Raw genomic sequence first — 288358 nt, 5'->3', positions numbered from 1 at the left:
CCTGAACACAAACCTGAACACAAACCTGAACGTTTGTTCCTGCTGCGATCGTTCTGTAAAGTCTCAACAGCAAGAAACTGGTAATTCAACAGTTTTATCATTTCAGACGTTTCATTGTGAAGCAGCTGATTCTGCTGAGCGAGGCGTCGGACCCTGAGCATCCAGCAGGGGGCGAACTGAAGCACGACCTGCAGCACATAGATATATATATAAAGGCTAGATGTCTCGGCCAACGGAATCGAGCGTCCGCACATGGCGGCCATCTTGCCACAGTCAGCTCGCTCATCCATAACATTGTGTTGTAGTGGTAAGTACTTTTTAAATAACTATAACCTGCTAAATTTTCAACCGATTTTTAAACGGCTTGGTTTTTTATAAACGTCGGGTATGTAGTTATGACACTGCATACTTATTCATAATTATGTTATTTTCAAAAAAAAAATTATAATGTTCTAAATAGGTACAATATTACCCTTTACAAATATACATCAAGAATTATTTTATTTTGTTTAAAAAGTAAATGTACCACTACCAACACAATGTTATGGGTGGGCGAGCCGCCTGTGGCAAGATGGCCGCCATGTGCGGACGTTCAACTCTGTTGGCCAGCAACGCGGACGAGACATCTAGCCTTTATATATATATCTATGCTGCAGCCCTTCAGATTCAGACTTTATTAATCCCAGGAGGGCAATTAGTTTATTCAACCCTTTCTAATAAGAATAAATAAATCAACATCAATATTCACAAATCAACAACTTTAAGCGTTTAGTGGTCTGATAGCAGAAGGAATGAAGGAAGTTGTTTTCTAACAGCGCCGGCCCGAGGCCACGACACCGAATCCCCTGAAGAGAACATGATTATTTGCGGCTCATGATTTCTTTTGCTATCTCGTCCTTCCAGAGGGGGCGGAGGTCTTTTTTCACTGGACTCAATGATCTCGGAGCAGACCTTAAAAATATCATTCAAAACGTCCTTCACAGAAAAATGAAAACATGTTAAAAGACTTTTGATAAAAGGTTTTCACAGACACTAAAAAGAGTTTCGCTCCAGCTACAAGAATATTCGTTGGTTCCGCCGCTTGAAGATGCAAACACAGATTACATCGTGAAGCAGGGAAATCAAACACCTAAAGGTCTCTCCGTTTTGCACCTCGTCACCATGAGGCAGCTTCAGGTTTGACACTTCACTTCCTGTAATCTGTACACATCAGGAGATATTGTCCTGTTACTCCTCTTTGTTACACGTCCAGAACAAGAAGAGGCCCAATCCGCTGTGACAAGCTGAGACAGCTGAGACACGCTGGACGCAGTGAGTTCAGACTGGTGTGATTGCTCCTAATGCCTCTGGGGCCACACACTGGATATGTTTGTAATCTCACACACGGCTCGAGTGTCCGTCTCCCGGCCGCCGGCACCATTTGTCTCGTTGGGCCGTGTTGACTGCTCGCGATACGCCAGCAGATGGGCTGTCATGACCCGAGCGTTTTGCCGAGGAGACCTCTCACTCAGAGGGCCGGGGAGGTCTCGGCGACTCGTGCAATTACACTCCCCGCGGTGTCAATCACGGCCCGGGAAAGACAAAGAGCTGTCGGCGAGTTGATGCTGCAGCCGAGGAACAGTGGTGAGGCTTTCGGCTTTAAATGGACTACGCAGCTACGCATCTGCATCAGGTTTGTTTTTTCACGTTTCTGTAATAAAGTCTCCCCCCCCCCCCCCCCCCCCCCCCCACACCCCAAGGATTTCCTCATATGAGCTCAGGCGGGGGAAGAACGCACTCGATGATGAAGTGCACACACGACCAGTAGGTTATTACAAACAGAAATGCCACTACAGCAGAATTAGCAAACTGCAGCACATTGACTTCACTTATACTCTGTGTTGAAGGCAAGGAAATCTGTTCTGTGTGTGTGTGTGTGTGTGGGAGCGTGTGTGAGTGTGTGTGTGTGAGTGTGTGAGTGTGTGTGTGTGTTGCATTATTCATTTCACAGGGGTGCAGCTCTCAGATGTGCCTTTAAAGGTAAATTCACTGTGGACAATGAAGCCTGAATATGTTCCCTTACAAATACAGGAGGGGCGGTAGGGTCCTACTTTTTCCTCCGGTCACAGATATAAAACCATTTTCACCACATTGCTGCAAGACCACGGTTCTCAAGTGTTGGAGAAAAGCATGAGAGAGAAACTTCCAAAGTAAAAAGGCTGTAAAGCCTGAATGAGCTCAGTTTGACCAGCGGCTTGGCCCTGCCCATGAAGATGGATGACACGACTCCACTTTCCTCCCACTGTACGAACATGAGGCCAAACAAACTGGGAACAGGTGCTGCCATCTTGTGCTGAAGACTTCATCTGGACAAGGGGTGGATCCAAGTGCAGCCAGGGGGGGGCAGTGGCCCAAGCTGAGATCTGATTGGTCCCTGAAGTCCTCCTATCCTCTTAGTATATATGTATATAGTCTTTAAAAAGTCACATATAGCAATGATTATGACAACTTATACTTTACTTTTCAGTTTGGTCCAATCTACTAACATTGGAGGAGGCGGGGTTAATGACCTTTACTAAAACCCGCCACCAGGGGGCGATCACGAGGATTTGGCTTCACTTCTTTGCAGCCGTCACGTCGTCCATCTTCCTCCAGAGTCCCTCGTCATCAGGAGGCGTAAAGAAACGATCCCGGCTGCTAACGAGCAGGAGACGGCTTCAAACGCAGGAATTCAAAAGAGCAAAGATGATTGAGAGAGAGACGCTCTCCTGCCATTTTACCAAGGGTGCAAAGAACGGATAAAATCAATGGCGATTTCCATAGAGTCCAGTGAGCGAGTCGGAGTGATAACAGTGCATTACAATGGGCCCTGGGTGTAATGAGAGCAGGGATCGATACCTGGCACATTCATGCTGGTGTTTGCCTGCTGTTGGCCAACAAACCCACTGTAATTAAGAAGTTTACCCTCAATCCAAGTAGCTGTCAGCTCGCCTCCTCTGCACCATGAAGGATCAGCTTAGCCCCTTTCGCTCTATATGAACAACTGGCTGCTGCTGCTGGGGTTATTTATATTCTGGTGCCAGCTCAGTGGCTGCACAGACAAATTACTTTTAGTTTGAAAACACACAAAAGAAATCCACGTGATAATGAGACGGACAAATAAGCCTCCGGGGATTTTACAGTTATTTGAAAAAGAAAGAAATTGCAAACTTTATGAGGGGATCAATTGGTGCAGCAGAAGTTAATACATATTCATGGCAAGGAAGCATCAATTTACTTTCTTTCTTTTTCTCCCCCCTAAGTCTCTCAAATTAAACTTTCATATTCTCATTATGAAAGTGTAATCAGGAGAATTTGGGGGATTTTCTGGGCTGTGCAGATGTAGAGATTAGCAAAAGTTGCAAATGGTTCGGAAACCGGCGGAGCTAATTGGGATTTAGCGATCGCACACAGAACCGCGGGGCAGTCGAGGGCCGAGATCATCAAACCAGCCTGCTGTGACCAGGAGGAGACAAAGAGAAGGAGCTGAGTGAAACGTGGAAAAAAAAATCTATAACGTTTGTTAAATTATACAGAACTAAAGATCTATTCAGGACAGAGACAGAGTGAGAAGGCTGAACATTATCATTTTAAATACTGTTAATGTAAAGACAGTAAAGACTTTACAGATGTGAAACAACAGTCAAATAAACTCACAGAGAAATAAATCCTGTAATTATGCAAAGAGTATTTATTTTACTGCTCTTTCTCAATCAGAATGAATGGGGGACAGAAACTGTTTTAAAATGAATTATATTACTCAAATATATTTCATTAAGTGAACACCAGACTCCCTTACAGGTAAACGTATTGAAAGTGCCACACTGTCCTCTAGTGGTTCTTCCAAGCTAAGACACAATTTTCATCCTGCATCATCTGCAATATTTTCCCTTTCACAATAAGGCTTTTTACAAAACAGTGAAGGCACAAGATAAAACTAGACAGTCTCCTTATGACACCACATTTAAGTGCTCCAGATACAGAATTTGTGAATTAGAATTAGTGATTTAAAGTACATGTACTTCAATAACTAACATAAAAAGGTTATTCTTTCGTTCCACTGTAGGTCTTCACATATATGGATGTTCAGGACCATAAAGCACCAAGTTAACCTTTGAACTTTGAGTGTGCGATAAATTTTAGCATCAACACAACATCAACACATTTTTCATCCTGTAAGGACCGTCCCAACAACAGCAAACCCTTGATTCACTGCCTTGCTCTCTTTTTAAGTCAGTTAAATATGTCCACAAACTTCTGTAAATGCCTCATATGAACTAAAAATAGACGTAATTCACAAGCTAATTCTACATGTTCACTTTCTGATGTGAAATTCCCACATTAAAGACAAAGTCCCCTGCTGAGTGCATCACAGAGGCTTAGAGGTAAAGTAACATAATCCTTTATTAGTCTCACCGCAGGGTGTCTCTGCAGCAAATAGGAATGTTTAAATGAGGGGGAAAAAAGTAATTAAGAAGTAAACAGGCAATATAAACATAATTATACGATGTAAACAGAATCTAAACACTGCAAACAGGATTTCAGGGATTTTTGAAATAGCACACGCAGAAAATGAGAAATGAACGGTTAAATGAAATCATAACTGAGGAGATTCAGTGTTCAGCTGGTTTAAATATCGTTTCCCTTTCTCCCACCATCTCCACTGGGTCAACAGGGCAACACAGGATGGAGACGGACACTGTGGGAAGTAAACAATCAACCATGTCGTGAGTCGGCAAGTCTTAAAATGTCTTATTCTATGATCAGAACAGTTCAAACCCCTAAAAAAACCACTTCTCTATGACAAAAGATGCAAAAAACATTTGAAAAACAAGAGAATAGTTCATATGTTGCTCCAAGAAACCACTTAAATTATGCGGAATCTTTGAATCTACCAATCTGCCAAGTTACCCTTTCAAACTGCCTTCTCCACTATTCCAAATCACTTCCTACATTTCCCACAAGGCCTCCTGCAGAAAAAAAGGAGCTCCCCTGCTGTGCGAGGTGGATCGAGCGTTAGTGTGAAAATTGAGCAAAACAGGAACCGTGTGATAGTTGAAATGACTGCAGAGCATCGAGGAGGAGCGACGACAGCATCTCCTGCACGCCGCCGCACTGCATGCTGGTCCACAGAGGCTTCCGTCAGGAGGAACTCGCACGTCTGCCTCTGCTATGATTTTTCTCCCTGAGCCTTAAAAAAAAGCTGTTGATGTGCGATAAGCAGGATGAGACACGCTGTCGGTGTTTGCAGATAACAGAACCAACAGCCTATAAAGCCGTCGTGGATATATCTCATCGCGACATCTCACCGCGCCGCCAGCGTTTAACCGCACTGAAGTGACAGAAACACACCAAACAACAGCTCGGGTGCAGGAATGCAGGTTACAGGATGGTTACAGGGTCGGTTTCTCCCTTTACACACACAGCTCACTCCCTCTCGTCTGGTTTCAGGTGTTTATAAAACCTCTCAAAGCTGATGACCACGGCCCTGTGAGGCTGATCCTGCTGGGAGGCCTGCAGAACACATGCACACCCGATCAGGGCTTCATTAATCCCAGATGAAACGTCTCCGTGGCCGACTGTCAACGTGACTGGAAATAGAAACTCCACCGAGAGACGAAGGACTCATCAAAGGGAAACTCACAGCAGCCACCGAGGCTTTAAAACGGACACAAACACAAAGAGACAAAACAGTTTGAGATTGCAGACGACCCACGGGACAGATAATGACATGGACACCGAGGAGGCGTCTGGAGTGAGTTTATTTTCTCAGTCAAAGTGGAGATGAAACACAACAGATCTAGAACAAACAGCGACTGAAAGCTCGTTCAGATATAAACACCATCATTACCCTGCTGGACGAGGAAACACAGGAAACACTGCAGACATGTGAGGAAGGCGAGGACTGAAGGATCTATAAGATGATGAAGATTGAAAGACTCTGGTAAAACTTCATCATCATCACCTGCCATGATCCAGATGTGTTCAAATCTTCAACATGCAATCCTGATTACAATTAATATTTCTCATGTCTATAATTCTAATTTTACTTTAGCATCTTTACTTTTTATTCTATACGTTTTCATACTTTTGCCAGTTCCCACCTTTACTGATGTAACATAGGAAAATTCCCCAATTGACCTCTGACCTGTGACCCCTAAGTCTATTTCCATGCAGTCTCAATCAGCAGTAGACCCTGGACAGATCACCAGTCCGTCACAAACCAGTCCCACTCGTGACGACAGTCTAGAGTCAACAGTTAACTTGATCTGTAGATGCCAACGTTCCCAGAGGAAACATTCAAACTCACCATCGCTCTGCTGTGAGGCAACAGAGTTAAATCTGTGCACGACCACAACAGAATGACTCGTTCACGTGTTTCCCCCTGGTGGCTGTTAAAGTGCCACTTACAGCCGTCTCCCACTGGGCCCATCATCACTTTGTTATGGGATTCAAATCTTTCCGCTTACTGTCGTGGTTCAGATTCTCTTGATTTTCACTGCCGCATGAGAACATGGGATTGTCTAACCACGCGTTCTGCAGGGTCTCTCTCCACCACATGGTTTCACCGTGAAGCCCACCGGATTGAACCATCAGGCCCCTGCGTTCCTGTCAGGGTCTATCAAAACTGAGCCGGTGAACCAGCAGCGAGTGTTAATTCATGTCTGATCCCATCAGGGCTCATTTACCAGATCAGCCCCTCAACCATCAATTCACATCAACTCAAGAATATGTGTGGCTCCAGGATCAATATTCGGTAAGCACTGGGAAAGCTGGTCCCATGAGTCAGAGCTGCTGGTGATGAATAAGCTTTCATGCTTCATTACCAGTGGAGGTGCATGTTGACACTGGGCAGATGTGTTGGGAATGAGAGCAGCCACACACACACACACTTTCTCCCATTGGTTCCACTGGAAGGAGACTCCACCATGCTCTCCCTCCAGCTCGTCTCCCCCAGCCTTCCTTTTCATCCTCTTTCTCCACCTCCATCCTCATCCCTCCTCTCTACAGCACATCCACACAGCAGCAGGAGGAGAAGCCTCTGTAATGTGGGTCACAGCCTTGGGAGCGTTGCACAGTGTCATCATCTCGGATGTGAAGATCTCTTGCTCCAAAGATTCAATGTCCTTGTGACCTGGCCACGATTACCACACTGATCTCCCAGCACATCATTTGTCCCCAGAACAGAATTTACAACCTCTCCAAAGCGCAATTACGCATCATTATAACCAACCACGCCGGGAAACAGCCTCCCCATCCCGCAGAGATCACTGCCACGATGCCCCAGGAGCCCTGCACCTCGCCGGGGACGCATTTTTAACTTCACTGTTTTACGCAGTCTTACCTTTCCTGCCTTGGAGCATCTCCGATACGTGTTTGTGGCTCCTGCGGTTTGGTTCATGGTGAAATACCTCTGGAAAATAAATAAAATCAATAAAAGACGTCAAAGTCAAAGTTGGAGTCGGATTGACTCGAGCACACGAGCGCGTAAAAGCTGCGGAGAGTCTGGTTCACCTGGCGCGTCGGGTCGCTTCCCTGTTATCGGCTCGTGAAACGTGTGTCTGCGCTCAGGGACGTGTTGGACGTGTTCCTCAGGTGTGGAGCAGAAGGTCCAACGAGCCCCGCTGGTTGTTGTTCCACAGAGAAAGTGCTGCTGGATCCCTCCGCGTCAAATCCCAGTATAGAAATCCGCTGGGAAGTTTGTTCTAACCATTAAAACTGACTGGTTTCTCCTCCACTCGTCGTGTTTTTCTTTAATCCACTTCTTCTCGTGCACTTCCCGGACGACTGGGAACACGAACCTGCAAACACCGACTGAGCTCCGTGTGTGTTTGGGTGTTTGAGCGCGCAGCCATTGCGCAGGCGCGTCATCTGACAGCCGTGGATGAAGTGGGCGCTTGTCACCGTCTCAGCAGGGGGTCTGCAAGGTTCCCCCCCACCCTCTGCGGAAACACACACCACCACACCAGAGCAGGTGGGTTTATTAAAACACGTGACACTCTGTTTGTGTTGCACGATTCCTCTGCTCCCTAATCAAATAAAAGAGTATGACTTCATTTCTCCTCCTCATCTTCTGGTGTCAACTCGGAGTGACCCCTGTGTAACGCGAGAAGAGATGAGTGACACCGACGATTACCCGTGACAAACTATTTGTGACAATTGCAGTCATTATCTCCGTGTGAGGAGGTGACTTCATTAGGCTCCATCACAGGAATAAGTGTGTGTTGTGAGGGCAGGTTTCCTCTGAGGTGTGACAGCTTGGTGGAGGAAGGGGGGGGGGGGGCAGGAGCTGCTGTCACTCAAAGGACAGGAGTCAACCATTAGCTTGACTCACTGAAATGAAAAGCCAAATACAAAAACAGCACAGAATACTAACAACTGAATAAAAACACCATTAGTAGAGAATCAAATCCTTTAAATTGAGAGATCTGTCCAAAAGTTCATTCCCCTGGAAACTGGAAACCATCAAGACCAGAACAGATGATTCACATTATTTTTTCTATACATATTCAAAGACTCCCGTCAGTAACTCCCCCGGTTCCCTGTATGGAAGCATCCGTTATCATATTTCCCTTTCAATTTGTCACCCGCCCGGGAGTTTCGGCTATAACGAGACAATGGCTGATCAAAAGTCTTATATAGTAGTGTGGCTGTTGTATTATTCACTTCCTGCCTCCCAGAATGTGTGATCACAGATCCTGTAGGCAGCTCTGTGAGCAGCAGCAGCACCGAACATCACTACCACAGACTGGGTAGAGAAATGAAAGCACTGGTTTTGTGAAGCAGCTTGATGTCGTAACTCCACTGAAAACAGTCTCCTGGCCAGGGGGGGGGGGGGGGGGGGGGGGGCGGTGGATGAATTCTTAAAGCCTGATCTGAGCAGTGATACCGGGGGGGCTGCAGCGGCTTCACTGGGGGGTCCGGACAGGACGATGGGGGCCATAGCAAACATCCCCCGTCCCCAAAGAAATACCAAACCTCATCATTCCAGTGCAGACACATGGGAAATAGTCAACACGTACTGGTCTTCAATCAAACCTTTAAATTCAAGAAGCTTTATGCAGAGAGCTGCTGGTATTCGGCCTGATTAAGTGGTTTCTGGCCATGGTATCATTGCAATCGCTGGTAAAATGCTAATTATAGAATTCAAGGGGGTTCTCACAAATTATTCTTCCTGTGAACTAATGGATCATCAGAGAATCCATATTCACAGTCCTGAGATAACAACTGGGCAAAGTTGTCCTCTCTGGGATCTCTCTTGTCCTGTGCTGGGACATTTTGATATAATTTGTCTGTTTTACTATTTCATTAATTGACAAAGGTCATTTCCTTCCAGACAGTCTTTAATATTTTACCTTATGAAGATCTTAAGATCGTAAAACTGTGGACGGAATGAGAACAAGTTGTTTTTTTCATGTAATGACCCTCAATAGAGAGCAGACGTTCTGCCTTAATTCAGTCAAACTGCACCAAATCACACACCCAGAGATATTAATCCCATAAATGTGCCTGATATTTTGAATAATTTCCTGGGGAATTAGTGATAATGTCAGAGAATGTCATAAAAAAATCCTGCAAAGAAAGATTAAAATTAAATAATTGGATTTGTCTCTTTGTCCAGATCCACGTCAAAACTTAATGAGGTCGTTCTTGGATCATGTGACGTCCTTCCACCGAGTTTCATGAATAAATAGTTCTGTACATTTTGTGAAATCCTGCTGACAAACAAACAAACAAATGGACGGGTGATTTTAATTTAATTTTAATGGTGCAAGTACATGGACCATTGGCTCATCACTGGATCTACAAATGTATTAAAACCACATACACACAACTCAACTACAACATAAAATGTGTATAAAGGAGGAGGCTGTAGAAAGACACATCTACCAGTTCCCACCTCAGTGTTATTCATTCATATTATGATATTTTCATTATAAAACACAAACACAATGCACCTCAGTTCTTCCGGTATCAAACCCATGGTGCCTGGGAGAACACCTGCATTAAAATTACATGACATTGGAGAGCAGGGTTGATTCATGTGACACGAGGACGACAGCTTCCACTGTGTTGCTCAAGGACTCTTCAGTAGGACACCGGGCCTCGACTGTTTCAGGGATATCAGCCGTCTGTCCGGTCGTATACCTCCCGTTCACGTCCTCCTCTTGACAGGACCTATCAGCGGACCATCAGTCAGCCTGAGAGACGCTTGTTGGGACGTGGACGGCGCTCTGACCCCCGCGCTGACAGGTAAGGACATCCGAGACTCAGGGTTCACCTCCACACTCTGAGCCGCGCTGTCGCCTCCAGGGTTAACTGTGACCTATAGATCATCTCCCAGGGAGGTCTGAGCTTCACATTAATTCAGGTCACAGCCCGGTGTGCCCACACGGGCTCGGTCAGAGAGACACACACGGAGAACATTAACACAACGGATGAAAAGATTCCAGTCGAAGCCTCATTGAGCTCAACAGCAAAGTAAAAATACCAGATTTGAATTATCAGCCATAATATTTTAACCATCCGAGGTAGATTTTCAAACTACTGGATCATGAAACAAAGTTATATTCTCCTTTCAAGGCTGCTTAACCAATAGTTATGTGCTTAGGTGTATTTGTCATTGCACATTCAGAGTTTCCTTCTTAAAGAAGTTTGAGACAAATTAAATACATGACGACTGACGATGTGCTGCATGGTACGATTCAGCCATTAACATCCAGTTATGCTCATAATTTAAAAAGCTGAACAGACCCATTTGATTCTTCATATTGATATGATGTGAAGAACAAATCTCAGATCTAAGCTCTAAGAGGATTTGTTGTTGGTGCATAAATAGCAGCAGCTTCAGTCATGGATGTTTCCAGTGTCTAAAGTCACATCTGCATTTAGAGCCTCGGAGAAGACGTGACATGTGACCACGTTATGTAAATGTGAGAAAAAAACAGAAGGGGAACTTCCTATAGGTGACGGAGAATGTTAATGCAGGACGTGATCAGACTGCGTCAGCAACAATTACACAGACACGGATATTATGGGATTGATTCTGTGGACTTCACATTTATTATGGATCAGGGGGCGGATCCAGGCACATGGGGAGATAGGAGGTTTGTCCTAAACATGGCTGCAAAATATTATAATAAATAAAAGTTAAGGAGTCTGACTACTCTCTGAGTATCCTATATACAACCTTGAGGAATTTGTTTTAATACAGAGATGGGAAATGTAAACCTGCTGGAGCTAACATCTACAGAGTTTGGTACAAGACAGTCAGGGGGTGAACACATACTTTACATTCAGTCTGGGAATAATAACAGTTTGTCAGGTCATTCAACTCTATAGTTCACCGATTCTGGTTGTTAAAAATAATCTCTCATAGTCTGAAGCTGCATTAAAAGATACAAACATAGAGAATCTTGTTTTAGCCACCGGAGAAACAAGTGTAAGCGTCTCAAACACAACTCGTCTGAGGCTGAATGGAAGACGAGGGAGAAGAGGAATCTCTCAGGGAATAAACACATTTCACATCAGTGGGAAAGTACCTCTGCAGTATCTTCAGTGTAGAGACAGATGCTGCCTGAGCTCAAATGTATTCTGTGGGAACCGAAAAATGACTTTATATCCAAAAACAGAGCTAAAACCTCCGGAGCAGTAAAACATTAACTCTCTGCAAAGTTTTTAAATGTCAGGAGGTGAAATTGGGCGTGAGGCTTCATGGACGTCTCTCACATGGGAATCATCAACCAGGTGGAGATCATCTGGAGCAGCTCACCTTCGTCCTCAGATTCTACATCCTCCCTCCTCCTGTATGTTAATGTTGAGACGCTGCTCTCCGTGAAGCTGTAATCAGATAATGGACTCGTGCATTATAATATTCAGTGAGGGTAATCTCATTTTGGAGGCTGCTCTTTCTTTTTCCTTGCATCCTAATGCCATTAAAGACGCTTTACAAAGTTGCAACAACAGCTTTGCAGTAGAACATCATATCAGCTGAGATCGGGGGGGGGGGGGGGGGGGGGGCACTCACAGGCTCATGATGTTTTTTGTAATTTGTGCAAGGCTGTTTTCTCTTTTGTCCTCTTGAGTTATTATCATTCTAATATTTTCAGGAGGCACAAACAGTCTAACGGGTTAAAACTGAATACTTCATTTTGTTATTCAGCAGCTTCCTTCCTCCATTCGCATGTCTTTTTCTGTTTGAGGCTCCATTTGATGTGATTCTGGAAAATGTCACTTCCTTGAAACAAGAATAAAGACAGAGCGAGAAACAACTTGTCTTTGCTCATTTTTATTCATTTGACATAATATAAAAAGAAGCTGACGGATACCAAAAAAATGAAATGAAATAAATAAAGAGATTCAAGGTTTGCTGATTTGTTTTCCACCTCTTATGTAACAGGAACTCCACAGAGGGTTGCTGCGTGCACACACACACAAACACAAACACACACAAACAAGGACACATGAAATAATTAAATAAATCTAAAATAGAAACTGAAGCTAAGTCTGAACCTCGCCCAGACAGTGACTAAGAAGTTTAAAAACAGCCCTGGTGGCCCAATTAATTTTATTTTTATTATGTATCTGGCTAATAAATGAGCATTCAAAACAGCCGACTGTGACTGTAGGAGGATAATGTGTCGTTACCATACATGTCAGATTTCTCTTTTAGCTTTTAACTCCATCCTGTTCAAGCCAATTAATGAAAAAGGAAGAAAGAAAGAAAATAAAGAGCATTTAAACCCAAATAACTACTGATGATCTCTATAACGCTCCAAGGAATAAATTCATAATAATAAAGAGTAAAACATTGGAGACAATTAAAACCCATCAGACAATATAAGGAGATGAGGAGAAGTGGTGTTTGATTTTGACTTTGAGTCGAGCGCTGTGGAGGAAAAGGTCGTCCCATAGATTTAGGGATTAGAGCCGTAAATCCCAGTTCACATCTGCAGGCTGCCGCTCTGCCTGCCAACTCACCTCTGGCTGCTCCAACACATCGGACAACAATTAACTCGGCTCTGCACGGACGACAGGTCTCACAACACAACTCATGTCTGTATGAGTCTGTTTCATCGGTCCTAAACCAATTTTCCTCTTCTTTGTGTTTTCTTTTTGTGTGTGAATAAAAGTAAAGTTTACTGAATGGGCGGGGGACGACTTCTCCATGAATTATCATAAGTTATGAATCAACTTGTCTTACCTTTGACAAATGACATTTTAAGGAAACCCTCAATGTAGCTGTTTTTAGACACATTCTCACAAACAACAGTTTTATAAATAATAATTAGTTGATTAAATTTAAATTTAAATACATGAATAGATAAAGAAATAATCCTCATATAGGAAATATGACAATTAAGCAAATATGATCAAACCTTTACATTGAAGGACAAAGAAAGACCAACACAGGGAGATTTCAAAAGAAAAGTAACACAACTAACTATCAAATAACACAAATGTCAAACATAAAGGACATTGAAACAAGAATAAGGAAAAAACTAAAATACTTTAAACAATTTTTGGTGCATGTTCATGTCAAGCAAGCAAATGTCATCTATTATTTTAAGTATAGAAGTTTTTTAATAAAACATCTGTCAAACTTCTGTTTTGTGTCTCAGATCAAAGTCTTTGATTGTTTCTCCGACAGCAGAGGAAACTATTCCAGGGCCTCGAAGCAGCAAGTTCCATTTTACCGTCTTAAGACATTTCTCGGTTATTGAAATGACGTCTGTCCACAGACACAATCAGGTCTTAGTGCCACTTCCCCACCACAGGACGGAAACTGAGGCGAGAGGCTGATGAGACGCAGACGCAGCTAATGGACGAAATGTCTTCACAGTCACGAGAGTGAGGCCGTTAATGGACGAAGATGAACTTGTTAACAGGACGCGGCTCCGTCTCATTTCAGACTCTGCTCCTGTCATTATACTGCCAGGTACAGAAACACAGACCCCCCCTGCTAATATGCTGAGTCATAATTTGCTTTTCCACTCGTATCAGCGGCATCAATCTGCTGCGTTCCCACACGAGGACGGTTATTACTTCAGATCACTCGGCCCTTTCAGTTCCTGCGATGGAACATGCTGTGAATTGTCCACACACACCTCGGCACGTTATTGGTGATAACCACCTTCATGCTCCGGCGGCTGACGGAGTGCTGTGACATTAGGATGAATAGACCCAGCAATCTTTATCTGACTCTGGGATTTGCATATTATATTTGGAGCATGCGATGGCCACAGGCTGCTCCGAGACAGAAACCCTATTCTCTTAATCGTGTTGTTATTGCGAGCTAAAGGCTGCTACGTGAATATGATGCAAACAGTCAGACTCAACACAACGATCATGAAAACGTTTTGTCTGTTATACACACCAGCCTGTGTCAGGTCATTTGGAAGATCAACAAATGCTTCCCCAAAACTAAACTAGTTTGTTTACGCTCTCACGTTTGAACCCGAGTTCCTTCAACACAAGCCTGCAAATACAAAAGCTGCCAAACTACCTATTAGATAGAACGATGGTGAAGGTGTTTGTGTTATTCGGTTCTGTTACATCTTTATTGTTTTGGCTTTTCCAGGATGCATGTCCTTTGACACAGAAGTTTTACTGAAATAAAGATTGAGGATGTTTCTCCAGGTGCAAGCCAATACATCCAGATACGTGTGCCGCCATCTTGTGCCATAACTCAAGCTCCTCTCCAAACGGTATAAAAGCTTTGAGCTCTAATGTGCAGACATTACAATACGACTCATTAAGACAAATTCTTGATAAATGAGATGCTGAACCATCAACTCAGAATGTGCTGAGTCAGCAAAATAAGAATAGTTTAGGATTCATGCTCACGTCAGTTCTCTGTGACGACTAACATCCAGCAGCGGTGTGGGATGGTGGACAAGTCCAGAATGACGAAATTGTAATTTACGATGAAATCAAGAAAAAGTCGTGAATAACAGGCCCAGACAAGGACGTCACAGTATTTCTGATTCAGGCTGAAGAGGTGCTGGAGTTTAATGAAATACACAGTGAAGATTCCCACTGGATCCCAGTTACACCCCAGTCAACAGAAAAGGCTGCGTTTTTAAGTCGATAAACTTGTTTTTAAATATAATTATGCAAATTCTATGGTGAAATAAATGTGATAAATATGTTAAGACCCTCATCACTTGCCTGTGGATGCTGATACTGTGTGAGAATGAACGCATAGTATATGTGTTTACAAGCACGTTCGCTGACATGCATATATTTCACTGGAGAGCTAATCCAATTCCGTTTGCTCGATTTGCATAAAAACATTATTCCCTCAGTTGTGTGCAGCAGGAAACACGGAGCGTGTGACACAGCGCTGCATTAGTTAAAGCCTCAGCTCGTCACAGATTAAAGACGTATTCAGGTTATTGTGTAGCATCAGTAGAAGATGTCGTTGTGAGATGTGTGAGTGTAGGAGGCTAAATTGTGTTTGGGCATAAATTAGTTGGAATGAGTGATGTGTTATCTAGCGTCTAATCTATTAATTCCACAAAGGTCTGTTTGTCCGTGTGTTGACGTTTGTATTTGAATTTGTTAGGATTTGGACAAACAACACATTCCATATTAATAAACTCTGAAGAAATATACAAACTGAAATCAACATATCTTATTCTACATCCTCGGATAACAAGGTAAAAGGCAAACTTCTTTTGAATTACAGAGCTTTTATTTTGAAAAGTTAGGTCTGAAGATTGTGTCCATTGCTCAACAGATTGACGGCCGACATGTTTCAAATGAAAAACTAACAGCAGTTCAAGTAAATCATTCATACTTGTATATAAACCAGGCATGTGAACAGTAATAAAGCATATTCAGTTTCATTTTCTAAAAAAACAATGAACATGAACTTGTTTCTGAAAGAAGCATCATTACCACAGGCCGAGCAAACAGCCATGATCAGAACAGGCTCTGGTTATAGGAAACACTTTTTGATGCAGTTATTTCACAAGTATTCTGAGTAATTTGCCCTGAAAGCTCAGAACTCCAACAGCTTCTCTGTGATTTATCCTTTTTGTCAAAAGTGAAAACAGAAACCTTCAGATCTTCTCACAAAGTGCACAATTTTAAATTTAGCAAAAACACTAATTTGTATCCCCTTGTCTCTGTGAGGGGGGAACTGTGCTTGGTGTGTTTCTGAGTTACATCAGCGTGTCGGCACAGAGAGAAACAGAGATATGTCATCATGGTGACTCAATGGCACCGGCAGAGGCAGGAGAACACTGATGTCTTTCTGCAGTTTGCCTGACACTCGTCCTTTTAACTGTCAGGCCGCCTCCTCCTCCTCCTCCTTCTCCTCCTGGAGGAGAAACGAGATCCGCACAGAGCCATGACAGAAATCATTAATAAATCTGCAAAGTCAACGCACTGTTGAGTCAGTTATTGAGCCATATGGCAGCCATACTGCTTTCAACACTGGAAAGATCCTCATGTCAACAAAGTCTTTAACGGCACAGAGGGTGCAGTACATCTCAGGTTGCCTCCGAAATCCAATCAGTCATAATAATGATCATCACCAGCATCATGATTATCAGTATTATCTGCTCAGTGATCACAAAATATAGAGTTTACAAGTTAAACATCAGTGTTTTAAGGTGTTTACTTTACAGTTTCATTGCACTTGTATTTGTTCTCGATGACATTTAGTGGAACCAACAATCCCACGACTGATGTTATTCATGTGCCCACGCTTTGTCTTCATGGAGCTCAGATATGATGACAAACAACACATTTCCCATCATCTGCTGCTGCCGACAGTCGTGTCGGGCAGAGGATGTCCTGGTCTCTGTTGTGCTGGGGGGGGGGGGGGGGGGGGGGGGGGGCGCTTATGTTCTGTGAATGTGTCGTTTGTACTGGAGGTGGGAGATCGTTCAAAGGGAGAGATAGATTATGGCTTACGGGTTTTATTCTCCAACGCCTCTCTAGTGAGAAAACACAGATATCAAACCTTGTCTGATTTCAGCAAAGAAAATAAGATGCAGCCAAATCTCACACCTTCACTGAGTGTTTGGCTGAGTCACTTAGAAACTGAGAATAGAACTTACAACTTCCATCCAACATTTATAAAAGTATATTTATTCTTTCAACACATAGACTGAGAGATAGATAGATAGCCTTCATTATTCACTAGTTCGTGCTCCTTCTACTCTTCTAGCATTTTACATTTCATAGAATAAAAGTTATAAAATATCTCAAGTTGCTTCTACAGTGACAGCTTTGCTCAGGATCCTCTGTGAGTTTAAGGAATACGACCTCAAGCTCCAAAGAATCAACTTTTAACACAAGTGACACTTGAAGTCCTTCATGTTGTAAAAATCATTTTTTACTGCAGTTTTGCATCGGTGACATATTGAGTTTTGATGGGAGACATAAAAAAAAGAGTTTGAGAGAAGATAAAAGTGAGTCTGACTTATTCTATATAAAAAAAAAAGTTGACACAAGACAGAGAATACGATATATCTCCGACCACACGGACTGACTGAGGTTTATTCTACATCAAACTGACGCCCGGCTGGGAAAAGTGAATTGGACTATTGTGATACTTTGGGGATGAGAAGAGCTTCGAAGGATTTGATCGCAGCCGGTACGGAAATCACACCGGCCTTTTTATCAGAGCCTGAAATTGATTCTGTTTTTTTAAAGATAAAGGCAGAAGCTCTTCCTCTGCACCCCCCCTTCATCCCTTCAGCTGTCAGGGCATTTTAATGGCTCAGCACTTCTCATGTTTGATATTGATGGAAAATCACGTCACAGTGTCATCTGTACTGTAACAGTGATGGATTGCACTCGGGAAGCAGATCCCCTAAACGGGGGAGCGGGGGGGAAAGGGGGGGGTTCGGCATTGCCAGCAAAATGTATAGTGTACAGCTAATGTATAGCCACTGGCTGACGCAGGGTCGTTACCACTTTATTGGCAAATCACAATGATGGACCTTCAATATGCACATTTGAGCTCGCATGCTAATTTGAAGAACGACAGCCCCGGAAAAACACTCGTGAATTGAGCAAGAAAAACAGGATATGAGTCGTGGGGAAGCGACAATGAGACCCATTCGTCTCTGTAAGATATTTGTCTCCTGCAGGAGAAACCAGATATTTATCTAGGAGATGTAGAGGATGAGAGAGTTTGTCTTCAGCTGTTGTCTCTTTGTGCAGCGAAGTGAAATCATGCCAAGTGATAGCATCAATCCCAGACTGATGGTATCTCTCTGCAGATTGTGATCGAGCGAGCGGGCTGCTGCTTTATTGCTTTTCCATTCGCCCACATGGGAACTTCTCACGACCCACTTGGCAATTCACCTCATTTGGCTCTTTAGTCGCTGCATCATAAGACAACAGGATTTCCGCAGCTCTGGGAAAGAAGACAAAACGGCAACCTGCACGATACACACGTTAACTTAAAAGGTATTTGTGATTACAACGTAGACTACATCCTCTGGGGCGTTTTCATTTTTCATCTGAGCCGCGTATTTCACAACAGGTACATGACACCTGGGAAATGAATCTTCTGAGGTGGAGGGATATGATTGAAAGCCTCAGATCAGCAGCTGTCGGACCTTGAAGACGGGTGAGAAAAGCTACTGATGGACTTTGAGGTCGGTTTGTATTTGTCGGCTGCTGTTTCCATAGAGAGAGAAAACTTGAAGATGATGAAGGCCTTCACCACACTCACCTGTTTGCATTAGCTGAGGTTTACCTGTGACTAAATCTCTCTGTCGCAAACAAACTATTGTCATGTTATTTCATCATGTTCTCATTCCACCTCTGACTGAAACCTATTTGAAGTCTGATGCTGTGAATACGCTATTTAAACAAAATCAAACTAAACCAGACTTAGAACTATTAACTCTTGACGAATCAATGAGGTGACTGGGAACCACCTCAAACTCATGGTCAGCTAATAGAAGTACCATCGTTAACCCCTTAATGCCTGAATTAATTTCCAAATATATTATTTGTGTTTTTGGCTATCATACAGACGCTAAATTAATTGGAGATTGTTAATTTCAATATAGCATATACAATAGTTAACAAATTTAGGTATGAGGCCAATTAGCGACATTAGGCATAGTTGGGCATAACCTTAATTTAACAAATTTTTCAGTCTCTGGTATGTAGATTGATACTGCTTTTGCTTGAAATTGAATAACAACATATGTTTCTGTACAATCATTGGTGTTCCATCATCACAGTATTTCAAATACAGCTTAACACCTCAAAATAACTTTGCCGCACAGTCCTAAGGGGCTAGTATGTATTTTCCAACCCGACCACTAGATGGCGGCAGAGTGCTTCCAATACCTTCCTTGGTATTAGTAGTATTTGCACCATCAGGCACAATCTTCACCTCGGCGGCATTAAGACCGGAATGGGGTTTGAGGCAAAACACAACATATTTTATTTGCAGAAAAAATGATCCATGGATTCCTGCATGTTTCCATACGTGTGCATGAGACCATGTGAGGGGATTCATCCAGAAAATCATAGTCCTACAAAAAGAACATGAGAATACTAAACACTTGCATCGGGATTCATAATTGTTATTATCGTTATTACTTGTAATTATTTAAATGCTCTGATGTTCAGAAAACGCATCACTGTGTTCAGGCTGTACATCGCTGCAGCTCCTCTGCTCAGCCTCTGTCTGAAACACTCAGGTTTAGCTCCAGCTTCTGTGGAGAATTCAAACCAAAGTGTTTATTACACATGTGTTGGATGTTACTAGGTTCGACTTCTATTTGGTGAAATTCTACTGAACTGCAGCAACATCTTCTCGTCCATCTCGATTACCGATCTCCATCACTGCAGCTCAACACAAGGTGCTGCTTCAAAGCTCTGAACAATGAACAATGAATAAAAGTCAACATATAAACAAGCAGGTCGGTTGCTTATCATAATAAAAGCCTGGAAAATGGCCGAAAACATTTTTGAGGCACTCTTGTAATCTGTAAAAATCTGTATAATTTTTAGTTGTGTCAATGGTTGGAATAAATACATTATTTAGTTATATAGTTTATTAATATATTATTTTATAATAATATAGTTTAATAATATATTAATATAAAAAGACTTGAAGGCAGTATGTCGCATGGGTTGAGTGAGTCCTTTGCTGAATAAAGAGATCGAAGACGTTAGAGCCAACTTTAATCAGCGGGCTACTTAACCGACAACTGAAGAGACAATTCTCAGTTTGATCAAAGAGTGCAACAGGACAACATATCAAGACTGATCTACAAGTCAGACACCAAGACCACAACCAAAACTTTATGAGTCAACAGCTGAGAGCATCGTAAGTCTACAAGACAACTGCTCCAACAGAAACACTGAGCCAAAGTCAGTGAAACCAACGGCAGACCTCCTGCAACAATTGAAAGGCTCAGAGTCAAAGAATGTGAAGCTGTCGCTGGAGAACCAAGCTCTTAAGGCGCTGATGGACAGCAAGGAAAGCAAACGGAGCAATAGCCAGACTCGGATGTTGGCTGGGATTTCTTCATTGAAGAGTGAATTGAAGAATGCCAAGGTGGTACAGAAAGGACTAAAGTCCGAGCTGAAGAAAATGGAAAGGAGGTTGATCATGAAGGACAAAGATATACAGTTCCTAAACAATCCCCCTAAAGAGCCACAGGCAGTCATTGAGAGGATAACAGAGGAGTTACATAGGGTTGAGGATGTGACAGTGAAAAGAGTCTGGTAGAAACACCAGAGAAGAAGGGGCTCAACGTGCAGGAGGACTTGCAAAAGAATGTTTGACTCGGACCTTGAAGTCAACACTCTGGAGGATCAGCTCAGGAGTGAGCAGGTGGAGAAAGAGAAGAAGTTGCTCAATGTGCAGGAAGACTCACAACACAAAGTTCAGAAGATGGAGGAGGATCTCAAGTTCCTCATGGTGAAGACTAGTAAGCTTCAGGTAAATGACATCAGCTCAGTTCTATTTGAACAATAACTTGTTGGATTGTGAGTTTGTTTCAGATTTAGACTTTTGGAGTGAAAATAATGAAACACGTGTCATCTCTGTCTTTTCAGGAGCTGGCCCTCATGTCAGGGAGCGACAAAGCCAGAAGAAGTGAGGATGAAGGAAAAGCTCAGAATACGGTCTCCCATCCCCTCAACCCAACTACCCTCCCCCACTTCCCGACCCCCCCCCCCCCCCAGACACAGACACACACAAACACACACAAACTTGTATGTATCCCCACTCAAAATAATAGTAAATAAAACTAAATGCAAAATAGCAGGCTTCCTGTAGCGTTTTTCAAATTTCTCCTAATACTTTTTAGTTTGTCTGGTCATGATACACATGTGTATCGATTTTGGCGAAGATCGGTCAATGTGAACACGTTCCGGGGGTCTCGGGTGTGGGGGGGGCACCGTTGAGCCATTTTGCAACGCCTATTAAAAATTCCTCCAGAATACGTAAGTTTTCGCCACTTCTAACTTTCTGCTAATTTTGGTAAGAATTTGAGCATGTGAGGTGTTCATGTTTTGGTCACTCAGCCTATTCGGTCTTTCAATCAATACAGCTACAACAATATATGTAAAAATACTTAACAGATGTTAACTTTATCCCAATAACAAGCAATATAAACAGCATGACTAAAAGTGCTTTTCGTTTTTTTTGTGCTAAAATGCAATTAAACAAAGTAACATCAATACAATCAAGATATGATTGGAAAGAGCGAATATGAAACAAGGTTTTTCAGTATTGACGTTTATTTATTGAACTTAATTAGAAATTGAACACACTCATGTCAGTCTACACACGAATCCCAAAGAACAGATCCAGTATCTAGAAATGATTTTTGAAGAGAGAAAAAATCTTTAGAAGACAATGAAGGGGACGAGTTTAGAGAATATGAAGATCATGTTTCTGTCAATTCAGAGTCTGACAGTGAGTTTGAAGAAGAGGATGAGATTGACCATCAGCCAGCTACGTAAAAAGTTAATCTGCGTCCAGGCCAGGCCATCAGCAGCCAACATATGTATGACAAAAAATGATATTGACACGGATAGCAGTGACTCATGTGCAGGACATCAAGCCTTCTTACGAACTTTTCACTACGAATATCATTCTGGATTGCACTAATTTGGAGGGACAGCGTGTTTTCGTAGAAAGCTAGAATGAGATGGACCGAAGCCATTTATTTGCAAACTTTGGGTTATTATCCTTGCTGGAGTTTCAAATCCAAAGGGGAATCAACAGAATCCTTGTGAGATGCAGAAACTGGCAGAGAACTTTTACGTAAAATGTGCAGGAATGTGGGAGCAGAGGGGATTGAAATGTAACATTACAGTTTAACACTTTACGTAGTCCTGGGTCCTGTGGACCCGAACATCACATGTGTAATATAAATGTGTAGGAGGGGGGGGGGGTGTACAGTGTACAGTCACTGAAAATATGTTCTTTTAAATGTTTATCACAGAAAATAATCCAAGGCCAATGAGTCTCAGGTTGAAAAAAATATTTATCGCATAATTTTTCTTTTAGCAAACATTGAAAACGGGTCCCACAGACCCGAACACCATACAAGGGTTAAAGCCCTCAACATTGAATAATAATAATGATCCTTACAATTTCAGTAGGGCCTCACCCTGTCAGTGCTCGGGCCCTAATTAAACAAGCAATTACAAATAAGGATATAAAATGGCCTCCGTACAAAACTGATTAAGAATTAAGTAAAATCCTTCAACAATAAACTATATTGGAGACAGACAAACTCCACATTTTGCCATTTCCCCATGTTTTAAAGAGAAATTAACATAACTAGACTCATTACTGGATCCATTTCCACTTTTTTAACACTGACATTCAGTTTTTTTGTCTCATAAGAGAAACCCGGCTGCTTCCTGTAACAATATACCAACAGTGACTTCTTCCAGCCCCTCAGAGCGGCTGCACGCAGCTAATGTTCTCATATGGACTCAATCACCATGAAAACATCCTCTGTCACAGTCGCCCTGAAAGGATTAGCGTGGGCAGGAACGTGGAAAAGAAACTCTATTTTACATAATGTTTTTCTTTGTGTGAGACGTTTCCGAACTGACGTGTGGGCGCCTAAATGAAATATTTACACAAATACCTCGTTCGGCTCCGCGTGGACCCGTGATCCACGGTGATATCGTCTCTCTGTGGGAGGCGGTGGAATACAAACAGCGGTGGAAATGTGCCGTAATGTTGTGTACAGCGTATTGAGTCGCTGGAGGTTTGATAACCATTGTCACAGCTGCCACGAGATAATAAAACGGTGTCCTACTTTAACTTTATTTCCCCCAAAAAACTACTTATGAAAAGCACAGCGGTTTGATAATACCATGGCCCATCCTCAGCCAGTCTTATCCCCCCCCCCTCGTGCCATCCAGTGTTTCCCCCCGCCAAAATAATTTTTTTTCTTTTGTGTCCTTGTAATATATTCATAGCCCAGGAAAACAGGCATCAAGATCAAGATCAAGCAGCCCAGAGAATATCAAATGGAATGAATTCATGGGGCTGTGTGGGTTCTCTCTGTGGCAGACAAAAAGGGAGAGAGGGGAATAATACAAAATAAAAGTAGGATATTCACACTTCTGTTCTGAAGTCGAACCAGCGAACGTGCCCACGCTGCGTTGAGCCCCCGGGTCAGAAAGATCCTTCTAAATAAGTGTAAATTACTTGATGTCACTTTGAAAGGGAGGATTTAGAAACGTCTGGCATCATGTGCAGGTTCCTGTCTGTCAAAATCTGAATTATCTTTATTGGCTCAATAAGCATGTACATACAATAAAGTTATAAAGACTTATTTGTATCTGCAACCCCGGCTTCTACAAATTAAGTTTAAACTCGTTGCCGAATGTGTTTTGAAGGAAACATGATTTTTTTAGGTAGAATTAAAGGAAATAATATTCTGATCATATTCATAATTTAAGGTTTAAATGCTCTAATGTTCATAAAACTTTTCTCATGCCGTCCGTTACTGCAGCTCCTCCCTTCAGCCTCTGTCTGAAACACTTGGTATCTGTTCCAGTTTCTTTAAAAGGCAGAGTTGTTAAAGTTGTTTCTTGTTATCTCACTTTTCATCTTCTTCGTTAAAATCCTCTTCACGTGCCGATAGCCATCAATAACACGACCAATCATAAATCCTACGATGACAAAAAAGGTCAGAGAAAACAATTCGATACCGAACTTTTCTCCCGTTATGCCACTAAACCTTAAGACTCATCCGGGGCCTATACAAGTGAATTTGTGGGAAACAAAGCCGCTCCTAATTAGTCCATCTGGGAGACAATTGATCCGTGCATCAGATGCTTATGTGCAATCTCAATCAATAACATGGATCACAGAGGAAGCAATGCCAATACTAATCAAGATGCCAATTAGGCTTTTGTCTCTGTGCCGCCACGCTCGGCTCGTCCTGCATGTGAAGTGAAACGGGAAACCTGCATTAATTCCTTTATTTATATATCTATTTACCCGTCATTAGCGATTCCTAGTTGTGTAGAGATAGAGCTGCCCCCCCCCCCCCCCCCCCCGCCTCACTCAAAATGGATTGTGCCTGTTCAACGTGTCGGGCTGATTTTCTTTTGATTCGGCTTAAATTGGCCCAAAGAAGCGCCGGCGCTCACATGTCTTGATTGGCGATGGCAGGAGCAGTTCTAAACATAGAAATCCCAACTATAGCAGGGTGAAGCCGTGTTCCCACAGAAGAGCAGCTTTCAGTGGTGAAGAAGAAGAAGAAGAAGAGAGCATTTACAACACTGTTCTTTGAACATGATGCCAGGGAATTCTTTTCAAGTCTCGTTTTAAGCCGTGGTGCAGAGAATTTCTTGCGGGTTCTTTGATATCACACGTCTTTGACGCTCAGAGGATGGTGAGATCCTGTAACACAGTGAGATGACATTTGCTTACTGAGGACCACCGTAGATTGGAAAGCAGGGACTCGTGCTCTACATGCTTTATTGTCACTCTCTATAGAGGAAGAAATAAAAAAGATGTGAACATCAAAAGGGTTCTTTACCAACACTGATCTTCAGGTCTGACGTGGAAGATGGTTTTCTGAGTCGTGCACGACATGATTTATGGTTTTTGGGAAATGCTGTGACCGAAACGATGCAGGAGAAAGGTTACACGTTTTCCAAGGATTGTTGTTTTCCCCAATTTGACATTTAGATCTCCCGATGATGACTCTTATGTGAGCGATTCGATGTCGCCCTGCGTCTTCGGACCACGCATTCGTGGCATTCAGCGTTTCTTCCCTCTAATCCCTTCTAGTGTCAGAAAAGATTGTCCTCCCACGTGCGTGCATACAGGCATGGACACATTCAAAGACCTGCATACATCCTTTTATATGAAAACCATCTGTAAACTCCTGAATTCAGGCTGCACATTATTGCACGGGGCTGACGGCAGGTTTAAGACGCCCCTCTCTTCATCTCTTATTTCCCTGGAGAGCTCTCACCTCCTCTCATTCTCCCCGAGTGCCTCCCAGGTGCGTGGATGAAAGCTTCTGCCTTTATTCCCTGAGGAGTGTCTCTTATCAAGAATCTATCCGCAGCTGACCTCTTGTACACAGACAGGGGTGGACTGGGACAAAAATTCAGCCCTGGCATTGTCTGTCCAGACCAGCCCACTACATTATCAGCGGACACCACATAGAAGTCCACAAATCTCGCGGCGTCTTCTCTCATGCATACTACTGTTACCACCTAGCTCAAAGATGGCAACAAGAAGGGAGGCCACACACAAACCTCTCAAGCCAAAAGTAAATGTATTTAACTCCAAATCAAGATAGCTCTAACTACGTAGTGGGATGTGTAAAATATGATGTTAATGATGTTAACAGTGTTTGGATGTGTGAAAATAAGGTGTGATGTATGTTGTAAGGTGCAGAAGCAAAGAAAAACAAAGGCTGAGGGCCCCATGCCCCTGGAAGCAGCCTTTAGATCTGCAGCTGAAGCCCAGCCCAAAAGGGCAGGCCCAGGGTGACGCCCCTGCCAGCTCTACCTGTGTCTGGAAAACAACTCCTCAGGCTCTCACATGTCAAGTGGTCAACCTGAGAAGGACATGGATACATTATAATGTCTCTAATCATCACAAATTAAGTATGATTTCATAAAACATAAAAAATGATAAACTCACCAGACTAGAGGAGACTCAACAGACAAACTTTGGTACAGTGAAGGCAGAGAGTGGAGGCAGACAGAGAGCAAGTCCTCGAACATGGACAGAGGGTGAACAACTCCTCAGGCTCTCACATGTCAAGTGGTCAACCTGAGAAGGACATGGATACATTATAATGTCTGAAAAATAAACTTTTTGGATGTGTGTTTCTTTTAAAACCTTTTGAAAATTATTATAATTATGAAGTATGAATTTATACATAAAAAAATACATGATAAACTTACCAAATTCTAACAGTGGTCCCAAATGTTCACATATAAAACAGAGGGAGAACGACTCCTCAAATATATCACAACAACCTGTAATGGAGAATAATTGATCATTTATGATCACACCATTAAGGATCAACACATAAGCACAATAAAACTTGTGTGATAATAACAATAATAATAAATATTTCTCACCTTATCAGTGGAACATTTACACACAAATTATCCCTATTAAATAGTTATCACCTCAGTAAACAATAAATGAATTGAAAGATTACAATAAATTCAATGGCAAATATTTCAAATTAAACTAATTATTCCCTATAGGTTTACTTGTATTCTGTTTTCAATACAGCTTGATTCTGCATCTCTATTTGTATTTACAGCTCAGCTATGGCAACAGTAAACGACGTTAGCAGCTCTTAGCTAGCTTAGCTAAATCATCTGAACAATAATAACCCATAATATCTCAATTCGGCATATTAAAACAAAATCAAAAACGTTTTCTACTTTGTTTTGGACATGTCTAAAAAATGTAGCCTAGCCAGCCCCAGGCCAACGTTACTTACCACGTCTGCCTCCACTCGCTCATCATTGTCGAGTCCTCCTCGCTCGTCTCCCGGCGCACCTGCTGCTGCTGGGCTGGTGAACCCGGCTCCAAACAGGTCCGTCAGTTTGGCACATGTAGCAGCCTCCACCTCCAGAGACTTCAGCTTTTTTTTCCGATGCTTCTCAGCGCCACCCGGGCGTTTTTTACTCTTATTATCCATTTTAAGTTTCTGTCTCAGCAGCAGCCCGTCCCGCGACTCCCCCCGCCGATGCCATGAGGTCCCGCCCCACCCTGGTTTGTGTTGTGATTGACAGCACTGTCAGGGCTCTCTGAGCCTGTCAGCCCATGATGATTGACAATGACAAACAATAGACCAATAATATGTGTCGATGCTGGCAACACACTGCTAGCCCTCTGTAGCCAATTGGCCGGCCCATTTGGAGGGAATTTAGAGAGGAAGAAGAGAAAAAACAAACAAAAAACATAGCGGACCAGACCGGCCCACATTGGGTCAACGGCCCACCGGGACGATGCCCGCTATGCCAGATGGCCAGTCCACCCCTGGTGGTATTATGTTTATTTTTTCAGAGCAGCAGGGTAGTTGTGGTGAATATTTGCCCTTCGGCCTGACGACTGAGGTTCAAGCCGCTGTGAAAGCAAATACCTTAAATCCATCTAGAGTAAAACGTCCTTGAATCAGACAAAATGAAGGGGAGCAGATCATTTAAATCTCACATTATTAGTCCTCTGTGTATGTGTGTGTGTGTGTGTGTGTGTGTGTGTGTGTGGTCCAGGTATTGCTGCTTTTGTGAGGACCTCGATTCAGGGGAAAGTGACATTATGAGGACTTGTCTTCAACATGAGGAAAAAGAGCAAGTCCCTATACAACATGTGTCATTATATTTTAATGTGAAGATGTGTTTTACGGTTGGGCATTACTTTCAGGTTAAGGGCTATATAAGGTTAAGTTAAAGGTTAGCATTCAGCAAGGATTAGTTAGGGTTATAATTAGCTAAATGTATGTTATAGGTTAGGTTGGATTAAGCTTTGGGTTTATGTTAAGGTTAGGTTAGGTTCAAAACTAAACATAAAAACGAATGAACAATTCTTAAATGTGGCAATATGCATGAGATAATCGTAATTTTTAATATTTGTTAACATCATATAATATACATATACATTATGTATGTTATATCACTTAAATACATTTAATAGCATTTTAAATTCCTCCTCTCAGACCTGATTTCATGCAGGAGAAACACAGGTGAACAAGTGTGAGGTGTGAATCAGTTGTGAGGTTGCTTCTTCCTCCTCCTCAGTCCCAGATGCTGTCTGATTTTTTTCCAGATTGAAGACTTCTTCTTTTTGGGCGTCTCCTCAGACAACTCAGTCTCCACAGGTTCTGAAGCAGGGAGGGCATCAGAGTGGGACTCCAGGTAGGCAGGTTTGTCCACAGGCTCTCCTCCTCCTGCTTCCTCCCCCCATTTCTCCTCCTCTTTCTCCTGCTGCTCCTCCCCCCATTTCACCTCCTGCTTCTCCTCATCCCTTTCCTCCTGCCACTCCTGATGCTTGATATCCTCTCTCTCATTCTTCAGTGAGAGTTGAGAAGTCAGTTCCTCCACTTCACTCTGCAGAAGCATTTTCTCCTCAGCAGCACTTTTGCGGAGACATCTCATCTCCTCTGTTATCTGCAGATGGAGGAGGTTCTGCTCAGCCTGGAAGGAGTTCATCTGAGACGTGACTTTCTCAAGCTCAGCCATCAGGTGGCTGGCCTGCTGCCCGGCTCTGAGGTTGTCCGCTTCAGCCCTTTGAATGATCTCATTGTTTGAAGCTTTAAGTTTATCCAGTTCATCTAGGAGAGCCTTGACTGTGCTCCTCTCAAACTGCAGCTCCGAAGCAAACATCTGCTGCTTGATTATAGAAGCCTCCTGCAGCTCTCCCAATTTCTTCTCCTGCTTCTCCTCATCCCTTTCCTCCTGCCACTCCTGATGGTTGATATCCTCTCTCTCATTCTTCAGTGAGAGTTGAGAAGCTCTTAGTTTATCCAGTTCATCTAGGAGAGCCTTGACTGTGCTCCTCTCAAACTGCAGCTCTGAAGCAAACATCTGCTGCTTGATGATATAAGCCTCCTGCAGCTCCCCCCATTTCTCCTCCTGCTTCTCCTCATCCCTTTCCTCCTGCCACTCCTGATGCTTGACATCCTCTCTCTCCTTCATCAGTGAGAGTTGAGAAGTCAGTTCCTCCACTTGTCTCTGCAGAAGCATTTTCTCCTCTGCAGCACTGTTGCGGAGACATCTCATCTCCTCCATTATCTGCAGACGGAGGAAGTTCTGCTCAGCATGGAAGGAGTGCATCTGAGACTCGTCTTGCTCAATCAAAGCCATCAGGTGGCTGGCCTGCTGCCCGGCTCTGAGGTTTTCTGCTTCGTACCTTTGACTGAGCTCATTGTTTGAAGCTTTAAGTTTCTCCAGCTCATCTAGGAGAACCTTGTTTTTGCTCCTCTCAAACTGCAGCTCCGAAGCAAACAGTTGCTGCTTGATCACATAAGCCTCCTGCAGCTCCTTGTAATAACTGTGGAGGTCTGTCTCAATGAGGATCTTTCTAGTGCTGAGGGTTTCACTGTCCTCTTCGCAATCCTCAGGCTGCTGTGTGTCCTCATCAGAGTCATCCTCCACCTCCCCATCCTCAGACTGCTGTGTGTCCTCACCCCAGTCATCCTCCTCCTCCCCATCCTCAGGCTGCCACATTTCTTCATCCGTGTCGCAGTAGCTTTCATCCAGGGGTTGCAATTCGGCAAACTTTTCGTGGGCCTCGTCCCCTGGCAACTCTTGGTTTTGGCGAACACGGGCTCTCTGCTTGCCCAACAGATGTTCAAGATCAATGACATCTCGTTGAAATGCCTGGCAATCAGCTTTGAGTTGTCCAGCAGTACTTCCGATGTTATCCATGTTGATCAGTTTTAATCAGAAGTAATCTTATTGTTCAGCTGTTTGTTGCTGGTTGACCTCTTTTCCTCCTGACAATCGTAAGACACAGGGTAATAGGTAGGAAATGGTGTGAGTAAGGTGCTGCAGTCATATCTAATGTAGAATGTTCTATAATGTTCAAGATAAGAGCCATTCCCAGGATGTTTTTTCCTTTGATGTGTGTGTGTGTCCATGTATAACTGATGTAAAGAGGACCTAAATATGTCTTCTTGAACCCTTTGATACAGAAGCTATGCAATCCCCTTCTTAGGCACAACATGGGTTAAAAATGACCCGTATTGACCTACAGTGTGATGTCATACAGGGCGAGAGTGTTTCTTTGCTATATTTTTGGAAATCAATTTATTTCATCATTTATTATTCAAAGTATTCATGAAATATCTAGTTTTTGATTACCACGAATCATTATTTTAATTTTACCTTTCTCCATTTATGAACTCAAATATTTTTCAAGTTTCAAGTTTACACACAGGGGTCAAAAATGACCCGATGGAGTCTTAATTGTAAATATCTTTGCAATAAATGTATCTCATCATTCAGAATTCCAGGAACTCCTCAATTAACTTGTTTTTGATCATCATAAATTCTTATTTTCCTTTGTCCTTTTTTACTTTTTTTTTTGTCATTAAAGTTTTTTATTTATTCATGCATATAAAAACATACAATCAAACTCAAAAAACAACATTTATAACAGCATCAACAGACAGTATACCCATCATACAACCATATATACAAAGGCCTCCTGCAAATCGAAATTTTCTTTTTTTTCTTGAAACAACCAGAATGTACATCCAGCACCATGTCTACAAATTTTTCCACACGCCCTATCTACAAAGAAATACGGTCCCAGGCCCTCCTAAAATCTTCCTCTTCATTGTTCATTCTAGCCAACATGCGTTCATAAGATGCAACCTCTGACATCATTTCCATCTATTTTTTAACATCTGGGGCAACTGTACTTTTCCATACTCTGAGAATCGTTCGAGCAGCCGTGACCATCCCGACTTTTAAAACTACCCGATCATATTTAGATATATTTGGAATTTCTGTTTGATCCCCTAACAAACACAGTCTTGGTGATACAGGTACCATGCCATTTACTCACATGTTCCAGTACTTTCTCCCAAAATGGGTACACTAGTTTACATCCCCAGATCACATGTAAAAACGTTACTTACCATGTCTGCCTCCACTCGCTCATCATTGTCGAGTCCTCCTCGCTCGTCTCCCGGCGCACCTGCTGCTGCTGGGCTGGTGAACCCGGCACCAAACAGGTCCGTCAGTTTGCCACATGTAGCAGCCTCCACCTCCAGAGACTTCAGCTTTTTTTTCCGATGCTTCTCAGCGCCACCCGGGCGTTTTTTACTCTTATTATCCATTTTAAGTTTCTGTCTCAGCAGCAGCCCGTCCCGCGACTCCCCCCGCCAATGCCATGAGGTCCCGCCCCACCCTGGTTTGTGTTGTGATTGACAGCACTGTCAGGGCTCTCTGAGCCTGTCAGCCCATGATGATTGACAATGACAAACAATAGACCAATAATATGTGTCGATGCTGGCAACACACTGCTAGCCCTCTGTAGCCAATTGGCCGGCCCAATTGGAGGGAATTTAGAGAGGAAGAAGAGAAAAAAAAACAACAACAAAAAAACAGAGCGGACCAGACCGGCCCACATTGGGTCAACGGCCCACCGGGACGATGCCCGGTATGCCAGATGGCCAGTCCACCCCTGTACACAGAGGTGGAGATTTGAGAACGTAAACATAATGATGCCCCTTGTCCTCAGGTGTGTCATCGACCAGGGGATCTCTACACCTGCTGCTGGCTGCAGGGCTCCAGACAGAGATGTTCTCACTGACTGTGGATCCACCACCATCTCTTCTATGGCTTCATCCATTAGAGATATAGTTAAACCCCTCGGGTGTTGCAGGAGGAAAAGAACCTGGGGGCTCGAGGATCTTAGCACCAAGAATCCACTTTAGACTAAAAGCAACCCGACGTGGAAAGTGTATCAGATTTATGATTCAGATTCCTGCTGAGGAGTCGAAGTCCTGTGAGATTTAATGGTCTCGCCTTCAGCCTCGTTAACAGATTGTTGCACGTTAACATAGTGTAGAGACGCTTCTGTCCTGAAACTGACTAAATCATAACAATATCCAACATGATGACGCCACAAAAACATTTTCCCTAACCCTAAAACATTTCGACGGCCCCCTTGTGGCTCGCTGCAGTAAAGACAGCTTCTGTAATTTTAAGTCGTCCTTTTCAAACTGAAACGTTCAAGGTTTCATGTTACGATGTGTTTTTGTTTACATTTGTTGCAGGATTACGCAAAAAGATCTACTTGAGGTACCTCAGCAAAACTTAGTTGAAGGATGCGATACTTTAACATTGCGAGATAAGAAGTATTTTAACACTTTAATTGATTTCTCACAGAATAATTCAAGGATCTTGGTGAAAAGAACCAGACATGATGTTGAAAGCTGTGTCCGGGATATTTCCACAGTTCTATAGTCAGAGCAGTAAAAATGTAATTTCACTTTGAAGGACCCATCATTACAGATTCTGAGTTTAAATCCATCTCCTCCATCATTGTTAACTGAGCCGCAGGAGAATCGTTATTCCAGCAGTAACTGAGGGCAGATCTCAGTGAACAGTCAGGTGTAACTTTGTCTAAATTGTAAATGTTTTTATTTGGGATATTTGAACTGCAGGCAAAACAAGTTTTAGTGTTTATTAATTGTTAATCAGTTAAATTTATAATTGATCTACTTTAATCCAGTGTTACTTATTATTTCATCAGCGAGGAATTCTGAGGATTATTACAGTATTAAAATGCTGGACATGTAACAACGCTATGGAAATGAAATGAAATGAATATTTTTTTCGATCACAGACCATATGAGGAGAAAGACATGCCTCGATAATCACAAGATAACAAGTCGTCCTAGAAGGAGCGAGGCTGAATGTGAGAGAATATCTTTATTAACTATTAAAGATTCCTCTCATGTTAGCGATTCATACACTCCACAATTACGCTGGAGAGAATCTCAGAAGACTGGAAACCAGAACCCATATTTTTCCATAATCTTAGGAATTGTTGCAGAGGTTTTTTAGATATTGGAGACATTCTGGCGAAAATCAAGGGAAGCTATTTAAAGGGGTTTCTTGGAGGGTAATGCAGGGACAGGAAGCTGATCAAGTGACAGTCTGTAGAAGTAAATTGACCAGGAAATGGAAAGACAGGAAATGTTTGTGATTTACAAAATAAAATAGGAAGTGGAATATACAGCACAACAGAAAAAATATAACCCATATCAATATCCGCAAAATTAATTATTGAAAATATCTTTTACGTTGAATTTTAAGAGCAGTCCGAGTGTCGCTTATTGAAAATTTAGCTGCCTGAGAAAATCTTAAGAGCGAATGGAGACGACTCACATGGGGGAAACACGGAGCTCTGGAGAATTCATTGGAATGTGCTTCTGTATATTTAGCCACTTGCAAGATGAGACTCGTCTCCATCAACAGCCTCAAATAGGTGAACAACTCTTACTCTGCGATTTGAATCACACCGAGACGACTGAACCTCCGCCAGTGGGATTGATGTTCCTCACTTACTGGTGTTCAGGGTGAATAATGGCCCTCTGCCTCCCCGGTGCTGTTTCTCCCCGCATCCGGTAATGGCTCCTCCGAGAGTCATAACGGTGTCTTAGATGGGCCGTGGACTGCTAATGCTCTCATCTGCTGGTTACTCAAGAAAACTGGGATGACAGTGTCGGCCCGGTTGTACGGATATCTCCCATCTGAGGAGGATCTCTGCAGAAGTAATACTTGTGATGGGAGAAATCTTAAAAAGAGACGATGATGCTTCCTCAATGTTTTCCTCAGTGTGTTAAAGAGATTTGTGTGAATGTTAAAGTCAGAAAAATCAACTTTATTTCTATTTTGGTTTAAATGAGTTGCCAATAGAATTTTTTTTTCATATTCCTGTTTACATCTTAGACTATAGCTTGATTATCACTCACATCAATACCTCCTACGTTAGTGCACCAATTTAAGTGTCCTAATCAGGATAATGTCATAATATTGGTGTCCATACAAATGTAGTCAGCAGGGCGGCTGTAGCACATAGGTTAAAGCGTGCCGTCCACTAACTAGAATGCCGGCTGTTCGATACCCTTCTACCCTATTCTACATGCCGAAGTTTCCTTGGGCAAGATACTGAACCCCAAACTGCCCCTGATGACTGTGCAAGTTCCTGACCCCCCCCCAAAAAACCTATGACTGAAACTTACAAGTTCCACCAATACTTCCAAAGTATCATGACGTGTACTCGCTGTCAGCTGCTCTAAATTTACCTTGTGTACTTTACGTTTTCTCACCCTGGACAAGCAATTCAGTTCTGCCTTCTTTTCTTCAAGGGTCCAGACTCTGCTCAGCGAAGCCGCCGCTGCCTCCAGGAATAACGTGTGTTGGAAGGTAGACGTGTTTGAAGTGTAAATATCCTGCAGGTCAAAGACGGCAAGTGTGAGGCATATTTTTAACCATGCAAAACAAAAAACTCTTGATATATTTCACAGACTTTCCTCGTCCCGGGCTGCAAACTTTGTTCGGGATCTGCAAGCGACGGGCATGAGTCGTTCATCCTGTTTTCACGGTGTCGGTTTGAAGCTATATTCAGTGAACGCAGCCCCGAGTCTGCACAGGGAACTAGTCAGAGAGAAAGTCTGGAAGTTGCAGAAGTCATCCTTCAAATGAAATATCACACATTAGCAAATCAAAGGGGAACATTTACAGATTTAGCTCTTCACTTCAAGGTGTCCCCCTGTACTGAAGCTTCAGTGCCGTCCCCTCAGTTCAGAGTCGCTCTTGATAGAAAAGCTGCCAAATGAGAGAATGGACATTTAAAAAAACAGCTTGAACGTGGTTTTCTATCATTAGCATCTCGACGGCGGGTTGTCAGGATCTGAATTAGCCGTATGGCAAACGGAATAGTCAAAGGATAACGTCTCCCCGAGCTGTTTCATTTAGAGGAGCCCATCTACAGTCGTGGTCTATGATCTGTTCGGACTCTGAAGTGAGCCGGGGAACATGTTGGGAAGTCAATACCCGGAGACAGGACTCATTTGGTATTCATTAGACGGTTTCCCGTTGAGCCCAAACCACGCTCATTAGGCAGAGTAAATGTTTGAGGCTGAATATTTAAAGGAAACATCCAGTTTATTTCAATTTGGGTCATAATTTCCTCCTTTTTTATATCCAGACTTCTGGTTCTCATGGTTAATTTGCAGAGAAGCCTTCACCTACATCTACACCCTCTGCCTCTAATAGAAATATGTCTTTTCAGCATAATCACACACTGACATTGTGTCTGTCTTCTGATACAAAAGCAGAATGAATTTGTCTGAGGGGCTGTTTTTGTAAACACAGATATAAAAGCCCTCTGACTTGTTTATTTGCGATGCTCAAACATTGTGTTGTGTATCCCGCAGCCTGTCCTCTGCAGCTTGTTCCTTCATTTCAGAGGAACGCAGGGAAAACGACCTCCTTTGATTACGCTTGAGAGCATTTGGAACATGTGCGCTCGTTGGAACTCCCACGTCCAAACTCTTTCATTTCTGAATTCAAATGTAACCTTGAAAAAAAAGACGTTTCATGTCTAGTGGCAAAAAACAAAGGTGTGAAGTCGTTATAGAGCCATGGGGTGTGAGGGGGTGGGGGGGGGGTGGATGGAAAGATGGTTCAACGGAACAGAGGACCGCTATGTTTGCTATTGGTGTTTGTTTTCTTCTCACCTTGACTGTGAAGGTCCCGCAAATTAAATGTCTTGTGTAGAAGAAGAAGGCTTTTTCTGATCCTTCCAAAACTGAAAATAACAAAACACACAAACACATCTCAGTTAAGTGCAGAGAAATATAGTTTGGCTTAAAGTTACTAGTTTGCAAAAGGCTATTTAAGTTCATGGTCAAAAAACATTGACTGTCTGCAGGAAATAGGTGAAGCATAGAAATCTAAATGTAAAGAGTTCTTTTCTTAATCGAGCTCCGATCCTTTACAAAAGTGATCCTGCTGAAAACACAGAGAAAGAAACGGCAATGAAAACATAACCTCTTTGAGGGAGGTAATAAGAAGAATATATATGTATATGTGTGGATCCCATAAGTGCAACTGACTCTCTGAATAAGGTACCTGATGAAGCTGTGAAAAGCCTGAATGACTTCAAGCGTGATAGGAAAAACACTGTTGGAGTATTCTCACAGGATGGTTTATACGTCGTCTGCCCGCATACAAAAGCATGGCTGCTGTTCTGAGCACACAGCATTTTGTTGGAGACTTTTATGACCACGTCCCCGTGTCCCAACCCCTTTAGCTAAACTCCATAATGGAGCCAACGTCCCAGAGAAAAGAAACAGTGACCTACATCGAGGAGAGGGTGAGTGGACCGTCAGCTGCCCGGAGGTGTGCCGGTCTCCACAGTTAACCACCTCTTTGCTTATTCACCAGTGAGGAGCACTCAAGACGTGAGAGCCTTCAAATCTCCAAGAAAACAGATTACATCAAATAATTATGGATCTGGTCTCTGCTCATGTTTCAGACAAAGCTGGGAAATGATGTGAGGGATGTGTTTGCTGCATCTTTTATTGTTTTTCTTTTGTAGCTGGACAGTCGTCAGATCTCAGGGTTGAACATGGAGACACATCTATGCCGAAGTAGTGAAGTTATAATCGTGTCTGAAAATGAGACACACTTTAATTCCAGATGTAAATGTTATTTTTTTTTAAATTTTTAATTAAATCCAAGCCAGTCAGTTTAAATGTTGCTCTTCTGGCTGCTTTGGTGCAACTGGGATTGTTTTGGTTCAACATTCAGGGTCAAGAGAGGGGGGGGGGGGATTACAACCCATTAAAACTGATTGGCTTTGGTTTAATTTTACAGCAATTACCTTTAAGTGGACTAATTTCACTGGATCCCAATCACAATTAAATGGACTGGGGACAAAGTGTTGGTGGAGGGGTGTGAAAAAAAAATAACAAGAGTATATTCACAACAGTCCACAGGCCATTTGTTTTTCGGGGAGAAGTAAAGCTGCTGTTACCTTATTATATTTTATTATTGTCATGCAGAACCAGTGGACAGTCGGCCTTGGTGCTCTTAGTGTTTTAACCACACGGTGCACAATAGACAGTGATAGCTTACGGGAAGGCTTTTCTCCAGCAGAAGCCTCATTAACATTTATTTATCTGCACGTTTTCACAAACAATGTTTCTGCTTTCCCCCCCCGAAGCATTTCTACATAAAGTTCTATCTCGCTCTTTCACAGGAGACTACAGCTGCAGTATTTTCTCTTACTGGTAATTTTCTAAACACAGATGAGAACGGCGAGCTTTGCAGGATCTCAACTTTGACTTTTCTTACCAAATGCCAGCAGGGTTGAGTGGAACTGAACTTAAGAAAGACACAGGAACCTGATTCACTCTGTTCCCTCTGGACTAGAATGTCTAATTAATATGTTCTAGTGTTCTTATAAAATCACAGAACTCTTTGTTTCTGGAGAGTCGTTATTTGCTGGTGTCCCACAAACAAGTAAACCTTCCTCACAACAAACACTTTGACTGAATAATACTCACACATAGTTTTAAATGTTCCACTTCCAGGGCTCTTTAGTATTTTAAAAACTTGCTCAAAGGCACGACCTGCAGGAATCAGACTGATCATTAAGGTGCATGTCCTGCTGCTGCACTGGGACTCATTAATGGAATGTAGCTGTACAAATAAAGTTAAGTAAATTAATTGCTCTCATGGAAGGATGACTGTGTGACCCATCCAGGCACAGACGCAGGGGCCTGTGGTTATCGGAGGGCCCATGGGCCGGAGCCACTTGTGAGCTTGACGGCACTGGTTCCTGTTGGAAAGTTAATTAAAGCACTAAAGAGAGACGCACAACGACCACAAAGAGACACACAAGGATAAACAAAGAAGAAAAGTCACCACGAAGAGATGAGAAAAGACCACAAAGGGTAGTAAAAACTTAAGATGGCCATAAAGCAGAGGTGGCAGTAAACAGGTTCTGTACTCGAGTAGAGGAGAATTCGGTGGAGATAATGATATTCTCGTAAAAGCATGAGCAGCCTGTTGTGGAGTAAATGAGCAGATACTCAACTCGTACTTTATATAAGAGCTTCTTCAGCTCAGCCAAGAAAACCTACATTTACATATAAGAGGAAATGTTGGAAAATGCAGCTTCTGGTTTATTCTCTTCCAAAAACACACAGATGGCTGACGTCCCTATCGACTGAATTTAAGATAATATCATATTCTGGATAGATTGAGTCATTTCACAGATCAGAATTCAATTTATAACATTTACATATCTCAGATTGTTATCACCAAACTTTCCCTCTGAGACAAACAAGAGGAAATCTGACAACGTGCGACGCTCATCATCGCTGAGGCTCGTTGTGATTCATCAAAAACATATTTATCTCCGCCCGCGTGTTCGTGTCGGACTCTGTGTTTCTCTCAGATTAATATTTCATCCATCGCTCGGGGCTGAGTCGACTCGTTCTCCCGTAATGTTGCACAATAGATTGTGAAACCTCTCGCAGACGTGTGACAGCTGGTGGCATCATCCTGTTTAGCAGCTCCGGAGAAGCAGATGCCTTTTTCAATCTAATTTAAGAGACCTTCTCCACCAGAGGTTTATTCTAACCAGACAAATTGAATATTTCCTCAGCGGCGCCATGAAACTCTCCGGGGTAAGTGACGGTAACGGCTGCAGACATTGGTGTTGTAACCCGTACAATGGAGTTATTCACCAAATAAATGGCTAGCAGAGATAGTGAGTTTTCTTCTTCCCTGGAATTCTCAAGGAATGTGATCGAGTCATTATAAAGCAAAATGGAATATTTTACCCAAATATCTGTGAGCATCTACCCTTTATTTATTTTTCTAAAGAAACAGAATATGACACATCCATGATTCTGAATTGTGGCTCCGAAACACAGGCTACAACCTTTCATTTTCTCAATGTAGATCCTGAAATAATGGATGATAATAAACACATCTTGTGTGTCTGTTCCTGACGGACATCCTTGCACATCGCTTTACTGAAAAAACAGATGCCCGCCTAGAATGTGACGCCAATTCTGCAATACTCTGCTTGTGACTGCGATGATGTACATTTCCATGTTTGTGTGTATTCAACATGATAAGCAACAATTCATAAACAGCAGCTGACAAACCCTTTCTCCTAAAAATTAAGTTTCAACACAACTGAGCTGCAACATGCTGCGACTAAACGTGACTGAATTGGGTTATTTAAAGATATTTGCGGACATTCTTCCCCCCCGTATTGATAGGGGAGATTAAGAGCGAAGGGGGGGGGGGGGGGGGGTTGAACTTGTGGACGCTGTGTATTAATAAAGACGAAACTTTCTGCCTGAAACCACAGAAATCTGCAGATGAGCTGTATCTGTAACTAACGTGCTGTTAATGCAGCCGCTGAACCCTCGGCTCTTACAGGCTGCGGCAGAATAATCTATTTGAAACAAAAGAGGAAACCCATAGAAGCCAAAGATAATTGTGGTCTCGGCAATTAAATGACTGCAAGTTGACGTATTGGAAATGTGTTCGGCTTTTATAGCAGCAGGCCCCGCTCGCTGGTTTCCTAATCCATAGCACAGGAAACGCAGAAGCTGCTTCCTGCCTCGCTGTGGCGAACGGAGAATTGGACGCTGCGATGGAAACCTGAGCTCGGAGAGCCGCAATTACATTACTCACATTATAGTAAACGGATCATGTGTGAAAAAATGTAGGAGGCGAGTTCAGCGGGGGGGCGGCCCCAAGTTTCACAGCTCAATTTGATGCGTTTCATTCTCTCTCTTCTCAGAAGCTCTGGATCCATTTCAGCTCCATGTGCTGGAGCTAAGAGGGCAGACAACACCAGAGATGCACTTTACTGGCACGTTGTCGTTCATAAAGCAATTATAGAAAAACTCCAGTGGTATTTACAATGCGTTTTTCAATTCCAAAAGATCCTCTGCTCTTCACACGAGTCTAAGCTGAAGACTTTGTGCTTCTGGAAGCTGCTGGAAAAAAAGAAAACCAGCTGGAGGACGAGAATCCCTCACGTGATTTTAAGTCCATATTGCAAAGCTGTGTTTATAACCACAGCAGTCAGGCAACACTCTGAAATATGGAGGTTGACTTGTCCGCTGTCTTATCAGGAGTCTGATGAAAGTGTAAATGCATCTATAGGTAATTGCCCAATTGTCTTGTTTGCCGAGTCACGTCTTCTTTGGAGGTGAATGTGTGTAACCATGCCTCTAAGAGTCGGACTTCGGGGGGGGGGGGCTTCACTCTGAACATGTCGACCACATCTCCCAGGAATAAATACACAAAAATAAAGCCAAAATATATCATCTTGATGTCGTGGTTCAAGTCAGTCTCAGCTGTCAATTATATCTTTTCACTCTTCACTTTTTAATTGCATCTCAACTTCTCAGAAACACAAACACTTGAATATACAACGGCCAATTAAAACTCCAACAGGGGAGACAATTATTTTACCTTTGACTTTTTAGTTTGGTCCATGTCTCAGCTGCTAACATCCAGCCAGCCACCAGGGGGTGATCCAGATGTTTTGGCTTCACTGTCCTGGAGCTGTCATGACCTTTATCTTTATATACAGTCTGTGGTTACTACTGTGAGCAGGTTAGCGTGTTGCCAAACTATAAATACTGATTCTGCTTTCAAATCCTCCACCACTAGAGGTTAATGTGGCAAAAATAACATAAAACATATCAATCTCTAAATATTTAAGACTCAAACAACTGCACAGCTCTAACAGCAACTGTGAAATCCTCTATTTTAAACAGCTAATGTTCATGGTTTCCGCAGATTTGAAGCAACTGTGATCTCAGTTTGTTTGTTTCATCTGTTAATCAGCCTGCTGCTGAGTTTCACCACTGCCACACACACACAGGTGAAAGTGTGTTTCTATAGAGGCCGGGGAAATAGTTCATGAGCTGCTTGTTTCCTAAATGCTTTCTCTCCGCTCCCTTCCTACACACGGCAGCTGTATGAACGACAAACGAACACGTCCTCCACCCAAGACTTGCTTAAAAAACATTATTCAACGTTTTCTCATTAAAATACATAATCTGTCATAATTGTGGGGGTTTTGTTTCCCACCTCTGATTCCACGGCGGTGTTCTTTTTCCTGACTACAATGACAGCGTGTGTCTCCGGCCCATCTGCTTCCTCAAATCACCGCCATCAGAACCGATCACAGTTGTCGCAGGTGCAGTAATTTGAGCAGACTTCACATTTCGCTTCATTAATTCTAAAAAATCCCACCGGCGGCGGCACGGGGAGGTTCAGGAACACGCTCATTATCTGTGGCACTAACAGTGTGAAACAAAAACACTGTCAGCTTTTTGTCCTCCGGCGGTTTTAGCTTCCAGCTCCTCGTCCACCTCAAACTTTCCTCATGAATTACGCATTAAACGCTGTAACCGCCATTCAAAGGGCCTCGTCGTTCATAAGGAAGCTGTTATGTTAATGTGCCGCTGACATCTTCCACCCCGTCATCGCTCTGCGCAGATGAAGCAGCTTTGATTGGTCAAATATTGATTTAAACTGTTGTTTACCAGCAGCCTCTGCTGAGCCACTTTGGAGCCCGGAGGTCTCTTTTTGTTTCCCACAGATAATGAGGCCTGTGATTAGCATCTTAATCGGCATTAATAAGAAATGAGTGATGGCACGAGGCACATTAGCAATCGGGACACAGAGAACTGAGCATCGAGGAATTAGGCCCACTTGGGAAAAGAGAAAGACAATCTCGTGAAAATTCAGTTATCCCACTTTGGAGATTGACAATGCACGAGAAATGAAATTACAGAGACAGGTTGGAACCAGAGGAAATAATGGAATCAGACAGCAGTGACACTCACAGTTACATAATTGTGCACTTCTTTTTATCCAATATTAATATACAAAATGGAAACACACAACACTGAGTTCTGTAGCCGCTAAAAAGCTAATTTGGATTTGGAAATGTGTCAACTCCTTTTCCATTATTAACCTGTTGCAGTTAACTGTTTGAATCAAAAATCATTCATGTAGTTTCATTAAACAGTATCAAAGTGATGAAATCTCTAAACTGATGGAACGTGCTTGTTTTGTTCTAGAATCCTCATATTTAACTGCTATAAAAGACGTTTAATTGAAACTTCTGTGGTCTTTAGACGTCATTAACTGTTGAATTGATGAATATGAAATCCAACTGTTGGACGTCCGGACACATATTCGCTGCATTTTCCAAAGTTCACGTCTTAAAACAGCTTCTATGTTTTTTTTTCATACGTTTTAATCTTTGGGTGAAAATCAAACCCCTGCAAACGTCATTGACTGAAGTATTTTCTACGGTCATCTGCCCTGCAACTCAAAAATCTATCGAACAACAAGGCTTTTTGGTCTTGGACACAAAACTTGAATTTTAAGTAAACATAAAGAACAAGTAAAAGAAATACCTTTGAGTTATAAAGCTGTTAAATCCGGATTCTTCCAAATAGAAGAGATGCTGAACCTACAGTGTAAGTCTTTACAGTATTGTTTCCATTGATGACATTAATGCACAAGGACATCTCAAGGTCAGTCACCTCGGGGGTGACAGAGGTATAGATTTCATGAAGCAGGAAACTGTAAGAATTCAAAGATAAACCACAGATTTCCTGCAAAGATATTTAAATCAATGCTGTTGTATATTGTTCAAAACAACACATTCCTGAGGGGGGGGGTCTGTATCTGTGTTGTGGTTCCCACTGATCAGGAAGAGGATGCTGAAATATGTATGACTTGGCCTTTGCTCTGAGACCTATGGAAAGGTCATGAATAATGAATGGGCTGCAGCTCCTATAGATTTATTTCATGTGGATCTTTTTTTTTTAAAAGAAGCATTAATTAATTTGATATCTTAGACGCAGCGTTGAGCCCGTCTCCAATAAAGCTTGTCAGAATATAAATTCCTCTTTAGTGAATTACCATTATGGCCTTGGGTAGATAAAGTCCATTAAAAGTAGCCGTGATGTTAAATGAGCGTAGTCTGGAAAACCTTGATACTCATAACCATTAAAAGTTATTTAGTTCTGGGCTGTTTTAGAAATATATCTCATATCTGGGTGGAAACGGATAATGGGCAACTGAGCGTCATCATCAATCTTCTAGAATTCAACATTCAATCACTGACAGCGTTTGTCCCAATACTAGATTAGAAACCGCTTTTTTTCCCCTCATTCATTTGCATGTCATTAAGGAGCCGTGGTTAAACTGCCAGTCACAGAGATAGCTCAAAGTGGACCTTCCCCCTAGAGGAGAGAAATGACCAGTGTTTCATCTCCGTTAGAATTTCTTTATTCATAGGAAAGACACTCCGGGGTTCCTCTTGAGATTAATGGCGCCAGCGGACGAGTCGTCTCAGGGAAACGTGTCCTCAGTCACCGGGCTTCGGGGGTTTGCTGAGTCGACGAATTAAGCCGAGTCGACCGTGAAGGAGGAACGTGCAAAATGTGGGGGTGGGTTTCTTAAAAAAACACAAGACACCTTCACGACTTGAAGCTTCAACAGAGGCAGAGGAGGATTTGCCAAGGATTTATTTATTATTATTTATTTACTCAAAAGTCACACGCCCGTCTACCAACCACGTATGGGACGATGGCAGGACCTGCATATGTCAGACAAAATTCCCTAAATTACAATGTGAAGTCAAAACTAAACTTAGACAACAAAAGAACGACAACAAGCTTGAAAAAGTTCATAGTCGTCACCGAGCATCCTGCTTATTATGGGCCACACAGAGAGAAATGAGAAGAATCATCCAAAGAGAGAGAGCGATAAAAACAGTCAGAGAGGAAAATGCTGGAAAGAGATTTAAAAAAAAAACATGTCTGCTCAATATTGAGAAACTTATAGAAGCAGCTATTTCAAAGGCTGGAATAAAAAAAAAAGGACTCCTATGAAGCCAGGTGATAAAAGCTGGAATACAGATGAGAGAAGGTGGGGGGGGTGGGGGGGTGGATACTGATCCTAACTCACCTCTCTCTCTCTTCTCCTTGATCATCGTCACCGGATATAATACTTTTGGAAGGGGGGGGGAGAGGGGGGACACCGAGGCCACACTTTGAATTCCACAGCTTCCATACAGCTTAAGATAAACAGACTGGGTTTTTCTTAAGAATAATGATGTGACCGTCTTCATTTGATGATCAAAGGAAAAGGTGAGAGGATCGGTTCGGGAGCAGAGAGCAGCCGAACCCAGATATCTCTTTGTGCAGCCACAGTCGGATGATAACTTCATCCTTTCTTTGTTTCTGTGGAACCCGCTGCCTCAGCGGCTACTAGTCGTGCCCCGAGAGGCCTGAGAGCACCGAGATATGGTTTACATAAACACATCTTCTTATTCAGTGGGTCAAAGCTCTTCACCGGGCAATTTAGTCTGAAGAGAAGCAAACGAAACTGAGAACGAGGAGCCGTAAATTCTCTCGTCTCGAAGACGCCTCCTCTTCAAATTGCAGGTCAAATGCTCCTCGAGGAGCAGAATCCATTAATAGTGATGTATTATTCCAAAGGTTCTTGAAAACGCAGCAGTTTGAGGAGAAGAGTCTCGATAACTTCGACCTCCAGGACAAACTGAACGAAAGCACAGAGGAAACAAATAACTCGGCTGTTTGTGATGGCAAGAGAAATGAAATTACAGCCAAAGGCAAGGTCTGTGTGATTAGTTCCCTTTGGTTTTATTAAACTGTCATTGACCTGAAATGTGACGGGATTATTATTCAGTAATTACGCAATAACAACCTTAGAAGTTTGAAAAGGAGGTTGTGGCTCCTTCTCCTATAGTGAGTCATTGATACTAAACCAGTTGGGAGCCAGGAGAACTCTTCCTGTGAGGTCTTCCTAGGGTTTACTAGTAGCCCAGATCGAGAGCAGACGGCCCAGTTGCCTACAGCCACAGTTACTGGGAGTAAAATGTAAAACACCGATGAAGAAATGTATTAACTGGGTGAAAAAGACTAATGTAATCAACTAGAGACTCGATGGAGGCTGTCGTGTACAAGATGATCTGAAAAAGCTGCAGATATTCAGTCCTCTGAACCACAGACACACACACACATCTTTATTCCCACACAGTTTTGTGGTAATGCTGCAAACAACCAAACCCGGATCAACCTATTAAAACACTCATATGTTTAAAGTTGATATTGTCGATTATAAAATCGGATATTTTCCCCTAAAGAAACTGCACAAAACTGATTGAAAGCGACTTTGATCCTCGTCTGTTGGACATGACAAGAGCTGAGCTAACAACAACCTGCTGTGGTCTATATTCTAATCATACCCTATGTTAGATGTTACATTAAGACGTGATGTTTAAAACATGAACCTCCTTTACTGACACTTCTTACTGTAGCTACATTTTAATCTAAGAATAGATCATGGAATCATAGCATGGAAATTGCATGGCTATCATTTATATATATATATATATGTGTGCGTGTGTGTCCTCCACTGCGAGGACGCCCTGGGCCGAGGACTCAGAGAACAAAGTCAGACGGAGCCTTTGAACATGCATTTGAAATATTTCAGATAGCACTGATCAGATTAGGAATGAGATCTGGGTCTAATAGATCCAAGGTTGTAACCTCACACCGAATCAAAGCCACATGAGACAGACTTTGAACTTCACACACACGGAGAGAGAGACGTCCCCGTGACCTTCTGGATCACACCTGAAATGCCTCATTGTTATTGAGCGTGTGACAGAGACAACCCGGGCAACATGCTTGTCCAATCAATGGAGTCCAATCAATGAAGTCCAATCAATGGAGGGCCCTCGCCGCCCCCCCCCCCCCCCCCCCCATCGCTAGCGATTAAAATGGTGAAACACACGGCCATGTTTTCTTTTATTAATCTTGCTTACAAACAAACAAACAAACAAACTGACAAGGTTGAAATCTTGAGAACATCACAAGTGACTGTGGGAAATTCACTGTCATGTGTTTTAGTTAACGCTCGATCATATTTTATTTCTTAGAGATTAAACTCTGCTCTGCAACACGACAAACATGAAGTGTATTTGTTCTTTGTCATTAATCATCTTCTGGACTTGCTTCTTGAGCGGATATCACTTTGCATCTAGTTGTTGTTGTTGTTGTTGTTGTTGTGTTTGAGGAACTATCCAGACACAGATAATGAGTTGCTGCTTATGATCTGGTTGACGGCTGAATAACAAACAAGATGTGACATGCTCAAGCAGATAATTACTGCTTTTTAATGACGGATCCTTGACCTAATTTCCGGTCCCGGCAACAAACACACACACAGCATCACTGTGTTTATATATATATCAGATCAGGAGCTGTGATATGGTTCATGTTGTGAAGCTGACGAGCTTCTTATCACGAAAGCACACGTGTCCCAATCGTAACATCTCTTTATCTGCACTGGTTCTAGCCGCGGGAAATCAGAACTGGACCAATTGCATAACAAGAATGACAGCCCCCCCCCCCCCTTGAAGAAAAAGCTTGCAAGACAAATTGTGAGGGAGAACTAAAAGGAAGGGCGAGCATCGAACTAGGCAATGTGCTGATCTAGGTTTTCCTGGTGAAGACAAGCTGAAACACGAAGAGACATTAATGGACAGTCTGGTCAAAGCGGTCCTCCACTCTCTCGGCCTCCGTGGCTCTCGCTTACCCTTTTTTTTTTCTAGGTCTTGATCAGGAAAAGACATTTCCACTCCTTACGCTGAAGCAAAACCTGAGTCTTAGCTTTAATGAGGCCCCCAAGGGCTTTAAGTCTGAATCCTGAGGGCGCTGCTCTACCTCTGAAGGGCTAGACCCTCTGCTAATGGAGCACAAAGGACACACACACACACACACACACACACACACACACACACACACAGACTTGTGTGGTCTCATCAGGTTCAAGTGGAGAGCAACACATAAGAAATCTACGGGAAATAGGGAATTTTGTGACAAATATGAACTCAATATTAAATTATTTACGTATTCCTTTGTGAATTTGACAGAGAGTCTCATGTTCAAAGCGTAGAAATATGAAAAAGTGCGTTTGTGCATAGGCAACAACATCATAGTGTGACATCATAGCTGCTCACAAGTGTTTTCTGGACTCATGTTTAACACTGAACAAGAAAGTCCCCCTCGCTTTGAAAGAATCTGGGGATCTGAGATTCTGAGATTTCCTTTTCACTGCCTGAGGGCGTTAATACTGTGAATCAATTATCACGTGCAAATAAAAAGACAGAATTGTGGCATGGCAGCATCCTGCCCTAAAAGTTGGTCCAGGACAGAAGAAGAAGAAGAAGAAGAAGAAGAAGAAGAAGAAGAAGAAGCAGAAGAAGAAGAAGAAGAAGAAAAAGAAAGAAGAAGAAGAAGAAGAAGAAGAAGAAGAAGAAGAAGAGCGTGAGCGCCCAACACCCCACGTGTCCGCAACACGACGGCCTCAGTTCAACACTCAGGAAACTGCGCTAATGTGCCACAAGATTTAATGAGATGAAACGTTTTAATCAGCTTGAGGCTGTGGAGAAATTGCTCTTAATCAATAAAGTTCCAGCTCATTATATATGCATTACTGTATTCCACATAGATTAAAAGCTTCTCGTCAGGTGTGGATTTCATCGGGCAACTAGGGCCCTTTCACCGTGTTGTGAAAGTGTTACAATTATGAATCTGACTGCTCACCTATCGATTCTCCTCTTAATTAAAAACCCTATAAGTCCCATATAGACGCAGCTCCCCATTATATTTGGCACAGATATGGCTGATGAACAGAATCAATCGATGTGTCTCCGGGTGACAGCGCTCAGTGTTCTCAGGGGCAGATACTTCACGATGTGGCGGCGGGCGAACGAAAGCCTTGCATCATCCCGAGACACGGTGTCTGACACATTACGTCTTCTTTTGGAAAAATAATGAGACGCTAGATAAAAACATTGCAACTCAAAAAGTGTGAGAAACATCCCAGAGTCAGGGCAGACATTCTTCTTTTTACCAGTGTCCGACCACGACAACTTTAAATTAGCAGAGAACGTCTGAATTAACTCCCTCTTCTCCAAACTGTCTTCACTCCTGACTTCTGCAGCTAACTGACATGGAGAGCATATCAAATTCAAGGTCTATTTATATCCCAAAAGCAAAAGAGCAGGGGGGGGGGGGGGGGGACAGAGAGAATCCGGAAAGCCTCGCCTGAAGGTAAAGCTTTCAAGAGACAGATAATGCGAGTGTCTCCTCTGGGGGATAATAGTCTTTTTTTATTTATTTATTAGGGCCCGAGCACTGACATGAAAGGTCAGGTGAGACCCTATTGAAATTGTAATGAATATTATTATTATTATTCAGGCAAAGTAATTGGCTTTTTCAGGGCTTTAACATGATCAAATTCTTACCAAAATTGGCAGAAAGTTAGAAAGTGGTGAAAATGTTCGTATTCTGGAGGAATTTTCAAAAAGCGTCGCAAAATGGCTCAATAAATATGAGACAAGGTTTTTCATCAGTATTGACGTTTATTTATTGAACTTAATTAGAAATTGAACACACTCATGTCAGTCTACACACGAGCCCCAATGAACAGATCCAGTATCTAGAAATGATTTTTGAAGAGATAAAATGTTTGGAAGACAATGAAGGGGAAGAGTTTAGAGAATATGAAGATCATGTTTCTGTCAATTCAGAATCTGACAGTGAGTTTGGGTTAGAAGAGGATGAGATTGACCATCAGCCAGCTACGTAAAAAGTTAATCTGTAGCCAGTCCCAAATCCAGGCCAGGCCATCAGCAGCCAACATATGAAGGTCAAAAAATGATGACAATTTAATGGTCTTTTTGCACTTTAGCCACCCCGTGTGGCTACCAATGTAATAATGTGCAATCAGGGCCGACACGGATAGCAGTGACTCATGTGCAGGACATCAAGCCTTCTTACGAACTTTTCATTACGAAAATCATTCTTTTTTTCATCGAAAATCATTGCACTAATTTGGAGGGACAGCGTGTTTTCGTAGAAAGCTAGAATGAGATGGACCAAACCCTTTTATTTGCATACTTTGGGGTTATTATCCTTGCTGGAGTTTTCAAATCCAAAGGGGAATCATCAGAATCCTTGTGGGATGCAGAACCTGGCAGAGAACTTTTACGTAAATGTGCAGGAATGTGGGAGCAGAGGTGAAATATACAATTTAACACTTTAAGTAGTCCTGGACCCGAACACCAAATATGTAATATAAATGTGTAGGGGGGGGTGTACAGTGTACAGTCACTGAAAATATGTTCTTTTATATGTTCATCACAGAAAATGAGCCAACAACATACAAGGGTTAAATTAATAGACTTATCTTTTTATCACAGGGAAGTTTCTACAGCTAGTGCAGCCTTTAATTGTCCCATCCAAATCAATGTAAATGGATATTTGCCTGAACTTTTTAAACAGTGGCAAACAAGTGTAAATACAGTAATGTACATAATATGCTTTTTGTTTTTTATTGATTGAAAAAATATAGAATAATTTGGAAGAGCACATAGAGAAAATACATAGAAGCACAGTCAGAGCGTCTAGTGACAATTAAGATTTGCAGTTATTACATGTCATTATATTACATGTTATAATATTAAATGTATTACATTATAATATTATATGTCATTGAGCTGACGTTGTAATCCAATGCGACTTACAATAAGTGCATCAACCATGAGGGTACAAACCCAGAGCAGCAAGCATCATGTCAAGATCCTCCAAGAGGCGATGAAAGCGGCGGGAGATTCTTGAAGATGTAACTCGTCACATCCCCCCAAAGGCTTCTTCCGACTATTGTTCAAATTCTTTTTCTTTTCACCCACTTCAATGGTTTGAGGAAATATATAAATATTTTCCACCCTTTTTTGTTCTTTTTTGTCTCTGGTTTTTCATCAACTTCGACCTCTGGTTCCTCAACTTCGACCTCTGATTCAGGATCTTGGGTCTCTGGCACCTCATTGTCTGAGACCTCAGCTTTAAGGTCCCATGATTTAGAGTCATCAACCCTGGAATCAGTGCCCTCTGATTCATCAACTTGGACCTCTGGTTCATCATCTATGACATCAGTTTCAAGGTCTGATATATCAAACTCAGTGTCCAACCCATCTTGGGTCACCTCATTGTCTGAGACATCAGGTTTAAGGTCCATTGATTTAGAGTCATCATCCCACGAATCAGTGCTCTCTGAGTCCTTTATCTCATGATTGGAGACCTTTGGCTTATGGTCCGAGAATTCCATATTAGAAATAAAGGTCTGGTGCTCCATCTCCATGAGTTTGATTTTATCCGCAGAAGCCGCAGACTTCCTCAGCTCCATTTGAAGCTGCCCTTTGAGGTTCTGGATTTGTTTGTGGAGGAGCTTTTCCTGGTCAAAGTCAACTCGGTGGCTCTCGGCAGGCGGAGAAGGAAAGAAGCCTGATTGCCTCAGCTGGTTGTTGCAATTCTCTAATTCTGTGATCTTTGTGTTGAGAAACAGAATAGTTTGGTTCTTTTCCTTAATAATGGACTTCTGTTCAGATACTACACTCTTTAAAAGCTCTGACTACTTTTTAAAGAGTGATCCCTCTAAGATCTCTTGAATGCAGGGCACATTTTGGGAGCTGGTGATAAGCGTATGAAGTAGTGTTTTCAGCATCTCCTTCTGTGCTTTTTCTACTTTGTATTTTCCCTCCATACAGTGAAGGTGCTGCTGAAGGTGCTTAATAAGAGCGCTTACCTCTGCACAAAGGGGACTCCCCCCCTCAATGGTCGACACCTCACGTCTGCCTGGATAATGTTGTTCATTTTGGAGCAGATGGTCCTGGGTGATTCTTGGTAACCTGTTCCCCGTTGCCATCTTGCTTGAGAATATAAGCTCTTCTTCTTGTTTGTTCGGCGGTTGGCAAGTAAGGAAAGTGCAGTAGCGCCACATCGGGTACACATGAAAAGGTCTTTATGATCAAAGGAGAGTGGGCTACAAAGAAATTATTCCAAAGATCACAGGAGTTAACACTTCTTTGAACTTTTCAATAATTTCCTGTCCTTTGTATTTCAATGAATTTTTAAAAAACAAATACAACATTTCAACATTTTGTTGAATAAACTTAGTCATTAAAGACCTAGCTGCTAGTTAGTGAAGCGGAGGAAGAAGAGGCAGATCCAGTGGATGGCACTAGTTCACCTTGAAGGTGGTTGAGACTTTTATTCTGGGTCCCTTTGTGAGCCTGCAGAGAGGTGGCATCATGCAGTGGATATTCATATGGTCTCTTTTTCAATTTTAATCGATGATTTACTGGTCAGTAAATAAGAATAAATATGCAGTTTATCAAGGGGCTAAAAGTGTCGTATTCAGAGCTTCTCTATCGAAGCAAATTCTCGTCTGTCCCTCGGGTTCACAGACTCTCTTCACCGCCTCGTGTGAGAGAAGACAAACTATGCAGAAGCGAGGACAGAACCGCTGTGGGGACGGCTCAGGTTCAGATCTACCAGAGCAGTCAGACTCAATCTAATTTAACAACTTCAATAACGGTTCATATAAAAGAGTCAGAGATGCTGCACAGTGCTGCCGAACCGGACTGGGGACGCTGAGGACACCAGGGGACGGTTCATCTGGACATACACTGTTGATTTGGTTTGGAGCAGGTTGACCGGGTGCTCACGTCTACAGACTTATGTCACGCTACACAATTCTTGCACTCTCCAAGAATTTTTTTATACTGGTTGAATCAGAGTTCAGAACTTGGACTCAAAGTCGGCTCAGGAGTCAACACTGCTCTTTCAAAAGAGCGGTTCAAGTTGTGTTGATTTTGTTGGTCAAACACACACTTCTCTGATGCATAAAGTCTGTAAATGAGCAAAAGGTGAAGTTTGTGCTTCGTTCAGTTTCTCCCTTTATCTTCACAAATGACCGAATAAGAGAAGTTGGTCATTAGGGTTGAAGAAGGAATCACCCTCAAAACTCTGCTTCCGGGATGAAATTCACCTTTTACTTCAGTCAGAGGACGAAAGGTTTGCACAACAGTTAATCCTCTGACAAGATGATTTATCTAACTTCTCGAATGGGTACATTTCAGGCACAGGACATATTTGACCTTGTTTTTCGAACTTCCAATGTGCTGTTTTCTGAAAACACAAGGTCACAGGTCAACTCAGGAAATGGTCCGGTACGTCTGGGCTTCTTGTGGCCCTTACAAAAGGGATGATCCCACTTTTAAAATAGCAATCGTGGCCCACGTGACAAACATGAAGTGCTCGTGGCAAGGTGAAATCAGGATGTGAACCTAAAGTGGTAAAATGGTGAATACGGCCAAAATAGCATTTAACAAATTCAGGCCACCTGTGGTTGACATGCCGTATTGCTGTGGCTCACTCGTGGCCTCGATCTGGCAAACAGGAGCAGACCTACTCGGTGCTGTTGTTTGATTTGTGAAGTGGTCGTGAACATATGACGGATTCTAAAAGAGAATGAGGACATGTTGTGATTTTATGCATAACATGTTTCTCTTCATAGATTCTTCAGTTTAAACCCCCGGATGTTAAAATGAACCAACTTTAACCACTTTCTGTTTAGTTCCTGGACCAAACAGCTTAATTTGGTCATTGGGAACCCCCACTGGTTCTGTTTACCCAGCAGCATCCTCACTATTAAAAGCACCCCCCCGCCCCCCACTGTGTTAAAATGGCAGTGGACACTTCCATCCCACAGATCTGTCTCAGGCTGATCTGTTCACAAACATGCAGCCAGATATAATTTGCACAAGCGATTGATGTTGTTTTAATATCTGCATTTCAGATGTCTCCTTATCATACTGCCAAAACTGTATGGAACCCGCCCCCCCGCCCGCCCGCCCCCTCCGGACAGCTGACAGCCAGCACTATGAGAAATGTAATTCCCCATTCAAGAAGAGCGTCCAACTCTAGTTATGAGCCTGTTCATCAGAGAAACAGAGAAAACTTTTCATAATATTTCTGTTAAAAATATCAGTTTTGACTCCTTTGAAATGTGAAAGTCACGAGATTTCGTTATTTAAACTTGCACTCTATCAGTCTAAGTTATAATCAGAGGAATGATAAGAGTAAAACATAGATCGGGAAAAGCTACATGCTATATAAAGTCTGCACAAGCTTTTATAATATCAATTTTTTGAGACATGAATAAAATGAAAGCAAGATGTGAGTATTTCCCACCTCTGCTGTGACCTGTCACTATAGAATTCAGGTGAAAAACATCCTGAATAATCGGCACATCCTGTAATGCTTTGAAGAACCTTTTGATCTCTCAGCCTGGCACATCTCGACATTCCTCAAGGACTTTCATTTTCAAAAGATGTTCCCCAGCCGTGAATTTATTGTGGACGCTGCCTCTTCAGGTCACTTCATAAGGATAAGGAGTCACAGTTTAATCTTATTTCGGTGAACCGTTCCTCTTTTTTTTGGCTTCGTTTGACTTGATATTGGTGATCTGCATCCAATCAGCCGATTCCTGAGGAGGTTTTGGTGCCAAATCAACTGGTCTGAGGAGAAATTCACCACAACTTCACTCAAGCTTCCACATGCTTCCCTGTGGGTACGCCGTTCTTCTCTATGATGTGCCATGTAGTTTTTGTGCCAAACACAACTTTTGGAATTCAGACCATAAACACATCTTTTCCTCTGTGGTTTTGCCAGATTTTCCTGCAGCTCCCTCAACGTTGCTGTAAATCTCTGGGCAGCCTCCCAGGTTGTTTTGGAGGGACGTCCTGTTCCTGGTGATGCCAACGCTGAGCCATTTTCTATCACTGTGTTCCATGCTCAAACTCTCAAACTCTCAAACTCTCCATCTCCTGTCAACAATCAGATCCTGCTCAGGAAAGACACACAAAAGCAGATCAGAAACAGATAAGTGCTGAGTGTTGACGATGACTGAAGGTGTGAGAGGGATTTCTGAGAGGCATGAGGTGTCGGGAGTTGTGCAGAGAGGAGGTGGAGCGAGAAACTCCAGAAACTACATGAGAAACAAATAAAAAAACAAAAATAACTTTACAGTAATGTTTCATGAAATCAATATACAAATCAAACAATACAATGAAACAAACACATCAAAAATAAACCTGCTAACTAAAATAAATGCTAAACTTTAAGCCAGATCTTAAGTCTGTATTTAAAGGTTGGATAGATTACATAAATACCCTTTTAAGTCAATAGGTAAACTATAGTTAAACTAATTCAGTCTTAACCTAGGTTTATTTTTAGGTTAACTTGACCGTCAACTATTCACCAGACCCAGATTTCGCAATTTTTACACTTAAAACTTGAATTCTTTCGTTGATTGTGTTATTTTACTTAATCAACTCATTAATTAACTGTGACAAGGCAGGTGCTGTAGCAGACAAACAGAAAAACACTCCTGCTTTGGTCACATCAGGTTTAATCTTCACATATTCCATGTTTCAAAGGAACCAGAGAAACGTCTGCTCCACTTGACTGAGAACATTATCAGTTTCGTTCCTGCTGCACAGAACTCGGTGATGAAAACCCGCCCCTCCCTCTGCTGATGCAACTTGGACAAATAGGTATTGAATAAGACGTCCCCTGGGCCCCGGCAACACTTTTCTTGTCTTGTATGTGTAACCGTGTCTCCCTCCCTCTCCCGTCTGTGTCTTTGTACTTCGTCTTTGTCCTTGATGTGAATGTGAATGTCCATGAGAGGGTGAAAGGACCCTCGGCTGTGTAAGCACATTCTGAGTCATACTACAGCAAAGATACAAGAAGTGCATTGAGTCGACTGAGACTCATATTCAGCTGTTTCCCTTTCTTGACTTCTTAGCTGCATTTCACTTAATAACCTTCGTAAATACATTCAGGACATTCAAGCTGTTTATATCACTTTAAGTTTAATTTATAATTAAACCCCCCATTGTCACGTGCTTGCTTGCACTACCACAGACTACAGTATGCTAGCGCTACAGTCCATAAAGTTATTACCGTCCATGCAGATAGTCCGATCTCATAGTTTCAGTTGCACTTGTGGTGTGCAATGCAGTTCACTCTTTAGTCTGTGTACCAGTCATTTGGAATCTGTTGAGTAACTTTCATAATTGTGCACGTGCACGCCTTAAAGTCTGAGCAGTAAACAAGCTGTTTATTGTCTATTTTGAGAATCCACGTGACAAATGTTTAACTGCAAATCCATGCTGGCAGTCTGTTTGCTTCTCTATGAATCTCAAAGGCCGGCGATGGCTGGAGGACAATAAACACAACTTTGAATTTGCCATTTTTCAAACAATAAAGACGATGCTGAATCGCTGACTCCTCTTGATCAACTTGTGATGGAGAGATTTGCCTCAGTGACCTGATGGTCGCCCGGGGACTCTTTAGTTTGTGCTGATGGTGGGAGGTGGACGTCATTAGACATTGTGTTTGGTTTGAAATGAATCAGCTCTTGTATTAAAAGATGAAACTGTGTGTGATTGATAATACGAGTACACGTGTTCATCAAGGCACAAAACATTCAGGAAGTTCTTTATGAAATAGATTTGATTCCTGCATCGGCAGAAAAAAATTGAGATTCATTTTCTGCATGGATGCAAAAGGTCCCAGCAAAGTGAATGTAAATTAAACAAGTAGATAAAGATCTGTTTCAACAGCCTGATAGACGGAGGTGCAGTCTTACATGGTATCGTGTCCGTCCAACACAAACAGACACATCTATATTTAAAAGGTATTTCATGTAGTTTTGAAAGGACTGGTTTCATTTGCCGTTAACATTGTAAAAAACTCCTTATTAGAGGAGAGATTCCTTGAGTAGAAACTTCAGATTGAAATGAACCATGTTTAAAAGGAGAAACTGAGCCTGTTTCATGAGTAATGGGTTTTTCCAGTCACCATCAGGACGCAGCCACTCGTCCTTAAACCCAAACTCTCAGTTATCTCGATAAAATAATTCCTCCAAAACAAATAAAAAACTTGCCAGTAACTCAACAGATTACTCTGCCAGTAAATGCATTTTTTCCATTTGTCCAATCTGTCTAGCTCCACTGAAACCATAACAGAGTTACTGACTTCAAGCTGCTGCCTGTTCCCTCCACCAGATGGGCCATTGTGACAGAAAGGGCTTGGACAGCGTTCTGTGGCTGCACGGACACACACGAAAACACACAATCGTACACAGGAGTGAAAAGAACTGATCATTCCTCAGATTCCTTGTGTTTCGCTGCCCTCTGTTAACAAATGTTAATACACACTGCTCCTCAGACACAACACTTGTATTATACTGTTGCCAAATCTACGATGATTATCCCCTTATTGCCTGAATTAATTTCCAATTATATAACAAAAATATTATTTGTGTTTTTGGCTGTCATACAGATGCTAAATTAAGTGGAGATTGTTAATTTCAATATAGCATATACAGTAGATATAAAATCAAGGTATGAGGCAAATTAGCAATAAGGGGCATAACCTTAATTTAACACATTTTTGCTTGAAATTGAATATAAACATTTAGTTTCTGTACAATCATTGCTGATCCATCATCACAGTATTTCAAATACATCTTAATACCTCAAAATAACTTTGCTGCACAGTCCCAAGGGGCTAGTATGTGTATTCCACTCCAACCACTAGATGGCGGCAGAGTGCTTCCAATACCTTCCTTGGTATGTGTAGTATTTGCCCCATCAGGCACAATCGTCACCTCGGCGGCATTAAGACCGGAACTGGGTTTGAGGCAAATTTGCGACATTCATCTACAAGGGGATAAGCAAAGTTCGGGAGACCGAAATATCTCAGGTTAAGTTACTCTAAGATATCACGAGTAATATGGTAAATCTCATACATTTATAAGGTACGTGCGGACACTCAGAACAACATCTAAGTAGATATTTGCTGTAAGGGAACTGCACTAATGGAGCTTGGTGGGATATTTACCTCAGTTGTGTCGACCCTGGGTGGTTTTTATTAGGAGCGAGTCTTCAGGGAACAGAGAAATCAGACTGAATGAGCCAATGTTCACCTAATGAACAACTGCCGAGGTGCAAGTGATCAATACTCTTCAGCTGTAACTAAAGGCTGCTCTGTGCTGGTAAAGGCTGCTGCACACTGGAGGATGTCCGACACAAATTTCTGCTCGTTTCATCTGTGTTATGTGAGTTAACTGTGATTTAAGATGCACTGAACTTTAAATGTGTAAAACGCAAATGTCCGAGTGAGACGCTCCACGAACTTTACATGCACCACCTCTAAATTACATAAATAAATGTGGGAACATATCAGCGTCTTCACATCTGTACTTTCACACAGTTGCTTGAACTAAATGGAAAAACTCCCGGTGTGACCTGCATGTAAATGCCGCTCGGGTGTTTGAGCGGGGGAAAAGCAAACCCCCCGGGGGAAAGACACAGACCTTTCATTTGGCCTGGATTAAATATTGATGGCCTGTGATAATAGAGAAAAGAGCATGAGTTTCGATGTCACAGCACAGTGAAGGGGGTCGATCTTTTGTTAGTGAACTTTAGGGAGAGGAATTTATTTATTTATGTTTTTCCCATGCCCCCGAGACCAGTCGTAAAATGTCCTTTTAGAAATGAAATGTTAATCGATTTCAATGCCTCCGTGTGTTATATTCTCTCTTTAACCCTTCGCTGACATTAAGCATCACCGAGGTTGTAAAGCGCTGTGCTGCAGCTGCACTAAAAGTTAACCTTCAAATCTAATTAAAACTCCAGACGAGGAAAAAGAACCCGCCTCCCTCTTGACTGATGCGTGATCAGTTGGTCGAATCTGCCAGCAAATTAGTGGAGTGAACCAGACTGAGACACATTTATTTTGCTTGTCAAGACGCTCGGATATTGAATGTGACAGGTTCACAGCAGAGGCTGACGGAGTTTTGCATATATGAATAATCTGCACGTGAATTAGTTTTTTAAGGATTTTGCAGGTCAGTTGTTTTGGCTCGTTGCATGTTCCAACTTTCAGTTTCACAGATAACATGGTTTAGGAGGAACAGGATTGTGAGATGTGCTTTTTCTTCTTGTGTCACTGCTATTGACATTTTCACTTAATAACCATGCATCAAACTTTCATCTGGGGAAGTCATGAAGTGTGGATGTTTGTGAACCTGCTCAGTTTTCTGGAATTACAGGATTACACTGACATCTGGTGGAAGTTTGGTGGCTCTGCTGAGTTTACCAGCAGCATTAGATCCCATTTATCGTCCTATGCCATCCTTCATCGCCCATAAAGAAGTTTAACATGTTCGTAAAGAAAAGATGTAACCCAACAACTAAGAATACATTATTTGGAATGGAAGATTTTCTAGATCCTTTAAAAATGAGTTTTGTTATGTCTATAACTATGTCTATAACTAACATCTGTGCACAGGATGCTGGCAAATGTAGAGTACGTGACAAATAACAAAAGTTCTCTATAGAAAGTTAAAAAATTTGAATGTAATAAATCAGTGGCAGTAACTGTGAGTGACCCGGCTCTGCTGAAGGTTACACAACCCTGTGGTGAGCGGGGAAGGTAATTGGAGGGTTTTCCCCGTTGAGCAGGTTTGATGAAAAGATGTAAAGATGTCAAGCAGACGTGAAAGTCTCCGACTCAAAAGAGACAAAGTGGACAGGTAATAAATTGAAGGTTTATTATCTTCTCGTTCGTGACATGCACATGTTCACCCACAAGGACATTTAGTCAAATCTGCTCCCGATAAAAAAAGGGCAGGATGTAAATCCTCACTGTCTGCTGATGCTCCAGCAAACTGCACAACCAATACACTCCTTTAAAAAAATATCTGATACAATCTCATATAATAGTGCATCTCTCGAGTCTAAATCAACATACTAATAAAAATATAGATTAGATAAAAAAGCATGTGGATATTTTCATTTAATTAACTTTACATCTGCGGTATTTCTCAAAGTGCCTTAAGACCTCCCTCATCAGAGAGAGGGTCAAATTAAAAAATATAGTGGCAACAGTTCATGGAACAATGGAGATATCTTCATTTCTCCCCATTCATGTTCCAAAAGGTATAACAATCTACTGAAAGAGAGCAAACTACCCTCACAACAATCAAAACAATCTGAATATAATGTAATAGAATCAACGTTTGCAGTAATAATCCTACAGACACAGACATGATTCAGATTTTCAGTCACAAATCCTCCTTCTGTACATTGACCGCTGTTAACAAGCCTCTTTCATCTTTTCTGTTTCCCACCGTCAATATACAAATGATGTCAAGTAACAATTTTCCACTCCAGGAACTTTAGTCTCACTTCTTCTCTGAAGCCTTCGATCCTTCATTACAACTTTAATCCTTCATCTCATGTAACACTGATAACTTCTTTAAGCCCCCCCCCCACCTGGACCCAGCCATCAGGGTTCGCCTCGTGAAAACGTGTTTCGTCTGTGGAGCTCGTTGAAGACCACGTCGCTGTTGGTGCTGTCCGATATTCCGCTGTCTACAAACACAGACCCTAAGGAGGGAGAGGGGGGGGAAACACAATCACAGATGAATCATATTTGTGAATATATGTAAGAGTGTACAGGAGTTACAGATTCAAACCTACCACTGCTATTGGTGACATCACTGACGACAGAGGACCTTTGCGAGGAGGAGGAGGGAGCTGAGGTGAAGGCGGTAGCCATCGACAGATTCCTGTTGTTCTGAGTGGCCGTACGACTCCAATCTGCAGAAAGGTTAATCATTTACTTGATGGTGCACAACTGGAGTCATGTCCCTAACATCTGCTGGTGGCCACTAACACCTGCTATCACCTGATTGTAGTTGGTAAGATAAACTGTGCTGTAGACCTTCTAACGTACGAGGGATATTCACCATTTTGTTCTATTTTCTAAAATGAAACAAGCTTAAGTCAGTTTCTTCATTGAAAAGCATATTTTTCATTTTGCAGATACATCAAAATGAGGCTCAAATATCCCGGGTGAAGGAGCCACCATCTTTCACCTTTGAAGTCATTTGAAGCCATGTTATCAAGAATCCATCCAAATAGTTTGATAGGTTATCAAAACAGGAAAAAGGATCATGATTAATAGGTTCTAAAGTTATAGGGAGAATACACCCTGGTCTAATGTGTTAGAGGAATAAAAAAATATTTGGTTTCCCACCAGAGTTCTCGGCCAATCGCAGCCTCCCGCAGCAGAGATAAGTCCGCCACTGCCTCCTGACGTTCTCCTTGATAGCACAGTGGAAAACAAAGACAAAGAAACCTGCAGAGAACAAGTAAAAAACACATTCTCAAGGTTTTGGTAACATGCATATACTTTTCATTTTGAAAAGGAGTTCATTTTGAGATGTCACCTTGCAGAGAGTTGAATATGGTGAAGAGGTAAACGAAGGGCAGGTAGAGCGGCCCCCAGGCGAACAGAGCGAAGCCCCAGGTGAGGCCGAGCAGGATGATGAGGCCGCTGACGCTGCGCACGTCCGTCATCACTCCTCTGTTCGGAGCCTGGTTCTGAGGGTTCTGCCTCTTGATCCGAGAGAGTTGGATCATGACCACGATGAAGACGAGCAGGCACACGGCAAAGATCGCCAGGAAGTACGCCACCACGCCCACGTAGAAGGCGATGTCGTTACGCAGCCAACAGCTGAGGGCGGACACAAGAAGAAATGGTAAGGAGCATTACATTTACATTTACATTACATGGCTGACGCGTCCAAAGCGACTTACAATTAGTACACTCAACATTTATGAGGGGCCATTTTGGGGTTCAGTATCTTGCAGATGGGGAAGAGTGGGGATTGAATCGGCAACCTTCGTGTTGGAGAACGACCACTCTACCCCCTAGGCCCCACCACCCCACACACACAGAAATGGAAAATCTTTGAACCTTTTTAAAGTTCAAACGCAAGCGGAAAGTTTTTTGTGTGTTTATAATGGAAAGGGAATCCTTTGAGTGTCTGGTAAAGTTCATAGGGGATTTTGAGGAGGTTTCAGAATCAGATATATATTTAATTTGTTAATGATAAATGTGTTTTTATGTGTTAAGGAAGAAACATTTAGATTTATTTATCATTGGTTTAAAAACTTTACAGCTACTTGATTGCATTTAAGCAAGAAATCCATCTGAACTTGTTAATCTCTCAGGTCCTTTAGAGATTCACTTTTGATATTTGTCCTGATAAGTTCATGACAATGAATTCGGTTCATGAAATCACTTATATTTCATGAAAGAAAGTTAAAGACAAATACACATTTAATGTCTCAACACCGCAGACTGAGCACAGTTAAGAAAAGAGTTTGTGTCTCTCTCACCCTCCAGTGTTCAAATACAACAATGACAGGAATAATACAAAAATTCAAAAAAATGATCTTTTTTTTCTCTTGGACCTTTGAACATCACACGCCAATGCAATACAGCATTAACCTGCATTTACATAAAGGTAATAAAGATTTAAATGTAACTTACAAGTCGTCTGTTGTTCCATCTGTGTATTTTCCGTATGTCACTAAACCGTAGTTGTCTTTGTCTACTGCTATTATGATGATCACCGGGATGAGGGGAACACCTGCAATACAATCAAATATTTACAGAAGAATTATGCTTAAAAAACACATTTTAAACATGACTTAACATTTTGGCGGTGAGGTTTAAAGTGCAGGACGTACCCCAGCCTATCAGGGAGAACTTGAGCATGTATTTGCTCAGGTAAGGCGTGAACACTTTGACGATGCTCAGGTACATGTGCAGCGCCTCCAGCCCGGCCCAGGTGAACGTGGTCAGCAGAAAGTAGTGCAGGAAGAAGGCGGTGCTGATACACAGCCCGACCGCCGGGTAGAGCGCCAGCCAGCCGTCCAGTAAGAACACCAGGTTGAGGAAGAGCAGGGAAAAGGAGAGCTGCACCAGGATCTTGGCCGGAATGTCTCGCATCAGTTTCCTGCAAAGACGGAGTTTATAAGGAAAACACACAAGGAACGGACACCATGAAGTGTCTCTGATTGAAATGGTCTTGGCTTTTGTAAAGAGACAGATTCTTACTCAAATAAAAGGTACGTCAGTAAAGTGACGGCAAGAAAGATAGCAGAGACTCCACAGCCGATGTAGGTGATGAAAGTTAGGATTTGTGCGTGCTCACGATCGATTATTCCTTCTCTGGGCAAATCCTGCATGGAGGACGGGGCAGAGACACAAATATACAAACAGTGAACACAAAAACTAACTGTATAACTGCATAAAAGCTGCAATTCTGATTTATAAATTATTATCGTCAGAATATCTCAAGCATTAAACGCTAACCAGGAGTATTGCAAATGACGTGAGATGATTGCAGCTGCAAATCGTTTTTTCCGACGTGGCGTTGACAACAAAGCAGCCGTCAGAGCTCCAGCCTCCATCACCACCTGAAAACCCAAAACACACATAAACAGGAATATTCACACGTGAGGTAGTACAACCAACTGCACGAGGCATAAATGTCCAGTACCCACCATTCTGAGTGAAGTCCCAAAATACACAGGAAGCCGAAAAGTTTCCCTGTGAACCAAAGAAGAAAGTTTGAATCGTCTCCTACAGCTGCTCATTCACAATTAACCTTTTATTTGGAAAGGTTTATTCAAAATTTTCTTCGTCAAATCTTTTTCTGTTCCTGTTGTGGAATAAATGGTTTCGTGAAAATTAAACCACTCACAGGTACGGGGTTGGTGTTTTGGATGGTGAACCGAATGTCCTCACTCAAGTTGCTTATTGACAAATTGGCAACACTGGAGCCCAGAACTGTACTGACGACAGTTGTGTTTTCTAATGATGGGTCCTGCAGAAGAACGAGAGGCATGGAATCAGTTCAGTAGAATATTCAGTTTTCTTTATATTTGAGTATAGTAATTGCTCTGATATCAAATGTAAGTTTTATTGCATCCTAGAAATAAATTGAGAAACAAAAAAAAATGCAGTTTTAAGTCTTTTACACCAATAAATAATCGACTGATGACCGATCTGGATGTGACGGAGGTGAGGTACCTGGAAAAAGGCGTTTTTGGTGTAGAAAGTGAACTGGACCCTGCTGGCCTGTTGTTGCTGCTCAGGACTGAGACCTGCAGTCAGGGTGGAGGGCAGGAAAACTGATCCCAGAGCAGGAGCCGACCTCTTGGACCTGGTCCTGCTGAGAGCACGAAGCTTAAAAAAAACAACAAAGGGTTAACAAGGGATAACTCCAATAGTAAGAGGTAATAAATAATGTACTAGGCTCACAATGGCGACATCTGCAGGAATCAAAGGGGATTGCAAGGAAACATCAGTTAAAAAGTCATGAATAATTAAACATGCATATAAATATTTGATAATATGAACTAGCAATAAATATACAACATGTAAATAGGATTTGATATAGCTAGATGTATTACATTAACTGACAGTTTATATGATTATACACCCAAGTTAATTGTTGTTGCAGTTGTGTATCCTAGTTCTCATTTTAAACTTTGATGAAACCAAGTGAGAGATTCCGAATTAGACTCACAGAATCAAGCTGATATAGTCTATAGGTACATTTCTACTTATGATCATATGATTTGAACTGTTTTGTGGAGTTCTCTTTCTTGTCCTGTGTTTGCTCTGAAAGAAAATCCTTAACGTTTGCTACCTGAACATTATCCGTGTTGAAGATGTCGACAGATGTTGTCGGGAAGTTGGTCCCATCCACCGTCCTGACGGCCAGAACCAGTGACTGTGCCGAGAGGATCTCTCGGTCGCCGCTGACGGCCAGCTTCAGACCCACGGTGTCCACGACTCGAATCAGCCTGTCGACACCAGACATTTAATAGAGATCTCGTGTTCATGTAACAGTGAATGTCGGTGAGGGTTTATCGTGGTTTTTACCTATTAGCCAACGCAGAGAGGGCCTCAGCGTCGGCCTCCATCAAGTTACTGATGATGTTGATGACTTTTTGTCCCACAGACCTAGAGACAGTCGGGCCGTCCAGCAGCCTCTCCAGCTGCTCCACTATCTGCTCCAACTGTAACATCAAACCGGATGAACTCAAACTCCACAAAGTCACCACACAAAAGACGAGACAGCGACATTTACATTATTCAGCAATTACTGTTATTACATTTACAAATGTATCATTCCTGTTGATGTCTTTGTACTGAGCATTTCCTATTCTATAATTGTCTATTTTACAATACAAAAGTCTGTATGTTTATAATATAATATATTATTAAATCCTAATTATTGCTCAGTCTTCTATTTCACAACTATTCTCTTTTTGCTACTATGGAGCTTTTCTGCAAATGTTTTTCACACAATTATACTTGTGAAGATAAATATCAATCATCAATCAATCAAATTGTATTTGTATAGCCCATATTCACAAATCACAATTCGTCTCATAGGGCTTTAACATGGTGTGACATTATCTGTCCCTAACCCTCAGCAAGAGTAAGGAAAAACTACGAAAACACTTTACAGGGTAAAAATACGTAGAAACCTCAGAGAGACACATGAGAGGATCCCTCTCCCTGGACGGACAGACGTGCAATAGATGCCACGTGTAGGAAAACATCATCAACATTACAATTTTTGTGCAGCATTGATGAGGGTAAACATTTTGAAGGATAACTTTACATTTTTCTCACTTTATGACTGGACACTGGGATTAACTCCACGTTTAACTCAGTTATATAAATTGACCAATTATCTTATATATTCTTCCTGATGTTAAGAAACAAATACATTCTAAATGATATAAATGAATTACACAACTAACATGGCAGAAAAACTAACAGAATATATACACACAAAATATCTTGAGTATGTGAGATGTAATGATAAATAATAATAACAATAAATTTACAAATTTTAGCCACTGTGCTATTAGGCTTAGAAGTTTACTTTACTTTGTCATGCAATTTGTGTAGGGGCTCAACACACAAACACAACTGACTGGAGGATTTAGTTATCCAGCTCGTGAACTCCATGACCCGGGCTTTTTCATCGTATCCCAAATACACAACGCTAAACTTTACCAGCTCTGCTCACTTTTTAAGTCCGTAATGTGTACGTTAGCATATCAGTAGTTTCACCTGAGAGGATTCGAGCTGTGACGCTTCCTGAGTCTGGTCCAACATCCTGTTCGCCAGCTCCTCTTTGGCCTCTTGGCTCATCGTTGTCCCTGAAGCAGCTGTGGAAGTCGGAGCCGAACCTTATATAAGAAAAAACTCGTTAAAATAATGAACTTCCTCCAAAACAACAAACATATTAAAATTAAGGTCTTCACGCGTCCCTCAAACTATACAAAAACAATGTCGGCAAAGTGATAGCTACAACGTACCAGTCGGTGCTTCAGTTGTGCCGATGACGACGGTAGATGGGAGAGTTGTTGTGGTTGTTGAGGGAACCAAAGCAGTTGTGGTGTTGGGCGATGCCGGAAGTGGGCCAGGTGTAGCAGTTGTAGCGTTGGTAGTTGTAGCAGTAGTAGTAGCTGTAGAATTAGTATTCGTTGTTGTAGTTGGACTTTTTGTGGTTTGGTTGAGAGCGATTGTTAAACTGCTGGTAGTTGAGCTCTGGTTGTAGCTTGTTGCCGTAGTAGTGTTGTTGGTGACAGTGGGATCAATGCTGTTGGCAGTTGTCGTGGAGTTTGTGTAATTATTTGCAGATGATGTGATGCTGTGGGTCGAACTCGATGTGGTGTGATTTGTGGTTTGGTTGTCCAGCGGAGATGCAGTGGTTGTAATGCTGTTGTTCACAACAGAAGTTGTGTTGTCCACAGTCAAGTTTGTTGTCGTTGTTGAATTGTTTAGACTTGTGTTAACTTGAGAAGTCGTGTGAGTCACAGTTGTGTTCTGTTGTGTTTCCGTGATGGGTGCAACTGTTACATTCAAAGAAACAGTAGTAGTTGTAATATTCTCTATTGCTGTGTAGTTCTGCGAAACAGTAGTTACATTATACTCTGCTGTGTAGTTATTCGAGGCTGTTGTATCATTGCTGGAGGCTGTTGTATCATTGTGGGTGGCTGCAGTTACATTGTACTCTGTTGTGTAATTCGAAGAGGCTGTGGTGTAATTTGTTGTGTAATTCTTAGATGCTGTTTTGTTATTGTTGGCTGCAGTAGATACATTGTATTCTGTTGTGTAATTGTTGGCTGCTGTTGTTACATTGTACTCTGTTGTGTGTGTTGTTGTATTGCTTGTTGTGATTGTGCCATTATTTAAACTCCTGTTCCCAGCTGTAGTTACATTGTATCCTATTGTGTAATTGTTGGCTGCTGTAGTTACATTATACTCTGGTGTATTACTTGTTGTGTAATTGTTGGTGACTGTAGTTACACTGTAATTGGTTGTGTAATTGTTAGAGGCTGTTGTGTAATTTTTTGAGGCTATAGTAACATTGAAGTCTGTTGTTTTATTTGTTGTGTAATTGTTGGTGGGTGTAGTTATATTGTATTCTGTAGTGTGATTGTTAGAAGCTGTTGGGTTATTTGTTGTGTGGATGGTAGAGGCAGTTGTGTAATTGTGGGTGGCTGCAGTTCCATTGTACTCTGTTGTGTAATTGTTGGCTGCTGTTGTATTGCTTGTTGTGATTGTGCCATTGTTTACATTCCTGTTCTCAGCTGAAGTTACATTGTATCCTGTTGTGTAATTGTTGGCTGCTGTAGTTAGACTAAACTCTGTTGTGTTATTGTGAAAGGCTGTTGTGTAGTTGTTAGAGGCTGTTGTGAGATTGTTGGTGGGTGTAGTTAGATTGTACTCTGTAGTCTGATTTATAGAAGCTGTTGGGTTATTTGTTGTGTAGATGTTAGAGGCTGTTGTGTGATTGTTGTTTGTTGTAGTTAGATTGTACTCTGTAGTCTGATTTACAGAAGCTGTTGTGTTATTTGTTGCGTAAATGTTAGAGGCTGTTGTGTTATTTTTTGGTGAAGTTACATTGTAGTTTGTTGTGTTATTTGGGGTAGATGTAACTGGTCTTAATGCTGTTGTGTTGTTAACTGTTGTGTTACTTGGAGAAGGTATAGTTGTATCAGTTGCAGTTACAGTGAAGTTTGTTGTGTTATTTGGAAGAGATGTAACTGACCTGGTTGTTGTTATGTTGTTAACTGTTGTGTTACTTGGAGAAGGTGTAGTTGCAACTGTGGTCGTTAAAGTGTAGTTTGTTGTGTTATTTGGAATAGATGTAACTGGTCTGGTTGTAGTAATGTTGTTAACTGTTGTGTTACTTGGAGAAGGTGTAACAGCATCGGTTGTAGTTCCAGTGTAGTTTGTTTTGTTATTTGGAATAGATGTAACTGGTCCGGTTGTTGTTATGTTGCTAACTGTTGTGTTACTTGGAGAAGGTATAGTTGTATCTGTTGCAGGTACGGTGTAGTTTGTGGTGTTATTTGGAAAATATGTAGCTGATCTTGTTGTTGTTATGTTGTTAACTGTTGTGTTACTTGGTGAAGGTGTAACTACATCTGGTGTAGTTACAGTGTAGTTAGTTGTGTTATTTGGACTAGATGTAACTGGGCCAGTTGTTGTTATGCTGTTAACTGTTGTCATACCTGGAGAAGGTGTAACTGCATCCGTTGTAGTTAATGTGTAGTTGGTTGTGTTATTTGGAATAGATGTAACTGGTCTGGTTGTTGGTATGTTGCTAACTGTTGTGTTACTTGGAGAAGGTGTAGTTGTATCTGTCGCAGTTACAGGGTAGTTTGTTGTGTTACTTGGAGAAGGTGTAACTGCATCTGTTGTAGTTACAGTGTAGTTGGTTGTGTTATTTTGAATAGATGTAACTGGTCTGGTTGTTGGTATGTTGCTAACTGTTGTGTTACTTGGAGAAGGTGTAGTTGTATCTGTTGCAGTTACAGTGTAATTTGTTGTGTTACTTAGAGAAGGTGTAACTGGTCCGGTTGTTGTTATGTTGCTAACTGTTGTGTTACTTGGAGAAGGTGTAACTACATCTATTGTAGTTACAGTGTAGTTAGTTGTGTTATTTGGACTAGATGTAACTGGGCCGGTTGTTGTTATGCTGTTAACTGTTGTCATATTTGGAGAAGGTGTAACTGCATCCGTTGTAATTAATGTGTAGTTGGTTGTGTTATTTGGAATAGATGAAACTGGTCTGGTTGTTGTTATGTTGCTAACTGCTGTGTTACTTGGAGAATGTGAAGTTGTATCTGTCGCAGTTACAGGGTAGTTTGTTGTGTTACTTGGAGAAGGTGTAACTGCATCTGTTGTAGTTACAGTGTAGTTGGTTGTGTTATTTGGAATAGATGTAACTGGTTTGGTTGTTGTTATGTTGTTAACTTTTGTCATACTTGGAGAAGGTGTAACTGAATCCGTTGTAGTTAATGTGTAGTTGGTTGTGTTATTTGGAATAGATGTAACTGGTCCAGTTGTTGTTATGTTGTTAACTGTTGTGTTACTTGGAGAAAGTGTAGTTGTATCTGTTGCAGTTACAGTGTAATTTGTTGTGTTACTTGGAATAGATGTAACTGGTCTGGTTGTTGTAATGTTGTTAACTGTTGTGTTACTTGGAGAAGGTGTAACTGGTCCAGTTGTTGTTATGTTGCTAACTGTTGTGTTACTTGGAGAAGGCATAGTTTTATCTGTTGAAGTTACAGTGTAGTTTGTTGTGTTGTTTGGAGAAATCGTAAGTGGTCTGACTGTTGTTATGTTGTTAACTGTTGTGTTACTTGTAGAAGGTGTAGTTCTATCTGTCGTAGTTACAGGGTAGTTTGTTGTGTTACTTGGAGAAGGTGTAACTGCATCTGTTGTAGTTACAGTGTAGTTGGTTGTGTTATTTGGAATAGATGTAACTGGTCTGGTTGTTGTTATGTTGCTAACTGTTGTGTTACTTGGAGAAGGTGTAACTGCATCTGTTGTAGTTACAGTGTAGTTGGTTGTGTTATTTGGAATAGATGTAACTGGTCTGGTTGTTGTTATGTTGCTAACTGTTGTGTTACTTGGAGAAGGTGTAACTGCATCTGTTGTAGTTACAGTGTAGTTGGTTGTGTTATTTGGAATAGATGTAACTGGTCCAGTTGTTGTTATGTTGTTAACTGTTGTGTTACTTGGAGAAGGTATAGTTGTATCTGTTGAAGTTACAGTGTAGTTTGTTGTGTTGTTTGGAGAAATCGTAAGTGGTCTCACTGTTGTTATGTTGTTAACTGTTGTGTTACTTGGAGAAGGTGTAGTTCTATCTGTCGTAGTTACAGGGTAGTTTGTTGTGTTACTTGGAGAAGGTGTAACTGGTCCAGTTGTTGTTATGTTGCTAACGGTTGTGTTACTTTGGGAAGGTATAGTTGTATCTGTTGAAGTTACAGTGTAGTTGGTTGTGTTATTTGGAATAGATGTAACTGGTCCAGTTGTTGTTATGTTGTTAACTGTTGTGTTACTTGGAGAAGGTATAGTTGTATCTGTTGAAGTTACAGTGTAGTTTGTTGTGTTGTTTGGAGAAATCGTAAGTGGTCTGACTGTTGTTATGTTGTTAACTGTTGTGTTACTTGGAGAAGGTGTAGTTCTATCTGTCGTAGTTACAGGGTAGTTTGTTGTGTTACTTGGAGAAGGTGTAACTGCATCTGTTGTAGTTACAGTGTAGTTGGTTGTGTTACTTGGAGACGGTGTAACTGGTCCGGTTGTTGTTATGTTGCTAACTGTTGTGTTACTTGGAGAAGGTGTAACTACATCTGTTGTAGTTACAATGTAGTTAGTTGTGTTATTTGAACTTGATGTAACTGGGCCGGTTGTTGTTATGCTGTTAACTGTTGTCATATTTGGAGAAGGTGTAACTGCATCCGTTGTAGTTAATGTGTAGTTGGTTGTGTTATTGGGACTTGATGTAACTGGGCCGGTTGTTGTTATGCTGTTAACTGTTGTCATACTTGGAGAAGGTGTAACTGCATCCGTTGTAGTTAATGTGTAGTTGGTTGTGTTATTTGGAATAGATGTAACTGGTCTGGTTGTTGTTATGTTGCTAACTGTTGTGTTACTTGGAGAAGGTGTAGTTGTATCTGTCGCAGTTACAGGGTAGTTTGTTGTGTTACTTGGAGAAGGTGTAACTGCATCTGTTGTAGTTACAGTGTAGTTGGTTGTGTTATTTGGAATAGATGTAACTGGTCCGGTTGTTGTTATGTTGTTAACTGTTGTGTAACTTGGAGAAGGTGTAGTTGTATCTGTTGCAGTTACAGTGTAGTTTGTTGTGTTGTTTGGAGAAATCGTAAGTGGTCTGACTGTTGTTATGTTGTTAACTGTTGTGTTACTTGGAGAAGGTGTAGTTCTATCTGTCGCAGTTACAGGGTAGTTTGTTGTGTAACTTGGAGAAGGTGTAACTGCATCTGTTGTAGTTACAGTGTAGTTGGTTGTGTTATTTGGAATAGATGTAACTGGTCTGGTTGTTGTTATGTTGCTAACTGTTGTGTTACTTGGAGAAGGTGTAACTGCATCTGTTGTAGTTACAGTGTAGTTGGTTGTGTTATTTGGAATAGATGTAACTGGTCTGGTTGTTGTTATGTTGTTAACTGTTGTGTTGCTTGGAGAAGGTGTGGTTGTATCTGTTGCAGTTACAGTGTAATTTGTTGTGTTACTTGGAAAAGGTGTAACTGGTCCGGTTGTTGTTATGTTGCTAACTGTTGTGTTACTTGGAGAACGTGTCACTACATCTGTTGTAGTTACAATGTAGTTAGTTGTGTTATTTGGACTAGATGTAACTGGGCTGGTTGTTGTTATGCTGTTAACTGTTGTCATACTTGGAGAAGGTGTAACTGCATCCGTTGTAGTTACAGTGTAGTTGGTTGTGTTATTTGGAATAGATGTAACTGGTCTGGTTGTTGTTATGTTGTTAACTATTGTGTTACTTGGAGAAAGTGTAGTTGTATCTGTTGCAGTTACAGTGTAATTTGTTGTGTTACTTGGAGAAGGTGTAACTGCATCTGTTGTAGTTACAGTGTAGTTTGGTGTGTTATTTAGATTATATGTAAATTGTCCAGTTGTTGTTATGTTGTTAACTGTTGTGTTACTTGGAGAAGGTGTAACTACATCTGTTGAAGTTACAGTGTAGATAGTTGTGTTGTTTGGAAGAGATGTAACTGGTCCGGTTGTTGTTATGCTGTTAACTGTTGTCATACTTGGAGAAGGTGTAGTTGTATCTGTTGCAGTTACAGTGTAATTTGTTGTGTTACTTGGAGAAGGTATAGTTGTATCTGTTGCAGGTACAGTGTAGTTTGTGGTGTTATTTGGAAAATATGTAACTGATCTTGTTGTTGTTATGTTCTTAACTGTTGTGTTACTTGGAGAAGGTGAAACTGCATCTGTTGTAGTTACAGTGTAGTTTGGTGTGTTATTTGGAGAAGGTGTAGGTGGTCCGGTTGTTGTTATGTTGTTAACTGTTCTGTTACTTGGAGAAGGTGTAACTGCATCTGTTGTAGTTCCAGTGTAGTTTGTTGTGTTAGTTGGAGGAGATGTAACTGGTCTGGTTGTTGTTATGTTGTTAACTGTTGTGTTACTTGGAGAAGGTGTAACTGCATCTGTTGCAGGTGCAGTGTAATTTGTTGTGTTATTTTGACTAGATGTAACTGGTCCGGTTGTTGTTATGTTGTTAACTGTTGTGTTACTTGGAGAAGGTGTAGTTGTATCTGTCGCAGTTACAGTGTAGTTGGTTGTGTTATTTGGAATAGATGTAACTGGTCCAGTTGTTCTTATGTTGTTAACTGTTGTGTTACTTGGAGAAGGTATAGTTGTATCTGTTGCAGTTACAGTGTAATTTGTTGTGTTACTTGGAGAAGGTATAGTTGTATCTGTTGCAGGTAAAGTGTAGTTAGTTGTGTTATTTGGAATAGATGTAAGTGGTCTGACTGTTGTTATGTTGCTAACTGTTGTGTTACTTGGAGAAGGTGTAACTGCATCTGTTGTAGTTACAGTGTAGTTGGTTGTGTTATTTGGAATAGATGTAACTGGTGTGGTTGTTGTTATGTTGTTAACTGTTGTGTTACTTGGAGAAGGTGTGGTTGTATCTGTTGCAGTTACAGTGTAATTTGTTGTGTTACTTGGAAAAGGTGTAACTGGTCCGGTTGTTGTTATGTTGCTAACTGTTGTGTTACTTGGAGAACGTGTCACTACATCTGTTGTAGTTACAATGTAGTTAGTTGTGTTATTTGGACTAGATGTAACTGGGCTGGTTGTTGTTATGCTGTTAACTGTTGTCATACTTGGAGAAGGTGTAACTGCATCCGTTGTAGTTACAGTGTAGTTGGTTGTGTTATTTGGAATAGATGTAACTGGTCTGGTTGTTGTTATGTTGTTAACTGTTGTGTTACTTGGAGAAAGTGTAGTTGTATCTGTTGCAGTTACAGTGTAATCTGTTGTGTTACTTGGAGAAGGTGTAACTGGTCCAGTTGTTGTTATGTTGATGACTGTTGTGTTACTTGGAGAAGGTGTAACTGCATCTGTTGTAGTTACAGTGTAGTTTGGTGTGTTATTTAGATTATATGTAAATTGTCCAGTTGTTGTTATGTTGTTAACTGTTGTGTTACTTGGAGAAGGTGTAACTACATCTGTTGAAGTTACAGTGTAGATAGTTGTGTTGTTTGGAAGAGATGTAACTGGTCCGGTTGTTGTTATGCTGTTAACTGTTGTCATACTTGGAGAAGGTGTAGTTGTATCTGTTGCAGTTACAGTGTAATTTGTTGTGTTACTTGGAGAAGGTATAGTTGTATCTGTTGCAGGTACAGTGTAGTTTGTGGTGTTATTTGGAAAATATGTAACTGATCTTGTTGTTGTTATGTTCTTAACTGTTGTGTTACTTGGAGAAGGTGAAACTGCATCTCTTGTAGTTACAGTGTAGTTTGGTGTGTTATTTGGAGAAGGTGTAGGTGGTCCGGTTGTTGTTATGTTGTTAACTGTTCTGTTACTTGGAGAAGGTGTAACTGCATCTGTTGTAGTTCCAGTGTAGTTTGTTGTGTTAGTTGGAGGAGATGTAACTGGTCTGGTTGTTGTTATGTTGTTAACTGTTGTGTTACTTGGAGAAGGTGTAACTGCATCTGTTGCAGGTGCAGTGTAATTTGTTGTGTTATTTTGACTAGATGTAACTGGTCCGGTTGTTGTTATGTTGTTAACTGTTCTGTTACTTGGAGAAGGTGTAACTGCATCTGTTGTAGTTCCAGTGTAGTTTGTTGTGTTAGTTGGAGGAGATGTAACTGGTCTGGTTGTTGTTATGTTGTTAACTGTTGTGTTACTTGGAGAAGGTGTAACTGCATCTGTTGCAGGTGCAGTGTAATTTGTTGTGTTATTTTGACTAGATGTAACTGGTCCGGTTGTTGTTATGTTGTTAACTGTTCTGTTACTTGGAGAAGGTGTAACTGCATCTGTTGTAGTTCCAGTGTAGTTTGTTGTGTTAGTTGGAGGAGATGTAACTGGTCTGGTTGTTGTTATGTTGTTAACTGTTGTGTTACTTGGAGAAGGTGTAACTGCATCTGTTGCAGGTGCAGTGTAATTTGTTGTGTTATTTTGACTAGATGTAACTGGTCCGGTTGTTGTTATGTTGTTAACTGTTGTGTTACTTGGAGAAGGTGTAGTTGTATCTGTCGCAGTTACAGGGTAGTTTGTTGTGTTACTTGGAGAAGGTGTAACTGCATCTGTTGTAGTTACAGTGTAGTTGGTTGTGTTATTTGGAATAGATGTAACTGGTCCAGTTGTTCTTATGTTGTTAACTGTTGTGTTACTTGTAGAAGGTGTAACTGCATCTGTTGCAGGTACAGTGTAAATTGTCGTGTTATTTGGAAGAGATGTAACTGATCTGGTTGTTGTTATGTTGCTAACTGTTGTGTAACTTGGAGAGGGTGTAACTGTATCTGTTGTAGTTAAAGTATCGTTTGTTGAGTTATTTGGAGGAAATGTAACTGGTCCGGTTGTTGTTATGTTGTTAACTGTTGTGTTACTTGGAGAGTGTATTGTTGTATCTGCTGCAGTTACAGTGTAGTTTGTTGCGTTATTTGGAGGAGATGTAACTGGTCTGGTTATTGTTATGTTGGTAAATGTTGTGTTACTTGGAGAAGGTATAGTTGTATCAGTAGCAGTTACAGTGTAGTTTGTTGTGTTGGTTGGAGAAATCGTAAGTGGTCTGGCTGTTGTTATGTTGTTAATTGTTGTGTTACTTGGAGAAGGTATAGTTGAATCTGTTGTAGTTACAGTGTAGTTTGTTGTGTTATTTGGAAGAGATGTAACTGGTCTGGTTGTTATGTTATAAACTGTTGCGTTACTTGGAGAAGGTGTAGTTGTATCTGGTGCAGTTACAGTGTAGTTTGTTATGTTGGTTGGAGAAATCGTAAGTGGTCTAGCTGTTGTTATGTTGTTAACTGTTGTGTTACTTGGAGAAGGTGTAACTGCATCTGTTGTAGTTACAGTGTAGTTGGTTGTGTTATTTGGAATAGATGTAACTGGTCTGTTTGTTGTTATGTTGTTAACTGTTGTGTTAATTGGAGAAGGTGTAGTTGTATCTGTTGCAGGTACAGTGTAGTGTGTTGTGTTATTTGGAAGAGATGTAACTGATGTAGTTGTTGTTATGTTGCTAATTGTTGTGTTACTTGGAGATGATGTAACTGCATCTGTTGTAGCGTCAGTGTAGTTTGTTGTGTTATTTGGAATAGATGTAACTGGTCCGGTTGTTGTTATGTTGTTAACTGTTGTGTTACTTGGAGTAGGCGTAACTGCATCTGTTGTAGTTTCAGTGTAGTTTGTTGTGTTATTTGGAAGAGATGTAACTGGTCTGGTTGTTGTTATGTTGTTAACTGTTGTGTTACTTGGAGTAGGTGTAACTGCATCTGTTGTAGTTTCAGTGTAGTTTGTTGTGTTATTTGGAAGAGATGTAACTGGTCTGGTTGTTATGTTGCTCAATGTTGTGTTACTAGGAGAAGGTGTAACTGCATCTGTTGTAGTTACAGTGTAGTTTGTTGTGTTATTTGGAAGATATGTTACTGGTCTTGTTGTTATGTTGTTAACTGTTGTGTTACTTGGAGAAGGTGTAACTGCATCTGTTGTAGTTACAGCATAGTTTGTTGTGTTATTTGGAATATATGTAACTGGTCTGGTTGTTGTTATGTTGCTAAATGTTGTGTTACTTGGAGAAGGTATAGTTGTATCAGTTGCAGTTACAGTGTAGTTTATTGTGTTGTTTGGAGAAATCGTAAGTGGTATGGTTGTTGTTATGTTGTTAACTGTTGTGTTACTTGGAGATGGTGTAACTGCATCTGTTGTAGTTACAGTGTAGTTGGTTGTGTTATTTGGAATATATGTAACTGCTGTGGTTGTTGTTATGTTGCTAGAAGTTGTGTTACTTGTAGAAGATATAGATGTATCAGTTGCAGTTACAGTGTAGTTTGGAGAAATTGTAAGTGGTCTGGCTGTTGTTATGTTGTTAACTGTTGTGATACTTGGAGAGGGTATAGTTGTATCTGTTGCAGTGACAGTGTAGTTTGTTGTGTTATTTGGAAGAGATGTAACTGGTCTGGTTGTAGTTATGCTATTAACTGTTGTGTTAGTTGGAGAAGGTGTAACTGCATCTGTTGTAGTTACAGTGTAGTGTGTTGTGTTATTTAGAAAAGACGTAAGTGGTTCGGTTGTTGTAACTGCATCAATAGGACTTACAGTGTAGTTTGTTGTGGTATTTGTTGAAGACCTAACATGTCTTACTGAAGTTATGTTGTTCACTGATGCGTTACTGGAAGACTGTGTAAAAGTAGCTGCTGTTGTTACATTGTACACTGTGTGATTGTTTACATGTGCAGTTGCTGTTGTTATGTTGTATATTGTTGTGTCCCTGGATGTTGTAACAGTAGTTTCCTTGTAGAGTGTTGTGTTATTTGGGATAGATGCAAGTGCTGCGAGTGCAGTTATGTTATTCACTGTTGTGTAACTGGGAGAAAGTGTAAGTCCATCTGCTGTGGTTACATTGTGCAGTGGTGTGTGAGTGGGAGACAGTTTAGTTGTGTTAAATGTTGTTGACTGAGCCAGAGTAGTTGAGTCGTTTGCAGACGTTGCGATGTTGGTTTGTGTTGAGTCGACAGTAGATACTGATTCTGTTGTATTTTGTTGTGTTGGGGTTGTGGTTGTGTTTTGAATCACTGTACTTCCATTATACTGATCCCTTGTACTCTGAAATGTTGTTTGAAGTGCAAGTTGCGCAGTTGAGGATTGTTCGCCGTTACTTGTTGTGGGTGACGTTGTCGTGACAGGCTGAGCTATTCCCTGTGTTGCATTTTTCTGTTGCGCTGCTGTGGTGTTGTTGGTTGTCGTGTTAGTGTGTCGGTTGGCTTCAGAAGTGCCGGTTGTAGTCGAGAAGATGCCGTGCGTGGTGGTGGAAGGTTCTGGAGGACAACTGTCAGTCAGGAGAACAGCGAGTGTCTGATTCGCTTCACTGTGAGAGAACAGGCAAAAAGTAGATATAAAATATATAAATATGCAATATTCAGAACTTAACATGAAGTAAAATGCTTTTATTAGACCATCATGTTTATTCGTTAGTTGGTTAATTTGCTCGATTTCAAAGTTTTAGCAAAAATTTGGGGATTTTCAGAACCTCCTTCACGTAAATGTTTTTAAAGGAACAGTTCAACTTTTTGGGATGCTAACTGCTACTACTCTTAGCATAGCATCGTAGGTTAGCATAAATTCTGGAAAGGTATCCAAAGGTAACAATGTTAGCTTACCAGTTGGGAACTGAACCAATGAAAACCATTTTTCTCATTTGTTTTAATGGTACAAAAAGCTACATGCTGTATAATTTTACCATTTAACCAGAGTGGAGGTCGGTTGGCAGACGGTGGAGTTCGGCTGCTCACTGGCGACCCAGGTCAGGTTGGACGCCAACAGGGTCGGGACAGTGGAACCAGCAGAACCACACAACACTGAGGACAGAGATTATCCTTTACAATGGAGAATTCATAACGGGATCAATGTGCAAAAAACAAAAATCATGCAGACTGACCCATGCGTGTGAGCGGCTTGTCATTTGTGATGCTAGTGTTGTTGTCGATGAGTCGTTGCACAGCTCTGCTCAGGGAGCAGCCATCGACAGATCCAGACATCTCCAGTATCAGCATGCAGCTGGTTAACCTAGTGAGCAGAGGTTAGAAATCCACCTTTATTAATTATTGTCAAACACATTATGATCAGTATTGCAACACCCACAGTATGTTCATTTATGGTCCATCTGTTTCCTCATATTTCTTCACCAGTGTCTGGTGCCCATCATCATCAATGATATATATGAGAGTCCAAGAATATGAATGAAGATTTAAAGTGCACTTCATAAGATGTCTACCTCTGCGTGGTCCCCTGACATTCCAGTTGAGTGCGCTAGAATAAAGAAAAAGGTTTTGGGTGAACATGATAGACAACTTTCACATATTGAAATATGTATAAATCTCATCTGCAGTAGTTTTACCTTGTAATGATTGGAAATCTCTGGATACTCCTCACCAGGTGGTAACAACTGTCAGATGAAATGTAGACAGTTAGTAGATATGTAGCATGTTTACAAAAGGCAGTTCAATCTTATTGTGACGTACATACCAAACTTCTTAGAAGAGTTTGAATATCAACAGAGGGTGTGTTGATATTAATTCTTGTGGCGAAAAACTGGCCTGAAAAAGAAAATGTACACGTAAGAGGTGAGTTGGGCGTTCTATTCTTAAAATCACATGATGGGTGTATATGTATTTTATATGTTAACCCCTTGTAGACGAATGTCGCAAATTTGCCTCAAACCCCATTTTGGTCTTAATGCCGCCGAGGTGACGATTGTTCCTGATGGTGAAAATACTACACATACCAAAGAAGGTATTGGAAGTACTCTGCCGCCATCTAGTGGTCGGAGTGTAAAATACATACTAGCCCCTTGGGACTGTGCGGCAAAGTTATTTTGAGGTATTAAGCTGTATTTGAAATACTGTTATGATGGAACATCAATGATTGTACAGAAAACATATGTTGTTATTCAATTTCAAGCAAAAGCAGCATCAATATAATAATCCTCTAATAATATAATAAACCTAATGTCCCTAATTTGTCTCATACCTAAATGTATATCTATTTTATATGCTATATTGAATTTAACAATCTCCACTTAATTTAGCATCTATATGTCAGGCCAATAAAACCACTAATCTTTTTTTTATATAATTGGAAATCAATTCAGGCATTAAGGGGTTAACAGAGCAAGCATATGCAGACAGAGAAGATCCTGGTGGTTTTCTTACTTGAAGAGTTGCAGAATGCGGAGCAGTCACAGAAGTGAGACGTTTGCCCTGAGACAGAGGAACATGGTTTCAGCAGCAGCAGCAGAAGAAGCAGTGAATTCAGGTGAATAGTTTGCGATGGTGGTGATACTCACTGCTGCAGGAGTGTGTTGTAGGTTGTAGGGCTGCGTCGCTGTAACTGAGCTGCAGGGGAGAGCTAACAGATGTAGAAGATGATAAGTGTGTCGTGCAAACACACACACACACACACACACACACACATAAATACAGGCTGACAGTGAGTACAGGGAAACAAATGTGATGTTCACCATTTAACGGTGGAGGTTGTGTTGGACTGGCAGACGTCATCCAGGGAGGACGTGAAGGTGCACCTCACAAAGTTGTCACCAGGGGACGTCAGGTTCTCGCACAGATTTCGACCTGACGGTGACAAAATCATAAGGAGCATCAAGAGTGTGTGTTTGTGTGTTCTTTTTACTTTTGTCTTCATAGGGACTTTTTTGAGATTTTGAGAGAGGATGTTTATGTAAAATCTTGTTGTTTGTGAGGTCATTTAAACTTCTGCACACACACACACATCACATCTGACCCCAAACCTTACCCAGGGCCTCAAGTATACAAGTATAGCATACACACAAATGTTTGTACTAACCTTAAAATGTTCCTCACAAAGATAAAAGTACAGGAACACACACACACACACACAAACACACACTGCCTTGACTTGAATGTGTGTTTCTCTGCAGTATTCAAGTGTCTGCATTCCTCTTGGTGTTCTGCATACACAGTATGTTCAAGTGCATTTGCATGTGAGGTGTGTTCTCACTTTGTAAGTATAGGTGTGTTTGTGTTCACACTATCATGACCGTGTGTGAAACTTTCCATATTTTGATGGTTTATTCATTTTAAAGTCAGGCTTAATGTCTTTATTTTTTCTTACCTGTTGTTCACAAACTGAAATTGTAATGATTGGGATGTCAAACTTTAATGTGTTAGTTTTGTGTTGTTGACGGATTGGGAATAAGCAGCGACTGAGTGACGAGTGCTCACCGACTCTCTCCACCTGTCCCATGATTGTCGCCCGTGCCTTCTCGCTTCCAGCTTGCTGCAGTGCAGACGCTCCGGCCAGCTGCAGATCACAAGCTGAGACGGTGTGGCCGAGCTTCAGCAGCACGCCGCAGGTCCTATTTCTGGAAACACAAGTTTCACCCCTAAAGTCAGGAGGAGAAATCTCAAATACACATATACAGCAAAAATACCCGGTGACATGATTTACCTCATCTCACTTTGTTCACCACAGGAAACCTCGACTACCTGAGAAGAGAGAGAGAGAGAGAGAGAGAGAGAGAGAGAGAGAGAGAGAGAGAGAGAGAGAGGAGCTGCATTTGTCTACTGGGAGAAGTTTTATTCTGAAAAGTGCAATGATGTTTCCTGTTTCGGTGACACACTGACCTGAACATTTGTTCCACCCTCACAGAAAATCTGTGGTGCATTTACTCTGCAGCCAAACGCTGTGGTCAGCTGAGAGTGAGGTGGAGAGACAGAGGCAGACAGATGCTGAGATGAATGCAGATAACACACACACACAGACACACACATATATGCATACAATAATCAGGAGTTACAGCCCTAAATAACTGGAATCATCTCGACTTTAGCTTCAAACAGTACTCTTGACAAAAAGGGTCATGATGCCGGTTCATCTCACTCAGTTTGAGTCTAAACATTCCTGGTTTTGTAATTTCCCTGTGTTACACAACAATAAATGTTCCCCTGGCCAATTCAAAATTAATTTCAGGTGATTCACATGCTTGGAATGTTCTGTTATTCTGACACGATTACGCTGCTGCTCCTACAATCTAATCCTGGGCCTGAAATACTTGTTTGTGACAATGAGGCTTTTAAAGTTATTAATAAGAGACGACAGGGTGGAGACATAAAGACGACTGAAAGAACAACACAGAGGATGAAGTGAAGAATTCTCTCTCACCAGGTCTGTCACATCACTGCTGTTTCTGGCCTCAACACTTAAGAACATCCAAAAATAAGCGTCTGTGGAAAGATCAGAAATTGTTTTCACCCAAATATAGGATAGTATAAATAAAACATCCTGATGGGACACAGAGTGAATATTTCTCACCTGTATCGGAACAGAGTCCATTGATGTTACAGTTTAATGGTGGTGAACCTAAAAGAATAGAGAAAACAATTAGACAACAATATAAACTGTATATACAAACTGTAATATAATATATATTTTTTCTTTAAAGTAGCCAAAATGGAAATTATCCTAAACTTTTTGTTATTTAAGTTATTGTCATTGATATGTTTTACAGAGATACAAGAATTGACGGACAAAACTATAAAAAGTCACCACAAACTGACTTTATCTTTATCTCTGCTACTGTTTATCCTTAACTCAGATTATTACGCCATCATAAAACCATCAGGGGCAAATTCTCATACTATATTACACTTGGTTGTATAACTGGTAACTTTGTATCATCCTTGACATTAGGAAGTCATCATAGTTCACATAAATGATGGCAAAAAACTGACCCACATTAAATATATTCTTATATTTATATTACTTTTTATCATTTACTTTGCTGACGTTATAATTTTATATTGTATAAATAGAACAAACTGCCACAATGGACGAAAATAGTTGAAGTGAAACTATTCTTAGAGTTATAAAACGTTTTGTTATGATGAACTGAATTTCAAAAGTATTTAGTTCGACGAAAAAGGCTTTGTTCCCTCCAACAAGACGATGTGTAACTTCTGCCTTGATCTAAATTAGGTTTAAAGTCTTAACAATTCATCGTCTCACGCACAAACACAAGAGGTCTGACAGCGACTGCATCGCTCACCTGTGGTCGTGGGCGTCTGGCTGCTCAGGGGAGAGGCAGCCGTTGATATGACAGGACCTGAGGTAGTTTCTGTTGACGGCAGGGAAAAGGAATCAGGAAGATACAGGTCGAGTAAGAATGAGGTTTGAATATATTCATCTGAAATGTAACTGTAAAAAATGATGCTTACCAGGTGGAGGGGAAAACATGCGAACAAATGAAGTTGTAATTCCTTAAAACAACAAATGTCATTAAAGATTTGCTGCTTCAACAATCTTCATCTATCTGTATATCAATCTTGAGATTAAAACAACAAAATCAATTTAACAGCCCCCTCCCTGTATAACAAACATACAGACACACAAGGATATACACACAACATGCATGCGAGTGTGTACATCACCTGAAAACGAGTCACTATTAATACTTCTGCGAGCACGAGCACGACCTCTCACCCGTCTGTGGTCTACAGGAAACATGGAAACATGCAATATTCAACAACTAACATGCTCTACACACACATGCACAACTTCTGTACAGACAAGTGTTGGAGATGGAGACACAAGCACAGAGGAGCCGAGAGTAATGTTCAAACCTCAGATGTATGTTCATCTATAGCAGTATTTCACTTTCCTATGATGTCTGAGCATGTTTTACTTTGCAGGTTTGGTTCTATCATTAATAGTTTTAATGTTTTACCCAGAATTGTAATGTTTTATTTCACACCTCTTCTTGAAAGGCTGGCGTCACACGAGGTATTTTAAAACATCGCATTCATATCATAGGTTTCATGAGGACTTGACAACTGGAATGTTTATTCTCTCTCATGTTTTGTTTGTTCTTTTATAATAATGTGATAATATTTTATATGGACCTATGCCAGTTTTTCTTGAGATACATCTCATTAAAGAAAATGTGAAAGAACTGGTTTGCAAAACAATCTATAGCTGCTTTGAGACGAGCCCTGAACTCCATAGAACCTCCGGACTGTCCCTGAAGGGAGAGCTTCCGACTTTCTGCTGGTTAAAAATGGACAAGACGAATGTCTCAGGATGAGGAAGTGATGGGATACATTTAAAAGACGCAGAAGAAGACGTCAGGAGAGGTTTTAGTGATAAGATCAAACTCCAGGTTCAAATTAGGCGATGTCCACAGCTGAATTAATAGGTTACTTCCTGGCTCTGCTGGCTGCTCCACCCCTCACCTGAACGCCAACTCAGGAGAAAGTGCGGAGTCTTATTCTGTGGACACCCTCCAGAGTTCATGTTAGAATAAGACGCATGCTTGAAAACTTCTAAACATCATCATGCGAACATCCAGTGCTTTGTCTTCAGTAAAACACAGCAGGGAAAAAGGATTTCACATTCATGAATTCGATGATAAAGAGACAGAAAAGACAGCTTTGCATTCTGTTGTAAATGCAAATTCTCTCCATGCACAGAATAAAATTGTCTTCGAGATCCAGACGGCTTCATGCGTGTGTCTCTCACCACATGGAAGGTTAGGGTCCGTCTGTCTGGCATTGGGACCGATGACGTCCCAGTAACGAGTGTCCCAGCCGATCACGGTGCCGTCCTCGCAGGGGTGATGGTCGGCCAAGTCGGCCCAGATCCGGAACATGTACAGCTCCACCCGTCCGAGCCGGGCCGCCGAGAGTCCTTCTCTGAGACTGCAGCCCAGCCTCAAGGAGCCGGAGGCGGGGATGGCCTGAGCGACCACGGTCCTCTCGGCCACCGTTTGCCAATCGACCTGGAACATTCACACAGATCAGGTGTCATGAAGAAAGTCGTGAAGGGAAAGTTCCAAGGTCTAGTCTGGAAACCTGGCTCCTCTTATTTCACAGATGTACCAGAGAAGGACATTGCTAAATAGCCGTTAGCTGAGTTAAAATATATACTATATACTATCAATTTGTTAAAAAATTACTCACTGTGTACACACACTTGTACACAGCAGATATTACCTCCAGGCTGAAGGAGTGGCGTCCTATGTCCCTCTTGAGACAAACCCTGTGCCAGCGCATCAGGGACAACTGGACAGGAAATCGGTGTCGGACCCTGAGCAGCCACACGTAGAGCGCCCCGTCGTCCCCCTCCAGACCCAGGTCGGGCCGGGGGGCGTACACCGAGCTGTAGGAGAAGGCCACCCAGGATCCAGGCACCAGCACACGGATGTCCACGCACACGGTCGTCTGAAAGAGCAGAGGCATGGCGGCCCTGTCCTGCAGGGTCCAGTGGTCCTCACAGCCATTTAATACTGCCTTGGTGTCTCCCAGGAAATGGCCATGTGCTGCAAAGGGAGAAAGACATGCAGCTGTGAAGGGATCATTTTAATGCGTAGCTGCTCTCGTTGGAGAAATAGTCTCATAAATGAATCTACCTTTGGGTGGAGCAGCTGCCAGCAGCAGAAACCAGGTGACCAGAAGGAAATGGTGTTTCCATCTCCATCGTTCTTTAAAGCCATACATCCTCCTGAAAACACAAATACATTTTTACATAAATTCACATTAGATGAGACAAGGTTCTTCCTCCTTCCACCACTCAGCCAATTATTCAAATATGTCAGTGTACTTTTGGTTGGCCACAGAATGGACTCTGTGTGTGTGTGTGTGTGTGTGTGTGTGTGTGTGTGTGTGTGCCAGCTTCCTGTGTTCCTGTCCCCGTCGTTGCGTGTAGCTGATACACACAGTGTTGTTCCTGCTCTGGGATTTCACAGGAATTCTCCTTCAGATCTGGTGAACTAAAACGATCGAGTTTTATCTGTGGCTTTGTCTGCAGCGGGGGGGGGGGGGGGGGGGGGAGCTGCAGGGCAGGGCTGGACTCAGCAGATTGGGTTACAGCTGGCTCAATTCACACCTTTACAAGTTACAGGTTATTGTTGCGTGTGTCTATGTGGTTGATACACTTCAGTTTACGCCTATAAAAGACTTGGATATGATACAGGAGAAGACAATACGGGGGAGGCCTCATCACGAAGATGCTGGAAAAGGGAAATTCAACGAGGAAAAGACAGAAACAACATCGACTCGTTGACCGTTTTCCTCTGTGTGTTGATTTCATTCTCTCCATTTATAGGAAATCAGGACAAGGCCCCTCAGAGGTGCTTTATTTTTATAATCTCCATAAAAAGATCTGAGCTAATTGTGTCGTGTCCTCGCTGCATTAGTTTCTTCTCCAGGTGTAACTGTGGTTGGCTGAGCAAATATTTCTTCAAGTGATTAAACTGTTTGTTACAAACATACTGTTCCTTCAGCCTTGTTCTCTCAACGTAATCTCGTGTTAATTAAAGTAAATGGGTCATTAAAACCATTAAGGGAATGTTTGCGTATACATTTACACACGTCATGATTTAATTTGAATGCAGGGAGTGTCTGCAGTTCCACGGGATTTCAAAGAAATGCAGAAACACAGGGTTTTTCTGGCTGGAGGATCCAGCAGCACACACCTGTTTGGAAGGTTATCCACATGTGATCCTGTTGACCCATAAAAATGACTCCACTACTGTGTCACTCATTTAGTCTCATTTGACAGTTTGGAAGATTTCATACAGACATTAGGCTGGTTTTTATCTTTGCTTGATTTGAAACAGACACAGATATCGAGTAACATCAGCAAACATCCTAATTACTTTGCTGTTGAGACAGAGCTGTATGTTTGCATGTGATCATTGTGTGCTGTGTGTGTCACCTCAGAGAAAGAAACCCTCCCTGCCTGTCGAGGCCTCACGGCGACACAGCGACCACTCAGTCATTGTCAAACTTTGACTTCTGTTCCCACAGTCTGACTTTCTTTGAAGTCCAAGAAAAGCGTGAAAGAAAAAACTGCACGGACACATTTCGCAAATTTGTCTTTGTCTTTCCTGATCCTCCGCAGAGCCGCTTACCACTTTACTGTGGTTACAAAAACAAATACACAACCTTTAATGTGTTAAATGTGTGTTCAAAAGATGAGAGCTTAAGATGCAGCCGTGTCCCTCCTAAACCTGTGTGTTAGTTATGTTGTGTGTTTCTTATCCTGTGTTGACGCTCCGGAGCCTCTTCAGAGTTATGAGACGTGCTCAAACGTAACCAGAGCTTTTTACTGACAGTTTATGGTGCGGAGTGAAGTTAGAAAACATTGTGTTCATCCTACCTGGTTTATCTGCGGGTGAAGATTTCTGCTTTATTATTATTTACATGTGTAATTTATTTACACATTTCAAGAATCTTCTGAACAGCTGTTAAAACGACACAATCTTCAAACCCAAATTTGAATTGAATTCGATATAAAACACTGAAGCAACAAAACAATCGTTGTGTCTTCGCTTTGAAGAGAAATTGCCGAAACAGGAAGTGATAAAGTGGATGTTGTTGCCATGATGGAGATCAGCACTCATCGCAGTGTCTCAGTCCGATGTGGTGAAATAAAAATAGTTATCGAAATCATCTGGTGGAGATTTATGATGCTGTTGTTTATCCGGGGACGCAGAAGAAGACATGTTGAACTCTGTCCACAGACTGAAGACACGCAGGCCCACTAACTGCCACAGAGCGTCGGCCACTCACTTGTGTATTAAATTTGTATTATCTAGTTTCTAAATCGCACCAAACTCTGAACTGAGCTTCCCAGAACCACCGGGAATACACAGCCCCAGTATGAAGTTGATAAAATGACCAGTTTGTGAGATACGCGTTCCACATACAGACGTTTGTGGATTAAGTTCGATTATCAAGTTGTGAAAGAAGTCTTTAAATTTCTTACCTGATGCTTTTTAGAGGCATCCTCAGTGTTTATACTTATGTGTGTCTGATATATATGTGAGTCCTATGGAGGAGGACTTGTCATCACATGTTGCTCCGGTCCCTCCATTCCTCCCGTCACCTCCTTCATCCGCCTTTCATGAGTCCAAAAGTGTCAAGATATCTCTCTCTGTCTTCCTGTCCTTCTTGTCTTTCCTGGTGATGCTTCCTCTTCCCTTCTTCCCTCGTCTCTTTCCTCACTTGCTCCTCGCCGTCCCTCCTGTGTCCACCTGTCTCTCACATAAAAGCATCGTCTGCGGCGTGTCAAGTCGCGAGCTCAGAATTTCTGAAATGTGATTTCTGCCCCGAGGGCAGACGGCAGACGTAATACAACACACCTCCACAGAGGAGAGGGAGGAGGGACAGGACAGACGGATAATGACAATGAAGCAATTTGGACAAATGTTGAGTGGGTTTCTGTTTCTGGTTTTACAGGATGCAGGGTCAGACAGGTCACGGACAGGGTACTAGGCTTGATCTGATGTGAGATGAGCAGCAGATTGTATAAAACAAAAAGCAAAAAATTAAATAGCACAGTAGAGTCTGAAATGTTGAATTCAATGTCGACAAACTGGCTGAACGTCTTCTGCTTCTTCTTTTGTGTCTTACTCACACACACGCACACACACACTGACACACACTCTCCCTAACATGTGGCCGGGCTGTGAATTTGAGGAATGGAACATGACGTTGGACGACAAACTAGAAGTGAGCAGCCTCAGAGTGACTCTTCAAATCCGAGTGTTTTTAACTTCCCTGCAGTCTCATGTCTGTATGAGCGGGACAGAGTTTTACTCATGTTGTGGGGACCAACATGAGTTCACCCAGTCTGATAAAGGGGATTTGTTTTAACTAAGAGGACACAACTGTGTGTGAGTGTTTGTGGGGAGAAGGCGACTGGATATTTGAGGTGTTGACCATGTTGTTGCCACAAGGGGGCGATGAAGACTACAGCGGTTCCTGTTTTTTCCACTGGGGCTCAAGTATCAGCCTTTGTTCATTTTTACTGAGGGATGACAAAACAGTATCATGTCGGCGGAGCTCGTCGCACGTTACCGCTCTGCCCCTGTGACGCAGCACTCCTGGTCGGGTTGTCGTCAGTGTGCATGTGAGCGTGTTGGGGACAGACGGCAAATTATTCAAACTCACTGCGGTTTGGGTGGAGTGATAGAATCCAGAACAGGGGACGCTTTGTCAGATTACATTATAAATTTGCATATGTGCTTCCTGGGTCAGAATTGGAATGGTTATGTTTTTCATATGACCCAAAGGAGACGCAAAAATGGCCAAGACAACGACAAGCAGACACAACACGAAGACAGAGAGTTGACAAACAGCCACAAGGACACTTAATACGACAACAAAGACACACAGGATGTAATTTGTAGTCACTTTGCGTCCCTCTCCGTCCGGGTGTCTTGTTTCCGATGCGGTGACCTTTCACGTGTCAGTTCCGTGCTGCACCCAGAGGCCTGTTGTCTCACGATCCATCTCCACGACTGTACTTGTGAAACCAAACAGTGGACGCGACAGGGAACAGGAGTGACAGCGCGTGGGAGGTGTCGATGGTTTTCTCAACCCTGTTCCTCGCCTGAGGGGGCTGGATCTTCAGTTTGAACCGATGGGTCATTAATCAAAGATTGCTAAACACTTCTCGATTACTTCACGGAAAGGAATTCTTTGTCATAGCTCATTGTGCAATGAAGACGTTTTCCCCCTGTCCTGTCTTTTTCTAAGCGCTATAAGAACCAAGAGTGAGGCAGCCCACAGCTGGCGGTCCCTTCACCTTGAAGCTCACACACGTGCTCTTAAAGAAAAACCATCAGGCTGTGACTCCTGCTCAGAGCCTGAACAATGCTTTCATTCAGCCGAGTGTCAGGGAGGAGCGTGGATCAACAACAGACAGCGCTCCCACACACAGACCTTCAGCCACCGAGACGCATTCAGGAACAAACAAGGCAACGAGCTCCTTCGCTTCACGGGGCGACATTCACAGGAGGATGAAAGAGATCAGCACTTCCATCGGCTACTGGTTTCCTCAAACCATTAAAACGAGGTCATGAATTTACAGCGCTGAGGCAAAATGTGTCATCACAATCTCATAGATAACACACACACGGTGAATAACACGTCCATCTGTATCTTCACATGTGGATGTAGAAAAGAATGGAAGATAATAACATTGTATTGATGATTTTGCAGATTTGAAATGAGCTTCTTGTAATTATGCTCTTGTTTTTTTGGTTTGTCAGCGATGTTCTGATTGGATGCTTTCCCAGTTTTGGATGAGAGCTACAGCTCTCGCTCAGATTTAGTTACTGTGAGTCGCTTTGGACTAAAGAACCTGAAGTAATGATGGTTTCAGGGCGATTTCACACCCATCTTGTTTGGTCCGGATCTTCTGACTCGTCTGTTTGGTGTCGCAACCAGAATAAGAGGTGTGAAACTCGCCCCAGGCTTCAGTCCGGACCTACGCACCAAGATTTAATCTGACCTGAAGAGGTGGACTCAGTCCGCATCACACTGACCCCTGGTTCGGTTTGTTTGCAGTGAGAAAACAAACTCTGTTCTGATATTTGGACCAGCTGCAGGAAGTTGAGATATCATTAAATAATAGAAGAAGAGAAGGATGAGGAAGTGTCTCGCAGGATTGTTCTTCAGTCGTCACCTCAGATGACATCGTGTTCATACAACGTTAATGTTGCTGGTAGTAGTAGCATCATGTTACAGTAAGTTTATACATTTTATTTATTAAAGAGTTGCCGATGTCAGACCCACGCCCATCTGCAAACCAAACCAAGTCAAGTATAGGTGACGGCAGGATGTTTGTATGTGACACATATTTCATAAAATCAAATAAAATCTCATTAGAATCATTAAAACCCAATAAATGATTTAGACAAAAACACCTTTTCATCCCAAAATACAACATTGTTCAAAACATCAGAGCTGAAGACCAAGTTTCCTTCATTTGATTTTATTTGTCCAGAATTAAAGTAGAAAGACTGGAGTTATACAGATGATTGCCTCATGTCGTTGTAGCTGAACTTGTGCAACTTGATAATGTGGGACAGAAAGCAGGAGCCAAACAATGTGATCGGATACAAAGCAAAGTCTTGGAGACGAGCGAAAAGTGCAACACTTCCTCTGTCGTAGGGTCACATCCCGGGGGGCCTGACCTCAGCCCGTCCTCGACTCCTGATTGGCCACTCAAGAAAACGAGCCTCGTTAATATGCCACACAGCGCTAGCAACAAGCAGGTAACCATTAATACTCTGCACTTGAAACCTGTCTGTTGTTTTACCGGCCTCCTTCACTTCTCTCTCGACCTTCACACTCTGTTCTCCCTCCCATCGTTCTCCTCCGTTTCTTCCTCTCTTCATTCTTGTCTGCAGTGTGCGGCTACTACAATCAACCGCTCGCCAGTTGCCATCGCAACCGGGGGCCTGAAAACACAACACCACCGTGTGATCAGACTGTGGTGATCTGGTCGACCACTCGCGTGCTGTCGTTCATCTCCACACACTCCACCTCCTGCCTCGGCCCCTCTCCTCCGGGCCCTTGGCCCTGGGTCTTGGAGGGGGGCAGGAAGGTGAGGAGGGTGGGCAGGAACGCCAGCGTGTGCAGCGCCGAGCATCCGGCCGTGAGGGTGAGGCAGCGGAACAGTGTGTGTGTGAGGTTGGACCGCACGGAGCCGACCGGCACCAGGGCGGCGCCGTAGCAGATGAGCGTCTGTAGCGAGGGAACTCCGTGTCTCTCCAGCGCCACTCTCACCCAGCGAGTCCTGCTCTCGCCCCGGCCCGAGGCAAAGCCACAGAGGAGGGGCCCGCTGCAGTCCGCCGAGTGACCCAACGCCGAGATCAGACACAACACGGACATGCAGTCCAGCTCCACACCCCACAAGGTCATGAAGCCCAGCACGCCGAACTGCACGGAGAGCAGGGTGAGGCCCAGCCAGACGGAGACCAGCGGCTCCACCACGGCCAGCGAGGACAGACCCAACAGGAAGAGCACCGCCAGCAGTGAGTGTCTGAGGGGGGAGCTCACCGCGGCAGCGTAGCGGTCCAGGTAGACGAAGGAGGGGTTGAAGATCAGGAAGCGAACGCGCGAGGTCAGTGACAAGCGCCGAAGCGTGTCCAGCAGCACCGACATCTCCTCACGCTTGTTCTCCGTCGTCTTCGCCACCAGGAAGATCCTCGACGCCGCCACGTCCGGCTCCTCGCCCTGACCGCGCTCGGCAAATATGATGTCGTCTGCGAAGTGGGCGAACTGCGGCTCGTGGAGGAAGGCGTGGCGGAGCGTGTGGGTGAAGTTTTCCCGCGGCTGGCTGGTGGACTGGTTGCGGTCCGACAGGTAGTTCAGGTACGCCTCCAGCCAGCTGATTCTCTGGAAGCCTTTGGCGTATTCCAGCAGGTCCCGCTGCACTGACGCATTCCAGTAGGGGGCGCTTTCGTAGATATAAAATCCAATGACGGGGGAGTACGAGCTGAAATACCGCTGCTGGGCACGGGTGTACAATACTGTCGTTGTATCCATGGCCACCAGCGCACTGGGGTCCGAACCCTGCGTCACCTGTTGACGACAGAAAGTGTTAGCGTCAGACTGAGCAGAACATTGTGTGTGTGTTTGTGTGTGTTTGTGTGTGTTTGTGTGCTTCACCTGCAGAAAGCCCATCAATCCAAAGGAGATGTAAACCAGGTACAGCAGAACCACAAAGGGTTTGACGTAAGTGTTTGTGATCCAGTCCCCATAGCAGCGCCTCACGCACCCCAGCAAAAGGTGAGAGTCCTGAGGGTGAGGCTCCGCGCTGAGCGTGGACTGTGTGTGCGAGGGCGGGTGTACGTGCGTGGCGTTCTCCACATGTTCGTGTCCGTGTGAGTTGTGGTTGTTTGCGGTGTGAGGGTGCGTGTGCGCGTGTGTGTGCGTCAGATTGGGATTCGGTGGGGGGGCGTGACTGTGTGCGACCCCGTGTGGTGCGGTGGTGGTTTGAGTCTCGTCCTGGTAGCGGGTGTACATCAGACACCTGTACCAGGCCGGTTTAGAGTCCAGCCGGTCCGGTTTGGGGACTCTCCGGCAGAAGCAGCCGTGTCGGTATCCCGTCTCTAGGTAGCCGGTGAACACCAGACAGGAGCTGTAGAAGGACAACATGTAAACATAGCTGATGGTGACGGCTAAGGCGGCGGTGCGGCAGAACAGTCTGACGGCCTCCATGTTGGTGAGCGGCGAGGCGGCCAGGCCCAGGGTCATCAGGTGGAGCATGGTGGAGCCGGAGAACCGCAGCATCACGTCCTCGAAGACGCTCGCCACGCGCTCCTTCACGTGCTGGTCCTCCCGCGTCCGTCTCCACGAGGACAGCATCTCGAAGGAGCCGAAGAGCCCGTGACCTGACGGCCAACAGAAAGAGACACGGAGGATTCATATCGGAGGGTTGTGCTTTATTACAGATGTACCCAGACGAAATTACTCAAGGGTGACTTTTATGTATTTATAAATTTAAATCTGCACATAATCGATATTTCTACAACCAGAGCTGATAGAATTAGAGTTAAAGAGATTATCCTAATCCATCCCGGGGAAAGAGACGGGTGAACCGAATTTCCGAAGCCGTCCGACGAGCACTTTGGACGTAGAAAATCATCTCCTCACGTTAAATGGAGTCACGCAGAGAAAACTCAATGCAAAGGTCCATGACTTTGCAGTTTCCCTCAGAGCTAACAAGCATTTTTGATTCTTTAAGCTCATTGACTCACAGACTGGAGTAACTCGTACTTAGATGGATACGTAAACCTAGCACCTGCTTCCTGACATGTGACGATATGTCAGTGTTGTGTTTCCAACTTATTGCACCAAAAAAAAAAATGAGAATGCAGCTTTAATTAAAAACTAAAACACTAGTTAAAGGAAGCTCTGCATTTCCTTGAAGAGGAGCTGCTGCTTGATCCTACACACGTCCCTAACTGAGGCTACGCTAACCTCAATGCTCAACATTTCTCTCAAACGCACACACTGGTTTTGTGGGAATAACAAGATATAATAAAGCCTCAAAATCAAAGTTGTTCCTCAGAAACCGCGGCGCTATAAATCCGAGCTAACCCCGATTTCTTCTGCTGCATTTCTTTTGATTGATCCCGTTTGGCCTCGTTCTACGTAGCACAAGGAAGTGGAAGTGGAACTGAGCCTGTTCTTTATATCTCACACCTCAACTGTAAATATGTGAAACGACAGATGCTACACACCATGGAAATGCTGTTTTCTCCTGACTTTGATGATTTTAACCATTGCAGCAGCAGGAGCACAGTAACACAACTTATTCCCAGTTCAACATGAATAAAGCTAAACGTTTTTTTGAAAAACTATGCATTGATGAATATACAGATTTACAGCTGCTGAGCAGGTAACATCTGGAAACGTCACTGCCCATTTGTCGGTGGATGCTGCATCTCATGTAAAGACGTCCACTCTCATGTGAAGGCACATACGTGTTAATATGCATGAAGCAGATGGTTTTTAATGGTTGGCTCGTCGGTGGTTGCCATGGCACCCGTGAGTTACCAGTGACACAAGTACCTCCCCCTCCCTCCCTCCCTCCCTCCCTCCCTCTCTCTCTATTGACCTCGTCCATGGCAAAACACTTAACACCTTAGCAGAGGCTCAACATAACATACACTTCGGGCGTGGGTGCAGCCGAGAAAGTCTGCAGATCTCTTGCGTGTGTGCAAAAGAGTGAGGCAATTCATAAATACAAAAAGGTGCAACTCCGAATTGTCTCAGGCCTGTGATGAAACAACAAATACAACAAATACAACACAACGAGTCGTCTTTGTATGTGGGAGTTTGATACGAGGGAGGAACTGTGGTCTTTGAGATCGATACACGGCTCCAGCCCGGTGAGGATTTTGATTGAAAAAACTTGATTTGGGCTAAAAAAACAGCTGTGAGTAGCATCACCATCACTATCATTTGACATCGGACACAAACCCGAGCAGCTCCAGCTATCACTTTAGGAAGATAGTGTGATGTATGTGTTCAATAATTAAGTTATGACTCCCTCAGAAGGAAAAAGGATTCCCCACCCGGGGCTGCAGTTTACTATTCACCACATTAACAACTGTTTATGTTTGGAACCAGCTTTGCAAATTAATAAGTCTTCAAACACGTCCTCATTTACGACCACCTCTTGTTCTTATCTTTCACAGTTATCCAGCACATTTGTCCTTTTTTCCCTCTACTCACACTTCCTCCCACCTTTTTCTTTCTGCCCACCGGCATTATGAAAAATCCCCGCCCCCCCCCCCCCCCACCCCCCCGCTGTCTGCTCGTCTTTCTCCTAACTTCATTTACTGCTCAGAGAATCTGTATCTCATCCCCCGTTCGGAGTGATATTCCATCAAACCCCCCTCTTCATCTCTTTTTTCCGCATGTTTCCACCGTTCACTCGACGGTTATTTTAAGCCGGTAACAGCAGCTTTTCCTCCTCCACATTACACAGTAATTATGGTATAGACTACATGTGTGCATTAGCAGCTACGCACAGTACATCCCAGTGTGTAGTATTTATGCAGCCAAGATAAACTGGCTGTACTCCTTCACATGCGTTTCCACTTTACTCCTCGTTTGATCAGATTTTAATTACTGCCTCATTACTTCTTCTGCCTGCTGTTTAAAAGCAGTTTATATAAAATAAGCCAATTCAAACATATATATATATATATATATATAAATCTCTATTGTTAACATCCATGTTTACTTAACCTGGTGATTTTCTATCTCAATTCATCATTTATACAACTACCAAGTATAGACTGAAAATTCGGAGCCCTCCCTGAGTAATATCCCTCATTTCCTATTTATGACCCATACAGCAGCCGGCCACCAGGTGATTGAGACACTTTGGCTTCACTTTTGGGAAGATGTCCATCTTTATATGCAGTCTATAGGAAAAACGCATTTAATTTAGTATAAGTGTGGATATGCACAATGGTGCAACTGGGGCTGAAGGTTTTTTAATTTATTTAACACTAAGAGTTATTGGCTTGGACGAATATGCGCTTTACTGAGTCCAATTCTGGTTGTAGAGATTTCGACAGCGTTCATAAACCAATTTGTCATGTTGCTGCAGATAGAAACATCAAATTATAAAACGTTTAAATCATTTTGTTCTGAAACTCAAACCAGGCACAGAGTGGAGAATCTTCTGCTCTGGATTGGCTCCAACTCAACCACTTTGATTTTCAGAACCTTTTCAGTTTGAGCTTTCTCTCCTTGTCAGAAATCCGGCCTCCCCCTCACCGCCTCAACCACTTGTCAGTCACATTGATGATGTGTCGACTTTGAAATGGCATTCAGCCTGAGGCTGGCATCTGCAGGACCCGTCTCAGGTGCTGAGAGAGCAGACCACAGACAGCCTGGGACTTTAAGACGGAACCACAGCCGGTCTGTCGTGTAGCAGCTTCGCCTTTCTGTGATTTTTTCTCTGCTTTTATGACGTCGTTGCTTATTTATTTGATGTTTAACCATCAGAAAATATCCGTTTGAAACTCACCCAGCATGACGAAGGGGATTCCCAGGTACGTGGAGTTGTAGGTGGCCCCGGTCAGGTTCAGTATCCCAGCAGCAGTGAGGCCCGACAGTGTGATCGACAGCAAAGCCAGGAGTCCCAACCAGGGTTTGGACCTGACGCAGTCCCTCATAGAGCAGCAGAGGACGGCCAACACGCCGCACGCCCCCAAGCTGACCAACAGGGGGCGATGTGCCAGCACTGACGAGAACTGGAAGTCTGTCCTCAGAGAAGAGGAAGTGGAGGGGTAGAGCCCCAGCTTCGGGTGCAACGCCGCAAAGTGCTGCAACTCCGCACAGAAGGCCTTCTCCCATTGGCCGGCCACCCGGTCCATGAGGCCGCCGCGGGCTTGGAGGTAGTAGGTGAGCTGCAGCGCCCGGGCAGAGCGCACGCCTTCGCCTTTGCCCCCCGTCCCCAGACCTCGCACCGCCCCGCTGGGACCCCACCCCTGCACCCCGCCCAGCTGGTGTCCGATGTACGCCTGGCGCCCGTCCGCCAGCTGCGTGATCGGGTAGCGCAGGACCGGGGCGGAGATGTTGGAGGCGCGAGCCGACTGGATCTCCTCCATGGCGCGGATGATGTCATCGATGATGCAGACGTTCTTGTCGTCCGGGAGGCAGAGGTAGGAGAAGGAGTAGTTGAAGCTGTTGAGGCCTGAGGCCGGGACCGTCACCTGCATCTGGTAGATCCGCCTGTGGAGCTGAAGAACAAACACACACACACACACAACAAGGAGGTTCATTAAGTGAGCTGAGCTTCTTAGAGCCCAATTCCATCTGGATAAAGTGCAACAGGCTTAAAAGGAAAGATCCATGAAAGGTTCTCTCTGTGCAAAGGGGGACGACTTTGTGTAATTTTGACTTTGCAGGTGTTTGTGTAAAGGACGTCTGTGGAAGTGTGTGTGTGTTTGTCTGTGTGTCTTCACCCGACAGCATAACAATAGTGGTCTCTGAATCCTCCTCCGTCCACCGAGAGGACAGCAGTGGCAGCATCCAGCCCAGTGCTGGTTACTAAGCAACAGGCCTGATGCCAGTGTCTGCCACAGCCAATATGTGTGGCTTGTCGTGTGTGTGTGTGTGTGTGTGTTGTGCGAGTGCGTGCAGGAAAGTCAGTTAAAATTGATTTTTTTTAAAGCTACTTCCTTGAACCACCCTGCCCTGATGTTGTGAGATACAAACGTTGATAAAATAGTTCATTTAATTTGAATGATTACGATCTTTCTTTATTGCCGTTTGTAGTTTCCTGGAATGATGATATTGTTTTTCACATATACAAAGAATGTAACAGGAAATGTTTCTGGTCAGACTTGTTCACAACAACTGGAAAAAGACACAACACTACACACAACATATGCTATTGTCATACTAACATGATTTTAACAACCTTAGAGCTGAATGGACTTTAAGGGTTTTGGAACTTTATAAAAAAATTGAATGCAAACTGATGTTACTACGATCCATCTCAATAGTTACCAGGTCAGTTCACCTATAATCCCAACGTGCACCTCAAGGGGGCGCTACAGGAGGAGTGAGGCGAGGACGACAGTCAGCCATGACTGTGACTACAGTATTTTATGGGAACAGCTGTGGAGATATTTCAGTCCGGTACAAAGAGACCAATAAAAACCACTGCTGCATTTCCGAGGCCCTGATGTTTGTTTGTGCGTCTTCACGTCACATCAGGACAAATTTAACACGGCTTTCTAATACAATGGAGACGAGTGCAGGCAGCAAACATCTGTCTGAAACATCTGCGGTGAAGGCCTGACTTGTTCAAAAAGCATCTTCAGACTCACACGGCTGCACAGACACTAATCAATGATGCACAGAATAAATAACAGAAGAGGAAGACATGTCTGTGCCTTCACCTCAGCCTCCGAGTGCAGTCAATGGTTGTGACTCACGATTCCTACTATTATTTCAAGAGCTGGTTTCACGGCTCCTGCAACCGCAGCTGCAGCAGCCTCCTCTGAGAGCGAGCGCATGCAACAAGTACCCGGGCAGAGAGGGGACGCTGAAAGGCTTTCTGGGTAATAAAAGAACTGGCACCCTGCAGTAAGACGAGGCAGCGGAGACAGAAGATGAAAAGGGATAATAACAGAATCTTCTCTCAGATGATGTGAAACAGTGTAAGGTTATATAACAGTGGATGTTTCTCTTTCATGCACCAACCTGCTTTCTCTCTCTGTGGCTGTAAATGAGGCACAGTCCTCTGTGTTTACTTTAACTGGGTCACAATGAAGCATCTTTCAGGCCGTGCACTGGAGTCTGGACATTTTCCAGGACTTCTCCTGCCAACGTCCAAGTAAAAAAAATGGCTGGACAATGTCCAAGTGAGCCCATGTGAGAATAGTAGGGCTGAGTATGAGGGTCATGTTGAAGGAGGAGGATTTCAAAAGTAAAGTCGCAACTACGAAGAAACTTACGGCATTAAATCCGTAATATTACAAGAATATGAATTACTACGTCATGCTCTTCCCGGGCGCCGCCCCTCACCTGAATGTTCCAGACATTCTCCCGAGTTGATGTCTGAAGACAGCTTAAGAGAGCCATGGAAACACAGACACAAGCTCCACATTAGAGCTTTCAGACCCAGCTCTATTAGTCAGCACGCTCTGATTACAATCTCATAACTTCATCAAATCTTTTGACTAATTGCTCCAGAGGTGTCGAGCTTATCCTCATAAATCAACCACAAGAAGACCGGCCTGGAGACAAGAGGCGTCTGTGTGCTCCTCTTTGTAATTAAAACGCTCCGCTCCATAACTTTTAAGGTTGTCTGGGACGCTTGCAACAGGACGCCGGCGTTACGTTTAATTAGCGTCAATCAGTGAGGACGAGGAGGAAGACACCTCTGTGCACAGTGTTTGTGCTCGGGCCGCCAGACGCTGACCTTCGACCTCAGTGTGTGTTTGTTCTTTATAGAGCTTGACTGGATTTTTGATGTGACGTGTTTTTATGCAGCTTAAAGAGCCAAAGTGGCACATTGTCCTGCTTCTGCAGCGATGCGTGGATGGAAGCAGCCCCTGGGAACTTCTCCAGGGAACTTCACAGTCCTTAAAATCACTGATTAAATGTGTGTGTGTGTGTGTGTGTGTGTGTGTGTGTGTGAGAGAGAGAGAGATAGTGCACGCCTTACAAACATTACTTCTTTCAAATAAAAAACGAAGCAATTTAAAATGTGAAAATTATATTTCGAAGCTGCGCCATTTATCATTTTTACTCGATTTAATTTTAATACGGGTCTTTCTACCCATGATGTTACTGAATTAGGCTATAATTATATTCATGTTTTTAAGGACCGATATCCATTAAATTCCATTGACTTTATAGAAATAGTTTGTAAATGTTTCTTTTTAAGTCCAGATTGAAAACGTAAGTGCCTTCAACTCAACTATTTAACTAAATCTAAGGTCAAACCATCTTTGCATTTATTTAGTTATTTTACATATTTATATTAACAGTTTTTTTTACAGGTTTATCATGTAAATGTCTCTGACCTCTTTTGTTCTGCTGTGTTTAACTTTCTTTAACCTGCTTTTTGATTTTAACCTGATTTCTTTTCTGCCCCCTGGTTCTACTCGTGTCTGGAATGTGCCGGGTCTTGCAGTGCGCGTGCACATACCTTCAGTATGGTGTCCAGGTGACCCGGGTCCAGCACGCTCCCCTTTCGGCTGGTGACGATCACGCGCCCGTACCGACCGGGCGTCTGCAGGTCCGAGTAGAGCGCGTGCTTGGACCGGTTCACCGGGAACAGGCTGTCCACCAGGTTGCCCTCGATCTTGGCCAGGCTGTGCTTGGGTGCGAGCAGGTTCTCCACGTCCTCCTCCACGCGGTACCGGCTGAAGCTGGCGCCGAGCAGGATGGAGAGGAGCACGGGCGCCGAGGCGAAGAACACCGGGTGGCTCGCCACGAACCGGCCCAGCGCGTGGAAGGAGGTCCGCAGGCCCGCGTGCAACACCTGGCGCAGCATCCTAGCGCGCGGCCGCGGCTCGAGCCTCTCCCACCGACCGGAAAGCCCCGGAGCACTGGAGAGCATCAGGGGCCGCCGGACGCATCGATGGGCTCCGTGGCTCTCAGCCCGCGGGAGGAGAGGTGACGCCGGGTGGTGGCAGGATCTGTCCCCGGAGCAGGAGGTCAGCAGCCGGGGAGAAGCCAGCCCTCCTCCGGTCACAGGGGCGCCGCGTTCCCCGGGGTTCTCTCATCCGCTGGATCAACACAGAGGACACAAGTGCGTTAGCGGATCCGGCGTCTCTGCAACATACCGGCATTCAGCAGCCCTCAGCCCGGTGCCTTCCCGCGCCCTTCACCCTGCACGGATCCGTGCGCAACAGAAAAAGCATCGCAGCGCCAAATCGCGCTCGTAATTAGATGATCACACCTCAGCCTCCCCGGTGTGGAGCCGCGCACTCGGACAGGTTGCAGTCACACACCGGCTGGGGGGGTGAGGGGGGGTGGGAGGGGGTGCACATACCTGCAGAGGGGAACCAGGGGGGCCGACCCCGTGATGACGGAGATCCTCTCATTCATCGCGTCCAGCTCCACCCTTCATCATCGTGGTGTCGTGGTGTCGCGGTCCGGTAGCCTGGCTGAAAGTGACGCGGTGTGCACGCGTGCACCGGGTGGGGGGGCGGGGGTTGGGGTGGGGGGGATGCCGGTAGAGCGGATCAGTCCGGTGTTTGGGTTTTCCTCTGCGGCAGAAGGCGTCCCTGTCCTCCGCCCTCTCCTCCTCTCCGCGTCGCCCCGCTGTCGCTGTGGCGGAGCCGCTGGTTGTTCTCCTCCGCCGCCGGGCTGCTGTCTCCCGGCAGCTCTGCTCCGATCGCTGGGAAGGCACGTCACTGATTACCGGCCTCAAACCGGGGACCGTCTCTCTCTCTCCCTCCCTCTCTCTCTCTGTTTCTCTGTCTCTCTGTTTCTCTCTCTCTCTCTCTGTGTCTCTGTTTCTCTCTCTCTCTCTCTCTCTCTCTCTCTCTCTCTCTCTCTCTCTGTTTCTCGCTGTTTCTCTATCTCTCTCTCTCTCTTTTTCTTATTCTCTCTGTTTCTGTCTTTTTCTCTCTCTCTGTCTGTTTCTCTCTCTCTGATTATCTCTCTCTCTCTCTCGCTGATTATCTCTCTCTCTCTCTGTCTCTCTTTCTCTCTCTCTCTCTCTTCCCCTTTGAGACCCCTTTCTCCTGCCCCGCCCCTCTCTCTCTCACTTTCTCTCTTCTGCTGCCACAATGCAGGGAAACAAACACTACTCAGACTGAGTGGTACCAAGTGTGTGTCTGTGTCTGTGCGTGTGTGATGAAATTATACTCTAATATTTCTATCAATCCAGATAAAAATATTTTACAGCATTTTGTATTGTATAGTGGCTCTAAGTCTAACCCAATGGCAAACTCACAACAACAGAAATCACAAAACATAAAAGATACAAATCACGTGAAACACAAATAATTAAACACGACAACAAAAACCGAAAAAATCTCATAACACACGAATGACAAATCACGTGAAACAGCAACAGTAAAAAAATAAACAACATTAACTATTGAACAACACAGCAAAAACACAACAAATCATGTGAAACATAAAGAACAAGCATGACAACCAATCATCAAACAAAAACACAACAACAGAAACACAACAAAACAGAACAAATCAAGTAAATCAACAGTAAAAACAACAAATAACACAATAGATCACAAAACACAGCAGAATTAACTTCTAACAAAAGTAGCTGCTGCTCGTCACTGATTGGACGAACTCAAAGTCTCTTAAAGAAAATGCTGACAGAGCGCGTTTGTCGTTGTGTTTGGTTTGTTGTGTTGTTTTCACCTCGTATCTGCTCAGAACTACTTTAATCTGTAATATGTTTATAAATGATAGAAAGTGACATTTGGTTTTATTGAGTTTTATTCCGGCTGCTGTTCTGAGGATTCATGTAAAATGACAAGAAACGTAATCCTCTGTATATTTTATATTTTATTTAAACCTGTCAGAGTTTTATTTTGTATTTCATCAATTTACTCTGTGACATGTGCAACTTCATAAATTTGCGAAGTCACATATCGTCATACAGCAACGAGTGTGTGTGTGTCTGTGTGTGTGTGTGTGTGTCTGTGTGTGTGTCTGTGTGTGTGTCCTAGTTGAAGATTCATGAAGCATCTCTTAGGTTTGATGTTGAGTAGCCAGTTGCTATGGCAACCAGACAAATTACCTTTTTTTTTAACACAGCGCAGGTTCCCATGGCAACGTTGATGCCACCCATCCCCCCCGAAAACACACACACACACAGACACACACACACACATACTAGCACACCCACATTACACCTCCACACATACACACACACACCTTCTCTCTCTTTGTGTGTCTGTCACACACACCTGCTGGCTCTCAATCTGCTTATAGAGTGGATGTGTCGGATACAAAAGACACACACACACACACACACACACACACACAGACACACACGGAGCAGGGAGTGGAGATAACAGTGTGCTGCAGACGTACCGAGATCACACACTCTTCCCGTCTGCCTCCGTATTTAAACCCATGAAATCAAATGGACAAACTGTGTGTAATGGTCCACGCGGGGCCACTAATGGCTGCGTCCTCACTGGGAACCATTAATCAGAGTGGTTTGTAATAAAAACATCCAGACACACACTGAACAAGCTTTCCTTTTACCTGGTCGCCGGGACAGTGCGTTCAGATTCACAAGAAGAATAAAAGATTATCTGTTTTACAAGCAAAGAAATCTCCTAAAATCCTAAAAATAAAACATTTAGTAATTGTGTATCTAAAGAAAAACAAGGACAACGTTCACATTCACAGAGAAACAACATTCATCTTACCGTTAAATAAATGGGGAAGTTGGAAAATTAATGTATTTTTCATTGATTTCTGCTGCTGCAGTAATTGGTTTATCAGAGGAGAACTCACATCCATCTTCAGTGTGCATTAGCAATTACCTGATATAACTCATTTAGTTAATAAAGATGATTTCATTATCCTGTTAAGCTGCATCCACTGCCTGTGTCCACCTGTTGCTTCAGGTCCAGACCATGTGACCGAGGGTCACCCACAGTTTATGAGGAGGTTTCACTACGCAGCTTCACTGGTTCGGTTCCCTCCCACTGCTGCAGGATCATGGGAAATAATGTGGTTTTGTTGAAATGTTAATAATTATATTTCCTCCGACCTCACGGTGAATCTTTCTCTCTATTATCCGTGGCCACAATCTTTCTCTCACCTCAACTAAGTGCTGCGGGCGTCCAAACATCCCCAAAGTGAAACGATGCTGTCGGCGCTGCCAGTGGATTATCACACGGCACGATCGGAACATTTTAAATTTGATTCAAAAATAGGTCCTGAGCATAGAATGTGTATATAGATGGGCGAGATGACATCTATCCAAAGGTGAAGCTGAAACATGTCGATCGCCATCTGGTGGCTGCTTTTAGTATGGATCATAAACCTCACCTTCTCCATGTTAGCAGATGGGACAGCTACACAATTGTTTGAGTACATTTAAGTACAGAGGTTGGTTCCTGTTTGATTGAGTTAGTTATTTGACGCTATAAATGTGAGGTCATGATTGACAGCTGACCCTGACTCCTGATTGGCTGAGGACGTCCAGACCAAAGCGTCAAATAATGTCAAAAAATGTAAAAATGGCCAAACCTGTATCCAAGATATGTCCTTTTTGTACAACAGGAGAAAGAGGATAAGTGTTTATATATTTATATACACTGCTAATTACTTTGCACATTCCACCAATGGGCTCTTTATTTTGTAACAGGGACAGTTTCTCATAATAACTCATGTTGAGCATCTATTACTTCAACAAGGTGTTAAACATGCTACTGTGGGTTAATCCGCCTGTTGGGAAAACCAACATGAGCAACGGTTCTGAGAAAAAACCTGGATTAAAAAACTGGAATAAAGGCAACAACATCTGTTTATACACGTTCTAATCCACAATTCAATTAGGCGTCAATTAGCCTTTAATCCCCATTAGCCGTCCAGCGCGAGACGAGCGGGGCAGGAATGAATGAGCGAGTGTCTCCCCCCCACCCCCCCACCCCCCCGGGGAGGAAGGAAGAGCAGAATGGAAAATGAAAGACTGCAGAGATATACGGGGGCTCGGGGCAGTTTCTGATAAGAAAAGTACTAATTAGTGTCGCTGAATGATTTATAGAAATCAGAAGTGTGTGTGAGTGTGTAAGTGTGTGTGTGTGTGTGTGTGACAGCCAGAGGAAGGTGGAGAAAATGAATGGGCTCCATTTTTACCGGGCTATTTTCAGCACCTGCAGAAACAGAGGAGGGGAAAATCCTCCAGGGCTGGAGAGCTGTGACCTGCGACTACACACGTACTTCCACACACAGACCCACATTTACACAAGATGAGGGAAATGGTTCTGGCAGCAAAGAGGAGAGCATCAGGTTGTTATTCCTCTTGTGTTTGTCAATCTGCCGGACATCCTCCCTCCATTATTAAAGGGAGCTATATGGACGCAGCGTCGGTTGAGGGCCGGTATACTTTTATACATTTGTGACTCGGCTCCTCCCTCTGCGTCCACGCTCCTCCACCGCACACCTCCCTCTTTCTTACACCCCTCCCATCCCCCAATCCATCTGTTTTGGTGGAGGCCATCTATTAATAAAGAGTCTATCCCTTCATTTTCCATTTCCCCCCGTTCTCCTGTATTATTTATTTACCCATCTATCCGTAGTTACATGGGGCAGATATGGTTGCCAAGATCGGAACGCATCCAATCTGCCTTCTGCGGGGACAAACTTTTACCCGTTATGAGAAATCAAGACTTCATTTCACCCCAACTCCTCAAGTCGGATTCCAAATATGTAAAAATCCTGAGCCGCTGAGATTTATAATTTTAGCGCAGGCTCAGTTTGGCAGCTCTTCATATTCAAATGAGGAGAATCTGCAAAAAGTGTCACAGCGGCTGAGTCGGTTCAAACGGGGAAAATCTTCCTGATCAGAGGGATTTTCACACTCCAGCTCCGAGGAGTCATAACGTGGCAGCTGGAGGAGGAGATGGTGGAAATGTTTTTGTTTTTTTTACAAGTTAATAACGGTGATTAACTACTAACAGCACCTCCAAATGTGGGAGAGGCCTCAGAACAGCCGGATGACAATCAGTCATAAAGATCATAAACCTGAGATGAAGCACAACTACAGTAGTACAGGTTATACAGGAGAATATGCATAACTGCTAAAAAAATTATTAAATGAATGGATTAAAACAAATCTCCCTTTGCTTTGTGCAGCGGCAGCAACACTGACGCAAGGAGTTTGGCTGAAGAATGCAGAGCCTCGGAAAGGTGACGTGAGGTCAGGGGCAGAGAAGAAGAAGAAGAAGAAAGAACAAACTCAAGAAAGATGCTTTTGCAAAATGTTTATGAAAGCGTCGAAGAAAATCTGCTAAAATCCTGTTGGCTCTTCATACACCTGCTGCGTCCATGGGTTGGTCAAATATATAAATATCTTTACTGCGAGTCGACTGAGTACAACAATGGACGACATGACAGCTCCTCAAAAGTGAAGCCAAAACGTGTCCTGTGCCCCCTAGTGGCCGACGCACAAATTAAAGTTTTCCATGTTTATTTACAGACTGTGGATTAAACCTAGTTCTCATTAAATATAATATTTGATATAGAAGGCCCAAGGTCTGTGTGAAAAAATGTTGTTTTAAACAACACCTATATGATTTCAGAATTAAAGAATCATCTTTTAAACACACATAACTCAATGTCCTTACTGCACCATATAAATGTCTGTGTCTCACTGAACATGACACTTTCAGTCTCAGAACAGAAGCTCTCAGCCGGGGGGGCTTTGCAGAAAGGATGGATTTCTCCTCAGTTTCCACTCTGCACACATGCTTCTGCAAAACACTGCAAATCCACAACGTAGGAACACCAGGCTCTCTCCCTGACGGCCTGTCTGTCAAACTCAATCTCGTCATCTCTCAGTTCGACTGTTCCCGGTGACACCATCTGGATCTCTGCCTCCTTCCATGTTTCCAGTTCACCCGTCCATCTTCATTTTGCTCTCTGCTATTTCTGTGCGTCCACGTTCTGCTTCCTCCCGGTGGTTCGGCAGCAGTCGTAATTTCTAAATGTCATTTGGACATTAGCTCATGAGGCCTGCAGGCAGGATGCTGTAAGCAGCAGGGGTGATGGAGGAGGGAGGTCATTGCGAGGGGCACGAGCAGGGAAATAAAGTCAAGTCGTGGCCTCTCGGAGACTCTGAGATTTGATTAGAGTCGCAGCGCAGAAACAGAGATGGATGCAGATGGATGCAGATAGAAGAATCTTCCTGCCTCGTCTTCACATGCAGAGGAAAAGATGCAGAGACGAAGCAGCAGATGAAGAAAACACGGAGACGCCCGACGACTCCAGCGGCGCCGGAGGAAAACCCGATCGGGGGGAAAAGGTCAGAGTGTGACATCTGAGAGGAGCAGCTCTCACCTCCCAGAGCTAAATGTAATCTGTGTGATCGCTGGGCTCATCTGTAACATGTACGCCATCTCTACCTGGGCCTGGAGGCACGTTCAACTGCCCCTCGCTGGACAGAGGCAGAACTGCAGGACTGGGTCAGGCTGCAGTGATCCAATGCATCACACCCCACGTCTGAGCCTCTGACAAACAACAACCACGTCTTGATTCTCCTCTGTTTGCTCACATATTGATGTAGCTGTGTTGTACAGGGACTGATCCCGGTGACAAATCACAGGTTTAATCACTGGAGCTGTCATTTTTACTCCGGCCTCTAAAGCAGATTTATCTGGATTCGATGAGGTAACGGCACCGAGTCAGACTCTAACTCATGTTTAACTGCTGCAGCATCACAGGGCGTCGCGGCGGCTGCAGGGACAGTTTGTCGTGTTGGGCGCCGGCGGCGGCGCCTCAGGCATCGAACCCCAAACAACAGACACATGTATATACTGGGAATTAAACTTGAAGGTACTCAAATCAGTTGGGGCCTAAACTGCTTTCAGGGAGGAGAACATTCAATTTTAAACACTTTTTATATTAAATAATCAACATTTTGGGACTTTTTAAACACATGGAGGAAATCTTATGATTCTGTAACCTCACAAGGATTTATAAAGTATTCTGTCTATAAATAATATGCATAGATGACAATTTAAAACAACTGTAATGTACAAAAAGCTGATTCTATTTTGGACTCCATCTTTTAGGTAATTATGAAGATTCACAAGACAAAATTGATCAAAATTGAATTTAGCAACAAGTCTAAATTTAGATATTTCAAGGTCCTACGATAGATAACGGTTTGTGTGTTCATTATTGTTGGTTTTACTATATATTCTTTACTATAAATAGAAGAAAACTTAAATTTCTCTTATTGATTATGTTACTGCTGCTTGGATCATTTTCTATAGAGTGAAATATCAGGATGTTGATGTTGGAGTTTGTTAAATACAAAAAAATCTGATTACACAGTGTTTCTGCAATGAAACACAAAATTACAACAACAAAACAACATTCAAACAAACATGTGACTGAAGCGTTTACAGGAGCAGTAAGAGGCTGTGGCCACACGAGGTGACATCACTGTTTCAACCTCCCATTGATCATTGATGTAAGAATATCTGCCTGATATTATTTACACATCTAGTAAAATAAAATCTCGGTTCATTATCATCCATCTCACTTATTCCCTATCTTTGTCAATTAATCACCAATCCAACACACACCCACAAACAGACACACACAGACACACACACCACCATAACAGACTAATACTCTGGACTGATTTCTAATTGGTGTGTATTGATGTTACGGTCGCTGGTGTTGCCACAAATACACGTCATTAATGTTTCCTCCCGCCTGATGCTGTGTGACAAAGTCAAACACACACACACACACACACACAAATACACACACACACACACAGCATCTCAACACAGAATAAGTTGCCATGGGAACTGCTGACATAAATGAATGAGATATGATGTGTGTGTGTGTGTGTGTGTGTGTGTGTGTGTGTGTGTGTGTGTGTGTTAGCAGGTCTGGAGGTAAATCAATGAACGGACATTCTCTCTGTTCCAGCCCCTCTCTCTTTACCTCTTTTCTCCTCCCTCCATCAGCCCCTCCATCCACTGCCCGACACCTCGCTCCACTTCTCTCTCACATTTCACACCTCGTCGTTTCCCCAAAGACGAAAACACAAAGTGAAGGGAGAGCGCGAGAGTTTTATTGAGACACTCAGAGAAAGAAACGGACACACAATGAACCAAGATCACAAGAAACACACACGCAAATAGGTTCAAGAACAGAGAGGGTAATAATTCGTCCTTATTACACAAAGAAAACATTTAAAAATAATAAAATGTAAATAAAAAAACTAAGATTCTGTAACATATCCTACAGTGGTTTCAGTTTATTTTCAATGCACACACATGTTATTTTGCAGGCGTTAAATAAATCTCAAAGATTGGTATTAATTGCCAGAGATCTCGTTAATCAATTAATTGTTTAATCGAAAATCCAAAACGACAGCGTTGCTATTCTGTCAATAGCACATAAATAATAATAACTATTCTACGTTTGAATTAATGAAGAGCTGGAGCAAACGGTTTGAGTGACACTTCAGCAGCGGCCAAAATAAACCCGGACAAAAGGTTTTTCATTAAATCACGACAATGAGAAAAAAACTGAATCAATCAAATGTGGAAAAACACGGTGACAATCACTGAAATACACAAAACAACCTGGAAATTTGATTTAGAAAATAAAAAAAAAGTGTTTAAAACGATAGAGCCTATTGTAATTTTCTGACTAACTTGTTGAATCTGGTAAAAATCCCTCCAGGACTCCAGAGAAACATCAAGTGACTCAAGGACGTGTGCGTCTGCAGTTTCAGTTCAGTGCCACAGACGTGAAGACAAACGAGCGGAGTTCATCTCGTTAGTCGAGTTCCCAAGATTCTGAGAGTTCAGCAGCTTCAGGCTGAACTGAGGCCGACAAACAAAGTCCAGCGGAAACCAAGGACTTATCAAAAGAGCCACCCCCCCCCCCCACACACACACACACACAAAGTACATATCACATTAAGCCTCATATTACGTGTCAGAAATGAACAAACTGCTTTTCTCGTACACTGTCATGAATCAGGCTTTCACAATTATTTAAATCTAAATATAAGGTTTAAAAGATATTTCCTATTTTTTAGATTTAGTCTTTGGTTTGACGGATGCTGGGAATCCATTGACTAGGCCGCTTATAAATACGTCTACAGATGTTGACCTGATATATTTTTGCTTCTCACAACTACTGTAACATCTGGAATATATGTTCCTGTAAAAATATATATAGCCATTGAACCTTCACCCTGATGTATAACTTCTTTATTCCCATAGGAGAGGCTCAGCCTTTATCTACTCACACTTACAGTGCATGTCCTGAACATCTGTTGTTATAGAAATCAACAGCTTGCAAAAAAAATATCTTTGCCAAACATAATTGATAAACTATGACTGACAAATGTCATAGCTGCAACATGTGCAGTGAAAGTTCCTGTAAAATGGCTTCAGTTCCTAACATGTCTATGAGTTCAGAGAATAACTCACATCATGCAAACTAAAGGCTACGTTCAGCCTTTTCAACACAGGCCTCCTGCTCACATCCAGGTTCAGGGGTCAGGCTGAGGTCAGAGGTCAGAGGTCACCACACCCGGCAGGACTGTGCTCCTCGGTTCATGACGGACGCCTCCGGGCAGCTGAACACGTTCCGAAACTCCTCGTAGTTGCTCATGGCTCCGACAACTCTGCAGGGCGACAACACCGCTGGAGATGAGGTTGTAAGGGAATGCATGTTCATGTATTGTGTGTGTGTGTGTGTGTGTGTGTGTGTGTGTGTGTGTGTATGGAGTGTGTGCACACCTGTATTTGGGCGGACTGTGGGCTCCGCTCTGGATCTGATCCCTTGCTGCTTCCGGTCTGTACGAGTTACATCTCACCTGCACGATACAAACGGCCCCTTCATTAGCAGATGGTGCAGCAGCCGGATGATAAACACGGGGAAGTAAATAAAAACTGCAACAACCAGACTGTGTGTAAAAATGGACGCACAAGTTCCTGGAAACTGTGCTACCTCGAATGACCAGCAGAGGGAGACTTCTCTGGTTGCTGGATTTTTAACACCAGCAAAAACTTCTTCAATAAAGCACGATGTTCAATTTGAAAAATAAATTGCTCCAACGTAGGAGCAGCTTATTAATTTGTGCGTTGTCCAATGGGAGCAGGTCTCAGGTGCCGGTGGGCGTGAAGTGTCTCAGTTAGGCTCCACCCCCGCTCCGCTAAATATGGCTACTTCTGGTTTCTGTCACCGGACAAAATGCCAAACTCGAATCTTCAGAACGGCAGCTCTCAAACTAACGGGCGACAACACGATGGGTTGACGCTTGACCACAGCACCACAACTTTATTAACAGTTCAAGACCCATAGTTTAGAAAATGTCAGAAACACAAAGTGTGGATTTGTATGAAACTTAAAACCATAATTTACCTTCAACAAAACAAGAGTAAAACCTCAACTTAAACCACAGTGTTCAGAAGTGACAGCAGGACCTGAAGCCTGGCACTGAAGCATGTGTGTGTGTGTGTGTGTGTGTGTGTGTGTGTGTGTGTGTGTGTCCTTACGTGTGCGTAGCTGAGGAAGAACAGCTGGTTGTTGTTCAGCCCGACTCCAGGCAGCAGAGGCTCCTCCACACCACCTCTGCTCTCCTCCACCCACCTCCTGTACGCCTACACACACAGGGAGGAAGAGTTTTCTACCTTCCCTTCACCAAGGACGTTCGGTCCCGTGAAATACAAGTGAAATTCAAAGAGGACTTGTATTCACGCTGGTTTACCGTCGCACCTCAATGCAATACAGAGATCATCAATTTTCCATATAACAGGTCAGAATATCGGCAAAATCAAGGCAAACCGTTTTTCTTTGGCGAGACAGATTATCATAAACCTGGCCGTACCCTGAACGCTTCTCTTATTCCTCCATTGTCGGCTATATTTTCTGCCAAAGTCCTCTTCCCCCGAACCTGCGGAGCAAAAACATCCACAAAGCCGTAAAACACTTATACAACAATATGATAAAAGAAGTTGATTGATTATGAGTTTAATAAATAATGCATGTTCCTGCCGGAGCAGCTGTAAATCCTGTGGTTTCTCACATTCAGGCCGGCCTCCTCCCAGAGGTAGCCGTTATACTGGTCTATCATGCACTGGGTCTTCTCAGTGAAGGCTGTTATGGACGAGTTGCTCCACCACTGGTCCAGGTTCCCATTCCTGTCATATTTACGACCTGTTCAGGGAAGCGTCACACACACACACATAAAAATCACACACTCGAGTGAAGACATGACAAATATCTAGAACCACTTTCTTTTAATCAATCTGACGATTAATTTACTACGTATTGATTCAAGGTGCCCGGACGCTGGATCAGTTTAACCTCAGCTCCTGATCCCTTTATAATCTTTATCACAAAGTGGTATTGACGTAATTCTGAACGCTGTCTGAACAAACAAAGTGTTGTTACCGTTATTGTCGAAGCCGTGAGTCAACTCGTGTCCCACGATCACCCCGATGGCCCCGTAACTTAAAGACCTGGAGAGAGACACCGAGAGGAACAGTCACAGCAATGAAGTATTAATATTTTAACAATCTGAATACCCCTGATGTGATTTATCTTTCAAACTAAACTGCAATATTAGTCTATCATCTATAAATTTGAAATATTTACTCTACACTGATATATAATAATAATCTGAAATTAAATCTTATTTCTAATAAAACACAGTGATTTCATGACCTGTGGAGAATGAGGTGTAAAGCAAAGCCTTGTGTGATTTTTCTATTAGCGAGGTTCGTGCTGGAGAAAAGCCCGTTATTAATTCAGAGCTCCTCGCCGCTCCGGAGGAAAGCGTGAGGCGGCATTTCTTTGGTCCGTTAACAGAGCGCGTCACATTTCTTTAATCTCACCTCGGATACTCTCTCCCCCAGAAGAAAGGTTTCTGCAGCTCTCCAGCAGGAAATCCTGAAAACGAGAGGATCAACAGGGTTTGTGTCTGAAGCTCCGTCCGGATTCAGTCAGCGCAGGAAGGTCAGGCAATTTAAACAAGTAGATTCCAAATTACTTTGCACATTTAAAGAGATAATGATCCCACAAATTCACCCTGGACCTATGTACAGTAAAGATTTATTCTGTCTGGTCATAATTTGATAAATAATTGAATTCAAATGATGTCAGATGTTGTCGTATCTTACGGATTTGATTGGTGGATGAACTGTAGAAGGCGTTCACAGTCGTTGGGTTTGTAAACCACCTGAAACACAAAACACATTCAGATGCAAGTCAACAAGGAGGAAAAGAGAATCACACAACATGTCGGCCACAAAACCAAGTTTCTGACTGAATCTGGAGAAACTTCAGATGGTGAAAACTAAATGTGACCTTTCTATCACTCACTTTATTATGTACATCAGGATTTATTTGATTTATTCGTCTTATTTTGACTTTATTGACACGGTTTGTTTTTTGTCCAGTTATTGTCATTTCCAACTGAAACAGGTGAGTAAACAGATGTGGATGAAAACTCACTCTGTACGTGGGACGCTCTTTCGAAGCCAGGTGACATCGGACTGGGCGATGAACTTCAGCGTCTGCATCACGTTGCCATAATAATCCATCTCATTGAACTTTAGCTAAAACACACAAATACAACTGTCACTCAAAGTCGAGCTTAGTCGTGCAAATGTGTTAAATCTGACGTTTTGATTTGGCAGTTTTCCACCTTGATGTCATTGTTCCTCTAAACTGTCCAGAAGTTTGAAAATGGAACTTGGTGCTCAGTTAAAGTAACTCGTCATAATCAGCTGCATCTTGGATGGATTGAATCACTTGATAGTTTGAATAAAGTAAACTTATTTTGAAGTTTTACAGTGATTTCCCATCATTCTCATCATTTCTGACCCTCCCCTGTGACGTAAAGGACCAAACCAACCTCCTTGAGGTCTTCGCTCAGGTAGGTGTCGTTCAGGATGAACTCGGGGTAGCCGACCTTTGCCAGGACGGCGTGAGCCTGGAGAGACGGCAACAGGAGAGTGAACATTAAGAAAAGCTTCAACGGATAAATCTGATTATGATTATGTACAAGTCAGATATTTATTTAGTGTAACTGACGGAGAGAATAAGATTAAACTCATCACAGGCCACGACGATGGAGGAGAGATTTATCAGATTTATGTGGAATTAAAGTTTTGAGCCAATCCAGACAAAAAACACTCTGAGGGAGAAGTTTTAGTTTGTCCTTGTTGAACTTTGAGTCTGGTAATATGAAACAAATAATGTTGTTGCACCACAGTTGGTGGATGATTAGATAATTTAGCCTCAAACCAATGGGGCACAGTGCAGTTCCTTTCTCTATGGGTACATGTATGTATACAGATATTTCACTTGGTGGAAAAACCAACACAGAGCTGCCCCCTAGTGGTATCACAGAGTTAAAGCTTTACTGGAGGATACAATTTAGAGTTGACACACAAAACAACTGTGACTTGAAGAAAAGTGTGTTTTGGTTAATCCTGTGTGCTGCAAAGCATTGTGGGAATAAACCCATGAGTGACATCAGAGCTGACGGCTTGTCCTGCCTTTTCTACGGCTCTCGTCTTCGTCGACTGATCCATCCACTCGTTCTCTTTCTGCAGGATGTCGATGAACGCCCAGCGAATGCCCCCGATCAGCTCCTCCATCTGAAACAAACACAGATTCAGGAAGGACACAGAAAGGAGATCAGAGGACGTCCAGGAAACACACGTTCTCAGACAGTGAGGACATTTGGGTCGGACTTCACTTTGGGGCAGAACTTCCGGCTCTTTAGGTCGATTACATAGTTGTGATTGTCGGGGGTAAGAGGCTGGGGAATGCATTATGTCAGAAAAGGTCCCCACAAGGATATAAATGTGTGTTTTCCACCGCACAGTAAGAGCATTAACTAAAACATGAAGTGCTCGGTGTCACTGTGACATAAACAAACACACACAGCCGCACTGACGCAGATGCCACAACATCAAATAACCTCATCGCCAGAAGACACACATCTGTTAACACACACACGAGTTAGACTCTTGACCCGAGATGTGAGACGTGAGGTCGCGTCGGGTAACGCACACGCACCATGTGTTTCTTGTCCTCCTGGAAGTGTGTGTCGACAAAAAGGCGTCCGATGGCGTAAACAAGCGAGTTCTCCACGTAGTTCACGCACTTGTCCCAGCGCGGGGTGAGAGAGGTGGTTCCTGTGGTTATCTTCAAAATGGAAAAAAGGTGGGAAACGTCAATATGTGGAATTTATGGTTCACTATTAAATTCATCAGGAGCTTCCTCCCTGGTCTTGAAAACAGAAAACAAAGTTTGATAAGAAATCAAGCAACTATCACATGTGAGAGTTTTTACATTTTGAGGGTTTCTTCATGTAAAAAAGTATATTTAGTTTATTTATTGAATGTTCAACCTCTTTTAAACACTTTGAAATGTGCAACCATGAATACAACCTTTACTTATTTATGAATGATGCACAATGCAGTGAACAAAAGAAAGAATTCTTCCAAATATTAAAGCAAAAGCTCTTTGGCTCACATCTTGTTCTATTTTAAAAGATAGAGGTCATGTTTCTTCCCTTGCAGAAAAATTTGATTTTCAGCTACAAAGCTTTGTTTACAAGGCAAAACAGATACTGAATTATTTATCAATATATTTATTTGTTGGCCTAAATGTTAGAACACTGAAATATGTCAAGTCTAAATAATCTGCGCAGCTTCAGTTACTTTAAAGGGAAGAGAATAGTTTGTTTGAGCCTGGTTCAGATTTATAGTTTGTTAAATTAACTCTGAGATCAGGATTAATTAAAACATAAATCACATATTACGAGAGTTAAAATTAGAGAAGAAACATCCAGTATCTAAAGTCCTGGTCTTTGTGTTTATAGTAAAACTTCATAGTACCACGTTCCAGATATAAAGTACACAGTAGGAACTTCTCAAACAGCCGTAAACTATGGATCTGCAAACCGTCAACTCGTAAAATAAGAAAAACAACCTGATTTAAAGTTTCCAAAGGATTTTTCTGGCTCTCAACCAATGAAGGAGCATCTCAGAGAGCAATGACCAAACCAGGACAGATTCTGGAACAGGCCTTGTGTTCGTACCCGAGCGTAGTCGAGGTATCTGTAGAGGAAACGACGACTCAGAGTCGTGATCCTGGAGAAAACCGTCCTCCACTGCACGTAGTTCGCTACGGTCCTGAAGAGAGAGAGCACAATTCATTAATACATGTAATCTCATTATACGCCATAAATCACTTATAACGAGAGACAGGAGCCCCGAGGCCTCAGTGTGTGTGTGTGTCCCTCTGTCTGCGTATTCACATGTGTGTGTGTGTGTTCATGTGTGTGTACCTGGGGTCTGTGGCGTTAATGAGCTTGAAAAGTTCCTTGAAATACTGAGGAGCTCGGACGATGACGGGCTCGGAGGAGGAGATGGAGCGAGTCGGGTCGCTCCTAGACTCCACCACCGCTTTTACAAAACCCAGCCAGTCGAACTACAGACGAGGAGACGCAGACATTAATCATATCAATCACTTCATAAACAGATTGATGATCCTGTTGAAGCCCAGTTTCTGTCTGACTCTAAAGTACCTGTGGCACGGAGCGCTGCAGGCGAGACAACGAGTATCTGTTGTACATGTTCTCACTGGTGCGGTTCTCGTAGGGAATCAGGATCTGTCAACACAAAGAGCAGGTTTACACACACACACACACTCACACACACACAAAAACACACACACGACCCGATCAGCAGCAAGCTTCATGGGGGATAATACTGAGTTTTAATGAGCTCCAGAGACACAGAGTTGCCGTCAAATCGTTTCCATTCACTCAATGAAGATGATATTTGACTTAATGTGACTTGACGTCTTTACATGAGCCAGTTTGGTCTCGAAGGCGAGCGCCTTCTCCATCTGGGTCCTCGCCAACGACTCTGGAGCGCCCAGCATGACGGCCGTGTCCGTCATCAGGCTGAGCAAGGCAGCACGGTACTGGAGAGAGAGAGGGGGGGGGGGGGGGGGGGGGGGGGGGTGGAGAAAGAGAGAGAGAGAGATAGAGGGGGAGAGGGAGAGAGAGACAAATTGGTTCATTGCTGTGAGCTACTGTGACGACCACGACATCAGCTGACGTCAAAGGCTTAAATCTACTCTTAGATAATACTTCACTCCTTTATCAGTTTGTGTCATTCATTTGGTCAAATTCATGTTTTTCTCATAAATAACGTTTTTAAGAGCAGCAGAAAATATTTATCGATCAATCCAGGTTCAAACACTAAAGAGAAATGAACTGATGAATCTGTGTGATATTTTGATAGAGCACCATAAGGTTTATAAGCTGTGACTAATTGATTTTATTAAGGCAACTTTATGGATATGTGCACTTAATAGGAAAAGGTTTGACATAATTATAAACATTTACAGCCACAGACTTGAGGGATTGTAGAAACCTTTATAAACGATCCATTAATGGAAATCAGCTTTAAAAACTCAAGACCCTTAATAACATCATTAATATATTCATAAATGCAAATCTGAAGACTTATTACAAAGTGTGAAAACTGATGAAAACAAACTTCCTAATAAAGATTGGCAGCTGCTGACTCAGTAGTAGAAACCCTAAGAGAGTCAAAGTTATTCAAACAACATAACAAAGACATTCATAACTTTTATAAATTAGTCAGAAAGTGTTTAAGCCATGAATCTAAAAACATATTTAAATCAACTGCACAAAACAAATGAATCGAAAATAAACTATAAATTACCAAAGCGTCAACAGTGCGATTATTCAATCTCATTAAATAAATTTGGTTTCTTCTTTAATTTTTACTTTGCAATGTTAATTATGTATAATTTTCTTGACATATTTTCAGACAGTAAAAACAACTTATCGCACTAAGACTGATTTAAAGATGGTTAAAAATATGTTTGCTATGTGGAGTATGAACCCTGAGTCCTTGTATCTGCTGTAAGACTGCAAGTGAAACTTTTTGTAAACTCTGGTATTTACAGTATGTGGGTACTGTATGTCCTGGACAGCAGAAATAACTACAGATAGAGACACTGAAGTAGTAACAAGATAAAGTTTTCTTTTTACCTAAGAAATAACTATCTACTCCCTTTTCTCAAATTAAGTTCTGCCTTTGACCGTCTGACGTCAAAACTCATATTTCAAACGGCTGAAATTATCATCCACAATAATTCATCCCTGCAGCCGGAGGAGAATAGCTGCTGGAGGAAGATGGACTTTTTTTAGACGGATGAAGCAGAAACTCACGGCCTGGGCAGAGGACGTGTTGGTGGTGTAGTCTTCCCTCGAGGGCAGAGACAAGGACGCCTGGTCCAGCTGCAGGAAGACGGATTCACAATGTTCTATATCATTTATTTGTCTAAAATCAAGTGTATGGTCAATCTGTAAAATCTATCTGTCACATCTACCCTTGATAAACATGCTAACCGTGTGGATGTCTGACCTTGATGATGTACTTGGAGGAGTTCTTGTCGTCAGGCGAGACGTACAGGCGGAGCAGGACGCTCTTGCTGTGCTGGTTCCTCATCTGAGCCAGAGTCTTCAGGAGGCTCCACCGAGCTGCCGACCACTCGTACTCGCCGCCGAGCCCGTCCCCGACCACGGGCCAACGGAACTCCGGCTGTCTGAGCGTTTTCAGCATCGGTTTGGTGTCCATCTTCTCCAGCATGGCTTCGTGAAGAAGACACAAAGAAGGTCAGATTAGTGGCTGGAGGAGATATCAGAACAAAACCCAGTGGACGTGTGTCGGACTCACTCTCGTTCAAACAGGAGCGGTAGAGGATCTTAGCTTTGGTCACTGCCTCCAGTTCATCGGGGTTGGATGGAGCTTCCAGTAACTCTGACAGAAGAAACAGTGCGGGTCATTATAACAGTTCTTCTCCACGGACATCATAAGGACAAGATGGCCTCCCTCTCTTCTCCCAGTCACCTTTGAGCTGGAGGTCGACGTGCTGCCGCAGCCAGGGGTAGATGCCGTACGAGGAGGAATCTTCAGGGATGGGATTGTCCTTCAGCCAACCTCCACAGGAGAAGCTGTAGAAGTCCTCACAGGGGTCCACTGCCCGATCAATTTTAGATAGAATGGAGCCGGCTGCAGGAGGAAGAGGAGACACACGTGAACGTTAGACACTTCGGTCACGACTGAAACATCTGGTGCTTTACAAACCCCTGGTGGCAGCTCAGGGAACTCCTCACCTGCCTCGATGCATTCTGGCGTCAGACAGAACTCCTCCCCGCTGGACTTTTGGGAAACTGAGGGAGCGGAAAAGAGTCGAATGATGAAGGGTGACAACCTAACGTCTGCTGTGACTCACAGAGCTGTGTTATTCTGGTTGCATGCATGTCTATATACAGTGCGCCCCCCCCCCCCCCCCCCCTGAAACCACATAAATGTACAATTCTGCCGGTGACACAACCAGCTTTCCAAGAACAACTCAACAGTGGAAACTTTATGTGGAAGTGGACCAACCACATGTGACCCCAGGAGAGAGGAAACAGCTTATTAGGCAAAAAAAAAAGCAAATTCAAACATTTGAGAAGCTGAAACCACGTGATATTTTATATATATGATTTAATAATGACACAAAGCCTTAGAGAGACCACATCCTCCAAAGGACGCAGCCCCTGAACCGACACTCAGGTCTTTTGTTATTGCTTTAATTGAGAAACAGAATCTACTTCCTGTAGTTTATCCTTCTGACATTGTAATCACAGGTTTGTCCATTCACTCCTCTTCCTCGAAATTGGGCTCACAGATTTAGAAAAACCCAAATGCACACTCACACAGCTTCGACCCTGCACGACCCACTTGGCCTGGAGCAACCTCAACACACAAACACACACAGCTCTAAACACACCCACACACCCACACACCCACACACACACATTTGGTTGTCTTAGGCTCCAGTGTCACTGCCGTTTGTCACCGAGATACAAAAACATGTCAGGGACACGAACACGCATGTAAACAAATCTAACAGAAGCTTTAAACTCATTAGAAAACAAATATTAATTAAAATAAATCAAAGCAGCCACTTGGCATTCCTGTGTCCGGTCAATCGCACGGCTGGCTTGGAGTGTTTCCATCCGAGTGGGTGTGTGGTGCTACATACATAGACACATGACATAATTACACTTCAATGCCGCCACAAGAATGTTGGCTTCCCTCAATAACAAAAAAAATAAAAAATCCAAGGACCCCTCCCAACCTCGACCATCCTCACAACCACGCACGACTCAAACTACCAACACAGGAAGTTCATCTATATGTTAAACCTGAAGATCGAGAGCCAAGAGACACTTTGTTTGATAAACAACACGTGACAATTATAGATCAGTTTGTTTAAACGTGACAGAGTATTTTAAACTTTGGACCATGTGGAGTTTTACCCTTTGTTAAAGGAAAGTTAACAGGGTTTATATATGAATCACAGAGTTACACTGGTGTCCAGTCTTTTGTGAGATCCTGCTCAAATCTAAGTGACCCTGCTTTTCCTTTTGTGATCAAGTTCATCGAGCTGAAACAATGAGAAACTAGATCGTCCCTATGGCTCCTTTAAATTCAATCAAGCTGCATTTAATTTCACAAACTTATATCTGTCCCATAAACATCCCTATTATTTTACCATCAAGATTCCATGAATTACTCGCAGGGAAACCGGAGAAATCTCACAGTGTTAAAGTTAGTGAGAAAGAATTCCTGCATCCGCCCCCTGATCTGGATCTGCACCAAAATTGAATGGGTTCTTTCCTAATACACAAAAACCACATCCTTCCACCGACTTTCGTGGAAATCCATTAACTCATCAGTCCAGTAATAAACATCTTTGCTGCATGAAAACTCATCACTGTTTTCACTCTTCACAAATTGGTAAATACAGAGAATTTTAAGGCTTTTACGTGAACGCGTGTCCTGATATTTAAGATTTTTGCTTTTGGGATCCAGTCCATTGAGCATTGAGAGAGAATATGGGCAGTTGTCACAAGTCCCTGTGTTCTAACATTAATATGCAGCTAAATTAAACAACCAGGACAAACTGGTTCTTTTAAATCAACATAATATGATTACAGATGTAAATTTGTATAATTTCTTGTTTCCCTTTTAGTTTATATAAAGTTTATTCAAACTATATTCATGTATTTTGAGAGTTACTAGTGTAAATTAACATGCACTGGCCTTTATAAATAAATAAATAAACACACACACACCCTAACCCACCACTTCTCTGCCCACAAACTTCCTGCTAATTAATTTCACATTATGCAGGAGACAATTCCCACAAAGTGTCAACACACACATTCCTCCCTCTCTTCCCAGCGTCCACTCTGACTCCCACAGAGCGTTAAGAGGACTCCGAGGTTGTGCATGTGTGTGTGTGGGGGCGTCTATATATGAAACCTTATATGGACCAAAAATAGTTTGACACTAGTTACCCGCGGAGCCCTCCACAGAGACCTTTGCTCCCAGCCAGTGCACTGGTGTGTGTAATTTACAGTGGTAGTACTATAATCTGAGCGTGCACTGTGAAATACGCTTTCTGTGGAACTCCTCGCAAATTATAATGCAGCATGAGGACAAGTGTGTGTTTATGTACAGTATGTGTGTGGCTGTGTGTGTGTGTGTGTGTTTATGGACTTACCCAGTATGAGTGCGAGCAGCAGAGCGGCACAGAGACACACACACATGGCCAGGGCGATCTTGAAGAGACGAGTGTTGCCCCTCTCGGGTTTTACTCCACCGCCACCTAAACGCTCCAGCTCCATGACTTACTTATATCACACACACACACACACATGCACAAACACACTAACACACTAAAAAAAAATCTCTTGACAGCTGGAAAAACACAACAAAAAGCAAAAGAAGTGGAGAAAACTGAAAAAATAAATGAATTAAAAGGACAAAATTAAATCCAGAAGGTTTTTAGTACATATTCCTGATTTTTTTTAATTAATCTATATTCTACTTTGGACTTTCTCTATCTGTGTCAGCTGCTATCTGAGTAACTGCAGGACTCTAACTTCACCCCAGCTCTTCAAACTGTTCCTCCCTCCCTCACTACTCCTCCTCTCCCCCATTACTCCTCCTCTCCTCTCCTCCCTCCCTCCCTCCCCTCCAGGACACAAGGGACCAGGCGTCCCAGTGGAGAACAGAAATCATTTATCAAATTCATTGGCTAAAACCAGAACATTGTGTGTGTCTGCGTGTGTGGCATTAGGGGCTGCAGACCCTGTAAGAAGTGTAAAGGTACATATGAAGTGTGTGTGTGTGTGTGTGTGTGTGTGTGTGTGTGTGTGTTTAATCTCATGTTCAAAACAGCAGGGTACCCTGCTCGAAACATTTATCAGATCAGACAGTCAGTAGACCAGAATAGAATTAGATTCACACACACACACACACACTCTCTCTCTCTCCCTCACACACACACCCTCTCCCTCCCTCACGCACACACACCCTGTCTCTCTCTCACACACACACACACACACACACCCTTCTCTCTCAGACACACACACACACATACCCTCTCTCTCTCTCTCTCTCTCTCACGCACACACACACAGGAGACACTGATTACAATCGATTAGTCCGATGATGACGCTGCCTGTAAAAACACATCAGTGTTTCGGTTCATCACTAATTTCTAAGAGGAGGTGCGGCTGATAATAAGGCCGCAGCTCCTGATTGGTCCACCTCCTCCTTTGTGGAGAGAGAGTGTGCTCTTTAGGGTTGTGGGTCGGTGGCGGTGACACAGTCTCTATATAGACTCGTCTTCCTGTGCTGCTGCAAACACCCATTCATCAAACCGAACCCTGTGACCACGATGCTATTGTTCAGCATTTTCTGACTCCAGATCTGTTTTAATTCTCATTGTTTGAACTCTTTTGAAAACTTTTCCCTCTACTTCTCATTGTGTCTCCGCTTCTCATTCAGACTCTTAATTCTTCGCCGGGGCAACAGAATGATTTATTTATTCTTTGATAACACATTATTTATTGATGCAGTTAAATGTATTTGGACCCAATGTTTCATTATTTGACGTATGGTCATAGTCCTGTGAAATTTAATTTAAAACTTAAAAAAAAGGAGTAACTTCATTATTAAACTCCACTTACAGGATTCCAGGTCAGATCTGTGACTGGATTCCATATTATATACGCAGGTTGTAAATCAGTGAGTCAACTCCAGGGCATGTGGCTCAGTATGAACCAGACCTGTCCTCCTCCTCCTCCTCCTCCTCCTCCTCTTCATCATCATCATCATCCTCCCATGTCTGTTTATACAAACATCCCTGCAGGCTGTCATCAGCGTGAGATAAGCAGCACAGACACACACACGCAAGAACACATTAGTGATCATTTTCAACGCTGATTTGGGGGGGAAGGGAAATCCACCTTATCTGAACGCAGACACATAAACACGAGAAAGAGGCGAGAACCATGTTCTGAATCCTCCCACACAACTTCTCTAATCGCACAAAGTCTCCAAAACAGAGATAAAGCAACAATTTTGGAACCTGCTGACTGAGGTGTCTGCTCATCCCCGCTAAACACACCTCTGTGGTTAAGCTGGGGGGCGTTCGTGTGTTTATAGGTTTGTGGGAAACACCCTTCGAAATTACTACGTGTCGCCTCCATCGCCGACACACTCAGGAAAAACATAATCACTGCAGGGCTCCCTGGAAAAGACTGAAGCAACACACTGAGGCTGAGGGCTGGAGCCAAGAGTGAGGCTGGTGGGCTTTGGTTGCTCTGTCTGTGAGGAAGACAATGAGGAAGAGTGCTGAGAAGACCAAGGGTTTGAAATTAGTGAGGAGGTGCGGGTCTCACTATTAACAATTATACCTGGTTGAAACTGGAGTCTAAAGATTACTCCATGAAATGTAGAGTCATTCACAATCTTAGTGACTTTTAATTAACGGGAAAAGTTGCAGCTCAACTTTCTTTCCAGGATTAAATGTTAACTGATTACAATCCGTCCTGTTACACTTAAATATTATAAAACTACACAACACTTTGATTTCAGATTCATCATTTGATTTTATTCCGGCTGTCGCCCGCCACATGTCCGGTTGCACTTCATCCTCGAATGATCCCGAACAGATCGATGGATGGAACCGTGACCTCTCGCTCCCCCGACAGGAGCAGTGATATTACAACAGCAGAGAACGTCACAACAATAAATAATCTTTATGTGATGCATCATGGTCATTTAGTCTTTCACACAAAGAATCAACACAAGAAAAGAAAACAAAGTAAGGAACTGGGAAGGATCTTTCAAGACTTATTCAAAACAGCTATTAAAAAAAGAGAGCCCTTAAATAAAACAAATTTTTATTCCACAGCTTTAACAATGAACTTTTACAAACAGGTCACAAACAGTTCGAGAGTCAAACTTAAACTTCGGGAGGAAAGAGTTCAGTCGCTTTCGGACGCAATGTCGAGGAAGAGAAAGAAACTGAACTGAGCTCACGTTTCAGATCGTCTAGTCGCCTTTCATGAAATCATTAACCAATGTTCACACTTACGTGGAGGCCGTGATATGTGGTAGTAAATTAAAAGTATTGCCATGCATTAGCCAATAGAATAAAGGCTTTTAAAACTAAGGTTGAACTTAGTTTAGGCCAAAACAAACACAGTTGTTCAGCAGGGAAATATGGCTTCTAGGAGTCAAACCCTTAAGAACCACGATGGTTTTTTTTCTCACACAGTATATAGATATTTGAATTTGTAAAGACTGTGCAGTCTTTGTAAACAGTCACACAGGACGGTGCTTTGCGATAAGCAATTTATTTATATATGTGCTTTAGTGTGTATGGTGGAAACAAGGTGGAAGAAGTGAGTCGTGTATGTTTTTCCCTGGTGGATCAGAACGGGCCGAGAGGCAGAGAAACGTTCTGCTCCACAGATTCCAGAAGTCTGACAGTGAAGTTTGGTATCGCAGTCTGTTCCCTGTAAGTTCACAGTTTAACGGTCTGCACGTCTCCAGCTCCTCAGAGAAACATCTGTCCACGCAGGGATCTATCTACTCATTCCATTTCTTTAAGATAGCTAACCGCTGCGGTTCACCGCGCCGTGACCATCCACAGGCCCAGCGCCACGTTGGCCGCCAGCAGGGCGCTGCCGGCCAGCAGCAGGAAGAAGCCGATCAGCTCGCGCTTCTGCCGATCCGTTACCACTGTAACCAGTGTGGCCTCCAGCAGAGCGTTCAGCATCCACTGGCCGTCGAGAGCGAAGCACGGCACGGAGTTCACCACGGCTAACGCACCGGAGAGGGACACCACGTATCTGAGAGACGTCCGGGTCAAGGGCCAGAGACAATCATGTGTCTTTACACAGTGGAGGAGTTCGGCTCCTTCATCATCATCATCATCATCATCATCAAAGAGGCTGATCTAGATACTCAATTTCTACCTGATTAATACAAATTTAGATGTGTTTTATAAGATGCAGATCAAACATTACTAATAATATGTATAATGAATATTAAGGATGATTTATGGGTTTTCATGGTTTTCAGGGTCTGGAGGTCAACTGTAAAATGTTTTGTATTTCTTGTACATCACACTTCCAGGGATTTCTCTTCTTGCTTTTTATTGTGAAACTATATTAATCTAGAAAACCCAAAGAATTCTATACAAATTAATGAATTTTGTGCCAGTGACAGAAGTGTTGACTTTTCTAAATCCACTGTCTCGTGTATCCATCACCTGATTACAGCCGGAGCCTGGAGAGTCTTTGAAACATGGAAGGATACTTGCAGAAGGTCTCCAGGAAGACGGGCAGATCCAGGTGGAGGAAAGTAAAGCGAGGGATGAAGTTGGTCAGACTCACTGAGGAAAGAGTAAATAAAACGTAGGATGGTTTTCAGGTCAAGTCTCGTCCTGCTCACTCACTTTATTTCACTGAAAACTGAAAAATCACCTCAACACCTCAACTGTAAACAGCGATTAAATGAAAATAACAGACACAACGTCCCACAATCCTTAGAGGGTGAAACAACGACATTCGAACAATTATAAAATCCATCACACACACTCTCATACTACACATACCTGCGTACTGAAGGTGCGGCGGATAGCCCACAAACAGCATGTGTGTGTTCGGAGGGTGTGTGACCCGGATGAAGCGCGTCTGGTTCTCCAGAGACGGGCTGACGCACACGCTGACGCTGTGGGTGTGTGCGGCGCAGTCGTTGTCGTTGCGACACACCGGCGTCCCCGTCACCATCTTACGCACCGGCATGCAGGCGAACTACACAGGATCACAAGAGACACACAAAAACTGAATAATGTGCGATATCGTGCAGCCAGGATACATGAACTGAGACCATGAGCAAAGTAAATCAAACAGGAATGTGAAAGTTGATGGAGAATATTTGACATCTTTATCTTTTAACATCATATTACTAAACTGAAGCTGGAATGTTATCATGTGCAACAAAAGTCAAGCAGTCGCAGCCAAAAATGGGAATCAGGAAGAGAGTTGAATAAAGGAAGTTAGTGATTTTGGTTTGGGGACACATAAAATTGGTTCGGAAACTTGTTCACATGATAAACGAGTCATAAATTCTCCCCGTCTGTGTTAGCGTGTGTGTGTGTGAGTCTGTGTGAGTGTGTGTGTATGTGTGTGTCACCTCCTTCTCCCGGCTGCTCCGGCCCTGTGGCTTCATGTAGGAGAAGCAGAGATCGGTGAGGCTGTTGTTGCTGCAGCAGTCCATCGTTCCATCCAGACGCTTGAAAGCTTCACAGACAGGAGACAAAGAAAAGAAAAGAATGAACGAATGAACTGATGTTTTCTTTCAGTCAATATTATCACAGTAGATCATCATACACAATAAACAACATAACCTCGGATGTCACCACAACCTCTTGTTTGTCATTATACTGGTTCAGAAAACAATACAACAAAGTTACAGTCGGTTTGTTAGAGAAGGTGAAAAACCTGATCTGCCCATTTAACCATTGAAAACATTTAATGGAAACTCCCTTGGGTCAAAACCACCGACTGTAGCCTCCAGGTATTATATTGATCACATACAGGTAAATACTAAACAATTATGCAAACCAACAAATGTAAAAATGTAAAAGTTTTAAAACGAACACAATGCAAATATATATAAACACAGGGTGACCTGAGTTCATGAATAATGAATAATTAGCAACAGCAGCAGATGAAAACTAGAAGCATTGTTAAGTGATTGCATGATTACATAAAGGAGAGTTCAGTCAGCAGAGGGAGGGGTGTGTGTGTGCGTGTGTGTGTGTGTGTGTGTGTGTGTGTGTGTGTGTCCAGGATATAAAACATATTTAGCTGAAGATTGCCTGAGCAACTTCCTCCTATTTGAGAATCTGGAAGCAGAAAATATTTGGTATTCGTGAGAAACACCTGAAACTATTAATAATCCATCAGTTTCTCTTTAATGTTCTGACAAATGACTAATAAACTAATTACTGCTGCTCATCATGAAATTATGGTAATTTTATAATGAACGTTTCTGTTATTTGTTCCTTAATTATGAAGTCTGGAGTCTGACACTGTAATAATTAGACAAGCAACAGGAGCTCTGACTGAGGTTTTCAGTAATGAGCTTTGTTTTTAGAAGTTATTTTTTTAATTTAGAATAACGAATCATAATTTCAGAAGCTACTCAAGTAAGAAAAAAGTCTTTAAATTCATCGCTATCACTTTAAATATGTCATTCTCTTATTTTGAAGGTGCCCTCACTGTACACTCACCTCTTCCATGAGCCCAGCTGGGCTGCAGGCTGGCGACGGGGACACAGTATCCGGTCTGTGGGGAGTGAGACAGGTGAGACAGGCAGCTGCTCCAGTCCTCCACCCCCCTGACGGGACAGTCCTCCAGCCCCGTCACGATGTCTCCGACCGACAGACCCCGAGGACCGTCTGCCGCAGAGCCCTGATAGAGACACACAATCAAGACACACACGTTGTTTATGAGAGAAGGAAGCAGAGACACGTCGTCCATCTTTATCCCGATAAATAAAGGAAAGGAAAGTTTGATCACTGCTTTAATGATTTGTTGCACTGACCTGCACAACCTCGATGACCAGTGCTCCGCCTCCAGTGGAATACATGGGAAGGAGAACGATGGGCAACAGGAAGAGAAAAGCCAACGCCACCAGGCACAGAACAAAGTTGTGCCAGACTCCTGTCGAGCAAAAGTAAATAAAGAAAACATATTTTAGATTTTTCAGCCTTGATTTCATAAATGTTTTTTAGTTAAGAGTTATGACATTTTAAAGAACACATTTTGACTATAATAGGGCTGCAACTAACACTTGTCGTCATTCTTAAATAGTCCAATTATAAACTCCTGTATAAAAAGTCCATAAAATGTCTTAAATGAACTAATCAACAAGCGATGCAGCTCCATTTCCAACTCCTCAAACTTTTAGATTTGACTGATGAATGTCGTAAAGATCATGAAGGTCATTAAATCAATCCCACAAACAGGAAAACAAACTGAAGCTACTGTAAAGCCGACAGTCACAATCTAGGGTTCGCCTGTTTACAGCTGTTCTCCACATCTACGCGCTGCACGATGTTGTTGACAGAAACCGCCGTGCACTCAAATTAACCGTCTTCACTTCTCCAGCATCTTAATTATGCAACAAGACACAGACAGTCGCCCTCAAACCACACGAGGAAGCGTCTCATTGCCTCATGAGGTCAAGTCCCAGTTTTTGGGGATGAGTTGGGTAGAAATTCAGTAAACAAGCAGAATGATGACGGCAGCGTCGTGCAACAGAAACTAAATTAATGGTTTAAGATAAAGGAGTGTTAGAGGAAATTCTTTTTTCCCTGTTTTTATGTCAGACTTTGATGATTGAAATTCCAGATTGATTGAATAAACTTGTGATATTGTCTTTACAGTAAACAAACAAGTGGAGTTGAATCACAAATCTCTCCAGCAATAAATAATAAACATGTTATGTCACAGAACTCCCCCCCCCACCGCCTGCCTGCAAACAGAGCTATCAGGGCTGTGGACAGAGAGAGAGAGAGAGAGAGAGAGAGAGAGAGAGAGAGAGAGAGAGAGAGAGAGAAATAAACCCAGCGTGATGTTATGACACCATCTCTGCAGTTTGTCATATGACCTGACTGAACGTCTCGGCCTCATGTCACCACCAAACTTATTCTCTTCTCATAATAAACAAAAGACTGAAGGAAGTTTCCTCCACTTAAAAAACACAGATGGGTTTTAAGTAGCTCTTCGTTGCCCTCTAAAGGTTCATGGCGGCAAAAGAATATATCTTTAAACTCTCACCACAAGTCCTGCATTTAAAATTTACTTCAGCAAAAGAGGATTTCAACATCATAGTGAGATAGTTCAAACTGTTTAAATCTATAACTGTGCATCATATTTTATTAGTTGCACAAATATATTGTGCATAAAAATCATAATTTGCAACATACATATAGATCTACAAGGGAATATTTAAAACAAGAGAATATTTTAAATATTAAATCTATGTCCTGAGGAAACTGAGTTATAAGCTTTTTAAGACGTTTCAGACCTGCAGGTTCTTGTTTTTGTCATATTTCATATATTATAACTATTTTTTTACCTTCTGTTTCAAACCTGCTTTCAAATAAAAAACCTACATTATATCTGTCCACCACACAGTCATTACCGGGCTCCCGCTGATCACCCAGTGGCCCGCAGGAGGCATCAGCTGCATCCATGCGTGAGTGAAGTGCCAGCTCCACCAGTCAGTTCATTAAAATATAATTCTCTTGATTGCAGACTGACATAATTTGATGTGAAGCTGGCGTCTGGTGTTCAGGAATGAAAGACCTCGGGGGTGACCTTCACCGGAACGACTCAAACAAGTATTTAAAGTGACCCCCTGAATAATTCTGATTAATAGCTGTGATCACATTAGCTGGGGGGAAATAATCAGGATTATCCACTCTGCCCTGAGGAGGTGATCAGCTGATCTCTGAATTTATATATATTTAATAAAAACGGAAAATCGTACCAGCACAGAAGATGCGAAGTTGCTGCGTGGGCGACACCAGGTTGAGGTGAGTGGTGAACAGGTCCACGAAGGCCCCGGGGTACAGCACGAACACAAACATGCCGAAGCCGTTCACCCGCACTTGTTCCCTGAGGGACAGAGGTGAGAGAAGGACACAACATTAAACACACAACTCCTCACAGGTCTGAAGGTGACGAAGGTCAAATGATAAACACAGAGATCACTGATATGACAGAACAGCAGCAAAACCTTCCTGAAGAATATCTGTAGTTAAATATGAATGTCAATCATCTTAAGTGTGTGTGTGCAGCAGTATTTCTACAGCACCCAGTGCAGAACACACAAAATTAATCTCAATGGTCACTGAATGATGATGAACCCTGCTGGCAAACCGAGTCCGTTACCTCAGTGCTGCCACCGCGTGGCCAAGCTCATGTATGACGCCACTGAGCAGCAAGGCGGTGAAGAAGTAGCCGAGCTGGTTCGTGGGCAGATTGACACCAGGGACCTAAAGTCACAAACCACAGCAGGAGGAGGAGGAGGAGGAGGAGGAGGAGGAGGAGGAGGAGAAAGAGTAAACATTACATTAAAAACAATCTTTTGTACACTGGCAAATAAACAATCCGCATGTATCATTAACATGTATTTAACTCTTATTAAGACATTAAAAACCTATAAAACGCATTTAAATTTAATGATAAGAATTTAAATCTCATTAAGACATGTTTGAATCCCATTAAGATCTATTTAGACATATTTAAATTCATTAAAACTAACTTGAATCTCATTATAATGTATTTGATTCTCATTAAAACGAATTGAAATCCCAGTAAAATGTATTGAAATCAAATGAAGAGGTGTTTAAATCACACTGAGACATATTTAATTCACATTACAGTGCAGCTGTAATTGTCACATTTTGGCCGAAGTCGTATTTCTCTTTGTGGCCTGAGCTTCCCTCCTCTTGTTGACTGTGTGCTGTGTGTGTTTTTCTTCTTTCTCCAGGCTGAGTGCTATTTAGCATAAATGTGCTGCTAATGGCCGCCCATGAATCACCTACAAAGGTCCTCGGGGAACAGCACTCATATTAGCGCGCGGCTACTTGACAGCACAATGAATAAAAAGGGAACAGGAGGAAAATGCTTAATAAGAGCCCTCGTCATAACTGGAGGCTTTTTCCAGCCCCTCTATTGAAGCTTTGTATGAACTTTCAAGGACATTTACTCTCTGAGCGACAGTTCATTAAAAAAAACAATGTTCTACCAGATAAATTTAAGTGAATGTTCCTGATTTATTTATTTCACCTGTTGTCAAAGCTCATAAAGCTCCAGTGCGGTGATGCGTGTGTACGTACCACCACTTGCAGCGCCTGTTGACTTTCCATCCGCGGGTTGTCTGAGGTCATCTGAGCCAGCGTCTGCTGCAGCGTCTTTACCAGCAGCCCCACAGATCCCACCATGGACACAATACCGAACACCAGACCACTGTTGAACCTGGCGGAGGCGACGCAGCAGAGAATTTAGGTCGAGCGCCAACATTTGTTTGTTTATGTTCAAATAAATGTGATAAATCTGTCAGAAGAATAAGAGCCTGCAGGGTTTTTACCAGCCTGAAGCTTCTACACACAACCTGTCTCATATTAGTGAGTATTATTCTAAAGCTTCAGTGAATAATTAGCTTAACAGGAGCGACTGGAGCCGGAGAACTGAGGAAAGAAGAGAAATGATGCAGGAGCAGCCGAGGGGCGTCCTCACCACAGGTGGAGGGCTCGGGGGTTGATGCGAGCGCAGTACGCAAACAGCCGGTTGAACACGGTCGTCTGCCACCTCACGTGGAAGGGAGACAACATCAGGCCTCGACTCGCCAGCCATGACTCGTACCGGATCCTGTGTGTCGATGACGACTGAGGGACAGAGTCAGAGAGAAAAGGTACAAATTAGAAAAACGCAGATTTCACAGTGGACGATAGACTGATGGAGAAAACTACACTCAGGAAGTGGAGACGTGTAACACATCTTTATTTAGGTCTCAGGTCTTTATCTTATTCATTGCTCTGTGGAATCTGCATATTTATTTACAACATGGATTTGATTTATTGCTTCTGTCGAGTTCACTTTGTAGATAACTGAATTATTAGGTCTGAATCTTTAACACAGTCCTCAATGCACATAAACAACCTTCAAACCAAACAGATAGAAACAAATATATAAACCAGTCATGCTGTAGATGAAGGATGATGATAAATGATGCGTCTGAGCTTCTTAAAGAGGAAGTATTTTGAAATATCACTGAGGTGAAAGAGTTGTGATAAGTTTCACTAAATATGAGGTTACTGCTTTTAACACAATGGAATACATCACTTAGCTGCAGTCAACTCCAGTTTGACTTTCTCTGAACGTTGACCTTATGATTCATGATGAAAGTCATCTACTCTTTAAAAGAATATATAAGTCCAGCTTCCTATATATCTATAAATATGTTGTTTACCTATTTCTGTATATTGTATATAATGTAGAACAAATATATGCAAGAATAAATACACTATAAATAATACAAAATAAGGCTATATATATATATATGCATACAAACTCATACACCTACATAGCCAAAAACCAATATAAATAAATTAGAAATGTGATTTATAGCAAAAAGAGATAAGGATAAACTAGGGAACAATAAATAAATTGATTTTTGTATTCATAGGCACTTTAAGGTACTTGTATAGGCTGTAGCTGCAACAACAATATGAGATCCTCTCTATATAACTGTAGTAATCTTATATGAACACATTTGCTTTGTTATTTATGGTAAAAAAAAAAAATGAAGATAAACTAAGGAATGATAAATATTAATACAGAAACAGAACAAATCTCCTCTTCATCCCTGCACCTTGTGAACATATCTTTATTTGCAGATACTTTAAGGAGGCTATAGCTGCAGTAACACTATAAACTCCTCTCTATATGACTGTTATCATCTTATATAAACACATTTGCTTTGTTATTTATGGTAAAAAGAACAATAATTAATACAGAGTCTCCTCTTCATCCCTGCACCTTGAGAACATGTCTTTATTTCCAGGTACTTGCAGGAGGCTGCAGCTACAGTAACACTACTATATGGTTGTTGTCCTCTTATATAAACACACAATAAGTGATACGAATACACACTAAGTGATGTGAACACACACACTAGCAGGAGGAGGAGGAGCCACTGACCCTGAGCAGCGTGTCGGTCAGGTACACCACGCACCAGACTCCCATCACAACCACCAGCAGAGACACGGGGATCATGGTGCAGCTCAGGGGGGCGAAGAATCAGCCCAGTGCCGCCGTCTCCATCGCTCCCTCCGCCCGCGGCTCCACACGCAGTTACCCGCTGTCCCACGCGTCCGTCACCGCGTCGTCATGTCGGATTCGCTCCTTGAACTCGACGCAGACGATGGAGGAAAGTGACGTTTGTTCTCACAGATGTTGAGATTCAAGAGGAACCATCAGGAAAGATAACACTTCCGGTTTTTTCTTCTTCTGCTAAATCTTTACAGCGGAGCAGCAGAAGAACACACAGAGAGCACACTGCCCCCTCCCACCTACTGGTCAGCTCCAGGAATTTCACTTTAAATTCTCTCAATTTTCTTTTCTTTTTTGTTTTGTTTTCAACTTCTGTTTATTGGAATTTCACATTGATAATTCACAGAGTCAACATTTTAAATACATCCTACATAACTCCAGTCCCATGTGCCCCCCCCCCCCCCGAGCCCCAACCCAGCTTCCCCTTGACAGACACATTTAAATAAACATCTGCATACGATATTGATTAAATAACACTGAAACAATAAATATGTAATGTAATGTACATTCCTTATAAAACTAAGTACATCAGCACTGTGCTATACTATAATAATTATGATCCATCACGTTCTGTTATTTGGGTTAGATTGTCATGGTATGCAAAAAAAGGAATATAATATTTTCTTTATTATTGTTTTCTTTTGAAAATCATAAAAAAAAGCAGGAGAAAAATAAACAAATCAATAAACCCATTGTATTGAATTGCATTAAATACGGTGTGGTCCACTGAAGATTGAGAGCAACGAGTTTATAAGTAGTAATTTGAAAGAAAAGACTTTAAACTTGAGTGCTGAACTTGTCTGTAAAAAGAAGCCAAGACCAATCAATCAGAGTCTGTAAGAGCTTCAGGGATAAAAATAAAATAATTATAAAAGCAAACTGTGGGTTCAAATATTCCATTCCGTGTGACCAAAAGGTCAGGAGGGTAAAAGGACACCAATAAATGTGTGTGGTCTGAGTCAGAAGTAACAAGAACAGCCAGTCTGACTCACGAAGCCATAAATGGGAACAGGGAACATGAACCTGCTCCTGGATAAAACTTGACATGTTGACACAGTCCCACGGAGCCTCCACTCTCTCAGTAAACAGGTTTCATCGCAAATACACAATGTTTGTTTCTGTGTACGACTACAATGTGGGATTGGAGGGTTAAATCTGTGCCAAAACATATATTCTAAACTATTTTCTGATCCCTGCCCCAGATGTAGGACTCATTATTCAGTTGGCTGCGTTCGGTAATTTTATCTTGAGGATTCTCTCTGCACGCCTCCTCTTTTATTACCTCATTTAAATTCGGATAGAACCTAAATCCACAGCTCGTCCGGCCCCTAACTGAGCCGTCTCATCCTCGAACTGGAGATCTAGTCAAGAAAAAAGCTTATCTGAGAAGTTCAAGGAGAATCGCACTGCACAAACATAACCACACACACATGAAATGCACTGGGAATAAAGCTTTTCCAGTTTAAAAGCTGAGGGACTAGTGGCCATCATGGTCAAGTCTTCTTTTCTGTGGTCCTGGTTGAGGTTAGGAGGAAGGTGAGGGTAGGGTTAGGCATGGATTGGTTTGGTTAGTAGCAATGACGTTTAGGCTCCAAAATGAATGACAGTCATTGTCCTAATGTCCTGATACGCTTGTGTGGGTATGTGTGTGTGTGTGTCTCTGTGTGCGTGCGTGTGGTTTGCATTTGCATACCTTGAAATATTAAACAAAGCTACTGTTGGAGTTGCTTCATTTTACTACCCGGGCACATGACAGATTAATTTTCATGAAGTCTGATCAGTGGGATGCGGTGAAGTTGAAGAACTCTGAGCTCAGAGAGACACAGTGACAGACAGGTTGGTGGAATCAGCAGACACAAACACACACACACACACACACACACACGCCAAAAGAGAATTTAAAGACACACACACACACACACAGGCACAGAGGCTGGAAACTCATTCTGCTTTTCTGATGCTGGGTCGGGTTCCTCTCAGGGAGGAGTTTCCTGCCTCTCCGAGCCAATCAGGCCGAGAGGAAACAGGTCAGGTAGCCGAACAGGACCTCAGAGGGAGCGCAGGCCGGGCAGAGCAGCCAGGCACACCAGGAGGTAAGAGAGCACACACACACACAGATATACACACACACACACACACACAGACCTTTAACCCTGTGAGATCACAGTGAGGATGCACATGAATATATAAAAGCAGGAATACCAGCTACCTCTGTGTGTACGTGTGTGTGTGTGTGTGCGTGTGTGTCTGTGAGTGTCAGAGCAGAAATAGGGCAGAGCCATTTTAAGATGAGGACGAGAGTTTTCCGGATTCAAGTGACAGTGTTTAAAGAAGATGCTGTAAAATGAAGACGCTCACCTTCTCTTAATATTTGTGGATGTTATACAAGGAAACAGTTTTGTGTTTGGGTGTCACATGGTTAAATGTTCAATTATTTGAATGGATTTGGTCCTGCAGGGGAAAAAATTCATTCATTTGAACATTTTGAATTTTATTTAAACACACTTTAAACTGTGTTTATAACAGGATAGTTTCTAAAAAACCTGTGAAGATGATAAAGGCAGGGAGGATTCAAGTATTTTAATTTGTCATGTTGTGCAATAGTGCTTAAAAAGTGATACCATAGATTGGTGTGCCTTTAGGCATTCAATCAATTTGGTTATCAAAATAAAATATTAATATTAGATCATAACTTTAGTTGGTTAAAGTTCTCTCGGGGCACCACCCTTCAAAGAAGGGAAAAGATAGCCAATTTATTGATTAAGATCAGTCTCATTTAGATCTAGTTCAATTAGAAATCTCAATATTTACTATAAAAGATTATATAATGAACAGTGAAGGTTATGGAGTTCTTAACAGTGTAACGGTTGGCAAAATTCACTTATGCAATATTAATGGGAGAACATATGTGAAAGTTCACACCTTCGTCAGCATGCTTTCAAAATAGTGGTTTGGCCCACCAACGTTTACAGCCTACCCTTTCTTTGGAAGTTGTTAACGACTGTGTGCAGGGGACGGTTTAACAGGGTGAAAAGATATGTGCGTGTCTGTGTTGGTGCTAAATCAGGGACACCTACAAAGGAAGCCTGTGAATGGCCTAACTAACCTTAGCTTTCATTTAACTTGTAGCAACAATATCACCACACAAATCAAACTTAGAATTTAATAACCAGTCTTGCCTAGTCTAGTATCATTATCAAGCCCAGTATGTTACCAGTCCTTAGAAAGGGAGAAAGCTGCTGTGCAGTTTGCAGTTCTGTGACGTCTCCTGGCTTTGTGTAAGGTCTCTGCCTCAGTGGTTCTGTGGAGCCCGGTGCTCAGATGCTGGTTCGAAGTCCTTACCTGCAGGAGACCGAGTCACTGCTAGGAAGTTGTAGAAGCTTGATTTGAGAGGAGGTTTCTCCTTGAGAAGATGAGTTGGAAAGCTGCACCTCTGACCTCAGGTTGTTGGTGGGAAGAGAAGAAGTGCTGGAGCAATCAGGTTTCTCCCTCTCGCCGATGCAGGAGGAGAAGCCGGCAGCGTCACTCCTTGAAGAGTTGTGGAGAGAGAGCGAGTTTGGGGGAGACCTCTCCTTATATTGGCCCCTTGACCTCACAGGTCCTGGGCCGGAGTGACCAATAGGAGGTGAGCATTGTGGCTCTTGACACCTTTGTGTGAAGGTGTCAAGACATAGGGACATGCAGCATCCTGGGGGACTGAGTTCGAGAGGCTTTCTCAAGACAAAGAGAACACGTTGCACTCTGGGAGACTGAGTTCCGGAGTGGTTTACTATTTGACCACACACTTAGGCCGAAAAGGAGGCCTGTGGTTTGCACAAAAACCATTTCCCAACAGTCACGTGTGACGGGATTAGAAAGTAAAACCTGTTGGCCAAGGCTCTGTGTTTGTACCGAAGAGGGATCAACAATAAAACATAAAGTAATAAATAAGATTAAAAAATACTGACGAGATAGAAGAGAAATAAAAGACTAGAGTTGTGTTTATAAAACCTTTTGATGGTCTTGTGCCTTCATGTTTAAGTTTTTACAATGAAGTTTGGTCGCGCAGTTAAATACAATCTCTCACTTGAACTTTTTATTTTAGCTTTTAAACCTTAAAAATATGTTAAAATAGGGTTTGTGCTTTTTATTATAAACATAATACATTCCCATATATGCAGAGAGTTTTGTGTTTTATTGTGTCAGGTTTAATTCCTCACTGGAATACTTTAATAAAAATGGTTTCTAATTAGTGAGATTCAAGTGTCCTGTGCCTCTGTTTGAGTGTGTTTTGGTCTGTCTCTGTGTGTGTGTGCGAGTGTGTCCATGTGTGTCTAAGAGTGTGTCTGTGATGGGTGTCCATGTGTGTCGAAGAGCGGTGTGTATGTGTGTGTGTGTGTGTGTGTGTGTGTGTGTGTGTGTGTGTGTGTGTGTGTGTGTGTGTGTGAGAGTGTGAGTGTGTGTGTGTAGATAGAAAGCAGGTCCCCTCTGTGTATCACTCGTCTATTTATAGTGAGAACAAATCCCAGATATGAGAGGAATCCTTCTGCCACTTACTAGGAGAGGGGGGGGGGGGGGGGGGGGAGGAGGAGGAGGAGGAGGGAATGAGAAAGAAAGAGAAAGAGATGGAGAGAGGACGGCAAATAAATCTGTGAGAGAGATAGAAAGCACAAGTGAGCTGGAGAGAAACGTTTAAGGCTTTTTAAAATCAAGAATTAGACAACAGAGGGTTTTGTCATCAACAGGTAGGTTGCAGCTGCTTTGTGTGTGTCTGTGAACGCATGTGTGTGTCTGTGTACGCATTTGTGTGTCTGTGTATGCATGTGTGTGTCTGTGTGTACATGTGTGTCAAAGTTTTTAGTTGGTGGGACAGAGCTTCAGAGGTTTTAAGGGGAATAACCAGTTCCAATCTATGTTTATATCAAAAGAGAATTTAAACTGTTTTAACACAAAAAAATCACATCATTGGTGTAACTTTTATTTTTCTTATTATTAACAAATGCTTTACAAAAAGTATTTCCCTCTCTGTCTGTGTCAGTCGGTTCTAACTTCAGGTTCAAATTAAACTATACTTGTCCCGTTTATAAGGTGAATATAAAAATGGACCCTAACCTGCATTCTCTTCAATGACCAGCAGGGAAACTGGAGGCAAAGGCGTCATTCATTTCGCCTAAATTCATGTTTGTACCACACTGACTTGGTCTTTAGGTGTAAATCTTTAGAGGAACAGTTCAACGTTGTGGGAAACTGTGTCTGAGACGAGGTAGAAACTTGATTTCACTCTTGTTCTCTGTAAATCCTACGATGGAATCCAGCCAGCAGACGTGAGCTGAGCGCAGCCGTTCATTCATTCTTCCTCACGAGCAGCTTCACACACATTCCTTGTTGTTGTTAGAGAACATCACAAACAACACACACACACACACACACACACACGGAGAAGTAATTGTACGTGTGGTTACCACAGTGTATGGCGGTTAGCAGTATGTGTGTGGGTGTGCATAGAGTGCGACATGTGTGAAAGTGAAAGGGCTTGTGGGGCTTTGCAGAGCGGCGGCCGAGGGCAGCTGCAGCTCAGGGCCGGCATAACTACGAGTGTGTGTCTGTGGTTGTGTATCCCTGGGGAGTGGGGGGGTGGTGTCCAGGCTTTTGCTCTCATGTCAAGGACGTCAGAGCCGCTGCTGTGTGTTGCTGCACAAACAGCACCTTGGCAACTGAGACTCATCAGCCTCACTCGGCTTCTCTGTGGCCGCTCGGAGCCACTTTGAGATAAGATAAATAGAACATGGAAACTTCCCCCATCAGGAACCTCTCGGGTCGGTGTTGATCCGTGAGACGGCAGAAGGAGGGAGGGAGGGAAACGGGGCCGAGGCAACGTGAAGAAGAGTCGTTTTCAATAAGAAAATATGTGTAAAAATCTGGCCTGTTTCAAACCTGTTTCAAATTTCATAAACATATTAACTTTATCGTGCAGCACTTTCATTCAACGCTGGTCCTTTAAAATCGGCTTTATTAATAAACACGTGTGTGTGATGAGTTTGAGGTTTTTACATTGTCATTGAGAGGGAAAGACTTGAAGGCCACAGACGGGACAAATATGTGGAATGATGTCAATGCCGCTACGATCACAATAATAACAGGTTAAACATTTTATCTTCAACTAGAATCTGTATTTTCACCATTGCAACAAAAATACTTATGTTATGAGGTAATTTGGTGCAGAGAGAATATTAGAAAAAGAGACTTTATATGGTTTGTTTGGGTTTAAACTGAGGCCAGTGTGGCAGATTGTATTTACAGAGAGTAAATATCTGTCTGTAAAATAACCTCTGCAGTGTATTTATATTCTGACTCACCATCCAGTAAACCTCTACAGTACTTCACTAGCTGTGCTGGACTTTTATTTTGAAGTTCTTTATGTCTCTCGGTCTCATGAAAGATTCAGAGAACGTGTCCTCTACCTGCATCTGTCGCTAAGCAACTGAAACGCTATCCCGGCCCTTTAAAACCACAGAAACAGAGAGTCCCAGTACCCCCATTATACAAACTCACACACACACACACACACACACACACACACACACACACACAACAGACACACACTCACACACTCAGCTGAATGTCTGTGATCTGTGCTTCCTCCAGGTCAGTGGACTCACCGGGAGGATTATGTCAAAATCTTCGTCCAACGTCAAAGCCCTTCAGGTAAAACATTTCCTCCTATCTGCATAATATGTGTGTGTGTGTCTGTGTGTGTGTGTGTGTGTGTGTGTGTGTGTGTGTGTCAGTAACTCAATAAGTATTGAATAATTGTACTTACAAGTATTTGTCCTGGGCACAGCTGAAGGAAGTATTGGCATATTTTACTGGAGCCGATGTATTAATAGCTCAAGTAAAAAATATGCCATTACAAGTAAAAGTATACAAACATGAGTATTATCAGCAAAGTATAGCTCTTATTTGCTAACACCTTTTACTGATGTTAATATTTTTACTACCGCCTTTGCTGCTGTTTCATTTCATATCATCACGTCATATAAATATGAACTGATCGCTTTACATTAATAAAAACTAATCCGGTTATAAAACAGGTTATAAAACACTTAATTCAATTATGATGTAAGTTAAAAGTTTGGTCACATTTATAAGGAGATATCATAAATTGGTTTAAAATTTAAGAATTAAGAACCATTGTTTTATTTAATAATCATATTATCTGAGCTGGGTTCTTTTATTTCCTAACTACTTATCTGTATTTATAAACAAACGGATCATGTGTCAACAGTAAAAAATACTGCAGATAAGAAGAATAACATAGTTTTAAATAGAGATACTCAAAGTAAACCTCAAAATTTAGTAAATTGTAGTTAGTTACTTTCCAATATGAGTCCTGAGTGTGTGTGTCCTTCGTGTAGATTGTTTATTCCCGTGAAAATTAATCGACTTCACAAACACGGAATGCGTCAGAAGTGTTTCCACGGTACAGTATTTATTAATAAAGGCAAATACAGAACTCTGACTGTGCATATACAGCACCGAGGCTTCATCAGTGCAGAGCTGCAGGCGGGGGGGTTGCGCAGTCGTCTGTGTTTCTGTAGCGATGCCCCCACGTGTGTGTTTCCTCTTCTTCATCCGTCTCTCTTCTCGTTTGTGCTCGTTTTCAGTTCTAACCATGGGACAGGCATCAGTACAGAGGCGGGGGGGTTTAAATACCAGTACAGTACAAACATGAGGTTGTTGTAGTCCAGTCTCCACCGTCACTTTAAAAGATAATCACAAACAAGGACAGCAGCACAGCTTCACAATATAACTTATTGAGAATTCATTGAAAAAAACACATCTTTGTAGAAAACACTTTAACTTTTAGGGTCAGAGGTCTGAAGTCCATCCAAACGTTTCTCTCTGAGATAGAATCAAAGCACATGGACGACTTCAGTGTGTTTTATTTACTTGTAAATTCATTTTTAAGGGTCAGCATGAGGATTGGATTTTTAATTTAGGGTAAAATATTGCTCTAATCTTTGATTGTGCACAGAGTGTTAGAAGATGATTGGACAACAGGCCCCAGGGCCCAGACACAGAACCAGACCACAAAACAATGGAACAATGTTTGTGGCCTGTGCATCTTTCTGTGGTCGGTCTCTGTGCAGTCGCTTTGAATGTCTCAGTCGCTGTGTTGAGGCTTTTTGCGTTAATTTAGAGTGTCTTTGTGTTTGGTTACAGTCTCTTAATGTGTATTTAGAGTCTCATGGTGGTCGTTTCTCGTCTTTGTGGCCATTTAAAGTCTCTTTGTGGTTGTTTTAGTCTCTTTTTAATCATTAAAAGTCTTTTTTTATTCGTTTATGGTCTCTTTATAGCCATTGAGATTCTCTGTGTTGTCGTTTAATCTGTTCTTACTTGTTAAAAGTCTATTTTTGGTCTTCTAAAGTCTCTTTGTGGTTGATTAGTCTTGTCCTGGTCATTTAGAGTCTCTCTAGTCATGTTTAGTCTCTTTGTGGTCCATAAGTTGTTTAAAAGTAAATTTATAGTCATTTAAATAATTGTTTGTGGTCGTTCAGTCCCTTTGTGGTCATGTTTAGTCTCTTTTTTAGTAATTTAAAGTCTCTTTTTAGTCATTTATAGTTTCTTCATGGTCCAATAGTCTTGTTTAAGTTGTTCAAAGTCTATTTTTAGTCTTTGAAAATCTATTTGTGGTCATTTTTTGCCTCTTTGTGGTCATTTTTTGCCTCTTTGTCATTGTTAAGTCTCTTTTGATTTGGTCAAAGTATCTTATTACTCATTTATAATCTCTCTGTGATCATTGGGATTCTCTTTGAGGTCGTTCGAGTGACTTTCAAACAGGAAACGTGAACAGTCACTTGAAACAGAGGCCCTCAGGTCCTGGTAGGTCGGCTCACTGACCCTCTCATGCTAAGCTTGAGCACGCGAAGCCATAAAGAAAGTAAACAATCCCAGCCCAAGCAACATTACAATTATACAAATCTTAGCAAACATGCTGTGAATGAGGCGACTCCTTCCAGAACTTTCCCCTCGAAACTTTAAACCTTAATCTCTAGGAAAAAATAAATAAAACTCTCTCGTAGAACAATATCCAGCATCGCACAGCACACACACATCTGTACAGCTGTACAAGGTCAGCATATATACAATACAGTACAGTACAGTAGCATACAACCACGTCAAATACAAAGGTGTCAGGGCACGCAGCAGTAGAACATCTAGTTAGCAGGCCTGTGTGTGTGTGTATGTATATCTGTGTGTGTGTGTGTGTGTGTCAGTTTTAAAAAGACAGAAGTCTCTTGTTGTGACATGATGAAAACAAGGAAACATTGGTCATAATAAAAACAAGGGATTTTGAGGAAACAGCAGCCGTTCATCCACGTGCACACACATACGCACATACATGCACCCACACAGACACACACAGACAGGAAACTGTGCGTGTTGAAGTGATGAAAGTGCCTCATTGGCTCTTCTCGCTGTCCGCCAGGCTAATTTGAACATCCCGATGGGAGGTCTGCGTCCAGGGGCGGGACATCCTGTCAAGAGGAGAGACGAGTCAGTTGACATAGATGAGGTGAGACAACACAGGACACACACACACACAAACAACCCCCCCCCCCCTCACACACACACATAAATGAAAACATGTACTTGCAGGTTTTTTTTAGCTTAAAAACTATCTATAAACTTTGTGACTTTCATTTTTGCACATACTTTGTTTGATTTAAAGAAACTGTCACTGAATAATGCATTAGTAGTAGTAAAAGTAGTAATAGTAGTAATAGTAGTATTAGTTTCTAGTATTAGAATCGTCACAAACAATAATGACATATTCAAAGTACAGGTAATAGTGAGGTTGGTGATTTGAGGAATCGTGATATTTTTTTGTTTGTTGTGTTATTTTTATTTTTCAGGCTCAATCCCCAGAGCAGCCCAGCGTCGCAGCCCAGACGCCGGAGGACAAGAAGGCGCTGCCGGGTGCGGTGAAACTGCCGGGGCCGGCTGTGAACCTATCAGAGCTGCAGAACGTCAAGAGTGAACTGCGATGGGTCACCAAGGATTAACACGTAGGTAGACGATTCCAAAGAAAAAGATGCAAATCAGAAAACAGGCAATGTTGAAGAAGCACAGAGATGAGATACGGAAAGAGTCAAATTTGTGAATGATGCAAATGTGAATGAAAATAGCAGGTGACTAACAGGTTTACAACTAGAGGGAAAGCAGCTTCTGAAAATGTCTGATTGTGTTCAAACTTGAATTTAAATACACATCCACATGTTTTCAGTTTCTATATCTACTAATTCTGGGCAGAACATGGTGACCAGTCCAAATACTATGATGTTTTAAATTTATATATCCACATAGGATGGCCTGAAAAAACGTTTAACTCAAGAGTATCATAATAAGTGGTAATAATACTAATTTGTCTATATATTCTTTTTATATTCATCTATTTATAGCTAATTAAAAACCAAAGTACCATAAAAGTTTAAGTTAAAGTCCATTCGCCCATGTCACACCTAAACTATGGTGGATTTAAAATGCTCATTAAATGCATATTGAGTGATTATATTGTTTATTCCAGATTCTTTTTCAATCTGACACAGCTTGGTTATGTTTCTATAATATAACATATAATAATATTATATATGTGTGATTAATCCAGAGGTTCAGGTCGAGGATAGTATGACTCCACAATAATTACATGCAGTGGTTGGAGCTCACCACTGGGGGTCACTGTAGTCTGCTCAGCCCCTATGTTTGGGTCAGCAGTGTGCGTGTGGTTGTGTGTGTGTGTGTGTGTGTGTGTGTGTGTGTGTGTGTGTGTGTGTTGATGACTGGTGTGTGTGTGTGTGTGGGCAGAGGGGGGTTAGTCAGGCTCTATATTTATACTTTATTAGAGTGTGTGTATGTGTATGTGTGTGTGTGTGCGTGTGTGTGTGTGTTTGTGTGTGTGTGCGTGTGTGTGTGTGACTTTCTCAGTGGGACACAGAAACCACAACATCCCAACCCTAACCCTGTGGGCGTTCTGCTGTGTGGGAGACAAATGAGCGAGAGGTGAAGAGAAAGAAGCAGAATCTGGTTGAAGTTTTACTTCTAAACTAATTCCTCGGCCACAGTGCTGCTCTTGAAAAAACACTTATCACTACAAACTATTTCTGAGCAGGGTCAGAGTCTGTATCTGCTTTGGGAAAGTAACACGTTTATAATCCGAGTGTCTTCATGATGGACATTACTGGTCCTGCAAGCGTCTCACAGCTGCATAAGAACAAACTCACACGTACAATGTGTTTCCTCAGCTCAGTCCAGTGCTTTAGCTTCAATCTAAACCTCTTATTCAACTGGACGCTGTGTGAAACATCACAGCCCAGCAGAGCTGAGATGTTTCACACAGCGTCTGCCTCCGAGACTCAAACTCCACTCTTTGAGATGGAGATGAGCAGAAAATCAAGATCAAGCCACAGAGAGAAGCTGAAAGGAAAAGGGTCAAGAGAGCAACACTGGAACCACGCACACACAGACACACACACACAAACACGTACACACACACACACACATGATAGATATTTCTTCACAGCGGACCTCTGGCCTTGCAGGGGTCAGCAGCTCTGAGACCTCTGATAGCAGAACTCCCTCACAATGTCTTTATCCATCTTTCTCCTGCAGGATCCCCCCCCCCCAACCCCCGGCAGAGAGGAGAGCTGATAATCTTCACAGACACAGACTGGCCCGCTGCTACAGAAGGCTAACAAACTACAAGCTAATCCCAACATGTTCAGAGACACACACAGCTTTCTGCCAAGCCGGCGTCCGCAGGAAACCTCCAACATTCAATCTTCTGCTACCATCGAAGAACCCGGCATCCAGGAACTCTCCTTCAACGAGCTCGTCCAGCAGGTCGACGTGTTTTTATCCTCAGATGCAAATTTAAATGGTAATTTATTCAATTAAAAAGTGTTGTAAAGATGAAGAACTTGTTTTCGCTGCAGCTGAGACGTCTCTTTACGTTTTAGAAGTCACAAAATATGTATTGCACAGAGAAGCAATTGTTTTATTTCAACTCTGGGTCATTTGGTGACAATCGACATGATCGACTGTGCTTCCTCTTCCTCACACGGCCTTTTCCATTCTGTCAAAACTCTGACTGTGCATCTCCTCAACCCTGATTCATCCTGATGCTTTCTATTAAAGCTGGAGTGCGGGACTTTAACATATAGATGAACATTCAAGCCCTCGTCAAACAAGGTCACGCTAAACGTCTCTCGGCACCACAGGAGATTTAAAACCTGGCGTCTGTGGCAACACTTGTGCTGCGTGCGTTGGTCGTCATGCATATTACATCTACAAGCAATTTACTAGAAGCAGCCGTGGAGAAAGCATCTAGTTGCATGGCCGGAGAAACGTCCAGATTGAAAAAGAGAAGTTGGCTTGAGGAGGAAGGATTTTAGTCAGTTATACGTTTTCTTAATGTCTTTCACGTGTTTCAGATTAGTTGTGTTACTTTTTAGAGGGAGACTCTGAGGACAATTGCGTTGTTTCATGGTTGTGATGATTGATATCTTCAGGAAAATATGGCAATAAAATCAAGATTGTTCAAAAAACGTCCAACGTTGATGTCTTCTTCTGTCGACAACTATTGGGGGGGGAATGTGATGCCATTTTTTATTTATGTGTCGTGTCTGGACGATAAATCCTCCTGACTTCTGCTCACCACAGGATTCACAATGTCTCGCCAACTACTGGATGGATCGCCGAGAAACATTTTGGCGGAGACATTTAAGTTTGCCAGAGGATGAACATGATTTCCAGCAGCACCACCATTTCTTAAAAGTTTAGAATATCTGAACATCTACCCCATAGAAGAGCTTGAGATATAGTACAAACATGTATTTTCCCATTAGGATAAATTGCAATAACTTTTCTAATCCTCTGAAGTTCTCTAGCGCCACCTTGTGGAAAAAATGTAAGTGTCTAGTAATTTGGTTTAAAACCAGTTACCTGCTAAAATAATGATATTCCTGTCAGCCTTGGGTTTAGCACTAATAAGCTAATGTTAGCATGCTTATTAACATTAAACCATAGACTGAATATAAAGATTGTACGTGATAACAGCTCTCTGGAAGGGAAACTATATAATCTGGATCGCCCCCTGGTGGCTGGCTGCAGTATAGGTCTTATACCCTGCTCTCTCAATATTATCAAATGGGACATGGATTAAAATAAAAAGTCTAAATACTCGTGAAATCTATTCTAAACATTTCTATCATTAAGTAGTTCTTATGATGCCTCCACTGTGATTGACTATATACAAATCTCAGTCATGTGCAGACTATGGCACCAAATAATGTCAAAAGCACAACATGGCCGCACCCATATCCAGGGTATTTTGGCTTCATTACAACCGGAGGAAGTGGAGCGTGTTCGGATGCTACCTCAGCAGTCCTGTGTCTACATCCTCACCTCCAGCTCGGTAACATGGCTGAAGACTTCTCCTCCTGTTCGTTGTCATTTTAAAAGAAAAAAAATAATAATCCCGCTGGTGCAGTTGACAGATGTTCCAGCCGACACATGACGTCCCCCATGTCCCCTCTGAGACGCGGAGAGGACATGACAGTAACGTTTTCAAGGTGACGTGATTAAAAGGTAATTTTTCCCCTGCAGAGACTTTCTTTTGTGTTGTGTGTGTCAGGACATTGACAGTGAGAGGAGCAGGAAATAATGCCTGCTCATATTTCAAGAAGAAATATTAAACCTGAAACCCGAGACATAAAAAAGCTTTTCAGTTATTCTTGTGTCTCCAGCCGTAATAATCTTTTATTATGTTCAAACATAATGGGTGTTACAGGGTTTTAAGTAGGAGTTGGGGGCATTTATGAGCAATGGAGCCACAAGGATCCTGAGCTAAGCCAACAAATCCACCTGTTTCAGAGCAGAATGCCACATTAAACCAAACACATACCATCACACCAGGCCAGATAACCCTCACATCCCTCCCCCGCATATCCATCTTCACATCACATGTCCTTCTGCACACACACAGATACACACACACACACACATGGAGCAGCTGTAGCTATGTTTAGCGCCCATCAGGTCAAGATAGAAGCAAAACATAGCCAGTGTTTTCACAACCATGCGGGAGGATCTGACATCGTGTGGAGACAATTAAAAACTCTTTTTACGAGAGGCTTATGTGCTGAATTTTGATAGAGTGCAACCCTTCTGCAAAACATACAAACACACACCCACCTACACAGACACACAACTAAACATACACTCATCTGTGAGTATGAGCTGTTCAGAGACGAGGATCACAACAAAATGTACTTTGCGGAGAATGTTAAAGTGATGTGCATGTGTGTGTATTTGTGGATAAGACAGTGGCATTAAACTAGACTATGAACTCACGAGCTAATAGAGGAAATAAATCTGCCTCCATCCCGTCTCCTCTATCAGTCAGAATGAGGTTGAATGCCTGGTAAAGGGCACGGCTTACTCCATCACCGATCGCTACGTGCTACTTTTGACACGTGCACGATCTTTGACAGCTTTGGGAAAACTTCCACGGGTTTGATGTCTCCCTCCCGTCGAATCCTCCGCCCTGTGTCTGTGTTTCTATTCCTGTCTCCATCGTGACAAGGGTGCAGATAGGTGCTGTGGCAACCGTGACCTGGAATCTTGGTGGCAGACTACAGCAGCTGTATTTACCGATGAGTTCATCCGCCGGGATAGACACTAAAACCCCGCCAGGCTGCCTCTTTCCTCTTGGCACATGTGTGTTTGGAGTGTAGCTGCTCGCTCGCTGGGCTGGTGTGTGTGAGCTGGACGCATGCATATGGGTGATCATCCCTCCCGGTGTCAGCGAGAAGGGCAGCGGACAAACACAATGCCAACACAAGTGGGACATCACAGACAGAGACAGGAGACTTTGGGACGGACCACGTTCAGCGGCCGAAAGGGCGGGGGCGGGGGGGGAGGCAGTTGTTAACTTTCCTCTGGTGGTGTCACATGCTCGCCGCCACAGACGGAGCAGGACAACAACACAGATGGAGCGAGCTGGACCATGGACACGCACTTCGCTGCCTCCTCCACTCTGTCTTTTTCTGCTTCTTGCCTTCAGCGCCTCATTACCCTGCTAATGTGTAAAGATTTTCTCTTTTGGTGACTACGTCTTTTTTGGACTACACTAATTCTCCTGTGCTTCCGTGTGTCATCCTCTGACTTCCTGACATTTCCCCATTACTCGCTTCCTTGAACCTTCCTGACGAAGACTTTTCTCCCCCCCTCTATCTAACACCTGTTCTTTCGCCTTCGCACCTTGCCTCCTCTCTTTTGGATGGATAGCTACTCCGTCCTCTACAGTTCCTGCCACAGAACCGGACTTCTCTCCGGCTTCCAGCGCCTGCGCACCGAGGGGAAGATGTGTGATGTCGTCCTGGAGGCCGGCGGCGTCTCCTTCCCTTGTCATCGCGCCCTTTTGGCCAGCTCCAGCGAGTATTTTTGGGCTCTGTTTGGAGAGACCACTGCTGAGAGATTAGCAGGTTCCATTAGCCTCCCGGCGCTAACACCTCAGGGTTTAGACGCCATCCTGGACTTCCTGTACTCAGGGTGGCTCAGCGTGTCATACTCCACGATCTCTGTCGTCCTGGAAGCGGCCAGGTACCTGCAAGTGGAGACGGCCGTGGGGATATGCGAGCGCTTCATCATCGATGGTTTAAGTGTCGAGAGCTGCTGCTGCTATGCCAACCTGGCCGAACGCCACACGCTCTCAAACGCCCTCGAGGCTGCAGACCAAACCATTGCTATGGAGATGGGGACATTGCTGCAGGAAAGCAAGGACAAGCTCCTCGAGCTGAATATCCAGTCGCTGATGTCAGCGCTCGAGGCTGACGAGATACCTGGCGTCAAGGAGCTTGAGCTCATACAGCTGGCTTTGGATTGGCTCGATGAGAATGGACCCCTCCCGCTGCTGAAATCAAATCTTCTTCTGAGTCGTCTGCGCTTTGGATTGGTCTGCTCGTCAGATCTCGCCAACCTTCATCACAGAGCCATGGGCACACCTCTAATCAGAAGTCAGCTGACCCGAGCTTTGGAGTACCACAGGATGGGTCCAGCTCAGCCAATCAGACAGAACAAGCAGTCAACGCTCAGAGCCTCGCCCAATCGCGTGCTGCTCGTGGGCGGAGGGTCCAGCGCCGATTGTCCAGAACAGCAGTTGCTGGCGTTTGATCCAAGAGGCAGGAAGTTCTCATCCGTGAGCTCATGTCTCCCGCTGCGTCTGAGGAATCACTGCGTAAGCTCAGTGGGAGGTTTCCTCTTCGTGATCGGGGGGGAGGAAGTGAAGGAGGGAGATGAGGATGGAAAGAAGTCCGTCACCACGTCGACAACCAACCAGGTGTGGAGATACGATCCTCGCTTCGCCTGCTGGGAGCAGGTGGGCTCCATGCTGGAGAGGAGGGCCCAGTTCAGCTGCTGCGTGGTGGAGGATGTGATTTATGCCGTCGGGGGACGACGCACACGACCGGACACCGACACACACACCTCGGCTGCGTCGGTTGAGTTTTATGACATGACCACTGGAGCGTGGAGGAGGGGGGCATCGATGCCTCGCCCTCTTTACGGCCACGCGTCCACCGTGCTGGACGGCAGCATCTACGTGTCCGGTGGCCTCCCGGGGAACCAGGGCACCATCCAGGGCAGCAACAACAGTGATAACCAGGATGAAAACAGGGAGAGCAGCAGAGAGGTCCTGTATTGGGACCTCAAAGGTCGAGTCTGGGAAAAGAGGGCGTCCATGTCTATCGCCCGGTTCAGTCACCGCTTGGCGACGGCCCATGGCTTCATCTACGCCCTGCTGGGGATGTACGAACCTTTCTGCGACATAGAGCGATACGATTCATGCTCAGACCACTGGACACGCCTCCGACCGCTCCTTACTGGATCCTTCAACTACGGGATGGTGTCGACACCCTCTGGGAATCTGCTGGTGTTCGGAGGGAGACGATGGAGCGACGGTCGAGAGGTGATCATGAGGAGTGTCCTGGAGTACGACACTAAGACAGACAGCTGGAGAGAAATCTGCCAGCTACCCAGACCTCTCACTGGGACGGAGTGCACGCTGCTACCCCTGCCAGACTAAAGTGCGTGGAGAAAAACTTCTGTGTTGAAATATTCCCATAAAGTGGATTCTCAATGTTTGTGGACAAAGTTTCTCCAAAGCTGTACAAACTGAAATAGATTGATTGGGTTTCAGTCATGAAAGAAAAGAGGGAGAGTAGAACCATCTCAATAGAGAGCTTTGTGCTGTGGAGTGAAAGTAGGTTGGCAGAGATGAAATGTTTACCACCGACCCAGACTTTACTTTCCAAATGACTTCATATATTTCTGAAGACAGATGGTGTTTGCATAGAGGAAAGCAGGTGGGCATTGGTCTTCCGTCATGGAAAGAGTTGGAAAAGTGTTTTTTTTTTAAAGTGTAGAGTTTTTGTAACCTGCTCTTTAGCCCAGTCTGCTGCTACTGACAGAAATCGTTTTGTTTTTTTCCTGCAGGAGTAGTTTGATATTAATAATGAAGCTAGAACCAGGTTATCTCAGTTTAATAAGTATAGACTGTACCATCATCACACACACGAGGGAAGAGAGACGTCCGAACAGCAGATAAAGGTGATGAAGGAGGAGGAAACTGGAGCCAGGCTAAATATTTTATAGAAGTTGAAGATAAAAGTTCTGCGCATGTGACATTCCTGTTTGTTTGATGAATAATTTAGGTTTTCTAAAAGATAAAGTAATAGAGGCCCAACGAAGATATCGAGTGACCTTTTTCTCGTATCTGTCTGCACCGGCAACTTTACTGTAAATCACATGCATGATTTGTTCCTATTAGCTGCAGAATTCATGGGCTTTTAAACTTAATACGTTCTGTAAAACATGTTTTATAATATCTGAAGGTATTATTTGTTTTCAAGAGTTATTGTGTTCCTCATGATTAACTGGAGTTACCTTTTTTTGCAGTGTAGCGAATGGTGGTGTTAGAACTTCAAATATTAACTTTATATAGTTATATATCTTTGTTGTCTATTAATGGGTGGAAACAATCAACATGGATTCATGAATACGTATTATTAATTATGACAGATCAAATAAACGTACTTAACTGAATAGCCAAATTGATATATTATAGTTTGTTAATTTAATTTATCTCAGTTTGAGTTAATTTGAACAAAATATCATCTTATCACCGAGCTAATCGTTTATTTCCTGCTCATCCAAAACTCATAAGGAACAAAAACCACAAAAACACCTTCATCCAAATGATCAAACTTTATTGATCCACCGTCTCCTCTCCCTCCGACAGCAAAATAAATACTGCTTTTAAACCATTATATATATATATATATATATAACTTTAACATGAAACAATCTTTACTCAGTTACAGTCTCCTCCAAAAAAGACCTGATAGAGTTCGAGAACGTGATCCAAGACACTTCGTTTGCACTCTACTAAGAGAGACATCTTCTACTGCATCTAAAGATTCAAACACAAAACGGAGAAAAAGGAAAATCGCGTTTTATCTACAACAAAGAACATGCGACCACGACCAACCACGGGCAGCAGCATATAGAGAGCATTCAAACCGAGTGTGCTGTGTGCTTATTAGTGTGCGTCTGTTTATGTGCGAGTGTGATTGCTTTCATAGTTTTGTGCAGCGTCTCTGAGTATCAAGTCATTTGGCAGCAGCGTACAAATAACAAACTATATATATATTTTTATTAGATCCATACTTCTTATGCAAAATATTTCCTCATGTTCTCTAGGTTGCATGCAGGATACAGAGATGGTCTCTGAGGAAACATCCACCCTGGGAAACCTTTACACTGTCAGATAAAGAATAATCAACTAAACTATCAGAGGATATAAGTGTTTTTATAAAAGGAATAAGTCAAGAGAATAGAGCCAGAGGCAAATTGAAAGAATCCAGTCTGCTGCTTTTGAAGGTTCTTCTTTTATGTGTGCTGCCTTGAATGTTGTCTGCTCTCAGAAAATGGTAAAAACCTTCTTTAACTTTTCGTAAAACTCTTTCTTCAATTTTATACATCCTGATATTCAAAATGTCATGAAAAAATTAACCTATGGCTTGAAAGCAACTGGAGACTTTCCGTCCTCGTTTTCTAACTGATATTTATATGTTATAATTGCCGCTAACTAACAAAACAACCAACACGGGTTCCTGAATGCAACATGAACAGTGTTAAAGAGTTCTGAGGGTGGATTGTTCCTCTTAATGTTTCCTTATCGAGTGTGCATGCTCCAGGTCCAGCCGAGCACAGAACGAATCTCTACCAAACCAGAACAAGTCTCTAAAACTAGATAGAAACTAATTCTAAGCAGATTTCTTTTTTTTTTTAAACATTGAACCCATTGTTCTCTGCTGTAATTGTCACTCTACAGAAAAGTATCGTCACAGACATCGAGTGTGAAGCTGCGTTTCCACCTTCAGGAAGTTTCCCCCGAGAACTAGCATCCTTGGTTTGAACCCCTTCGTCTCCACCGCTGGGACCTGGGTCCAAATTTAGTTCAGGGAAAAAAAAGATGGAACACTCAAATTCCGCAGTAACTCAAAAAATCAGTTTCCTTTCCGAAAGTTCAGAATCCATTTTGTTACTCGTTCTCCTCTTTTTTCCAAATCGTATGAAACTCAACCGAGTTTGTTGTCGCTTGATTGATATAGCATCATCATCATCGGACAGTCTCATGCATTATCGCCACCTGGTGGACTGGAATTGAACAGCTTGTTGTAGCTGTGGGTTTTACATACATCAGCAGGATAATTTGGACTTTGGACCACGGTGGAAACGCAGGCAGACAACGCGGCTTAAGGCATGATGGGTAACCATGTATGAGGCTATGCGACCACAGTCATACTGGCACAAGAAGCAGAATGAGACACTATGATGGCAGCTCATGGAAAATCTGTCCCCGTCAAAAAGGAACGAGCAGACAAACATCGTCCAGAGAAAGTCGAGTCAATCCCTTATATCCACGGGTTTAAGCGTAAAGAGCGCAGAAGCAAACACTTAATGCTTTAGAGCCGCTGCAGTGGTTCAACCAATCAGCTCGGTGATATGACGGCGTCTTCCCAGAAAAAATGTCCTATTGCACTTGAACGCCTCGGCTGCAGAAAGCCATCGAGTCCTGAATCAGGTCGTCCTCACGTCCCTTTTAGAGACGTCGGCTGCAGCTTGATCAACTCGTTCCAGAATTGGGAAATGAGGAGCTTAAGTCGTTGTGTTTGCGGTTCTTTGTGTGCATGTGTGTGTCTGTGTGTGTGTGTGTTACAGGTCAGACATGGGTCTCGATGTAGGAGTGTGTGTGAGAGAGCGAGGGGGTCAGTGGGGGCGGGCCGGGGTCTGATTCAGCGGCGGGCTCTGGCTCTTGAGTGAACAGCTCCTGATAGGCTCTCTTCCACTCCTGGAACTCAGCCGACGACAGCTGGGGATTGGCCAACAGCCTGTCAATCAACGCTAGCTCCCCCTCCCTGTCCTATGGGGATGCAGAAACACAGGAGGAGCGGGTCACTTTTAAAATTTGTTCCTTTTAAACCAGTGTTCTTTAAAAAAAAACGCAGACAAACGAAAAGCAGGACACACACTTAAAGGGATACACCGGTTGTGGTGGGATTTGATATCAGTGAGTTGGTCCGTTTATGAGAACACAGAGAGATTCTACATGTGCTCGACAATAATTACCTCCACCAAGGTTTTAATTAGCAGAGATAAGGCAGATTATCACTTAACTAAATTATAATGTAGTAAAATCAAACAGATTATCTATTTCAAGCTGCTTTAATACCAAATTATAAGTAAGGTACATTTCATAAATGGTTTATGTTGTGCAGTAAATAAAGTAGTTATTTTCTAATTAGAAAAACAGCTCTTTAATTTGTCAGGAAGCCACAGGTGGAAATAATCAACATGGATTAATGAATACGTATTATTAATTATGACAGATCAAATAAACTAACATCTGTTAAATAAGATCATTAACCCCTGGAAATATAAAAGGGTCACAATTTTGTCAGGAAGCCACAGAAAATTTTTCGATTATTATACAGTTATTGTAAGAACCTTTATATTATTTACTTTCCTATTTAAATGGACCAATGCTCTCTTTTGTTTTGGTTCAGTTTTGAAACATGAAATTTGCATCTTCCTTGTTTCCAGAGCAACTGGAGCAGATGAGTTATGGCTGCTGTCCTCACACATAAAGCAGCTTCTCTCGTAAATGGCGGTTGTGTGTAGAGGCGGTGACTGGGCTGACTTTGTTATCCGCTGTGTGGTCTCGTTATTTTTCATCCCAGCTCCCCCTGAAACTCGGTGTATTCCTTTGAGGAGACGCAGGACAGGGCAGAGGCATGTAAGCTCCTCCACTCGACGCGTACTGGCAGACATGGGGAACAGCCAAAGCCACAGATCCTCCTCCAGGGAACAGCCAAAGCCACAGATCCTCCCCCAGTGAACAGCCAAAGTAGCTACAGGCACAAGGGACAACCCCCCCCCCCTCCCACCCCCTCGCCAAACCGTACCTGTCCACGAACATGGAGGAGGCGACAGAGATACAAAAACTCCAGAGACAAGGAGGAACAACAGCCACAGCAGAATGGAAGCCGAGCCACTTACAGCCCCCCCCCCCCCCCCCCCCCCCCCCCGGCCCGGGGAACATAACCATAGCTCACGAAGCACGAAGCCACAGATGGCTGCTCGACGGAGCTCGAGAGAAAAGACTCACAACAAAACCGAGGAGACAGACTAAGACAGATGACACCACTAAAACTAACAAAACAGAGACATTCTGCAGCACGGCTCAGTGTGTGTTTGTGTGTGTGTGTGTGTGTGTGTGTGTGCATATGCGTAAATTATGGTCACAAAAATGAACAGTGAATCACAACTAGCTCCATAAAGTGAGATGCATCAGCCCCACACAAAAGAAAAACATTCACACTGAAGGAGGGAGTAAAGGATTTGAATTCATCTGTTTCTGTGGAAATGTTTGATGTTTTCTAAATGTGTAGGATTTCCATTAAAAGAAAACACACAAATTTATATTTATGGTTGAAGTAATTTCAACAAATACACCAAATACTTCAGCCAGTGGTTGGATGTAACAAGGTACATTAATTTACTGGTACTTTTCACTTTTACTTTTATTACTTACATCATCAAATATCTGTATTTTCTACTCCCCTTCATCTTTTGTTTCATGTTCACACTGTGAGCCGAGACTCATTATTGTCCATTTATTTGCAATTTTACTGTTTTACTCAAAAATGTTTGAGTACCTACTCCACCACTGCTGAAAGCATCCAAATGGCAAAACAGGGGCTGGCTTTTATTTTGTAAGTGTAAGTGTCTTTCTCTGTCTGTGCACATCCACTCCTCCTGGTCTGTGTGTGTTTACACCGTGAGGAGAAGAGCATGAACCCACCTTCAGCGTGGAGGTCAGGATCCTCAGGCGGTGCAGGCGGTCGTTGAGCTGGGGGTCGGCGGCCCGTCTGAGGAACGACTGCCTGAACTCCGACTGACCTTTGGCCTCCGACCCGCGACCTAGAGGGCAAACGCCGCTCTGCTCGCAGGCCCGGAACAGGTCGCCGAGGGACGCACCCTCACTGCCACCTGCAACGGAGACAGAGACTCGCATGATTCATTCAAACCCTCCAACAACCCCTCTGGGTCCCAAGATTTAAAGTTAAGGTTTCGTTTATCTGAGGGGATTGATCTATTTCTCAGAGCAGCCACTAGAGGGCAGCACTGCACACGACACCACACCGAGTACATTACGTCAACTGAACACAGAGACATTACTAATGATGGTAAGAATCCTGTTCAGCCCTCCGGGGCGTCTTCTCCACTTTCTCCATTTCCTCTGCTTCACGATGATTATTATACTTCATCGTTCGGTTCTTAATTCTCTCTGATAATTCACCTGATTACATAAATTAGTCTTGTTTACTATTTCAGTTACTTCCTGTACGCTGCTGGACTCACCTTGGCAACCAGTGCACCCACGTCTCATTAGCCTCATTAGACGAGTGTGTGACTGGAGTGTGTGTGTGTGTGTGTGTGTGTGTGTTACCCTACTTGATACCGACAATGATTATAACGTGTGTGATCGCCCGAGAGCGTTTTTTATTTCTGGAACATGTATTGACGTCAAAGTCTTCACCTTAAAAAATCTTTACAGTCTCTGCTGGCTGTCAAGACACATTTCTGCTTCCACCTGATGGCCACCAGCCCATACACACACACGCACACACACACACAGACACACACACATTACAGCACGACACCACATGCATGATCCTGGATGGACTCACCATTGTACGTTTGCTGCACTTCTTTGGCAGGGGGCGTGAGGAGTGTGTGTAGGTTGCTGTCTCTCGGCAGCGTGAAGCTGCGGGGTTTCCCTCCCTGGGTTGCCATAGGGATCAGCCTCTGCATGGCCATGGGCAGCGGGACGTTCCTCTGAGCCGGGAGAGTGTACACGGCTCCGACCGGCATGGTGCCGCCTCCGGGGCCGGGCTCAGCAAACACTGCGTCCTCTGCGGTAACAGAAGACACAAAACATCACTCTGTGTTCTGTGTCGTGACTTCAGAATTTGGGATTTAACTTAAAAATCGTATTCTTCTATCGTTAATGAGATAATCATTTCATGCAGATGTTTAGAAGAGTGTCTGAGCCTCCTGATGAATATCTTTTTTTGTCCAGTTGTGTCCACGAAGCCTCTAACAGGACGTTACCTAATGGTCCGGTTTGTAAGTAGTGCAGTCCGGCCTCGGTCAGCGGCGTCTCGATCAGGTCCTGCCAAGAACGTCTCTGAGACGAAGATGACCGGCCCGGGGAGCCCGTCTCGCTGCTGCCCCCCGCAGGACTGGAACGGTACTGTGGGACGAGACAGAAAAAAAGTTGACCAATCGAGAATAAATGAATCTAAATGTTTGATGCCTGACACCATCACACACCTCTACAGGATCACATCTGTACTGCACGTCGCTGCTGCTGCTGCCCCCTGGCTTTCTCCCGCTGTGCATGGTGCCTCCCCCTAGGGGACCAGGGTGGTACTGCGGCTCGGCGGCCACGCCGGGTGGCTCGCCACACAGGAAGTCCTCCTGGGAGGAGCGTGAGCGAGACGTCTCCGTGGACGAGAGTCGAGTGGTTCTGCCTTCCAAGTAGGCACTCATCTGACGGGGGGGAGAGGAAAGGGTGAGGATCATTGACACACTTCAAAAAGGATGTGATGATTTCCGAAGGGGGGCGAGTTGATTGGATGAGTGTGTGAGGGGACGTATAAGAAACAGGAAAGAAGAGGGTATGAGTGTGTTTGAGATTTTGCAGAAAAGCCAAACAACACAGACTCCTGATTATCATGATTTCCGAATATTATTTCAAAAACACAGTTGTCGAGTGTGTGGTGCTGTCATAGCTGTGATTGTTTTAGTTTTTCCAGTTTGTCCGAGGCTGCGAAGAAAGAAAACAAAAACGCCTCGAGACAAAGACATTAAATGTAGAGCAACCAGATTCTGAGCCAATTATAGCGACAATTATCCCAAATGTGGCCTTAACGACTCCCTGGAGGTTTAATGGGTGATAACTTCAGCTGATAAAATGGACCGTGAAGAAGCACTGGGCAGGATTTTTGCCTTCACGTACAGTACGAGCTTTATGTGAGACCATGATACAGTTGTGTGTGTGTGTGTGTGTGTGACTCACTAATGGAGGCCGTGGGTAGGTATCATACGGAGGTGGGGGGCTGTCCTGCTTGGGGCTGGAGGTGGTGTCCTCCTCATGCTCGCTCTCACTCCAGTAATCTGCTGGAAACCCACACAACAAACTGTCAGAAACACAAGATCTCATTTATTCATGTATAAAAATCTCCACAGGAATCTCATCCAAAGATCTTAAAGACACCACAGGAGGTAGAAAATAAACTAAAATGAATTAACTGTGTGTGTTTGATAGATTTGAAACACCCTCACCCTGCTCCTGACGCATCCTCTCACGCTCAGCGTAGCCCAGAGCCGCCATGTTGAGACGACTCAGCCATCTAACAGAAAAACACAGCATCCAGACAGAAACTCAAGTTTATATTTACCAAACTAATAAATACATGTTAATAAATTAACAGAAAATGTATTTTTGGAAAAAGTGACTAAGCAAAAATAGGTACAATCAATAGACGACTGTACTTTTTGAGGTATTTTGTTATTTTACTTGAGTATTTCTACTGCTTAACTACATTTTAGAGGAAATTATAAATTTATGTAAAAGATGTGATCGGAAAAAGATAATTTTCTATTTTATATGAGTGTGTGTTATATTTCCAAAAGTGTCAAACATCTACAATTATTTGCATTAGCTGTTTAAAAAGTATTTGTGTCCAAATGTATCTCAAAATTCAAAAACCATGTTGATAAGATGGTTGATGAGCTCAGTTTATTATTTGTTTTTCACTATAAACAAGTGAAATCAACTAATTAACTTGATCTCAGCTGCACTTTTCTACGAGCAGATATTTTACTTTGCCCTCTGTGGAAACATATTGCAAATGTTTTCAGAACCACTCGTCCAATATAAACTCAGGCCTCCTTCCATTATTTAATCAAATGAAACGTTTATTTTCCAGATGTGTTTGTTGAAGGTAAACAGGAAGCTGCTCTCCTGCCACACACAGTTGGGTGTTTGCCCTCCGGCACGACCTCGGTCCATGTTTAGCACAAACTGCTCTACCTGTTCATGTCGTCCACTCCATCTGCTGCAAAGTAGAAACTCTTGACCTTGGGGTGACACGCTTTGAAAGCACTAGAGAAACAGAGGGGGGGGGGGGGGGGGGGGGGTTTAGAGCACATACAGTAAAATGCACATGCAAAAGTAAATACACATAAATATACAATAGACCTTTTCATCATGTACTTACTACTTCTTGCGACATTCACTGGCCCGGTCGATCTTGAACTCTGGAAGACTCACAAAACCCTCGGCCTTCTCATCCTGAACACAGAAATTAACAATATCGATTTAGAGAAAAGGAAAAAGCTAAAGGGAAATGACAGATTAAGGAAAATTCCAAGTTCATTTAAAATGTAACTGTAAAACTATGGCCATTGTGGCTCTAAGTCTAACGCTTTCTTTCAAAACAAAAGCCTGCAGCTTTCAGAATAATAAATAAATAACAACGTTCCATGGACGGTCATAGTTGCCCCATTGGATTACATTGTGGTTTTTCTAAGAACCTTTTATTGACACACCAACATTTATAAACATAGGACCTAAGTTGAAATATACAGGACTGAATTGAGTGAGGAGCTTAAAGTACAGATCATGTGAGATGTGTGAATATTCCGGATGTACCACTGAGATCTACTACGAGTTCGTCAAACACTATTTGGTTTTGCCCGGAACTCGTCAAGGAGAATTTCTTCTGCCTCCTGCTGGTTGACAACATCATCATTCAGAAATGAAGGACGTGTTGATTTGCATATAGAGCAGGGAATTGAGATCTAATCAAAAAGAGTGTGAACGGACATAATAGGAGCCGCCCCCGCTTGTGATTGGATCGCCCAGGGTCTCGGTGTCAACCTTCCCCAGCCTCACCTCCTCGTTGATGTACCAGTACAGGCAGTTGTCCTTCAGAACAAACCAGTACTTCTTCCACTTCTGGGAGAAATACCCCTTGGCGTCTCTCTTTCTCCAGAGCCAGCCCTCGCAGTCTCCTCTGCCCAGCGCCTTGCAGGAAACACGCCTCCGACTCAGGGAGGCCAAACCGCGTCCTGGAACCACACGCGGCAAAGAGAATACAAATCAGAACAGCAGCTCATTTTTTAGCCCTTTTGTCCTGGTGTGAATATAAGCATTCATAAATGTCCTAATGTTCCACTGATTCTTGGCAAGATTTCCCGAGCCTGGATGTGAGGGAGCAATGCGGCACTGCAGTGAGGTGAGAGGTGTTTAATACAAACTGCCTTTTTCCTTCTGGCATAAAAGCCCTGTAACATTTTTCTCAGCAGGCTCCTCATTAGAGATTATACCGAGCAGAGCTGGCTCCCAGTTGCCGGAGAAACTTTTATTGTGCTGCATCCTAAAAAAAAAAAAGGAAAAGGCTTGCAACTCAATATTCCATTTATTTTCTGCGGCGATGGAAAGTGCAGCGTGTGGTGCATCTGTAGAGGAGAGAACTTTCTTCGACGGGTGCAGGAGACGAGAGAATTAAAGCTTATATGTGAAAAGAGGAGAATATGGAGATGATTAATAACTTATAAAGTCAGAGAGAGAAGAATCTGTAAGTCAAACAGAGATAATTTGCTTTTTGTGCAGCAGCCTCAGCCCCGACTAATAAACTGATACCATCACTAAAAGCTCCCGGCTGAGAGGGGGAGACTTATTTTAGAAAATAAAGATCCTCTCAGCCTGGAGAGAAGAAGTTACTAATATTTCATTACCTGTTTGACAAAGCGGCTGCTCGCTGCACTTAAAGCACCGATTCATCTTTGTTATCATTTTTTTAAACTTCGCTCGCAGTGAACAAACGGGGCCATCGTGGAAAAAAGGGCAGATGGAGCTGAAGCTTTCTGAGTTTCTCACGCAGCAGATGGTGAAACGAGTGAAAGGCCAGTGGGAGAAAAACAAACACGTCCAACATGTTGATCTCTGTGGACGGTTCGGTCAAAGAAGAGGGAAGTTAGGAAAAAGGACAATCAGGGGGTGAAATTACCAAAAAGAATAAATAGAAAATTAAGCAACTAATTATCATGTGAACCTTTTGTACAAGAGTTAAGAAAAAACGTTTGACCAAAACATGAGTCGTTTTTTGTGCCTTAAAAATAAATGCTGTGTCACTGGATTCATCATCTGGACTAAACGTACAGTACACAGCAAACAGTCCAATCTGGACTCACCAGAAAAATCTGTGATATGGGCGACGACGTGTTAAAATGCAAATTGGCTGCATGTGAGGAAAAAATGTTTTGTCCTGACTACAAAATGATTTGGTTGCAGAGGCTCGAGCTGAAGCAGATAAATAATTGAACATCTCCAGCAGGATAAAGTCCCAGCGGGTTGAGGATATAGATCTGAGCGGTCGGTGAAGTTTTAATTTACGTTTCACCGATTGAAAGAAACAAGAAAACTGTGATTTATTACCACCAGTACATATTTAGATGCACGGTATGAATAGATTGTTGCATTAATGCGCAACAAAGAAAGTATTAGAGTGAATTTGACAGATAATTACTCATTTGATGCAGGAGTTACACAAGATTTTGCAAAAGAATGAACAATGATAGCCTTTTGAGCAGCAGCGCCCTTTACAAAACAAAGTCTATCAATGTGTTGACTGCGTCGTCCCACTCGGTGGATATTACCCATGATCCTCGGCTTCCTGAACGAGAGGCTGCTATCTACAAAGGTTGCATGGAGTTGCTTTAACAAAGAAATATACCAGATTTGCAGTAACTCCATCTTAAAGACATTTGGGGAAATTGTGACAGCTTTTGTCTCAGCTTTGTGACATTTATTGCTAAATCTTGAAAACAAATATACCTTCCTTCTATAAATCCTAGGCACTGTAGCGTGGTATACATTGATGTAAAAAAAAGAAAAAAGAAAAGGAGAAAATGTGAATAAAACACGTCACTGAGTCGATTGACAAACGGAGCAGAAACAGAAAACTCTAAATAATGTATTTGTGTAAAAACTGATCTTTTTTCTGCAAATCAATAACTGTCAGAGTTTTTTCCTCAGTTTTCTTCCTGACTGCACAGATGTTTCCAGGAAGCAGCAGCTCTCCTACTTTAACACAGCGTCCATCAGTTCCCCCCCCCCCCCGAGGGAGTGAAGCAGTGAATGACCACAGCTGGCGAACATCTGTGCGTGACGGCAACTTCTGCTCACGCTGAACCGAAACGTCTGGCTTCCCTGCTTACCTTTATTCTTCTTCCTGGTCTTTGACTGCAGAGATGAAGACTGCTGGTACGTCTGTGAGGAAGAGAGAGAGAGAGAGAGAGAGAGAGAGAGAGAGAGAGAGATGAGTCAGTGGCCTTTGTTTGCTGCAAAGGATCATGGGACATAAAAGATGAACACAAAGTCGCTCTCTCGTTATCTCTTTCCCTCACACACACACATGGGGGGATGAAAAAGTCGACCTCATGTTGGACTTCAGCTCTCACACGTCTAAACTTAGAAACAGACGGAGGGAGAAGTGTCACGACGTCCAGGTGATGGAGGACAGGTGAGAAAATACAGTTCAGGGCCTCGGGGATGAAACAGAGACAAAATGTGAAGAACAATCATGTGACTTCCTTTTCTCCGTGCTGCCACAGCGCCGGTTAGTTCACGCGTCAGCTCATAACTTTCAATATATTGTCCTGAGAATAATCTGGTACTTAGCAGTGAAGTATCAGGACAAAGAAAGGTTGTATTATATATAATGAGGGCTCCTGCTGCAGCTAACACTTTATGAATCTCCCTCATAATTAGAACAGAACTGTGAGCATTTCTTGGAAATAACAGAATAATTAATTTACAGCGAATTCCTGGAAAATATGACGTAGGTTTTAAGGCAATTTGCAGGAAAATGACATTTGGACATTTAATGGTGAAATCAAATCCCAACACACGTGCATCATGTTTGTGGGTTCAGATTTGACAGTTGTGACTCAAAGGAGGAGGAGGAGCAGTGTCTTCTCCTCACGTGGCTTCAACGACCCTCATCTTTTACGACGTGACCTCTCCACGGGTCAGAACGACCACAGACGAGCGCCCGTGTCACAATACTACACATGTCAGAACCTGGAGCTCGGCCATTCGCCGCCCCGCGCTCAGCGAGACAGATGACACGGACCCGCCCACACCCGCTGACACGCCATCTGCCACCCCAGCACCGAGGCACACGGTAAACACGCAGTGGTACAGAGCGGCGGCGGCAGGCCCACACATGCAAACACGTTTTAATTTCCGAAGAGATGCTGTCAAGATGTATAAGGTCAGCGCCCGGACGCAGTGACGGGGAGGACGGGGGGGGGGAGCGGCGAGCTCAGACGAACAGGCAGGGTGGACAGGTGTCATGGAAGTGACGGGGGGGGGGGGGAGGGTAATAACAAGTCAGCACTCGCTCGCATCACACTCCATACCGAGCTTTTTCATCAGGGGGGAAAATATCTTTTTTATTTCCCCCACATCTGGAAACAAGGGGAGGAACATGAAGTTCAGCTTGATCGTCATTTTCACGTGTTAAACTAAACATGCAGGGGAGAAAAAAAGACCCACAATGCAACATTCAACAGAAAAACAACTGTAAAATATAGATTAATATAATTGCAAATACAGCACATGATCTAAAGGGTACGAGTGAGCAACAGCTCGGCCCGTGAGCAGCTGGCTCGGCTGTAAATAAGGTGCATCGATATATATTTAAATAATACTCCTGTAAACAGATGAGCTCATTACGTACTAAGCACAACATTTTCTATCAGTACTGATCTGCTAATAGAACTCAAGGGATATAATAGAATCATTTCACCTGTTGATAAATACTATATAAATATATGTTATGCAAAGGGGGAAAAGAAAAATTACGTGATAGATGGAGGCAGGGTCTTTGGGCGGGGAATCCCTCTGATTTGTCTGCAGGACATAGTGGGAGGGGCTTTGGCTGTGGTGGCTCCGCCTCTTGGCTCGTTTGGTCGTGTCATTGGTCCGTTTGCCCGGCCGAGCCGTGTGGGAGGAGTAGTCGTCGGAGCCGGTCCGCTCGTCGGCAGCGGGCAGCCCCACGTAGCGCATGAGTGACGCCTCTGTTCAGACACACAATCAATGAATCAGACTCAATTATGATATTATTTATATTCTGTTACATGCTGTTTAATCAATGCTTCCTGTGAAGAGGTTTATAATCTCAGTGAGGTTATTTGAGGGTAAATTAGACTAATTTCAAAATTGTAAAAGTAAAAATGTCAGATCACCCGAGGATTGCACGAAATAAGACGACTGGTGTTTAATATGATTTATGATACAGTATAAAAATAAAAACAATATGATTTGATTTTAGCAGTTACTTCTCGTCTCCTCATTGGACGTTTAAGTTGCATCTTTATTTCTCAGGTCTGTTTCTACGTGCTGCTTTTTGTCTAATCGATAATCTTTTTCATCTCAGCCAAGCATTGCAAGAAATCACAAATATGGAGGATCAGTTCTGATCCAGACCTTTGCTGCACGTCTTCCCTGTTGTCTCTCTAAAATCTTCCCCGTCAATAAAGAAACTTCAATGCACATAAATAAACATGGAGATAGAAAGCCTTGTTCTCATTTTCCTGTAGCGGTAAGTCTCTCACATATATTTGTTCCCCCACGTTTCATCACAATAAGAGATCGAGGTGGAATTAGTTGGATCCATAATCTCCTTGTGAACGTGCTCGTGCATGTTGACGTGTGCGACTGAGTGTTTATTGAACCTGTTCACAGACGCACTCTGTTGAAGAGTCCTCCATCTTGTTTTTTATTTTTCCATCAACTTCTTTACCCACCGGAGAGAAAACTCAGGTTTCTCTCTCTCTCTCTCTCTCCCTCCCTCTCTCTCTCTCTCTCTCTCTCTCCCTCCTTCCTTCTCTCTCTCTCTCTTTCTCCATCCTTCTCTCTCTCTCTCTCCTCAACGGTTCCCACCCTCATGTCCTCCCCTGGTTGCTAGGCAGCGGCCGGAGGAGAGTGAGACACCGAGAGGAGCTGCTGTCAGCGTCGCCATGGCAACTGTATGAGGGATTCGGGTGGAGGTCGGGGGGGAACCGTTATTTATTTCATTTTTTATTTTTCCTTCTTTCTTTCCTTTCTCCACCATCCCATCTCTCTCTCTCTCTCTCTCTCTCTCTCTCTCTCTCTCTCTCTCTCTCTCTCTCTCTCTCTCTCTCTCTCTCTCTCTCTCTCTCTCTCTCTCTGCCTTTCTTTCTTTCTTTCCCTCACTTTTATTCTTCCTCTCTTTTCTTTTCTCCTCCTCTGTGCCGACGCTCCACTTTTCTTTTCATCTCCTCGTCCCCTGATATTTCATTTCTCTGTGATGCTCATCATACAGAGAATTAGAGAAAGAGATGGAGGTTCATTGATCTCCACACACACACACACTCACACACACACACAACACACACACTCACACAGACCTATTCATAAAACATAGCGATGGGAACATTTAATAGACTCTTAACAGGCTCTTCAGCAGGTGCACACACACAACACACACACACACACACACACACACACACACACACACACACACACACACACACACACACACACACACACACACACACACACACACACACACACACACACACACACACACACACACACATACACATACACACACACACGCCACACAACTCACCTCTGCGACTTTCTCTGTTAAGCTTGGCTGGGTCTTCGTAGTCGCCCACCCAGTTACACTCCACAGGCATGGAGATGGGCCTCAGCCTGCCTACAGACACACACACACACACACACACACACACACACACACACACACACAAACACACACACACAAAACATACATTTAAATGTCCAAGACAGGAATCTGCTGGGACACATTGTCGTCTCCAACATCCATTTAATTACAAGATGCAACAGGTTTTCATTTATCAATGTGCAATAACTGCTCTCTGCGCCATCATAACTTTTTTATTCTTCCTTCTATCAAACACTCTTTAAGCCGGACTCGCACACTGTGTACGATTTGACTCAACCCCTGAGACTAGTTTGAGAGTCTCAGCTTTATCGTGCAGTGTTCAGGGCTCTCAGGGACCAATCAGATCAGAGCTTCTAACACGTCTGGGGCCAATGGTTCAATGTGAGCAGTCAGGTCGTAGCTGGACGGTCAGACTTTAAAACATGTAACACAAAATATAATAATAATAATTTTCTCTTCTGGGGCTTCAAGGTTTTTATGATTCTTGTAAAATCCTTTAATTTGTCATCTTCTAAAACTTTATTAACAACAGAGTGAAGGCAGTTTTCCCGTGACTTTACCATATGTGGGCGTGGTGCAGTACACAGGCTCCTCCTCTTCCTGCCGGCGGGACTCCTGGTCCAGGAAGGAGTTCGGTGACTCGGAGCGTTTGGCGAGGCTGACGACGCCATGGTTACGAGAAGCCTCGTCTCCAGACAGGGCTCCCGTCTCGTCTCTATGGCAACAGCAGAGGCACAATTACCAGGAAAAAGAGAGAAAAATATGTTCATCAAATTCACAGCTGCTCTCCTCTGTCTATGTTCTATGTTCTACGTGTTATAAGATGATGTTTTATCCTCGACACGCAGACACGGTACCTGGGTGTGTAGGGCTCAGCGGGCGGGGGGGGGATGTAGAGGTCGTGGAGGGCCGAGGTCTTGGTGGGTGTGCCCGAGGGTGTGCCGGAGCCGCTGCCTGGACTTCTGGTTGGCTGGAGACAAGAACCACAAGTGAAACAACACAACAACACAACTAGTGATGTTGTGTTGTCAGAAGAAGCAGATTCAAGTTTAGACAAAAGACACATTTAAGTGAAGATGTAAACAAAACTCCTGAAGCAAACTGAAATTTAAAATGAGCTTCTTTCAATTTAAATAATGTCCCAAATTACAAATGGCACTCTGTAGAATATTTCAGTTCCACAAAGGCCCAACAGTCCTTTACAATTCAACCAAGCTCCACCAGATTGCACATATTCATAGATATCAATGCCCTAAATATGCCTGATTTATTCATCATAACACATGAATCACTCCCTGGGACATTGGTGAAAATGTCAAAAACACGTATTTTTTAACAAAGTAAAAGAGAGTGAACTTTACTGGGCTCTTTCTCATTCCATGTCCCATCCTTCCTCTAAGTTTTGTGAAAATGTGTAGAGTAGGTTTTGCATAATCCAGCTCACAAACAAAGATATAACATCGATGGTGGAGGTGGATGTGGCATCAGAGGTTTTCCCTCGAGTTTGTGATTGTGCAGATAATCTGAGTTAATGATGATATGACTCATAATTCACGGGAGCATGGGGGAATGTGGGTGGAGGCTTGTCATCGCCGCTCCCTTCCCATTCAGCCCGGTGCGTTTCAGCTGGCAAACCGAAAAACCACGCTGAGCCACAGAACCCTGACCCAATTACACACTTTGGCTGCCGCCGTGCGGGGAGCCCGAGCACCGCCGGGACTCATGTGGGCCGGCGTGGCGCTTTAATAAAGTCTATAAAAGGTAGAGCTGGCCCCACCTGAAGAGCCAGGGGTTTCCAGCGCATGTTCTTCAGCAGCGCGGGGGCGGAGCTGAGCGTGCTCTGCGGACGCTTCTTCAGGGTCAGGGACACGACGCCCTTATCGGACCTCAGCGAGCCGACCAGGTTACGCAGCTGCCAGCCCACCTGTGGATGGGAGGGGACAGTGGGAAATATCTTGATCTGGATAATGAAGAATAAAAAAATCACAACCCCGAGTTATACACAGTGTTTGTGTTCTTGAGTTCTGTCCACGTCGTGATCAGATCGGGCTTGTTGAGCCTTCTGTGCCAGGCAAATGGGTGTGGAGGTGGAGATTCTATCTATAGAGCTTTCATGTGATGTAACCTGCCCTCAATTCAAAAACAATCGCTTCTTATCATTTATTCCTCCTCATTTCAACAGAACTGTACCACAATTCTGTTTGTGGGAGATTTGTGACCAAAAACATCCTGCAGACGAGAACAGGAACAGGTTGTTTGTTGTTGGAGGCAATAACGTTCTCATTAAAACCAAGGAGCAGCTCTTTAAATTGCATTTGCTCTACTGATCTGAGATGTGATCGTGATGCAGCCGGAGCTGCAGGAAGGGTCAGAGGATCTGATTACGTTAACAGAAATGCACGATGCGTCTTCACCTTGTGAACTAAGGGCACAATCTGCAACACAGATGAGAACAGAGCCGTGGCTCAACCAATAAACGTCAACACGCCGAATTTCAATGGAGATGCATCAGCAGGGATTTATCTTTTCTGACGATGTTAACTCTCTCAACAGAAAAGATACGTTGGTTTGTTTCTCCTGCTGTGATGTCGATGCTTAAAATCTCCAACAGCAGCAAAAGAGTCAATACTACTTAATCAGCAGCTAAAACTTAATTAATATGAAAATACATATTTAAACACACACACACACTGTAAGAAACCCACCACAGTCTGGTGATTGACTTGAATGACTTCATCTCCTGCATGGATCTTCTTACAGCGGTCGGCTGGAGACTACAGAACCAGAGAGAGAGAGAGAGAGAGAGAGAGAGAGAGAGAGAGAGAGAGAGAGAGAGAGAACAGAAAACCATGAAATGATCTAAACGTATTGATCTATGAACACAATAGAGGGCAAGTTTCACAACAGATCGCACTTAGATAGGTAGTAACACAACAGAGGAGACTCTGTTTTGTGTATCGTACGATCTCCGTCTGGAGGTGAATCTACTTCACTGGGTATTTATTTATGTCACAGATTCAGCGTTTGTCTGTAATTTATGATGTGAAGGGTTTTGATCCCCTCACCCCTTCAGTGGTTCCTGTGATCACGTGCAGGCCGTCGTAGGTCGACTTGATGTACATTCCCTGATGGACAGAAGAACAGAGAAGAAGAAGGTTTCGTTAAATTCAGGTCAACAAGGAACAAGTCCACAAAGTTTAACTTCATTTTGAGAAATTCGGTAAGCAGGAGTTAACCAGTTGGTTGCGATTTAACCATTGAAGAAGAAGCAAGACATGATCTTTATACTGGGAGTCTTTCAAGTTAAATAATTGCAAAGTTGACGACCATAAGAAGAGGTTCAGATTCAAGCTCCTCTACAGTTTCCACGTTCAGAACAAACCAGTTCAGAGTCAAACAGGGTCATTACCAGGCCATCAGAGGATTTGATGTTGGTGAGGTGAACCAGCTCCAGATGAGCCGACTGGGAAACCAGAGGGTCAGAAGACACACACACGATGTGCTCACACACCTCGGACAGGGTCTTACACTGCAGAGGAGGAGGAGGAGAAAAAGAAGAAGAAGAAGAAGAAGAAGAAGAAGAAGAAGAAGAAGAAGAAGAAGATAAAAACAGGTTCACTGATGCTGCTTTATTAAGAAAACACGATATGAAAAACTTGTAACTCAAAATATGACTTTTTTAAATATTCACTGGTCTTCTCTCTTTAATATTTGAATGTTTTATATATTTTGATTTCCTCCATATGTCGATACAACAGCTGCAACAGCTCTGGTTGACTACTGATGATTGTCGTAGCATTATTTAAAGGGTTAGTTCAAATAACATAAAGACTAAGTAATAGTAAGTTAAAGTAACCTTAGTTCTTTCCTGCCCATTGCTTTCAGTATTTCTGCCTCCACACTAACTTAATGAAGGTGAATATTTGAAGTATATAATAAAGTGCAATATTTTTACAGACAAAATACACCTCAGTCTGTTGATATTAGAAAGTTGTCAGAATGAGACATAATGATGTCTTGTTCATTTTTTTTTATTTTGGAGTGACACACAGAAGGTGTGAGTTTATTCTCACACTCATGTGTGATACTCATCATGTTTTGGATTTTTGCAGCAGGTGCAGAACCGATTTAGTTTTTCTCCTCATTATATAAACATAATCTCCATCTTGTTGTTTTTTCTTGAGTCGGATTCCTCGTCTGTTTCACCGCAGGCACGTCGACTCGTGGTAATGAGGCTCAGGTGAAACTCACCTCAGAGGCGACGGCGCCGGTTCAGCCATTACTGCGCCGCACCGCAGCAATTAGTGATGTTATTAGAGACACCTGTGTCTGCTGCGGGAAGGTCAATTAAAGGAACGCGTCTCTTCAGGAAGCGCCGACCCAGAGAGGACGGGACCTGGTTCTCCTCTGGGAGGAGGAGGCGCTGGGGAGTCTTTAAATGGGATTTAAGTTTAAGAGACATTTTATTGTATTGGGATTGAAACGAATAATACAAAATAATTCAAATCCTGCACAAAGAAAACTAAAGGTTTCTGCACAATCAGGAGTAATTCCAGTTCAAATTCATGTCTCCTTGTTTTATGTGTGAGAACATGTCACTTATAAGATCACTGGTTTTGTAATAACGTGTAAATAAAAGCCGATAGCAGCACTAATTTTAACAGGCTAATTTTAAAGATGTCAGTGCAAGAGAGTTTCCAACATTTGAAGCAAAGTGTGAGAACCTCAAAACGGTTCTGAAGTAAACCACTGTTTGTTCCATCATGACCAGGCTAGCTGTTTCCCTCTACTTACAGTCTCTATGCTAAGCTACGCTAATCACCTCCCGGCAGTAGAAAAGTTGAAATAATTATTTTAATGCTACTGCAATCACCGATCATATTCATTGAAAGACAAGAACTAGAGCTTTAGCTTCTGTTTGTCGACATAAGAATGAAATTGTATTAAACATTTTAAATTTTAAACTGGATGATTCCCATCAACAGAGCAGATAAGCGACATCTGGCCGAGGACGCAGGACTCACCACATGAAGGATTTTGTTCTCCGTCTCAAACACGGTACAGTCCTGAGGGACAAGCAGAATTTAATGTAGCGCGAGCAGAACATCCTGTCTTGCACACGCACACACTGACACACAAACACAAAAACACACACCACCCCATCCTGCTGCCACTTCTGTGCACTGTCTGGGCCGCACACTGCTGAACCGCACACCTGCACACACTCTGGTCTGTACCCTCGCAGATAAAAACACACCCACACACAAACAAACAGATTTATCTTTTTATTCTCTCTCACACACAAACACACACATACACAAACACACATACACACACAACACAACAGCCATGCAAAAGAGAGAAGGTAAAGACGTAAATAGCAAAGGCTCATTCAAGCAGCAATAGAGTCTGAGGTTGCTGCATCACACACAGACAGACACACACACACACACACACACACACACACACACACACACACTGTTCTTTGGGGGATATGACAACCCTCTGCCTCAGACTTGAAGTAGAGGAGAATAAGAGCTATCAGTCTTCAAAACACACACACACACACACACACACACACACACACACACACACACACTACGCACAGACACACAAACAATTGCACACACCTGCTGTACAATGGTGGTGAGCTCCAGGCAGAGCTGAATGACATTATTTCGGGTTACTGAGTAGTCTGCCACTGCAGCAAACGGAGACCTGGGAGGAAGAGATAACACACCGGTGTGTCTCATGATGATTCTGCTGCATTAGATAATGCACAGCGAGAGATGGACAGCAGCATTGTTAGAGAGAGGGGGGAAGGAGGGGGGGGCAGACACACAAACACATGACAACAGTGTCTATTCACACAAACACAAGAAGTGGAAGTCAGTGGTGGATTTCATGGAAGTTGTGTACGACTCAGTTTCTTCAATCTAACGTTTTGCTGCTTAGTTTTTTCTTTGTGAAATCAGGAACCAGCATTGAGAGGTTGCCTCGTCCAATCAGCTGGCTGCCAATCACCCTGAGATGTCAATCAAACTAGACACGGCCCCCAAGACCTGCCGCTGATTTCTAATTAATTATGAAATTATTTTCAGAAGGACCAGAACACTGATTAGAAGGAGCAGATTTAGGTATAACTTTTTAAGGTAACTTCCGCATTGCGTTTTAGACCTGAAGTAAAAAATGTATATTCTCTGCTTTTCTGTTTTAAATCTTTATAAACGTAATATTTGGTATTTGACAGTTTGTCAGATATAATAAGAAGTTTGAATCCTTTGATTTTGAGAAACAGGAGAAATTGATGCTCCTCCGGATTTTCCTCCATTTTATTATACTGTTAAGAAACTAATCTGCAGATTAATCAATAATGAAAATAATCACTAGTTGTAAACACAACTTTCACCCTACAATAAAAAGCGTGTCTTCACAATAAACATCCCTAAACCTGGAAGAGCTGCACGTGTGCACCAGCCTCAGATGGCATTCCACCTAATTAACCACTACAGTTAATTAAAATGATTAATGTTCTGTCCAATGTGAATATGCTCCATGTTTACAAGGTCAGAAAGATGTCAAATACAGCTGCCTCAGTCTCTGCTGGTCCCTGGTCTGTTGACAAAGGCTCTAAATGTCCAGAATGAACATTAATTCTCACAAAAGAAGAAATGTAAAGTGATATCAGTTTGAGCACTGCAGGCAGACTCGGGGGAACACTGGAGAAAACACCCTCTCCACGTCGTGCCTCTTGAAACTCACAGCAGAGAAGAGGACACAGCTCCGGTGGATGAATGAAGCAGCATTAGAGAACCAGGTAAATGGGCCACCCTGTTCCCAGCGCTCCAATTTACACAGCTCCCACTGACTACTTATTATCTCAACCCAGGGCTTGGAAACAAACAAACAGAGAGCCGCACAGTTTAGACCTGGATGTTGTTTTGACTAAAACGAACTGAAGGGTGGAACGTTATGTGGCCACTTTGGATTTATTATGCTTAACAGTGCTTTGCCACTGGCCTCATCCGTGTTTATCGTGTTTTCGATGTAGAGAGCACATTCTGCTGTCAAGTTTTATTTTTATAAAATCACATTTTCCTGAGAGAAGAAGGTTTTGATATGAGGGTCTCTGTGCAATCACAAGGTTTCCTAATGGGGCCCCTGGTGTATTGTAACATAATAGACTATTCAGGTGTGAACCGGGTGCGAGCGATAAGGAAATGTGCTGCTAATGATTTCATGCACCCACAAAGGGACCAATGCATGTAAAAGGTTTCTGATACACAAAGTCATTACGATAACACAACTCATATTCAGGCTACAAAACTAATATGGTGGTAAAATGACACACAGACACACGCACCATTACTTTCCACTTGTCATTGTTCTAAAGACCCAGATACAAATTCGGCCACAGCCTCTCGTGTATGATTTATCTGTGATGTGTGTGTGTGTGATTTGGGTCATCGGCATCGAGGCTGAGTGCTATATATACTCAGGACCTAAGGCTACACAGACTGTTTGCTCACGATCAGCCTCCAACCCCGAGACAACACTCGGAAAACACAACTCCGCCGATACAGCGAGAGAAATACCTGCGTCTGACACGTCAGGCAAAACGCACCTAAGGTCATTAAGGTCACGAAAAAACCTTTTGCACCCGTTTGACGCCACTTCTGTCAAATTTAGAGCAACAATTAGGTCAGATCTGAAAACTCGGACATGATTTAAGATTTGTTTTTATTCGGTGGGACTAATGTGAGCAGACGTCCATAAATCCTCAGTACAGCAGATCTCAGAGAGACGACACTTCTCACGTCCAATCATCTGGCAACACGGCAGCATTACATATCTCATAGTATCATTGGAACTGTTGCTCCAAAGCGTTTATAGAAAAGGAATATTAATAGTAGTTTGTATTTTAGATTTGATATTTTATCATGATTATTAGTATAGTATAGATATGTTTAACTCTATATAACTTGACGTGAATAGGAACAGCTTATTTAAAAACGTATCCTTTGGTGGTAATAATACAATTGAGCATCTTTTTGGAGTCTGGGGTCACATGACACCTACCGGAAAAAAAATCCAATTAAAAGGAAAAAACCTAAAACTAAAAGGTCAAACAAGAAGTTCCTCTCGTCCCTTTGAGGAGTAAACAAGGACATAATAAAGAATTCTGCTCGATACAGATCTGAACACATCTTTCCATTTTTCCAGTGGTGAATATCAAGTGCATATAAAAGCCATAATACACCTGAAGATTCCCCAAAATAGAAAATGAGTCACTGCTCTCCTCCTCCTCCACATCATCTGATACTTGAAATTCTAACAAAGTGAGTTCATGACTTACACAAGACAAAAGCTTGGCAGGGCCCGACAATCGGTGACTCACACACTTGACACTTGCGTGTGTGCGTCCCAGAATATCAACACGTTAATTCTGAGTTACTCGTCAGTGGGTATTATCGATTGAGTCAATACCACTCAGCCCTGTCCTCCACATTGGATGGAAATTGATAGTCTCCTCATCTACTCTACTGGTTAAATATAGAACTACAACTGCATTTTGAGGCAATCAGCAGAACACACCACACGTAAAACTCCAGTCTGCCCGGTCCTGTTATTAATTCATAGGCAGACGCTTTCAAATGTGCCCATAAAGAAGAAAATGAGGAGTTCAAAGACGCAGAAACACGACTTCCAATTTCAGTCGTCGTTACAGAGATGAACCCACTTTCCTCCCTGACAGCTACAGAGCGGACGGGTTCTCCTCCAGCCCTGCTCGGCGGTCTGATGCCTGCACGGAGACGAAAATTGTGTTCGTCACCACAAAGGAAGAGGAAAGTACATAATGTACATTTAAAGAGACATCGGGGTGTCGGGGGGGAGCGGGTGAAAAGAGATAAAATCTGCGAAGTATCCGAGGGAGATAAAAGTTCATTTGTAGCTCGGTCTGTGCTAATTTGCCTGAGTTGTAAACCCATTGGGGGGGGGGGGGGGGGGGGGCCTAACATGCATGGAAATCATAACCTTTTCCACGTCGTTAGTGTCAACTAATGAATTCAGCACATCGCCCACCACTTGTTTCCCCTTCGCTCCTTTGCTATTCTTCAGCAGTGGAAATCGATTCTAGGAGATGATGAACCTCTGGAATGAAAGCTGCTCTACCATCGTACGCTTGTTAGATCTGCTCGTGAGACCTCTCCACAGAGCTGCAGATCTGTTGAGTCCATCACTCGCTCTATGTCGCTTGGCCATTCACAGTGGCATCGCTCTTGCGTGGGCGACCCCGTGTGCACTTGCATTAAGTGTGTGTCGGTGCGTGTGGAAGCGTGAGGGCGTGTTTGTGCGAGTGTGCGTGGGTGGGATTGTGGACATGACTGCATCTTTTTTCACGTGTGTGTGTGTGTGTGTGTGTGTGTGTAAATGGCCTGAGGACAGATGTGGGTGCCTGGCATTTCAAGAACTGATGTCAAAGACCTTTGGTTCAGTATCTGCTGTGTGTCGTGTGCAGGAGATCTCACCGTGTCATGAATAAATGAAGTGACAGAGAAGACGAGAGTGAAGGAGGAGAGACGGAAAAACATGGTGAGAAAAGGGTCGGACATGATCCCTTTGAAAAAGATAACATATTTCTTAAAAGATGTCAACAAGCAGCAGCTGCAGGAGAGTCGGTGTACACAGAAGCATATGGTAGAAAAAACATACATTCACCAGTGCTGGATCAAAGACAGATCAAAGACAGAGATGAGAACAATATTTATATCAAAAAAATTGTAGTTAATTAACTCATTTAAACTGTAAAATGTAGAGAAATGAAAAAAAACTGAAAATACTAACATACTAACTGTGTATAACAGTCCATTTACATCCTTGTATAGTGTATCTCAGATTGTAGTTTACTTATCTATCAATCCATCCATCAAACATGGTTGTATCTACAGTATAAGGTTAGTTTAAAATGTTTATGTTTATTTATAAAAAAGTTTTGAACAGAGTCACTTCTCTGGACTCTTTGGATTCAGATGTATTTCTCTCTGGACGTTGCAGGCTGTGGGTGGATCATGTTTTCCTGAAGGAGTTTTCTTTCTTCTTGTTTGTTTGCTTAAGGAAAAGTTTGTGTTCGTGGACAAACAACACTTTGCTGATTTGTATTCATGGAGCTTCACTCACTGTCTGAAGGTCTGTTGTTCTTTATTCAACTGATAAACAATCATCTGATGTCCCTCAGTGACAAAGCAACTAAACAACAAATACCTGACTGGTTGATTAATTGATTGACTGGTTGGTTGATTGGCTGATTGGTTGACTGGTTGGTTGATTAACTGTTTGATTGACTGACTGATTGATTGACTGGTTGGTGGATTGACTGGTTGGTTGACTGGTTTGTTGACCGGTTGGTTGATTGACTGGTTGTTTGACTGGTTGGTTGACTGGTTGGTTGTTTGACTAGTTGGTTGATTGGCTGGTTGATTGACTGGTTGGTTGACTGGTTGGGTGATTGACTGATTGATTGACTGGTTGGTTGTTTGACTGGTTGTTTGACTGGTTGATTGACTGGTTGGTTGACTGGTTGGTTGGTTGACTAGTCAATTGACTGGTTGGTTGATTGGCAGGTAGTTTGACTGTTGATTGATTGACTGGTTGGTTGATTGGCAGGTTGTTTGACTGTTGGTTGTTTGACTGGTTGTTTGACTGGTAGATTGACTGGTTGGTTGACTGGTTGGCTGGTTGTTTGACTGGCTGGTTGGTTGACTAGTCGATTGACTGGTTGGTTGATTGGCAGGTTGTTTGACTGGCTGGTTGGTTGACTGGTCGATTGACTGGTTGGTTGATTGGCAGGTTGTTTGACTGGTTGATTGATTGACTGGTTGTTTGACTGGTTGATTGATTGACTGGTTGTTTGACTGGTTGATTGATTGACTGGTTGTTTGACTGGTTGATTGATTGACTGGTTGGTTGACTGGTTGGCTGTTGGACTGGTTGATTGCTCATGTTTAAAATCCAGTCTGCATTAGAACTCAACACATCATAACAACGCATGTGCAATGAAACCACAGAGCAGCAGAGTTTTGTTTTTTACCTGTCCAGCCAGGCGAGCAGGCTCTTGGCGGCGGTGATGAGGTCGACCACAGAGGTCAGCAGATCGTTGGGCAGCCGCCGCGAGGACCTGCTCTCTGATTGGCTGCTTCTGCGGCGACCGGAGATGAAGTTCTGCAGGTTCTTGGCCGAGGCGCCGAGCTTGTGAGCCAGAGTCCTGACGCTCTCCGTCTCCAGACCTGAGTTCTGAACCAGCACAGACACAGATAGAAACAGATGAACTAGAACCCCAGACAGGGAACCACCAGGAATAAAAATGTAGATTCTTATTTGTCAACATGTTTACCAGTTTTCTTAAGAAGTCGGCTGCATATTAGAACTTGATATTTTATATTTAGAAGAGAGAGAGAGAGTCATCATGCTGACTGCAACGAGGCAGTGGCAGAGGAGGAGTGTTACTTTCAATTTCAGAGGGGAAATGTATTTTTTACCTTCCCACATTTATTAGACTCTATGCAGCTTAGTATTTTATATTATTCATTAAATTTTATTATTTGTATTTTCACCTAAAAGCGACAGTTAACTTTTATAAATATGATGCATTGTTATAGATCTGGTGTCTAGAAACCAACAGCCACAGCATGAAAATGGTCCTCATATTGTTTTCAGTACATTTTTTTATAATACATACAATTGAAATTGGTACTCTGCTATAATAACTTCAGTTTTTATAGTCATTGTTATTGACTCAACAAAACACAGCATTGAATATCACACAGTATGTACACAATGCAATTAAAGATGAACCCTTCAAGGAGTCATCGTGATTAACTTGTCACTTTCTGGATTTAATAAAAATTGACTTGTGTACTTGTTTAACCATTTTTATTTTATTTAAAGTATTGGGAAGTGCTTGAGGAAACCTTTGAATAAGACATGATATTCGTCTCTTCCACAGATCCAGGTCTTCCCTTTCATTTAGGATTGTGGTATTTTGACTCATTAAGTTAGAAGAAGCTTCTCTGTTGCACTGTAACTCTTTGTGGAAGTGACAATTGTGAGATTAACAGATAAAACGCAGGATGCTGCAGATTTACTTCCTGCAGCATCGAGCAGAACGTCACACAATAAGGTTCCTGTGCCGCTCTGCAGCCAAACTACACAACAGGCAAACTCACCAGAGCGCAGAGCAGGTCCACGGCCTCCAGGATGAGCTCCTGGTGTCCGATCCGAGAAACTCCCAGTTCCTCCAGCTCGGCGTGGCTGATCCTCAGCAGCCGCTCCCCACACACCCCTCCGCGCTCAAACACACACACGTACTGCTGCAGGCAGTCGTCCAGACCTGGAGCAAACACACACATTGTCCAAGTTAGGGCTGCTGCACACTAGAGGATCCTCAACACCTGACCGTTTTCAAAAACGTGGGAGACATAAAGACAGATTTAAAACGATAAAAAATAAAAAATAAAGAGTTGAAAAGAGTGTTAGTCGAGCTTCATATTATTTCATCCACCCGTTTATTATCTACTACATTTCAAATCACACTTCTTCTGAAAGCCTGTTATAGTGCCATCACACTGAGGGTTGAAGGTGCTTTTAAATCACCTATAATCAAATCTATTTTTATGGCAATTATGAGAGAACACACAAGGAAGCAGGAAATGATTGGCACCCAGGACTGGAAGTGACACTCATCCCCACAAACCCCCATCACTCTTTGTGACCCGTCCACATTTCAGACACTCTTCAACTGTGTCGTTCCCCCGATCGATAATCAGACGGATCCCCTCTTGAAATTATAGGTTTCCGGCTTCACTCCACAGGCGCTAATCAGCTTCCTCTTCAATACTCGGCACCAGCAGTTATCCTCTTCCTCAGTCTGTCTGTGAGGGGACGGCAGATTCCTTTTAGACTGCACGAGAGAATGTACGACATCTTTCTGCTGCGTGTTCCACCGCTTCTCAGATAATACAACAGCTGCCGTGTCACCTTTTATGAGCCATTTGCAGATTTCAACTCAACATGGCTGCAAAACCAGAGGCGAATAAGGCAGAATTACGATATCCAGTTTGCTTTAAGAGACACCGATGGGTATTTTAAGGTATTTGTTTACTTCTTCCTCAGTCACTGTCCTCTTAGGAGCAAATGTGTGACTTTATGACCCAAAAGGACTGATGAAGATGTTGGGCAAGAGTCCCTGCTGAACTGGCCATGTGGTGGGATCCACACAATGAGTCGTAAAAGTAAGGCCTGTGAGCAAAGATGAAACCAACTCTAAAGTTTCCAGCTAAGATCAAGCATGGAGATAGCATCTCCTCTGGGGGGTAACTTCCTCCCTGGGGTTTTCCCAGAAACCCCTGCTCTGCTCCTGGCCGTTCCCACTCTGATCTGACCTCTGACACTCAATTGGCTTAAAGCCAGCATCATCCCATGACCACACCTCAAGGAGGCTGGGCCTCCACAGGTTAATAAGAGGGGCTACTCATCAATAATCGCTGCCCATTCCCGATTCCCTGAAGATAGAGCTGACCTTTCCAGTTAGTTGATCCAGAGGTAATTTTAGGGAGCAACTACAGACGTTTGTTTTAATTCCATTTTCTTTTATTTCTTTAATTCAGTCGACGTTTTATTTTGATAGGACTTTTTGTTATTTTAACTTGAAAGAGATCGCCACAGGAAGTCCACTCGCAGGCCGAGATCACAGACTTTCTTTTTCCCGATCCCCACAACTGCGCCACAGCTGATCATCCCTGCAGAAGAGACGAGGCCGAATTCCGTTCCAAGAGCAAGAGAAGTTCGCTCTATTCGGCCCAGCGCTGACCTCCGTTGCAACCACGAGACCCAGCGAGCCCCGCTTAAGAGGCCAGGACTTCACTCACCGAATTCCGAGGATTCGCTGACCGCATGTACCCCGAGGAACACAACACGAGATTCACTGGACTTCCCGAAAATCCGCGCGACACGCGCAAGCAACACCGCGAAGGTCACAGTAAGAGGCTTTATTGTCTGGGCAGAGACTAGTTTAAATACTTAGCGTGTCATGTTTATTTGAGTGTTTGTTTGTAGATCGCTGATCTGTTTTTAGCCGTGTAACGCGTTGCGAACTGGAGACGTCACATCCGGTTCCTTTGTTTACTATGTTCTGAGAAGCGCGCGTAACAAGCCGGCACTTCCCTTTTTAAAGTGTTACCGTCAGAGATATTGTGCGGAGATTTACATCTGTTAAAAGATACATCTCACGTAACTGGACTGCCCGCTTCGCCGGAAGTTTGTCTCTGACGATGTTTTGAGAGCTTTCCTGATCTCTCTCTCTCTCTCTCTTTTCTCCTAAACCTGTTTTTACACACGTCCCGACCTACACTTACATATTTCATGTGGCATAGAAAATTCTAGATTTAAGGAGCCTTGATACATCTCGACGCCATTCGGCGCCAGAACCAGGAGATAAGAAATCCCTTTGTCTAAAGATCCCCTTTGTTAAGTTCAGTGACCGGCAGCCATTTTGCTTTTCGCAACGTGGCTTCATTCATAAACCTCCATCTTGAAAGTACGTGAACGTAACATCCTGATCCTGGCCAGACTTCGTCACCACGTGATCTCGTCATTACGCCATAGCCACTCCCCTTTCTCTTTAGACACACACACCCACACACACACATAGAGACACAGACAGGCAGACACACATGACCACGCACACACACACCAGTAGATACCCAGTATTACCTGTGTGACCATTGTGATAAGTGCTGCTGCTGCTGTTGCCATCGTTGAAATATTGGTTTTGTTAAATGAAGAATCATTGAAATAACATTAACTTTATTTCCCCTTTTTAATAAATACTTTTGTAATTAAAGTATTTGTATTTCTGTGATTATTTGTACATGTGTATGTGAATACAGCTGGATTACTATAGCCTGTGCTCGAACTTAAAACCCTTCATTGTTTATTATATAATCATTAATATTAACTATTGAGATTATTAATTTAACTTTTATCACTTGAGACTGATAACTATTGTTTGACTCGTTGGTCCCTGTAACCAGGGTGGTGCCCCGCTACGATAAGCATTAATTACAGATTTGTATTATTCTTAATTGATAATTTTATTGTTTTCATTAATTATTTAACCATTATTAATTGATAACCGTATCATTTCTAATTGATTATTTTACTATTCTTAATTACTAGCTTTATAATTTTTAATTATTTTTAACAAATAATTTCTACTTTAATAATCATTTCTCATGATTATTAATAATTAGCCAACGTCAAATCTACTACTACTATTGCACAACAAAGATATGGTTCACTTATTCAAAATTAAGAGTATAAAGGTGATTGTCAGAGTTGTGAGGCAGATTCATTTTAAAAGTCTGTTTTCTACTTAAAGTAATAAGGCTTTGGTTTGGCTCAAATGAACTATGATGTGTGGGGGGGCAGTGTTCTGTCAGTACCAAGTGGCCTCAGTCAGCGTTGCATAGACTCTGTCCAGTTTACGGCTTTTGCCAAACTTTTAAACACCAGTTTCAGAGTTCATGCTGTTGTTAGCTATGTGTGGTTCTTGGTGCAGAACCACTTTAATGAATCCTTTGCACTTAATTCATTTTTACAGCATTGAACTTCTACAGTGGCAGCAATTTATCCTGGAAGAGAAACACTTGTGCACGCTGACCCGTGACGGCTGCTGTCCACCTGTGACCAAAACGCCAGCAAACAAGAAAATATACGACATTTTACTTTAGTTCTATAAACAAAGTGGCCTCAGATCAGCAGTATTTACTGCCGCTGGAGCCAAAGGACCAAAACAAAGAGTTGTTCCTGAACCAGGAGTCAGGAGACAGGAGCAAAAGGGGTAATGGACGTCTCTGATTGGGTTGTGAGTGTGTGTGGGACAATCTCTCTACAATTGCGAGTGTGTGGGTGCATCGTCGGTGTTTGTGTGCGTGTGTGTGTGTGTTTGTGTTCGTCTGGCTGGAGCAGGGTTTGCTGAGTCAAAGGAAAGCAGATCAAGACAGAGCGGCTCAGCTGCAGCCCCTGGCTCCCAAAACAATGAATGTATCCAGCTTCTAACCTCTTAACAAACAGCACAACTGACAAACACACACTTCAAACACACACACACACACACACACCTCTGAGGAAGGAGCATTGATTTCCCCTGCTCCAAGTCCCTGCTTTATAATACACTCATCTATCATAACCACACTATCAAAGATGGGGAAAGAAGCAGGATGGGAAGCGACTGGAGGAAGCAAACGAGGTAAAAAAAAAACTAAAAAGCCAAATGGGGAAAAAGAAAAAAACTCATAAGCCAGCTGCTAAATTGCATGCAAACGATTTCATGCACACGCAAACGCACACAGACACACACAGACACAAGCACACACAGCATCTCTCATCGGCGACAAGCAAACAACATTTGTCAGCTTCATGCACCCTCTAAATTCTTCCTCCCCCAATCTGAAGCAGAGGAGTTTGTAAAAGAAACATTTAAATCCCTGAAATCCCTTCACTTTATTTGAGCTTTTAAAAGATAAAATCAACAAAGCTTTTCATGATCTTAGAATGAATAACACGGCAATCAGTTTTCAAGATTAGGAAACGTCTGTTCGACATTATCTGACTCTGCGAGGAGACGCGACAAATTGATTCCATTATCGAAACTCTTCAAGTTGATGTGAAATCTCCAATCGCAGCTTCGTGTCTTGCATAACGATAAGACTTGATGAGAATAAAATAAATAAATCAGCCTCTCAATGGTGATTTGTGTCTTTGCCTTTATGTTAAAGGTCATCTCAGGTTCAGTCAAGGTTTGGAGAAGGGCTGCCAGGGAAGAGGGACCCAGAGCGGGACCTGTAAAAGTTGATGGATGCTCTTCGTCTAAAATCTGATTTGGGTGAGAAATGTGCACAATATCCATGTGGCAATAACCTCCAGAAAAACTGTGCTGATTAAATCATAAATTTCCAAATGCTGTGTGTTTCTTATTGTTAATAACAAGCTGAGGCAGGAGTGAGTGCAGCCATCTTAAAGGCTTAAAGCTGCCTTATTAATATATGCAGAAGAAAACAACTATTTGTGGCTTTTTCCAGTCGTATCATGTGAACCTTGTTATGTGTTGAGAAATGTAAAATATTAATCAGTGAGCCTTTGAGGTGTTGCTCGGCTTTTTCCTTTTCCTCCGATGCACAATCTTTAATCCTCTCATCCAACACTTATCAAGGAAGCAAATAAGCATATTCCCCCAAAAGTCAAATTAGGCTTTTAAACAACCCGACAGAATCAAAGCAGCCAATATGTTTAAAAATGTTGCTTAAATGTTCATGAATATTTATGAAGAGTGCAAAAACATATCTCTCTAAAAGGAGGATATTCTGCATAATGTATAATTTGCCTCATATATACAAAATTCAGATTATGAAAGCAGAACTTGTGCTTGTAATTGTGTGGATGAAATGATGTGGACATGCAGTTGAGCCTAGGTCTCTAACTTTCAGGGGAAATGAATGGGCCTGTACTGCAGTGCCCATGGGCAAAGAACTACCCAACAGCTTTTGGGATCAAGTGAAACAACGAATACAAGACAGATCGGAGCTGTGTCCAAAGTCAAGGGACACGTCTACGACAGCCAATACTGAACGAGTAAACTGCAAAAGACGTTTTCCCTTGTTCCCAGAATCCAGCAGATTAATGTTTAGAATATCTGTGTAGTGTTCATGTTTGACTCTATTGGATTTTTTAAATTTGTTTTTTCCTCCAACAGCCACACTTGTGCTTTAATGGGGGTTAAAGGCAAATAGACGCGAAGCTGATTAAAACAATGTCGGCTCTCACAGTCAAAGTGTCATCACCGCTGAGAGAGACAGACCGAGGCAGAGGAGAGGGGAGGATGCACATCGTGGCAAAAGTTCACTGATTATCTGCGTCGCTTATCGCTGGCGGGGAGGGGGGGGGGGGGGGGGGGGGGGGGGGGGGGGAGCGTGAACGCCCTGAATACTGAGGAGTCCGATTGTAAGCGACGTGCACACACACCCACGCAGACGGAGACAGACACTGAAATGGTGCCGTGGAGTTTATTCACACAGTGGTTGGCTGCTGCTGTGGTAGAGGAAGCGTTCTTCTACTGCAGTGCTCTCGTTTTAATTATTTGTTAAATTCTCCCTCACAGTCCTGACAACGCCATTTATCATCCACTTCTCCATTAGCCAGGTCTGATTAGCTAAATTAGCTCATTTGAAAATTGCCATTACTTTTATCAATTTCAACTGTTTCTTTGGAGTAATACATCTTTTACTTTCAGCTCGAAGTTTCAACCTTTTACAGATTAGTTTTACCTAAAAGTTTCTGATGTTTAAAGATGCATTTGTGCATTTTCATCCATTTTTACTAAAACTTTCAGCTATCTGACTACTTTAGCTTGAAGTTTCATTTGTTTGTTGATGACTTCTGGGTTCACTTATCCCTCAGTGACTTTAAGATCCCCATTTAATTAGATTTAAATATCAATTCAAACCATTTATTCATTAGTTTTAAAGCTCCAGTGTGTAAGATTTAGGTGAAAGGGATCTATTGCTAATACTCCTAGCAATGTTTTTACTAGTGTGTTTCATATAAATTGTATAAATTGTTGTTTTACCCTAGAATGAGCCTTTTTAGATTTTAATACTTTATATTAACATCAGAAGTGGGTCCTCTCTACGGAGGAGGCCGCCACCCCTTTTTCTTTTTTCACATCTCACACACACATTCCCAGCACTTGCTGAGGTGTTAGTTACTCAATATGTATTATTTTGGCTGTTATTGTGTTGATTATTAGACTTTTTTTTATTGTTGTACGTTTAGTGAATGCAGGCAGGGGGACAACTAGCCCCCGGCTGAAAATCCATTATGCAGTAAAAATGCTGTTTTCCTATAAACTGACAATCTCCAGTGCAGTGTTCCTTTCTGTGTGGGGGTTCAGCGTCTAATCTCTTATATCTCCGCATGTGCAAGTATGTTTACGTGCACATCCATGTGTGTGACTGTCAGAGAGTTCATGTGTGTGTTTGACTGATGCAGGAGAAGTGTGATTCATAGCTGACTCACACATTTAACTCCCACAGAGGCACACTTTTCACAACAGCAGGCGAGCCAAACTCCCACAAACACCCTCTTTCTCTCTGTCACACACACACTCACACACACACACACACACACACACATACACACCCAATAAAACTTGATTTTGCGGTGACTTCTGGGATGTTGGAGAGTTCTATAAAAGACCTGGCCCTCTCTGTTGGGTTATGTGTCATCTGCTCCAAACACTGAAGCTTGGAACAATAAAAGTTAGACGAGCTCCCCCTGTGTCCCTGAGATCTGCATCTGCACGATGTCGGAAGCCCGGAAGCTATTTGAGGTGAGTTTGTGACAAGGAGGTTGCCAGTTTGAATCCCAATGTCGGACTGGGGAAACAGACTGGGGGAAACTCATCCGTTAATGGTCTGGGTATTTGATGACTTTTTGCTCTTATCACATCAGTCTTGTGCCAATGTAATTAGCCAAGCTAGAAAACAAAAGAGCAAAGTCTTTGAAAAGTCTGCACAAAGACTCTTCTTTAAAACGAAACCAGACAAAGGATTTTAAATATGCAATTCACGGCCACGCACATGTACTTTAAAGACCAAAGGCCAAAGCAACCAGGTCTCCAGGTAAGTCGGGAGCCAGATGATGATCCATGTAGAAGACACAGATACATGACATTATTCTTCCACTACAAAATGTTAGAGTTGTCAGCAAGGTGCAAGTTCAAACCTGCTGAAATGCCAACAGGTAACCTTCCTACATCTGTCTCCATTAGGACAACTTTATACACTCCTCACTTGGTTCTTGTTGAGTGCGCTGGCAGCACAAGGTTCAACATAATTGAACAAAACAGAAACTGTTTGAAATCACAGAGCTTCATCACTGAGCCGGTGGCAGCATGTAAATGGACGGAGCCGCTTCATGCCGCCGTGACTTTCACAGGCTCGCCCGGACTCTTTGGCCTCCGAGTGACTGAAGCACTTCAGACCTAATTTCCCAAAGCACCACATGTTCACGCCTCGCACACAAATGAACCAACAAACACCGGGCCCCGGCTCTTCAGTCGGAAGCTGACAAATGTTTTGCATTCTCAAGAGTCTGTTGTCGCGTCCAGCAATTAAATCCGTACAGAAGAAATTAGGTAAAGTGTTCCCTGGCTTCTTGTGTGAGCCGAACGTGAGGGAACCAGAATTCCCACCATTCCTTCCAATGTACAGTAGGATCTCACATTACTATTGAAGTGTTCCACTCCCATCAGTCGTGCCAAAGCAACACTGTCGCCAAGTCGACAATGCCCAGACCTTTTGGCCCCAAACGTCTGTAGTATATGCGATCTGTATGTTATGGTAGACACACACACACACACACTCACACACACACACAAACACACACACAGTATCCGAATACTGTATATCACGTTTCACCTCTGTCGCCACAGACACACCCCAGAGACCCAGAGTTAACCGAATACCACACTAAGGCATGCCACGTGTATTGTGTGTGTGTGTGTGTGTACACTGCATGGAAGTGTATATGTGTGTGTGTGTGTGCGTGTGTGCGTGTGTGTGTGTGTGTGCAAATGTCCGAGGACCCGGGTGGAGCCTTCTGTTCCGAGCGGGGGGGGGGTGTGTGTCTGTCAGCTGTTCTGCACAGACGGTCTGAGACGAACAACTCACCATCCACCCACAAATACACATATATACCATATACACACACACACACACACACACACACGCACACAGAGGGGCACTTATAAACACATGCCATATGCACATGATCGAGCGATAACCCATCCGATGATGAGGATCTGAGAAAAGTACATCATGTAAATTTCCACATTTGCATTTTATTGAGGCATGTGAGTCAGAATAAATTCCCTGACGTGCTTTTATACGCATGAAACATACATGATGGAGAACACGTGACATGTTTCCTAATATTTGGTGCGTTAGTCATACTTCTTTGGACGTGGTTGTGTTTGGTGGATCATAGAGCGATGATGCATCTCGATGCTATGTCCCAACTTGTAAGTTCAAAAAGTCAAATTTGCATAAGAATGAATAAATAACACTTTTGATTTGTTTCCAGCCTTATACTCACTGGCCTGATGGGGGCGCTGTCATTTCAGATTAACGAAAAAGGCCTTTATTTCGAAAACAACTGGTCAGAAATGAATTTGAAGTTGTGAAACCAGTTAAAAATCTTCTCCTGGTCCAAAAGGAGGGATATCGTGACCTATTGACCTTATGTCCAAACCGCGTCCAGCAGGAATAACAAAACGAATGTTCGTCCAATAGACGGAAGGTGTTTGGTCATAAAAGAGAAGATCTACAGCTCGTTGTGAAACCAACGGCAGACGACAAACAGCCAAGACGGGACAAGGTTATTCCATCATTTCAAGCTGACAGCTGAGCATGAGGAGAGGCGATAAATTACAGCCCCTGACATCATGAGGAGAGAGATGTGATGTGAGAGCGACCGAACAAAACATATAATAATCTGCATCAATATTAGAACCGTTCTCTCTAACAAAGGAAAACAACCGTCCAGTTCAAGATGGCCTGTTCAGTATGTGTTTCCAAAAAGTAGCACAGATCTTTGTCATGGTACAATGTTAAGTAAAATGTGTTTTAATGGTGATATTGGTCCAGTGTCATGGTATAAACCTACAGGCTGTTTCACTGTCATGAAATATCAAGATATTTACAGACAATCAACAGAATTAATCCTAAATCGGTTTCATCTTTGCTTCTCCTGCTGTGACATGTCAAAATATGTGCAGTGAAAAACCGACTGGAGGTTATTAGAGCTTCTGTGAATCCAAACAACTGCTCACTTTTTACAACCTGCTTTTTACGCTTGGAGGTGAATGAGGGTTTGACAGAGAGAATCCTGACGTTGGGCCGGGAGATCACTTTAAAGACCCGACCACAAATATTGTTTTAGCACCGAGTGACACCGACTCGATAAAGTTCCTTCCGGCGCTGAGGTGACTTCAGGAAATGTCAACAGCTGGGAGCGTGGAGGAGATTTTAGGATTGTCATGACACCGTCCACTGCTTTCAACAAGAAAGACTTACAGCCTCTGAAGAAGCCTTAATTGCTTTTATGAACTGAATGGACTCTTTTGAAATGACCTTCACGTCAAAGCCATTTCCTCCAAATTGGACGTGTATTAATTGCTTAATGGAACTCGCAGTATTGGCAGCACGGCTAAAACTCTTAACTGTTAATTTAAACTAGATTCATTTCGATAATAAATCTCGTAAATGGACCGGTCTTCACCGAGACAGGTCTCCTTTTGGCAGGTGTCTTCGGGGGAAGCCTGGCGGATACCGACGCTGAGATGAGCCAACGTACAGGTCTTTAAAATTATGCTGGCAACAAGTCAAACTGAAAATGTTTTATGATGGGGTATGTGATTGATTGGTGTGTCGTATCGTCTACGTTGAACCATTAACCACAGCAAAGATATAAAAAATGCATTGTCAAGCAGCATAATGCATTTGGGTAGCTCTTTCACTATTTGTACAATATTAAAACACTAATTTAGGCTTTTTGTGTGTTTTTTATTGATTTATTTTTCTTCCTTACTCATTAATCACTCTTAAGATGACAGGACTGAGCATCTTTTAGAATCTAAAAGAAGCTTTAACACTAGAAAGATGAGTAAATCTACCTCAATCCTAGTTTATCAGTCGTTTCATGCTCAAAGCCTCTTTTCTCAGTCAGAGGAGAAGCTCAGCTCCCTGGTGCCCTCTGATCCCAGGGTGTGAGAATGAGAGGATCGCTGTAAAAGGCCTGTTCAAGGTGGGAATCTCTCAAACAAAGACTTTGGGGCCATTGTTCTAGCTTTGAACCAGCAGCTGAGGTAGGCACAAAACCAAACAGACACCAATGCTACATGTCACGCCTCTGATTCCAGCACGCTATGTAAAATCACACACGGGGGCGGCTTCATGCCAGCTCTGTTTAGTTCAGTGTAAACAAGCAAAGGCTGCTTCACGGGGGGGGGGGGGGGGGGGGCAACAATACAAGATGAGCTCTGAGTTAAAGAGGATGCTCAGGCGGCGTTAACATTTCTTGTTGGAAAGTCGAGGGACTACACAGACACACAATTATATTAAACACCAACAGTGACAAAATGCCACACACTATTACAAAGACATTCCCAATTACAGCAAAATGACAAAACAACACAAACAACGCCATGACACATAGTATCTTGCTCCATCTTTAGTTTTAATGTATAACATTTAACGCTTGAAGGTGGGAGTAGCCAACGCTTGGTGCCAGTGCGATCATCATAACGACAACAATCACAGCTTCCTGGTTGGAACACACAACATAGCTGACTTTCATGCTAGCATGGATGCTAGCTATCAATACAATGCTAAAGAGAAGTACACAGGAAATAAAATCCTCAAACTCACCAACACACACCAGGTCAGCCCGCTGCCTCACCTTCTGTATCAATGTCAACTGATTGGCTGGCAATTGAACTTGTTGGTTTAAACACGATTTGATTGGAGGGTATGGAGTTATTTGTAAAGCGAGGCTAATTATTAAATGATGTGTCAATCTGAGTTGTATGTCACAGGAACACTTCTTCTTCTTCTATGGTTGTAATACTGTCGGGTGGCCACCAACAGCCTTACCGCCTCCTTCTCTGCTGGTTCCTGGAGGTACTGCAATACACAGCCGATAAAATCCCTTAATACTTCATTAATCCTCCGGCAAAATGTCGTACTACGCGACGCAACTGTCACTTCATAGATGTGCCTATTAGTTTTCCATTTAAAATCTGAGCTTCACCATATTTTCTACTTGTTTGCCAAATGTGACCCCCCCCCCCCCCCCCCCCCCTTGAATCTGTGCCCCCCAAGAATCTAAAGTTCCTACAGCCGCCCCTGCACTCAGCATTGAAGTTTGGCTGATTCTCCTCCAGCTACTTTCACATTACATCACCACCATCATCACCAGTGATCATCAGGTGCCTGGATGATGCATGAACACACACACACGCACACAAACACACACACACACACACACACACAGCTCCCACGCAGCATAACATCGCCTCTGTCTTCATTAATGTCACGATCACTCAGTGTGTGTATGTGCATCCAGGAGTGTAATTAATTATATTCAATAGGGATGTTTGTGTGTGTGTGTGTGTGTGTGTGTGTGTGTGTGTGTGTGTGTGTGTGTGTGTGTACCTTTCATCCAGTCCACCACCTGGCTCGTGCTCCATTTGCTCACCGGCTCCATCACCAGCGCCATCGAGGAAACTTTGCGCGGAGTCTCCTTTGCGCGCAAGCGGCGTCGCCAAGCCGAGAACAGAGCTCCGTGAGGCGGGCACACACCTCCCCACGACCCCTCCCTGCCTTCCTCCCCTCCCTCGATCTGCAGCCAGGTGACTCCTTCTGTCCCCCCCCACCCCCACCCCTCCCCTCACACTATCCCCGGTCCGGCCCCCCTGTCGCCCCTGGCACGGTCCGGTGTCGTCCCGTTAACGCAGCGCAGCAGCGGGACAGCCCGGGCGAGTGTGCAGCGGAATCCGGTACATTCCCCTGCGCGATCCCGTCTGACATGTGTCGCCTCTCTCTCCCTCGCCCTCTCTCGCTCTCTCTCTCTCTCTCTTTAGTGCATCAGCCCGATCCTGGCTTCCCGGTGTGTGTGTGTCCGTGCGCGTGTGTGCGTGCATGTGCGACAGAGATGGAGAGGAGTGTGTGTAGGTGTGTGTGCGCAACCACTCCGTCACCGGCAGCAGCAGTGGAGGACACTGTGGATAAGTCAGACCGGACTCCACATATACGACTGCACCTCTCTCTCCCTCCCTACCCTTCCCTCTCTCCCTCTCTCTCCCTCTCTCTCTCCCTCCCTCTTTCTCTCTCCCCCTCTCTCTCTCCAGATATGATTATACCGTGCACCCAGTGGGTGGCTCCACGCGCACTACACATCAGTGCATTCCCTCTGGGAGACGATAGAACCGTGGAGATATGAGGGAAGATATATTCTCAGAAGATGTTTAATAAGGACGTGTGTGAGTGACAGAGAGAGGAGGTGTGTGAGTTTGTTACACAGGGGTGGGGGGGAGAGAGAGAGAGAGAGAGAGAGAGAGATGTGTTATTTTAGATTTTAATGATTTGCAAACATCAAACTTTTTAATTGAATTGAGCATCACCTCCACGTCGACATGATGTATGGACTCACTTTCCTCTGTGTGAGGAAACTTAATTCCTCAGCCAACCTCTCCACCTCCCACACCTCCACTCCATCAGATCATTTATCTGCATTTACATCTCATTAGCTCTCAGTGATGGAGGGAGCCTAAAGTCCAGATCGGGAGTGTTTGGACGCTTCCGCATTGTTTTGTTCGTCCGGCTGATTCAATTTCAGATCAAACTAGGATGACGTTGAGACTACAGGCCCTGCAGTCCCCTTCAATTCAATTGAGCTGCACCAAATCGCACACTCACAAATATCAGACCTGATATTTTCAGCAGGATCTATTGGAATATTCACAGTGAAATCCGTGAAATTGTTGAAAAATACCCCGTCTCATAATGTTAAAGACAGCGGTTCAAGTATTTTCAGGATTTACCCCAAAATTCATTGGGTTCTTTCTTGGTTTTAGTTCTATCCTTCCATTCAATTCCGTGGAAATCCATCCAGTAGTTTTTGTGTAATCCTGTTCACAATGACACAAACAAATTAACGAGAATGTTCCTCAGTAGAGCTCATACCTCTGCCAAGGCCCAACAGGGATTCGAAGTTCGGTCCTATTATTAAAAGACAACATGTTGTTTACAAGTGTGTGTGTGTGTGTGTGTGTGTGTGTGTGTGTGTGTGTGTGTGTGTGTGTGTGTGTGTGTTAAAGGAGGACCATCTCACCCCTTCATGCATTTCAGTCACAATTCAAACAGGCTGAAACGAAGTCACACAAGTTCACTGCAGGAACAGTTTAGCTGCAACAAACGGAAGAAACAAGAATCACTGGAGATAAAAATCTGATCTGGTTTCTAGTGATCTGATTCACTGCTGCGTCATCTCCCCTGTAGGTGGATGTATGCACACACACACACACACACACACACACGGACACACACGCACACACACACACACGGACACACACTATAGAGGCTGTTATCCAGTGGACGGAGGGAGGCTGGTTAGCGTTTCCTTTCCCAACTGTGACCTCTGCTGGTGAAAAGGGAAAACGAGGATGTTCAAGCAGTGTTACAGCTGGAAACGTAATGTTTGAGTGATGTGTTCAGAGCACATCAGTAGATTGGCCTCTTTGCCAGCATTCGTATCCAGGATATTTTGGCCAGATGTGTAAAAAGTACTGAATATTGTACTCAAGTAAAATTACCTTTACTTTGATGGGATTTTACTTAAGTACAAGTTAAAGTACCCATCTCTTAAACAGTGCAAAAAAGGACAAGGAGTCATAAATCCAATCAAAAAACAGTTATTTTTAATTAAAGGAGGATCTTTACAAATATAAGTGCAATGACATTAAACATGTCCAACATTAAACATTTAACATGTCAACACAACATTTAAGGACTTTTGGGAGGACATGTCAAGACATGAACCACATGACAGCTAAAATAAAATGTTAAAATGCTGCCGTCCCACTGTATATTTAAAGTTTTGGTTCAACTTTGGTCCACCTTTAGAGCACTAGTCTACAAACTTCTTGTTGAGTTTCAGCATTATATAGCTGTTGCCTCTTTTGCGTTTGAAGGCAAACTGCTTGCTGAGATGTGTCCAGGGGGGTTTTCTTAATCTGCTTTAATCTCAACTGGCGGAAAATTCTATCATTAACTAGTTCAAAGTTCAGTTCATACAAGTGGACATGAATAGTTCATGTTCATAGTTCACCATTTAAATTCTGAACTAGTTCATAGTTCAGTTCATTTCATAGTTTTAAGGTGGAAAGTGAGAATGAAAGACTTAACTTGTTTTTTAAAGAAAACTTTATCCATCACTACCCCTTGCCTTAAACTGTACTTCATATGTATCAATTACTAAAATAAATGTATTTATTTTGTTTTATTATTGCTAATTTTGCCTGTTTATTTATTCATACCCTGCAAACAAAAGGCACAACAAATCAAAGTTTTGATACATTTATTTTGAAATGCTTTCTTTTATTTTGAAAAGGCACTTCCTGAAGAATACGTAAAAGATCGCTACTGGCGGGTGAGCCTTGCTGTTGGAATGAACGCGTTCTTTTGAACTCGTTCACGCACAACACTGTCTACCACTGTCTACCACTGCAGTGAGTATTGCCTTGCGCCTTGAACTAAAATTTTTTTTACTAAGTAACGGATGTAATTTCCAATGTAGCGAAGTACAATACTTCAGTCAAAATCTACTTAAGTAAAAGTAAAATTACCCATTTCAAAAAGTACTCAAAACATTACAAAGTACACAAAAAAACTACTCAATTACAGTAACGTGAGTAAATGTAATTAGTTCCTTTACACCTCTGCTAGGAACTAGAGACGAGAGTCCACGTGTTGCAGACGCAGTCAGAACCTAGATCACTAGTTACTGATTAGCTGAGCATAAAAGGACAAATTGAAGAAAGAAGGGAACCAAATGCAGAAGTCAAGATTTCCTCAACTGTCAACGCCGCTGCCCTGTTTATCTAATCGGAGATTGTGAAATAAAATAATGCAATAACTTCATGTTGGTTTAAAAACTCACGTTACAAACTTACTTTTAAACCTCACGAAAAGGCTCAGATTGGAGTTTACGTATGTTTGAAGCATTTGTTCCTTTATTTATTCTTTTAACGTGGCTCAAGTATTTTGTTATTGTCCCTGGCCTCAATCTTTAAGGTGACAGGACTGTTCATAGATGACAAGGGACACACTGACTCAGTTCAGCAACCAAATGAATAATCGTACATGAACAGGGAAGTGAAAAGGAGAAACGAGGGCTGGATCCAGGAATGAGGGAATAAGATTACTTCCCATAATAAATGTGCCATCTGTGAACCGATGGCTTTTCTGATTCCGTGACAACAAAAGGACCAAACTTTAATTTACAAGCTGTGATTTAAATCTGCAATATTTTACCTTTGTCGTGATTTAGAATCATCGCTGAGTCACTCTTGTGATGAACGCCAGCGAACAAGAAGGGACATTTTCATCCTGTTACATCATTTCATCATTTTGAAATTTACTATATTACTTCAGTATGTATTAGTCATAAGGGAAACTATGGCCTTTCAACAAGTTACACTGTTCCACAATCATCAGAGGACTCAGTTTACAGGGGACTAGATGAAGACAAGGCCATAAACCACGAAGGCAGAACTGAAATCAGACGGCCTGGTCCAAAGGATGCAGCCCCTGAACTGGGAACCAGCTCAGCACAGGCTTTGACTCTCTCTACACATGTTTCTTACTGCACCACATCATTATGTTGTTTATATAAAGATGGGTTAGGTTTAGCAAAGAAAGGGGAAGTGTTGGTTTTCAAGAACAGACTCTCTACTTGAACTTGTAAGAAAGTAATGGAGAGAATTCAGAATCCGCTTAAATGTTCAGAGAAGGTAATTAACATTAACTTATAGATAAGATAAAAGCATAAGAGTACATGATGCTGAATGAAGTATCCCCAAAATCACATATTTAACCAACCCTGCCAACAACTTTCACTTCCTCAAAAACGCCTCCATCGGATATGTAAAAAGAGATGAAGGGCGGAGGCAAGGTGTTGAGCTGCACAGCGAGACAAACACTTCTCTCATTCACACTGGATATTTACCAGAAGGAGATCTCATTTTTACCCTAATTTTTAATCTGACAATTACATTTTTTGACTGAAGATAATTAAGCTACAAGACTGGATGGTGGATTTAAGTTGGCTGATTCATTTCTTCTTTATTTGACGCAGTAAGTATCAAGCCATTATTCCTCTTAGGTTCCCACAGGATATATTGAATCAGTCTTGTTTATACTCCCTTTATTGTAATATTATGAGTTTGTCTGTTTTATTGAATTTTCAGTGTTTTATCCCCAACTGGACTAAGAAGTGGAATTCCCTATTGGACAGACTTCGCTCTGTAAACAGGATTTAAAAATGGGTCCTGGAGTGAAAACGGATGAAACAGAAATCGGAGGAAGAAAAAATGTCCGACTCATCACTTTTTTCTTCTTGCTGAATATCAGCAGTTTGCTCGCTCCAATCTCAGGATTTGTAATGAAGTCCTGCAAAATCAGCTACAACATTGCCATATGTAACAAGTTGCAACTCACAGCTGTTCCTCAAGATATTCCCTCAGCGGTGAAAGGTTTTGACTTGTCTGCAAACAGGATTTCAAGAGTACACGTGTTGGATTTTGAAAATCTACCAGGTTTGACACAGCTGGACCTCAACCGCAACTCCATTTCTCAGATAGACGACGGTGCCTTCGCCAATCTGATTTTCCTGAACAAGTTAAATCTAAATAATAACAGACTTTCGGAGCTTGGAGCGGATCTGTTTCTCGGTCTGAGCAACCTCACCGAGCTCAGAGTCTTTAGTAACAGCATCCAAACTGTGGCAGAGACAACCTTCCAGCCCCTGAAAAGCTTAAAGGTGTTGGACTTTTCCAAAAACAAACTGAAACACATCACGAAAGTCAAATCAATATTACAGCATCTGCCAAATCTGCGTGAACTGTATCTTAAAAGCAACGGTTTAACCACTTTTCACTCAGAGGAACTGACCAACAGCTCAGTGGTACTTAAATACCTCGACTTGTCCCTGAATCGAATCACAGATTTTCGGATCACTGCAAACGTTTTTCCAAATCTCACCTGGTTCACCATCGGCGGAGATCCCGGAGTGACTCCGATGATCTGGGACGTGCGTAACAAGACTTTCTTAAGCCGAGTGTCTACTCTTGATATTAGTGGGCTTCGAATGAAGTTAACTGACATGAAAACATTGCTGTGGATGGTAAACTCCTCCCTAACATCTCTGAGGATGAATGATATGAAGACAAACCTCACAGAGCTAGTTCAAACTGCCTGCACCGTCCCAACACTGTCCGTGCTGCAGCTCCGCCGCAACAAACTCTTTTATGTTAGTTCAGATTTGTTCAAGTTGTGCTTCAATGTAAAAGAGATCGATTTAACAAAGAATAAGATCAAATCCATCAGAGACGATGCGTTCAGATCTCTGCACAGTCTAAAGATCTTGAGTCTGAGTGGCAACAAACTTTTATCGGTTCCATGCGCGACAAGGAATCTATCAAGTCTGTCAGAGTTGGATCTCAGCTCCAACAATATAACCAAACTTGGATGTGATGACTTTGCCAATCGGACAATGCTGAAACAACTAAACCTTTATCAGAATTCAATCGCAGCTCTCGCAGATTGCGTTTTCAAGGATTTAGTACGACTGCAAGTTCTAAAGCTGCAGAGCAACCGCTTGTCCAATTTAAATGGTGCTTTCAAAACACCCTTGCCATATCTTAAACAACTGCTCTTAAACACAAATAAACTCACTGCCATTAAACATGGGGAATTCAGCGGCTTGGGGTCCCTCCAGAACTTGTCATTGCATGAAAATCAAATATCTAAACTTGAAAGTGGGAGTTTCGTTGGATTGACAAATCTCACAGCTCTCCTGCTACAGATAAATCTGATTAAAGAAACCGACGTAAGCAAAGGTGTCTTCAATGATCTGATAAATTTGAGAAGTTTGGAGCTGAGGGACAATCACATTAAATATCGCAATACTACATCTTTGCCTCGTGCGCCGTTTTCTCGGCTGTCCCGTCTGGAGATGTTGGCTATGCCTACCCAACACGGCAAGGGGGGATCTCTTTTGCCTCTTAACTTACTGCAAGGTTTGACCAATCTGTTGGATTTCAACATCAGGGACATTCACCTTGTCTCCTTGCACAAAGACATGTTTAATGACACGCCACGGCTGACGAACCTCGACATCAGCTCAAATGAACTTATGGATCTCTCCCCAGACTGGTTTTCCCAGATTCCCAACCTTAAAAGCCTCTACATTTCCAGAACAAGTCTTACGTCTCTGGACTATCTAACAGATGCCCACCTCACCAAGCTGGAGTTCGTGCAGGCGAGAAAGAATGAATATTCAGTTATCAGTGAAGATATAATAAACTCCATGCCAAGTCTAGTTTTTGCAGATTTTCAAGGGAACGGTTTTACCTGTGACTGTGATAACGCCTGGTTCATCCAGTGGGTACAAAACAACAACCAAACTCAGGTTTATGACGCCTATAACTTTAAGTGCAACTATCCCGTGAACCTTAAAGGCATGAAACTCCTGGACCTCGACATCCATCTCTGCTCCGTGGACAAAGCATTCATCATGTTTATCTCCACCACGTGTGCAACCCTCGTGTTTATGCTGGCGTCCTTCATCTACCATTTCCTGAGGTGGCACCTGGCCTATGCATACTACTTCTTCTTGGCTATGTTCTTCGACTCAAAGCATAAAAACAAGACACCTCCCAATCAGTACGACGCCTTCGTCTCCTACAACGCTAATGACGAGCCCTGGATCATGAGGGAGCTGCTGCCCAAACTGGAGGGAGAGCAGGGCTGGAAACTGTGTCTGCACCATCGAGATTTCATGCCAGGTGAGATTTTACACCCTCTTTGCTCCAGGCGCGCTTTAATACGTGATTCAAAATGTAGTCAACCTCCTGTGCTTGGATTTTAAAGATCTGGTTCGTGCAAATCCAGACGGTTCTGCCCATTTCCATATTAATGTTGAGCATAAACGAGCCTTAATGAAGCATCTGAAATACTGATCGTAAGAGAACGAGTTTATGGTGAATTAGAAGTTAGGGTGGCATAGAATCGTTCTCATCAGCATTAACATTTAAGTTTTTCCTATCCTCAGGTAAACCCATCGTGGATAACATCGTAGACGCCATCTATGGAAGCAGGAAGACCATCTGTGTGATCAGCCGCAGGTACCTGGAGAGTGAGTGGTGCTCCAGAGAGATGCAGGTCGCCAGGTAATGTGTCAGCTCCCAGACCGTGTGATGCATGAAGTGTAACGTTAGTCCTCCATACAGATAGTGAATTCAAATCTACACATGTATGGTTATCAAAGCTTAACATAATGATAACAATGGAAGTATTGATAGATTACATATTTGTGGTTTTAAGTACCGAAAACACGGACTCTGACTGCATTGAGGTGCCTGTCCACTCGCGGCTGGGCCCGATGCCCGAGTGGCAAGGCCTCCAGCCTTTATTAGTTTCATTTACAGGAATTACATGATTTCATAGCATGTTTTTATCGACCTCTATCGTATATTTTGGGCAGCCGAGAGGTTGATGATGGTGAAGTTGATGCTGAAGGAAGAATTCTCCGCAGACCCAGAACTTGCTTGTATAGTTAAAGTTTATTACACAGAAGTCTTTACAGGTCAGGACGGACTCTAGAAATCCGGAGACATTCACATGCCAATAGTGAAGCCCGATTTGCAGGCGTCAAACATACAATATATATAGGGGTTGCCTACGCCCATGGCAACATCCCACATCCCATGGTTGAGAGGTGCATGATTACATGTGTTTGAACGCATAACATGTAAATGTAAGAATGAATTCATAACAACATGCCTCGTGCTTAGTAGAAGAAAACCCATTTTCTACACTCATCCATTAAGGGGTCAGAGATCATACCCTAGGGGAGAGAACTAACAAGAAATGCATAGAAGAGTTACTGAGAATCTAAAGATGGGGGCCGCATGCTTAAACATGTGATTCTGGTTCATACTAAGGTTAAAGGTAGCAGAATATACTACACCTCAAAATCAGAATTAACAAGACTTTCACATGCAGTGCCTTCGTAAGTTCCCCACCAACCTTGTTCCTCCCGTCTAGTTTCCGCCTGTTCGACGAGCAGAAGGACGTTCTGATCTTCGTCTTCCTGGAGGAGATTCCCACCGGCGAGCTGTCTCCTTACTACCGCATGAAGAAACTGCTGAACAAGATGAGCTACCTGAGCTGGCCCCGAGCCGCCGGCCACACCGAGCTGTTCTGGGAGAAGCTGCGACAGGCTCTCAGGACCGGAGAGGATCGAGTGGACGAGTGCTTCCCCCTCAATGTGGTGGATAATCAGCGATAGAGTGGAAACTCTCACTGGTTCAGGTTTCCAGCCACTATAATTGACTGGTATGAGTCATTTTGGCCTCTAATTGGGCTCTTTTCTAACAACAAAAATGGAATACATCTATCAAGAGAGGCGTATCATTACTATTTATTGCAGAATAATGCATTGATCAGCAAGCTTGATGAATTAATGAATCAGCCATAAACATGGGAGCTGTTTAACCCTTAAAAAGCATTTTGCGGTGCAAATCTGTCTGTTACTGTGACAGACTGTCTGTTACTGTATCTCCAGGGCAGCAGAGGAGAGGAAGTGTCAGGGATGTGGTGTGAAGTCTCTTTTCGTGCCAGTACAGTATGCCTGTCACTTGACCTCAAAGAGGAAGTGAGCAAAATCTCCTCTTCCTGCCAATAAGTTAATAATTGCAGAAAGTTTCCCCTCAGCTCGTGATGTACTTTGAGGCGATAAACTAATGTCCCCTATTTACCAGCAGTAACTAAATACTTTAAGTCAAGTGTTGGAGCCAAGTACAAATTCCCCAACTGTAGATACTTTCGAGTAAGTCACTGTTTTCTTGGTACCGTCTGTTCATGTACATTTATCAGAAATACATGTATTCATTTATATATAAATAAAATGTCAATTAATGGGATAAATATTTTTATGTCATTATATTTCTTCGTATTTCAGACTATGACTATGTAAAGTAAGTGTATTTGATTGTACAGGATTTACTAGGCTGTGTAACTTTGTGCCAAGCTTTCAAATTGTTGTTACATGTTCCATAAAGATTAAAAATGAATTGTTTAATAGGTATAAATGGACTCGTGGGGACATTGTGAATGTAGAAAGATCCAAACAAACATAGACAAGTTTGATCAAACATCTGTTTTAATGAATTAAAAATTTCAATATTCATATTGTTGTGTATCATATTCAAAACCTAAACCCACAATATGGGACTGTCAGAGTTGGAAAATTAAACAAAAAGAAAAAAAAGAAATTGCCATACTTTTCATAAGCAATATTTCATTTCTAGTTTTGGTTTTTGGTGATTGGGCACTGTAGCTACAGCTACTACTCTTCTCTGTTTATAAAACAGAACATATATAAGAAAAAGTCAAACAAAAATCCTACAAATATCGGAACCGCTAATAAATTATGTTCTTGTTGTAATATATATAAATAGACTGTTTTAAGGAGTTCATGCTGATCCAGGAGTTCTGTTTTTGATGATCTGAGCCTGCTTCTTCTTCTTTTCACTGTAAAAACAAAACAAGAGTTTACTTCAGTGAGACATTCATAGGTTTTGTTTTTGCTCTGCATGAAAACCATTTGATCAACGAATCACAACATGTTAGCTGCAGAGGGCGCTGTTGCTCAATAACAACAGTCAGATATTATAGTCTGCATAGAAGCTTTAATTAATTTGAGAAACTACAAAGTGATTTTTCCAAAGAAAAGAAACTGTTAATAAGAATCACAACTGTTCAAATACTCACTTGACACAGCTCATCCTGCTCTGGGTCCAGGTCTGTGAAGGGTCGGCACACACAAACTTGCCTAGGACATGGAAGCTGTGGGAAAGAAAGAAAACACAGGAATGTTGTCATTAACACCAAAGATAACGTTTCACTCCCTGTTTGTGTTTTAATTCCAGTTTATGTATTAACCTCCGAGTGTCTCAGGTACTTATTAACTGCAGTCTACACTGTTGCACACAAGTCAAAGCTCACGTGTGTATTTTCAGGTCCAAATTCAAACAATATATAAACACACACTGTTTTTTCAGCCAATGAAACTTAAACATTTGGATGCATCCACATGTTACATGTTTGTGACCCTAACCTAACCCTATCCCTAACCCTAACCATCCCAGCCTGTTTCTACCTAATGCACATTGACTTGTTGCACAAAATTGTCCATCTAATAAAATCGTATCATTGCTATTGTTTAATTCTCCCTCAGATAATCAATAATGATTTCTGTCCTATTTCTCAGTTCAGTGACGTGATGTCACGATGGACCGTTTACTTACATGATGGCGTTGATGTCACATGACTTGTTGATGGTCTGGATGCTGTAATCCATTATGCGTTTGCATGGCAGCATACGCTTGGTGTAACTCAGACAGCAGCTCGCTGCAAATACAGACAAAAGCTCTGAGTCAGCAAACTTGTCAAACACAACATTTACAGAAAATATTCTTTGTATATATAATACAACATTTTAATTGGTTGCTGGAGCTGGACTCACCTGACTGAGTGCTGCAGATGAAGGTGCTGAGGAGGACGAGGGTGCAGAAGGCTTCCAGGAGACGCATGTTGCTTGCTGTGCCGGCTCTGTGTCAGAGTGAGGCTTGAGGAGCTTAGGTGAGAGTGTGACAGGTAACCAGTGAGCGAGGCCCTTAAGTAAGAGACCTGTGGGAATTTCCCCTGTTGGGCGGGATCTAAATGGGATTGTCGAGGTGGTGGAACGGAGCCAGGAAAACAGGAAAAAAATCTGAACCGCCACCCGACCGGCTTTGATCCCCATGTCGAAATATAACAGCGCATCAAAGACCTGAATAACATTCCTGAGTCAGTGTTTTGTATTTGGAGGATTTGAGCCATAGTTTAATAGTTGAAACCTGACTGAAACTCAGGTTGAAGCGTCTTTAACCGATGTGTTTATGAAAATAATATATTGTAGGATTATGTGAATATAATGTGAGAATCTCTGCCTCCAGGTGAACAACACAACCAGTTACCTCTGGTTTAATCTCCTCTAGGAAGCTTGACTGACTGGACACTTGCAGTTTTTTAAAACAACAAAAAATATGTCAACTAGAAAAGTTACCGTTTAAAAAGCAAAAGACCACCACCTTTAGAATATTATAATCTGCCCGATTCAGATTTTAATTTGAAACGGCATCTCATTGAATATGCACTATAAATATAAGCCCACTAAACATGACATTTCTCATTTGAACTTCTTTTGCACACTTTGAAATTCTCAAATAAGGTGATAAAAGACCTTTTGAATCGGGTTGTAGATTTTTTGTTTGTGAGCACGTAGGTGTTAAGGTTAGATTCCAGCGGCAGGAATTCCTCTTCATCGTCCCTTGTGTCAACACCAAATTCCATTCACATTTAGGTATTTAACATTTAATCATTACTACAGAAACGATACACAACTCTTTGTGAGTGTGTGGTGCTTGTGCGTCGTGTCCTAATCTGACCTGGGGGAAAAGAAACGGTTGCTTCACATGAGAATCGTGTAAAAGGATTTTGACAGTATGGCAGCATGATGCTAAGGATTCCATCAAACTCAAATAGTAATGGTAGTAACTAATACTTAAATAAACAGTAGTAATGAGTATTTTGGCTCTTTTTCTGTGTAGTGGGAGGAAGTGTATTATATATATTTGTATACATATCCTTATATACAGGCTATGAACTCATGGGCTGAGCCTTTCAAAAGCATTATTGATGATTTCACTTCACATATCAATCTTATTAAAAATCCAGCTTTTGCTAAGAATGCAGTTTTTTACCCTTACAGTACGAGTCCAAATACTACTTTCAAGTTGTTCTACTCCTCACACCTTGATTGCTTCACATGTAACTGCTGACTGTGTTGGTGAGCGGATAAAATCAAAGACAATCCCTATCTGCCCACTGTTATGACTGGACATGAAAACTGTGCACCTAATCTGCTGATAATCCAGAGAGCGGATGAATCACACCTTGTGTGACACAACAGAGAAGAAAGAGTTCCTCTCTGTGTGGGCAGAGGGAATCTCCTCACGGGCAAAGTGTGTGAAGTAAATGAGCAGCAATGCACATTTACCTCTGACTAACACACACCTTTTTATGAATCACTTTCCCTCTGTGCTGGTTTGATTTCACATTAAAGATGTAATATCAAATAGAAACCCTCCGTTCTGACGAGTCAGCCGAGAATCTCAAGGAGCTAATAATAGCTAATGACCTTAAAATGGTGAAATTGTGAAACAGGTGCGATTTTCTTTCACATTTTCCCCGACTTCCAGGGAGTAAGGGTTTGATCTAGATTAATCACCTGACTGAGCACCATGCTGGTTTCTATTCATAACAGAAAACATTCCCAGGATGCCTCTGCAGTGTCAACTATTGCTGATAAAAGAATATGGATGTGTTATTTTGAACAAACTGTTTCTTCTGATGTTGCGTTGTATGTAATATTGCGGAAGCGGCCATTAGTATGAAACTGAACGTGCAAATTCCTTGGCAGATGAATCGGATAATGATTACATGGGCTGTTACACTCATCCACGTGGGAAAAGCTCACTGTGACGCTGAAGTGAAAGAATGTGATCAGGATAAAACAATTAAAAAACATGTTTCACTTCGTCCATACAGGAGCAAATACAAATCCACATTACATAAGAAAATCCACATATTCAGACGTGTGAGGTTAACTCAAGGCTCATTCTGCTGACGCTGGACATTGCAGCACTTTGATCTGTGTCCATTGTGTGTCACGGTTGCGTCACCAACAAGGAAACGGCCGAACATGCTTCTCCATTGTCAACAAATTCCCATGAGTGGACAGTCCCACTTTAATGGTCTGTTGCTATTTTTAGCTCACTGGCTATTTTTAGCCCCTGAAGGTCTTGGGTATATAAACAGATAGCAGACCTGGGAGCAGCCACTTGCTCGTAATCAACTTCGAGGTTCCAGATAAAAAACTGGACCTGGAATCGGACCTGGTTTACCTTTATAAGTCTAATTTCTTAAATCAAACTATAAAGAAAATATGTTAGTTATATATTATATTAATATATAATATACATTCTTTATCGTAACATTAATAACATTATTGTAATAACAACCAAACCTGATCACATTGTTTTGGTTTTCCTTGTTACTTGGCTACTGGTTCTCAAAAATGTTTCTGACACCACTCGGATTAAAGTACATTAAAGTACATTAAAGTACATAAATCACTTAAACATGATTAGTTTTAGGAGGAGATCGTAGTTTGTGATGAAATAACTACTTTGTTATGGTTTGAGGAACTTTGTCTACTCGACTAATTTAGCGACTATTGTTTATGGATGAGGGAGCTTAAAGAGTCCCACGTTTCCCTCTGGAGAAGCTGGAGACCAAAAACAAAGCTGAGAACACAACATCCAATAATGTTGAATAATTCATTAATTAGCCTTTTGTTATAAAAGCTAACAAAAGTGACACAGGTGTTTGTGAAGCTTGTTTTGCTGCCCCCAAGTGGCCAAAAACTAAACAAATTCTAGCAATGCAGCTTTAAACTTTTTTTTTATTAATCAAAATGTGGACGCCATGTTGAAAACCTACGAGCTCAAGTTTCAGTGGTTCCCCAGTTTGTCAAATATGAAGAACAACTGAGACAAAGCCGCCGTGATCTGGAGTTCTTTGGTTACTTAGCTGTAAATCACACCTGGTGACAAAGCAGGAAAAAGTTACCTTTGGGCATAACCACGTTTAAAATAAGGTCAGCTCGCTGTTTATTACCAGGAAGTGTTTAAATACTTGTTTGTGTCAACCGCCAAACCTGCAGAAAGCACCTATTGTGGAAGGTAACTCAAAACTCCTTAATAACCATAACAGTACCACGATCCCTCCCTCTGAGCTCTGGCTGTCTGGCAGTGAATCCCATGAGGATACCGAAACAATACGCAGACACTTCTTCCTCACAACCGTCCCACCGCTCCTGTAGTGAGAACCTCTGGTCACTGGTGAGATGAAGCTTCTTCTTACGCTGGGACTGGTTTCACTGGTCATGTGTATGAGCGTGTACACCGCGGCTCAGGCGGCCGGTAAGTCCTACACCTGTTGCATTTTTTGTTCACCTGTGGAGTCTATGAGATTTAATTAAATTCATCAAGTGGCTAGAAATATCATTTGAAATAGGAGCTCATCTCTTTTGTGTGTTTTATAATTTGGCAGCTGTAGAATTAGGCCTCATTTGAAATCTCTATCACGCAGTCGACACGGATGTTGACTGCGTGATAGGTCTTGGTTCACTTGAGGTTACGAGCCACTATCCTTCAAGATGCTATCTGAGGTATTTGAAGTGGAATATCAGGTGACGCTTCGGCCTGCGTGCACTTGTTTGTGTGCGTGCAGGGCGGCGTGGCTGCTGCACGGCCGTCTCCAAAGACCGTGTGGTGAATTTCATGGTGAGAAGAGGAGGTGTGGTGCGATGCCGGCTGCAGGGCATCAGAGAAGGCTGCAACATAAACGCTGTGTAAGATTATCTGGTTATTTTCACAGGGTATAAAAAGTACGACTGCTTGAACTTGTCTCCTTTCTTTTCACCATGACCCACTTTGTTGTTTACAATAAAAGTCCTTTATGTCTTTTTTCATGAACAATTTGTGTCACTGGGACGATTGTGCGTTTTTTTTTTGTTTCTCCTCCAGAATACTGGAGTGGAGACGTCGCCAAGTCTGTGTGGACCCGACGTCTCTCAAGACGCAAAACCAACTGGCGAATTTGTGGTAACATGCACACACAGGCACAAACGGCAAGATAACAAAGCACAACTGGAGTGTGTTACCTCCTTCAGTTTCTGATCCACCTTCAGAGTTTTAAAAGTTGCTTGTAAACATCATAGACACTCTTGAGTCTTGACACTATTTGGAACTAGCAGGTCAGCAGGTCAGGGCTCCACCAATTGTGAATCAACCCCCTGTTTTTTTTTACTATTAAATAACAAATTGATAACAAAACTTGTCCGAACAATCGAGAATCATCTTTGGCGACAAATCAAGTTTACCCATTGGGGTTAGGGTTACGACTTTTTGGTTTCGTTCATGTCCCATCCTGCATCAGAACGGGTTTTCATCGCCTATTGTTTCTACTCTCAACCTGATCCATATCTTGCTTTGTGTCTTTCGATCCAGCAGCAATAGAAGAGCCAAGGGAGTGAGACATCGCGGTCGCCCACACAGCAGGAAGGCAAAAATCTGATCGAACAGAAACTGTCGCCCACCACAGATGGCTCAATGTGAATGCTTTCAGTTGTCTTTCATCCTCGTAGACAAAAGGACTTTCTTTAACGTACAATATGCTTCCTCCTGCTGTGTAGCACCATCTGAAGTTTACTGGGTTATACACAAGCTTAAAATGTATTATTATACTGCATGTTCCAATTCCCGAAAATATTATATATACTTTTTTCTCATCTCAGTGTATTCCTTTGCATAAATTACAGAAGTTAGAATCTGCATTGTTTGTATTCAAATCAAATGTGTTCATTTTTCTGGGATTATTTCTTTGATATTTTTGTTATAATTTTCAGAACGACATTTTGAATGATGTGAAGATTTGGAGCTCGTATGAAAAACGATGCAGGAAACACAATCTTTTCTACATATTAAATTGTCTTGTCTGGAATCTTGTTCCATAAAAGTAAAATACAACCTGCAGAATGTAGGATGAATCACGAGCTCTGACATTTCCTCATTTTTGTTCTCCATGTTCCATTCCATGAATGTGTCTGATTGATTAATGTCACCACGCTGCATGATGACACTTCAGATGATTACTCAATCTTGACCTTTCAGTGTAAAATCGAACTCGCAGTTGCCAAGTTTCTGGGTGAGGCTTAACACAGAATAATAACTTAGGTGGAAATTTTGCATTAAAGTTTTTTTTTTTTTACTAATTTATCATGTAGAATCATGTAAGAAATGCTGTAGGTAGAACTTGGTTAAAAGGAAATGTCCAATGGAGAAGCCTTGTCCATCTTTAATGTTCCAAGAATTACTTAATTGGGACTTTTCCAGACATTCATGGTCTCCAGAGGATAAATTCTAGTTCCAGTGATCCTTTAACTCACGAGTACTTTGTGTGTACTGATAATTAGCGGCTGTTTCCCTTCAATGTGGTAAATATGTGTCTTAACATGCTCGTATTGACAAAATATGAATTTATAATCATGCTTATGAAGCTGTATTATTGACTTTGCGATGCTCAGAGAATCATTCTCAATACAGTCGGGTTTACTGCAGTGAGCCAACTCCCCCGATAACGAGAGGGAGTGGAAGCTCTTTGTGTTATTGCAACACTGCAGTGCGCTACACACACTTCAGGAATATGACTCAACACGCGGTTTACTTTCACCTGAGGTGAGAAAAAAAAACCTGGCAGGCGTTCAGACAAGGTGATGAAATCTGCAGATACGTGAGGGAGGAAGTAAAAGAATGTAGGCGAACGAGATTCGGAGCGAGGAGAGGTTTCAGGTGGACAACGTGATGTTGGGACATATAACGGGACGAAGGAGTGACTGCAGGTGTTTACTGAAGGCGTTGCAGACACTGAGGTTTGTCTAAACTCACAGGTTGGGTCTCGAGTTTCTCCTCTTATCAGGTGAAACTCGGTGAGGATTATGGCAGAAGTGAAAAATACGAGGACAGAAGCATTTTAAAAGTATTAAAACATGGGAAATGGCTTCAACAAGGTGAGAGTGTTATATTTAATTACTGATTATCACCCCCCCCCACACACAGACACACACACATAAACACCTCAGAGACAGATACGTCCATTATTCCCAGGTTTATTGCAGCTCTAAAGCAACCAGGAAACACACAAGCACATAATTACATATAACAGTGTGAATACAAAAACAATTATATTGAATACAAGTTCACACAGAGGAGAAAATGACAGATAATTCATTGAGAGTATCAGGGAAATCGATATGTGCACGGGTCAATCGATCATCTCAATGTGGCGGTTTTCACTTTGCAAGAGTTAAGGCTTCAGGTGACAGGCAACGGCATTAGATAGATAGATAGATAGATGGATACTTTATTAATCCCGTGGGAAATTCAGAATTAGGTAGCATTAGGTAGTGTACGCATTAGTTTGTGTGTTTTGGAAATAATTCACAATTCAACCTGAAATTAGAAGAGTTCGAGTCATTTGTCTTGGTTACACTTTGGCTGAAAAACGAGGGGACAGACTCAAGATGAGGATAGACACATAAATCAGTCTGGAGGTCGTGGAGACACTGATAATACTGGTGGCTTGGCAGGAGTACGTGCAAAGAGATGCACATATATACACATGGTTACAAGTCATGTAAGAGAAGTGAGAGGCGGAAGCTGAGTATCTATATATTGGCAAAATACTGTTTTTTTGAAATGATTATTCCCATCCTGGTAGCCAGCTCCCCAATGGAATCCCAAAATATAGATAAAACTGAAATAAATCTCTGAAAAATTCAGGATATTTTTCTTCTTAATCACAAATATTTGTCTCCTCAAACCTCTTAATTTAAAATAATAATTACTATTTGGTTGTCCTGCTCATAATGCCAGGAGACATGAAGGCTATAAGGTGTTTAAGGCATCACAAGATAAAAATGTTTGGGACTCATTGGTTTAAAAATGTGTAGCTAATAAATGGATGGAGGTGCCTTCATGTTACAGGAACTTTGAGATAGTTTTTCATTAAAGTAGATGTACGATGGTCATTTACATGTTGATAATTTAAGTTTGCGAATCCGAGTCCAAGTGTGCCGTCATGCATCGTCCTCCGAGCGCCGGTCGCTCGTCAGCCGCTCTCGCTCTCGGTGCCGCTGGACGGCTCGCCAGATGCGGCAGAGGACTCCGCCCCTGAGGGGGAGAAGCAGGTTAGGACACGAGAGCACATCAACAGTGAAGCCAAACCGTGTTGATCGCCCCCTGGTGGCGGGCTGCAGTGTAGGTCCATGTTAGTTCTACGGACAGGAAGCTCAGATATAAGAGAGAAGCTACCGTAGACGTAGACAGCGGAGGTCGTCTTTGGTAACGTCAGTGAGAATGTCCGTCAGCACGTATTCATCCAGCACAAACTAGGGAAGGAAGCAAAGAGGAACAGCTGTGAGGCATTCGGTGCCAACAAACAAAAACAAATACCCAGTTCAGATACTGCACCTTATCGATGGTGTCAGCGTCCGCCCCCTGCTCCTTCAGCCAGTCCACGAGCTGCTTGTCCGGCTCGTGGTCGGCTGGGACGTGGAAGATGGACGGAGGTGAAATATCTGAAAGAGGAAAACAAAGACGATTTAGAGACGTCCCCATGAGAAAGAAGACGGTAGATGGGTCAGGCTGTTTACCTGGAGGTCTGTGTCGGACTCTGACCAGCTCCATGTCCTGAGATCTCTGCTGCAGCGTCACCTTCAGGACCTGCTGATACTCCTTCTCCTTTAGCAGCAGCTCCTCCAGCAGCCTGCAGGGGGCAGGGGTTACTTGTCATTATCGTGAAAACATCCACGTGTTTTTGTTATGGACTGAATCTGACGTCACAGGAGTATTTTTCTGTGGATGTCACCTGTCAATCTGGTGAGGTGTGGCGTCATTCTGTGGGTTTTAAAGAGAACCAGCGACTGTGTGCAGCTCTGGAGCCGCTGCATATTATTTTCATATGTGTGTTTTTTTTTGGCTTGTGTGCTGGTTAGGGCACATTCCCTTCATTACATCCACTACTTCTGGTGCGTGAGGTGAATTTCATCATCACTAGTTAAGTGCACAATACGTAGAACTGCCTGGGGCAATTTTCCATGTGTGTGCGTGTGTCTGCAGGAAAGTACGTCTTGAAAACTACCTGACCTACTTTAACCACAACAAAAGAGAATTACCGCCTGCACCAAAACAATTTAGATCCGAAAAAAGTATGGGTTTATTTTTGCATAGTTTATGAACAAGGGCTACAGTTATGAACAAAAACCTATGACCTTCTCCTCAAGTCCCAATAAACGTGTGAATCCCCTCCCCTCAGGGTTTTTTTAATGCTTGCGTGTGTTCACCTGTTAGTTTCCTGTTTGAGTCGTCCCAGCTGAGCGCCCAGCTGCAGAGGGGTGCGCTGGTGCTCGTGGGAGTGGGCGGAGTTTAGCGTGCTGACGGCGGAGTGGGTGGGGTCGGTCGTAGCGGCGGGGTCGTCGGCGTGCGGAGCTAAAACGGGACCGAGCTCCACTTCCTCCTCGTCCACCTCCACTTCCTTCTCTGCACCGTCGCACTCGGACGCCGGGCCGAAGTGCGTCTGCAGCTCTGTAGGTCCAGAGTTCAAAGGTCAAAGGTTGAGGTCACAGACCCAGAATGTGTATGCACATCAAAAAATAAACCATCAATATTTTACATTAATTAAATAATCGATTTAGCTCTAATGTCTTATTTCAATTTGCAAATGAAGGACAGAGATTCTAAATGTTTGCATGTGTCCACCAGTTAGCGACCAGAGCTCCGCCCCCACCTGGAATCAGGATGGTGATGGCGGCCTGCACCGCCCGCCGGATGATGTTGTCCATGGCGAACATCCAGTGAGGCTTAATGTGATGATTCCTCAGGACCTTGTTCACCTGAGAGCGTCACACACAAACAGATGAGAGGACACTTCAGATCTAAAACCACACAAACACACACACACACACACACACAACTGTTTGTGTAACTCATGATTCAGAAGTTGACAATCAACAGTTTCTATAACTTTGTTACTGGTTATAATTGTGAATTGTATAAACTAATTAGAAAATTCCCATTAAGGCTCCAGTTTGTAGAATCTATTGGCAGCAATGGAAGATGATAGTCATAGTTATGTTTTTAATATTAAAGTATCTGTGCTTTAGTTAACTTTCAGTATAATGAAAAACGTATTTACTCTATGTTCACTGTAGATTCTCCTCCATGCTGGGAGGAGGATGTTGAGATAAACAAATATTAATCTTATAGAAATATTTCATTGAGATTTATAACACTTAAAAATATTCCTTTTTAATATATATTTGCTCTCTCAGCTGTTTGTACCATTGTTGTTCATTCCTGCACCGCGCTGCTGTTTTATAAAGCAACATCATCAGTTTCTCACTGCACTGAATGAGCCAGTGTGTGTGTGTGTGTGTGTGTGTGTGTGTGTGTGTGTGTGTGTGTGTGTGTGTGTGTGTGTGTTTCTGTGTGTCTGTGTGTGCTGACCGAGTCCTGGAAGCCAAACAGCACCAGCTGGATCTGGTTGATGGAGGTGGAGTCGAAGTCCAGGTCCAGCTTGAGCTTGGAGATGGTGGCGGCCATGACGCGCCGCTCGGGGGAATGGATGAAGTCTCTCAGGATGCAGATGATCTGCTTGATGTGATCCACGGACAGCTGGAGCTCCTCAATGCCCTACATGCACAGACACACACACACACACACACATACATACACACACACACACACACACACACACACACACACACACACACACACATAGAGACATATAGAGACATTAACATTCAGATACATGTGTTGATTTATGCTTCCTGAGCTCTAAAGAAACACTATAAGGCAATCTTTAAAAAATATTCCTTTTTGTAACTTTTATCAGAGAAATAATTGTTTAATCTTTTTTTGAGGAAGCTCATTGATGTAATTGTTTCCTTAGCCCCTAAATAGGTCTGTAACTTTTTCCCCAAAACTACTTTGAATGAATTTTAAATGAAGCGAGGTAGTGAGCACCCTCTGCTGGATCACAAGGCAAACTACTTCAGTCTGGTGTACTTTGAAACTTAACCCTAGCCTAAACCCTTAATCCTAACCTGAACCTTGGTCTTAACCCTAAAACAGGACTTTCAAGCTGTGTCTGTCTTTGAGGAGAGGCTCTTTCCCAAAACCTCTTTTCTCCAGAACGTCCCATAAGTCAAACTGGTCCTCACAGACACAGTGGACCCGGCCCTGACACACACCTGGATGTGGTTCTCTTTGAGGTAGGAGATGACCTTGTCCTGGTCGTCATTCAGGACCTTGTAGAGGATGGAGCGTCTCTCGCTGTCCTTCTTCAGCAGGAACAGGCCGCCATCCCTGTCCTCAGGGGAGGGGGGGGCACTGCGGTCCTCGGACACCGACCCCTCATCTGGCACACTGACACACACAGACACACACACACAGACACACACACAGAGTGATCTCACAGTGATATAAACAAGACATGAGGACACTGATGATTTACAACAGCGTGAGGCACCGGTCTGTTTATTTGCAGATACAAGCTTCTCCTGGCTACTGTGTGTGCCCAGGGAAGTGCAGGAGGCAGCATGAGTCAGCGCCGCAGGTTGTGCAATTTGTATACACACACACACATGTGCAGGTGTGTGCGTGTGTGTGTTTGTGTGCTCAGCCATCAGCTGAAGCTCATAAAATGATCAGACCTCATTATGTCAGTGTTGTAAAAGGTAGTGGAGCACAATGAGAGCACAATAAGACCACCTGCCAGCCAAACACACACAGACACACACATATGCAAACACATATGCAAACACATGCACATTCATTCACATCCTTCTTCCACACAAACTGTTCAGAATCAGAATCAGAATCAGAATCAGAATCAGAATTCTTTTTATTGCCTTGTATATTTTCACATACAGGAAATTGCCTTGGTGTGACAGCGGTAACACATCATTTAAATATTTAGCATCCTGTGGTTTTTCATTTGGATTCTCTAATGTCCTCAGACTGAATCTGATTTGAGTTAAAGTGGAAGATCTTGTTCTGTCAGAGTTGTGAGTTGTTTGAGGATCACGTGAACAAACCCACTGACTTGATCTGAACACACGTGCTCACCTCAGGTAGTTGGAGTTGGGGGGTTTGAGCAGGTTATCGGAGGGCGAGCTTTTCTTCTTCAGGAAGAAAACGTCGTGTTTGGAGTCACAGTCGGGGCTGACGGAGCCGGGCTCGCTGCTGCTGCTCCCGGTGGCCTCGCACTGCAACTGCACCGGCAGGGAAACATTTTGGATGTAGTCTGCGAATATAACAAACACAAAAAGGTAGAAAAAGTCTTGACTTGTAAGTTTGGTTCGGTCGTTGGTTTAAAAAAATGATTGAATGATACAGTTTTCTCTGCTGTTTGTGTTTCTACACGTTTCCTCTGTCTCGGAATCTTTTAACAGCGTTTCCCTGTGTGCGTTTATTCACCTGATGGTTTGAAGGCGATCTTGCTCTTCTTGCCCTTCGCGTTGTGCCTGACGAACGTGTCCTTGAGCAGGTCGGAGGCGATGGCTCTCTTGTTGGGGTCGGGCTCGAAGCAGCGCAGGATGAACGACTTGGCTTCCAGCGACAGAGACTCTGGGATCTCCGGGTGGATCTTGAACATGCCCACCTGTAAACGAGGTGTTGGCAAATCAAACCCACGGTTCTCTTATCCCTGACAGATCATGGTAACGGGGGGAGGAACCAACCTTAAACATGGCCGCCTGTGGTTCCCCGAGCTCGTGAAAGGGCGGTTTCCCGGTGGCCATCTCTATGATGGTGCATCCGAGGGACCAGATGTCGGCCGGGGCCCCGTACCCTCGAGGGCCCTTATCGATGATTTCTGGCGCCATGTACTGCAGCGTACCTGAGAAACAGAGGAGTGTGTGTGATTGTCTGCAGCTGCTCTGAATCGAAGGGGAACCGTTGGGCCTTGGCGTTGGAATGTGACCTCACGGTGCCACTCTCGTTTTATCATTACGTCTTATTTTGTCTGTGGCCTCTGATTCTGAGCAGATTTGGCATCTGTGCTCTAAATACTGATGTAAACAGAGAGAGAGGGAGATAGAGAGAGCTCTAAAAAGATCAGCATCAGAGGAGCAGCAGAGGAGAAAGAAATAAGGACACACACACACACACACACACACACACACACACATATATATATACACACCTGCTAATGAAAGGTAAACCCCATTCTGCCTCTGCTTGATTAGCTGATCTAATCACGCAGCTCGCTGGCTGCTGGAGACGAGCAGATGGAGAGAGAGCGTCCACATGTCCGTGGGCGCTCGTGTGTCCCGGTGTTTCCATAGCCGCTGATAGAGGCTCATGACATTTTGAGGGTCATTCGATATTTACACTTAGTCTGAGAGTTGGTGTGAGACTGCAGAATTTCTATGGCTCCTCTTATGAAGCCCAGACTGGATTACTGAGTGATGAAGTGTGACGGGGCTTTACTGAGAGGGTTTTTTAATCTCGCTGACGCAGCTGTTTCACAACTTAGTTTGGTAAAGTTCTTCAGCTTAATGTGACCTTCTTCAGAGTTATTCAAATGTTTTTAAGTGTACTTTAATTTTTTGTGTGCAGGGTATTAGCAATTAACTTCAGGAAGAATTAAGTAAGTAAATAAGTTACCGGTGAACGTTTCTGTACACGGGTTGACTCCCGCCAAACGCTTGGAGGTACCAAAGTCGGAGATCTTCAAGACGCCACTGTAGGTGTTCACCAAGACGTTATCACCCTGATGGAGAGACAGAGGAAAAGACAGAGAGACAGACACAACTTGCATTTTTAAACTGAGCTAACTTATCTCTTATAATGTGCTTTTTGTCGAGGCAGGAGAAAACAAAGGTGTAACTCTGTTAACTTGGTTTCTGTTCCAGCACTTGGACCAGTTTGTCCACAGCAGACGATATTAATAACGTCAATTGAGGCTGTAATTTTGCTCTGTGGTTTTATTTACAGGCTCCTGCTACAACATGTGTTTGCTCAGTGGCAGATCACTTGAGAGAAACAGAGTTAAATTACTTACACCTGAAATGTCAAAACTGTCTGACGTGAAAAAAAATAGCCACGGGAGCAGAGAAGGTGAGGGAGAATCGGCCTGTTGCCTTTCAGAGTAAAGTTTCGGAACTCGCTGTCAAGTTTTATTTTGTATAAGTAGAGATATCCGGAGATCAGAGGCTGAGGAAACGTAGACACTATGCCATAATCCTGTGTACCTTGATGTCTCGGTGGACGATCTGGTTCTCGTGCAGGTATCTGAGCCCCTCCAGGATCTGTCTGGTGTAGAAGATGATCGTGGCCTCCTTCAGCGGACCCCATTTCGACCGCAGCAACGCCGACAGGCTTCCTGGAGAGAGGAGAGAAGGAGTGTCCATAACCTATCATGAAACGGGAAGACGACCAAGCAGTTAGAGAGACCGCCCAGCCACCCAGAGGTCACAAGCATCGATCTCGATAAAAAGACACTTTGAGAGAATATCTGCCGTCGCGCTCGGGTTGAGATGGACAAATACAATAAATAATGATATGTTCTCCATGTGTTTCATATTCCTCTTTGAGGTTCAGATAAATGTCCTATTGTAGTTAATGTAACTTACATAATTCACCCTTGTTCTTAGTATGTTTCATCTAGTGATTTAATTAATGTGTTAGGCATAAGTATGACTGTGCCGGGATCGTGGTCCCTTTAAATATCCTATGTGCGTGATGACGTTTAGCCCAAGGCATGCTGGGTAACGTGATGACGTTTAGCCCAATGCTTGCTGGGTAACGTGATGACGTTGGGCCCAAGGCTTGCTGGGTAACGGGACAGCGCCATTTTGTTTTCTGTTATTTGATATGTACAAATAAACGGGACACAGACTTGTGTGCCCAGTTTGAGGAATTGCCTTTTGTGTTTAAATGCGATTTCCACACTATATTACAATTTGTCAGTGTTTATAGAGCTTTTCCCCCACACATAATAATAACTACCTCCAGGCACTTGCTCCATGAAGATCTTGATGTATCCGTTCTCAGACACAGAGCCCAGGTACTGGACGATGTTCCTGTGCTTCAGGTACTTGTGAAGAGCGATCTCCTCGTGAAGCGGCTGCGAGTATCTGATTCACAGAAAGAGAAAGAGGTCAGGATCATCCGTTCATCAACCTGCTTCTTTCAAAACCTTCTGGCACAAACCCGACTGATATCTATTATCCTGGGTCTTTATGGTTCTGGACTACAAGCGCCCACCTGCTGTCTCTCTCTGGGATCTCCTTGATGGCGATCCGGACCTGGTTGCTCATGTCTCTCCCAGCGAACACCACTCCATAGGTTCCTCGCCCCAGCACCACCCTGTCCTCCGTCTCATCGGTGTCATACTCGTACTGATAACACACACAAATATTGTTAAATAATGTCATACTGTACTGGCTACACAAATATGTGCAAACCCCGCTGACCTCCAGCGTGTCTCCATCTCCTTCCCCTTCCAGCTCCACAGCATTTCCTGTCCCATCAGATATCATCTCCTTCACCATGGAGCAGAATCTGAAGCACATGCACACACACACACACACACACAAACACACACACACACACACACACACAAACACACACACACACACACACACACACACACCCACACACACACATGACATTGGTCGAGTTCCAAGCTCTCAGGTCACGTTGTGATACAAACGCACATACGCACAATACAAACACAAACAAACACACACACCTACACAGACACATCTAGAGGTGTGTGTCCTCACCGACCGCACTGCTCCTCAGTGGAGAAGTAGATCTGGAAGTCGTCGGAGTTGTCGTGGACGTAGAGGAAGCAGCAGCGCTCGTCGAACTTGCTGATGCTGCAGGGAAGTCAGATCAGAGAGTAGAATTAAAAAGATCTATTAAAATATAATAAATCATATATTCATGATTCCTCTGAAGTGGTTTGTTAATGTCATACCTGATGCCTTTTATGGACATTGCAGTAAAGTTCCACTCGTGTATACCCTTCTGTAACGAAGGCGATTTCATAGTTTTAGTTGCACAGTTTGGGACTCACTCAAAGATTCATACTCAGAAATAAATCTCCAATAAGGGTCTTAATATTTGCTTAGCAGAAGGGTGCTAAGCAAATATTAAGATCCTTATTATAATTGACGTGTGAGGTGTCATCTGCCACGTCACATCCTTTATGGACATTATTTACTATTATACACACAATAAACAAACTTTAAAACCTAAGACAAGCCCAGTTTGCAATGCGTCAGACTTTCTGCATATTTTTCTATTTACTCATATACAAGTATTAAAACAGGCGGATGGAATAAATTGCAATAAGCTGCTGTGGAAGAGACAGGAACATTCTTACAGTTTCAGCAGGAGAGACGTGCCAGATGGAGACGTTCTTCTCTTCTGCCTCGTTGTTGATGGACACATACGACGGCTGGTAAACCTTCGTTGGCTCCAGAATCAACACCTGAGAAAGAACAGATGAACAGACGAGTTTGTATTTGTCTCTGAATACTGTGTCTGGTGGTGTGTGTGTGTGTGTGTGTGTCGGGTTGAGTGTCTCGTACTGGAAAGCGCAGTCGGTTGGTGGTGCGCTGCGTCGCCTCCACGATGATGTCCATCCAGAAGTTGAGTCGCTCCCTCTGAGGAGAATGCTCCAGGTTCTGCTTCTTGAACCTCTGGATCAGCTGCAGGTTCTGCACCACCGACCGCAGATACCTGGAAGAGAGAGAAGATGAAATGAATCTGTGGATTGAGATTGATTATTCAGATTGTTGTGATGTGCCTGAAGGAGACTTTAAATAAATGTGTTTACCAGAGAGGAGGCTTCAGTTTGAAGAGCTTCTCTGCAGCCTGAGTAGCTTTGGGGATGTCGCTGGCCAACATGCTGACGGTGAAGAACTGTCCCACGTCCCAGTAGTTGTTCATCTTCTCCAGGGATCCTTTTCGTCCCAGCAAACTGTTCAACCTCACACCTAAGACATGATTTATCAGAATATCAGAATGGACGAAGTGGGAAAAAACAACAATTTGTTGAGGAGTGTCAGGTTCAGGCTCCTCTCACCTATTTTCCTCAGTTCAATCGAGCTCTCAAACTGCAGCCCGGCCACGATGAGCAGGACGGCCAGGTTGATCCCGGAGTAGAGAGTGGGCTGCAGCTCAAAGCCCTTCCTGTACCTGGAGGTGGAGGTCGGCACATTGTTAACAAACACCCAGGAGGACGTGCACAGCAAACACAGACATTAGACCCCGTGCTCTTACCACTGAATGGCATTGTCTCTGTTTATCATGTCTTTACAGTCAGAGTCCAGGAAGATGTCCTTGTAGATTCGTCCACAGAGGCAGAACATGTCGGGCGCAGGATGCTCACACGACTCCAGCACCTGAAGCATCACAGTGAGAGCCTGCTCCCTGTCACCAGGACTGTTCCTCCTGCACACATACAGACCGGGAGTTACTATCATATCTACTACATTTGTATAATCACTGTTTATACGTATATAGAGAGAGAAGGTCTACAAAAATAATAGTATAGTAGAGTATAGCATGCTGTACATTTAATACGTTTATATAGGTGATTTAAAGCTAGCTTAATAATTCATTTGAGGTCAAAAGCCGATATGACAACTGATATAAGTTGTTGCATTTTATTTAGATAGGACAGGTGAACAATTCAGTTTGTTGTGTTGTTGTTTTGTTGTTGTTGTTGTTTACCTATTGAGAGCGAAGGCGTAATGGAACTGGATCATGGGCTGAGTTGCCAGATCACAAGTCGGCAACATTTCCAGGGTTTGGACCAACTTCACCATGGCGTCATAGTCCTGGTGGACAGATGGATGGAAGAAATTGTGTTTTCATTTTGTTCATGTTTAGATTAAAGGTGTGTTGTGTTGTGTTAGTACCTGAATGTCTCTGTAGGAGAACAGCAGGTTCATGACGATGTCCTGCGTGAGGACCTCGGTGTTGTCGATCCGGAGCTTGATGCGGGAAAGCTCCTTGGCCAGTTCCTCGCCCTGATATTTCTCCCGGGCCTTCCGGATGTCGTTCAGCAGGGTGTCCTTATAGGACGCGCTGAGGACAACAAGACGAGGGAGGACATGATGGTTTGGTCATATTGAGTATTCTATCTTTGTGAAATGAAAAGGAAATATCAGCCGATTTGTCCAGTGAACATTTAAAATAAAGACTTATCATAAAAACTATTTCTGGAGCCATTTAATTCACGTTATGGTTATGTTTGCGAGAAAGTGTGATGCATGCTGGGACACGCTGTCCTCAATTCCCCTCGCAGTGGACGTCCTGTCCTGCGTGTGACTCTCACCAGGACGTGACGTGGATGTCCTTCAGCAGGCTGGTGAAGCGGTCGGTCAGGGGGACGCACAGTGGTCCCAGCAGGTTGTCCCAGCTGGGCTGCATGTACTCGCTGGCCCTGCGCTGGGCGTCGCTCTCACAGCACATGTACTCGTGGTTGGGCGTCACGATGTAGGGGATGAAGTAGTAGTTCCCACTGGAGGCCTGGAGGGAGAAGAGAAAACACAACAACATAACATAAACATAAACATAAAGGAAAGCAGGAGTGATAAGGGAAGGGCTGGTGGGATGGAGAGAAAGTGGATTAGACGGTGATAAATGAGGAGGATCAGGTGTTTAGTGGCATCAGCAAACGTTAACACAAGCTCAATATCCAGTGTAACACAAACTAATAGACACAAACACACACTCTGCATCCCTACATCTTATTGCCTTTTCTTTTACAATCTTTTTTGCTTCATCTTAAAAGTTTATTTTGATGAGTAGCCTTCTCTTCTTCAACTTCCTTCTTGTTATTTGGCTGATTGAAAGTATTTATTACAATGACTGACCCTCTATAATGTTATTTCAACTGTAATGGACGTTATGTTTTTGTTTGTTTGTTTGTTTGTTTGTTAGTTTGTTTGTTTGTTTGTTTGTTTGCTTGTCTGCACAATGACAAGAAGCCAGAATCCGGATTCTGTGTGAACAGGGCAGGGTTTCAGAAGATCTAGATTGTTCTTCTGGTGCAGCCTCTGTTTGTCAGTGGATAAGATCATTAGCTACATAACTGAAATGTATAAATGACAACAAAAAAAAACACAATAAAAAAAACGTCATGGCTTTGTTAACTGCACATTGTGAGAGGATTTCATTTGTTATTCATTCAACATCCCACAGGAGGGTCACTGGTTTCAGCCCCTCGTGCACGTTGTTATTATTAGTCTTGAATCTCCCAGCATGCTTTGGTGCAGCATGGTACCTACTTTATCGCGCAATCCAGAGCCTCTGTACTCTGGAGGCAACGGAACCCACGGGAAACCTAACACTGGAGGACGAGTGGCCTGTGCCACACACACACACACACACAAAGACACACATACACAATATACACACATTTAATCATTTGCTATAAGTAACAGCCACTAATAATACAATGGTACAATTCAGGAGGCTTGCACGTGTGTGTGTGTGTGTGTGTGTTTGTGTGTGTATTCCTGTGTGCATACATGCACGTGTGTGATGACCAACAACACAAGTCACGAATACTATTTCCACACATAGCTTGAGACAGCCAGTGCACATAAATCAAAAGGAAGCAAGCACACACTTACACAAACACACACACATAGACACACAGACACACACACACACACACACACACATACACACAAAATAACTTGCCGTGTTTTTCTGCGCCACCATGTCCTGCAAAGAGAAACAACAGAAAGCGTGTCAGATTTGGTGTGTGTGTTAGTGTGTGTGTGTGTGTGTGTGTACTCTTGTGTTACACTGCCACATAACCACTTGAAACAGCTGTTTTCCCCCTGGCAGCACATACTGATTATGCCACACACACACATACTGACCATTACAAACATACACACTAGTCCATAAATAACTCAGTTGATGACTTTGTTCTAAAGAGGTGCGAAGGTATGGCGTGCAGGAACTTGTGTGTGTGTGTGTGTGAGAGAGTGTGTGAGTGTGTGTGTGTACCTTCAGTGACTGCGCAGTGTCGGGGTCGGTGTCGTTGTACAGGATGACATTGTTGGCCATGTCGAAACTCTCCCTGACGCCCAGGTGATAAAACAAAGATGGCTGCCGGAACACGTCACTCATATCCACCACGGCGATGTCTGGAAGGAGGAAGATTGAGAAGAGGAGGAGTGAAAACAACAACAACATGTCTTTAAGGTCACAGCTTGACCTTCATATGATCAAACTAAATGACAGGAGGGGCTTCTTAACAGTGGAAATCCATCGGGGCCCTTGAGAACTTTAAAATGAAACGTCTGCAGAAACTTTTGATAAAGTAAATTTTACAACACTTGCTTGTTATTTGCTTCCACTTCTTTAAATTCCCCTGGTGATGATTTATCTATTAGTGTCTCTGGACAATAGTTTGAAGGCCTGTTTCTCCACTGAAGCTTCACGAGTGGAGGGAGAAGAGAGTTGGGTGTCATCCGTCCTGGAGCTTTCAGTTTTTCTTTAATTGTTATGAATTACAACTTCCAATAAAGACTGTTTATAAATACCCCCAAGGATACTAGATAATATGAATCTGATGAGGGACTTTATGTCTGCAGTCATTATAAACCATATCTGCTCGGGAAGCCTTCATTTAGAGGTTATACTCATGTACACACACAACAATACTGCAACCAAGTACATGTACTCACATGTGGAGCATGAATAAAATATTATTTTATCGACTGAAGCAACAAGTCAATGCAGATATAGTATATTTTGATTCTGCAGGTAAATACATAATCATTGTACAACTGGTAAACTCTCGTTACAGAAACACATCATCATCTTCACATGTATTAAACTTATAACTCTTAGCAGTAAGTAGCGTTTTGTTTAAATAAAACTTTTACGGCTCTGTACAGTGCATATTACACATATCGAATTTGAACACGTATTATTCTAAAGCCCTAAATAGGGAATTCTTATTTAAGAAAGAATAATTGAGAGGAAGGTTTGAGATGACAACACTAATGAACACAAGATGTCCAGGACAGTGCTTTGTCATATTCTTTATGATTTATATTGTTTGGTGTCCCTGAGTGTCTGGAAAGTCATTGTGGGAAAAACACTTGTTGCTATTTTATCAAATTACATTACATGTCATTTAGCTCATGCTTTTGTCCAAAGCGACTTACATTTTTAGTACACTCAACATTTATGAGGGGCCACTTAGGGGTTCAGTATCTTGCCAAGGACGCTTCGGCATGCAGATGGGGAAGAGGGGGGTTTGAACCGGCAACCTTCATATTGGAGAACGCCCGCTCTACCCCCTTGGCCACACCGCCCCCATATCAAATAAAGTTGTAATCTTTATGAAGCCGTACTTCAGACGTGCACGGGCATGCATGCATTCCTCTGCATGTTGTAATTTGATGCAAACACTGTTTCAACAGGTTTTCATTGCGTAACCGCGGCTCCACAGGCTGTTGACAAACTTTACACAAACAATACGAGACTTTTCAAAGTGTTGGAGCTCAGATCACTTCGTCTTGTCTCACCTGCATCGTAGAAACTGTCCAGCACCGACGTCTCCCCGAAGTCCAGCCTCCCGAAGGTGACGGTGGTGAGCAGCGCGCTCTCGGAGTCGCAGGCTCTCTGCAGACACTGCAGGGCTCCGGACTCGGGGCTGCTCGCCATCACCGCCTTCAGCCCGTCGTTCAGCACGTACACGGCCCGCAGGGAGCGCTGCTTGAACGGGGGACTGGGGCTGGACACGTCGGTCCGGTCCCGCTCCGCCACGCTGGCCCCGGCGGAGTGCTCCCCCGCCATGTCGGTAACCTGCGCGCTTTGCCCAGATTCCATAGCACGAACGTGAGGAGGCTGAGGTGCGTAATCTCCTTCCGTCTCCGGTTTCCTTCCACCTCTCCCTCCGGGGTTAACTCCTTAAGTCTCGCTCTTCTCCGCCGGCTTCTCCTCCTCCCGTCGCTCACTCCGTGCGCACCTGTCGTCGCTGGAGCGGAGCGCGTCTGAGTTTGTCCCCGCGCATCTCCGCCTCATTAACCCACATCATGTGCCGATTATCTCGCACCAGGAACTCCAGCTTCCCCCAGACTGGATCCGACTAGATCCCCGAGAGAGAGAGAGGGGAGTTGGAGGAGGAGGAGGTGAGGACAGAGGGAAGAGTGATGTATATATTCTCCTTAATTTGGGACTCGATCGCCCCCAAGGCCGCTTTTGACGCTTTCCCACAGGGACGGTGTTTATTCTGCAGGACACAATCAGCCCCGGACATGGACTGAAGTGTTATCACCGCGTCTCCGGGTGTCTAAATATAAAACCGTGCGTACTTTACGCGCCGGACGCACCAGCCAAGTTATTCTCAGTTCTCGTCAACGGCCAATAAAATCAGCAGAGGGATACAAATATTTAATTATAAACACTTCCACCACTTTTCCTCTACACTATTATGTCCATTTTTATTCTTACAGGTCTATTTCAGCCACACACAAAAAGACTAAGTTGGCAGTTTACGCATTTTAAGCACGGTTCCTTCTTGGATTAAAACTACGTGGCCACTGGGTTTTAATAACCCACTGACACAGGAGCCACAGACCCATAAATCACACTTTGGCAGAAACGACACGTGCTACTGGTCCCAAAGTGGAGCTAAGAGTGACCTCTGGTCCTCTTTGGATATCTGCTGTCAAGATAGGAGTTTCCTAATGGATCCATATTGCCAAAATATCATTTAATTCACTGTAACAACTTGTCAAGTTATTCTAACCCTGTTCTATGAGTTGTTAGCGTGTAATCTGTCTCTTGAAATTCACCCAATTTTATAAAAGTACAATTCAACAGCCCCTGGAGTTGGAGTCATGTGGCCGAAGGTTCCAATTTGATTTTGTCTCAGTTACATTCCAATAACTCTGATCTATTAATTGTGCAAGTGGCTGAATCAGGACTTTCCTTTCTCCCTTTATTCACCAAGACCTTAGTGACCTGAGAGAACACACACACAAAATAATACAATAAGCACGCGTACAGTACATAATAGCATCTTTATTACACTGAAATATAAAAGTATATATATTTATCACTATCTTGGAGAAACAGGACCAAGTCGAGAAAACAACTTGTAGCCTCAGTTGTAGCAGTTTTCTCGTTGTCGTACGACAGAAAGAAATAGAAAGAAAGAAAGAAAGAAAGATTTGGAGTTAAGCAGGAAGGCCACAGTGACGGGTTGCCATAGACTCTGTGCACGTACACATATGAACGGGAGGCAAACAGTCGTACACACACACGTTACCACACACACACACACACGTGTCCATCTTCCTTGACCTGTGAGGAGATTTCACCACATTTCCTGAAACACTGTTCTTAACTTTAATCTCCAGCTGCTGTTGAACATCAGGAGGCTCCAGGTCGGAGTTGTGGGACGAGATGTGATCGGCTCAGATGTTTTTATAATAGAAAAAGTGCAAAAGCAAAACAAAGCAAAAAGGATTTTTAATAATAGTTTTGGTCCAGGTGATACTCTTGAGTTGTAAAACATAGATCAGCATGTTCGCGTAGAGTGACGTGTGCTTTTCTTGAATCTAAATTTGAAGTCGGGCTCAGTCCGGTAATAAAACATTGTTCTCTGCTTTTCTTTTATATATATATATAAAGTATATTTTTAAGTATAAAAGTAAGAGTTTGAGGATTTACACGGTGAAATGCACGGGACAATTTCTTGTAATCTCTATAAACAGATTCCGTTCACGTGATTTTTACAGAATCTGAGGCTGAGGGACAAGATTCTGTGGCTGGAAGCGTCTAGTTTTTCTTGGGAAGTTAATTTGTTTTTTTACAAACTTTATTATCTCAATTCCCGAAAGTCGTCCGAAGAAGTAAGTCACGGAAAAGTTTGCTTCACCGTAAAACATCAAGTTGAGTTTTGGAGGAGACGTAGTCGGCTGTTGTCTCGTTTGGACAGAATCAAGATGTTTCCTTCATTTTCCAGACATTAAAGTGGAATCAGTTTACTTTTCTCACTGTGCTTTGAGAAAGTACAAAAGTATTTTCCCCCGGAATGACAAACTACTCATTTAAATAGCACCTACAGCGTCAGTACTTGTACTTATTGAATCATGCTTGTAGTTTTCAAACTCAATGTTTATTATGACACTAAAGGGGAAGAGAAGGGACGCCTGTGTTGTCGATGTGCGATGCTTCACAGTGACCTGCCTGCAGTGTACAACAGAAGCATCAAACACACAATGTGCAGAAAGTGTTTGTGTTTAATACTGATGCTAAATTATGTGCTTCAATTTGGGATTTACCCTGAAATCAGAAAGCGTTATCCAGGCTGTTGAGGTCACATGACGTCATCGAGCAGGTCTAACGCATCTGTCCTCACACAGATTGGAAAACAACAAAAGAGACACACACACACACACACACACACGAGGCAAAGGCCACAGAGTGGAGACAGGACGGCTCGGGGGGGGTCGTCTGCACCTCCGGGCTCCGGCTGTCCAGTCCCGACTTTCCTTCGCTCGCAGAAAACAAAAAGTACCAGGCGAGGATAACGGTAAACCAGACATAGAAGCCTTTAAAAAAATTAAAATAAAAGACGTAAACGCAGGATAAGGCATGTGGAGGAGGGAGGTGGCTGATTCCATGGTGCTGATTGGTTGCTGATGGTGATCGTGATGATCGGTTGGCACAAACGTTTTCTCGGCCAAAGTGTCTCGACCAGCGGTGAAAAGATCTTTAGAAACACGAGGCCTCCGACGTGGAGATCGGATCGGAGGGAAGCTTCGGTCGTTATTTCAACAGGTTCTTCTTTATGTGCTCTACCTCCATCTGTGAAACACACAAACAAAACAGGCCACGCAGTTTAGCATTGTGTTCTGGGTTTGTGTGTGTTTGTGTTCAACAGAGCCCTTTGGAGTTGTCTTGTAAACAAAAGTTGTCTATAGATTATAATTTAAAACAAAGACGTGGATCCTTTACATCAAACTTATTGCGTTTCCTTCCTGATAAGTCAAATTTATAAAGAATCTTTCAATCCTGCTCAGTTCGATTCTTCTTCCCTGCTTTTTGTTGGTGCGTTATCGCCCCCTGCAGATCAGTGGAGGAGTGTGAAGCTGGGGTGTGTCATCTCGTGCACATGCAAGCCTGATGTGCACGAGATGAACATAACTGCTTCACAGGGTGTTTGTATTTGAATCCAGTTAACATCTAGAGTTAAATGTACGGATAACAGAAAAGTACACACAAATATATATGTGTAAAACATAAATTATAAGAACATCGGTCTATTTAAGTTTATTGCCAATAAAAGTAGTTTTTGTGTTTTGTTGTGTTGAGCTGAAATGTAAGAAATGAGCCTGATAAAGTCTCTTTTATGAGTCTCACCTGTAAACTGAGACGAATCTTCTTCTCCTCGTCCAGCGCACTGGACAACTGCTTCATCTCCTGCCTGTGACACACACACACAAACACACACATCATCATCATCAACCTGACCTGTGACTACACACGTGTGCTCTCACTGTTCAGTACTGACGCACACACACACTCACCTGTGCTGGCTCTTCAGCAGTTCTACGGAGGTCCTCAGGTCTCTCAGCTGGTTCCTGAGCTCCTCCACCGTCGGGGGGGTCAGGGGCGAGTGCCGCAGCTCGGGGGAGGGGCTCAGTCCCGAGGAGGAAGACGGGGAGATGGGGCGCAGGGCGGTGCTCGGGGGGGTCAGGATGGAGGGCTTGGGGGGCAGCGGTGCTTTACCGTCAGGGGTCTGTTCAGAAACAGGAGGAGCTTCATTAACCTGCTGGTTCTGCTTCAGATTAATGTGTTTCAACAACTTCTAGTAAACGACTGCAAACAGAGAAAAATATTATTTTGTCAACGAGCTCAAGAACAAACTTTCAAAGTAAAGTTCTAAGACAACGTGGACGAAAAATCCTTAAAGTGCTGAAAACTATTAAGACTTTTAATTTGATAAGATATTCCTTCATTAAAATTACAAAAAAGAAAATAACTGCATTTCCTATTCATTGTCCACTAAACTCGTTTTAGCAGTTAAAAGTTTAAAGATTCTGTTCAATCTGCCGAAACAAGACAATCTGCAGCGTGGTGCCCTCTGCTGGTTGAAATGAATAGTGCGGCAGTGTTGAGTGGTCGTACGGGGACGGGGGGAATTCCTTTTCTCAGGATCACGTCCACAGATCGGACGGGAACAGGCTCCGGCTCGTCCTTCCCTCTCTCCCTCTCCTTCCTGTTCTCCGCTGCGGGGGGGTCCAGGTCGATACTGGACAGAGAAGACTGAGCGGGACGGAGAGACACGAGTTATTCAAACTCCCGTCATGACCTGGGTTAGTTATGAATGACCATCTTTTCACTAGATTAACAATGATGCCTAAATAAATAACTAAAGCTGTAGTGTAGCTTTTTGTTAGACCGACTTCTTTTGTGGTTCTTCTTCCTTAAATTTACAATCAGCTGTAAAGAAGCTTCACGTGAGGAGGCACTCACAGCCGAGATGATCTGGGATCGAGGCCGGCGGTCCGTCACTCTCGGCCGCGTCACCGTGGGATGACTCAGCTTCTCCGCAGATGGAAGCACCGCGTCCAGGTCCACATCTGCACAAACACACATCACCAAACACACACACGTCTCAGTAGGTGACACACACACGCACACACGTGAAGACAGAGCCCTCTGACTGTTGTCCAGGCACCGTGTCCTGATCTCATTGGTCATTGGTCGATGCTCCTGTCAATCGCACTCACCGGTCTCATGTGACCTGTCAGGGGCAGAATCTGGTGGCGAAGCCCCGCCCTCTGACTTGGGGCTTTCACACCTGAGCAGGTAAACCATACAACAGCGTTAGACTCCAGACGCTCAGCGTTGTGCGGATGTTTTCTGTGTGTGTGTGTTTGTGCGAGTGTGTACTGACGCTACAGGAGGGGGTCGCTCAGGACGCCGCGGGGGTAGGGAGGAAGAGGAGGAGCTTGTCTTTGGGGGGAGGGGTTTCTTGGGAAGATGGGATGGGAGGGAGGGCTTGGGGATGTCTCCGACCTTCACCTCTTCACCTACACACACACACAAAGTAACACAAAACATAAAATACGATGGAAAATCATCTGAAACCACGTTTACAAGACACATGAAACATAAACACACATATGTAGACAACGACGATGTGCGACTCAAACACACACACTCAGAACCAGGCGAGGGCGAGGAAGAGGAGCATCGATGACAGTTCGAGCCGCAGCAGCAAAGATGAACTGAATTTGACCCGAGAGGACGGAAGCAGGTCGAGCAAAGATGTTAAAGAAAAGAAGAAGTGGAGGAATAAAGGTCTGGAGTCGCCCGAGGCTGCAGGAACGAGAGGAAGAGAAGCTGAGAGAGAAATGAGAGAGGACAAAGAGAAGCCGGGCGGTGGCAGCAGTCCTGTTTATGAGGACCGTGATGAAGATTTCATGAGATTCAGTTTCCCATGAAGAAGAGAAATATATGAAATAAGTGAAGGAAACCAAGTGAGATCATTTTTTAAATCAATAGAGTTTCTGGCTGTGAAATATTCCAGTTTAAATGAGGATAAAAATCAAGGTGTGATTTTAAAATTGTAAAAAAAAAGATATTCATATCAAATACTTGTTGAGTTGAGTTATTTTATAATTTAAAAATGTCAAAACTGCTGATAAATAAAAAATTATCTAGGAAGTTTATGGAATAATAAGAAAATAATATGATTTGTTTCTGCACGAGCAGGAACTCTGGAGCCAGATTTCAAATCACAGCACCGACAACTTCCTGTTGCACACAAACTGACGTTGTTGCAACTTCTTCATTTAAAACTTTGTTCCGGATAAAAATGCTGCAAGAGATTTCTCCTCTGCTCTTTCACTTATTCCAATTTGCACATTAAAAGCCAGTTTTTGCTCGTTGTCTTTGTGCTGTGAAGGAATCCAAGAGGTTTAAAGCTGGATTAGTAATATTGTTTGTTGCCAGACGAGCAGATAAGCAGGAAACCGTGAGGCGCTACAGGTGTGAGTTGAAGCGGGTCACAGTCGGCCGGGTGGCACCACAGGGGGCAGAACTCTACCTCGCTCCTGGTCTCTCTGTGGCAGATGTTCTGGACGCTCAGGAGGAACCTTCCTGACCTCCAGCTTTTTCTCTACAGGTCAGAGTTTGCATTGTTTTGTTTTTTTAACACACACAAACACATGAGAGCAGAAGGAGAAGGAACGACCGGTGTTACCTGTGGTGTTTTTGGCTGAAGGTGCGCTGGGGGGCGGCGGCTTCCTGGGTCTCTGGAAACACACACAGACGCAGAAACATCAGAACAACACAACAACAAACCTCAGGACGTCACGGTAGACACACAGTTCCTCCAGATTGCCCCAAATTACCTCCTTCTCCAACTCCAGCAGCTTCACAAAGTTGTCCGGGAAGACGCCCTGCCTCCCCCCGATCTCCCCCATCCACCAGCCTGCATCCGCACACTCCTGGACACAAGACAAATCGTGTTTCTAAACCCGCATGAACAAATCCAGCAAACCAAACAATGCAAACAAACACATACACACACACACACCTTGGTGATGATGTTGACGATCTCTCCCTCTTTGATCGACAGCTCGTCTTCATTTTGTCCTTCGTACGGGAAGAGAACCTTACACTGCTCCCGCCCTGACAGCCAATCACATCGAAGAGAGAGTCAGACAAGGACTTATGAGTAAAACTGAAATCAAGAGGCTGGAGAGGAAGTTCCTTTTGAGTTTTTTGTGGCAACAGATCTGGACAAAAGGTCACGGATCTTGATAGATCAGGGGACTGTGGATCAAGAAATGTGCTTTTTCCAGCTGCTGCACAAATCCTTCACATTGTGAGGACGGGGTCTGAGCTCTACTGAGTGATGTTCTAAAACATTTAGGACAAAGAGCAGTTTTAAGATCTTGGAGTTTTCCACAAGCACCTGAATGCACCAAGAAGAGACCGTTTTCAAACTAGGCCTCTGTTGTTATGTTGTGAGAATAACAAACAATAACTGTGTTAGAATGAGAGGAAGTGCTTTAGTGGAACGACAGGAAATGGTCTGTGGCTCAAATCTGTGGTACGCCGTGGAAAACAGACACAACACAACGAAGGAGGTGAGAAACTAAAACCTGCATCGAAATGTGTGGGAGGGAAATATACAAACTATATCATATCATATTGTATCATATTATAAAATCCAACACACCTTTAGTTTTGTTGTCAGGTTCTGTCTTCATGGTTTCAGGGGCGACACTCGCTGCTTTCCCCTCGGTGACCTGAAAGATGAACAGGTAGAAAATAGATTTGACTTTCAGTGTGTGTCTGTGTGTGTGTGTCTGTGTGTGTGTGTGTGTGTCTGTGTGTGTGCTTGTGGAGCATAAGACGTTAAAGGAGCCGTTGTTTTCTGGCTGGAGTGGATCCCTCCACGGTGTTTGTGGAACCAGGGTGGCTCCCACACACACACACACAAACACACACACACACAGACACACACTTATTCACAGGGCCCAGTCTGTCCCGATCACACACACAGCTCTGTTCTGTTCGGGGAAGAAAAAAATAAAAAACTCCCACCACCAGCGTCTCTCCTCTCTCTCTCTCTCTCTCTCTCTCTACACCCTTCCTCCTCCACCTCCTCCTCCTCCTCCTCCTCTTCCTCCCTAATGAGACCCATGTGGTGCCACAGGCTCTGAGACGTCACTTCAACATCACGGAGAGGATCACATGCCTCCGACGCCTCGTTCAGGCCGTGACGACCGAATAAAGAGTTTATTGAGGCCGACGGTGACACAGCCACATTTAGCAGTCAGATTAAAATCACACAGTTCTCTGCTCCAAAAAGAAAAAATGTTTCCCCTCTGGATGATTCTCTCTCAGGCTGCAGATACCTCACCCTATACCCCAAAGCTGCCTGCACTGTGCATCCTGTTGTACAGCTGTGTCACTGTACAACATCTCTCAACCTGCAGATGCGGTGAAGTGTGACCAGAGGCAGGAAACTCAAACAGGGCTGAAGGCTGTTTGGTGTCAGATGATACATCGTGTTCATCAGGAACGAATAAAAGAAAGATGAGAAAAGAGCTCTGGAGATTTTCTGAGTTTAGAACTTGTGTCCGTTAAGAGCAGGACATGAAAGAGCAGGAAACACATCATCAATCACTGATCTGAGAAGTCAGGGCATCTTTCCGGACATTTGTCTCTTCAACACACAAACTGAGTTTTAAGTCACTGAAACATTGATGTGTTTACAAAGGCCCAAAGTGCAGAAGCTGAGCGTTTGTGAAACAATGAGTTGACTTCGCCCAGAGTTCCTTTGTGTGACGAGCATGAACCAGAACATCAACAATAGAACCTGTACACCAGTGGACAGGAGAATGAGCTCTGTGGGGCGTGTTCACAAGAGGGTGAGACACTGGTCTTTTCTATTACGTAATGGAGGCACATCCACAGCAAGAAGGTTCTCGGTTCGAATCCCAGCTTAACCAGGGCTTTCTGTGTCGAGTTTGCATGTTCTCTCCATGTGTCTGTGTGGAGTTTGCATGTTCTCCTCATGTCTGTGTGGTGTTTGCATGTTCTCCTCATGTCTGTGTGGTGTTTGCATGTTCTCCTCATGTCTGTGTGGTGTTTGCATGTTCTCCTCATGTCTGTGTGGTGTTTACATGTTCTCCACGTGTCTGTGTGGGGTTTACATGTTCTCCTCATGTCTGTGTGGTGTTTGCATGTTCTCCTCATGTCTGTGTGGTGTTTGCATGTTCTCCACGTGTCTGTGTGGGGTTTACATGTTCTCCATGTGTCTGTGTGGAGTTTGCATGTTCTCCTCATGTCTGTGTGGTGTTTGCATGTTCTCTTCATGTCTGTGTGGAGTTTGCATGTTCTCCTCATGTCTGTGTGGTGTTTGCATGTTCTCTTCATGTCTGAGTGGAGTTTACATGTTCTCCTCATGTCTGTGTGGTGTTTACATGTTCTCCCTGTGTCTGTGTGGTGTTTGCATGTTCTCCTCATGTCTGTGTGGAGTTTGCATGTTCTCTTCATGTCTGAGTGAAGTTTGCATGTTCTCCTCATGTCTGTGTGGTGTTTACATGTCTGTGTGGTGTGTGGGGTTTTCTCTGAGTTGTCCGGCTTCCTCCCACACTTTAAATACATGCAGACTGAGCGTGGACAGTTGTTTTTCTGTCTTTACTTCAGCCCTAAGATACACTGACGACTTGTCCTTTGGAATTTCAGTCAACTGGTCTGAGATCACGTTACGTTCTGTGAAAAGAAACCTCACAAACTGTTGATGTATTAAGTTGCTGGGTATGTTTTGCCCTGAAAGCAACAGTCTCACCTAAAATGAGAACACACACTTTTTCCTGTACACTCAGCTGCTATCAGGGCTGAATGACTCTGACTCACTTCTGCTTTTGATGGTGTGGAGGCTCCGAGATGTTGAACACCAGCTTGAAAGTAAGTGTCAAGTGTGCAAGAAATCAAAACTTAACCTGAACTCAAACACTTTGTGCATCTCATGCAGTGTGAAAACCACAACACAGGGGCTGGGGCTGCACACTGGCAACGACCTTGCAGTTCAGTTACAAAGGTGACGTGTCTTCCCGTGACTCAGCGTCCCCAGCGTCCCGGAAGGAGACGGTCACCTCCTCCAGAGCCTCATTAGGGAGCAGGGAGACTCGTCTCACCATAAAGCAACATCACAGCCTCTCGCTCAGCAGGACAGGCTGACCAACATCCTTCAGAACACACACACACACACACACACACACACACACACACACACACACACACACACACACACACACACACACACACACACACACACACACACACACACCGACACACACACACACACACACACTCGTATGTCTGCAGGAGTCAGCAGGTCTCTGTCACCAAAGTAATTCATTTCATCTTCATTCTCCCTCTTCTTCAGTATTCCGCGTTTCAAGGGCTCTGCCTTAGTTTCATTTGATTTCTCAGAAAATCAGGTTATGGATTTACAGTTCCATCATTCAGAGGCAGGCTTTTGTAAAGGTTTCTATTGAATATTGGATAATTAAAGATGATTAGATGAATAGTTTTATATCTCTTGATGGTGCAAATGTGCTTTCATAACCTGTGCCTAGAGAACTGTTGCGATCTTTAATGTTGCTTTCAAACTTCTAAACATTTGGGTGACTTGACCCTTTTAAAAGGCAGATACTGGAAAAGTTCCCAGAATCAAACCAACAGTATCTGCACGGCCAGAGAAACCTTAATGCCCCAAAAAGTGTAATGTGGTCTCTGACACAATGTTTAGACCATCAACAGACACAAAACTCCTCATACAATTACATTTTGTAATTTAAATGAGAAATCTACCCACGAACCTGATCTCCAACACCCTTGAACTTCACTATCAGACACGTACTGTTTCCAAAATAGCGTTTCAACGACCAACAGACACAGAACTCTCATTTTTAGATTCACTTTCTAGTTCAAATAAGAAACACGGACTTGATCCACCACATGCTCTCCACAACCTGAATGTCACCTCTCCTGTCGCCCTTTCAGCAGCAGAACCACAACATTCAGACCAAGAAGGCAGCGACAGACAAAGGATGACAAATATATAACAAGAAAACTGAATAAGAATAAAGACAGAGGCAGGAAGAGAATGTGAGAAAACTAGACCCTACCTTCCTCTCCTCTGGTTTCAGTCAGACAGACCGAGCTACATCAGCACAGGCGGCTAGAGACTGTGTGTGTCTGTGTGTGTGTGTGTGTGTGTGTGAGTATGTAAACGTCAGTGAAAAACTGTATCACCTCCCTTTCCTCTCTCTCTCTCTCTCTCTCTCTCTCTCTCCCTCGCTCTCTCTCCGTCTGGCCTGTTGAGCTCTCACTTCTGCTTTGCCTGTCTAATCCCTGCAGGATATGTATGGCAGTGTGAGTGTGTGTGTGTGTGTGTGTGTGAACGCAGCCTACTTCCTGTGCTGTAAACCTGAAACACAGGAAGGGGAGGAGCCAAGGCTGGGACTTCCTTCCCTCATTACTGACTCACTAGGAAAATATTGTCAAAAAATCTATTAGAACACAATCTCTGTGTGAACAAACTTCAGTTCACACCCATTGTCTGGACATTATAAGGAAACTCTGGAGATTAAAACCTGGTTTTAAGGTTCTGGTTGAGATTAGATTTAAGTTAAAGGACAAATAAACATCTCACTAAAAACAATGACTTCTTCCGGAGATGAAAGAAAAGAAGAAGTTCGCAGACTTCACGTCCTTCAGAGCGGCCGAGCGTGAACAGAGCGACACTGACGGACGTGGTGGCAACAAAAGAAGATGCAGTTTCTTGAAAACCCAGATAAGACTTCTGCCACCTTGACTCAGCCTCTGATAAGCAGAAGAAAATGGATGTCATGCTTTTCCAAGGGAACGACAAGCGATCAGATTCCTAACGATTAGACCGACAACGCCGACGTTGGCAAGTACGTGGTCGGACTGAAGAAAAGCGTCAATCTCAGCGTCTTTAAAGATGGAAGCATAAAGACAAACTGTTCAAGGACATTTGCTCTTGGGTGATGTTGACGCTCTTCGGGGGAGTTTCTGCAGAAAAAGCAGCTTTTATCAGACGACGAGGCAAAAAACCCTGAAACCTCGTTCAGTGGTAGAATTCCTGAAGGAGCCGTGTTATCGCTACAGAGCTGCTAAACCCGGACAAAGTGAGTTGTCAGGTTTTCCTCTGTGGCCTCAGATGAAACAACAGAAACAGCAAAACCAACTTTTCCCTTTTTTATAGATTGGGTTATTGCTGAGGTTGAACCTTTGGCACTTTTTGAGCAAGTTGGCTAAAACCCTCTGTGAGTAGCATCATCATCATCATCACTACCATCTGACATCAGCCGCCTTGCCAAAGAGAAGCAGTTTTCGCCGTCTCTTCACAGAGATGAAAGTCCTGAAGGTCATAGATACGTCTCTGTGTTTGGGACTCACCTTGTCGCCCTCCGAGTCGATGTCCATGGAGCGAGGTCTGAGCTTGATGGGCTGGTCTTTGAAGATGTCACCGAATCCAAACCCTCGGACCTGAAGAGGAGGATTAAAGATCAACTCATGACTCACTTGTTGCTTTTTTTAAAGTTTAAAAATGCAGCTCTGAAAACTTCTGAGCTCGATTCTCCATGGAGGGATTTCAGATTTAAGAGCTAAGACACGAAGCATCAGTCAGTGACGTCTGATCTGTTCACGGCTGATTTACCTTCTTTGGCACGATTTCTCCCGACCCTGTTTCCGACCGACTGTCTCCTCCGTCACTCTCACTGCCTGGACTGTCTTTACCTGCAAACACACACAAACACGCACAACAACACAACACACATCAGCTTATTACATCACTTCTCTAAACGTAGATTTAACACAATAACACTTTTTGCTACTCAAGGTCTTTTCCCGTGATCTGATTGGCTGAGACTCACTCGAGCGACCGCTGCGGAGATCCTCCTGCGAGGTGGGCGTGTCTGTGTCGGACTCCGCCTGGACCACTCTGGTGAAATTGGAGGGAAACATCCCAGTCTTGCCGTGAAGATGCCCCTCCCACCATCCCTCCTCCACCTGAACACACACACACATATGGACACACACACATGAGAAGCAGACTCCGATGGTTATATTCAGGTTTAATGTTCGTTTAATTTAATTTCTTTATTGTAAGAGCATTTTTTCTTTCAACATATTGTACCAATACTCATTCTGTTTGAAAAACATACACCAAATATCATATTTATTCCATATGAGGCTGTTTTAGTCCCTTTGAATCTCGACCTTCAGGTCAACATCAAAGAAAAAGTCCTTGAAATGCTGTGAAAATAACAACTGGACAACCTGATCTTCTGAAACACATTTTATCTGATGAGATCAACACAACATGTGCTAACAAACTGTCACTTCTGGTTTAAAAACCTTGTTTTTAGTTCATACATGACCTTGTTTAATGTTTTTCAATTAACAGAACAGAAGGTAGATCAAACACAAACAGTTCATTGTGCTAAAGTTGAGATACAACCTCAACTTTAACACAAATACGATAAGAAATAAGATAAGAAAAACCACACATTCAATTCAATGTGCACAAATAACCATATATAACAAAATACCATTAAATAACCTGATTGTTTTCTCAGTATTTATACCTTTGAAGATGCTGGTGTTGAGTGTCTTCTGCTTTCTGGACCCTTTATTAACTGTCTGCCTTGTTTTTGTGTCATTGTGTATTTTGTCTAATTGTTCTTGTATATTTGTGTTTATCCTGTACTTGGGCTGCTTTAATACATGAATACTTACATTATCTGTTCCTTAAATTTAATTGTTATAAGAATTATGACCACAATATGAATATACAGCTTGTCACTGCCCTCTAGTGGACAAATTAGACACAACCATAATACATCTCAACAATGCAGTGAATGGAGTCAAGTCTCACCTCTGTAATGATGTCAATGACGTCTCCGATTTTCAACTCCAGCTCGTCCTCGTGCTGAGGAACGTAGCTGAACGCAGCTTTACACCTCCGCTTACGGATTTGCTCTCCTGCGGGGATACACAAACACACACACACACACACACACACACACACACACACACACACGCACACACACACACGCACACACACATACACACAGAACAGGAGCCCTTACAAAAAGATAATTATGGTGCACATGTCACATAATTACCTCCCATTCTTTCTCTTGACCTAGTGTGTGAGCAGGTGGTCACTGACTTATTAAAAGGCCTCATGGCTGAGGACGCTGACCCTTGACCTTTTCAACCAGGGCCCAGTGTAACCAGCACTGACACTTCATGCCTCTCGTTGGCCTTGCAGTTGTTTGTCTTTCACCCATTAGTCTGTTCATTAGTCTGCACATTAGCCTTGACTCATTCCACACCAGCTGGGCCCTCGCGTCGTGCACTGCCGCGTTTGTCCACAAGGGGTCGTTTGACTTTATGTCAAATTTCAGGGACCAATGTTTCAGAGTGTAAATGAAGTCACAGGAACGAACTGAGACTCTTTTAGAAACTAAGTTAATTTAAAATAAGACACAATAACAACTTTTAATGATTAAAAATGATTTGTTAATAAACATAATAAATAAAGGTCATGTGGTCATTTTGCATCTCTGTAGTTCACATCTTTGCATCTTTTGCAGTCACTTAATGTCTTTCAGTGGTCGTTTAGCATCTTTTAATACTTGCTTTGTGTCTTTGTGTTGACATATTAAGTCTCTTTGTGGACATTTTGTGTCTCTTTGTTGTCAATTAGCGTCTATTTCTAGTTGTTGTTGCATTTTTTTCTCGTTGTCTTGTGATCTTCATTTGACTGTTCGTCAGCAGTCACTTCCCCCACTCCTCCCCTCCGACCCCACCCCTGAGGACCTGTGTGTATAGTACGTGTGCAGTATCATACATGTATATGTAACCATGTTTGCAGTAGAAAGGTGAGGAATGCTTGACCCAAATCCCTCCTGACGCTAATAGGATCAAGAGCCTGACGACCTAAAGCTGTGTATGAATGTACGTGTCCACGTGTCAGAGCTGCGTTTACCTTTCCTGCCCGGCCGCACGCCGGGGTCGGACACGGGGCTGGCCCGGCCATTCGCCAGGTCAGACCGGATCATGCTCGCCTGTCCTCCATCCCTCTTCGCCTCTTTCTTTATCTCCTGCAGAGAGAGGCGGACAAGATGATTAGATGAGGAGGAAGAGGAGGGGAGGAAGGACGGTGGGACAGATGGGAGGAAATGTAAAGAAATACAGGTTCCAGAAACAGAACAGGGGAATTAGAAAGGAGAAAATAAAAAGATAAATGTTTGATGATCACACTGACGACGATGAGTCATTAATAAGCAGGAAGTAGAAACTCGTGCAAAATCTCAATTAAGCCTGATCTGATTAAACACATGTGACTGATCCGCATGAAACAGATTCTTTTGACGATGTCAAATTACAAACATAATCAAATCAATATCTGGTTTCAGAGAAAAACACTTCAGTTACAGTGAAGATTTAAGACTTTATTTATTTATTTTCCTCTGGAATCAGATGAAGAATCTGCATCAGAAGGTTTTAGTAGCTTACAGATCTTTAACGTTTAATTAAGAATTCAAACATTCTGGGCCCTGGCTGCTGACCCTTGATCAGTATGTGTTTCTCTGCCTCATGCACACGGGTCAGATGCTGCAGTGGAGCGTCATGATGTCATGTGACCCTCTGTGTTCACCTGCAGACGTTCAGCGAGGAGCTAATAAACACTGAGCGAACACAAAACCCACAAACTCCTCCTGCTGCGACCACAACTCTCGTTTCCGCTCGCCCACGCTCAGTCCCCATGACTTTCACTTACAGAGAATCACAAGACGACAGCATGAGAAACTGATCAAGAGTGGGAGAGAGAGAGAGAGAGAGAGAGAGAGAGAGAGAGAGAGAGAGAGAGAGAGAGAGAGCAGCAGGCGGACAAACACGCCGAGCGTCAGAGCAATCAACAAACAGACAACAAACAAGGGGAGACGCACACACATGAAAACACAAACACAAACACACACATTCACAGTAGAACTAGACAGGATGGTTCACATCTATCCACCACATTCATCATGACATTGTTTCATAAGCTCTGGCCTGTGGCGAACGCAGCTCAGTGAGGCAGACGGGCCTGGGTACACTGACTCACAGGATCTAACCCCTCACACACACACACACACACACAGACACACACGCCCACTGGCTGTGATCGGCCTGGTGTGGCGTGAAAGCCTTAATGAACCACAGAGATCCAAATATATCAAAGAGTAGAGACGTTTTCCCGGACGACAGCCGAGGCTCATTTGAGGCTGAGGATTTTGTTTTAGGACGTGATGCTGGAGTCAGAGCGATTTTTACATAAACCCACGTGGAGAGGAGCCTTCACATTCCAACGAGTGGAGGGGCCAATTAAAATCTGACGTGGGGTGTGTGTGCACTCCTCCGCCGACAGGAAGTGGCAGATTAAAAAGTGAAGGCGGAAAAGAGACGTCCTGAAACATTTGACGACTTTCTTTGGCTTCAATGGAGAGAAACAAAATTCAAACAAGACGAGTTGGTTGAAGCGTTAAAGAGGAAGTTGACTTGAACCACACTTTGTTGACAGCGTCCATGTGTTTCCTGCATTCTGACTTCAAAGCTGATGAAGACACTGAAGTTAATTGAATTTGATCTGGTGCTTTATTTGCATCTGCACCAAATTGCACATTTTTCTTTAGTGGGGCCTGGACAGCGTCATCTGCAGGAGGGAGAGATGGGGGGTTGTGGTTTCGGGGAATGTTGCCAGGGATCGACTCCGTCCCCCTTATCAGCAGAGCTGGGGTCACACAGAGACTCTCCAGTCAGACCAGACGATGGATGAAGACCTGGAACCACAGCCAACGTGGTTTCAAGACAGTATGAGTAAAGTCCAGTCAATAAAAACGTTTGTGTGGATCTCAATTGTCCAGGTGTCTTCCACTGGTTGCAGCATCACTTGCTACACAAACACACACACACACACACACACACTCTTAGATATCAGTCCTTGACAACATGCTGATATATTTCCATCAAGATCCATGAATTACTCTTTGAGACATCGAGGAAAATTATCTCGCTGAACAAACAATTCCTGGATCTTCTCCCTGATTCTGGATCCGCCCAGTAACTTTTGCGTTATCTTGTTGACAAACACACAAACACACTGGTGCACTTGATCCTCACCTTATGGACGTTTTAGGAACAAACTAACTCAAGGGACTCGGCTCCGTAACACGGGAATCGCCCGGTGATCCAGGCAGATTCTACTAACCTGCTCACGTACCCTGGACCAATCAGCAGCGTGCATCGTGGCCCTCGCTACAACACAAACCAACCAACAAACAAATATAACTTTAAAAACCCTCGTGCATCTCACTGACAGCTGGTGTGAATGTCCGTTGGACGAGTGAATAAAGTTGCACAACAAAGAGGGTAAATAATACTTGCAACACTTTTTTTCATTGCGTTTCACAAGTTTCCTTTTTTTATAAGCTCGCTGCGTTTCCTTATGCTTCCTCTTTCCGAGTGTCTCCGAGTTGCAGTTGTATTTTTTGTAGTTCTTACGAAGGTTCACATGTCGCACACTGTGGGCGTCTGCTGCCACAGAGCCTTGTTTCACACTATCTGTGGCTTTTGGCGAGAGGAGCCGCACAACCCAGTGTTTAGCACGAGAGCCGAACAGTGTAAACTACATTCTTTGCTGTCAGGCTTGTACACATGACGCAGACAAACACACACACACACACACACACACACACACACACACACACACACACACACACACAGAACAGTCCACACAGGGTTGTGTACAGAATGCAGGTGTTTCCTGTTCACATGTGATGAATCGCCTCGTCTTCCTCCCCTCGTTTCAGCTGCGTTTCCTTTAACTCTGAGTCCCCCCCCCCCCCCCCCCCCCCCCCGTTTCCTCACAGGAGGAACCGCAGTGGAGCGGGAGAGTTCAGTCCAAGTCGTAACAAAGGCCTCGGCTCCAGGAACCACACAATCATTAGTGTCTGGTTCCAAACTCCCACGTCTTCATTATTCAAACAGGCAACCTTCGTGGATCCCAGATGGATTTTTATAACTTTGAGGAATCTATGTTTAAAAAGGCCAAACAGCTCGTAAACACCACGTCTACTCATTAACAGGACGCTGGAGGCCGACATGTGCTCGCTGGGTTTTTTTCTTTTTGTGCAGATTGGCGTGTGAAGGGTTAAAGTTTGCATGTGTCAGAGCATGAAGGCTCATGTATGCTGCCTTCACGTACCGCAAGAAAAACGCCCGAGAGTTTTGTGACACCAACAACCGTGAGGACCGCACGAGGAGGTTGTGATGACGTAACAGGATTTCGACACCAGGGGTTTCTTACCAACTCACCTCTTCTGCTTTCGGAACACGAGCACAAATGCAGGTAGAAGGTTAAAGCCATTTCCGTGTATTGTTCTAACGGCATAGATTACCTTGTGTGTGTGTGTTTGTTTGTGTATTTGCTCTAAATGGCGTACACACATTCTATATCGTGCTCGATCCGGCTCTTCTGCACTGTGGCGGCAGAATCAATGTCTGTTTTCCTGGTTTTACATTGACACTGCATTAGCCTACTTAACAAACAGCAGATGTCAGGGAAAGGCGACCCCAGTGGACAGAGAAGGTGTATTGATGCACTCACAGAGAATTAGCTGCACTTCTCCTCCGACCCGACGCTGCAATTCCCCCTAATTCAGCTCATTGCCTTTTGTTTACAGACTAAAACAGATAGATTATAAAAACATGAGCCCACAGACTCCTAAGAGGCTTTGTACACCTCCCATAGAGCAGGGGAACCACAGTTAGGGCGTTAGACCCCTTGGGGGCGTTGTAAGGTTATTACCAGAAATATAATGAAATTATAAAGCATTTAGAAATAGCATGTGGTAGATAAAACATTTTATAAATGTCAAATTAATACAGTTAAATAATAGCATCATCCCTCTGATCTTTTAGTTCAAATCATAGACTTTCCATAGATGACCACAAAAACGAAGCCGAATTATCCTGGATATGGGGGCCACCATCTTGTTTCCGCATCTGGAGCCAGACCTCCATAAAATGACAGGAAAGCATCTTCAAGAAAAATATGTCCCCTTTATTAACATGGTGGAGACGGGACTTATACAATACACTGCAGCCAACCCACAGGTTCAGTGATGGAGACACTTTGGCTTCACTCTCGGGGACATGTCCTTCTCTCCATATTCAGTCTGTGGTAAACACGTATGAGATTAAAACGGAAATGTACATTTGCAGCTGTAATAACCTGCGTGACGGAGTTAAGAAAAAGATGGAGAGTGGGAGCAGCATCTCTCTGAGTTAATATCTGGTCTTGTAAATGCAACGATGGGTGAAGCTCTTGGCAAGAAATCATTTTCAGCAGCAGAGAAAACCTCAGCTCATAAATCAGGGGTCGTCCATTTGTACAATAAAACACTGAAGTTACACAAACACATGGAAAAAAGTAAACTTCAGCTAAATTTAACTGTTCAGACCCAAAAACAACAACAACAACCAGCAGTAAACTCAGCTGCTCTGTTGCTTGTGACGAACGAGCTCGACCCTGATGGCCGGAGCATTAAATGTCAAATCAGAGCATGTGAAGCTGATTTGTGATACCTGCTTGTCTAATTGTCAGAGGTCAGATGACTGCAGCAGCTCCGATAAACAGGATGTCCTCCTCCTCTGCGTGAACACTGGCCTGTTGGGATGTTCATGAAGAGTTCTGATACTTCTATCGGCTCATGTCTAAATGTAAAAGGACGAAATCGTCTATGGTTGTATTAAATTTGGGGGAAACAGAAGTAGAAAATGTCTGGTGGTATTTCTACCATTCACACTTACTAGACAGAATGTGAAAGATATTTAATATGCTTCTGTGGCGTCTTAAATTTAACTGACGACTTCCCTTGTGACTCATTTGGATTTTTAGGCAGCGGCTGCAAATAAAGATGGATGACGCATCTTCACCTCTGCAAAAAAAAGGGGAAGCCAAACTATCCCTGATGTAGGTTCTGCCATCTTCCAACTGGTGAAGTAGAGTCTGTGCAGAAGCATCGAATGACTTATTAAAACCAAGTTACCAGAAACACGATCAAATCGACCTGGAGAGAAACTTCCTGGAAAACTTTTATTTGAAGTGTTCCTTTGACTTTTTAGTTTCATCCCATCTGCTAACACAGAAGGTGGATGCTTTGATGTCATCCATCTTTAATGGTTTCAGATAATAACAGTTCATCCAGTTGGTTGGACGACTGGTTACTAATAAATCACATGCACAGTGGTACTGGTACATCGTACTCTGTGTTACTCCACTTCCTGTTATTTTAAATCACATCAGGATGTTCAGAAACTTTCACAAAGTTTTCTTACCCTTTATTGAAAATGTTTAATCATTGACCAGCAGCCAAACAGTCAGACCCCATGTGACGGGGGCCGCCTGCATACCATCACTTCCTGTCACTTTTTAACTTGACCACAACCCCCGCCAACAACACACACACACACACACACCCACACCCACACACACATACACACAGCAGCATTGCAAAGCTCAGTGTCACTTATTCCCATAACTGCAGTCTTGTGACAGACCAGTTTGGTATTACTGCAATACTCAGCCTCCCCCTGTCCCCCCCCTCGACACATACACACACACACACACACACACACACACACACACACACACACTATCAGAGCACCATTGTCCGGCTCACTGACAGTGACTGAGAGCTGTGACGACCTGACAACACACTCGCTCCTGTCGCACCGTGCTCTCTAACCTCGGCCCCGGTAACGTGTCTCCACTTCCCCTCATCACCCGGTGCTTCCCGTTTCTCACCACCAAGAACAAACTACTTCAAATGTGAAGAGTGGTTTCACATCCCTGAATCTCTTACACGCACCCACACCTGTAAAAATAGCAGCGTGAAAATTTCAGGGATTGCGTTTTCTAACTTGCGGCGTGCGAGTTTCTGCCGTAGAAGACGTCATGAAAGTTTGTTTGTTCATTATCATGGGGGTGAAAACTTAATCTATTCTTATCTGCAGATTCAATCAATCTGCGGAAAGTTGCAGTTTTCTATTACACATCTTGAATCTATCCTAAACTCTGCAGGGAAACACACACACACACACAAACACACACAGACACACACGACCCTGCAGGGACCCACTGGAAGCTGCATGTTTACTCTGCTGCTCGTGGCTTTACCAAGTGTGCAAGCGACTGAGAATGTGGAGGGACAATGAGGTGAGTTGGGGGGGGGGGGGGGTCGACTGTGATTACTCACCCTGACAAAGTTGTCCGGGAACAGCCCCCTGCGTCCGCCCAGCTCTCCCTCCCACCATCCGCCATCGTCCCGCCGTATGTTCACGATGATGTCACCCACCGTCAGGCCCAACTCGTCGTCCTGCTGAGCCTCATAGTCGAACTCCACCACGGCCTCCACTGTGCACAGGGAGGAGAGCGTTACTACAACAGGTCACACACTGCACAGGTGAGTATTGTGAGTATTTTATTACTTTAGTAGTGGAACGGATGATTTTCACATCAGAAAACTGCAACAGTAAAGTCGACTGGATTTAATTCCTCCTCCGTGCAGCTCGGATTCTGCTGAGTGTCTCATTTCCTCAGGATTCCAGAGAATAAAATGGCCGGCTTTCAAAAATGCACGAATAAAGGCTGTAAAAAGCCTCGGGGGGGGTGGGGGGGGGGGGGGGGGGGGGGATCACCTGCACTGCCGCGGCTGTGAATTCAGCAGAATGTACATTCCTGCTGCCGGAGTTCCATCAACACAACAATAAAGACGCATTTTTTCGTGGATTTTCAACACACAAACTGTTACAAAATAAAGTTATGTTCTCTTTAATACTCAATGTGTGTGTCCTTGAGTTCAGAGCAATGTCCTGAATGCATTTACTGTGAAATATCGGGGGCAGGAAGTGTTGAGATTGATAACTGCAGGAAGTTTGTGTGCAGTGTGAGTGAATGAAAACGGAAACAGACTAGAATCAGTAGAGCAAGATGGTGAACGTCCTAAATCTCTATGGATTCCATACCTCGGAGTTTCATGTAAACCTTTCCAGTAGTTTTTGTGTAATTCTGATAACTAACGGACAAACGGACAAACGGACAAACGGACAGGATTGAAAACATAACATCCCCTGGAGGTGATTCGAAAACAGGAACCACAGGAAATGGCAAAAATCTAAAAAAAATTAAAAGAGGAAACCAATAAAAAAAACAAAGCTTGACTCGATGTTGTTCCACTACAGACAAGACTGCAGTGACATTTAGAACCTTATTTAAACGATTCACATCAATGAACACATGCAACATCTTTACCTCAACATCACACACTCTTAGTCATTGAAAGTCTGTGATTTAAATCTTCAGCCTTCAGTCTAGAAAATATTAGAAAGTAGGCAATTGATCACAAGTTCCCAGAGCCCCGAGTGACATATTTAAATGGTTTGTTTTGTCTGAACCATTAGCTCAGACCATCCAGTTCAATTTATAAAGATATCAAAAAAGGGGAAAGCACCTAATCCTTGGATTTATTAAGCTGGAATCACAAAATGTTTTCGAAATTTTGCCTGAAAATGATGATCAAAATAGCTGTAATGTAATAGTACAGTATATACTGTTGCAATCAATATTTAAGTATCTTTCATAATCTCTCTGAAAACTTAATTTGTTAAATAATAACACACACACACACACACACACACACTAACACACACATACTGGCCGCCCGGGCCTGATCCTCGACTGCACTGTGTGGGCAGGGGACGAGGGGATGGAGCTGGGGGGGGATTCAGGGCTGGGGTAACCATGGGAACATCAGTACAAAGGGACGGCTATGACTCAGACACACAAACGTCCTCCCCTGAATGATCCCATTCCACACACACACACACACACACGTGTCCACAGGTTATCGAAACACACGGCACACGTTTGTCCCTCAGCGGTGCAACCACAATACAGCAGTTGTGTTAAAGAGGAAGGTCAGGGGCGTTACTGGGAGTTGACAGGTACATGGTGAGGAAGAGGAGAGCCGTGGAGTGTGTCTGCTGCTCAGATGGGGAGGATGTGATTCCGGCGTGAGAGATGAGCAGCAGACACACAACAGTGACGTGGCACTCACTCACACATTCCCTTTTTCTTTTCTTTCTTCTTTGCTCTCAGCTGTGAGGTGAGACGCTCGTTGGGAAGTGGCAGATACCATGAGAGTGGAAGTGGTGGGTTCTTCAGGAAGGGGAAGTGCGTACAGTGAACTGACGGCTGGCTGCAGCTTTTCTTTCGCCGACCACAGTACAGTACGTCTGAGTGAGGAGAGGAGACGGCGCACCGCAGTCCGCCCACGTCAGCCGACAACACACACACACACACACACACACACACACACACACCGGGAGGAAGATGACAGAGTGTGAGAAGAGAGGGAACTGGGTCCTGACACCACAACTTTTATCTTACAAAATAAACAACGCAGAAAAGATGTGGATTTATAACCACATCTTGAAATCATTGCTATCTATGTATATGTTTAAAACGCCTGTTATATTGGTAACAGACATTTGTATTCCCATAATGTTGCATCATATCAGCCTGTAGATGAAGCCCTATATATTAAAGCAGTGTTGAACAAACCTGATGTTAAACCAGGTTTCTGAGCAGTAATCTAAAACTGGTTATTTGATGTGTTTCACTGACAGGAGGCCTTGAAAAGACAAGAGTCTGAAAAACCTGCAGAAAAAAAACACAACTTTCACACACCGACTCACACAGGAACTGAGAAAAGCTGAACAGCTGCACCAAGTTTAGATAAGGGGAAAGTACACACACATACACACAGACAGACACACTCTGACGTCTCATTGGTTTCCAGGGAACCTGTGTTTCGTTGTACGTTTCAGTGCTGCTGCTGATGATGATGTCAGGAGCAGCTGTGTGTGTCTGTGTCTGTGAAACATTCACGCTGGAGCCGAGCCCACCGGGAGTCAGAGCCTCCCACTCGCTGTGGATCGGATCACACACTTCAGCAAATTCTCCCACATCGAAGGAAAACCCGTTCTCTGCTCATCGCGCAGACACTGTGTGACAAAACGTTTTTTTTTTTTGTACTTCTAACACTCGGCACTCCCGATTCTCAGAACGCCTCAGATTAGAATTTACTGCATTCATCTTTTCAGTGTAGGAGGAGAGAGAAGACGAGGAGACATTCCTCTGGCAGCTTCGTCTTCCTCCCTGTCAGGACTAATGGCGAGAGAGAGAGAGAGAGAGAGACTGAGCTCTTTTAATGTGTTTCAACTGTTGAATGTGTGTTTGAAGTTAACGCTTTGTTTTCTGGTCTCGAGGGGACTGAAGGTCACAGTGACAGATCTCCCAGACTGGATTTCCCTCTTTGAAAACCAAAGCAACAGCAGAACTAGATAAAGTTCTCGCTGCAGGTCTGATATTTCATCGTCATTTTGTACTTTATGTGCAGAAACATGCATAAATAATCAAAACCTACGAGTTAAGTGCTTTACCACGAGGCTCCGAGGCCCAGTTTACTGTTCACGTACATTCAAAAGCACTTCACTGTCTTTTAACTTAAGTTTTGCCCAAGTGCAAACGTTTCAGTCCATGTTGGACTTCCTCCAGTGCAGAATGAGCTATACTGGTTCCCCAGGGCTCCTCTTACACTTGTGTAATCCATCATAATTACCCACATACCGCGTACTTATAGGGTTCATTTTCATCCATGTATCCATTATCTATACCTCTAATGGTCTGGGAGGAGGCAAACTGGGCAGCTGACATAGTGGTGCACCCTGGACAAGTTGCCAGTCCATCACAGAGACAAAGAACCATTCACTGTCACCGTCACGCCTTCGCTCAATTTAGAGCCGACATGTGCATTTGCATGGGCGTGTTGATTATAGCACTGAGAGGGGAAACGTCTCTGTAGCTCAGAAAAACCTTTATTAACATGGTGAGTATTTAAAGCTAGGGTTGGTAATCCTTGAAAAAGATCTAGCGAGAGCTGTACACGTTTAAAAGAAGCACCCGAAACATCGCACCCCCCCCCACATCAAGCTCCTCACCAAAGCCACGCCACCGACGCCTGACAACACACGCTAACATCTGGCTAATGTCTCCGCTTCAGCTGCGTACGTCTCTCCAGCTGAAGCCAGGAACCTTGAAAGCATTTTGACTTTATTCATTGATGAATTGAACAAACCTGCCTTTCCTCACTTCTGAGGGGGTCCCCCAAAAACATCCATAAAGATACATGACGGTGGAAATCAACTGGGCGATAAACATTTATTCTGCTTGTCGCGGCCCACTTGGGTTTAGCTAATACGCAGGACTTGTTTTCAGGCTCTTATAGTTTCCATTTAACTGGTGCATCTTCCGAACAATTAAAATCCAGCTACCACAGGGCCCCAGGTATTTGGTGGTCCCCTAAAGCCCCCCCTAGCTGCCTGCTGTTCACGGCCCTGCTGATTACGTGGATGTGAGTGTTTCCCCCTGAGGGGAACCGTGCATTGTTTGTTTACATGCAGCAGAGACAGATGTGCAATAGAGAGAAGCCCATATAAGGAATGAACATTTGGAACAAAAGGCTGCAGCCAATTATGAAATGATATATTTTTTTATCAATAAAGCTGTTTAGACTAAATTTCCAAGTTCCTATGCAGAACACTGACAAGTTCCATGGGCCATAAATAGAAAAAGGAAGTGTGTGTGTTTGTGTGTGTGTGTGTGTGTGTCGGCATGGTGTCTGTGAAAATCCACAGCAAATTCAAATATGCACCGAGTTAACGGATTACTCGAGCGTTAAACCTGCAGTCGCTTGTGTTGCAGCAGCAGCGCAGAGGAGCTGTGGGAAGCGATGGCGATGATGAGCTGGAGAATAATGTGACACACACACACACACAGACACACACACACACAGACACACACACAGACACACACAGACACACATCAGGCCCGTTCCACAGACACACACACACACACAGAGTGAATGCAAACGTGTCAACATCTGCAACTCATCAATGTGATTCCGCGAGTCTTTCTCAAATCGCACCCGCACCGCTCGGGCGCAGCGCCGCACACGCCCACGCACGCTCTCTAACCATGAACAATAAAGCGCGAGAAACAATACGAGAAAGCGGCCGACGCGTGTGCGGTCACCCGCGAGCCGCGTGAGGGGAAGGTGAGGAGGTGAGGAGGGGAGGAGAAGAGGGGGAGGCTGGACCCGGCGCGCATCTGGACCGGCCGCCTCTTCCTCCCCATCCAGATGCGCAAAGGCGCCAGAGGCTATTTTGGGACGCACCGCGGGTTAAGAAGCACAGAAAGAAGCGTCGCGTCTCACCCATTGATGTGTCCCGGTGTGCGGCGGGTGCTCCTGCAGGACGGGGTGGGGGGGCAGGGTCGCTGGATCCAGGTACAGAGGAGGGTTCGTGCCGGACCGAGCTCCAGCCTCCTGCTCCACAGATCCGCTAGAGCCGCGCTGAAACGGGAGGAGCGTCACATGAAACCATATTCCTTCCTCTTCTGTTTTTTTGTGTGTGTCTCCAGTGACACGACGGAGAGGAGGCAGAGCGAGTGACCGGGGGGGGGGAGAGAGAGAGAGAGAGAGAGAGAGAGAGAGAGAGAGAGAGAGAGAGAGAGAGAGAGAGAGTGACCAGGGGGGAGAGAGAGAGAGAGAGGGAGAGAGAGAGAGAGAGGAGGCAGAGCGAGTGACCAGGGGAGGAGAGCTGATGAACATCTCTCTCTCTCTCTCTCTCTCTCTCTCTCTCTCTCTCTCTCTCTCTCTCTCTCTCTCTCTCTCTCTCTTTCTCCCTGCTGCCTTCACGAGCACTGCGTAGAAATCCCCGTTTTCCTCCCAACTTGCAGGCCTATGGAGCCCGCTGACGCAACGCGTGGCACCGTGCGTGATGCCCAGATGGCGGTGGCACAGTTCCTCCGTGTTTAATCCAAACAAACACAGCACAGTCACTTTATTAAAATGTGTCTATGTTTGTAATAATAATAAAAGTTGGTCAAACTGGTTGGATAAAACCTCACCTGAATGGACTGGCCTTTTCCCAGCTTTATTTTGTTTAGTTTTTATATTTTTATTTTGCAATGTTGCTCTTTTCAATGCTTTTATATCCAATATATTATATACATTGTGTTGCGAGTAGAATACGAACTGCTTTAAAACGTCTTGTATGTATTGATCAGTCTTTTATATACTAACAATAATTATAAATGTATATGCTGTACACATGTGGAATTTATATGCACTGTAGTTATTTATAATCTTGTGTCGAGAATTTTCACTCTCACAAACTCCAGTCACTTTTTGTTGGGTTGTCCATTCTTCTCTATTCTTTGAGATTTCCAACAGCCCATGAACGCAGCACGAGTGTGAGCTCGAAGCCTCGCACCTGTGCAGCAGAACTCTCGTGAGAACCACTGAGATCCTGTGAGAGCAGATTATAGTGATATGATGTCATCCTGACTAACTGGGGTTGTGCTGGATCATCACGTGGTCTCATTTATAAAGGCCACGTTTAAAAACACTGAATATTTTGGAAAAAAAGTCAAATATGGAAACATACTCTCTCTCTGTGTCTCTCTCTCTCTCTCTTTCTCTCTCTCTCTCTCTCTCTCTCTCTCTCTCTCGCTCTCTCTCACACACAAACATCACACACATACACACACACACACACACACACACACACACACACACACACACAAACAGACACACACACAGCCATAAGCCCCTGCAGTGTTGTCGTCCCCCTCTGGACCAAACCACATGCAGATGAGAGTGAGCTGGCGGCAGCAGAACGAGGCCGATGGAAAGATGCAGCGGTGCTTTCGGAGGTAGAGGACGAGATGAGGAAGTAAAGATATTATTTATCGCCGTCAGCTGTCACCTGGGTGCAGAGCTGGGGACAGAACAAGCTGCTGCACTGACAACAAAGAAGATCTGATCTCATATGGAACAGTTCAGGAACGGAATTCGAACGTCACAGCTGCTTCTGACCTTGACCGGAACGTGGAAATGACTTGAACGCCACATGAATACATTATAAATGAGTGTTTCTCATTGTTAATTGATGTCACTTTGGTATAAGTATCCCTATAATAGCCTTGTTTAGCATGAAGCATACATTGTATATAAAGATTGACGACATGACGGCTTCCCAAAAGTGAAGCCAAAGGGTCTCATCCGCCCCCTGGTGGCCGGCTACAGCACAGGTAAAAAAATCCAGCCTCCTCTATGTTTATGGTTCGGATCAAACTAAAAAGTAAAAGTCAAGATGGCTTCTGTCAGTTTAGTTGTAGATCTTGTACTTATTTATTGTAAGTGTTCATGTTTTTGGAAAGTTCGGTTTTAATTAGTTATTTGATGCTATTAAAATAAGGGTAGTAGTAGAAGTTAAATAGTGTTACTTTACTTCATTTCCTCAGCTGAGGGGTTCACACCCTTTTACAACCTACACTGAATATTTTAATGATGTATTCAATAAGAGCTTCTGTCTTATGATTAAACAATAGAATGTGTTGGCACATAAATGGCACTAATGTAATCTGACCAGATATTTAAACAGATTCACTCGTAAGATTCTTCTTGCCACTGTAACACACCGTCTCTCACATACTAGAAACCATCTGTGCTGCTACACACAAACTGTTTTCGTCTCCAGCGACGGGAGGTTTAATTCTCTCCAGAGATGAGAAGTAAATTCAACACAAAGCACGAAAGTGACACCATCTGGGACGATGCTGCTATGACATGATGTGCTCGGCCCCAATTAAATTTTGCCACCTACTGTTCAAGTGGGAACAGACGCCACACACAGGCGCAGATGCACATAGTGAGAAGTCTCAGTGGTGCAAACTCTAGTTCTAGCACCTCCGTTCCGCTCTCACCCACAATTGTTGCCTGATAGAATCTGTACACCTGGATTAAAGTCAAGTGAAATCTTTCTTTTCTCATGTATATCTTTTTCTTGATCACATGTTAGACCTTGAAAAGTGATTTGCTCTATTAACAATATTCAGTCCGGTCCATTTTCTTGGCCAATAAAAGAATTTCTCTGTTTCAATTTTGAACCCGGAGCAGTAATTACCACTGTCACTGAAACAACGATCCAAAAACACATTGTCATGTCTGTCTGCAGCCACAGGACTTCACACCAGAATCTATTTTAGATGTATTTTTCCACATGCCTCACTCGCTAATGATGCTGCAAATAACCTCCCTGACCCAGGACCGCGTTGCCTTCCTTCCATTTCACATTTTTGACGTTTTCTCTTCTCCAGGAAACAGTCAAAGCTTTAGATATGGTTTCATTCTCTTACAGTGATATATGCCTCGTCCATCGCAGTTTTATCCAAGACTTCTGAAGACAGTTCCTCAGATTTTATAGCTCAGATTTTGTGCTGATGTGCAGAGTGTGAACTGTGGGATCCTGTACAGACATGAGGTTCAATAAATCAACGTCCCAGCTGTACACCTCTCAATGATAACATGAGGCTCATGACCACAAATATAATATATAAGGCAAATATCGCACTATTAGGCAGCATTCAAATATAGAGTGAAGAAAGAGTAGATAGTATTAAAATCTGTAACCACCCTTGTATATTGTATATCAACACTGAGCCCATATACTAATAAATGGATGTATGCATTTAATACTGTTTTAAATAGAATAAAACAAAGTGTTGCAAATGAGAAAATGTAATGTGTCTGTTAGGATAATATGCTTGAATAAGGTATAGGTGCAATTTAAATAAAGGAATCACTAGTTAGGTTATAAATGCTATCATAAAAGATGATATCGTATAATTTCAATCTATACTGAATGTACACATGTAATGTAATAAACTGTTACTTTGTTCGACTGATAGTAACAGAGGTGGGGGGTGAGGAGGGGGGGCTATTTTTGTCCCGGGCCTACAAATGAGTTAATCCGCCCGTGCAGCCGGTGTTAATGTGGTGACGACATCCCAGGAAGCGGAAGTGATCATATAAGGAAGCGGAGCCGCTGGACGGACCGACCTGCTGCAGAAGGTATTTATTAATCTGTACGTTTATTCATTTATACGTTTATATCTTTGGTTTCCTGTCTTCTTTAAATCTGTTCTTTTCTCTGAGCTTAAAATGGAGAAACGCGATGCTGCGAATGACGCGTCGACACTTTCCAGACATGATTCCACTCGATTGATTCCGTTTCAAATGTCCGTTTATTCCAAAGGAAGACATATTTAATATGTAGAAATATAATGACTCTTAAATATACTTCAAGCGAATAATGATATCAGATGTCAAAGATGTAAAATAGTGTGACAGGAGAAATCACATCTCTCTATCTATCTATCTATCTATCTATCTAACTATATATATATTCATCCATTTATCCATTTATCTATCTATCTATCTATCTATCTATCTATCTATTTATCTATCTATCTATCTACCTATCTATCTGTCTTTCTTTCTATCCATCTACTGTATCTATCTATCTATCTATCTATCTATCTATCTATCTATCTATTTTTATATCTGTACAAAATGTGATATTTGAAAGAAACATTTTTCCTTCAACATGATTATTAAAGCTCAAGATATGTATTGAGTTGAAGCAAATAGAGTAATTATCATTCAGTTAATTAACTGACAATAGAGTTGATGAGCTAACTAGAGTTAATTCATCACATATTGCTGTTTTCACTGTTTCACCAGATTATTCTATACTTAAAGAAAACATTAAATGCAGCTCATATATCCACAGAAACTCTTTTATTAGTGTACAACTATGGGAGTTGACTATTGCCACTGATGCTGTATCTTTGCCGGTTATAATGAATGAATCCCAGGCTATTGAAACTATAAGGGAGTGTTCATATCCTGTGTCAGCTCCACGAAACAAACCCAACAGTCAGGGCAGAGCTGGGAATAATGCACGTTCATCGTCAGGATGTAATCGATACCCCGCCCGTCTTTGTAGCTCTGCAGCTGTGAGGTGGTCAGTCTGAGGCTCTAATGTAACATTCCTGTCATAGAAATCATATTAAAGATTAAAAACGTGAATGGGTTCGGTTGGACAGCAGCTGAGAACAGGGGACTAAAGCTGGACTAGTGGTTTTAATGTGAGCGCTTGAATAAGAACACCTCACCAAACCCTGGACCTCCCACCAGCACGTAGCACAAGATGTCATATCAACACACACATCTGCAGATTTGTTATCTTTCAAGGAAAGACGAATAAATTTCTGTTTCCTGCTCAGTCTCAGTGATAAGAACGTGTTGGACTGGTCGGCTCGGTGCATTTTCTGTCAGTCTCCACCCACAGTATAGGAGGAAGCAGAAGAGTAACAGTAGTCCCTATGTGGAGTGGACACGTCCCCCTTCAGCTCTGACTCCGCGGAGAAGTCTGCAGCTGACAGGTTTATCAATGAAACACAAAAACAATGTAGTGTCGTGAAGGTCGAGTTTATCAGGGAAGAGCTGTCTGGTGATCTCTGAGTGTCTGTGTGAAGAGGACAAACCAGTTTTTGCATGTCACAACGAGAACATGAGACCTCAATGTCGTTGGAAACGTTCACGACTGATTAAATGTCTCTTTAATAGTTTTCAGCTCATGGTTTGGTTCATAAATTGTCCAGAATAATGACGACAGTGAACTTTCATGGTGAAAAGCAGGGGAAATATTATATTAATATCTTTATTTATACATCACTTCTCAAAGCAAAGTTACTTAGTGCTTCACAAATAAAAAAACATGTGGAAACACTAAAAAATTTCATAAAAACACATGCAGTCATAAAAGTTTAAAAGAATAAGACACTAAATGTGTCACAGAAATTTAAGCTTTTAACATCCATACAAATAATAGAAGCTACAATCGGGTAATATAAGGTTAACAGCCAGTTACCTCCGTCCCACTGAGACATAGAGAAGCTGCTGGTTGTTGTGGTATCAAGTTTATCAGGAAGGTCACAGTTATCACAGACAGACAGGGAACTATTGTTTATTGTAAATAACCTGAATTCAACCCGCGTACAGAAACATGGCCTCAAATGACACAGAGAACCAAATACAGAGGAGTACAGATAAATACAAAATGTATCCATGGATCTGTTAAGGGCTGTAGCTGTCAATTCATTTTAACTATCGATTCATCTGATATCGTATATAATAGAAGTAGATATCTGACAAGTTGCAGATATATTTTGTTTGTGAAACATGTACAGTATATGTTGTGTATATAAAATACAACTTCTAAAAGCCCCAGTCTATGTTTATGCCTCAGGAAACAGGAAAATGTTTATATAGAAAACATTCTCCGCCCTGCAGAGCTCACAGAAAGCTGCTCTGTTCTGAACCTAAACCACCTATAACACCTCCTCCCTCCTCCTGCCCCCCCCCCCCCCCCCACACACCTCCTCACCCTCTCTGTTTCCTTTTGCAACGATTCTCCCTCCACATTTGCCGCTCAAACAACCTCATCGAGCCGCTCTTTCACTTTCTGTCTTTAGGAACGGAAACAGCAGCAGCGATGGATCGAGTGAGGTCCACCTTCAACAACCTGGTGAGTGTTTGACATCTACATTTTTGTATTTTTACTTTATCGTGAGCTTAAGCTTTAACTTTACACAAAATGCTTTCTCCGTCAGCGCCACATTCCTTTTTAATAACCCTCTTATCTTCCCTCGTCTTTGTTTTGTCTCTCCTCAGATTAAAAGCGAGCGCTACAGCAGGTTCACCCTGCAGCCGGCGGAGGACGGAGAAAGACACGTCGAGGTGAAACTGTCCGACGGCGACGCAGATGACACCACGGAGGTCACCACGGAGGTCGTGGGCCAGGACGGCGGCTCTCCGAGCTTTAGGCCGGCACCACCACGTCAGAGCCGGCGTCATATTTACTTCATGGCCCTGGCAACCCTGCTGATATTTGTAACTGGTAGGTCGCTGCAGTGATTAGTTTATCTGTTATTTTTATGCACATCACTATAAAGCATCTTTATCTTTTTGATTTGTTCGACCAACAGTCCAAAAGAAATTAAATAAACTGTCATAAGGGAAACAAATGAATATGAGATGAACAGAATCTTCACCCTCTTATGAAAGAGGATGTTGCTGCATGTGTTGCCAAACTTTTTACATACATCTGTAAAACGTCTTCTCCCTCGACGTGAGGCAAGTTTCTACTTTATCTGTAAAACCCTATTGGACAAGAATGTGACAAGTGCTGTACTTGAAACATAAAATAGGCACGAAGACAAGATATAAAAGATAAACCAGGCAAAGAGCAGATTAAATGACGATACATGATTTATAACGTAATAAAGTGGGATTGGTAAAGTAGCTATGCATAGTTCAACTTTTTCTGTAATTTCAAACCAGCCGATGTGTTGATCTGGTCCCATTTTAAATCAGTTCCTGTCACTGGTTCTCTTTCAGGTTACCTGATTGGTAACATCAGCCACCGTAAAGTGGAGCCACCGAACACGGAGCCGGGGACCACAGTAAGTCCAGTGCCAGTGACCCCGCCCCGTTTTGTACCAGTGACACCGCCCCCTTTTGTACCAGCTCCAGATTTGCCGCTGCAGTGGAAAGACATCGCCCGACTTCTGACGCAGAAACTCAGCAGCCAGGCCTTCGACGAGAGTCTGAGGTAGAGAACACACGTGGAGCTGGAAACGAAGAAACCTCACCATGCACACGGTCGACCATCAAACAAATCAATTTACCAAAATTTAAAAAATCAAAAAACAAAGACTTCCTTTCTTCTGAGGCTTGGCCATTTAAAAAAAACAACTTTATAAACTCACTAGATTCTGTTAAAATCTGCTTTGACACCAAACTGTCTGCAAATCAGACGTCTTCCGTCTTCCGACAACAATCTGGTCATCAGAGTTGAATAGCACCATTGTTTCCCAAAGCCTTGAAATCAGCTCGGCGTCCTTTTTCATTTTGAAACTTTTCTCCATTATTTACTGGAAACAAAGCACGTTATGTCTACTAAGAACTCACCAGTCATCCGTGGGCCTTTTCTCCGAAGAGATTAAACTGCACCCGAGACATTTCTGAGAACTGAAGTGAGTCAAAGTTGAGGAGGAAATGTGATTGATGTTCTTTCACAGGGACTTTGATCGGCCCAGACGTTCGGCAGGAAGTGTGGAGGATGCAGCTCTGGCGATCCACATCTCTGAGGAATTTGAGCAGCTGAACATGTTCCCGTGGACGGACGTCCACTACGTCCAGCTGCAGACGCCGGACAGGTTGGTACAACTCAAATCTGATGTATGAGTTGATTCTTGTTGGCCTGTTGGGGGCGCTGTAATTCAAGATCAAAAGGGAAGTCCCAATTGAGTTTCTTTAATTCTGGAAGTTAGTCATCTTTTCTTCTCACATGACTGTCTCAGAGTCAGTATTACTGAGTTATTTAAGTTTTTATTACACTCAGTAGCTGTTTCCAGATTCCATGCTGTCAGTGCTGGCAGACATTTTATCATTATTAATAGTTGATATTAAAACCAAGTCTAAGGACCAGTCCCAATTCCTCTCCCTTGCCCCGCCCCCTACATATGAAGTGTCCCGTCCACACGGAGAATGATGTAGTAACAAGCTCTCATCTTCTTATCGACAGCACACGTCCAAACCGTGTCCTCTTTGGGTCGGATGTCTTTGAACCTGCCGGGTATCTGGCCTACAGCAAGACAGGGACAGTTCAGGTGGGTCAACAAGACAGGTTTAAAGTCAGAAGTTTAATAAAATAGCTTATTTACTATAACTGTAGTTCTAATACCACAACATCCTTGTGTCATCTGATTTAAAGCCTCTCCAATAGCTGGTTCTGTTTTAATTAGATATACAAGTCCTTTTGTGCTGGAGATAACTTAAATACTTATATACCATAAACAACAAGCCCCTCTTTAATCTTAACTTTTTAAACTGCATGTAAATGATTTTTATGCTCCTTTTTTGTCTTTTTAGAACTTTAAGTTTAAGTTTGTATAAAAATACAATCGTATGCTGAATGTAACGGCTTGTTTTGACTTGTTTGCACAAAGGGTAAACTGGTTTATGGAAACTACGGTCGTCAGGAGGACCTGGATGTTCTGCAGAAGAAGAGCGTTGAGCTGAAAGACAGCGTCCTGCTGCTCCGCAGAGGAAAGATCACGTTTGCAGAGCAGGTACCAGATCATTTCAGGTTCTCTTGTGTCTCATATCAGTTGCACGGACTTCCAGGATTCTGGGAAACTTGAGCTTGGCTTGTTTTTTTTTATGTGTCTATTGTTATTGATTATGTTTCATCAGGTGGATAATGCTGAAAGAAAAGGAGCCGCTGCTGTTCTAATCTACCCCGACTCTCAAGATTACAATTATCAAGCGGACACAGATCTTTATGGACATGTACGTTTGTAAACACACATTGGATTACATTTTAAAAACCAGTAAAGTCGTTTTTATCAAACTTTTTGGTTTTCATGTTCCCTTCAGGTCCATCTGGGTTCAGGCGACCCGTACACGCCGGGATTCCCCTCCTTCAACCACACCCAGTTCCCCCCGACTCAGTCCTCTGGCCTCCCCAAGATCCCAGCCCAGACCATCACCGCCAACATGTCCACTAGGCTTCTCCAGTAAGGACACACAGACTCCAAGTAGTCATTTGACTGAGTCTTAAAAAGTCTCTGGATCAGTGTTCATCAGAAAATCAGGCTCAAATTTGCTCTTGACATATTCATCTGTACTTTAGTAGTTGAGTATTTGGATAGATAGATAGATAGATAGATAGATAGATAGATAGATAGATAGATGGATACTTTATTAATCCCGAGGGAAATTAATATAATATATTAATTAATATTTACAAAAACTGTCAATTAAAACACCTGATAAACCCTGTCTTGTTTATACATGATCTATCTTAAGTAGTTAAATAGTTTCTGAAAGGTTTCAGTCTTAGTTTTCCTTTGCATTTCAAAGCTCCAGCTGTGGACTGTCTGTCCCTCACTCGTCTGTCTTTGTCCTCCTCTCTAGGAATATCGGCGGCCCTGAGGCGGATGCCATTAGCGGTTTCAAAGGCGGCTTCGACTCTGTGTCTTACCGACTGGGAGGCATCCAGAACGTCACCGTGGAAGTGAACAACGTGCTGGTCAACACGAAGATCCGCAACGTGTTCGGAGTCATCAAAGGATTCATCGATCCTGGTAGAGTAGAAAGACACATGTTCAACTCCGATCATCTGCTGAGGGATTAGATTTATTTGTTTTCAATGCGTGTGTTGATTTTGCTGTGGACAGATCGCTACGTGGTCCTGGGAGCTCAGAGAGACGCCTGGGGGAGCGGCTATGCCCGAGCAGCTGTCGGCACGTCTGTACTGATGGAGCTGGCCAAGGCGGTGAAGGAGATGGTGAAAAATGGTAACAAATATAACTCTCTCCTTAGTCATGTGATAAAGAGTTTCTCCTGACAGCCCACTGGTGAAAATCTAAAATAATATAAATACCTAATGATATAAAAGAGGATCCATGCACGTTAAAGAAGAAGTTGACGGAGATCAGAACTTGATAGACAAGGATATTGATGAGATCTTGGTGATATGGGCTGACGATTATCACTATGCATGATATTAACGTTATAATTCATTCTGTAGAAAGATTCAGGCCGAGGAGAAGCATCGTGTTTGCGAGTTGGAGCGCTGGAGAGTACGGAAATGTTGGTGCCACCGAGTGGTTGGAGGTAAGAACTACAAGTCTTTTAAAGAAAATGTGTACTGTTCAAATTTCTTGTTTCACACATTTTTGTTTTGTTTTTTAGGGTTATATGTCTTCCATTGACAAAAGTGTTTTCACCTACATTAGCCTGGATGGAATAGTGATGGGTAAGTTCACCACACACGGTAATGTGATGACTTTATATCTCAGGATTCAAATAGTAAAGATGGGAGTGAACAGCGTGTTTTTTTCTTTCCTCAAGGTCGAGGCAGCTTCACGGCCTCAGCTAGTCCGCTGCTCCACAGCCTCGTTGAGAACACGATGAAAAGGGTGAGGACACGTCACAGCAGGGTCACTCTGCTCCTCCATTAAAACACAGGTGGAGTTTATACTGAGTGTAATGTGCCCACAGGTGAAGAGTCCAAGCAGCTCTGGAACCCTGTACGACATGATGGGACAAAGCAACTGGGAGGGAAACACGTAAGGAGGAAAACCAGTTTTTAAATTTAGTTTTATTGGTTTTTAGTCTTAAGAAATTAAATTCTCTAAATGATATTCGGACGATAACTTCCCATCATCATGTGACCAGACTGAAGCCGCTGTCAGTGGACGACCCCGCCTACACCTTCGTGGCTTTCTCTGGAATCCCTGCTGTGTCTTTCCACTTCACCTCTCCCAATGTGAGTTCTTCATTTGACTCTTTATACATGTAAAGAAAAAGAAGATTCAATAAAGACTTTAACAAAGGATCAGACAATCATCACCATAATATGGATTCATATGTTTCTTTAGACATCGATCTGCTGTTCTCATCCCATTTTTGTGATAAAACACAAATTCTCAGTTTAGTTGGTCACGTGTGATTCTCCACAGACATAATGTAACTACAAGTAAAGTGCACTTTAATAATAAATGACCTGACAGTGTGTGTTTGCTGTTTTCTCACATCGAGTTGGTTCCTATAGTTATTTGTGTGTCTGTCTATGTTTGTGTCCAAAGACCGAGTCCTACTCTTACTACGGCACCAACCTGGACAACATGGATCACCTCAACTACCAGACCAACCACCACACCAGTGAGACGACGGCGGCGGCGGCCCAGTTCGCCGGCCTCATGGCCCTGCGACTGGTCCACAACCACCTGCTCAGTCTGGACGTGACCCGATACACCGACGTGGTGGATGTGGCTGTGATGCCGGTCTACAAACGCATCAACCAGCTCGTACAGGTCCGTGTGGGATTTTATACGAAGCACGGGTTTATCTGGGAGGGGCTTATTCAGTGAGTGGTGATCTGACTGTTATTGATATTGAGTTGTATTTGTTTTCCGTTGCAGTCCGGTCAGCTGAAGGGCGTGAGCAGCACCTGGCTGAGCAGCGCACGAGGCTCCTTGAAGAGGGCTGCAGAGAGCATCGGCAGGACCATTGAAAACAGTGACCTAGAAAACCAGAAGAGCTGCCGGACCATCAACGACAGGATCATGAGGGTCAGACGCCTCCGCTGTGTTTTCACCTGCATGTTCACGAGTTACAAGCTAATCAAGCATCATTCCTAAATCGTTGCATTTCTTAGCATCTCACACGTGTGTTCTGATCTTCTTGTGTCGTTCTAGGTCGAGCGAAACCTCCTCTCTCCGTACGTGTCCCCTACGGAGACTCCCTTCCGCCACCTCCTGCTGGGCCGCGGCCCCCACACGCTGGCGTCCATCGCCGAGGCCACGGACATGAAGCAGCTCCGCGTCCAGCTGGCCCTCGCCACCTGGAGCCTGCAGGGCTGTGCTCACGCCATGGTGAATGACATCTGGGACATCCACGAAACGATCTGAAGAGGAGGGTGCGGAGATGCAAGTGTGGGTGCGTGTGTGTGACTGTGTGTGTGGTGGAAATGAACTTTCAGGTAGAGCGGAGGAAGGAGCTGCAGTATCAGCACATCGAGCTCAGGCTGTCAATCAGAGGTCCTGCTCTTTAAATACATGCTTATATTTAATGAAGATCCAGGAGGAGACCGAAGTATAAAAAAAAAAAAAAAAGTATTGAACCAAATACCTTTTTTAGAAATCAAAAGCTCCTGAACCCCCCCCCCCCCGCCCCACCCCCAATCACATCGCACTTGTACGAGCATTTTAGCTGTGACCTGTAAACACGGAGAAATCTTATTTATGCTTTAGTTTTATTTATCAGTGGCAGTGCCCACTATAAAGTTATCGTTTGTCTTTTTATACGACGTTATCGGAAGCAGTGCCTTCCATAATTATGACGGTTATACTGTCGGATTCTACGGCAGCATCTGCTACACCAACGACTCCTCGGCTGTTGCTGACAAAGTGGAGCCCCGGGTAAAGTTCGGCTTTTTCTTTTTTGGCCTTTGTTTCTTTTGTCCAAAACTGGTGCACCATTGAAATAGTAGTTTAAAAAAATATATATCTATGGCACTTTGCTCTGTCATCCAAACATCTTCAAAAAGAGAGAAACTAAGGCCAGAAAAGAAAATATCTCGATATAAGGACATATTTATTTATATGCCACAAGCCCGTAGACGGAATACGCTTTTCTCTTGAGCCTTGTTTAACTGAACTTTTTTCGAGGAAGCCATTTATGTTGACTTTAGAGCACTTAATGATATCGTGATGTTATCGGGAGCAGTGCCTTCCATAATTTATTCCCATTATCGGAAGCAGGGTCTTCCATAATGACAAGCAGTGATGGTAGTTTTTGTCTACCAGTGTGTGTGTGTGTGTTTGACAGTACATGTGTATTTATCGGGAGCAGCGTCTCTCATATTTCACTTCAAGGGTGGAACAACTTGTCGGGGACAGTGTTTCCCAGAGTTTTATTTTTTACATATTTATTTGTTTTTATTTGGGGTGTGTGTGTGTACGTGTGTGATGCAGTCCCCCGGACCCCCAGAGTGCACATGCTTCTGATTTCTTTATTTGCTTGTGCTTTCATATCTGATGCTAATATGATCTTAACACAACAGAACCTGATGTGCCCCATTCTGACAGGATTCAAACAACAGAGGGAGCTCGATTAATTTACTGCTCTGTAATGTAACTGATTAGAATGACACATATATGCCAGTCAGGACAAAGCCACAAGCCTCCACATGGGGGCACTGAAGAGCTGAAGTGGGAGGAAAAGATACTTAGGTATGAATTTAAGTGAAACTTTTAACTTCTCTTAGCCATAATTCAATCCAGTGAATCCAAAAGGGAATTTGGCTTAACTTAAATGATACCAGACATGAAATCAAACCAATCAAAGCTCAAGTTAAGGCCCAGAAGAGAAGAATACCAGTATCTTGCTCCACTGATAGAAGGAGGAAGCATCACACCACTTCCCTGTTAAAGAAAGGAAAGCACCATGAACGGGGCTTCAGACTTTTGTTATGTTTTGTAATCAAGCAGCTCAGCACAGTAGAATATTATAGCGTATAATATGATATATCATGGTACTATAGCAAAGTATAGTCTGCAACATACCTGCTCTGACAGTCTAGTTCTCTCGCTTTGTGTTTGTGACTTTAAAATGACCACAGATAAAACATAACTGTCTCTGCATGTGGTTTTTAAATCCATGCTTCCACTTAACCTGCATGTTACTGTGTTTCTTTACTGAGGTGAAGCTCAACCGACCTGAACCAAATTACAAACCTGACTAAACTTTCCTTCAAATTAAAGTTCGACCAACTTGTTCTGTTTCTACTGATACACACAGTAAGGGGCTGTTGTTACTCTATTTAACACTTTCTTTCTATAAAGGTTGGACAATCAGTGTTTTCCCTAGAATAAAAAGAAATAGAACATATTCTATAACTGATATTCCAAAAAACTTAAATGTTACGTATTAGCTTCAAAATGAAAACCTGCTAAAGTGGATGGAGCTTTTAGAAGAAGTGTATAAACCCTGAATATGAACTATATTTACAATCTGCTTTATTTAGTTACACTTACCCAACAACATCCCTGTGCTTCATCGTGCTTGTAACTGTTTTCCTTTGGGACTTTGGTTACAACAATCAGAAAGAAAATGTAGAGTTCAGAAACTGGATTTCACTGTGTTGCTAAAAGTAAAACTGTATCTGAACCTTTTCAGTTCCTGCACTTAAACCATTTTGCAATAATGTTTCTGTGATTCCCTCGTTCTGCAGAGAATAGAAATAAATCCTCTTGCCTAGCATCATGTGTATGTGTCTCAGTTCAGTGTTATGCTTCCTGTGGCCTGCCTTTCAAATATATGTAATAATGTATACTTAAAACTGATACACATATTACTCAACAAAATACAAAAAATATATATATTTCACAATCAGATATTTCTAATAATATATACATGCATAATACAATATGTCTCGATATGATTCATAAAAAGATATACTGATATATATTTTAAACCACTGTATTTAACTTAAGTTTAATTTTAAATTATACTATATTTTTCGCTATATGATTCTTAAATATATAACCACCATAAAATGTATTTTTACTTCAAAATAAAAGCATCAGTTTGAGGTGTTTAAAGTCTCACCAGCATAAAATTACATTGTTATGAATCATTTTGCATATTTTAACAGATTGATCTGATTAAAAACGTTATAATAATGTCATAGTAAAATAATAATGATGATTTTTTTATTGCTTCGACTTGAAACGCCTTACATCTGTGCTTTTATTCTGAAGTCAGCTCCTCCTGAAACAGGAAGTGGCTTTATTTTGGTAATTCCGGTGCACGGAGAGCGGGGGCGCTGTTTGTTATTCACGTACGGAGGTTACGCACCGTTGCTCTCATTAATCTGCGGCAGCCTCACGAATTAACGGAAGAGACGGAGATAACGGATCCGGTGGAATTCATCGTTTCCACCGATAAACAGCAGGAGACTCCGCCGGGCTGCAGCTGCTGACAACCGGGACACGGAGCGAGGAGCGACCGGAGGAAAGGACCGAGTCCTCCCGCTGCAGAGCCCGGCTTCAGAGGTTTGTATCCCGGGTTCGTTCTCTCTGCAGCCTCGAGTCGACATGTAAAAAAAATCCAGATAAGATGAATAGATAAATAAATTAATAGTAAATATTGAAAATCAGATTTAACATTGACAGTGACACGTGTCGACCTGAAGATAAGAAGCTTTACACTGAAGCAGCAGCTCCATCAATTAAAGTCTCTTCTCATTCATCACATCTCTGTTTCTCTCTGTCCCGACTTTTTCCTTTTCTTTTTATCTCTCCCTCTGTTTTTGTCTTCATTCAAAAACATGCAAGATGTTAAAACAGGTGAATTTAATTCTGTGAATTTCCTTTAACAATATTAAAATTCACGTCAAAGATTCTTACATTGCCAGGAAAATAACTCCAAATATGTCCTTGTGTTTGCTCTCAAAAATAAGGATACAAAGTGATATCTTAACTAATTCTTCACAAATGGGCTTTTATTTGTTCTTTTAAAGCATTTTTTCTTACGTGTACTTTTACTTCTTAGTTTGGTTCATAGCTGTGTCTCCTTGAAGCGGCTGCATCCTGTGGAGGACGCAGTCTTCATGGACTACAGAGACCTCCCTCCTTCATGGGCTGGACTTAAATGAGACAGTCTGGCATTCAGAGGATTTCTGGATTACACTCTCCTCCTTATTGCTGTCCCCAGTTAAGCCTGTTGCTGCCACTTAGTGAGACAGTTTGTCACCTTAGCACAATGAAGCCTGGGAGAGGTCGGAGCAGGAAGGATCCGCCCACTGCAGCCTTCGTTCCTCAGGGATGGAAGGAGGCATTTGTTGGCCTCATCTGGAGGAGCCTCCGAAATGGGACAGTCTAGTCGCGTTGCTGTGACACAATTGGTCTTTAAATGCAGACTCCGAAGGATGCAGCCCCTTATTTGAGATACAGCTCTGGTCCCAGCTGATGACATGGAGGAGGCAGGGTTTATTACCCAATATTGCAGCAGCCACCAGGGGGCAATACAGACGATTTGGCTTCACTTTTAGAAGCTGTGGTGTCGTCCATCTTTATTTACAGTCTATAATAGAAGCTCACTTCAAATACTTTTATCTCAGCTCGAACATGAAGACAACATAAAGAGAATAAAAATCTATTTCTAAATTCAATATCCAGACTTGCACCAACTTGGATTCAGTCTGAGCCTCCTCTCAGTGAAAACAGGGACATATGGACGCTGGGTTGCCAGGTCTGCTCCTGTCTGTCTCTGTGACTCAGTGTTTTTGTGTTGTTCTCTCAGTCCTTCTCCGCTGTGACTTATCCTGCTGCTCTCTTTATAGCAACACATGAACTCCAGTTCTCCTTGTGGCTTTTTCCTTCTTGAAACAAGAGTAAATTTAGCTTCCTCAGCCTCCCTGTCATTTCCTGCCTCTCATACATGCTATGCTGTGTGTAGTTTTTGGAATCAAATGCTGACTCTCTCTGTTGCTCTGTGTGTTTAGATGTGGGTTCCCTCGGTCCATGGCCGTGTCCAGGTGACCTCCAGTGACCTCAGTCTCTCCTGATGCAGCTTTAATCCCTGATCCTCCAGACGTCAGGGTGAGAAGTCCCAGCTCTACTGATCATTCCTTCTAATTCGCTAAACAACAGATACCATCAACATAGACTGCATCTTAATGTGGATGACATGACGGCTCCCCACAAATCAACCAGTATAGGTGATTCCACCTCCTCCATGTTAGTGGATGAGACTTGGACCAAACTGTAAAGTCAAAGTAGATGTTAAATGTCAAATGTTCTGTGCAAGTGGTTTGTTGTTCACTAAATTCTGTTTTAATTAGTTGTATAACGTAGTAATTGACAGCTAATCAGCGATTGGTCGATCACTAATGCAGTGACACTGGTTCCAAATTACATCATCGCCACAAGATGGCAGCGTTAGTATCCAGGATAGTTTGGCCTCATCTCTGGACATTGGAAGGAAGCTGAGCCGTGTCGTTCATCTTTATACACAGTCTATGATCATCACATCATCAGATTGTAAACATAATATAAATGTTAAAAAACAAACAAATTTGTTGTGACAAACACAAATTCCAACAAGCGTTTTTCTGTACGATAATTTTTTTTCATATCGGCTCATATCAGTAAACGCTGATACCGATGAAAGTACAGAGTGAATCCTCTTCATCGCACAGAGGAATCATCAGTGCGTCTGTTAATTGAGTCTCAGGCTTCTGAGGCAGAGAAGAGAAGTGAAGCAGCTCATCCTCCTCTCACCTCCTCTCTTCTCCTGCCAGCGAGCGAACGTGAGCTAAATTCACTTTTTCTATTTTTGGATCATCGGCCTGGATTCAACACGCAGAGATGAAAACTCAGATTTTGTGCTCCTTTAGGCCACTCATGCACACACACACATGCACACACACACACACACACACACACACATGCACACACACACACACACACACACACACACACACACACACAGCCGCTGCAGTTCATGCACCAGTTAGCTTCACTTGGTTTTCGAATGTTGCAAACGGTGGAAGCTCAGTATTTCTCCCTTGTCCTTATTTCTATAGTATCTATAAGTTTCTATACGACTAATTGACTCATTGTTCTTATTGACCCTGGTTTTCTCAATCATCTCTGCTTCGTTCCTCAATATATATATTATATAATGATATTATTTAATGCACCCACTCATTTGAAAGTGATCCTGACGTCAGGGAAAATCCGCCTCCAGAGCTGATTTTAAATTTTTTAATTCATCAAACCATCTTCATCCCTCCTTCAAAGATGAGAAGCTTGATGTCGAGCTCAATAACCATCTGCATCTATCAAATGCATGCTGGGAATTTATTATTCCTGGCTTAACCATCCATTCATTCATTTCTTCATCCATCTGGCCACCCACTGTATCTCCATCTCCATGTTCTCCCTCCTCCCCCCCTCCCTCCCTCCTCCGACGTCTCCCCCCTCTCTCCCTCTCATCCTCTTGTTAGAGCCGCTGAATTATTTAACGTCAGACGCTGGGCTCGGCTGCAGAGCCAGAGGGAGATGGAGAACGAGAGGAAAAGATGGAGAGAAGAGGGGATGCACGGAGGTGTCTGACGCTGCAGGTCGTGAGTCAGCAGGGAGGGAAAGGGGAGACGGTGGGAGGGAGGGAAGTCGGGCTTTAGATGGTTTTAGGTGATACGACCGGAGAGAGAGAGTGGCGTCAGACGCCTCCCGGGCGTGTTGCTGTGTGTGCATGCGCGTATTGATTGAGCAGAGAAGGTCATGAGGCTGAGAGGAGATTAGCTAAACCAGACTCGGTGGTGTTGAGCGCGGTGCTACAGCTAACGCCTCCTCTGAATAGCAGCCAGACGGCGAAGAGGAGAGCCAGAAAAAAGAGAAAGAGAATAAGGAGACAAGGACGAGAGGAGCTGTTACAGTATGGGGGAGAGCTACGTGTACCAGCGACTCCCCTTCGCCAGAGGAGAGGAGGAGGGGGAGGATGAGGACGAAGAGGAGAGGAGGATCCGGGAGAGTGTCGGGGGGCAAATGGTAAAGTGGTGGGTGGATGTGCAGTGATATTTCTTTTGTGTTGTCTCATTGTAATCACGCTGCTTGTGTTTGTGTGTGTTTAGATGCTGAGATTATGTGTTTGTGTGCAGGAGGGTTTCTGGGGGTTTCATGTTTCTGGTGATATCATAGATGGGGTGTGTGTTTACGTGTGGGTGGGGGTGGGGGGGGGGGACAACACATACAATGTTTGCCTTGGTGGACGTATGATCTCTACTCAGTGACTGTATAGTTCATTATTTGGAATTTAAACGGTTTTAAATATGAAGGGATTGAGCAGTTAATCAAAAGAATAATGAATAGATTGATTGATAATGAAATTAATCCGTAGGTGAAATGATGCACAGATGTGTATCTGATAATAATCCATCAATCAGGCAGTTTATATCTAAAAGATGAAAAACTTGAGAGCAAAGATGTTTTTCAAGTGATTTTAATACTGTCCTGATGATCTTTGACTCCTGACGTGCACCATAACACAGGTGTGTGTCTGTGTTTGTCTGTGTGTGTCTGTGTGTGTGTGTGTGCAGATGCAGAGCGACGAGGGAACCGAGTGGCTGCTGGAGCTGCTGACAGACGTGCAGCTGCAGCAGTACTTCCTCCGGATCCGCGATGAGCTCAACGTCACTCGACTTTCCCACTTCGACTACGTGAAGAGCGAAGACCTGGAGAAGATCGGCATGGGGCGCCCCGGTGGGTCATTGATATTTCACAGCTTAACCATAAATCTTATTATAAAAATACTATGAATACAAAAGAAAACACGAATATTACCAAATTTCGAGATAAAACAGAATAAACTACTATTTATCATAGCCGCAGATACTGAGCTGTCTGAAAGGCTCATATCGGCCAATTTTTATGATGTTAGATATAGTAGAAAGTAAGTGTTGCATTAAGTAAATAGACTAGGCGGTCTGCTGTGTAAGAAGCTAAAGTATGAATCTAATCTTTTGTCTGTGTTTGTGTTGGTTCAGGTCAAAGGAGGCTGTGGGAGGCCGTCAAGAGGAGAAGAGCTCTTTATAAACGAAAGTCCTGGATGAGCAAGGTGCACAAACAACACACAAACATTTAGTTCTACAGTGGAACAGGCAGTTTTTCCACCACAGCTGATTCTGAGATCTGAGGGAAAATATCCTCATGCTCACCAGCTCTTGAATTCCAAATGAGAGAACTGACAACGTTCTCCAGTCCAAATTCACCCAAACATAATACTGTATATACGGATTAATGTGGCAGGGAATTATTTGAATCCTGTTTCTCCTTCCTGCATCGTCAGGTGTTTCCAGTGAAACGCTCTGACGCCGACCCCCAGCAGCCCGTCCCCCAGGGGGCGTCGTCCAGCCAGCCGCCCGCCGCCAGCGAGCCCACGGCCTCCCTCACCTGCCTGATCCGGGAGACGGAGCTGCAGCTGTTCGAGCGGCTCGGAGACGGCACGTTCGGAGTGGTGCGGCGAGGAGAGTGGACCGGTCCCAACGGCCGAGTGGTGAGAGGAGGGAGGAGTCTGGAAAAACACACATCTGCTTAAAATCTGTTGCTGATGTTACTGATGTTGCTGCGTCTCTGCCTCCTCGCCTCCAGTTGTCGGTGGCGGTGAAGTGTCTGAAAGCCGGCGTGTTGGACTCAGACGGGCTGGACGACTTCATCAGGGAGGTGAACGCCATGCACTCACTGAGCCACCAGAACCTCATCCGGCTGTACGGCATCGTCCTCACACAGCCCATGAAGATGGTAAACACACACACAGACAGGCTTCATTACTGTATCCTCCAGGCGTTGTTGCTGATCTGAGCTTTGTGTACATGTTGGTGTGTGTCTGTGTGTAGGTGGCTGAGCTGGCTCCTCTGGGCTCCCTGCTGGATCGTCTCAGGAAGCGTCAGGGTCACATCCTCATCTTGTCCCTCTGTAACTACGCTGTGCAGGTCCGTGCACAAACCTGAAGGGAAACATCCTTCTTTCATTTCAACACATGACTGGTGCAGTGTCCAGATGTTTGTGGAGCAGTTTGAGACAGAATTGCGATATAACATGTGTGTGTGTGTGTGTGTGTGTGTGTGTGTAGGTGGCGTGTGGCATGGCCTACCTGGAGCAGAGGCGTTTCCTCCACAGGGACCTCGCCGCCCGCAACGTTCTGCTCTCCACCAACGACACGGTGAAGATCGGAGACTTCGGCCTGATGAGGGCGCTGCCGACAAACACCGACCATTACGTCATGGAGGAGGGTCACAAGGTCCCCTTCCCTTGGTGAGGAGAGGATCAGCCTGGTTCTGGTTCAAACAGAATCTGTCTGTCTTTCTCTACATGTCCATCTTTGTCCTTGGTTCTCCTCAGGTGCGCCCCGGAGTCTCTGAAGTCTCGTTCCTTCTCTCATGCGTCGGACACTTGGATGTTTGCGGTCACTCTGTGGGAGATGTTCACCCACGGACAGGAGCCGTGGCTCGGCCTGAACGGAAGTCAGGTACATGCAAAGAAAACTTCAGCCTCTCTTGTTTTTAAACCAGTTAATAATGGCTTTTCAGAGAGTTACAATTCCTGCGTGTGTGTGTGTGTGTGTTTGCAGATCCTGCACAAGGTGGACGTGGAGGCCGAGAGGTTAAGTAAACCAGAGGACTGTCCTCTGGATGTTTACAACGTCATGCTGCAGTGCTGGAGCCCCAAACCTGAGGACAGACCAACCTTCATCGCCCTCAGAGACTTCCTGCTCGAGGTGGATTGGCTGGTTCAGAATAAACTCTTAGAATCTTAAATCTCAGCAATTGTGTCCATGAGAAATATGAATCAGACTTTTGTTTCTTCAGATAAAGTAGATTTAATGGAGGACGGCACAAATGTTGAGTGTGGAAATTCAGTTTTGTCTAATTTTCCCCCTAAAGAAACCAAATTTGCAAATTTTATAAGAATGGTTTTTATGGCCATTCTTTGCCTTTATTAGTGATGTGACGGTTGAAAAATATCAGGAAAGAAAGATTCATTTACTTATAATCAAATCAAACACTCAGAGTGATGCACCAGGCAGATAAAGGACAACACAGGGAAAGAAACTAGAATAGTGTGTGCCAGTTGTGTGAGACACTTCTGAAAGACTGACTGTGCTCTGCAGACGATGCCCACGGACATGAGAGCCCTGCAGGACTTTGAGGACGAAGACAAACTCCAGATCCAGATGAACGACGTGATCACCATCATAGAGGGAAGGTCAGTGTGCGACACTGTGTTGGATCAGCAGGATCTCTGCTTCTACACAAAATCACTGTTTTACACGACAACACATGGGTCTATTGTTGGCGCAGGATGATTTGCATTGTGGAGAATTACTGTAATTACCGTCTTGTTACCGACTCGTGACAGACAAGTTGTGGCTCCTGCTGAGGGAGCTCGAATTTAAAACCACAACTTAATTAGATAGCACTTAATTTCCTGTGTCATTTATGGAAGTTTCAACATGTGACAGTTTGTTGTCCTCAGAAGAACCCCCAGTATCTCCTCTGTTATCTGCCGTGTTAGAGGAATCACAGCAGTAGAAGGATGTTAAACTGGTATTTGTGTGTTTCCATGTGTGTGTGTGTGTGTTTTCAGGGCGGAGCATTACTGGTGGCGAGGTCAGAACAGGCGGACGCTGCGTTTCGGGCAGTTCCCTCGCCACGTGGTGACGGCGGTCGCCGGTCTGTCGGCCCACGACATCAGCCGACCGCTCAAACACTCCTTCATCCACACGGGCCACGGAGACACGGACCCCCACAGGAGCTGGGGACACGCAGACCGCATAGACAGGTTAATAATGCACAGTTATAGACATCACATGAACTGCAGGTCAGTTAAAAACACCAAGAAGAATCTGCAGTATTCTGCAGGAAGCTTTGAAGAGAGAACAGAACCTTATTCGTGGATTTGTTACAGCAGCAGCTCTTCAAGGGAATCATGAGAAATATAGTTTTCTCTCTAAATAGAAACCATTAAATTGCTTGGACAGAATGAGTCACCGTGTGTGGCTGCAGGGGGCGCTGCTGCTCAATAAAAGTTTCAGTATTACTGAAGGGTTGCTTTAAATCGTCCTGTGAGCCGGTCACATTGATCACAAACCAGTGATTCACCATTGAACTGATTTAAATCTACATTTCCATTGTACATAATGGAACCTTATCATTTAAATGGTTAATCATAAGCACAAAACTCTAATATATCAGCAGATGCTTTGTAATTAAGCCTGAACCATGAGTGTGTGTTGAATTGCTTGTGTTCAAACTCTCCACTGGGGAGCAGCAGTGCACCACCTCACGTACTGGTGCACAGTTCACACACTCACACACCAACAACACTTCCTGCTTCCTGCGAAACAAGCCTCAAATCCCAGAGCAACAATCTAACAAGCTTCTGTTACAGGAGCAAAATGTTTATGAACAAATAATATTTATTGGCTGGTTGAGAAATTATTTCACTGCAACACGAATCCATTAAATCTGCTTTATAACTGTTCCTCTTTCTCCCAGTCTGTATTTGGGGAACCCCATGGACCCCCCTGATGTCCTGGGAATGGAGGCCGGCATCGCCCGACCCACCAAACTCCCCAACCGGGCCAAGAGTAAGTTCATCCAAACACTAAAACCCACATAATCAGCACAAACAATGTTTATTTTAGATTTTAACAACCTAGAAAACTGATCATTTTCAGTAATTAAATTCTCTCTTCCAGAGCAACCTCCCCCTCGTCCACCTCAGCCTGCTGTTCTGCTGAAGAGTACGTTTTCACTCTTTGTGGCCGAATATCTGACCTTTAAAAAACCTGCTGCTGTTCTTATCTGACTCTGTGTGTTTGTGTGTCTGTCTGTGTGTGTGTCTGTGTGTGTGTAGAGCCGTTCTACGACTCGGTCATGGACGATTACGTGGACGATGACGACCCCAGCTCCTCGTCGGGCCTGAAGAGGCTCGGAGCGTCTCTGGGTCTGAAGCTGCGGCCCTGGGAGGGGGGGGCCCTGGTGCGCTCGGCCAAGAGCGAGGTGTCGCTCATCGACTTCACCGACGACAGCTTCAGCTCCACCACGCCCTCGCCGCTCGGGGAGACGCAGCCGCCGGACGAGGACACACTGAAGGTAAACGAGAGACTGACAATCACACATGAACTCAACGACCACTCTCAGGCCCATATTCCAAGATTTATTTTCATAGCTACCTACTTACGTCCTTTTTAATAGAAACCATTTTATTGTTTTATTTATTTGATAACATCATCACTTGCATCATGAGACAGAGAAGTTCAGAAATGACCTCCTAATCATCGAAGCCTTTTTTACGCATTTGGTAATTTAACTTTCGATATTGTGCTATTAAAGTACATTTTTCTTTATTGTACCTAAATAACGTTTTCAACTCAGGACTGTTTCCTGTTTCCTAGAATATTCACTTAAGTAAATGATCCTAGTCCTGAATTTAAAACTTTAATTCAAATGTACTCGATTTAAATAAATTAGAAATTAAGAGTCACACCAATGATCTGATTTGGACGAGTTAGGGATCGTCGTGTTCTGAATCTCTCTGACCATTTATTTCCGTAATGTTCAGAAGGATAATTTATCTCTGGCAGAGAATAATATATTTATTTTCATTCATTCATTTCCTCCTGTCTGACTATAAGTCTTTTTACCTCTAACATCTTCCCAACAAACCGACTGTGCAGCATCTTAAAGCTTCTCTCATCAACTGTCTTTCTTTTAAAGTCAACACTAGACAGTATGAAATGTGTGACACTATTCAGCAACGATGGGTTCACGGTTTTCCAGCCTTTGACCCAGAAATGTCATAAATAATCGATTTCTTCTTGGATGCATTCGAGATTGATCCTGGTTCAGTGGTTTCCCAGTGATTCCACCTCATAGCTTCAGCCTCATTTCCATCTTCTCCACCAAGCTGTGGCTGATCCCTACTTGATGGAGATGTGTCTATGTATTTACGACAGCAGCAGAGTTCTTCTGTTTCCGTTCCACCTGAGGGACGACACGTTCCCCTCCTCCTCCTCCTCCTCAGATAACCTGTCATTGTGGCCCTCAGGACACCCCCTCCATCCTGGACTGGCCTCTCCCTCAGCCGACATACGACCAGGTCTCCACGGAGCTGGAGGACCAATCGGAGGACCAGGAGGTGAAGTCCATCAACACGGGGCTGAGTGAGGAGGCCACGCCCACGCCTGGCGCCGCCCTGGTGGGCCGGAGCGAGTCGCAGTCAGCTGACCTCTTCCAGGAACTACAGAGAGAGGTAGAGGAAGTAAAGATGGAGTTTCACTCATGTTTTGAAACATTTGATTCTAAACTGAACGTTTGTCTCTGATGATGCAGGTGATGGTGAAGCTGCAGGTTCCAATGGCGACAGGCCGCTCCCTCCCCTCCTCCCCCCTCCCGATGGCCCTGGCTCCCCACCGACAGATCCTCCTCCCTCCTCCCTCCCCCGCCACCTATGCCTCCTTTTTCGAGGACCGTCCGGTGCTGCCTCCTCGCAGCCCCGTCCCCCCGCTGCGTCCCTCCAAAAAACACAACCCCCCCGCCCGCCCCACCCAGCCGCAGGTCCGGTCCAGCTCCATCTGTCTGGCGGACGAGGAGAACACGCCCCCTCAGATCCCACCAAGAGACCACGCCTTTTCCCAGCCGGGCTCCCGCTCCTCCTCTCCCCTCCCACCGGCCCCGCCGCCCTCCGCCTCGCCCATGGCCTCGCCCATGGCTCTCCCCCCTCCCCCCCTCTTCGTCTCCCCACGCCGGACGGCAGGACTCCTGGGTCCCCTTCTGTCCTCAAATTCCTCCTCCTCCTCCTCCGCACCGTCTCAAGCCACATCCCATCCCTCACGCCTGGCATCTCCCGGCGCCTCCTCCTCTTACTCCTCCAGTCCTCTGCTGGATCCTATCTCCTTCCGTGAGGGGCGCGGCCTGTCCTCGTTGATTGACAGCTCCACAAGCTCTGCTCCCGCCCCGCTGCCGGAGAGACCAGCTTTTCTGGAAAGGTGTGTTTGTGATATAAAACACCGTTCCCAACACAGCATCCCAACACAACCTATCACACAAGAACACAATCTTTAGAGGAAAAACAAACCACATCTAGTCAGCGTGTCTTTTGTTGACTCAAGCTGTGACCAAACATGAGTTTGTTTCTCAAATAGAAGTTTTTTCATTTGAATATCAGTTCATCTGAGTCTTATCTTGACCTCAATCTTGATGAGGTTATTGTCTTTGCCAGTTAATAAATATTAACTGGCTTCTTCAGATTCTTCAATTTAAAAATAACAATTAAAATTCATCCGTCATCTCACTTCTTATCTGTGACTTTCTCTGATCAGATACGGTGCAGCCAACATGGTGGCAGTCAAACCCATGATGCAGCAGCAGCAGCAGCCGGGCGGAGCCAAACCTAACTCCTCTTATAACAACAACAACGGCCGGACCGCAGCTCCCAGCATGCAACAGGAGCAGAGCATCACACAAGTAAGGTGGAATCAGAGGAAATCTGCAGGACATTCCTCTTCTTTCTTGTTGACTATCACACATGGTAAATACAAACAGGAGGAATAAACACAACAAAATGCGACAAGCAGAAAAACCTGATTAAATCAAATTGTGTCCTGAGGGATATTAACTGAAGATTAAGATAAAGAAAACTTTAAATTAACTTAACAACTCCTGCCATCACAGTGTGAATATAACTGTCGGGCTGGGGGGGGGCAAAACTTCAAAGTCGACTCCCCTTGTCGTTAAAAAGAAACCAATTTCTATTTCGACGAATACTATATGTAATAGGGTGAAATTTATTTTAATTTGAGCAAATGATCATTACATATATGTGTGAAATATGATACTCTGATGACATGGACTCTGTGCGTGCAGAATACTGATGTGTTAAAGATCAAAAGCAGATGTTGGCTGCACACCCCTGGGCTCGTATCGCTCAAATCCTTTCTATTAAGAAATAACTTTACATTTGATCTTATCTGCAGTCATGAGTCCTGCTGCACCCATGGAACATCCTGAGCCCCATAGTGTTGTTTGATAGTTATTTAATTGTTTAAATAAATAAAATCCATTTCTTTGTAGATTCTTCAGTCGTTATAAATACACGGTGTGATTGACAGGTGCAGGCAGCGGTGCATGGTGTCACGCTGGAGGAGTGTCAGTCCGCTCTGCAGGGTCACAACTGGAGGATCCCTCAGGCCATCAGCCACTTGAAGGTAAACCCGACAAAACAAACAACCCACTTGTGATCTGCTGTCAGCGGCCTGATGTGGAAAATACACGTTAAAGTATGATAAATTGGTTTTTAACGTGGAATGCTTCTGTCATGTGTGAACGTTAGGTGGAGCAGTTGTTTCGCTTGGGGCTGCGGTCGAGAGCCGAGTGTGAGGAGCTGCTGCAGCTCCGCCAGTGGAACCTGGAACAGGCCAGCACCGTCCTGCTAGAGACGTTCGGAACCCATCTAAACAGGTAGAACTCAATACAAATATATAATAAAATAAACCAAATTTCAATTTTTTCAATCTTAATCGAATACGATGTACCTCAGGGCTCAATTTTCGGACCTTTTTGGTTTGTTAATTTCTCATAGTCAGATTTTACTTGAAATTGATGAAAACCGAATCAAAAGACAAAGCTAATACCTTTTAAAAGCCTATGTTTCTATTCCCTCTATTTTATAAGTACAGCTTTAAAAGTTTCCTAATTGCACGACCTTATATTTGCAGGGGGAAAAAATAACTGTATTCTCACTTTTCCTCCAACATCTCACTCGAGGTTTTGATAATAACACCCACACATGTGACACCTCCTCTCTCTGTCGTTGTCTCAGGAAGTGACCGCAGACTCATCGAGGTCCAAACCATCGACCGCCGGGCCCCTCGACATCATTAATGATGACTCATCGCTCCGAGGACTCGACACGTAGCAATGCTTCTTAACGAACGGAGGAATATATAGGGCAGTATTACGTGCCTCACTCTATGTACTGTGAAAACCTGCTACTACCTGCGTCATACACATGCATGCTCATTATAAGCTAACAGAGCAGTTTGTTGAATGACTCACGGACGACGTACTTGAAATGTTGCTATTTCTGTTTTTGCTACCATTCGTAATGAGAGTCTTTTTTTTTCCTGCTGAGCGCTGCTGCAAACTTTTGTGTGCGGGTGTGAGATTTGCGTGCATGTGTGTTTGCGTGTGTGCAAGTGTGAGCTTACACTGAGGTACCGACACTTTACACGTCCATTGCCTTTTTTTTGCTGTTCACGAAATCAGGGAAGTGTGAGCTGACGGCAGAGTGGTACTCGTATGTTTCTGTGAAAATGTACCGATAAGACGCTGTATTGTATTTAGCACTTTACCTGGTGTGGAATCTTTTTGCGGACATGTCAACTGCTGGTCAGGAGAAGATAAACAATTTTTCTCGTTATCGCAAACCAGCACGGCTACTGGTATTAGCATACGGAGCTTTGTAGGCTTCACACATTCTCTTATCGGAGGCAATTAGATGCAAAAATGTCAAAGTGATGACGTCCACCATCTGCTCACGAATACAGGGTCGTAGTCGCTCCTCAAATTATACATTTAACGTGATTTCAAAAGTGATGTTTGGCTTTTCCTCCTGTGAGAACTACTGCTGTGTGATAATCATCGACACATCCTGAATGAGTAGTGTGTGTGTGAGTGTGTGTGCACATGTGTTTAGTGCTGTGTGATACCTACACACAGATCCTGAGTGTGATCACACCGGGATTCATCAGCAGCTAAACAGAAAAAGAAAACGATGAAGGAGTCCCTCGTTGTTGCAGCTACTCTGGTTTTTATCAGGCCATCGATCACTCAAACTGGTTCATTAGAGCAGCTTATAAGTGTAATATATGCAATCATGTCCTCGTGGTTTATAATAAACTGAAATCTGAGTCTCTCTTTTCAGTACTGCAGGTGTTTGTGGGTTATTTGTGTCGTTAATGTCCCGAAGAAAGAATATTAAAGTCGTCTCTGGTGCTCATTTGAACAGTTTCACTGAAGTAATACAAATAAGTCTTATTATTAATATATTAGTTTAATATGTTTTTATATAAAATGAAGCTCAGCTGCTGCCTTTTGCATCCAGGGACAGCTGATTGGCCAAGGAGTCTCAGCCACTCCCCTCCCCGTGGTTCATGTGGAGCGTCTCTCTGAGCCTCCTCCACAAACACGTGGAGCTTCTACTTTAAATAAGAGCAATGTTAGAATATGAAAACCCGTTATCAGGTTGGGATTCAAAGTAAACACAAGTAAGTGCATTTAGCTCCCGTCATTGAAAAACAAGATGTCACATAAATTCAACAATGAAATCAAAAAAAGTCTAAAAGACAGAAAAGGATTTGTACTAATTCATTTTATATAACTAAATACATTTCATTAAGTTTGATTTTCATTTCTGTCATCTGATCATTTTGTCACGTTTGGTCTTCCATCCTACCCGTAACATAACAATAACAGGAAACAAAGATTAAACCCAGATATTTAAATGTTTTGCTTTGTTGAGTTTGACAAATAAAAGCTTCATTTTCCTTAGAATATCAGTTTAAAAGAAAGAAACCGTGTGATGGCAGCTTCCGGCCACATCCTCACAGGGATTCAATATTTTCCGCAGGAGCTGAGTTCCAGTAAACTGAGCCGAGCATGTTTGACTCAAACTTGCTGTTAGTCACTAAAGATCCTCCGAGCGGAGTGACAGCCTCTCCAGGAGCTCTGTCTCTAATGGAAGTCGTGTCTCTGCTTCCTCTGGGATCAAACCTTTCCATTATGGGACCATCAGGCCACCGCTCCTGCCCCCAACCCCCCCTGAACTATCACCCCTTGTCTTCCTCACTCACTCGCCCGGTCACTCACTTCCACATTGATCGCAGCTGCAGTGCATTGTGGTGAGATCCCTGGACGGTGGGGGGGTGCAGCAGCCGGGGGGACGCTCGCTCTGCACTTCACTGCTACAGCAGTAAGCACTCTGTCACTTTCACTGGGGATGCATGGGACACACACACACACAGTCATACACAGAAAACACACACACACACACAGTACCACCAAACAAACGCACCATTTTCTGTCCCTCACGCACAAATTGGTACTTGAGCTCTGGAAACCATGAGGTGTGACCATGCTCCTGTTTGATAACATGTGTTTCTTTTAGTAGTATGGACATGAGCGAGGATTCTCATGGATGTGAAGGTGCCATTAGTTATTCATCGTTGGGAATTCGTGTGTTGATGCTGCTGCGTTTTTTACATTATACAACTTATCTTTTCGTTTTTTAGACCCTTTGACACAGAATTCAAATTTTAGCCTTTAATTGGTAATAAATTACTTTTTATAACATGTTATAAAAACCTGTTTTCTTTCATTTTTCCAATGTGCAGGATTGTTCAGTCTTGACACCGAGGCTCTCCACTGAGCGTCAGTCTTTTTATGGTTGTTCTGTGCTTTTCATGTTCTGTAGAAGTGTCGTGTTCCTGCCACCGACTCTCTGACCCTCATCAGTGGATGTGCTCCTGACTTCCTGCTCGCTCAGAGTCAACATGCTGATGCACGGTGGCGTTATAAGAATGCGTAGGAGGAGGTTGGTCGTGGTTCTGATCTATTTTCTTGCTCCTCTGGCTTTGAAATGCAGAACAAACAGCACCATTGACCACTCTTGTCTTTTTCACATTCATTTCATCATCACTCCGCTCAGGGAGGGTGCTCGCAGACGTGAACCCACTGGAATACAAAGCACATCGTGCTGGAAACAGGAAGTCCAAGGGGAGCAAATGAGGACAACTTTACCTCCCATGAGTCACACTTTGCTCCATGTTCTGATTGTTTCTGTCACTTCTCCACTGATTTGTCGTTGTGTTCCTGATGCTTCACAGCAAGTTGAGCATTTTCACCCTGAACACACACATGATACTCTTCCCGTTGCCCTTGACCTTCACTTAAGGTTTAGTTCAGAGACGAGGACAGATTCTCGCAGGGGGATCAGCAAAGTTTAACTTGACTCGGTTGACATTTTGAGTGAAAGCCTCTTTATTCCTGCTCATCTGTTCCCTTGTGAAAGTCTGAGCTGACATCCTCCTCCCTCTGTCCTGTGTTTTCTGCTCTTGGGTCCAATCCAGTCAATCGTACAAAGGTACGAGTCTGGCAGACAAACGAACCGACGGCCCAACGCTCATTATGCCGGAATTACGAGCTTCGGTGACGCAGACCTGGACCTGAAACCTTGTAATTATGTTTTTTCTGGATGATGTTTGTTACTGTTACTGTTGTTGTTGGTGAACTGTGACTTAGAGGCCAGACAACTTGGAGACAAACAAGGCAGCCGCTCCTTTTGTGCTCCTGCCAAAGCTGACCGAACAGTCAGGCAGCCATGCCCGACTAATGAGTGTACTTGAAAGGGTCGACATCTTAGAGAGAACGAGTGAGGCAGACGCAACAAAACACACACACACACACACACACACACACACACACACACACACAAGCTCAATTAGAAACTGAACCCGTTTTTTAGGATGAAAAGACTCGTGCTCCAAAAAGTGATGGAATCACTGAGGATGAGACGACCTCTGTAACCTGAATGTGTACTTGTTTGTTTGCTTGTTTGTTTGTTTGTTTGTTCTTTCATGAGGAGGAAAACAAATCTCTCAAACAAATGAACGTACAGTATTTCCATATATTCATCTAATATACTGCTTCTTTCTTAGAGGAGAGAATGATAGTTCTGCTGTGACAATCTTCGTTAAAAGAAAACTTCGTCGTTTGCATTCAAAACCTGATTCTGATAAAATATCCACGTTGATGTCTGTGAATAATGTCCTTTCCTAACCACTATTCCTTTGGCCTCAAGGAAACATGTGAAGGAGAAGCCTCAAGGAGTTAGGAAAGGAGAACCAGGGAGTGGAAGATAACAGAAGATCGTCACAGACTGTAAGGAAACATGTGCTCTCACAGCTATAATAAAGTTCCCAGTGGAAAGCAGAATGAGAACAGGAAACTTTTCAATTATCACTGACTCAGGAAATATCTACAAAACAGATTTTATTGAAAAAAGGAACTGAAATATTGGATATTATAAATTATAATAACGTGTTATAATGTGTCCAGATGCAACTAAGATGTGGGGATGCTTAAATCTCCATGTAGCATTGTTTCACACGCACCAGGCCCATGCACTGGTTTGCAGGCTGCACATGTTTGTGGCTCCATGCTGTGAGAAGCGTCCATCGAGCCTTTGACCAGCACCAGTCTTACGAATGTTTGTAACACGCCCAGCAGGTATTCAGGGCTTGAGAAGAACTTGAATTCAAACTTCAAACGACTTCAAACAACTGAGTATAACTGATACTTGCTGAAACGTCATCGGGCTGTAAATAAAACAGACCTAACAAATACAGCGAAGGATTTTCCAAACAGAAGCTGCTGCTCCGTTAGACGGATCAACACCTGTGGAGAAGAAGAGCTTGTTAATGAGATGTGATGAGTTCATGTCAGATTCTACAACGTCAACAGCTTCTAACGCTCTTCTTTTAATTTGCCTCCTGTTGATGTTTCCTTTGCTCCGATGCCAACAATCACTGTGCCACTGAGCCGAGGTTTGATATGACCCGATGTGACTGGATTCATTAAAGAAGCGGAAGTACAATGGATGGATAATTACACGAATAGTTAAAGAGAGGGAGAAGGGAGGGGAAGAGAGAGAAAAGGAGAAGAGAGAGAGAGAGAGAAAGAGAGAGAGAGAGTGAAAGTGACTCATCCTTGAACTGGGCTGAAATCGATTGTGTCAAACCGAGAGGAAAATGTGTTCTCCCTGCGGAGAGGTAAATGGAGTAAAGGACAGGGAGGAGGCCCGAGGTGCAAGAAGAAGAAAGTAAAAAGGATCTTCTGCTAAAAGAGAAATCACTCAAGCTTGTGTTTGTGCTTTGGACCTCGTCTTCTTCAAGATCTCTGAGAAGCATTTGAATTCCTCTCTCCAAAGGTTGAGGCGCAGACTCGACCTGCAGCAAACCAGCTCGTCCACAAGTCAATCCCCACACATGCAGCTGCACGCTGACATGCAATCCCAGTAAGAGCGCCGCGTCGCTGTGAAACCACCGAGTGCTTGAGTGCTCTGGGACAGGTTTTGTTTTCCTGACCCCTCACCACAGCGTTCCTGTTGGATTACAATTACCAGAGTTTGTCTGAGGGGAGAAAAGAAAAGCTTGAAATCAGGTTTACACGCAACCTGTAGCAACCGCTTCTTGTTTTCATCTGCTTTTGTCAAACAACCTTCCAGGTAACACAGTAGGTTTAATTTAGGAAGTGAACATTAAAGGTTCAGTTTAACCCTTTGTTTTTCCATTTCACACAGTGATGCAAACAACGCAGACTTAAGGACTGTAGTCACGAGTCTATTCCCCGTAGAAGCTTAAACTGTGCGAGAAGATAGATTTGACTGCTTTCTCTGAAAATAGATTTTTGGCCTCTTTGCCTCTACCTTTCATTCCCTCATCTGATAATCTTCTCATTGTCCTTCACTTTAACTCTCTTCTGATGCCCTCCTTTGTTTCTTGACTTGCCGGTGGAGGTAACCTCAGATACAAGGACAGATAAACCCTCGGAAGTCAAACCTTTTTCTCGTATGGACGCTTGTCTCCTGACACAGCTCCCTGCTGCATTAACCTCCGAGTTTCAAAGAGAAACAACTCTGCTCTTATTGATTGTCCGAGCCGGCGTCTGGCTGATGCTGTTTGCCAGGTGCTGTTCTGTTCTGTGCATGTGGGATCAGAGGGGGAACTCGTCTTCATCCTCTTCCTCCTCCAGGAGTTCTCTGAGCTTTATTTATCTCCTGCTGAACGTTTATCTGATGCTCACGTGTCTCTGTCTTCCACAGGAAGAGGTTCACGAGCAGAGGAGCTGAAGTTATTGACCCACGGCTCGGACACAGGAGGCCCGGCCTTAATGAACCTCTGAAAGTAATGTGGAAGTCAGGTCAGGTGGGAAATCTCAGTTAAAGCCTCTTTATATTATATATTGATGGAAATTATTTGACAGATTTATAAGGCACCAAACTAGCCTGACTTTGAGGTAGCGTTTTTAAATCTTATCTTTATAGTATTGGTCTCTTAATCATAAATTATTTAATTCAATTTGTTTACTAAAATGTTTGGGTTTCTTTTTAATGGTGTCTTCTCATTGATTGCTTTGAGCTGCACTAGTTTCTAAATCTAAAATCTTGATTGATTCAAAACAATGACAATAATCATTTAAATACAATTAGTTACACTAGGTGCATTTAAAACATCGTCTTCGCTTTGATTCTAGAATATAGTTATTGTAAATTAATAGAACATGAAGAAAAGACAGTGGCTGGAGATGACGGAGGTGTTTGACAGTAACCTCCAGACAGAACTGCATCACATCTTCTGCTCTGTGGCTCACGTCATATCCTACAGTGATTTTTTTTTCCCGATCAAACATACTTTCATTTCTCTCTCCCAGGATGAAGAAGAGTCATGAACGCCCCCGCGGATCAGGTGTGATGTACAACAGGGGAGTGGGAATCCCATTCATGTGTGAAAATGTGACAAGTCCTCAAAATCAGGAAAAAAAAGAAAACGGGTCTCCAAAGTATTATCAAAGCTTATTTTTAATATCAGGGTGTGAGCCTCTGTTATTTTTATATCTGGCCCGGGGGCCTTATTAGTTTCTGACCCTTATATTAACCTCTACTAATATTTTATTGGCTGTGAGACGATGGGCCTACAGATTCTGCTCGGAAAAGTTGAAGTGCTTTAAATTTTTTAAGCGTCTCCGCGTCTCAACTTCAGTGAAGAAAAGTACAATTGTGGACACTTGCCGTTTAAAGCACCATCATCTCTTTGAGAAGCGACTCGTCTCAGAAGCACAATGGATCCAGATCGGTCGGCCGGTATCTGCTCGGGGATGGAGCCGTGACTCAGTCTCCACATGACGGACTCAGCTTGTGTTGCAATTGCTTTTAAATTATCTTTGAGGAAGCAACTCTGGCTGTGGAGTTATTATACAGTTTAAAGGTAACAGTGAAATATCCACAAGTTATTGTCTTTTTCTAAAAGCCACAGGTTTGATACAACCTCCAGCAACAACAGTTTGAGAGTGTGTGAGTCTGGTCGTCTGTAATCACAGTGTCAGAGGTCAGAGGGTCTGCAGATTGGAGACTGAATCGTGTGTGTCTGTGTGCCTTTGTGTGTCTGTGTGTGTGGGTAATGGTGTGGATAAATGGATACTGATGCTTTCCCATCACTCAGGGCACAAACGAGTCCCCTGGCAGAGTGAGGGAAACAACCCGAGAAGAACAAAAAGAAAGAGCAGCAATAAACTCGAGCCGCTTTCTTCTCCCTCTGTCAATTCCCAGCCATCTTCTTCAATAAGAATCAATCAAAAGAGAGAGAGAGAGAGAAAAACTTTGGTGGATGATTATCTCCCCCCCCCCTCCTCTGCTACCTTTCCTTTGCTCTGCTGTTCAAACATCAGTTTCCTGGTCTGACGGCGAGAAAATCATCCACATGGAAAAAAACACCAACAGCCTTTCTGTTTGATTCTGTTTGATCTCTCTGATGGAAAATGTCTTTGGTCTTTGTTGGTTTTTATGCTGCACTGGTTTGATTGGGGGTGATGTACGGGATCCATACCACCAGGATGCACCTTGCAAAGATATTTTGATTGTGATTCCATCAGTGAGCTAACAACAAAAAGTGTGGGACGTGAATATATCTTTTCAAACACACAGAATAACTCCCTGCTCCTCTGGAAGCCTGAGATTTAAAAGGATTTGCAGCCAAATAAACATTATATTATTATCAGCTGTTGCAAAGTCTCATTGTTTGAAAACATAACTTAAAAGGTTGTTTATTTATGATTAAAAATAGAAGGACACAAGATGTCTGTGAAAGAGAATTGAGTTGGTGCAGCAGATGTGTTCTCATGCACGACAATAACCCGATTCCTAGAAAAACATGTATTCACATGCAGGTGCTCTGTAATGGGATTTATCTCTCTCACCTTTGTGCTTCCTCCTTTATGTGAGGCTCAGTGAATGGTGGCTGCAGGAGGCTGAGAACAAACCATGCATATGAGAGCATGTGGATTCATCGTGGTATTGATCTGGATCTCCCCAGACCGCCGTGTGATCAGAGTGACCCCCCCCCCCCCCCCCCCCCCCCCCCCCCCCCACACACACATCTGGCGTGAAGCATCAGGAAACCAGTAGAGCAGGGTTGAGTTCACCGATCTGACTGACAGGTGGAGGCTGATGAAAACAACATCAATGTACAATAAGATTACATCATCATGTCAATATAATAATCATTTCTTGTAAAGTATGTATTGACCTATGTCTTGTTCTGTCTTGTGAATATTGAAATAAACTTTTAACTGCAAATTAAAGGAATATTACTGCAACACATTACAGTTTTGAATCTTTCTGACAAAATGATAAACACAACTTACTGGAACGACAACAACCTTATTCAGAATTATAATGATTGTGAGTCAGGTGATATTTGACAGAAATCTCCTTTAGGTGCAAAAAAAAAAAGAGACATGAAAAAGAGGAACTACAGGATGGAGTCAACTGTAGTTTCCATCCTCGTCCTCTGATTGATCAAAGCAGCCTTTTCTCCTTGAGGCAGGACGTATCATTAATCCTGCCTTCCTGCCCCGACACTTGTTACACGTCTCAAATATGCTTAAGATGACAAGTTGCCTGAGGTGAATCGGGGGGGGGGAGCAGATGGTAAAAAAAGTACAACATCTGCCGTGCAACGTTGAAAACTAATTTTTAATTTGGTGTTTTTTACACATTTAGTTTGCAGCTTGTTGTTCCCCCTGCTGTCGGCCATTACATTCCACTACACACTGGGAGGCAGGTATCTTGGATTTTTATGTCCACATGCACCTAAACTCTTATTATGATGATTATAGAGGGAAAAAAGATGCATATTATCACTTTGACATAGGAATAATGAATACTCCATTTCATCTATATAATTATCTTCTGGAGATTTGCTGCTTCATTCTGTACCTGAACGATATTCCAAGGGTTCAACGATTGGAAACAAAGCCCGGCTCCTGCTCTTCTGTCTGTCTCCTCTGCTGTGAAAAGAAAACCACAGCTCCCACCTCCTGTAGCTGTCGACACTGACGAGCCACAAGCAGCTTTAAATAGACTGAGGTCTGTCATTACTGGGACCTGGATGTCAAATAGTTTTTTCACACAATTTCTATAATCTCAGGGAACATGGAAGAGTTTTGTTGCAAATTTGTGTTTCTCAGATAGATGCAATGCTCATTATTATTTAATTTATTTTATGGGAGACAATTGCAAATATCAAATACAAAAACACACAAGTACATTTTGCGACTTCTTGATTCTTTCTTGTCACTCTCAGTTTCTGTCTCTTTCCGCTTTGGTCAATAATCCTAAATTAAACTGTTAATGAACGTTATTGGCACAATGTTCATTAAAAGAACGGAATTCCCATTGTTCCCATTTATGAATATATCTGAACCGCCCATGATACAGTTTATCCTCGATGCTCGGAGCTGCCGGGATCCGATCAAAACAAAGAGCTGCACATTCGTCAGAAAGTTTTTCAAATTCATCTCATGACCTTCAGCGATCAAACCCCCTTTGATGTGCTGCTCTCCGTGTCGAGGTAATGTTTGATAAGTGATGCAGGAGATCAGGATTAATAAATCCACGGCACTTTATACCCCCCCCCCACACACACACACACACACTCGACCTAGAAATGCCAGGAGGGTGCCTCCTGTTGGCTGCCGGCGTGTTTTACCCTCCATCTCCATCTGCTTGACTCGCCTGCATATTTTGCTCTTATGCACTTCCTGAGAGCTTCGTGATTCATGATCACACTGTAAATGTGACCAGACCCATTTCGTGGCTTTAACCGTCCACTTCTGAAGTAAAGTGAATTGATTTCTGTTTTGCAATGTCTGGGTCTCGGCACAGTTGGTGGAGCACAGGACCATTTATTTAATATTCGTGCAGGAGAGAAAATGTAAGGTGGAAATAATAAAATACATGTTTCTGTTGTGTCGTGATAAATCTGCCTAGTGAGGTGGAAAAGAGGAACGAATATGGTGTGACGGTGACGCTTCGTTGCACATCAGCAAACACATTGATCATGATTAATTGCACGTGTTGATGGGATTTACAAGCCATTCAATCTGTCAAATTATCAGTCGGTGAACGTCTCAGTCAACAAACGACTCAGTCAACTAGTCCCAGAGTAAATTAATCAGCCAGTCAAGTCAGAAAAACCCTGAATCCATCAATTGATCACACTTATTCAGTCAATCAATCAAGAACCGGGTCAGTCAGTGGATTATTATAAAAAAAACAGTTTAATCAGTCAATATATAATATATCATTCAGTCAGTCACTAGACCATTTATTAAGTCAGTGAACCAACAATTTATTCAGTCAGAGAGTCAGACGAGTAATCGATCAATCAGTCGGTCGATCGACTGAGAAATGAGTTAATCAATAAACAACTGGACCAGTCAGTGGATTAGTGACCCAACCAGCCAATCAGTCAGTAACCCAGTCGTTCAGTCGGTCACTATGAGTCAGTAAATCAAGAATCAAATCAGGTAGTTAGTCAGACAACGACTGAGTCAATCGATAAGTTTGTGATCTAATCAGACGATCAATCAAGAAGAGGTTGAGTCTGTCAATCAGTCGATCACTGAGTGAGCTGCTTCAATTTTAGTCCCACAGTCAATCAGCCTCAATACGTGGGCGAACCAATCAACTGACCCTTCAGTCACCTCTCATCCCAGACAATCACCAAGCTGAACAGAGTGTGTGTGTGTGTGTGTGTGTGTGTGTGTGTGTGTGTGTGTGTCCATAAATTCACATTCCAGATTGAAATGGAAGAGAGAGAGCGATTCAATTTATTTGTGAATGGCTGCGTTTAGCTCGGTGAAAGAGTCGGGGCTGCCAGGAGGCGGAATGAGGTCAAAGGTCACCGTGGTTCCTCTGACGTACAACATGAAGCTCTAATGGAATTTTCTTTGAACATCAAAAAATATCACTTTGTTATGTAAAGGGTCCACTGTTACTTTTGTCGAGTGCCCTGAGTCAATGTGTGTTGTGCTTTGAATCTCACTTCATGAAATAATTGTTCACTGCTCCTGTGATGACTTCACCAACAGTCATTTGTTTGTAATGGAATCGATTTTAGTTTTTTTAGTTGTTTTGCCAAAAGACATGGAACATACTCAAAAGTTACTGGTGACATTTGACAGTTGATAAAGGTCTGAAGCTCCAGAGTGTGAGATATCTCAGATGTTTACGCTCTTTTATTCATGTTTGTGTAACATCCGTTTGACCCCACAGCTTTATGCAGACATAAAGAAAATATCATATTCTCCACGACAGGATGTTTCCATCCCTCAAGAGACAAAAGGGCAGGAAACACTGTCCTGTGCTTAAGTTTTTATAAACCCTGCTCCATTTTTAATGAGGCAAATTTGATTAAAATAGCAAATTTTTTGTTTAATAAATTATTCATTTCTCACTGGAGGTGCAGGAGTACACGTTTATGTTTGCAATGAAAGGGAGAGCAAAGGAAACACGAGAGAGAGAGAGAGAGAGAGAGAGAGAGAGAGAGAGAGAGAGAGAGAGACTTGTGCGTTTATCTGCAGAATAACAATCAAAGCAAAGCCGCTCGTTTCATGTGTCTGCTCCCGTCGGTAAAAGTGACATAATGTGTTGTTTAAAAGCCTTTTAAAAAAAAACAACCCTGTATGTTAATGCAGTCTTGATGGGCGAGCAAATAGCCGCTATAATCCTTGATGGGCGATTTCACACATCATGAACGGTGCTCGGCGCCGGGCCCGGCACGTGGCGAGGCGGAGAGTCGATCCCGGCAGACGCTTTGCACTCGTATCAATCATGTGTGAGCAAACTGGCCCTGCTCGTTTTAATGAGTCTGGGCCACCACACCACATCCCCACTGAGCATTAGCATTTCAACCCTTTACTGACAATTCATCAACCTCATAATCGATGCAGCTTAGTTGAAGTGAAAATGATCATTAGCTTCAACTTGTTTTGTTCCCTATAAGCTCGTCTGAGTCTTAAACTGCCAGTTTACATGCTACAAATCACTCATGTATAGAGAAGTGCTGATTTACAAGAGTTGACAGAGCGACGGTTTAACCATTCAACCCTGTTTCCTGAAGTTTATGAGTATTTAGCAGATCATTGACCAGTTTAGGGTGTAAGCATGAAGCAGCCTGGATTAGGTTCACTAAGACCTGGAAACAGTTTGGTTGTGTGTGGCAGTCGGACTGTAAACAGTGTACGGCAGAGGAGGGAGTCTTGGCGCAGGTATCCAACCCAAATATTGATAGTTGCACTCAAGCGAATTGTTTTTTCTGGGCTTGGAGAATGTGCCTGAACTTAATAAACCTTAAAAACAACAAAAATCGAGTTAATGCCTCAACCAGGGAGTCATTAGGGCCCGAGCACCTCCGGTGGGAGGTCCTATTGAAATTGAGGGAATTATTATTATTATTATTATTATTATTATTACGACCTTAATGAACTGGCTTTTTGAGCGCTTTAACATGCTCAAAAAGTTTCTAAACTTTGCAGTAAATTAGAAATGTGTGAAAATGTACGTATTCTGGGGTATATTGAAATGGGCGTGGCAAAATGGCTCAACAGCGCCACCTTGAACGCAGCCCCTAGTTATATTTGTGTTCCCATCAGGAATACGCAATATCTCCTTCAACGAAACTTGGTGGAAGGATGTGACATGGGTGAAGAAACACCAAATTAAATTCTGATACGGATCCCATCAGAGGATTCGATCCAGGAATCTGTTTCATCACTTCCTTTAACGTTTAGAGATATCGGGTGTGTTTAGTTTTCTTGAAATTTTCACATATTTCACAGGGAATAGTTCATGGATCTTGGTGTACAGGGAACTTGAAAGGTGGAGGCAGATGGCCGCCCACACTGAGTCGGGTTCTGCTGGAGGTTTCTTCTCTTTCCTCCTCACGGTCACCAAAGTGCTGCTCATTGTGGGAAATGTTTATGGTGTTGACCTTCTTTGTAAAGCGCCTTGAGGTAATTTATATTATAACTTGGTGCTATTCAAATCAAATGTAATTGAATTGATATCTTCGAGTGTGTGCAATTTGGTTCGGCCTGATTGAATTTAAGGCAACTGTTATGCCTTAGGGGAGGTGAGGGCAATGACCTCTATTCACGTCTTTGTGATTTGTGCAACAGGCAGGAGGCAGCGGCAGCAGCAACACGAGAACTCGCACGGGGACCGAACACCATTGATTCCTGTGCTTTTGACTGTTAATTGCACTTCCTCACCCCTGACATCAAGATCGCAGAGGAACTGACAAACGAGCCACTGTACATATCTGTCTTTTGACCTGAAGCGATGATTGGCCGTGACGGAGTGAGCTCAGGAGAAATCGCTCGTGTCCTTCAGGCTGTAAACTACTGATCTCTCGTCAGGCAGCATGGACTCGCTCTCCTCCAGCTTCCGACACGAGCTATCGCTTATTTCTTTTAATTAAATGTGTGAACGGTGGTGAAGGGGTTTCACAGAATCCTGGGAAACGAGTGGAGTCTCGCTCCGCGTCCGTCACACAGATCTCAGATCTGTCTCTGTTCATCTGCTGCCTGTTGTGTCCAGACAATGATGTTATGTAATGCTTCAGTCACAGTGTGGTGGTTGTTTGGGAGAGTGCATGCTCACACACACACACACACACACACACACACACACACACACACACACACACACACACAGAGAGAGTTGTGTCTCCATAACTTCAGCAGAAATTACATTGACTTACTTGGATTTCCTGGAGACTTATTTGAAACTCAACCACAGTTACTTGTCTCACCCTAAGCCTTATCTTAACCTTACCCTACCTAAACTTAACTTTAAACATGTATAACCCTTAAAATCTAATGATTCACAGAGGTGGTTACATGGATTTGATGGAGAATTACTCAAAACTTAACCACATGGCTTAACCCTAAACCTAAACTAACCATGACTTACCCATAAACTGTACATATAGATACCCTAAACCTTAAATTACTTTCATTTTTGTCCCCATATAGTGACTGTAAACAGACTAAGGTCCCCACGACATGAGTAATACCGGGTCCACACACACACACACATACACACACACACATACACACATACACACACACGCACACAAACACATACACACACAGACACACACGCACACACACGCGCGCGCATCGCTTTGACGGCTTGTGTCCCCGAGCGCGTGAAAAGGCGCAGGAGGTGATAAGAGCTCGGGCGCACTAGGCGCGCGGAGAGGGAGCGCACCTTTTGGAGTCAGGAGCGCACGGCGGAGAGGGGCGGACCGGACGCGACACCCCCGGTATCTGCT

At 43.2% G+C, this 288358-nt stretch overlaps 13 protein-coding genes across 18 annotated transcripts; 5 read left to right on the top strand and 8 right to left on the bottom strand.

Moving 5' to 3' along the window:
* Positions 1-58617: 58617 nt before the first annotated feature.
* On the bottom strand, positions 58618-81872 carry adgrg2a (adhesion G protein-coupled receptor G2a). Its single transcript, XM_053412741.1, has 30 exons — positions 81221-81872; positions 81052-81120; positions 80319-80366; positions 80169-80230; positions 79631-79699; positions 79455-79492; positions 79229-79368; positions 78487-78598; positions 78313-78374; positions 78179-78226; positions 77493-77563; positions 77365-77412; positions 77242-77276; positions 76906-77033; positions 76708-76825; positions 65285-76335; positions 65037-65155; positions 63831-63967; positions 63595-63751; positions 62973-63128; positions 62644-62766; positions 62444-62489; positions 62253-62356; positions 61995-62119; positions 61625-61893; positions 61425-61524; positions 60316-60602; positions 60123-60224; positions 59564-59683; positions 58618-59470 (listed from the first exon to the last, which is right to left on the bottom strand). The coding sequence occupies exons 1-30, from the start codon at positions 81237-81239 to the stop codon at positions 59370-59372; spliced, it is 14064 nt and encodes a 4687-aa protein (XP_053268716.1). The 5' UTR covers positions 81240-81872; the 3' UTR covers positions 58618-59369.
* Positions 81873-89278: 7406 nt separating this feature from the next.
* ptchd1 (patched domain containing 1) lies at positions 89279-98336 on the bottom strand. Its single transcript, XM_053412850.1, has 5 exons — positions 97989-98336; positions 94350-95064; positions 90758-91191; positions 90467-90595; positions 89279-90379 (listed from the first exon to the last, which is right to left on the bottom strand). The coding sequence occupies exons 1-5, from the start codon at positions 98334-98336 to the stop codon at positions 89279-89281; spliced, it is 2727 nt and encodes a 908-aa protein (XP_053268825.1).
* An 8237-nt stretch (positions 98337-106573) lies between these two features.
* Positions 106574-119582, bottom strand: phex (phosphate regulating endopeptidase homolog, X-linked). The gene is made up of 22 exons (XM_053412890.1): positions 119168-119582; positions 116724-116780; positions 116458-116619; positions 116284-116367; positions 115972-116198; positions 115776-115844; positions 114377-114493; positions 114093-114176; positions 113853-113995; positions 113604-113697; positions 112577-112705; positions 112051-112152; positions 111405-111482; positions 111002-111105; positions 110668-110726; positions 110383-110437; positions 109940-110007; positions 109572-109702; positions 109374-109439; positions 109042-109146; positions 108283-108359; positions 106574-108167 (listed from the first exon to the last, which is right to left on the bottom strand). The coding sequence occupies exons 1-22, from the start codon at positions 119289-119291 to the stop codon at positions 108065-108067; spliced, it is 2238 nt and encodes a 745-aa protein (XP_053268865.1). The 5' UTR covers positions 119292-119582; the 3' UTR covers positions 106574-108064.
* A 2260-nt stretch (positions 119583-121842) lies between these two features.
* mbtps2 (membrane-bound transcription factor peptidase, site 2) lies at positions 121843-131046 on the bottom strand. Its single transcript, XM_053412359.1, has 11 exons — positions 130749-131046; positions 129285-129433; positions 128885-129023; positions 127935-128038; positions 127531-127658; positions 125578-125696; positions 125264-125444; positions 124162-124268; positions 123581-123779; positions 123283-123358; positions 121843-122813 (listed from the first exon to the last, which is right to left on the bottom strand). Exons 1-11 carry the CDS (start codon positions 130821-130823, stop codon positions 122591-122593), a joined length of 1500 nt encoding a protein of 499 aa, XP_053268334.1. The 5' UTR covers positions 130824-131046; the 3' UTR covers positions 121843-122590.
* Positions 131047-132603: 1557 nt separating this feature from the next.
* On the top strand, positions 132604-143465 carry smpx (small muscle protein X-linked). Of its 2 annotated transcripts, XM_053412937.1 has the most exons (6): positions 132604-132716; positions 132861-132973; positions 137505-137564; positions 140350-140436; positions 140777-140929; positions 142530-143465. In XM_053412937.1, exons 3-5 carry the CDS (start codon positions 137529-137531, stop codon positions 140924-140926), a joined length of 273 nt encoding a protein of 90 aa, XP_053268912.1. In that variant the 5' UTR covers positions 132604-132716; positions 132861-132973; positions 137505-137528; the 3' UTR covers positions 140927-140929; positions 142530-143465. The 2 variants fall into 2 exon arrangements, with proteins under 2 accessions (XP_053268912.1, XP_053268913.1); XM_053412938.1 differs by lacking the exons at positions 132604-132716; positions 132861-132973 and adding an exon at positions 135451-135604.
* A 2734-nt stretch (positions 143466-146199) lies between these two features.
* LOC128426069 (kelch-like protein 34) lies at positions 146200-148002 on the top strand. The gene has a single exon (XM_053412936.1). The coding sequence runs from the start codon at positions 146200-146202 to the stop codon at positions 148000-148002; it is 1803 nt and encodes a 600-aa protein (XP_053268911.1).
* Positions 148003-149200: 1198 nt separating this feature from the next.
* cnksr2a (connector enhancer of kinase suppressor of Ras 2a) lies at positions 149201-187750 on the bottom strand. Its single transcript, XM_053412935.1, has 24 exons — positions 187687-187750; positions 175582-175745; positions 174447-174649; positions 168988-169075; positions 168382-168423; positions 166767-166886; positions 166423-166482; positions 166063-166131; positions 165135-165281; positions 164215-164327; positions 163918-164072; positions 163280-163369; positions 161488-161702; positions 159837-159888; positions 157510-157685; positions 156833-156906; positions 156646-156717; positions 155895-155962; positions 155629-155726; positions 154881-155099; positions 154659-154800; positions 154235-154459; positions 153346-153533; positions 149201-151404 (listed from the first exon to the last, which is right to left on the bottom strand). The coding sequence occupies exons 1-24, from the start codon at positions 187748-187750 to the stop codon at positions 151204-151206; spliced, it is 3045 nt and encodes a 1014-aa protein (XP_053268910.1). The 3' UTR covers positions 149201-151203.
* A 2889-nt stretch (positions 187751-190639) lies between these two features.
* tlr22 (toll-like receptor 22) lies at positions 190640-197503 on the top strand. Of its 4 annotated transcripts, none has more exons than XM_053412286.1 (5): positions 190670-190760; positions 192321-192387; positions 192501-195098; positions 195365-195482; positions 196360-197503. In XM_053412286.1, the coding sequence occupies exons 3-5, from the start codon at positions 192575-192577 to the stop codon at positions 196601-196603; spliced, it is 2886 nt and encodes a 961-aa protein (XP_053268261.1). In that variant the 5' UTR covers positions 190670-190760; positions 192321-192387; positions 192501-192574; the 3' UTR covers positions 196604-197503. The 4 variants fall into 4 exon arrangements, with proteins under 4 accessions (XP_053268262.1, XP_053268263.1, XP_053268261.1 ...); XM_053412289.1 differs by having other exon boundaries at positions 190676-190760; positions 194772-195098; XM_053412287.1 differs by lacking the exon at positions 192321-192387 and having other exon boundaries at positions 190640-190760.
* On the bottom strand, positions 197459-198978 carry ccl20b (chemokine (C-C motif) ligand 20b). The gene is made up of 4 exons (XM_053412291.1): positions 198842-198978; positions 198624-198726; positions 198088-198162; positions 197459-197847 (listed from the first exon to the last, which is right to left on the bottom strand). The coding sequence occupies exons 1-4, from the start codon at positions 198906-198908 to the stop codon at positions 197790-197792; spliced, it is 303 nt and encodes a 100-aa protein (XP_053268266.1). The 5' UTR covers positions 198909-198978; the 3' UTR covers positions 197459-197789.
* A 7372-nt stretch (positions 198979-206350) lies between these two features.
* On the bottom strand, positions 206351-219926 carry map3k15 (mitogen-activated protein kinase kinase kinase 15). Its single transcript, XM_053412130.1, has 29 exons — positions 219623-219926; positions 218091-218230; positions 217776-217799; positions 217358-217435; positions 216403-216596; positions 215984-216152; positions 215796-215902; positions 215343-215513; positions 215146-215258; positions 214897-215056; positions 214649-214799; positions 214441-214548; positions 214033-214082; positions 213836-213931; positions 213524-213611; positions 213315-213448; positions 213057-213184; positions 212300-212430; positions 211713-211818; positions 210785-210942; positions 210522-210705; positions 210171-210348; positions 209294-209468; positions 208548-208733; positions 207829-207934; positions 207386-207626; positions 206696-206808; positions 206514-206620; positions 206351-206431 (listed from the first exon to the last, which is right to left on the bottom strand). Exons 1-29 carry the CDS (start codon positions 219924-219926, stop codon positions 206351-206353), a joined length of 3981 nt encoding a protein of 1326 aa, XP_053268105.1.
* A 1177-nt stretch (positions 219927-221103) lies between these two features.
* sh3kbp1 (SH3-domain kinase binding protein 1) lies at positions 221104-246370 on the bottom strand. Its single transcript, XM_053412129.1, has 19 exons — positions 246065-246370; positions 240986-241143; positions 234670-234784; positions 233551-233657; positions 232547-232682; positions 232330-232409; positions 232068-232157; positions 227305-227374; positions 226657-226751; positions 226472-226567; positions 226321-226372; positions 226165-226236; positions 225010-225145; positions 224843-224913; positions 224586-224692; positions 224238-224375; positions 223637-223848; positions 223470-223533; positions 221104-222914 (listed from the first exon to the last, which is right to left on the bottom strand). The coding sequence occupies exons 1-19, from the start codon at positions 246066-246068 to the stop codon at positions 222876-222878; spliced, it is 1842 nt and encodes a 613-aa protein (XP_053268104.1). The 5' UTR covers positions 246069-246370; the 3' UTR covers positions 221104-222875.
* A 3352-nt stretch (positions 246371-249722) lies between these two features.
* On the top strand, positions 249723-260596 carry tfr1b (transferrin receptor 1b). 2 transcript variants are annotated; one of them, XM_053412667.1, is made up of 19 exons: positions 249723-249780; positions 252235-252287; positions 252434-252659; positions 253160-253373; positions 253843-253980; positions 254349-254433; positions 254773-254895; positions 255020-255115; positions 255203-255342; positions 255743-255912; positions 256006-256125; positions 256359-256444; positions 256523-256586; positions 256682-256749; positions 256832-256899; positions 257009-257099; positions 257419-257646; positions 257755-257904; positions 258031-260596. In XM_053412667.1, exons 2-19 carry the CDS (start codon positions 252255-252257, stop codon positions 258241-258243), a joined length of 2313 nt encoding a protein of 770 aa, XP_053268642.1. In that variant the 5' UTR covers positions 249723-249780; positions 252235-252254; the 3' UTR covers positions 258244-260596. The 2 variants fall into 2 exon arrangements, with proteins under 2 accessions (XP_053268642.1, XP_053268643.1); XM_053412668.1 differs by having other exon boundaries at positions 249726-249766.
* A 3842-nt stretch (positions 260597-264438) lies between these two features.
* Positions 264439-273366, top strand: tnk2a (tyrosine kinase, non-receptor, 2a). Its single transcript, XM_053412626.1, has 19 exons — positions 264439-264899; positions 265448-265602; positions 265887-265957; positions 266189-266395; positions 266491-266640; positions 266736-266831; positions 266972-267153; positions 267241-267367; positions 267470-267616; positions 268010-268104; positions 268486-268680; positions 269397-269488; positions 269600-269644; positions 269758-269996; positions 270952-271155; positions 271236-271891; positions 272225-272369; positions 273014-273109; positions 273235-273366. The coding sequence occupies exons 1-19, from the start codon at positions 264781-264783 to the stop codon at positions 273364-273366; spliced, it is 3153 nt and encodes a 1050-aa protein (XP_053268601.1). The 5' UTR covers positions 264439-264780.
* Positions 273367-288358: the final 14992 nt, after the last annotated feature.

This window comes from Pleuronectes platessa, chromosome 20 (assembly GCF_947347685.1).
Source record: "Pleuronectes platessa chromosome 20, fPlePla1.1, whole genome shotgun sequence".
In the NCBI taxonomy this organism is placed as follows: domain Eukaryota; kingdom Metazoa; phylum Chordata; class Actinopteri; order Pleuronectiformes; family Pleuronectidae; genus Pleuronectes; species Pleuronectes platessa.
This window is presented reverse-complemented; position numbering and strand designations above follow the sequence as displayed.

Excerpts from the sequence above, each read along its gene's own strand:
- adgrg2a (XM_053412741.1), bottom strand. Across the intron at positions 79,369-79,454 it reads GGTGAACAAAGTGAGATGAG|AAATAGGACCTGCGGCGTGC; the intron begins GTAAATCATGTC and ends TTGTGTTTCCAG. Across the intron at positions 62,357-62,443 it reads TTGGGACTTCACTCAGAATG|GTGGTGATGGAGGCTGGAGC; the intron begins GTGGGTACTGGA and ends TTGGGTTTTCAG.
- ptchd1 (XM_053412850.1), bottom strand. The coding sequence starts at position 98,336 with ATGCTGCGCCAGGTGTTGCACGCGGGCCTGCGGACCTCCTTCCACGCG. Across the intron at positions 95,065-97,988 it reads ACCTGGACACCATACTGAAG|CTCCACAGGCGGATCTACCA; the intron begins GTATGTGCACGC and ends TTTGTTCTTCAG. Across the intron at positions 90,596-90,757 it reads ACGGGGTCGCACACAGTCAC|GACTCTCACCTTTTGCTGGG; the intron begins GCCCCCCCACCG and ends CCTCACCCTCAG.
- phex (XM_053412890.1), bottom strand. The coding sequence starts at position 119,291 with ATGGAGCTGGAGCGTTTAGGTGGCGGTGGAGTAAAACCCGAGAGGGGC. Across the intron at positions 116,199-116,283 it reads CCGCTCCTGTTTGAACGAGA|CCATGCTGGAGAAGATGGAC; the intron begins GTGAGTCCGACA and ends TTCTTCACGAAG. Across the intron at positions 111,106-111,404 it reads TGAGCGAAGACCTCAAGGAG|CTAAAGTTCAATGAGATGGA; the intron begins GTTGGTTTGGTC and ends TGTGTGTTTTAG.
- mbtps2 (XM_053412359.1), bottom strand. The coding sequence starts at position 130,823 with ATGATCCCCGTGTCTCTGCTGGTGGTTGTGATGGGAGTCTGGTGCGTG. Across the intron at positions 127,659-127,934 it reads CACGCGGTGGCAGCACTGAG|GGAACAAGTGCGGGTGAACG; the intron begins GTAACGGACTCG and ends TCTGTCCCTCAG. Across the intron at positions 122,814-123,282 it reads TTCCTGGAGACCTTCTGCAA|ATACGTGGTGTCCCTCTCCG; the intron begins GTATCCTTCCAT and ends GACGTCTCTCAG.
- smpx (XM_053412937.1), top strand. The coding sequence starts at position 137,529 with ATGTCAAAATCTTCGTCCAACGTCAAAGCCCTTCAG. Across the intron at positions 137,565-140,349 it reads CCAACGTCAAAGCCCTTCAG|GCTAATTTGAACATCCCGAT; the intron begins GTAAAACATTTC and ends GCTGTCCGCCAG. Across the intron at positions 140,437-140,776 it reads AGTCAGTTGACATAGATGAG|GCTCAATCCCCAGAGCAGCC; the intron begins GTGAGACAACAC and ends TTTATTTTTCAG.
- LOC128426069 (XM_053412936.1), top strand. The coding sequence starts at position 146,200 with ATGGATAGCTACTCCGTCCTCTACAGTTCCTGCCACAGAACCGGACTT.
- cnksr2a (XM_053412935.1), bottom strand. The coding sequence starts at position 187,750 with ATGGCGCTGGTGATGGAGCCGGTGAGCAAATGGAGCACGAGCCAGGTG. Across the intron at positions 169,076-174,446 it reads CTGCTCGCCTGGCTGGACAG|GTCTCCGTTTGCTGCAGTGG; the intron begins GTAAAAAACAAA and ends TCTTCCTCCCAG. Across the intron at positions 164,073-164,214 it reads GCTGAGCCCTACACACCCAG|AGACGAGACGGGAGCCCTGT; the intron begins GTACCGTGTCTG and ends CTGTTGCCATAG.
- tlr22 (XM_053412287.1), top strand. The coding sequence starts at position 192,575 with ATGGGTCCTGGAGTGAAAACGGATGAAACAGAAATCGGAGGAAGAAAA. Across the intron at positions 195,099-195,364 it reads CCATCGAGATTTCATGCCAG|GTAAACCCATCGTGGATAAC; the intron begins GTGAGATTTTAC and ends TCCTATCCTCAG. Across the intron at positions 195,483-196,359 it reads AGAGAGATGCAGGTCGCCAG|TTTCCGCCTGTTCGACGAGC; the intron begins GTAATGTGTCAG and ends CCTCCCGTCTAG.
- ccl20b (XM_053412291.1), bottom strand. The coding sequence starts at position 198,908 with ATGCGTCTCCTGGAAGCCTTCTGCACCCTCGTCCTCCTCAGCACCTTC. Across the intron at positions 198,727-198,841 it reads CATCTGCAGCACTCAGTCAG|CGAGCTGCTGTCTGAGTTAC; the intron begins GTGAGTCCAGCT and ends CTGTATTTGCAG. Across the intron at positions 198,163-198,623 it reads TGTGACATCAACGCCATCAT|CTTCCATGTCCTAGGCAAGT; the intron begins GTAAGTAAACGG and ends TCTTTCCCACAG.
- map3k15 (XM_053412130.1), bottom strand. The coding sequence starts at position 219,926 with ATGGAATCTGGGCAAAGCGCGCAGGTTACCGACATGGCGGGGGAGCAC. Across the intron at positions 216,153-216,402 it reads GACATCCACGTCACGTCCTG|CGCGTCCTATAAGGACACCC; the intron begins GTGAGAGTCACA and ends TGTTGTCCTCAG. Across the intron at positions 206,621-206,695 it reads AGTCCGACACAGACCTCCAG|ATATTTCACCTCCGTCCATC; the intron begins GTAAACAGCCTG and ends TTCCTCTTTCAG.
- sh3kbp1 (XM_053412129.1), bottom strand. Across the intron at positions 226,752-227,304 it reads ACCTGACAACAAAACTAAAG|GGCGGGAGCAGTGTAAGGTT; the intron begins GTGTGTTGGATT and ends ATTGGCTGTCAG. Across the intron at positions 225,146-226,164 it reads ACAGAGAGACCAGGAGCGAG|GTGAAGAGGTGAAGGTCGGA; the intron begins GTAGAGTTCTGC and ends GTGTGTGTGTAG.
- tfr1b (XM_053412667.1), top strand. The coding sequence starts at position 252,255 with ATGGATCGAGTGAGGTCCACCTTCAACAACCTG. Across the intron at positions 252,660-253,159 it reads CCTGCTGATATTTGTAACTG|GTTACCTGATTGGTAACATC; the intron begins GTAGGTCGCTGC and ends GTTCTCTTTCAG. Across the intron at positions 256,900-257,008 it reads AGCAACTGGGAGGGAAACAC|ACTGAAGCCGCTGTCAGTGG; the intron begins GTAAGGAGGAAA and ends TCATGTGACCAG.
- tnk2a (XM_053412626.1), top strand. The coding sequence starts at position 264,781 with ATGGGGGAGAGCTACGTGTACCAGCGACTCCCCTTCGCCAGAGGAGAG. Across the intron at positions 266,641-266,735 it reads TCACACAGCCCATGAAGATG|GTGGCTGAGCTGGCTCCTCT; the intron begins GTAAACACACAC and ends GTCTGTGTGTAG. Across the intron at positions 267,617-268,009 it reads TCAGAGACTTCCTGCTCGAG|ACGATGCCCACGGACATGAG; the intron begins GTGGATTGGCTG and ends TGTGCTCTGCAG.